Source organism: Limanda limanda, chromosome 11, assembly GCF_963576545.1.
Source record: "Limanda limanda chromosome 11, fLimLim1.1, whole genome shotgun sequence".
NCBI classification, from domain to species: Eukaryota; Metazoa; Chordata; class Actinopteri; order Pleuronectiformes; family Pleuronectidae; genus Limanda; species Limanda limanda.
In genome coordinates this window covers 345001-555000 of record NC_083646.1, presented here as the reverse complement: position 1 = coordinate 555000, position 210000 = coordinate 345001, and the positions used below count along the sequence as shown (strand labels likewise).

Below are 210000 nucleotides of genomic sequence, written 5' to 3'. Positions count from 1 at the left end.
TCATCCTCCTCATCCTCCTCATCATCTTCATCCTCCTCCTCATCTTCATCCTCATCATCTTCATCCCCTCATCCTCCTCCTCATCCTCACCATCATCATCTTCATCCCCTCATCATCCTCACCATCTTCATACTCCTCATCATCTTCATCCTCCTCATCATCCTCATCATCTTCATCCTCCTCCTCATCTTCATCCCCTCATCATCCTCACCATCATCATCTTCATCCCCTCATCCTCCTCATCATCCTCATCATCTTCATCCTCCTCGTCCTCCTCATCATCTTCATCCTCCTCACTATCTTCATCCTCCTCACCATCTTCATCCTCCTCACCATCTTCATCCTCCTCACCATCTTCATCCTCCTCATCATCCTCCTCACCATCTTCATCCTCCTCACCATCTTCATCCTCCTAATCATCTTCATCATCGTCATCATCTTCATCCTCCTCACCATCTTCATCAATCTCACCATCTTCATCCTCCTCACCATCTTCATCAATCTCACCATCTTCATCCTCCTCACCATCTTCATCCTCCTCACCATCCTCCTCACCATCTTCATCCTCCTCACCATCTTCATCATCCTCACCGTCTTCATCCTCCTCATCATCTTTATCCTCCTCAACATCTTCATCCTCCTCATCCTCCTCATCCTCCTCCTCATCTTCATCCTCATCATCTTCATCCTCCTCATCATCTTCATCCTCCTCATCATCTTCATCATCCTCATCCTCATCCTCCTCCTCATCCTCCTCATCATCTTCATCCTCCTCATCATCCTCATCCTCCTCATCCTCCTCACCATCTTCATCATCCTCATCATTTTCATCCTCCTCATCATCCTCATCATCCTCATCCTCCTCATCTTCATCCTCCTCATCATCACTGACTGTAGTTGGTTAAACGCTTGTTTTGGTTTTTCGTCAGCATCTGATGATCTGCTGCGTCCTGATTGGCTGCCCTCAGGTCACCTGACGTGCTCTCTCTCTCCTCTCTCTCAGGACGGCGGCTGGGCGTGGCGCTCGCTGCTCAGCGAGTCTGAGGCGAGGGATCATGGGAGATGGAGTTCCGCTGCAGACCGAGGGGAACGCCCTCCTCAAAGCCGTCTTCCAGGGGAAGCTGCGGCTGACCCGCCTGCTGCTCGAGGGCGGAGCCTACATTAATGAGGGCAACGAGCGTGGAGAGACCCCCATCTCCGCCGCCTGCTTGGGGGGCTACGACGACCCGCAGACCCGGGTCAGAATGCTGCGCTACCTCCTGGAGAAAGGGGCGGACCCCAACATCCCAGATAAGAGCGGCCGGACGGCGCTGATGCACGCCTGCGCCGAGCGGGGGGGGAAGGAGGTGGTGACGCTGCTGCTGGAGAACGGGGCGGACCCCAGCCTCAAGGATTACTCCGGATCCTCCGCCCTCGTGCACGCCATCAACACGGGCGACCATGACACCCTGCAGGTCCTGCTGGACGCCTGCAAGGCCAAAGGAAAGGAAGTGATCATCATCACCACCGACACGTCTCCGTCAGGAACCAAGAAGATCAAACAGTACCTCAACTCCCCCCCCTCGCCCGCCATCGTGGACCAGCTGTCTCCGGCCTGCATGTCTCCGTCGGAGGTGGAGATCGCCACTTCCTCCCCAGGACGAGAGAAGAGCGACGAAGGGATTTTCAGCTTCGCCCTCACGTCAGCTTTACCGGTCCCTTCAGCTCGACCTCCGGGCGAGAAGCGCCCGGCGCCGCGCAAGCTGCTGAAGAGACTGAACTCGGAGCCGTGGGGCCTGGTGGCGCCCTCGGTGCTGGGCGGCGCCGCTCAGGACCGAGGTCTGGAGGAGGAGAGCGGTGACCTCAGCAGGACGGTGGCTGAGATGAACGGCCTGTCCATCACGGAGCCGGTCAGACCTCTGTTGTCACGGCGACACAGCATCGAGACCCACGACCCCTGCTCCCCCCAGCTGATGGACCGGTCCTGCTCGGAGGACCGCCCCACCCTCTGCGGCTCCTGGGCCGACAAAGTGCAACAACACCAGATCCTGTATCGTAGGAACACGGCCCCGGAGTCTCAGGAGAATGCTGGCGGACCTGGGGCGGCTCCGGCTCGGGTGCTGGCGTACCCGAAGCTGACCCGGATGGAGCACTACGAGTCAGACACGCACCTGTGTCCAGAGTCCATCCCTGGATCTCCAGACTCGGGTCGGGTGTCTGTGGAGCGGAGGAGGTACAATGCCTCCCCCATGTCCCTGCTCAGCAGCTCCCCCAGGGAGTCGCTGGAGAACATCCCCAGCTCCGTGTCGCCCCTCGCCATGCGCCGCCGGCCCCCAGGGATCCTGGAGCGAAGAGGCTCCGGGACGCTCCTGCTGGACCACATCTCCCACACCAGACCTGGCTTCCTGCCTCCACTCAACATCAACCCTCAGAGACCCATCCCCGACATCCGGTCAAATGGGAAGTCCACCTCCCCGGTCCACGCTGCACACAAGATCCTGGTCCCGGTGGCCCCGGCTTCGCCCAAAAGGGGGCTGGACTTCAAGATGAAAAAGAAACTCATGAGGAGACACTCAATGCAGACGGAGCAGATGAAGCAGCTCTCCACCTTCCAGGAGATTCTGGCTGAGAAGGTCGTTGAGTCCAATGGAGATTGATGACAGGAGGCTTCGGAGCAAAGCATGCTGGGTAGCTGAAGAGATGTAACCATGATGAACACATTTAAAAACACATCTTATATCTGTGGACAGCTGCAGCTACGAGGAGTTAAACCAGATCTAAATCTGAAACTAGAATCTGATTCTGAGTTAACATCAGATTCATTTAAGGTCGTAACAAACCGAACTTCCTGAAAATCCTCACGATGTTTTTACGCTGAAAACTTCATGAAGTAAATGTCAGAGCTGGAGTCATGTGACCTCTGCTTTAAGAGCTTCAGGATGCATCCACATGAATCTCAGAGAGTTTGACTTCACTCCTGAACTGTGGATGAATCCAGAGTCCGGACTCATAGTGAGCAGGTCTCTTCTGTTCAGGTCCGGATGGAGCGGAACCAATCACAGACTCTTAACATTTAACATCCCCCAGTCAAGTAGAAAAATATTTATTTCACAGAGAAAAGCGACGTGAATGTTTGTTTCTTCTTCAACTTCATTTACAAACGGATGAATATGACAACGCTCAGACCTGATGTTGACTGAGTCACTAACTTGCACCAAGATCGTGTCCGTGTTCCAGCAGAAGAAGAAGAAGACGGTCGGAGGCTCTGAAAACTGAATTTTGTTTCATTCATTCATAATGAATCGACTTGGCTGTTCATACAGTAACTTTCACTGTTTCAGTGTAAACGAATCTTTATTTCAGAGAAAACGTCGCATCACAGGAAACTTAAGGTCTAACTTCCAAAGACGCTGTTGTCTGTAAACACTGGAACGAGTCCTGGTTCCCAACAGTCACAGGTCAAAGGGCAAAGGCCCAGAGTCCAGTTCAGACTGATCCAGCACAAACTGAAACTAAAGGTTTCACCACGATGAAAAAGAGACAAATAAACATTCAGAATCCTGTTGTCGTCGTGACGACCAGGCAGTGAATCAAACAGGCCACACATCATCATCGTTAACAAACTGAAGCTGTTGCACCAATCAAACACACCGAGTTCAGCTGTTCCATCAATTCCAACTCATCGCTGTGGTTGCCATGGTTTCTGAATCTTATCTTGGCTGTAAATATCGGAACAATTAAAAACTACAGGAAGTGAAGTTGTAGTTTTTCTCCTGGTTGTCACAGAGTCTGTTTCATATCTGAGGAGTTTTGTTCCTCAGCTGATTCACTGTTGATCTGGATTCCAAAACCGTTTCTCCACCGGACATGTGAACAGTGGAACCTGGTCTACTCTGAACCTGATCCTCATCTGAAAGACATTTACATAAATCTTGCTTTTATTTGTATGAAATTTAATATGAAGATCAAAGGCTCCAGGAACCATGAGGACTGAACTCTAAGAGGTTTTAAACTTTCAGGTCAGAGTGTTTATCTGTAATCTGGTTGACTGATTGAATCTGGTCCAGACTGGTTCAGTCTGGTTGAATCTAGTTCAGACTGGTTGAATCTAGTTCAGTCTGGTTGAATCTAGTTCAGACTTGTTTAATCTGGTTCAGTCTGGTTGTATCTAGTTTAGACTGGTTGAATCTGGTTCAGTCTGGTTGAATCTAGTTCAGACTTGTTGAATCTGGTTCAGTCTGGTTGAATCTAGTTCAGACTGGTTATATCTATTTCAGTCTGGTTGAATCTAGTTCAGACTGGTTGTATCTAGTTCAGACTGGTTGAATCTGGTTCAGTCTGGTTGAATCTAGTTCAGACTGGTTGAATCTGGTTGAGACTTGTTGAATCTGGTTCAGTCTGGTTGAATCTAGTTCAGACTGGTTGAATCTGGTTGAGACTTGTTGAATCTGGTTCAGTCTGGTTGAATGTAGTTCAGACTGGTTGAATCTGGTTGTATCTGGTTAAAACTGGTTGAATCTGGGTCAGACTGGTTGTATCTAGTTCAGTCTGGTTGAATCTGGTTCAGACTGGTTGAATCTGGTTCAGTCTGGTTGTGTCTAGCTCAGACTGGTTGAATCTGGTTCAGACTGGTTGAATCTGGTTCAGACTGGTTGAATCTAGTTCAGTCTGGTTGAATCTGGTTCAGACTGGTTGTATCTAGTTCAGTCTGGTTGAATCTGGTTCAGACTGGTTGAATCTAGTTCAGACTGATTGAATCTAGTTCAGACTGGTTGAATCTGGTTCAGACTGGTTCAGTCTGGTTGAATCTAGTTCAGACTGATTGAATCTAGTTCAGACTGGTTGAATCTGGTTCAGTCTGGTTGAATCTGGTTCAGACTGGTTGAATCTAGTTCAGACTGATTGAATCTAGTTCAGACTGGTTGAATCTGGTTCAGACTGGTTCAGTCTGGTTGAATCTAGTTCAGACTGATTGAATCTAGTTCAGACTGGTTGAATCTGGTTCAGTCTGGTTGAATCTGGTTCAGACTGGTTGAATCTAGTTCAGACTGATTGAATCTAGTTCAGATGTGGGTCCGGACCTTGCTGTTGTTGATACTGGAAGTTTAAACTCAAAGTATTTTTGTAATCCCGTCAGCTGAATCTGTGTGAATCTATTTTTCTTCTTTGGTTGTGACGCAAACTGTGGAATAAAAACTTGATTCGTCTTCTGTTGTAACAACAGTGACTTTCACTGGTCAGTGATTTACTGACCTGAGCCTCATGAAGGAGAAATATAAATATATAACTAGTTTTTTTCCCCGAGTAACAAACCTTTACACGTTTTCTATGACGGGAAACATCATGAAGTTCAAACTCACATGGTCCTCAGATCCAAGTGGACCGATGGAAAACCAGCAGGGACGATACCACTCGTCTTTTAAAATGATAATTTAGTCTGAAACTAAACCTGGTTCATGTTTAACCAACCAGAAGAAATGAAGTTCATCACTGAGTTGTTACTTAACCAACCACTCGTCACTTCAATTTCAGGATCCATCAGTTTTTATTTTTTAAACCGAACAACTAAAAACAGACAAATATTGATCAGATGTTATTGATCAGAAAAACTTAATTTGACTGACAGTGATATGTAGAAGGAACGATGTCTCACTCCTTTAACATTTGTGAGTGAAACACAGGACTAGTCACAGAGATAGGACCAAGATGCTTCCCTTTGATTCATAATGATACAAAAACACTTTCTGTAACGAGATATTAAAACCATCTCAAATTCAAACATCTTTTCACTGTACACTTTAATAAGAGGAAACAGTTCAGGTTGGTGCAGATAGAAGTGAAGGAAGTTAAACAGACAGATTCCACAGTGACATATCATTACAAAGATAGGACAAACATAGTTTCACAAAAAAATCATAAAGCTTATTTGATTGATCATAAACAGGGATAGGAGTTAAAGATGTGTCACTCTGTATACACAGTGGCATATAAAAATAGTGTAATGAGATGTAACACAGATAGGAGTGTAAAGTATGAGCATCACTAGGTTCATTTTTTGAAGAACTTCTTGTTGAGCAGGAAGATGAGCAAGTTGACGTTTATCTTCGCTTTATCGAACATCTTCATCACGGCCACGCCCTCATACTGCAGCTGCAGCAGATCCTGCAACACACACAGAGAGAGAGAGAGAGAGAGTTTTCACCTGCAGGCCACGTACCAGCAGGACTCAGGACATCTGGCTGGTTTGTACCTGGTATTTCAGCAGAAATTCTTCCATCTCGACTCCAAGAAATCGAGTTTTGACTCTGAAGCTTCCTCGCTCGGGTCCAGCAACGATGTCAAACACCACGTTTTTAAACCTGGAACCGGAAACCACACACACAACTGTTGACGCTGCTCAAACACAGAAAAAAGTTAACCACATTAAATGGATAGTTCACAGAAATATAAATTCCTTTATTATCTCCTCAGCACTATGATGGAGGGGGGGGGGGCTTCTGGAGTCTCAGGGGTAAACTTCGTTAAAGCAGAATCTAAAACAACTGAAGTAACTGGTGATCACTTCTTCAAACATAATAAGACATCAGATAAACACTGTGGTGTCCTGTGAATGTCTCCGATGTCGTCCACAAGCTGCACGGTGACATCACGACCTCCTGGGCGGGGCTTGAACCACAGGAGCAGAATGGAGAAATCAGTTGTATTTGATTCTGCTCTGACACCTGAAACTCCAGAAGTGCTTTGTGGACTCAAACACTTCACCCCCCCCCCCCCCCCCCCAACATAGTAGAGAGTAGATCATGAGTTTTTAAGTTTCACACGCTTGAGATTTACAATTTGCGTCGTATAATAACATGACGTATACACGCGTGTTCTCACTGTGTCGGAGGCAGGTCTTCGATCTCCAACAGAACTCCCTTCTCCTGCAGCCGGGTGGCGCTGTAACTGAGTGCAGGAGGCTTCTTCTTCCCTGTGCTCTCTGCGCTCTTCTTTTTGTTGCATTTACTGTCAACCAATCACATTGAGTTAGTGTTTCAATCTTCTGTGATGAGGAACTCAAGCAGCCAATGAAAGACGGATGTTCCACCTGTACCTGGCAGTCAGGTTGTCCAGACAGGAAGTGATGTAATGTCTGTAGTAGTCCACCTGTTCAGTGTGGAAGCTGCTCTTCACCTCCAGACTGCTCAGAGTGTGACGGAGCTTCAGTAGCTCCGCCCCTCGACGCTGGCGGTGCAGACGCTGCTGACGGATGTCCTGTAAGTGGTCATTTAGATCAGAGGCTTCATACAACATCTGAAGGAACAAGAAGTGTGTGTGCGAGTGTGTGTGTGTGTGTGTGTTACCTTGGCAATCATCTGTAAGATTTGGTTTTCAGTCTGAGGTGACGTCAGGACGCCGAGTCCCTCTAGACGACGAAGACTCCTCAGAATCTTCCTCTTCTTCTCCTCCAGACTCAGGTTGCCGTTAGCGACCAATGACTGGTTTCTCTTCATCTTTTCAGGGGTTCGAGCATCTTGTTGTGCTCTTCGCTGCATCAGCCAATCATGGCAGACTTCCTGTTTGGACAGACCACTTACAGTTTCTGTCTTACCGTAACCTTAACTTGGCCTAACCACACCCAACCAAACTAAACCTGATCTAAACTAAATAGACCTAAACTAATTGAGCCTGAGCTAACTGGCCCCGTCCTTCAGCTCCTCCCACAGAGACAACGACTGGAGGCTTAACAACCGAACTTATCTTAACAAGTCACCTATTGTTTTGCACTTTATGTTAGCTAACGTTTACTTACCAAGCTCTTTAGCTAACTCTGGTTTTCTTCTGTTTCATCACTTCTTCACTTAAGCGGAAGTTAGCAACCAGCTCATCTCATTCATTCATGTAAGGATGTGAGGGTTATGGTCGCTGTAGCTTTGTAAACACGTATGAATGTGTGCGAGTTACCTGGTCATGTGATGGGGACCTTCTCAGGATGTCACTCAAAGTGTCCCCTGGTTGAGTCCTGATGACGTCGATGATCAGCTGCTTTGTGCTGGAAGGTTTTTTGCAATAGTTTTAAAAACATCATAAAAGGCTAAATAACTGCTCTTAGTCCCATGAGCAGCAGAGGAACACAAGCAGGTGATGCTAACGAAGCAGCTACCTGAGCAGCAGACCTCTGGCGTCTGGTTTGTCATCAGAGTCGTCGAAGATGTCGAACTTGTTGGTGAGAGTCAGAGAAACTTCGGTCTTACAGCTGTGAGCCGAGTCTGGGTCTGATGGAGATAACGAAGACTCTCCTGGAGGACAGAAAACATTCGGACTCAGATGGGTTCAGATCCTCATGTTCCTCATGTTCCTCATGTTCCTCATGTTCCTCATGTTCCTCTCGGTGGCGCTGACTCATCAAGTCCTGAACAGTTCTCAATTTACAGAATTAAATAAATATATCAATATCTAGTTCCGTTTCCTTGTAAACGTGTGCCGCGGCTTTGTTTCTTGATCTGATTAGTGAATCCACTATCAATAATAAAGTAGGAAGAAGCAGTAGAAGTTGTTACAGTACCAATGAGTTCCTGCAGGGGGGGCACTGGTCCGAGGTCTTGCAGCAGCAGTCTGAGCGGGTCCGAGGAGTCAGGACACAAAACGTCCTGATGCTCCAACAACAGCTGAACAAAGACACAGAGGAAACAGTCAAGGTGGTCCAGGATCAGTCTGAGGTCCAGGACCAGACTGAGGTCCAGGACCAGTCTGAGGTCCAGGACCAGTCTGAGGTCCAGGACCAGTCTGAGGTCCAGGTCCAGGACCAGTCTGAGGTCCAGGTCCAGACTGAGGTCCAGGACCAGTCTGAGGTCCAGGACCAGTCTGAGGTCCAGGACCAGACTGAGGTCCAGGACCAGTCTGAGGTCCAGGACCAGTCTGAGGTCCAGGACCAGTCTGAGGTCCAGGACCAGACTGAGGTCCAGGACCAGTCTGAGGTCCAGGACCAGTCTGAGGTCCAGGACCAGTCTGAGGTCCAGGACCAGACTGAGGTCCAGGACCAGACTGAGGTCCAGGACCAGTCTGAGGTCCAGGTCCAGGACCAGTCTGAGGTCCAGGACCAGTCTGAGGTCCAGGGGCAGTGGTTCCTCACCTTGTGCGTGTTGAGCAGCTCGCTGACGGAGATGTAGATGACCGGTCTGCTGACCACGAGCAGCTCGGAGAACTCGTCCACACTGAACCGCTCCTCAGGTTCAGGAACGTCACACACACTCAGCAGGAACCTCCTGTGGGGAGAGGGTTAGCCGTCAGATGTCAGATGTCAGATGTCGTTCTCTTCTGTAACGAGCAACAACCTTAACCAATGTCCCACGGTTACCGTGGTTACACCGACACTGACCTGAACCTGTTGTGAGTCTGGCTGATGTACTGGTTCAGAGCTGCAACGTGGTATCCGTCTCCGTGGAAGCGTTTGTTGGCAGCGGCGTGCTGCAGCATGCGAGCGATGGAGCCCAGGACGTGGCGCTGCTCCGGCTGCAGGGAGGAGCCGGCCGAGCGGTCGACCACATCGAACCCGTCCGGCGCCACGATGGCCGGGTTCATGTAGCGATAGTACACCAGGTTACCTACGATCTGTCAGAGGGTCCAGGTCATGAAAAAAGGTTCTTAACAACCGGAATGTTTTACAGGTTCTACTGTTAAATATTTCCACAGGTTCGAGACGTATGTGTTTATATGTAAATGTATTTCATACACACACACTTCCAAAAGCTTTCTACAGTTGATACCAACGACCACTGACCCTTATCAATAAATCATCACTGATCCATAACTGGGTTTTTCAGTAAGGTAGTAAAGGACCCGGGTCCCCACATGTCCACTAGAACAGATAAAAGAAAGAAGCTTTTATTGTGAAGGAGTGCCTCTGGGCTCTACTTCCTGTTGCTCACCTTGTAGAGCTCGTCCTCGCTGGCGTCAGGAAACTTCGTCTTCAGAGCGTCTCGGAGAACCTTCGCTGTATAACGTAACCCGTACCTGAGGGGACAAGGTCAGGGGGTCAGGTCAACTGGTGAGGTGAGGAGGTGAACTGGTGAGGAGGTGAAGAGGTGAAGTAGTGAGGAGGTGAGGAGGTGAGGAGGTGAGGAGGTGAAGAGGTGAGGAGGTGAAGAGGTGAAGTGGTGAGGAGGTGAGGAGGTAAGGAGGTGAGGAGGAGAGGTGAAGAGGTGAGGAGGTGAGGAGGTGAAGTAGTGAGGAGGTGAAGAGGTGAAGTGGTGAGGAGGTGAGGAGGAGAGGTGAAGTGGTGAGGAGGTGAGGAGGTGAACTGGTGAGGAGGTGAAGAGGTGAAGAGGTGAAGTGGTGAGGAGGTGAAGTGGTGAGGAGGTGAACTGGTGAGGAGGTGAACTGGTGAGGAGGTGAAGAGGTGAAGTGGTGAGGAGGTGAGGAGGTAAGGAGGTGAGGAGGAGAGGTGAAGAGGTGAAGTGGTGAGGAGGTGAGGGGAGAGAGGTGAAGTGGTGAAGAGGTTAGGAGGTGAAGAGGTGAGGAGGAGAGGTGGTGAGGAGGTGAGGAGGTGGACAGGTGAGGAGGTGAGGTGAGGAGGTGAAGCAGTGAGGAGGTGAAGAGGTGAAGTGGTGAGGAGGTGAGGAGAAGAGTTGAAGTGGTGAGGAGGTGAGGAGGTGAGGAGGTGAAGAGGTGAAGAGGTGAGGAGGTGAGGAGGTGAGGAGGTGAGGAGGAGAGGTGAAGTGGTGAGGAGGTGAAGAGGTGAGGAGGTGAAGAGGTGAGGAGGTGAAGTGGTGAGGAGGTGAGGAGGAGAGGTGAAGTGGTGAGGAGGTGAGGAGGTGAGGAGGTGAAGAGGTGAGGAGGTGAAGAGGTGAGGAGGTGAGGAGGTGAAGAGGTGAAGAGGTGAGGAGGTGAAGAGGTGAAGAGGTGAGGAGGTGAAGAGGTGAAGAGGTGAAGAGGTGAGGAGGTGAGGAGGTGAGGAGGTGAAGAGGTGAGGAGGTGAGGAGGCGAAGTAGTGAGGAGGTGAGGAGGTGAAGAGGTGAAGTAGTGAGGAGGTGAAGAGGTGAGGAGTTGAGGAGGAGAGGTGAAGTGGTGAGGAGGTGAGGAGGTGAAGAGGTGAGGAGGTGAACTGGTGAGGAGGTGAAGAGGTGAGGAGGTGAAGAGGTGAGGAAGAGAGGTGAAGTGGTGAGGTGAGGTGAGGAGGAGGTGAAGTGGTGAGGAGGTGAAGTGGTGAGGAGGTGAAGAGGTGAGGAGGTGAGGAGGTGAAGTGGTGAGGAGGTGAGGAGGTGAAGTGGTGAGGAGGTGAAGTAGTGAGGAGGTGAAGAGGTGAGGAGGTGAAGTAGTGAGGAGGTGAGGAGGTGAAGAGGTGAGGAGGTGAAGTGGTGAGGAGGTGAAGAGGTGAGGAGGTGAAGTAGTGAGGAGGTGAGGAGGTGAAGAGGTGAGGAGGTGAAGAGGTGAGGAGGTGAAGAGGTGAGGAGGTGAGGAGGTGAGGAGGTGAGGTGAAGTGGTGAGGAGGTGAGGAGGTGAAGAGGTGAAGAGGTGAAGAGGTGAGGAGGTGAAGTGGTGAGGAGGTGAGGAGGTGAGGAGGTGAGGTGAAGTGGTGAGGAGGTGAAGAGGTGAAGTAGTGAGGAGGTGAGGAGGTGAGGAGGTGAGGAGGTGAAGAGGTGAGGAGGTGAAGAGGTGAAGTGGTGAGGAGGTGAGGAGGTAAGGAGGTGAGGAGGAGAGGTGAAGAGGTGAGGAGGTGAGGAGGTGAAGTAGTGAGGAGGTGAAGAGGTGAAGTGGTGAGGAGGTGAGGAGGAGAGGTGAAGTGGTGAGGAGGTGAGGAGGTGAACTGGTGAGGAGGTGAAGAGGTGAAGAGGTGAAGTGGTGAGGAGGTGAAGTGGTGAGGAGGTGAAGAGGTGAAGTGGTGAGGAGGTGAGGAGGTAAGGAGGTGAGGAGGAGAGGTGAAGAGGTGAAGTGGTGAGGAGGTGAGGGGAGAGAGGTGAAGTGGTGAAGAGGTTAGGAGGTGAAGAGGTGAGGAGGAGAGGTGGTGAGGAGGTGAGGAGGTGGACAGGTGAGGAGGTGAGGTGAGGAGGTGAAGCAGTGAGGAGGTGAAGAGGTGAAGTGGTGAGGAGGTGAGGAGAAGAGTTGAAGTGGTGAGGAGGTGAGGAGGTGAGGAGGTGAAGAGGTGAAGAGGTGAGGAGGTGAGGAGGTGAGGAGGTGAGGAGGTGAGGAGGAGAGGTGAAGTGGTGAGGAGGTGAAGAGGTGAGGAGGTGAAGAGGTGAGGAGGTGAAGTGGTGAGGAGGTGAGGAGGAGAGGTGAAGTGGTGAGGAGGTGAGGAGGTGAGGAGGTGAAGAGGTGAGGAGGTGAAGAGGTGAGGAGGTGAGGAGGTGAGGAGGTGAAGAGGTGAAGAGGTGAGGAGGTGAAGAGGTGAAGAGGTGAAGAGGTGAGGAGGTGAGGAGGTGAGGAGGTGAAGAGGTGAGGAGGTGAGGAGGCGAAGTAGTGAGGAGGTGAGGAGGTGAAGAGGTGAAGTAGTGAGGAGGTGAAGAGGTGAGGAGTTGAGGAGGAGAGGTGAAGTGGTGAGGAGGTGAGGAGGTGAAGAGGTGAGGAGGTGAACTGGTGAGGAGGTGAAGAGGTGAGGAGGTGAAGAGGTGAGGAAGAGAGGTGAAGTGGTGAGGTGAGGTGAGGAGGAGGTGAAGTGGTGAGGAGGTGAAGTGGTGAGGAGGTGAAGAGGTGAGGAGGTGAGGAGGTGAAGTGGTGAGGAGGTGAGGAGGTGAAGTGGTGAGGAGGTGAAGTAGTGAGGCGGTGAGTGAAGTAGTGAGGCGGTGAAGAGGTGAGGAGGTGAAGTAGTGAGGAGGTGAGGAGGTGAAGAGGTGAGGAGGTGAAGTGGTGAGGAGGTGAAGAGGTGAGGAGGTGAAGTAGTGAGGAGGTGAGGAGGTGAAGAGGTGAGGAGGTGAAGAGGTGAGGAGGTGAAGAGGTGAGGAGGTGAGGAGGTGAGGAGGTGAGGTGAAGTGGTGAGGAGGTGAGGAGGTGAAGAGGTGAAGAGGTGAAGAGGTGAGGAGGTGAAGTGGTGAGGAGGTGAGGAGGTGAGGAGGTGAGGTGAAGTGGTGAGGAGGTGAGGAGGTGAAGAGGTGAAGAGGTGAGGAGGTGAGGAGGTGAAGAGGTGAGGAGGTGAAGAGGTGAAGAGGTGAGGAGGTGAGGAGGTGAGGAGGTGAGGAGGAGAGGAGGTGAGGAGGTGAGGAGGTGAAGAGGTGAGGAGGAGAGGTGGTGAGGAGGTGAGGAGGTGAAGTGGTGAGGAGGTGAGGAGGAGAGGTGAAGTGGTGAGGAGGTGAAGTTGTGAGGAGGTGAGGAGGAGAGGAGGAGAGGAGGTGAGGAGGAGAGGAAGACAGGAGGAGGTGAGGAGGAGAGGAGGTGAGGAGGAGAGGAGGTGAGGAGGAGAGGAGGAGAGGAGGAGAGGAGGAGAGGAGGAGAGGAGGAGAGGAGGACAGGAGGAGAGGAGGAGACGTACGGCAGCTTGTGCAGGTTGCTTGTGATTGCGTTGAGGACTCGGTCCGTCAGGTTCTTCAGGTTGATGATGGAGACGTCAATTCTTCTCTGAACTTCAGGGTGAGACAGAGCGTCCTCAGGTGAGACATCATAAGGTAGAGTGCTACAGACAGGTGGGACAGACAGGACAGGTGAGACATCATAAGGTAGGGTGCTACAGACAGGTGAGACAGAGCGTCCTCAGGTGAGACATCATAAGGTAGAGTGCTACAGACAGGTGGGACAGACAGGACAGGTGAGACATCATAAGGTAGAGTGCTACGGACAGGTGGGACAGACAGGACAGGTGAGACATCATAAGGTAGAGTGCTACAGACAGGTGGGACAGACAGGACAGGTGAGACATCATAAGGTAGGGTGCTACGGACAGGTGGGACAGACAGGACAGGCGAGACATCATAAGGTAGAGTGCTACAGACAGGTGGGACAGACAGGACAGGTGAGACATTATAAGGTAGGGTGCTACGGACAGGTGGGACAGAGAGGACAGGTGAGACATCATAAGGTAGGGTGCTACAGACAGGTGGGACAGACAGGACAGGTGAGACATCATAAGGTAGGGTGCTACAGACAGGTGGGACAGACAGGACAGGTGAGACATCATAAGGTAGGGTGCTACGGACAGGTGGGACAGACAGGACAGGTGAGACATCATAAGGTAGGGTGCTACGGACAGGTGTGGGACAGACAGGACAGGTGAGACATCATAAGGTAGGGTGCTACGGACAGGTGGGACAGACAGGACAGGTGAGACATCATAAGGTAGAGTGCTACAGACAGGACAGGTGAGACATCATAAGGTAGGGTGCTACGGACAGGTGGGACAGACAGGACAGGTGAGACATCATAAGGTAGAGTGCTACAGACAGGACAGGTGAGACATCATAAGGTAGGGTGCTACGGACAGGTGGGACAGACAGGACAGGTGAGACATCATAAGGTAGGGTGCTACGGACAGGTGGGACAGACAGGACAGGTGAGACATCATAAGGTAGGGTGCTACAGACAGGAGAGACAGACAGGACAGGTGAGACATCATAAGGTAGGGTGCTACAGACAGGAGAGACAGACAGGACAGGTGAGACATCATAAGGTAGAGTGCTACAGACAGGTGGGACAGACAGGACAGGTGAGACATCATAAGGTAGGGTGCTACGGACAGGTGGGACAGACAGGACAGGTGAGACATTATAAGGTAGGGTGCTACGGACAGGTGGGACAGACAGGACAGGTGAGACAGACAGAGAAAGGGGCAGTAGGTGAGACAGGTGTTCAGGTGCTCAGACCTCTTGAGTCCGGTCTGGCTCTCAGTCTGGTTGATCCAGGTCTTGTAGACGTCCACTGGGTCCGTCCTGATGCTCAGGGTCCGGTCCTGCAGGACGTCCTGCAGAGCCGGACTCAGCGTCTCCCGCAGGACGTTCTGACCCTGAGCTCGACGGTAGAAGTTCACCAGCATCTTGATGACCGTGGGATTCCCTGTGACCACGTCCTGAGGCTGGTCCACCTTCAGGCTGACCCCAGCACACAGGTTACTGATGAGTGTGTATGACAGTGTGTGTGTGTGTGTGTGTGTGTGTATTACAGTGTGTGTGTGTGTGTGTGTGTGTGTCTGTGTGTATTACAGTGTGTGTGTGTGTGTGTGTGTGTGCGTGTGTGTCTGTGTGTATTACAGTGTGTGTGTGTGTGTGTGTGTGTCTGTGTGTGTGTGTGTATTACAGTGTGTGTGTGTGTGTGTGTGTGTGTCTGTGTGTATGACAGTGTGTGTGTGTGTGTGTGTGTGTGTGCGTGTGTGTCTGTGTGTATTACAGTGTGTGTCTGTGTGTATTACAGTGTGTCTGTGTGTGTGTGTGCGTCACACCTGATCTCGTAGCGTAGCGCCTCAGTGAAGAGCTGCAGCAGCAGGTACGCCTCCCGGTGGTCAGAGCCGTAATTAAACAAACTGAACACCAACATCTCCATGAAGGAGGTGGAGCGAGTGTGAGGCATCAAGAAGATCAGCTGAGCCAGGTACAGAGGCTGCGTCTACACACACATGAGGAGGTGAACACATGTGTGACTACCTGTGTGTGTCTGTGTGTGTGTGTGTGTGTGTGTGTGTGTGTGTGTGTTACCTGCAGCAGGTAGAACAGGTGTTGATAGGCCTCCAGTCTCTCTCTCCTCTCTCGGCTCAGAGCCTTCAGTCCTTTACTTCTCTCGACGTCCATCATGTCCGACAGCTGCTCCTTATTCTTCCTGGTCAGCTTCTTACAGTGAGACACCACTTCCTGTTAAAAAGGGCGGAAGGTCACTTCCTGTTGTGAGGTGTGAAGAAGAACACTGTAGTGAGTCCGTCTTTAATCCTGGTGAATACGGTCTAATACCACCTTTGTGTTTATGTTGCATTCAAGCGACTATTCGCACGACAAGATTAAAAACACGTGTTTAGACACAAAATTCGCTTCTCTTGGACGGGCGTGGCGTTTGACCCAGCCCGTGATGTTAGAATCCATATGAGTGAATTGTTCCCAATGTTGAAATATTTAAACTCGGGTGTGAAATGCTCGTGACTGGATGTCACCATCGGGGGGGCAGGAGGGTGAAGTGTCACTGCTCCGCCTGAGGTGGCGCTGGAAACGAGTCATTTCACGAGACTGTGAAAAACCCTGAGCTATGAATACATCTGCGCACGTTGGATGTGAATGAATCACATCCAGAATCAGATCCAGAATCAGATCCAGAATCAGATCCAGATCGCTGTGAGACTGCAGCTCTGTGAACGCCACTTCCTGCGTTAGGAAGTGAATCTCAATGACTCGCTGGTCTCAGATCTGCTCTGTGCAGCAGAATCACCGTCTTCACGAATAACAATAAAACTCAACACTACAAACTCTGGACTCAGTCACTTCCTGTTAGCGAGCGGGCAGTTGGGGGAGTGGTTAACCCAAATGGTAAATGTTCTGTATCTTTTCTCGTCTTGTTGACACTCAAAGCTCTTGACATGTTCTGGCTGGGGTCAGGGGTCAGGGGTCAGGGTTCGGGTGACCGGCGCCGCTCGTCCTGTGAACAGTAACCTGGTCTCACCCGTGGACACGGACTCGTACCTGCAGGGTGGCCTTGTTCCGGACCAGCAGCCCGATCTTCAGGTCCATCAGGTCCAGGTCCGCCTCCAGCTGCCGGTTGAAGCGGATGCTCCTCACCACCTCCGCCCTCAGACGCAGAAGCTCCGCCTCCTCTCTGATGTCACCGTCCCCGAGGTCGAGAAGGTGAACAAACTTCCTGACCACAGACAGATGGGGCGTGTCCGAGTGCACTAAGACAGGTGGGGGGAGGGGCAGATAGAGTCAGTCAACACAGAAACAGGATTAACGAACCAATCAGGGGCAGCGGCTCATTAGTGACCTCACCCAACATCCTGTACTGATCTCTGGCTCTGCTCGCTCTGAAGAACGACTGGATCTTTATCACAGCGCCCTCCTGTGGACACACAGCAGCATGGGTCACACAAAAGACAGACAGACAGACAGACAGACAGACAGACAGACAGACAGACAGACAGACAGACAGACAGACAGACAGACAGACAGACAGACAGACAGACAGACAGACAGACAGACAGACAGACAGACAGACAGACAGACAGACAGACAGACAGACAGACAGACAGACAGACAGACAGACAGACAGACAGACAGACAGACAGACAGACAGACAGACAGACAGACAGACAGACAGACAGACAGACAGACAGACAGACAGACAGACAGACAGACAGACAGACAGACAGACAGACAGACAGACAGACAGACAGACAGACAGACAGACAGACAGACAGACAGACAGACAGACAGACAGACAGACAGACAGACAGACAGACAGACAGACAGACAGACAGACAGACAGACAGACAGACAGACAGACAGACAGACAGACAGACAGACAGACAGACAGACAGACAGACAGACAGACAGACAGACAGACAGACAGACAGACAGACAGACAGACAGACAGACAGACAGACAGACAGACAGACAGACAGACAGACAGACAGACAGACAGACAGACAGACAGACAGACAGACAGACAGACAGACAGACAGACAGACAGACAGACAGACAGACAGACAGACAGACAGACAGACAGACAGACAGACAGACAGACAGACAGACAGACAGACAGACAGACAGACAGACAGACAGACAGACAGACAGACAGACAGACAGACAGACAGACAGACAGACAGACAGACAGACAGACAGACAGACAGACAGACAGACAGACAGACAGACAGACAGACAGACAGACAGACAGACAGACAGACAGACAGACAGACAGACAGACAGACAGACAGACAGACAGACAGACAGACAGACAGACAGACAGACAGACAGACAGACAGACAGACAGACAGACAGACAGACAGACAGACAGACAGACAGACAGACAGACAGACAGACAGACAGACAGACAGACAGACAGACAGACAGACAGACAGACAGACAGACAGACAGACAGACAGACAGACAGACAGACAGACAGACAGACAGACAGACAGACAGACAGACAGACAGACAGACAGACAGACAGACAGACAGACAGACAGACAGACAGACAGACAGACAGACAGACAGACAGACAGACAGACAGACAGACAGACAGACAGACAGACAGACAGACAGACAGACAGACAGACAGACAGACAGACAGACAGACAGACAGACAGACAGACAGACAGACAGACAGACAGACAGACAGACAGACAGACAGACAGACAGACAGACAGACAGACAGACAGACAGACAGACAGACAGACAGACAGACAGACAGACAGACAGACAGACAGACAGACAGACAGACAGACAGACAGACAGACAGACAGACAGACAGACAGACAGACAGACAGACAGACAGACAGACAGACAGACAGACAGACAGACAGACAGACAGACAGGCAGGCAGGCAGGCAGGCAGGCAGGCAGGCAGGCAGGCAGGCAGGCAGGCAGGCAGACAGACAGGACTCACGTTACGTTTGAAGAAACTCAGTCGTGCTCGATATTTTCTTTTCATCAACCACATCTTCACAAATGACTGAATCTGTGAACATATGAAACATACCACAAGTTGCAGAAATCCCACATATGTTCTAAGACGACAACACGCTTCATACATGTTGATCAAAAGACAGTGACATCACACAAACTAACGTGTTACCTTGACGACGGCCCTCCAGTTCATGTAGAGGAACTGCAGCCGGCGTCTGTACAGCCTCTGCTGGACGAACCTCCTCCGATGAGACTGAGCACACAAACACACGTGATGGTTATCTGTTCTCCTGATGTGAGCGGTTCTATCAGATCAGTGAAGTCTCACCTGGAGGACGACCACAGCAGCTGTGTGGCGGATCAGGAAACGTCGTCGAGCCTCCAGCTGTTGTCTGATCAGGAACCCTCGGCATGAAGCCTGCAGACGAACGACCAGGGCTTCGCGGCTCCTCCAGAGGGCGCTGCGACTGTGCGAACCCGACACACTGCTGATAATGTCCTGCAGGTGGAGACATGCTATTACGTCTGTCGACCAATCACAGAGGGGGACACACACTGGTGTCTCAGGTGTGACCTCTGACCTGTATCTCGTGTCTGTCCATGAACACGTTGTTGTGTGTGAAGCCGCCCGGCCGCTCCCAGGTTCCCTCCAGTCGCTTCAGGTGGAAGTAAAACAACGAGCCGTCGTCCGCACGCACTCGGATCCAGGACCCCCTGTTGTCTCCTGGACACACAAGCACATTGTGTCACATTGGGTCACACAACCAATCACTCCTGATTAGGGTTGCAAAGGGGCGGAAAGTTCCGGTAAATTTCCGGAAACTTTCCACGGGAATAGAAACTCGGAATTTTGAAAAAAAAACAACTATGCAAATTAAACGCTGAGCAATAATAACATCATTAAAAACTCTATTTTAAAGATGTATGGAACGTTGAGTTTCAACCCTCCACTGTGCATTCTTCCATCACATGCACAGATAACTCCCAGCATGCTTCACTCTACAGCAGGGCTACTGAGGCCTGCTGTAGAGTGAAGGACTAGTCAGGTAAGTTTCCATGATATTACTGGGGAAATATATTAGCATGCTGATTGAGGATTGTTCATCTGTTCATCTAGACTATTTCCATTCATTTATCCATCAATTGTAAAATATGTTTACAGACGATTCCAATTGTTTGTCTAACTATTTATATCTCTGGCATTGCATTAGTGTTTTTTTACAAACTTTTTTCTCATCTTATTCTAATTAGTATAAATTACCCACAACATTTCCAGTTTATTCCCGTTAATCCCCATGGAATATTCAAAGTTAGAAACTTTCCATGGGGATTAACGGGAATAAACTTGAAATGTTGTGGGTAATTTATACTAACTGTATTTACCTTGTCATATACAGACATAAATATAAACATTTTGTTGTGTCATAGTATGATTTGAGCCCTGAGGAAACTTTGGGCACTTGACTATATGCTTCTGCATCGTTGTGTCATTCTTAACATAGGTCTTTGCTCAGTATTTGCAAATGTACACAGCCTTTCCTTCTACATTGGATGAGGTGAAATGTCTCCACACATGAGAGAGTGCACGTGGCATTGTTCTGTAGAATAAGATGAGAACAAAGTTTGTAAAAAAACACTAATGCAATGCCAGAGATATAAATAGTTAGCCAAACTATTGGAATCGTCTGTAAACATATTTTACGATTGACGGCTAAATGAATGGAAATAGTCTAGATGAACAGATGAACAATCCTCAATCAGCATGCTAATATATTTTCCCAGTAATATCATTGAAACTTACCTGACTAGTCCTGCACTCTACAGCAGGCCTCAGTAGCCCTGCTGTAGAGTGAAGCATGCTGGGAGTTATCTGTGCATGTGATGGAAGAATGACCAGTGGAGGCTTGAAACTCAACGTTCCATACATCTTTAAAATAGTGTTTTGAACGATGTTTTTATGGCTCAGCGTTTAATTTGCATAGTTTTTTTTTTTCTTCAAAATTCCCGAGCTAAACTTCCCGCCCTTTGCAACCCTACTCCTGATACTGATCAATATCTTTACTTTTGAAGAATCAATTAGTTTGATCAGGAACTTAATGTGGGTTTGTCGCAGACTGCATTCATGTCCAGCTCAGGGGTCACATGGTGTTACCTGTGTCCATCTTGTGTGTGATCAGGTTGTGTAGCTGTCTCTGATATTCTGCTGCACACTCTCTGATGATTCCCTGAAGTTGAAGTTCAGGTAAAGACAAAACACGAAGAGTCTGAGAGTCTCTGTTCTCCTTCACTGCCTGGTTTACTGCTGCGACTGACAGACACACTACACACACACAGACATGCACACAATCAATACACTGCTGCAACTGACAGACACACTACATACCCAATCAATAATCAACACCCTCGCACAAAGAAGTGATAGCAAATGCTTGTTTCTGTTCTGTTTTCTTCTATGTTGTGTTTTCTCTAGTTTAAATAGGTCGCCCATGTTCTTGTTATTTTGATGCATTTGTTAAACTACACTTTCCATGGTGTATTTTCCATTGTTGTACATATTCATTACAATGATGCTGTTTATAATTTGTCTGTATAAAATCTTGAAAAATAAAATGTAAAATAACAATCAATACACCGCTGCTACTGACAGAGACATACACAATGGCCTATCATTACAACAATAATTACAGTTCTGACAGACTCACACTTCAAAGCTCTCTGACTCTGCTGATTGGCTCTCCTCACTTCCTCCTGGACATCAGCCAATCGCAGCTCAGCTCCTGGGTCTCTGCTCACCTGATTTGACACAGGAAGGTCACGTGACTTCAGGCTGATAGGGATTGGTTGTGGAGTAAAGGTCAGAGGTCAGAGGTTACCTGAGCTTTGTGCTGACGGGCTCTGCTCATCAGTGTCAGGTATCGACAGGCGTTGTCAGGTACGACGTCCTCCAGGCCACAAGAGGGCAGCAGCAGAGCCGAGAGCAGCTGCTGATTGTCTCCTCTGATCACGGCCTTGTTAATTACACCCAAAACTACGAGCTCTGAGGTCACAGGTCAAAGTCACAAGTTACAGAGAGAAGGGGCTGGTGTGGCGTGTATTATTGTTGTGTAGTTGTGTGTGTGTGCGTACTCTGTTGTGCGTCCAGCACTGAGCTGTTGACACTGTTGATTTTCTCCTGAAGCTGGTTCCAGGTCAGTTGAGCTCTGCCGCTCTGCTGCTTCACATCTGCCAGACGCTCAAAGTACCTGAACACGGCACAGACACGTTCATGATGTGACCTTGTGTCCTGTTGTTTCTTTATCTCTTCATCCCAATATTAGAAATCATACTTTTACATTTCATTCTTTATGATTACGATCAGTGAACCTGACGAAGTTGTTGGATTTAGTAACAGACGGCTCCGCTCTTCACATTGTGTTGAAACAATAAGACATTAGGAGAGAGGGTTTCAGGAAAAACCCTTTGTCATCTTGTCCTACCTCTATATGAACAGACAGACAGACAGACAGACAGACAGACAGACAGACAGACAGACAGACAGACAGACAGACAGACAGACAGACAGACAGGCAGGCAGGCAGACAGACAGACAGACAGACAGACAGACAGGCAGACAGGCAGACAGACAGACAGACAGGCACAGACAGACAGACAGGCAGGCAGGTACCTGTCCAGCAGGGTGTCATCTACATCAGAGAGTCCTGCAGATGAACTGACCAATGAGGAGCTGAACTGTTGCAGGTTTCCCGCCTCCAAAGACTGATTGATGAGAGCGACAGCTGACAGCATCTCTACAGCAACAAAGAGCTCCTCCTGCTGCAGCTCCCCCTGGTGGAGAGCAGGAGAACAGTGAGTGCTAGTCCAACAGCACCACCAGCGGAAACAACCTGTGTGTGGACGTCTCTGTCTCGTGTGTGTCTCGTTTGTGTCTCGTGTGTGTCTCACTTGTCCACTCTGTCTCTGCAGCAGCTGTAGTTCTCTGTGATACAAAGCAGCAGCAAAAGGAAACACCTGAGGCAGCTGGAGGTCAGAGGTCATCAGACAGCTGAGTGTGTGTCTGGGGTCACTGCGACGTAACGCATCATTTACATTCTGCACGGCTGCCTGCACTGCAACACACAGACACACAATGAACTCATTAAACACAGATGGGGAGGGGGGGTCGCTCTCTCTGATTGGACGTCTGCCCCCTGGTGGCTCAGCAGTGTGTCTCTCTTCTGAAACATCAGGAAACTGTTGCTCGTGTTGGTGCATTGCCAGTAACTGTCCAGCAGGTGTCCCTGCGGTGGACACTCACTGTTTCTGGCTCCCTTTGCTTCTTCGTTGGCGAGTGTGATGGCGTCCTGCAGGTCATCCGGGTTCAGAGGATCAACACAGCCTTCCTGGTGTCAGAGGGCACAGAGGGGGGGGGACTCATGTCACTGTATTCATACATGTCTGAATTTATTTCAGTGTTTACATACCAGCGCCCTCTGCTGGCGGTCTACGGACAGCTGGTCCAGGTACCAGGGGCCGTTGTCGGTATGGAGGCCTCTGAGGGCCAAACCTGGCAGCTGCAGAGCGGAGAGCAGAGCGAGCTCGTCTGCAGAGTCCAGAGCTTCATCCACCTGCTCCACGGCCGCACGCACTGAGAAGACACACCTCCTGTGATCACACTGATCCATCAACACTCACACTGACTGATACAGATCCGTTCTCACCATTAACCACGTTGATGTTGTTCTGAATTTCCCTCTGAGTCAGAAACTCTTCGTACATGTCTTTATCTTCTGAACCTTGACACTACGCACACGCACACGCACACACACGCACACACACACGCACACACACACACACACACGGTCAGTGATCATGCTAGAACACGCAGTCCTCTGATTGGACTGATAACCATCACATGGGACCCTCACCCAGCTGCTCGCTCGTTCAGCCTTTCTTCTTCTAGCCTGACGCAGCATCTCCTGATAGACGCTCATTAGCGCCTCCTGCAGGTTCCGCAGCATGGCGTTAGGATTCCTCAGAGCCCTCGTGGTCACGCCCAGTTCTCCTCGGTCCACCGCTTCGTTGATGGCGATCACTGCTGCATGGACTGATGGGAGGAAAGAGCAGGGGGGGTTGCAGTGTGATACTGAGAGGAGCGGCTCAGAGCCAATCAGACGGCTTCTCTTTACCTGCAGCCTCGTCCACGGACACCTCATTGGCCAGGATTCCTCCGATCTTGTTGAATGCCGGCATCTGGATCCCGTATTTATCCAACTCCAACTTCATGTTGTTGATCTCCTCGTCTGGAAACATGAGAAAAACATGCGACGTGTGTCTGTAGATCAGGCAGTCAAAAATGAACTCTCTCTAATAGAAGGTTTTAGTAAATTTGTTTGTTTTTTACCTGTAAACTTGACTTTCCCATAGAGGTCATGGATCTGTGGAGCCACGCCCAGTCTGTAGAGATACAGGCTGCAGAATGACAGGAAGACAGACAGGTGAACAGACAGACAGGTGGACAGACAGACAGACAGGTGAACAGACAGACAGACAGACAGGTGAACAGACAGACAGACAGATGAACAGACAGACAGGTGAACAGACAGACAGACAGGTGGACAGACAGACAGGTGAACAGACAGACAGACAGGTGAACAGACAGACAGACAGGTGGACAGACAGACAGACAGACAGACGAACAGACAGACAGACAGATGAACAGACAGACAGGTGAACAGACAGACAGACAGGTGAACAGACAGACAGACAGGTGAACAGACAGACAGGTGAACAGACAGACAGGTGAACAGACAGACAGACAGGTGAACAGACAGACAGACAGACAGGTGAAGTCACCTGAGTGCGTGGATACAGTAGACAGTCCTAGGCATGTTCTTCTTGTCGTACACGTCTGTTGTTTCAGGATAAAAGATCTGGAAACAACAACTGGTGATCAATATACACGCTGATCAATCAATACTCTGATCCATCAATACTCTGATCCATCAATACTCTGATCCATCCATCAATACTCTGATCCATCAATACTCTGATCCATCAATCAATAATCTGATTCATCCATCAATACTCTGATCATTCATCAATACTCTGATCCATCAATCAATAATCTGATCCATCCATCAATACTCTGATCATTCATCAATACTCTGATCCATCAATACTCTGATCAATCAATCAATACTCTGATCCATCAATCAATACTCTGATCAATCCATCAATACTCTGATCAATCCATCAATACTCTGATCCATCCATCAATACTCTGATCAATCCATCAATACTCTGATCCATCCATCAATACTCTGATCATCTATCAATACTCTGATCCATCAATACTCTGATCCATCAATCAATACTCTGATCATCTATCAATACTCTGATCCATCAATGCGTTCACTGACCGCTGGCAGTCCGAGCTTGGTCATGGCGTTCCTCCAGTGATTGATGTTGTCCGTGTGACGGAACTGAAGACCCACACCCTGAACAGATCAATAGACAATTGTTGATTGTGTGGTGTGTATCAACGTTGTGTGTCTGTGGTGCGTTGGTGTGTGGCTGTGTGACCTGGTATCGTAGTTGCTCGGGGTCATAGATCTTCTTCAGAGGGACGGAGTTGGGAGCGAATCGATGACCCAGTTTAGCCAGAATGACCCCGTTCCTGAGCCCCTCCTCCAGGTCAGTGGGCGCAGGAAGCTCCTCCCCTAGACACGCCTCCATCCACCTGCACAGGGAGAACATCTTTTAAAACCAGAATTACTGCACTGCGGTTGAATGCTTTCACCAACCAGTGCATATTTCTAGATATCTGCTGGAACAATCAAGGAACCTTAATGTTCGGAGTATGAAGTTAAACTCCAGATTTCATTCTGTACATTGAGGAACCAGAGCGGCTGAACACCAGGAGCGCCGGGGTCTGGTTTATTAAACCCGCTTTGGATTCACACTGAAACTCCACGTGCGCACAAAAGCCAGAAATGGCGTACGCAGAAGAAAATTAGTTTTTTATAAAACCGTGCACACGCACACCTGAACGCAATGTTCAATTTATAAATCCCAGTTCACCAGGAAACGTTCATACATGGATCTGCCTCGAACTCCACTTTCAACCATCAATGGTCAATGCAAAGCACCTCATGAATATTAAATTATGCTGCTGACGTATGGGTTTCCACCGCGAGTCCTGACAAGCGATGACAAGAGGAAGCGAAACTCGCAGAATCACGCACCAGTGTCACGGCAGTATTTATTTATTTAGAGCATCGGACTGATTCCCTCAGTGGATCCTCGGCTGGGAAAGTGTCTTCATGTCTTGTGATCTCCAGGTCGCTCTGTGCTCTGATGGCTCCGACTGGATGATACCAGACAGTGTTAGAAGATCGGTTACCTGTTAATGACTCGGCTGTTTAATGGAGTCTGAACGTAATTTGCTGTAAGTTGTTTTATATGTTTTTCAATTAAAAGGTTTGTCATTAAGATCTGTTGTGTGATTTCCCTTCAGGTTTTTGAGTAGTGATATAAAGTCTGTGTGACGGTCGAGTCCGAGGGGATTCCAGCAGGTGTTCGTGAGATATCGTATCAGACGACCTGTAAACATAAAGTATGATGTCACAGAGATGCAGGTCAAACCTGGACCGGACCTGGACCGGACCTGGACCAGACCTGGACCAGACCTGGACCAGACCTGGACTGGCCTGGACTTGCCAGCACCGGGCCAGCACCGGACCTGGACCAGACCTGGACCGGACCTGGACCGGACTCGGACTGAACCACCACCTGTGAACAGGTCTCAGGACCGGACCTGGACCAGACCTGGACCTGTGAACAGGTCTCAGGACAGGAGCTGGCACCAGGTGTGACCTCTCACCTCTTGGCCTCCTCCAACCTGCACAGGTACTGGTACGCAACGCTCTGGATCCTCTGCTCATCCATCTGCTCTGCAGTCAGACGCTCGTCTACACAACACAGACACACAACATCAACACACAACGTTAACACAAAACCTTAACCCACAACGGTAACACACAGACACACAACGTTAACACAAAACCTTTACCCACAACGGTAACACACAGACACACAACGTTAACACAAAACCTTAACCCACAACACACAACGTTAACATACAACACACACACAACGTTAACATACAACACACACACAACGTTAACACAAAACAAAAAGACACACACTGAGAGACACAGAAGTTTTTCTCGAATATTAATACTAATAACCTATAATAACAAATGTCATATCAATAACTAGCAGCTGCAGGTTAGTTAACTGTATAACTAGCAGCTGTTAGTTAACTGTATAACTAACAGTTGCAGGTTAGTTAACTGTATAACTAGCAGCTGTTAGTTAACTGTATAACTAGCAGCTGTTAGTTAACTGTATAACTAACAGCTGCAGGTTAGTTAACTGTATAACTAGCAGCTGTTAGTTAACTGTATAACTAGCAGCTGCAGGTTAGTTAACTGTATAACTAACAGCTGCAGGTTAGTTAACTGTATAACTAGCAGCTGTTAGTTAACTGTATAACTAGCAGCTGCAGGTTAGTTAACTGTATAACTAGCAGTTGGAGGCTAGTTAACTGTATAACTAGCAGCTGTTAGTTAACTGTATAACTAGCAGCTGGAGGCTCGTTAGCAGCTGCAGGTTAGTTAACTGTATAACTAGCAGTTGGAGGCTAGTTAACTGTATAACTAGCAGCTGTTAGTTAACTGTATAACTAGCAGCTGGAGGCTCGTTAGCAGCTGCAGTTTAGTTAACTGTATAACTAACAGCTGCAGGTTAGTTAACTGTATAACTAGCAGTTGGAGGCTCGTTAGCAGCTGAAGGTTAGTTAACTGTATAACTAACAGCTGCAGGTTAGTTAACTGTATAACTAACAGCTGCAGGTTAGTTAACTGTATAACTAGCAGTTGGAGGTTAGTTAACTGTAGCAGGTTAGTTGCGGTGATGACGTGTTGCCAGGTGAACTCACAGCGCATGTCCGCGGCGGTGCTATCCGCCATGTTGACGGGTCCTCGGCGTCTTCTCGGCTGAACTCGTTATTCGGTTGAATTCGTTATAAACGTGAAGAAGAAACTCGATCGTTACCGACGAGCAGAACCTTCCGACTGCTTCCGGAGTTTGAAATCTCCCGCCTCTCTATCATTGGCCGGCCGGTCAGCCGCCTTCCGGATTGGCTGGAATCCTGTCGCGTTGAATTGTGGTCTGTGTAGTTGTCATGTCCATGAACCGCAGTAGAGGTGGGCGGGACCAGACAATTTATAGATAAAGATACTTTTAATTTTACTGATAGATACTTTCTTAAATTATTTTGTGATTTCTATAAATAATAATCGTTGTTTAGAAACACATTTAATTTCACTTCAAGGATAACCACAAAAGCATTTAAAAATACAATATAAACAAATCTAAAATGTGCACATTTTTTAAAATATAAAATTATTAATGGAAATATTGTACAAAAACACAGATTAAATATTATTAAAATTAATAAATTGTAAAAGAATATTAAATAATAAATACAAACTAAATGTTATCCATAAACAACAAATCATATATTTTTATTTATACAGTCATCAGATATCCTTTTATCTTCATTGAATAATACAGAGTCTTCAGAATTGTTATTTCTACCACAAAACTACACTGTGGAAAACTGAAGGTCCATAAAACGCCCCTGGGCCTCCTCAGAACCTCCTGGTAATCATTAGATGATCCTCTCTATGACAACATGGATACCTGGAGGCTCCACTGGAACATCCACGCTTCCACATCAGGAACGTTTTCATATGATCTGAAGATCCTCCTCAGTCTCCAAATGAGCACAGGAATTAACATTACAATCTTGAGAACCTCCTAGAGCCTCATTCACATCAAGATCGCTCGTAAGAACCTCAGGAACCTTCCAGAACAGAAACAAGAATCAAGTATTAGTTCTTTATTACTCTCTGATCTTGTTCTGAGTCACAAGTTCGATCAGTTCAACGGAGAAGGAAATCCGTAAAACTCCTGCTTCTCTACAAACCTTTCTGAACTCCACTCATGAAAGACAGGAGAGCTTCAGGTGAACTCCACTCCTCCGTCCGTCACGTGGAAGGAGCTGCTCCTTGGAGCCTTGGTCCCGCAGGAGGTGCAGTGGACAGTGAAGACCTGGCGCCTCCCCTGCTCCTCGCTGCTTCCTGCTGCGGCGGACACGTTGTTCGGAGCGTCCTGTCGTGTGCACAGCAGCCGCCGGGTCAGCAGTCGTTGCCAGGGGCGACAGAGGAATGGTCGGTCGGAGTCCGAGGAGGTTCCCCTGTGGCTCCTCCGGAGGGCGTGGCACGTGGCAAAGACAGTGATTCTGTAATCCCTGAGAGGAAGAACCACAGATGGACCTGACTCAAAGCTTTGACATGTTTACAGGTTCTTCAGCTCTGTGTGGTTCTTTAAGAACAAATAAACGAAAGCTTCATCAACCAGCTATAAAATTTTGAATTTAGAAGAACTTAATTTTCTCACAGTTCCTTCAATTTCTTTCATTCCTGTGACCCTCAAAAGTAAGACCTCTACAACCCTTCAGTCGACTAGAACCCTCAAAATAACCACAGGAACCAAACGCATCCTAGAGGATCTCTCGAACTTCTCATTATCCTCTGAAAGGAGAAAATAACCTCCTTAATAAACTATAACATGTCTTCATTTACCTGTAGAACCTCACGACTAGAACCTCATTAATGACCACCAGAACCACAGGCTGTAGTAAGCTGCGGCCACATCGTGGATCATGATCTGTGGATCTCACACCAGAGATCGTGAAGGTGATGGTGGATCCTGTATCGTGTTGGCATCTGATAGTGGGGGTGGACCACGAGGTGGCAGCTGACCAGAGACTATGATCACAACCAGACTGCTTGATATATAATATTTCTCCTCAGAGACTCAACCGTTACTGACAATAATCCATCAGGTCATTGACCTTCAGTTCTGCTACAAAGTGTTTAATCTAATCAAAGCTGTAAGACTCTGATCTCTCTGATGTCCTCTGTTCCACGGGACATCTGCTGGACTCGTGTCCGTCCTGGAGACGGGTCCTCACATGTGTCTCTGAGGTTTCTAACAAACTGGGATCTGTGAATCTGGGCTTTACAAATACAATTTGATTGATTGATAAAAAAACTCCCCACTTAATGGACAACGTCTTGGGTGAAAACATGTCAATGGACCATTAGAACCCCCTGAAGGAACATTGGAACTTTTTACAAGACAACTAGAATCTCCAGCACCTCCCATAGTTGAACCCATAGAACCTCCTTAAGTATCACTGGATGCATTTGATGAACAATGTGAATCCCCTTAAGAATCTCTAGAACATCTTATTGGACAGCTAGAACCTCCTTAAGGATCACGAGAACCACCTAACAGACCAATTGAACTGAAGGATCACACGGTTTTCTACTAGAAAACCAGAAGAACCTCCTCAAGGACCACTAGAACCTCCTAAACTACCACTCCATCCAACTAAAGAGCCACTAAAACCTCCTCAGGGGTCGCAAGAACCTCCTTATGAACCATTACAACCTTCACAGTAATCCTTGAATCCACCTATTGCACCACTAGAACCCTCTAATGGACCAGGAACCTTCATTGATGGATATCCACCTGAGCAGTCGGCCCAGCAGCTCGGAACATTTGCTGAGTTTCTCCTCCTGCTTGGAAAAGCTGGCCCCGCCCTCGCAGCGATCCAGCCAATAGAAAGCAGAGATGCTGTCTATAAGGAGGAGCGCCAGACCAGGCCGCGATGAGAAGGAGTTCTCCAGGAAGTGGAGGGTGAGGAGGAGCTGGGAGGAGGAGGAGCAGTGGACGACCAGGAGGCGAGACAGACACGAGCGCAACGCCTCCTCATCTGACCCGGCTAAGGGCGAGCTGGTAGAGAGAGCTGGACACATGGAGAGAGAGAGACAGAGAAGCTTAGAGCTGGAGCTGAGTGTGAGTGTGTGAGTGTGAGTGTGTATGAGTGTGAGTGTGAAGTGTGTGAGTGTGTATGTACCTGGGTTCAGTCTGCTGTCGATGATGCTGACCAGTCGTAACATGTCCAGACTGTAGTTGGTGTCAACAAACACAACGTCCACCTCCAGTCCGCCAGCGGCCTTCGGCAACACACAGCGACACAGCAGGTGGTACAGCAGCTCCGTCTTACCTGACACACACACACACACACACACACACACACACACACACACACACACACACACACACACACACACACACACACACACACACACACACACACACACACACACACACACACACACACACACACACACACACACACACACACACACACACACACACACACACACACACACACAAACCTTATGAAGTGAAAGTTTCTTCGATCTCAACAAAGTTGCTCGACTGACAAGCGCCGCCATTTTGTCTGAGCTGATGACCTCTGACCTGGATCCTACCAACATGGAGGCCGGGGTGGGGGGGAAGATAAAAACAACTGAAAAACAACATGCGTGAAAAACGTCACCCGCACAGGAAGTGCAGTCACAGTCGTTACCTGTTCTGTGAACTCACCTGTTCCCTCTGCTCCATACAGCTCCACCACCTCACCTACAAACAGAGAGAAATTAGATCATCAAAATAAAAGCAGCTGAGTTGACATGATGATGTCATCCTCAGGATGTGATGTCACCTATCAACATGTGTCTCGTGGGTGTGTTCATGTTTAGTTATGACTCTGAAGAGGAGGAGCACATGTCCACGTGGTCAGTCACCATGGTCGGGTCGGTCATCTTCAGGAAACAGACGAGGTTCGATTTCCTTCAGACAGCGACGAGCCTCCAGGCGTGCAAACAGCTGCAGAGACACACAACTCTGTTGTGATACACTGCTCCAGGTCATAGACTGTGCCACCTCCTGTACTAAACACTTGGTCTTCACCAGGTCATAGACTGTGCCACCTCCTGTACTAAACACTTGGTCTTCACCAGGTCATAGACTGTGCCACCTCCTGTACTAAACACTTGGTCTTCACCAGGTCATAGACTGTGCCACCTCCTGTACTAAACACTTGGTCTTCACCAGGTCATAGACTGTGCCACCTCCTGTACTAAACACTTAGTCTTCACCAGGTCATAGACTGTGCCACCTCCTGTATTAAACACTTAGTCTTCACCAGGTCATAGACTGTGCCACCTCCTGTACTAAACACTTGGTCTTCACCAGGTCATAGACTGTGCCACCTCCTGTACTAAACACTTGGTCTTCACCAGGTCATAGACTGTGCCACCTCCTGTACTAAACACTTAGTCTTCACCAGGTCATAGACTGTGCCACCTCCTGTATTAAACACTTAGTTACACTTCTACTTCTCTTACTCTATTACTCTTACTACCAGTTATCCACCTGCTGGTGATTCTTTATCAATACATGAAAGCTGCGGTTTTTCCCCCAACTTTTACTTTGAAAAGGATTTCAGACTTTAATCGTGAGATAGAAAACACGTGACAGCGCCGTAAATGAAACTGGGCGGTGAACTTAAACACAAATACTCTGATTACTTAGTTAAATTTTTCCGCCTGTGTGAGGTACGTCATTTCCTGCTCCTGTTTTACCGTAAATGATGGAGACGTCACCGTAAGGTCAGTAATAGGAGCGCAGTGGGCCGATGTTTCCGCATCCATGTTAACAGGTGAGACCTGACACACATGCTGCTCTAGACCCGTTTTCAAAATAAGAGTCCTCCTGCGTTTCTGTTGACTGAATCCTTTCAATTTGTTGTTAAAAGGATTTATATTTAGAAATATTTGCAGGAGTGGAAGATGCTCAGTTTCATTCTGTATAGTACTGGACTTATAAGCATCATATCAATAACCAAAATTATATTGTGATAATTACTGATATTTATTGAAATAGTTTTAATGCCCTGCCCCATCGTGGTGTTAGATGGGGGGGGGGGGCAGTATCAGCTGACCTGTCTCCAGACTTTGTTCTCATGTGCATTCACAGAACCCAGTTTGTCTCATCGTCTCTAACAAGGTGAGACGTCCTCTGGTCTTCAACAAGAGGAGAACTACTGAAACAGGTGAAGAAGGTAGAAACCTCAGAGACACATGTGAGGACCCGTCTCCAGGAGACACGTGTGAGGACCAGTCTCCAGGAGACACGTGTGAGGACCCGTCTCCAGGAGACACGTGTGAGGACCCGTCTCCAGGAGACACGTGTGAGGACCCGTCTCCAGGAGACACGTGTGAGGACCCGTCTCCAGGAGACACGTGTGAGGACCCGTCTCCAGGAGACTCATGTGAGGAACTGTCTCCAGGACGGACACGAGTCCAGCAGATGTCCCGTGGAACAGAGGACATCAGAGTCTTTACAGCTTTGATTAGAATAAACAGTTTGTAGCAGAACTGAATGTCAATGAACTGATGGATTATTGTCAGTAATGGTCGAGTCTCTGAGGAGAAATATTATATATCAAGCAGTCTAGTTGTGATCATAGTCCACGACCAGGATCCACCACCAGGATCAGGATCCACCATCGTGATCCACAATCTGCTGCCAACACGGTCCACGATCCTCCAATTTGATCACTTGTAGTTGGCTTCTTGTAACACAGGTATATTATATATATATATAATATATATAATTATATATGAGTTAGACATACAAATGTTGTGCTTGTGCAACTGTAGTAAAAGTTGAACAACAGTGTAAAGTATATGTACTGCAAATACTCTCTTCTTTTCTTGGTATGAAAAGTAAGCGTTTCTGTTTAGTAGACTTGTGATGGTATCCTTAAATTTATGTTTCATAGTTGAATTGATATACATTTTAAACGTACTTGTAAAGTTTTTATTCAATGGTGCAGGAATCAAATCAAGTGTTTTTATATTGAACTTGTATCAAATCATCCTTGAAATATATCAAAACGGACCAGAAATACATTAGTTTTCATTTATTTATCCATTTTACTGTATCGCGCTCTCATCACCACCAGATGGTGCTAAAAGTCCTGGGTTACCAGGGCAACGACACACATGTAGAGGCACAGGAGAGTTTCACACTAAAGCAGGAGTCACACACACACACACAGGTCAAAACAAACAGTGGGGGAAGCTTTTCTGGTTGTAGCCTTCAAAATAAAAGCTCAAATTGGTAGTAAAAGGTTATATTTTACACTTGTTAATACTTGTTAAAATAGTTTTATGCAGATTATGATGATTGTTACTAAAAACAGGAAGTGCATTTTTCATAAAGCTGCACTGACACATCTTTCTAAACTTTTAAATTGAGTGCAATTCAGTAGCACTTAAATGAAACTTACTTAAAGCATTTTGTAGTTTTATTTTTGAAGACATTGTACTTTCTTGATCCTTGTTGTTCTTGGTTTGTTCCTCGGGGTTGATGCACTTATTGTAAGTCGCTTTGGATAAAAGCGTCAGCTAAATTAAATGTAATGTAATGAATATTTATACATCTCTATAAATCCCTTGTCTTTGCTTCAGTATAATCTCCAGTGAGTTTGTCAGGACCCTTGTTACTGTTGTGTTGTGTTGTCAGTGTAAATAACAGTGAGACAACACACTGGATGTCAGCAGCTCTTATTTTCCAAGGACGGACTTCAGATGACTTCCTGTTATGTCTGACTGTCTGCATGGTCATGAAACACCCCCCCCCCCCCCCACAGACAGTCTGACTCTCAGCAGACGGACACACAGAAACACACAGACACACACAGAGACACACACACAGATAGACACAGACACACAGAGACAGACACACACACACAGAAACCCACACAGACACACACAGAGACACACACAGAGACAGACACACACACACAGAAACACACAGACACACACAGAGACACACACAGAGATAGACACAGACAAACAGAGACAGACACACACACACTCAGAAACCCACACAGACACACACAGAGACAGACACACACACACTCAGAAACCCACACAGACACACACAGACACACACAGAGACACACACACACTCACCAACACAGTGGATCACAGCCGAGCAGAGAGAGCTGCGTCCGGTGAGTGAAGCTGAAGATTCATCAACACTGAGATTTGATCTGAGACAACTGTTGATGCAGCATGTCTGTCTGTAACTGTCTGTCTGTCTGTCTGTCTGTCTGTCTGTCTGTCTGTCTGTCTGTCTGTCTGTCTGTCTGTCTGTCTGTCTGTCTGTCTGTCTGTCTGTCTGTCTGTAGCTGTCTGTCTGTAACTGTCTGTCTGTCTGTAGCTGTCTGTAACTGTCTGTCTGTCTGTCTGTCTGTCTGTCTGTCTGTCTGTCTGTCTGTCTGTCTGTCTGTCTGTCTGTCTGTCTGTCTGTCTGTCTGTCTGTCTGTCTGTAACTGTCTGTCTGCCTGTCTGTAGCTGTCTGTCTGTCTGTTTGTCTGTCTGTCTGTCTGTCTGTTTGTAACTGTCTGTCTGTCTGTTTGTAACTGTCTGTCTGTCTGTCTGTAGCTGTCTGTCTGTCTGTCTGTAGCTGTTTGTCTGTCTGTTTGTCTGTCTGTAACTGTCTGTCTGTAGCTGTCTGTCTGTAGCTGTCTGTCTGTCTGTCTGTTTGTAACTGTCTGTCTGTCTGTCTGTCTGTCTGTCTGTCTGTCTGTCTGTCTGTCTGTCTGTCTGTCTGTCTGTCTGTCTGTCTGTCTGTCTGTCTGTCTGTCTGTCTGTCTGTCTGTCTGTCTGTCTGTCTGTCTGTCTGTCTGTCTGTTTGTAACTGTCTGTCTGTCTGTCTGTCTGTCTGTCTGTCTGTCTGTCTGTCTGTCTGTCTGTCTGTCTGTCTGTCTGTCTGTCTGTCTGTCTGTCTGTCTGTCTGTCTGTCTGTCTGTCTGTCTGTCTGTCTGTCTGTCTGTCTGTCTGTCTGTCTGTCTGTGTGTAGCTGTCTGTGTGTAGCTGTCTGTCTGTCTGTCTGTAACTGTCTTTGATCACTGATCATCTTTATACAGTCACTGACGGTCTTTTCTCCAGGTGACCATGTCGGTGCTTGACTCCGCCCCCAGCGGGGGTGACCCCGCCCTCAGTATCGTTCACAGCCTCATGTGTCACCGACAGGGCGGAGAGAACGAGGTCTTCGCTCAGCGGGCGATCGAGAGCTTGGTGAAGAAGCTGAAGGAGAAAAAAGACGAGTTGGACTCGCTCGTTACCGCGGTTACCACCAACGGAGTCCACCCCAGCAAGTGTGTGACCATCCAGAGGACGCTGGACGGACGCCTGCAGGTAGGGACTGATCTGAGGACAGATAATAAAAACTGGTCAATGGATAAATTATCTTCATAACTTGTTCAGGACGTTTAAAGACATTAAACAAATAAAACTGTCGACTGTCGACTCTTCAGACGTAATAAAACATAACAGAAAATATCAGCTACTGCTGCAGTAACGAGAGGTTCACAGAGAACATGAGGTTAACACTGTAAAGACGTTGTTCTAAACCCCCCCCCCCCGTCATCGTGGTGAGTAGATCCCTTTAACTTCTACATCAACGCAACGCAGAGAGAAGGACCCACAATGCAGTTCAGCGACACATGACGTCACCACGTTCAGAGAATGAGCAACAAATACGTTTGTATATTAATTTAGAAAAAAACCAGATGATGAGGGTGAGGGTGAGGATGAGGGTGAGGGTTAGTGTGAGGATGAGGATGAAGGTGAGGATGAGGGTGAGAATGAGGGTGAGGATGAGGGTGAGGATGAGGATGAGGGTGAGGATGAGGGTGAGGATGAGGGTGAGGGTGGGGATGAGGGTGAGGGTGAGGATGAGGGTGAGGGTGAGGATGAGGGTGAGGGTGAGGATGAGGGTGAGGGTGAGGATGAGGGTGAGGGTAAGGGTGAGGGTGAGGGTGAGGGTGAGTGTGAAGATGAAGGTGAGGATGAGGATGAGGGTGAGGATGAGGATGAGGATGAGGGTGGGGATGAGGGTGAGAATGAGGGTGAGGGTGAGGGTGAGGGTGAGGGTGAGGGTGAGGATGAGGGTGAGGGTGAGGGTAAGGGTAAGGATGAGGGTGAGGGTGAGGGTGAGGGTTAGTGTGAGGATGAGGATGAGGGTGAGGGTGAGGGTGAGGGTGAGGGTGAGGATGAGGGTGAGGGTGAGGGTGAGGATGAGGGTGAGGGTGAGGGTGAGGGTTAGTGTGAGGATGAGGGTGAGGGTTAGTGTGAGGATGGGGGTGAGGGTGAGGATGAGGGTTAGTGTGAGGATGAGGGTTAGTGTAAGGATGGGGGTGAGGGTGAGGGTGAGGGTGAGGGTGAGGATGAGGGTGAGGGTGAGGGTGAGGGTGAGGGTTAGTGTGAGGATGAGGGTGAGGGTGAGGATGAGGGTGAGGGTCAGGGTGAGGATGAGGGTGAGGATGAGGGTGAGGATGAGGGTGGGGATGATGATGAGGATGAGGGTGAGGGTGAGGATGAGGGTGAGGGTGAGGATGAGGGTGAGGGTGAGGGTGAGGATGAGGGTTAGTGTGAGGGTGAGGGTGAGGGTGAGGATGAGGGTGAGTGTGAGGATGAGGATGAGGATGAGGATGAGGATGAGGGTGAGAATGAGGGTGAGGGTGAGGGTGAGGATGAGGGTGAGGGTGAGGATGAGGGTTAGTGTGAGGATGAGGGTGAGGGTGAGGATGAGGATGAGGGTTAGTGTGAGGGTGAGGGTGAGGATGAGGATGAGGGTGAGGATGAGGATGAGGATGAGGATGAGGATGAGGATGAGGGTGAGGGTGAGGGTTAGTGTGAGGATGAGGATGAGGGTGAGGGTTAGTGTGAGGATGAGGGTGAGGGTGAGGGTGAGGATGAGGGTGAGGGTTAGTGTGAGGGTGAGGGTGAGGGTGAGGATGAGGGTGAGTGTGAGGATGAGGATGAGGATGAGGATGAGGGTGAGAATGAGGGTGAGGGTGAGGGTGAGGATGAGGGTGAGGGTGAGGATGAGGGTTAGTGTGAGGATGAGGGTGAGGGTGAGGATGAGGATGAGGGTTAGTGTGAGGGTGAGGGTGAGGATGAGGATGAGGGTGAGGGTGAGGATGAGGATGAGGATGAGGATGAGGATGAGGATGAGGATGAGGGTGAGGGTGAGGGTGAGGGTTAGTGTGAGGATGAGGATGAGGGTGAGGGTTAGTGTGAGGATGAGGGTGAGGGTGAGGGTGAGGATGAGGGTGAGGGTGAGGGTTAGTGTGAGGATGAGGGTGAGGGTGAGGATGAGGGTGAGGATGAGGGTGAAGGTGAGGGTGAGGGTGAGGGTGAGGGTGAGGGTGAGGGTGAGGATGAGGATGAGGGTGAGGGTGAGGGTTAGTGTGAGGGTAAGTGTGAGGATGAGGGTGAGGATGAGGGTGAGGATGAGGATGAGGATGAGGATGAGGATGAGGATGAGGATGAGGGTGAGGATGAGGTTGAGGATGAGGGTGAGGGTGAGGATGAGGGTGAGGATGAGGGTGAGGATGAGGATGAGGATGAGGATGAGGGTGAGGGTGAGGATGAGGATGAGGGTGAGGGTGAGGGTGAGGATGAGGATGAGGATCAATCAATCAATCAATCAAGTTTTATTTGTATAGCCCACATTCACAAATAACAATTCGTCTCATGGGGCTTTAACATTGTGTGACATCCTCTGTCCTTAACCCTCAACAAGAGTCAGGACAAACTACTAAAAACCCTTTTCACAGGTAAAAATATGTAGAAACCTCAGAGAGAGCCACATGTGAGGGATCCCTCTCTCAGGACGGACAGAAGTGCAATAGATGTCAGGTGTAAGAAAACATCATCAGGATTTTTAGCAGCATCCATTAGGCTAAACATTTTTCAATACTATGTGTCAGGCAGTCCCGCTGCAATCACAGTCTCTGGCCAGCAGCAAGACCACGATCCAGCATCAGGATGGGATCCACTATAATCCACAGTCATTGTCCACCGCCGCCAGTTAGAATCCATTATCAGCTGCCGCCTCGGTCGTGGTCCCTCATCATCCGATGCCAACGCGACAAAGGATCCTCCATTACAACGACGATCAGCTGGCACGATACAGAATCCACCGAACTGGATCCACCATTGCGACCTCCGACACGCGATCCACAATCATAATCCATGGTGCGGCCACAGCTGTGGCCCTGCATCCGCGGGCGCTAAGGCACAGAAACTCCGGGAAAAGGGTCAAGTTAGTAACATGTACTGATCAGATAAGAATTATCTTGATGTGATAAATATGGAGAAAAGGAAGGAGAAGCAGGAAAGAGAAGCTCCGTGTGTCTTGTGTCATAAATTCCCTGTGCGTCTTAGCATCATCAGGGGTTTTTGCCATTTAATCAAATTTGGAACATCGCACAAATTAGCTCTAACTATAAGCTTTATAAAAAAGGAAGGTTTTGAGTCTACTTTTAAACGAACAGAGCGTGTCTGCCTCCCTAACTGAAAGTGAGAGATTATTCCACAGCAGTGGGGCTTGATGGCTAAAAGCTCTGGCTCCTACTCTACTTTTAGAGACTTTAGGGACAACAAGTAAACCTGAGTTCTGGGATCGGAGTGCTCTAGTAGGTTGATATGGAACTAACATCTCTTTAAGGTAAAGAGGTGCCATATCATTAAGGGCCTTGAAGGTGAGGAGGAGAATTTTAAATTCTATTCTAGATTTAACAGGAAGCCAGTGTAGCGATGCTAATACTGGAGAAATGTGCTCTCTTTTCTTAGTTCTCGTCAGGACACGTGCTGCGGCGTTTTGGACCAGCTGCAGAGTCTTTAACGACTTGCTGCTGGAGCCTGATAATAATGAATTACAATAGTCCAGTCTCGATGTAACAAAGGCGTGGACTAGTTTTTCTGCATCTTTTTGCGAAAGGACATGTCTGATTTTTGAGATATTACGCAAGTGGAAAAACGCGGTCCTAGAAATTACTTTTAAGTGACTATTAAAGGACAAATCAGGATCGAAGATCACTCCCAAGTTCCTGACTGTGTCATTGGAAGCAAGGGCAATGTCATCTAGCGCAGCTATATCATTAGATAATGTATCTCTAAGGTGTTTAGGGCCGAGTATTATAACCTCTGTTTTATCTGAGTTTAATAAGAGAAAATTGCGGGTCATCCAGGTTTTTATGTCCTTGAGACATGCTCGAAGTTTAGTTAATTGATTACTTTGATCAGGTTTTATTGACAAATATAACTGGGTGTCATCCGCATAACAGTGGAAATTTACCGAGTGTGTCCTGATAATGTTTCCTAGTGGAAGCATATATAATGAGAATAAAATTGGGCCGAGCACAGACCCCTGTGGGACACCATGGTTAACTTTGGTGCGCACCGATGACTCATCATTGATTTGAACGAATTGGGAGCGATCAGCAAAATAAGATTTAAACCAGTTTAAGGCCGTTCCTTTAATGTTAATTAACTGTTTTAGTCTCTCTAATAAAATTTGATGGTCAATTGTGTGGAATGCTGCACTGAGATCTAACAGAACGAGGACAGACACAAGTCCCTGATCTGAAGCTATTAGAAGGTCATTAGGGACTTTTGCCAGGGCTGTCTCTGTGCTGTGATTGGTTCTAAACCCAGAATGAAAGTCTTCATATATATTATTTTCCTGGAGAAACTCACACAGCTGATTGGCTACAACTTTTTCTAAGATTTTAGATAGGAAGGGGAGATTAGATATTGGCCTGTAATTTGCTAAAACCTCTGGGTCTAGGGTGGGTTTTTTGAGTAGGGGTTTGATTACAGCTATTTTAAAAGACTGTGGTACATAACCTGATGATAATGACAGATTGATTGTGTTAAGTAACGAATTATCTATTAGGGGCAGAATTTCTTTAAGTAATTTAGTTGGAATCGGATCTAAAATACAGGTTGTTGGTTTAGAACCTGAGACTATTTTGGTAAACTGATCACGGGTGATCAGAGAGAAGCTGTCTAAATAATGGGAAGGATTCTCAGCCGTTTCTGAGATCTCTATTGTTGGGAGGGTATTAGTGCCAATTGAGGGCAGGAGATGATTGATTTTATTTCTAATAGTTAGAATTTTATCATTAAAAAAGGTCATAAAGATATTGCAATTTAGGGATCGAGGAATACTGGGTTCGGTGGAGGTGTGACTCTCTGTCAGCCTGGCTACAGTGCTGAAGAGAAACCTGGGGTTGTTTTTATTCTCTTCTATTAGTTTTGAGTAATAGGCAGCTCTTGCTTTGTGGAGAGCCTTTTTATATTCTGTAACACTACTCTTCCAGTCTAGGAGATTTTCAACACTGTTGCTGGAGCGCCACTTCCTTTCTAATTTTCTTGATATTTGTTTCAACTCATGTGTCTTGGAATTATACCACGGAGCTAATTTACTATGTTTTACACATTTCTTTTTTAGAGGCGCTATTGAGTCTAATGTTAATCGTAATGAGTCTGCAGAGCTTTCTACGAGGTGGTCAATCTCAATAGAGCTCGGGTTTTTAAAGAATTTGTTGTTTATGTCGACGGATAATACGGGTTTAAATGTAATCGGAATTATTTCCTTAAATTTAGCTACAGCACTATCAGGTAGACATCTAGAAAATGAGTTTTTTATTAGTGGCATATATTCAGATAGTGAAAAATCGAAGGTTATTAAATTATGGTCTGATAGTACTGGATTGCGCGGAAGTACTGTTAAATGTTCAATTTTGACACCGTATGATAACACAAGGTCAAGTGTGTGGTTACAACAATGAGTAGGTTGATGCACACACTGACTAAAACCAATTGAGTCTAGTATTGAAATAAATGCTACGCTCAGGCTATCTTTATTATTGTCAACATGAATATTAAAGTCACCAACAATAATAATTTTATCTGTCTTTAGGACTAGGTTTGATAAAAACTCAGGGAATTCTGTTAGAAATTCAGTATAAGCCCCAGGAGCACGATAAACTACAGCAAATATGATTGGCTGTTGGTGTTTCCTGGATTGACGTGGAAGATTAAGAACAAGACATTCAAATGAGTTGTAGCTAAGTTTAGGTTTAGGATTAGGATTAATTGATAGACTGGAGTTAAAAATAGCAGCAACTCCACCTCCTCGCCCGAGTTCCCTGGGAACGTGTGAATTTATATGACTGGGGGGAGTAGATTCATTCAAACTGACATATTCATCAGGATGCAGCCACGTCTCAGTGAGGGACAATAAATCTATATTGCAGTCTGAGACTAGTTCATTAACTAAAATAGCCTATGAGGACAGTGATCTAATGTTTAAAAGACCACATTTGAAAGTCTTAGTTTCCTGTGTTGTTCCAGAGGTTGTGTTAATTTGTATAAGATTATTGTGAGTTCTCGCTCTGTTATTGTTTAATTTAAATAATTGAATCGGACGGTAGACAGAGACAGTCTCTATGCGGTTGGGTGACTGATCCAGAGGGAGCGCAGAGAAGTGTTTAGCACTGCAGCTCTGCTTCCTGGTCCCAACTCTGGGTTGTCATGTGATAGACTTAGTAATATTCTTAGATAAGAGAGCTGCTCCATCCCAAGTGGGATGAACGCCGTCTCTCCTAACAAGACCAGGTTTACTCCAAAAAGTTTGCTTATTATCTATAAAGCCCGGAACCGTTTACAGGACACCACCTCGACAGCCAGCGGGTAAAAGAAAACATGCGACTAAACGTGTCATCACCTGTAGTGTTAGGGAGAGGGCCAGAGAAAACTACGTTGTCCGACATCGTTTTAGCAAAAGCACACACAGACTCAACATTAACTTTAGTGACCTCCGACATACGAAGCCGGGAGTCGTTGCTGCCGACGTGAATTACGATTTTACTGTATTTACGTTTAGTTTTAGCCAGCAGCTTCAATTTGGATTGGATGTCGCCGGCTCTGGCCCCCGGGATACAATTGACTATGGCCGCTGGTGTCGCTAATCTCACGTTTCTGAGAACCGAGTCGCCAATAACCAGAGTTTGATTCTCAGCGGGTGCGTCGCTGAGTGGAGAAAATCTATTTGAGACGTGAGCTGGTGGGTCTTTAATCGTGGGCTTTCTATGGGTGGTACTATGCCCCCTCCGGACCGTCACCCAGCCACCCTGGGCTCCCGGCTGCCCGGGGCAAGTCGAGGGACTGCTAGCTGAAGCTAAGCTAGGTGGCTTCGCTGCGGCTAGCACGGGCCGGCTAACTACAGCTAACGGGGGTTCTAAGCTGAGGAGCCGAGCTTCTAAGTTGCTAAGCCTCGCCTCCATGTCTACCAACATACTACATTTATTACATTTACCACTACTGTTAATGGAGGCGGAGGAGTAAGTAAACATGAGACACTCGGAGCAGGAGAGAGCGGTGGAGCGAGAGGGAGAGAGAGAACACATCGCTGCTAAAACTATGAGTGTGAGATTTAAACAGAACACAGAATCACAAAGCACCAGAGAGGAGGGGCTGGTATGTGAGGGTCCTTAACTATATACCGGTGATTTTAGCCGTAGTAGAACAGAAAGACAGTTGTGTTTAGCGGAGGAGCTAATTCAGATAGCGACTACACCACCCGTGTCCCGTGGCAATAACAGGAAGTGACGAAATGACGCAGCACGCTTACCGTAAACACTGGAGAAGATCCCACATCCAAGTGAGAGACAGATCACCTTCACAGGATGAGGGTGAAGGTGAGGGTGAGGGTGAGGATGAGGGTGAGGGTGAGGGTGAGGGTGAGGGTGAGGATGAGGATGAGGGTGAGGGTTAGTGTGAGGGTAAGTGTGAGGATGAGGATGAGGGTGAGGATGAGGATGAGGGTGAGGGTGAGGATGAGGGTGAGGGTGAGGGTGAGGGTAAGTGTGAGGATGAGGGTGAGGATGAGGGTGAGGGTAAGTGTGAGGGTAAGTGTGAGGATGAGGGTGAGGGTGAGGATGAGGATGAGGATGAGGGTGAGGATGAGGGTGAGGGTAAGTGTGAGGATGAGGGTGAGGATGAGGGTGAGGATGAGGGTGAGGGTGAGGGTGAGGATGAGGGTGAGGATGAGGATGAGGGTGAGGGTGAGGGTGAGGATGAGGGTGAGGGTGAGGGTGAGGGTGAGGATGAGGGTGAGGGTGAGGGTGAGGGTGAGGATGAGGGTGAGGGTGAGGATGAGGGTGAGGGTGAGGGTGAGGGTAAGTGTGAGGATGAGGGTGAGGATGAGGGTGAGGGTAAGTGTGAGGGTAAGTGTGAGGATGAGGGTGAGGGTGAGGGTGAGGATGAGGATGAGGGTGAGGATGAGGGTGAGGGTAAGTGTGAGGATGAGGGTGAGGATGAGGGTGAGGATGAGGGTGAGGGTGAGGGTGAGGATGAGGGTGAGGATGAGGATGAGGGTGAGGGTGAGGGTGAGGATGAGGGTGAGGGTGAGGGTGAGGGTGAGGATGAGGGTGAGGGTGAGGGTGAGGGTGAGGGTGAGGGTAAGTGTGAGGATGAGGGTGAGGATGAGGGTGAGGATGAGGGTGAGGGTTAGAACCCTTGGACAGACTCATGTGTTCTTCATGTTCTCTATGAGGTTCTTCAGATCCACTGGAACTAAACAGGATTATAATGTTGGTTCTTGGTTCAGATTTATTTCCTACACTCACAAAAACATGTACGCACACAAAGACACACACACATTCACTGTGTGACTGAACTCTTAACCCCGCCCCTTTCCTGTGTTTCAGACAAAACAAACCAGCCCCCAAACCCCCCTCCCTCCTCCTAGTGGAGAGAAACACACACACTCAGACACACACACAGACACACACACACACACTCAGACACACACACTCAGAGTCTGAGAGTCATCAGTCTGACACTGTTACATCAGATCTACTCGTTTTGTTTGGATGTGGAACCTCGAAGGTTCTCTTCCAGGTTCTCTAGGTGTTCTCTGAAGCTGCTTCCAGACCTGAGCTCCTCAGGTCTCTGGATCTTCTCTGGAGGATCAGACTCAGTTCCTCCTCCTGTATAGAGAGGGGGGGGACACACACAGAAACTAAAATAAACCACTCTGTCTCTCTCTCCTGTCTGTCTCTCTCTCTCTCCTGTCTGTCTCTCTCCTCTCTGTCTCTCTCCTGTCTGTCTCTCTCCTCTCTGTCTCTCACCTCTCTGTCTCTCTCCTGTCTGTCTCTCACCTCTCTGTGTCTCACCTGTCTGTCTCTCACCTGTCTGTCTCTCTCAGGTAGCAGGTAGAAAGGGTTTCCCTCACGTGATCTACACCCGTCTGTGGCGCTGGCCCGACCTCCATAAGAACGAACTGAAACACGTGAAGTTCTGTCACTTTGCGTTCGACCTGAAGTTCGACAGCGTGTGTGTGAACCCGTATCACTACGAGAGGGTGGCGCCGCCCGCCAGCGCAGGTAGACACCCACCTGTCTGTCTCTCACCTGTCTGTCTCTCACCTGTCTGTCTCTCTCCTGTCTGTCTCTCACCTGTCTGTCTCTGAACCCGTATCACTACGAGAGGGTGGCGCCGCCCGCCAGCGCAGGTAGACACTCACCTGTCTGTCTCTCTCCTGTCTGTCTCTCACCTGTCTGTCTCTCTCCTGTCTGTCTCTCACCTGTCTGTCTCTCTCCTGTCTGTCTCTCACCTGTCTGTCTCTGAACCCGTATCACTACGAGAGGGTGGCGCCGCCCGCCAGCGCAGGTAGACACTCACCTGTCTGTCTCTCTCCTGTCTGTCTCTCACCTGTCTGTCTCTCTCCTGTCTGTCTCTCACCTGTCTGTCTCTGAACCCGTATCACTACGAGAGGGTGGCGCCGCCCGCCAGCGCAGGTAGACACTCACCTGTCTGTCTCTCTCCTGTCTGTCTCTCACCTGTCTGTCTCTCTCCTGTCTGTCTCTCACCTGTCTGTCTCTCTCCTGTCTGTCTCTCACCTGTCTGTCTCTGAACCCGTATCACTACGAGAGGGTGGCGCCGCCCGCCAGCGCAGGTAGACACTCACCTGTCTGTCTCTCTCCTGTCTGTCTCTCACCTGTCTGTCTCTCACCTGTCTGTCTCTCTCCTGTCTGTCTCTCACCTGTCTGTCTCTCACCTGTCTGTCTCTGAACCCGTATCACTACGAGAGGGTGGCGCCGCCCGCCAGCGCAGGTAGACACCCACCTGTCTGTCTCTCACCTGTCTGTCTCTCACCTGTCTGTCTCTCTCCTGTCTGTCTCTCACCTGTCTGTCTCTGAACCCGTATCACTACGAGAGGGTGGCGCCGCCCGCCAGTGCAGGTAGACACTCACCTGTCTCACGCCATGCACAGGTGGTGGCCATGTTCCATTTAGTTTCATTAATTTATTGCAAGTTTATATATTTTTTCATTTTTATTTTTGAACTTTGCTAAAAAGTCAGGTCACGTAGCTTCATGTAACACAATCACTAACATCACCACTGTCTTCCTTCAGGTCCTCAGACTCTGATAAAGGAGGAGTTCATTCAGGAATGTCTAAAGATCGACCTGCCCCCCCACCCTGACCCCTACAGCCGGCCCCGCCCTGTCAACGTGTTTCCCAGCATGCATCTGTCTCCTCCAGGTCACTGTCAACGCACCTTTTATATCCGTCTCAAAGTTACCGTTTGATGGTGTAAATCATCTGAGTGGTTCTGGATGTGATGTAATGGATCTCAATCAATCAATCAAATCAATCACATGTTATTAGTCTCATATTCCCAGTTTGTCTCATATTCCCAGTTTGTCTCATATTCCCAGTTTGTCTCATATTCCCAGTTTGTCTCATATCCCCAGTTTGTCTCATATTCCCAGTTTGTCTCATATTCCCAGTTTGTCTCATATTCCCAATTTGTCTCATATCCCCAGTTTGTCTCATATTCCCAGTTTGTCTCATATCCCCAGTTTGTCTCATGTTCCCAGTTTGTCTCATATTCCCAGTTTGTCTCATATTCCCAGTTGGTCTCATGTCCCCAGTTTGTCTCACATTCCCAGTTTGTCTCATATTCCCAGTTTGTCTCATATTCCCAGTTTGTCTCATATCCCCAGTTTGTCTCATATTCCCAGTTTGTCTCATATTCCCAGTTTGTCTCATATTCTCAGTTTGTCTCATGTTCCCAGTTTGTCTCATATTCCAGTTTGTCTCATATTCCCAGTTTGTCTCACAGATGTAAACAAGGAGACACGTCGGCCCTCACACGGTTCTGAGAGGTTCTGGACGGTTGGTTCTGACTCTGTCCTTTCTCCTGCAGGTGGTAGAAGAGGCGTGTGTGGGGGGGCTGAGGGTGAGGACCCTGGTCCCCTTCTGCCCCCCCCGCCTCAGAGCCAGGGGGGGCAGGCCTCGCCACCAACATGGAGTCCTCCCGTCAGCCCAGAGTACAGCGACCCCTCTCCAGCTGGTGCTGTGGGGGGGGCGGGGTCTTGTGTTTCTGCAGCCACCTGGACAGGGAATGACCTCGCCCGCTACAGGGATGTAGGACCTCTACAGAGTGGGCGGAGCCACCAGCAGCCTCGATTACATCATCCTCATCACCCCCCCAATACTCACTTCTGTAGGAGATCATGTGACCATGTGAGATGTTAGTGTGGTTCTGTGGAACCAGTCCTGAGTGTGAATGTGTGTTCCTGCAGGGTCCCAGCATCACAGCACCACTCCGTATCCACAGCCTGTGTCCAACCAGCCAGGTAGGACCCCCCCCCCCAGTGTCCTCACCTGTAAAACACAAGTCCTCTCTTCTGACAACCCTCTCTGTCCCCCCCGTATCGCAGGTCCAGAGTTCTGGTGTTCTATCTCCTACTTTGAGTTGGACATCCAGGTTGGGGAGATGTTTAAGGTCCAGTCCAGCTGTCCCCTGGTGACCGTGGACGGATACGTGGACCCTTCAGGAGGAGATCGGTTCTGTCTGGGACAGCTGAGCAGCGTCCATCGCACGGCCAGCAGCCACCGCGCCCGGTGAGGTCATCCTGTGAGGCGTGGAACTCCCACAGCCGCAGTCCGCCTCCTTCTCACTCTGCGTCTCCTTCTTCTCACAGGCTTCACATCGGCCGAGGAGCTCAACTGGAGTGTCGGGGGGAGGGAGACGTCTGGATGCGTTGCCTTAGCGACCACCCTGTGTTCATTCAGAGTCACTACCTGGATCTGGAGGCCGGCCGAGCACCAGGAGGCGGAGTTCGTAAGATCTACCCGGGAGCTTGTATTAAGGTGAATATGTCCGTATGCAGATGACACGCTGGTGTACCTGTCTGTCCCTCACCTGGCTGTCTCTCACCCGTCTGTCCTCTGTACAGGTGTTCGACTTGCGGCAGTGCCACAGACAGATGCAGCGGCAGGCAGCAGCAGCTCAGGCCACGATGGTTGTTGGTTCGATTCCTGGCCCGGACAGTGTAGGAGGAGTCGCCCCTGCTGTCGGTGAGTATCACCTGTCTCTCTCTCTCTCTCTCTCTCTCTCTCTCCCTCTCTCTCTGGTGCTCATGTGATGTGACGTCCACACAGGAGGAACCGAGGCCTGAACTACCAAGTTCAACATATTCATCAATCAATCCAATTGTATTTGTATAACCCATATTCACAAATCACAATTTGTCTCATAGTCTTTAACAAGGTGTGACATCAACAAGAGTCAGGACAAACTACAAACCAAAAACACTTAGAGAGGGTAAAAAGAACGTAGAGACCTCAGAGAGACACATGTGAGGACACACACTGTCTCTGAGGACACACACAGACTCTGAGGACACACACAGACTCTGAGGACACACACAGACTCTGAGGACACACACTGAAACCTGAGGACACACACAGATTCTGAGGACACACACTGAAACCTGAGGACACACACTGTCTCTGAGGACACACATGGACTCTGAGGACACACACTGTCTCTGAGGACACACATGGACTCTGAGGGGGACACACTGTCTCTGAGGACACACACTGTCTCTGAGGACACACACTGACTCAGAGCATCGGGTGTTTTGGGGACAGGGTCTGGACAGATGGAGATGTCCTGGTGAGGTTGAGGCTGAGATCCACTTCACCAGCCACACGTGGGTTTGAACTTCCCTTTGAGGAGAGTGTGCACCACACACCAGTGATGAGTCACTGTGGTGAGGGTTCAGGTCCCACAGAGATGGGGGGGGGGGGTTAGCTGTTCAGTGTAAGTTACCATGGTGATTTACCCTGATAACAAGTGAACGAGCTTCGTAGGATTGAAAACAGCGAATTAAATCGGAAGTTAACCTGATAAGTGCAAATCCTTTGAGTTCAGGGATCTAATGTTATGCTAAACATTTCAGAATCAAGCTGTTTCATACAGGGTCTGTGTGTTGTGACTGTGTGTCAGTGAACCTCCTGTCCTCCTCCAGGTGTGTGCTCACTGGCGGGTCTGGGTGTGGACGACCTGCGAAGGTTGTGTATCGTGCGGCTGAGCTTCGTGAAAGGTTGGGGCTGTGACTACCCGCGACAGAGCATCAAAGACACCCCCTGCTGGCTGGAGGTCCACCTGCACCGGGCGCTGCAGCTTCTCGACCAGGTGCTGCATATGTTGCCGCCACAAGAGCATTCCCTCTGACACCCCCAACAGGTGTGTGTGGGTCTGAGAGTGTGGGTGTTTGTGTGATGCTTCTACGAGCCCGGCCCCCCTCCTGCTCCTACACACTGGTGCAGGGGCGGGTCCTGGCGACGTGGGCGGTGCCGAGAGGATGGCACAAGAGGCTGATTGATCACAACGTGATGAACAGCTCGCTGTCAGTACAGCAGCTTTCAGACTCTTTTTATATTTTTTATAGTCTACATTTTTTTCTGCCTGTGTGTGCATCTGTACACAGTGTACACAAGGGGCGCTTGCAGTTTTGCGTGTGTATGTTAGGGGGCGCCAATCTCAAATCTCGTCTCGGGCTCCAACATGGCCGCCGGCCCTGCACAGGTGTAAACAAACACTTCATTGCTCATTTGCTGGTTCAGGTACAGAACTCCATGCTTCAGACAATCAACCAACAGCAGTGTCTCATTCCTCCTGTCAATCAGATGAGTTTCCATGGATACCACTCACACGTTAAAAGCTCAGGTCGCTGAAAAAGAGAACATAAAAATCTCCTGTTGTAGAACCAGAGCAGGAACTGGAGCCTGCAATACAAGAGTTCTACATACACAGGATGTCTTTAAGTTCTCCAGCTGAACTTAACCTAACAATCACATTCAGGCTAGGTGGTCACATGACTCTGGTTATCAACTCGTTAACTCAGGTTTTCTTACTGTAGAGTGCACATAAAGGGGCGGGGTGTACTGTGTATGACCAATCACAGACATGGACAGTTTGACTGTCGGCAGAGCTGAGGATCAGACTGTTGTATAATAAAAATCAGAGGAGAACAAACAGCTGGTAAAACATCTGGGATTGTGCCAATGTGTGAGTTACAGCGCCCCCTGGTGACATTTGGTAAAAATATGTTAGGTGACCACGTGGTGAGTCGGCAGAGCTTTTATACAGTTTGATCTCTTATCTCCAACTTCACCTGGAGCAGGTCAGCTGATCACCACACGTTACCATGGTGATTTACCTCGATTACAAGAGAACGAGCTTCGTCGGATTGAAGACTCAGAATTAAACCTGAAGTTACCTGATGACCACAAATCCTTCTTCGTAGTTCAGGGTCCAGGTCTCCTGATGTTTCAGGAAGTCACTGATTTATACATCAGGTATTTTCAAAGTAAAACTCCACGGAATAAGAAAAGTTCACGTGATGGTCTCAGTGTGATCGTCTTCATTGATGTGCTCAGACGTGATGCTGATCTTTGTCTCTGCTCAGTTTTCAGATTTGATTATTTTAATTTTCATCTCCGTCAGTTTTATTTACTTTTATCTTATTTTGAAGGTTTCTACTTTATCATTCAGTCGGTTTTATAGAAACACGGTGACCATCATTGAACTTCAAAGTTTAACTCTGACTGCTCCTTTAACAAAGTTTTATTTACGTTGACTTTTATTGATAATCTACCAAAGATTGATTTCCTGCTCCTCATGACATCACATCCTGTTTACGCTTTGACTCTTAACAGTTTAAAGGCTTTTATACGGAAAGTGTGTATAACTCCCCAACATCTGCTGTTTCTTCAAAATAAACGTTTATAAAAAAATCTGTGTCTTTATTCAAGAATTGTATTAATTAATTGTTTTTTTATGCTGAATGACTTTTTATTTGAATTAGATAATAACATTTCCTGTGTAACAGAGGAATGTAGACAGTCATTTGACAGGTCATGTCAATAGAAGAATAGTTTAATCATCACTGTATTATAAAACAATTATTCAGATATATAAATTCACTTGGTTAAAGAGAATACACACAGCAAACATAACTTTATAAATTTATAATCTTCAGTCTGGAAAAGGCCGAGGGAACCTGAATGCATCATAAATGGCGCCAACAATGACAAAGAGTGGGCGTGTGTGACGTTTAAACGTTTCATCTTCGTCTCTTGATTGGTCACAGCCGCTGCTCTCCTGGCCAATCACAGAGAGGACTTCGGTATAACCAGCAGCTGGGGGAGTGGTCTGCTGAGTGAGCCCCCTTTCAGCCAATGGGAGCTCGGAGTGAGGGGCGGGGCCTGCTGTGGAACATGGAGGCCTAGTTGCCGCCGGAGCTTCAGACCAGCGGCCGCAGCATGGACATGAAGAAGCGGGTCAGCGTGGAGCTGCGGAGCCGGAGCCCGGCGGAGGTGAGTGCTCGCCCGGCCACAGCAGCGCCGAGAGGCCGGTACCGGACCCGGACCGGGACAGGACCCGGATCGGGGCCCGGAGAGGGCTTCTGCAACAGGGACGAGACTCCCGCGGTCTCCCTGCTGCTCTGTCCCGGTCCCGGTCCGATCCGGTCTGATTCCGGTCTGATCCCGCCTAGGACCAGAGCTCGGGTCCGGTCCGAGGCGGATCAGACCGGATCTCTGTCCCGGTCTGATCCGCCTCGGACCGGAGCAGGGGGGGAACTTCCCGAACCCGAACCCGCGGCTGGCTCTTTGTTTCCGGCCCCGTTCTGGTCTCCTGCCGGTGGAACCTCCGTGGTTCAGACTCAGACCACGTGGTTTCTCCGGTGAACCCGGTCCCCGGTACCGAGCTGAGGCCGCGTCACCGGGGCGTCCGGTTCCCTCCGGTTATGTGAGCCGCTGTCGGTGACGTCACGTGTTTACGTGTTTCTCCGTTCAGGTCCGATCAACTAACGACTGTTCTGATTCTGGATGAAACGATTCATCGACTAATCGGATTATTAATGACACAAATTCTCAATTGCTCTTATTTAGCAAAACAGCTTTTACAATGAGCACAATGTGATGAATGAAAATAAGACCAAGATCGATACTTTATTCAAAAAGGTATTTTAATAACCGTTGCTGCATATGAGTGTTGACACCAAAACAAAGAATCATCAAGTTTGTGTCCATTGAAAACAAAGGACAAGCAAATTGCTTCTATCGTTAATGTAAATTCAAGTTTCGCTCTTTCCTGTGAACCACGAAGAGGCCAAGTGCTGATACTAAAAATAAATTAAATTAATCCAGGATCCATTTTTCCTGTTAACAAAAAGACAAGGAAAGTATCAGCAACAAAAACATCAACAAACTAAACTACAGTTTTCTTCCGACTTAATAATTGTAATTCAAAAAGATGTTTGTCGGGCAATAGGATAACGTTAAGCTTTTAAACGCGTTAAAAAAAGGTTTAAACCATATTTTGTAACGGATTCTAGAATCCCGTGCACAGGTACGTTAATATAACAGGCTAGCTAACAGGCTAGCTAACAGGCTAGCTAACAGGCTATCTTACCGAGGTGAGTCGGCATCGTCTACGTTACGAAGTCAAACGTGTCCCGATCCATGAAGAGCAGCTACGTTGTTTCAGGCTATGTTAAGTGTGAAGTCCTCCCATACGTTTTACTTCCTGGTATGTGATGGAACGAACGCCGCCATTGGTCCATGTTTTGTCACTATTGCACATTTGCGACTTTCAGAGATAGGGAGGAAGTGAGATGGCTCACTCCTCAGCTTCTTCCAGCAGCAGTTCCAGTAAAACCATGTTTAGTTCAGCTGCACGGACGAGAAACTCGAGCGAGGACGTAACAACGACTCATCGACATCTTTGTCATCGATTGCTGTCGATGAATCGTTGCACTTGGATGTAAACAGGTCTCAGTGGGTGTGGCTAACAGAGTGAGTAAACAGCTGTTGTCCCCGCCCCCTTCAGGTGGACGAGCTGGTGCTGGACAACTGCCGCTCCAGCGACGGGGGGGTGGAGGGTCTGACGGAGGACTACACGCAGCTGGAGATCCTCAGCATGGTGAACGTCGGCCTCAACTCGCTCGCCAAACTGCCGTCGCTCCCCAAACTCCACAAGGTGAGTGCTGCAGTGTGGCGGCGGCCATGTTGTGAAGTCGCTGGCGGCGGCCATGTTGTGAAGTCGCTGGCGGCGGCCATGTTGTGAAGCCGCTGGCGGCCTCTAACGAGTCCGTGTGTTTCAGCTGGAGGTCAGCGACAACACCATCTCCGGAGGCCTGGACCAGCTGGTGGAGAAGTGTCCCAACCTGACCTACCTGAACCTGAGTGGGAACAAGATCAAAGAGCTGAGCGGCGTGGAGCCTCTGGTGAGTCTGACTGACACCTGTCAATCACACCAGGTCAGGAGACAAGGGGCGTGGCCATCAGAGCTACCACTGCTTGAATGTTTAATGCAGAGACCGAACTTTACGTTACTTATTGTTTATCTGACGCTTTCATCCAAAGTGACATAAGATCAATCGACTCGTGTTTCTCGCTTCTTTAAATCCATGGCGCTGCCTCGGGGTCGCGAGCGCCAGACATCAAACAGGAAGTGAAACATACTGCGGCTCTGCCAGTCTGAGTTCTGTTCCCCGTGTGGTCGGAGACGAGCGGAGACTGATGCGTCCCTCTGTGTCCCTGTGTCCCTGTGTCTCTGCAGCAGAGTCTGAAGAACCTGAAGAGTCTGGACCTGTACAGCTGTGAGGTGACCACGCTGGAGGACTACCGGGACGCCGTGTTCCAGCTGCTGCCTCAGCTCACCTTCCTGGACGGGTTCGACCAGGACGACAACGAGGCGCCGGACTCCGAGGGCGACCACGGTGAGAGCAACACAACCGCTTTGTGAGTCTGCGTTTCCATAGAAACACAGACGTGAGGTCATCAGATCAGATGTTGAGCTCAAACTTTGTTCCAGACGAGGACGATAAAGCTGGACCAACCAGAGACGAGGATGAGGAGGAGGAGGAGGAAGAGGAGGAGGAGGAGTCTGAAGGAGACGAGGTCGGACTGTCCTACCTGATGAAGGAGGGAATCCAGGTGGGTGGGGCCAATCAATAATGAGCAGGTTCACAGAGAGCGGCCAGCTGCAGGAAACAGGAAGTGACGCCCTGCGCTCACCGCACCTCGTCAGACTAATGGTCATAACTGTATCAGGCTGTGATTTCACACTGTGACCACAGAGGGGCGCTGTTGTTCATTCTCAGTGTTTTCTGTCAGGATGAAGAAGATGATGGAGACTATGTGGAGGAAGAGGAGGATGACGAGGACGGAGGTTTGTTTGTTTTTTTTCTCGTCTTTAATATTCTGTCACTTGTTATAGTTTGTGTTTATAACTGTTCACGTGAGGTTTGTGTAAGTTGATTGATTCACTGAATGTTATTGTTTCATTCATGTTTATGTTTTATTAAAACATTTTGGACTTGACCTAAAACTACATGAACAAAATCTACCAAAGAACAGGAAAGAGGTGTGTGTGTGTGTGTGTGTGTGAATGAACACAGACACACACACACACACACAACAGGCAGCTGCTGTGTGTGTATATCTGAAACAAGTTGTATGGTCTTGTTTTCACCAGATGATGACGTCGCTGGTCTTCAGGGGGAGAAGAGGAAGAGGGAGGTGGAGGATGAAGATGACGATGACGATGATGATGAATAACCCCCCCCCCCCGCCAGGCGTCGCCTCAGACAGACAGGAAACAGCTGTGACAGATGGGCTTCAACATTAACATGTTTAACTTTTTACAGTGTAGTCAGTGCGTATATATCTGCAGAGACTGTACGCTATAAAAACAACAACACCCCCCCGGTCATCAGATGAAAATTGAGCAACAACACAAACTCTTGTTATTCTCCAGGACAGACTCTGGTGTTCTGTTAGTTTCTGATGCAGCAGAAACGTTTCACATCATCAGTCCGTGGATTAGTTTCTGTCGCGTCATCAGTTAAGATCGTTTTCTTCTCTGGATTTTCTCAACCAGAAGTTCAGCTGTGACCTGTGGGATGTAACACCGCCCCCTGCTGGCCGGCGCTGGTCTGTCGCTCCGTGTAAATACAAGTGACGTCGTCCATGTTGGTTTCTGTGGTTTGGATTTTATTTTTTTATTCTTGTCGTCTGATCGTTGATGTAACCAGATGTTTTTCATTAAAACTGATTTCTTCAGTCAAATATCGTCAAGTCGTCTACTTTTAAATTCAATAGTAATAATTTGTCAGATTCTAAACTTTGCCAATTAACAAAGATTCAGGAGTTTTTATTGAAGATGAAATGAATTAATTCAGATAAAAGAAATGAAGGCTAACGAAAGAATGAATAATTAATCAAAAAATGTTTTGCTGATCAACAAGCGAGAAAAGTTACAAAATGTGAATTAATGTAATTAAAACTGATCCAGTTAGAATCAAACATTTTCTTCTTGCATCCAGATGTTTATATTTAACTATAGAAATTAAATGTTCATTTACAAACTGGCTTCACACAGGAAGTGAAACAGTCTCAGTTCTTGTAAATTTCTCTCTGAGCTTGATGACGTCATCACATCATCTGATGTCATTATGTCCGGCTGGATTCAGATCAGCTGCCGGATGATGTCACTGACGAGATGAGAATCAGTGAAGACGTTTACGGTTAAAACTTTTATTCAAGTCAAAGTTCCCATTTTACAAATTTACTTTATTGTGATAAAATCTAAGTTTCACGATCGAGCCTCTGATCATCATTTCAAAATCATGTCAGAAAAAAACAGATCAGACGTGAGAAACATAAAATGAGTGATGACTCAGCAAGTTTTTACCCTTAATGAGATTTTACTGACTTTGCCTCAGAACATAAATTAATTAATTCATCTTGACCTCATGTGATTTGTTTCCGTCAGTGTCTGTAAATAAAGTTTTTGTATTTAAGGACAAATTCTTCTGATCTTTAACTGAAACCCGAAACAAACCAGGAGCAACGAACCTGATCCAGAGATCTCATGAATCTCACTTCAGTGAATCTGAGATGTTGTGACGTACGTTTGTCGGAGAGAATTCCGAGTGCGTTCCCTAAATTACGATGTGGAAACTAACACAATTTACACGTCATGGTTTGCTGCTCCTCCCAGTTCTTGTCTCCTTCGGGTTTAGTTGATTGTAATATGCAACTTCACCACTAGATGTCTCTAGATATAATGTCACTAACTCCATCATGTTGAACCTGTAACTTCATCTTACAACTATTATCTGTTTTGGATCGTCGTCCATTTAAAAGTCAGAACCTTCTCCGTGTGATGGAGACTTCGTACCGTCTGTTCATCAAACTCCTCCTCCTCAGAAACGAAGGAGACAAAGACTCTGAGGATTTTCATTGGGTCTAAATTGTGTTGGCACATTTCCTTCCGTCCGGTCAGAGAGGTCAGGACAGGGTTCCTGACCTCAGCTGGATTTCTGCTCCTGGTCTTCTAGGAAAACGTTTCACATCATGTGACACGGACCGGTCTCCTCCTGACCCTGAATGAATCTGGTCCAGACTGAACCGGTTTGAACCAGACCGAGTCCCATCAGGTTCTGATGTCTGGGTTTGGTTTCTTACTGCCGGGGGAAGACGAGTCCAGTTCTCGATACAATGCCCTCAGCTCCTTGACCTCCTCCAGAACCTCGTGGGCCTGACGCCAGGCAGTCGCCGCCTCCTTCAGGAGTTTCTCCGCTTCGGCCGGCTCCTCCCCCTTCGCCTCCCGCCGCACCTCTGTCAGCAGCTGCTCCGTGTTCTGCAGCTTCTGGCCGATCAGCTCCTGCAGCTGGTTGACCAGCGACGTGGACCTGGTCCTGGACCTGGTCTCAGTCTCTGTGTTTGTAGCGTGAGTCTCTGAATGGGACAGGATCTCGTCCATGGAGACGCAGCGATTCTTCTCTGTGGTCGTCAGACGCTTCGCTGGCCGAGGCGTCTGCTCCCACACCACCGCCACCTCACGTGGAAGGCTGTGAGATTTCCCAGAAGCCTCAGCGGTCCTGGTAGAAAGAGTGCCCTCAGTTCTGGACCTGGGACAGTCTGGACTCAGGAGACATGAGTCCATCTGGATCCGGAGCGCATCGCAAACCACTGCTCCCTTTGAAGGAGCAGGTTCCTCCTGGATCAGGTCCAGAGTCAGGGTCCCATCTGCCAAGGAGGAGGAGGCCTGGAGGAGGGGAGGAGGAGGAGCAGGAGGAGGAGGAGAGGAGGAGCAGGAGGAGGAGAGGAGGAGAAGGAAGAGAAGGGGAAGAGAAGGAGGAAGAGGAGAGGAAGAGAAGCAGAAGGAGGAGAGGGAGGAGGAGCAGGAGGAGAGGGAGGAGGAGAGGAGGAGGAGAGGGAGGAGGAGGAGAAGCAGAAGGAGGAGAAGGAGGATTTTACATTTCATTATTCTGAAATGACGAAATTATTGTAGAGATATTTCAAATATTTGACGCTGACCCTGCAGTACTCACCCCGGCCAGCAGGTGGCCTCGGGTCGGCAGCCTGCGGTTGTGAGGAATCTTCACTCGATCTCGCGTCAGGTGAGAAAGCTGCGAGTCGTCGACGGTTACCTGAAACACAACACGTCAGCTGCAGTTCCTCTCACCACCACCAGACTCTTCAAATCCAAAGTCAATTTCATAATAAAAACAATGATAATATAATTATATAACAATAATAATATCATTACTGTCATCAGACATGAGTTTTACTGGGTTTTCACGAAGAACCTCATCTTATGTTTTATTATAATAATTTATGATGAGATTGTTTTTGTTGTTTGACACTGATGTGAACCTGAATGGAAAAAACAACATCGATGACATGAACGTTTCTTTCAGTCTGGAACATGATGACAGAACCAGTATTGATCAGAGTATTGATCAGAGTATTGAGCAGAGTATTGATTGGTGGAAACAGGGCAAAGCGTTCCTGCCTGTGAAGCAGCAGACGCACTTCCTGTTGCTGCAACTGAAATAAACACGGTGACAGGAAGTTAGTAAAATCAGTCTCAGTGACATCAGACAAAACCACTGAACCTGATGGTCTGTTCAAAAGTTTGAATGAAAATGAAGACGTGTGACTCGGAGCTTCAGAGACAAACCAACTGTAAATGAACGACCACATGTCAGCTCCCTCAACTGAAGCCAACGCATCTGGATCGCCCCCTGGTGTCTGGCTGCAGTATCGCTCATTAACCTCATGTCAGCAGATGGGCTGAGACGTCATGATTGGCAGCTGAGACTGGCTCAGGATAGGTCGAGACCGTGTGTGGGCGGGGCCTTGATGCCGGGCTCCACCTCACATTGAGGTTATTATCATCTGGTTTTAAATCTCACTCCGATGAATCTGAGGCGGGAGTCGTTACCTCGTCCAGGATCCGGTTCTTGGCTCTGGTGATGGAGATGTTCAGGACGTGGATCCAGGATTCTTTCTCCTCAGGACTGACGGCCAGGAAGATCAGGTTCGGAGCCTGCACGGCAAACAGGAGCTTATGAATATGTCTGATTTTAAATGAACAGAATCAAAGAACATGAACTGTGATGTCACCTACATCACTGTTAGCTTCATGTTAGCTGTTAGCTTCCTGCTTCAGTTCAACATTAGCTCGTAGCTTCGTTTCCTCTGTCATGTTTTTTGTTACCTTGATTGTTGATGCTAACATGTGTTTCTTTCTTGGAAGCATGTTTAGCTTAATATTTGCTATGATGTTTTATTAGATTTATTGTGGATAGCTTGTGTTAGCATGTCTGTATAGTAGCTTTTGTCTTTGATATTAGCATGGTTTGGCTAGTTATTTGAATGATTAAGCTTGAAATTAACTTTTATTATATTCTTTGTTGATAAACTTGTTTTATCATGTTGGTACAGTAACTTTTATTTTGGTATTAGCATGTTTATAGAATGTTAAAGCTTGATATGTTAATGTTTGCATGTTCACGAATTTTGTGAAATGTTCTTTTTATTTAATAGGTTTTTATCCTTAAAAAGAATTTGATGCTAGCTTGTTAACCAGTTCTTGTTTTTGCGCTTTGTAAAAGTAGTTGTTAGTTAGTGTTAGTTAGTGTTAGTTAGTGTTAGTTAGTGTTAGTTAGTGTTAGTTAGTGTTAGTTAGTGTTAGTTAGTGTTAGCGTGTTGCTAACTTGTTTGTTATTGTTTTTCATTGTTCATCTTCAAGTAAATGTGAATGATACTGATTCTTATTCTTATTAAAGACAGATACATATTCAGAGAGACGTGTACAATCAGACAGACAGAGAGACAGACAGACAGACAGACAGACAGACAGACAGACAGACAGACAGACAGACAGACAGACAGACAGACAGACAGACAGACAGACAGACAGACAGACAGACAGACAGACAGACAGCTGTCAGACAGACAGACAGACAGACAGTCAGACAGAGAGACAGACAGACAGACAGACAGACAGACAGACAGACAGACAGACAGACAGACAGACAGACAGACAGACAGACAGACAGACAGACAGACAGACAGACAGACAGACAGACAGACAGACAGGTACCGTGTTGCCTGGCGAGCTGCAGCGCTGCAGCCTGAACTTGCTGTGACTCTTTTTGCTGCGACTCTTGTTCTTGCGTATTTCTTCACAGCGTTCGTAATCAGAAAGATCAAACAGCTCGTCAGCCCGACCCGGCTCCTTCACCTGCACCAAGGGTCAGAGGTCACAGGTCATGACATTGAACTCAGATCTGCTCTGGTTCATGAACAGTTTCATATTAAAAACAATCCCAGATGTTTAACCAGATGTTCTTTATGCGTTAAGCAGCTGAACTCTGTCTTTTATTCTCGTTTGTTTTCCTCAGATTTTTATTATTCACTGGTTTGATCCTCGGCTCTGCTGTCACTCAAACTGTCCAGGTCTGTGATTGGTCCTATGCAGGAAACCCCGCCCCCACTCCAGGGTGACTTCATCACATCTCGACTTCAGTTCAGACCAACATCAACATCAACATCAACATCAACAACAACATGTAAATACAGTCAAACTTTCTTCAGACGATTTAAATAGGAAACCAAGTGATTTTCATAATCACACACACACACACACACCCACACACCCACACACATACAACACACACACACACACACACACACACACACACACACACACACACACACACACACACACACACACACACACACACACACACACACACACACACACACACACACACAGGTTTTCATGTGTCCCCAAAAGCTAAACTGCAGCTCATTAATCGTCATGGAAACAACATAAATTATTAACCAGCTTTAAACAGACTTCCTGGGAGAGAGGCCACACCCACTACTCACACACTGCCTGTCATTTGATCAATGTTCAATAATCAGAGTTCAGCCCCTTACATAATGAGTCTGACCTCCGACCTTTTTATCCAGTTTGAAGTCACATTTTTACATCTTGGTGGTCTTTAACTTGGGGGCGGGGGGGGGGGGGGGGGTTAGGGTTAGGAGTTTTCTGGAGTTTCATGGGTAACTGGTTTCATTCTTCATACTTAATAAAACAACAGAAAAAACATAACCTGCTCCTGTGATGTCACCAAGTGTACGGAAGCCTTGACATTCATATTCAACTAGAACCGAAGCAAAGTCTTGATGCTAACATGATGCTAACGTGATGCTAACGTGATGCTAACGTGCAGTTAGCATCGGGCAGCAGCTTGTGTGCGCGGGTTCCGTGCAAACCATTCAGCTTCACCCGACTCCATGGAACTCCCTGACTCTCGATACACAATCTGATATCAAGGTAAATACAAATATCCAAAAAACAACAGAGACTCCGTCGCCTTCAAGTAACAAATAAAAAGAAAAAAGTTTTAACATTATAAAGCAAAATGATGAGATTTCAGTTCTCAGGTATAATGTGTGTAAGAAAACAACACAGCCTGCACACACACACAGTACTGACACACACACAGTACTGACACACACACAGTACTGACACACACACACAGTACTGACACACACAGTACTGACACACACACACAGTACTGACACACACACACACACAGAGTACTGACACACACACACACACAGTACTGACACACACACACAGTACGGACACACACACAGTACTGACACACACACACAGTACTGACACACACACACAGTACTGACACACACACACAGTACTGACACACACACACAGTACTGACACACACACACAGTACGGACACACACACAGTACTGACACACACACACAGTACTGACACACACACACACACAGTACTGACACACACACAGTACTGACACACACACACAGTACTGACACACACACACACAGTACTGACACACACACACAGTACTGACACACACACACAGTACTGACACACACACAGTACTGACACACACACACAGTACTGACACACACACACACAGTACTGACACACACACACAGTACTGACACACACACACACACACAGTACTGACACACACACACACACAGTACTGACACACACACAAACAGTACTGACACACACACACACACAGTACTGACACACACACACAGTACTGACACACACACACACAGTACTGACACACACACACACACAGTACTGACACACACACACACACAGTACTGACACACACACAAACAGTACTGACACACACACACACACAGTACTGACACACACACACAGTACTGACACACACACACAGTACTGACACACACACACACACACAGTACTGACACACACACACAGTACTGACACACACACACAGTACTGACACACACACACACACACAGTACTGACACACACACACAGTACTGACACACACACAGTACTGACACACACACACACAGTACTGACACACACACAGTACTGACACACACACACAGTACTGACACACACACACACACACACAGTACTGACACACACACACAGTACTGACACACACACAGTACTGACACACACACACAGTACTGACACACACACACACACAGTACTGACACACACACACACACACAGTACTGACACACACACAGTACTGACACACACACAGTACTGACACACACACACACACAGTACTGACACACACACACACACACAGTACTGACACACACACACAGTACTGACACACACACACAGTACTGACACACACACACAGTACTGACACACACACACACACACACACACAGTACTGACACACACACACAGTACTGACACACACACACACACACAGTACTGACACACACACACACACAGTACTGACACACACACACAGTACTGACACACACACACACACAGTACTGACAAACACACACACACAGTACTGACACTCACACAGTACTGACACACACACACAGTACTGACACACACACACACAGTACTGACACACACACACACAGTACTGACACACACACAGTACTGACACACACACAGTACTGACACACACACACACAGATGAGGGAAGTAGGTTTCTTCAGTAGTATTGACAGACCATTAAAACGTTTTACATATTTACAATACTAACGTCATCAGGATTTATTTCCCCATCAAATCGTGATCTGACCCCCCCCCCCTTCCCCCCAAATAATACATCAATCAATAAATACAAAAATGATTTTGGTTACAGTTTGGTTACAGTTACCCCCCCCCCTTCATCACACGTAGATCTGATCTTTATAAAAACTAATGAACACATGTTTATGTTCCTGGAGAAACAGGAAGTCGCTTCTTCTGCAACAAAGTTAAAACACTGCGTTGTGTCATAAACTGTGTGTGTGTGTGTGTGTCTGTGTGTGTGTGTGTGTGTGTCTGTGTCTGTGTCTGTGTGTGTGTGTGTCTGTGTGTGTGTGTCTGTGTGTGTGTGTGTGTGTGTGTCTGTGTGTGTGTGTGTGTCTGTGGTGTCACACAGTGTTTCTATTCCTGGTCAAACAGGAAGTTGAGCTGCTGAAAGCAGAAGTTTAAAAAGAAACCAAAATGTTCTGAACATGGAACCACGGTGAGGACGTGAGGTTCCACAGGCGGCTTCCTGTCTGTGACAGATCAGAGTTCAGAACCGTGTCTGACACTCCTGTTCTACAAGTTCTCTCAGATATTTTTTAAATTTCAGCAATAAAGTGTTTACCAAAAAGATTGGAAACATAAATGATAACTGTTCTGAGATACACTTCAGGCTTAGGGTTCTACGAGGACATTCTGTGTGTGATAGAGGTTCTATGAAGATGTTCTGTGTGTGATAACAGTTCTATCAGGACATTCTGTGTGTGATAGAGGTTCTATGAAGATGTTCTGTGTGTGATAGAGGTTCTATGAAGATGTTCTGTGTGATAACATTTCTATCAGGACGTTCTGTGTGTGATAGAGGTTCTATGAAGATGTTCTGTGTGATAACAGTTCTATCAGGACGTTCTGTGTGTGATAGAGGTTCTATGAAGATGTTCTGTGTGATAACAGTTCTATCAGGACGTTCTGTGTGTGATAGAGGTTCTATGAAGATGTTCTGTGTGTGATAACAGTTCTATCAGGACGTTCTGTGTGTGATAGAGGTTCTATGAAGATGTTCTGTGTGTGATAGAGGTTCTATCAGGACGTTCTGTGTGTGATAGAGGTTCTATGAAGATGTTCTGTGTGTGATAACAGTTCTATCAGGACGTTCTGTGTGTGATAGAGGTTCTATGAAGATGTTCTGTGTGATAACAGTTCTATCAGGACGTTCTGTGTGTGATAGAGGTTCTATGAAGATGTTCTGTGTGATAACAGTTCTATCAGGACGTTCTGTGTGTGATAGAGGTTCTATGAAGATGTTCTGTGTGTGATAACAGTTCTATCAGGACGTTCTGTGTGTGATAGAGGTTCTATGAAGATGTTCTGTGTGTGATAGAGGTTCTATCAGGACGTTCTGTGTGTGATAGAGGTTCTATGAGGACGTTCCATCCTGTGTTACAGCAGTGAAACCCGAGGCCTCTGTGTCTCTGCAGCTCAGACTGAAACTTGACTCCTGCAGAATTTCAACCATAGAAAGTGGAGGAGGAACTTTCTGGAACCACACATCACAGACTACTCCACAGTACTCCACAGTACTCCACAGTACTACACAGTACTCCACAGTACTACACAGTACTTCACAGTACTTCACACTACTACACACCTGGACACCAAACCTCTCTTGTTTGTTTAAAGTGATGCTTTAAACTTGGAGAACATCAGAATAAGTTCTGTTAGAACCTACAGACGTTCTGTTAGTCCATTAAAAGTTGTCACAGGATGTGGAGCATCGCACATGACACCTCGTCACCATGGCACCAGCTACTGATCCCCTCCAATCATAGGTCAGCTAACGGTGAGGCCCCGCCCCCTCCGCTCACCTCCTTCTCACAGATGAACAGCTGATCTCCTCGCACGACCACGAACCGGTTCTTCCAGATCTCCCTGAAGATCCCCCTCCCACAGAACTTTCGGATCCAGCCCACCTTATCGGGCTGAAGGTTCTGCAGAGCAGAGTCCTGCGGAACCTGTACACCGGAAACAGGAAGTGAAGTCTTTAATAGACATCTCAGCTTATTGTTACTATGCTTTATGTTTAGTTACTTTTCTTTTCTTCTATGATAGAAAACTGTAAATCTGAAATAAATAATTACACAGAGCAACTAAATTCATTTTGATTGATTATAATAATAAAATAATTATTTATAATAATTTATAAATATACACAATACATTTAAATTATACATAAAAATAAAATATAGCAACTAAATAATTTTGAAAAAAACATTAACAACAATATCAACAAATAAATAGAAACAACTGATTAAATTATTGTGTATCTGTTTGTAACTGATTGTGTGCTTGTTGTGTATTTGTATATTTTTCTCACTTCCTCTTTCAACCATCAGTAAGGCTCTTATTACTTATTATACTAGCCCCATGCACAGACCTTACCACTACAAATTCTTATATATTTATATATATGTATATTTTTGTTGTTTTATATATATATATATATATATATATATATATATATATATATATATATATATTATTGTACTTTCCACTCCAGCAGCACAAGAACACTTCCCTACTGGACACTGACACTATCACATCATCCCATTCCTGTATCTGTAAATATATTCTCCGTATGTGATTTATGTTTGTGTGTCAGTGACGTGTTTAAGTGTTTAACTCTATAAGCTACTGGATGATTAATAAAGTATCTATCTATCTATCTATCTATCTATCTATCTATCTATCTATCTATCTATCTATCTATCTATCTATCTATCTATCTATCTATCTATCTATCTATCTATCTATCTATCTATCTATCTATCTATCTATCTATCTATCTATCTATCTATCTATCTATCTATCTATCTATCTATCTATCTATCTATCTATCTATCTATCTATCTATCTATCGTGATAACCGGAAGTGGAGTGATGTATCGTTCAGAGTTTCCTTCAAAACAAAAGCCTCAAAGGAGAATCCTTTTGTTCCTCGCGCTCCGGTTAACCGTGATTAAAAGACGCTGACGCGCGGTTAAAGGTGAAGTTAAAGTTAAAGTTAAATTTACAGTTACAGTTAACTTAGTTCCGGTGGTACTCACCCGTTTTCCGGAGCCGTTCTTCTTCATGCTGCCGGGTCGGGACTTCACTTCTCGGTAACTCCGTTATTCGTCCACAGTTGAGCGAGAGGAGGCGGAGAAGGGATCCGGTAACAGCTGCTGAAGTCCGGGGACAGGACCGGGGACAGGGGAGAGGACCGGGGAGAGGACCGCGGACAGGACCGGGGAGACGACCGGGGGACCGAGGAGAGGACCCGGAGGACCGGGGACCGGGGAGAGGACCGGGGAGAGGACCCGGAGGACCGGGGACCGGGGACAGGACCGGGGACCGAGGAGAGGACCCGGAGGACCGGGGAGAGGACCGGAGCTTCGGCCGCTGCTCGGCTGTCGGTGCTCGGTGTGGCTCCGCTCGTCGCCCCGCTGCTCCGTGCTGCTGCCGCCGGACACCGCTGCTCTCTGACCGGCCGGGGGCCGCTCTGTGAGCCGGTGTCCGGTTCCTCCCCCTCCTCCTCCTGCTCCTCCTCCTCCTCCTCCTGCTCCTCCTCCTCCTCCCCCTCCTCCTCCCTCCTCCCCCTCCTCCTCCCTCCTCCTCCTCCCCCTCCTCCCCCTCCTCCCCCTCCTCCCCCTCCCCCTCCTCCTCCTCCTCAGGACTCCCCGCTGGCTCAGCGGCTCCTCGGCAGCACCACAGCGCCCCCCAGAGGTTAAATATAATGAAGCACTTGAGTCCCATCTTCTGTGTGCGAGTGTTTGTCTGTGTGTGTCTCTGTGTGTGTGTGTGTGTGTGTGTGTGTGTGTGTGTGTGTGTGTGTGTGTGTGTGTGTGTGTGTGTGTGTGTGTGTGTGTTTTGTGGTGTGTGTGTGTGTGTGTCTGTGTGTGTGTGTGTGTGTGTGTGTGTGTGTGTGTGTGTGTGTGTGTTTTGTGGTGTGTGTGTGTGTGTGTGTGTTTTGTGGTGTGTGTGTGTGTGTGTGTGTTTTGTGGTGTGTGTATGTGTGTTATTTAAATCAACAATGTGGGTCAGACAGATGTGCAGATTATTTACTGACACGCCCACATATCATGACGTCAGCCTCAGTTTCACTTCTTGGTTGTTTGAAACCAGAAGTAACCATGTTTGGAGGATTAGGGGGTGGAGCCTGAATTGAGAGCCCGATGGTACGCCCACCTACACCTACATCCATTGGACGGTACCAGCTGTCAATCACTCTGTGGTACCCCCCCCCCCAAACACTTCCGGTGCTTTATGGTCTGTTTGACTCTAAATGATCATAATTCACTAAATGAACTTCAGCTGTTTGAAGAAGACTTGAAACTAGAGACTGAGACAGAAACTCCTGAATGTTACTGACGTTATAAAGTGAGAAGTCACTTTCTATAGAAACTACCAGAGGAGTCGCCCCCTGCTGGTCAGTACACAGAAGACAGGTTTCAGGCTCAGGGGTCAGTTTTTATAAATGTATTTATACAGATCTTTTCTTGATGGCCCCTCAAAGTCCTTCACAGTAAAGTAAAGGTAAAAGTTAAAGTTTACAGTTTTGATTATTAGACAGTATGTTCGCAACAACAATGCTGATTGTTGGGGGTCAGCCCCTAAACCCCCACCAATCATCATCAAAAACAGATTCAAAATATGAATAAACCCTTAATGACGTTTGACTTTCTGTTGATTGATTCGATCAGAAAACTCAGCGACGACACATTTCTACTGATAAAAGTTAAACATTAATTACATCGGATTGAACTGATTCGTCTCTTTATGTTTCTATGACGTGTAAGTGAACTGCTGCTAATAGCAGCTAGCCACCATGCTAACCACCTGTCAACAGAACCAGCACGACCTGCTAGTCTCCATGGTCTCCATGGTAACCACTGACGGATGTGTGTATGTGTTTAGTTTAAAGTTGGTTCAGTTTATAAACATAAAACTGTGATGTTAATTAAACTAATGTATAAAATCCAAAGATAAAACTGATGACACATCATCATGTTATTATTATATTTAATCCACAAAACAAACATGAAACTTTCACAGAAATGAAAAATGTCGGTGATAAAAGATCAAAGTTGGAAACAGACACAGGTCAAAGGTCAGAGGTCACAGTAGAACACTCCACTCGCTCTTCACTCTGCAGAAAGACAATATTTTTATTTCATATTTGCTGAATACTAATGAATATATATTATCTTATTATGATGTAATGAAGTAAAGTTGTATTCATTGATATTGTTATCACTCTGGACCGAAGCCTCTGATTGGCTCTCGTCAGCTGTCAATCACCGTGACGCCGGGGGTGTGTCTGATCCTTCACTTCCTGTCAGCACGTGTCCTGTAATCCGACCAATCGGGCGCTCTCCTCCCACAGCCTCCTGGCCACAGCATCGTCCCGCCCCCCCGCAGCGACCTCCTTCTCTGCACAGTCACTGAACACACACACACACACATGTTTGTTTTTTAGACTCTGGAAGACTCACGAACCTCCAGAAGGTTTCAGGAACCAGAACCAGAAGAGTCAGAACCTCAGGTCTGAAAACATCTTCAGATTCAGCTGATGTGATAAAATGAGTTTATTTAGAAACTTGTCCTGAGCTTTTAACTCCGTCTCACTTCCTCCATGTTGGAGAAACATTGTGAAGGACAACGTCATTTTGTCTTTGTGTCCTCACATGAGAAACTCCTAAAGACGACTGAGGATATTTTCAGTTAAGCTCACAAATCAATAATAAATAAGTAATATTAAACAACATATAACAGCAAAGTGCTGCTAATAGATGCACTGTATGAATGTGTGTGTGAATGGGTGAATGTTTCTCAGACTCCGCCCCCAGCCGTTACCTGAAGTAGCATCCGGACCGCTGCTCCAGCGCCGGCGTGACGGAGCAGTAGACGCTGGTCTGAGCGCCCTGAGCTGGAGTCTTCATGAGCAGCAGCGAGGGCAGGCTCAGCAGCGCCCCCAGCAGGGGGAACCAGCCCTCTACATGCCGACCCAGCTCCGTCCGGATCACACCCGGGTGGAGACAGAACGACGAGACTCCAGAACCTGAGACCACACACACAGTCAGATGTGAATAAAGAATAAAGAGAATAGTTCCATTTCAATTCAAACATCTTAGATACGAATGCCTCCATCTTGTGGTGTCAAAGTGTGTGATTTCAGTTCTATAGGTTTATGACCTTTACTGCAGCCAGACACCAGGGGGCGATGGAGACAGTTCGTCTTCACTTTAGGAGGCGTCCATCTTTAATGAGGGTCTGTGGTTTAAATACCTGTTTGTGGGGACCTGTGAGTGTGAGGTTGTGTGTTTGTGGTGACCCGTGAGTGTGAGGTTGTGTGTTTGTGAGGACCCGTGAGGTTGTGTGTTTGTGGTGAGGTTGTGTGTTTGTGGGGACCTGTGAGGTTGTGTGTTTGTGGTGAGGTTGTGTGTTTGTGGTGAGGTTGTGTGTTTGTGAGGACCTGTGAGGTCATGTGTTTGTGGTGAGGTTGTGTGTTTGTGAGGACCTGTGAGGTTGTGTGTTTGTGGTGAGGTTGTGTGTTTGTGGTGAGGTTGTGTGTTTGTGGGGACCTGTGAGGTTGTGTGTTTGTGAGGACCTATGAGGTTGTGTGTTTGTGGTGAGGTTGTGTGTTTGTGAGGACCTGTGAGGTTGTGTGTCTGTGAGGACCTGTGAAGTTGTGTGTTTGTGGGGACCTGTGAGGTTGTGTGTTTGTGGTGAGGTTGTGTGTCTGTGTTGAAGTTGTGTGTTTGTGGTGAGGTTGTGTGTTTGTGAGGACCTGTGAGTGTGAGGTTGTGTGTTTGTGAGGACCTGTGAGTGTGAGGTTGTGTGTTTGTGAGGACCTGTGAGTGTGAGGTTGTGTGTTTGTGTTGACCTGTGAGGTTGTGTGTTTGTGGTGAGGTTGTGTGTCTGTGAGGACCTGTGAGGTTGTGTGTTTGTGGTGAGGTTGTGTGTCTGTGTTGAAGTTGTGTGTTTGTGGTGAGGTTGTGTGTTTGTGGTGAGGTTGTGTGTCTGTGTTGACCTGTGAGTGTGAGGTTGTGTGTCTGTGTTGACCTGCGAGGTTGTGTGTTTGTGGTTAGGTTGTGTGTCTGTGAGGACCTGTGAGTGTGAGGTTGTGTGTTTGTGAGGACCTGTGAGGTTGTGTGTCTGTGGTGAGGTTGTGTGTGGTGAAGTTGTGTGTTTGTGAGGACCTGTGAGGTTGTGTGTCTGTGAGGACCTGTGAGTGTGAGGTTGTGTGTCTGTGAGGACCTGTGAGGTTGTGTGTTTGTGAGGACCTGTGAGGTTGTGTGTTTGTGGTGAGGTTGTGTGTTTGTGGTGAGGTTGTGTGTTTGTGGGGACCTGTGAGGTTGTGTGTTTGTGAGGACCTATGAGGTTGTGTGTTTGTGGTGAGGTTGTGTGTTTGTGAGGACCTGTGAGGTTGTGTGTCTGTGAGGACCTGTGAAGTTGTGTGTTTGTGGGGACCTGTGAGGTTGTGTGTTTGTGGTGAGGTTGTGTGTCTGTGTTGAAGTTGTGTGTTTGTGGTGAGGTTGTGTGTTTGTGAGGACCTGTGAGTGTGAGGTTGTGTGTTTGTGAGGACCTGTGAGTGTGAGGTTGTGTGTTTGTGTTGACCTGTGAGGTTGTGTGTTTGTGGTGAGGTTGTGTGTCTGTGAGGACCTGTGAGGTTGTGTGTTTGTGGTGAGGTTGTGTGTCTGTGTTGAAGTTGTGTGTTTGTGGTGAGGTTGTGTGTCTGTGAGGACCTGTGAGGTTGTGTGTTTGTGGTGAGGTTGTGTGTCTGTGTTGAAGTTGTGTGTTTGTGGTGAGGTTGTGTGTTTGTGAGGACCTGTGAGTGTGAGGTTGTGTGTTTGTGAGGACCTGTGAGTGTGAGGTTGTGTGTTTGTGTTGACCTGTGAGGTTGTGTGTTTGTGGTGAGGTTGTGTGTCTGTGAGGACCTGTGAGGTTGTGTGTTTGTGGTGAGGTTGTGTGTCTGTGAGGACCTGTGAGGTTGTGTATTTGTGAGGACCTGTGAGGTTGTGTGTCTGTGAGGACCTGTGAGGTTGTGTGTGGTGAGGTTGTGTGTTAATGGTGAGGTTGTGTGTTTGTGGTGAGGTTGTGTGTCTGTGTTGACCTGTGAGTGTGAGGTTGTGTGTCTGTGTTGACCTGCGATGTTGTGTGTTTGTGGTTAGGTTGTGTGTCTGTGAGGACCTGTGAGTGTGAGGTTGTGTGTTTGTGAGGACCTGTGAGGTTGTGTGTCTGTGGTGAGGTTGTGTGTGGTGAAGTTGTGTGTTTGTGAGGACCTGTTAGGTTGTGTGTCTGTGAGGACCTGTGAGTGTGAGGTTGTGTGTCTGTGAGGACCTGTGAGGTTGTGTGTTTGTGAGGACCTGTGAGGTTGTTGGTGGTGAGGTTGTGTGTTTGTGAGGACCTGTGAGGTTGTGTGTCTGTGTTGACCTGTGAGGTTGTGTGTTTGTGTGTCTGTGTACCTGTGTGTGTCTGTGTGTCTGTGTGTACCTGTGAGGTTGTGTGTTTGTGTGTCTGTGTGTACCTGTGAGGTTGTGTGTTTGTGTGTCTGTGTGTACCTGTGAGTTTGTGTGTTTGTGTGTCTGTGTGTACCTGTGGTTCTCCGGGCCAGCTCCCTGGAGAACAGCACGTTGCACAGCTTGCTCTGCTGGTGTGAGGTTGTGTGTTTGTGTGTCTGTGTGTACCTGTGAGTGTGAGGTTGTGTGTCTGTGTGTGTTTGTGTATCTGTGTGTACCTGTGGTTCTCCGGGCCAGCTCCCTGGAGAACAGCACGTTGCACAGCTTGCTCTGCTGGTGTGAGGTTGTGTGTCTGTGGTGAGGTTGTTTGTGGTGAGGTTGTGTGGTTGTGTGTCTGTGTGTACCTGTGAGGTTGTGTGTTTGTGTGTCTGTGTGTACCTGTGGTTCTCCGGGCCAGCTCCCTGGAGAACAGCACGTTGCACAGCTTGCTCTGCTGGTGTGAGGTTGTGTGTTTGTGTGTCTGTGTACCTGTGAGGTTGTGTGTTTGTGTGTCTGTGTACCTGTGAGGTTGTGTGTCTGTGTGTGTTTGTGTGTCTGTGTGTACCTGTGGTTCTCCGGGCCAGCTCCCTGGAGAACAGCACGTTGCACAGCTTGCTCTGCTGGTGTGAGGTTGTGTGTCTGTGTTGACCTGTGAGGTTGTGTGTTTGTGTGTCTGTGTGTACCTGTGAGGTTGTGTGTCTGTGTGTACCTGTGAGGTTGTGTGTCTGTGTGTACCTGTGTGTGTGTGTTTGTGTGTCTGTGTGTACCTGTGGTTCTCCGGGCCAGCTCCCTGGAGAACAGCACGTTGCACAGCTTGCTCTGCTGGTGTGAGGTTGTGTGGTTGTGTGTACCTGTGAGGTTGTGTGTTTGTGTGTCTGTGTGTACCTGTGAGGTTGTGTGTCTGTGTGTGTTTGTGTGTCTGTGTGTACCTGTGGTTCTCCGGGCCAGCTCCCTGGAGAACAGCACGTTGCACAGCTTGCTCTGCTGGTAACTCTCTAACGAGCTGTACGGCCTCCGGCTGAAGAAAAGGTCGTCGAGGTCAATCCGACCTGAAGAGAATCATGTGTGAGGTTATAATAATAATACAAAGAGGTTGAAAACAAACATTAGAGGTCAGAGGTCAAACCTCCCCGGTGGGCGATGGATGACACAGTGACCACTCGACTGGGGGCGGAGCTCTTCAGTTTCGGAAGCAGCAGATTGGTCAATAGGAAGTGACCAAGATGATTGACAGCCAGCTGGGTCTCAAAGCCGTCTTCTGTCAGCCATTTTGGACACATCATCACTCCTACAGACAGACAGGTAGTTACAGACAGACAGACAGACAGACAGACAGACAGACAGACAGACAGACAGACAGACAGACAGACAGACAGACAGACAGACAGGTAGTTACAGACAGACAGGTGGACAGACAGACAGACAGACAGACAGCAAGGTGGACAGACAGACAGGTAGTTACAGACAGACAGACAGACAGGTAGTTACAGACAGACAGATGGACAGACAGACAGACAGGTAGTTACAGACAGACAGGTGGATAGACAGACAGACAGGTGGATAGACAGACAGACAGACAGACAGACAGACAGACAGACAGACAGACAGACAGACAGACAGACAGACAGACAGACAGACAGACAGACAGACAGACAGACAGACAGACAGACAGACAGACAGGCAGACAGACAGGTTCACCTGCGTTGTTTATCAGGATGTCCAGTCGTTCTTCACTCTTCAGGAAATCTTCAGCGAACTGTCTGACAGAATAAACCGAGGCGAGGTCGAGGTGTCTGATGACCACGTTCCCGTTTCCTGTCGTCCGCCTGATCTCCTCCGCCGCTCGCTCCGCCCGCGTCAGGTCCCTGCACGCCATCACCACCCGGGCCCCTGGTCCACAACACAAACACACGCCATCACCACCCGGGCCCCTGGTCCACAACACAAACACACACCATCACCACCCGGGCCCCTGGTCCACAACACAAACACACACCATCACCACCCGGGCCCCTGGTCCACAACACAAACACGCACAAACCCGGGTCTGAAGGATGCGTACGCCACTTCTCACGCAAACACTGGATTTATAAACACAAAGTTGCCTGGAGAATACACACACACACATTGAACACACATACACACACACACTGAACTCACATGCACATGCACACACACACACACACACACACACACACTGAACACACATACACACACACACACTGAACACACATACACACACACACTGAACTCACATGCACATGCACAAACACACACACACACACACACACACACACACACTGAACACACATACGCACACACACTGAACTCACATGCACACGCACACACACACACACACACACACTGAACTCACATGCACACACACACACACACACACACACACACACACACACACACACACACACACTGAACACACATACACACACACACTGAACTCACATGCACACGCACACACACACACACACACACTGAACTCACATGCACACACACACACACACACACACACACACACACACACACACACACACTGAACTCACATGCACACACACACACACACACTGAACTCACATGCACACTCACACACACACACACACACACACACACACACACACACACACACACACACACACTGAACTCACATGCACACACACACACACACACTGAACTCACACACACACACACACACACACACACACACACACACACACACACTGAACTCACATGCACACACACTCACACACACACACACACACACACACACTATAATCCCTGTAATCGGTTCAGATGGTGTCAGCCTCTGACGTTACTTTGACCTCTGACCTCTGCGAGTGTCGGGTCACATTAACTAAATCTGTTTGATTGTTGATTATTTTCTTTGTATTCGATCAAAGTTTTGTCGCTTTATTTTTCAACAGTTTGAGTTTTTACCTGCTTAATTTTAAATTCATAATTTAATTCATCAAACTTTATATAGTCACGACCAATCCAAAATCTTTTGAATACGATATAATCACATTGATAATAGTAACGATAATAATACTGTGTCCCGCCCGCTGACCTCTGCGTGCCAGGTCTCGGCTGGTCTCCTTGCCGATGCCGGTGTTGGCTCCGGTGATCAGAACCGTCTTCCCGTCCAAACGAGCCGGACAACGACACACGCCGCCCGCGATCCAACGCCGCACCACCGCCACGCCTGTTACCATGGAAACAACATGAGCAAGCCTTGGTAGTATCTTGTCATAATTGTTTTAAACAGAACATGAATGTTTTGCTGTCGTAGTTTTCTGAGACAGAGTTCATGAACGTGATCATTTCCTCAGTGTGAAAAGAAGCTGAAAACTAAAGTGAGTTAGACGAACTTTGGAGAAAAAAAGCTGAAGTTGACATTTAATCGTCTGATAATCAGATTTAAACACGTGTGTTTTTTCATGTTTTCATATTTGAAGCAGACTCACAATCAGGACGAGAAGGTGAACATGTGAGTTTGACTTTGTTTCACAAATCGAACGGATCCAGGATCAGATTCACTTGTTTAACGTCTTCTGTAAAACGTCTGATTTAAAATCACAGCAGCAGAAATCCCTCTCAGGTTTGTTCGTATCAACTCATCTGACTCGTCTCTTCTCTCAGAGAACATCCGTTCTTATTTCATATGTTCGAATGTTCAGTGGGTTTTTCCCAAAAAAGACAAACTAATGATTTTAATCTGTTGAGTTTCTCGTCAGGAGGTTAAAGAACCAGGAACCCTGACCCTAAAAACTAAAGTGAATCGTTTGACCTGGAATCAAAGAGATGAAATGAGAGGAGTCGTCTTACAGATCAAAGTGAGTCCCAGCACAGCTCCGCACCTCAGCAGCAGACCCCCCCGAGCCTCCTCTGGGTCCGGCCCCGGGTCCGGCCCCCCGGCCCCGGCCCCGGCCCCGGCCCAGGCCGCGGGCCACGGCAGCACCAGAAACCCTCCTGCAGCTCGCATCCTGCCGGTGGAACAGACTGAGGCCCAGCCAGGCCAGGGGGCGGAGCCGTGGACCGGGGGCGGGGCAGATTAACAGATTAGAGCAGATTATCCTGAACTGAGTTGATCTGAGATCAGTGACAAGAACAAAACACACACACAACAGAACACAACACAACTACAACACATCTACAACACAACACAACTACAACACAACTACAACACATCTACAACACAACACATCTACAACACAACAACACAACAACACAACACATCTACAACACAACTACAACACCACACACCTACAACACAAAACATCTACAACACAACTACAACACAACTACAACACATCTGCAACACAACACATCTACAACACAACTACAACACCACACATCTACAACACAAAAACACAACAAATCTACAACACATCTACAACACAACTACAACACCACACACCTACAACACAAAACATCTACAACACATCTACAACACATCTACAACACATCTACAACACAACTACAACACCACACACCTACAACACAACACATCTACAACACAACTACAACACCACACATCTACAACACAAAAACACAACAAATCTACAACACATCTACAACACAACTACAACACCACACACCTACAAAACAACACATCTACAACACATCTATCAATCAATCAATCAATCAAGTTTTATTTGTATAGCCCACATTCACAAATAACAATTCGTCTCATGGGGCTTTAACATGGTGAGACATCCTCTGTCCTTAACCCTCAACAAGAGTCAGGACAAACTACTAAAAACCCTTTTCACAGGTAAAAATATGTAGAAACCTCAGAGAGCCACATGTGAGGGATCCCTCTCTCAGGACGGACAGAAGTGCAATAGATGTCAGGTGTAAGAAAACATCATCAGGATTTTTAGCAGCATCCATTAGGCTAAACATTTTTCAATACTATGTGTCAGGCAGTCCCGCTGCAATCACAGTCTCTGGCCAGCAGCAAGACCACGATCCAGCATCAGGATGGGATCCACTATAATCCACAGTCATTGTCCACCGCCGCCAGTTAGAATCCATTATCAGCTGCCGCCTCGGTCGTGGTCCCTCATCATCCGATGCCAACGCGACAAAGGATCCTCCATTACAACGACGATCAGCTGGCACGATACAGAATCCACCGAACTTGATCCACCATTGCGACCTCCGACACGCGATCCACAATCATAATCCATGGTGCGGCCACAGCTGTGGCCCTGCATCCGCGGGCGCTAAGGCACAGAAACTCCAGGAAAGGGGTCAAGTTAGTAACATGTACTGATCAGATAAGAATTATCTTGATGTGATAAATATGGAGAAGAGGAAGGAGAAGCAGGAAAGAGAAGCTCCGTGTGTCTTGTGTCATAAATTCCCTGTGCGTCTTAGCATCATCAGGGGTTTTTGCCATTTAATCAAATTTGGAACATCGCACAAATTAGCTCTAACTATAAGCTTTATAAAAAAGGAAGGTTTTGAGTCTACTTTTAAACGAACAGAGCGTGTCTGCTTCCCTAACTGAAAGTGAGAGATTATTCCACAGCAGTGGGGCTTGATGGCTAAAAGCTCTGGCTCCTACTCTACTTTTAGAGACTTTAGGGACGACAAGTAAACCTGAGTTCTGGGATCGGAGTGCTCTAGTAGGTTGATATGGAACTAACATCTCTTTAAGGTAAAGAGGTGCCATATCATTAAGGGCCTTGAAGGTGAGGAGGAGAATTTTAAATTCTATTCTAGATTTAACAGGAAGCCAGTGTAGCGATGCTAATACTGGAGAAATGTGCTCTCTTTTCTTAGTTCTCGTCAGGACACGTGCTGCGGCATTTTGGACCAGCTGCAGAGTCTTTAACGACTTGCTGCTGGAGCCTGATAATAGTGAATTACAATAGTCCAGTCTCGATGAAACAAAGACTAGTTTTTCTGCATCTTTTTGCGAAAGGACATGTCTGATTTTTGAGATATTACGCAAGTGGAAAAACGCGGTCCTAGAAATTACTTTTAAGTGACTATTAAAGGACAAATCAGGATCGAAGATCACTCCCAAGTTCCTGACTGTGTCATTGGAAGCAAGGGCAATGTCATCTAGCGCAGCTATATCATTAGATAATGTATCTCTAAGGTGTTTAGGGCCGAGTATTATAACCTCTGTTTTATCTGAGTTTAATAAGAGAAAATTGCGGGTCATCCAGGTTTTTATGTCCTTGAGACATGCTCGAAGTTTAGTTAATTGATTACTTTGATCAGGTTTTATTGACAAATATAACTGGGTGTCATCCGCATAACAGTGAAAATTTACCGAGTGTGTCCTGATAATGTTTCCTAGTGGAAGCATATATAATGAGAATAAAATTGGGCCGAGCACAGACCCCTGTGGGACACCATGGTTAACTTTGGTGCGCACCGATGACTCATCATTGATTTGAACGAATTGGGAGCGATCAGCAAAATAAGATTTAAACCAGTTTAAGGCCGTTCCTTTAATGTTAATTAACTGTTTTAGTCTCTCTAATAAAATTTGATGGTCAATTGTGTGGAATGCTGCACTGAGATCTAACAGAACGAGGACAGACACAAGTCCCTGGTCTGAAGCTATTAGAAGGTCATTAGTGACTTTTGCCAGGGCTGTCTCTGTGCTGTGATTGGTTCTAAACCCAGACTGAAAGTCTTCATATATATTATTTTCCTGGAGAAACTCACACAGCTGATTGGCTACAACTTTTTCTAAGATTTTAGATAGGAAGGGGAGATTAGATATTGGCCTGTAATTTGCTAAAACCTCTGGGTCTAGGGTGGGTTTTTTGAGTAGGGGTTTGATTACAGCTATTTTAAAAGACTGTGGTACATAACCTGATGATAATGACAGATTGATTTTGTTAAGTAACGAATTATCTATTAGGGGCAGAATTTCTTTAAGTAATTTAGTTGGAATCGGATCTAAAATACAGGTTGTTGGTTTAGAACCTGAGACTATTTTGGTAAACTGATCACGGGTGATCAGAGAGAAGCTGTCTAAATAATGGGAAGGATTCTCAGCCGTTTCTGAGATCTCTATTGTTGGGAGGATATTAGTGCCAATTGAGGGCAGGAGATGGTTGATTTTATTTCTAATAGTTAGAATTTTATCATTAAAAAAGGTCATAAAGATATTGCAATTTAGGGATCGAGGAATACTGGGTTCGGTGGAGGTGTGACTCTCTGTCAGCCTGGCTACAGTGCTGAAGAGAAACCTGGGGTTGTTTTTATTCTCTTCTATTAGTTTTGAGTAATAGGCAGCTCTTGCTTTGTGGAGAGCCTTTTTATATTCTGTAACACTACTCTTCCAGTCTAGGAGATTTTCAACACTGTTGCTGGAGCGCCACTTCCTTTCTAATTTTCTTGATATTTGTTTCAACTCATGTGTATTGGAATTATACCACGGAGCTAATTTACTATGTTTTACACATTTCTTTTTTAGAGGCGCTATTGAGTCTAACGTTAATCGTAATGAGTCTGCAGAGCTTTCTACGAGGTGGTCAATCTCAATAGAGCTCAGGTTTTTAAAGAATTTGTTGTTTATGTCGACGGATAATACGGGTTTAAATGTAATCGGAATTATTTCCTTAAATTTAGCTACAGCACTATCAGGTAGACATCTAGAAAATGAGTTTTTTATTAGTGGCATATATTCAGATAGTGAAAAATCGAAGGTTATTAAATTATGGTCTGATAGTACTGGATTGCGCGGAAGTACTGTTAAATGTTCAATTTTGACACCGTATGATAACACAAGGTCAAGTGTGTGGTTACAACAATGAGTAGGTTGATGCACACACTGACTAAAACCAATTGAGTCTAGTATTGAAATAAATGCTACGCTCAGGCTATCTTTATTATTGTCAACATGAATATTAAAGTCACCAACAATAATAATTTTATCTGTCTTTAGGACTAGGTTTGATAAAAACTCAGGGAATTCTGTTAGAAATTCAGTATAAGCCCCAGGAGCACGATAAACTACAGCAAATATGATTGGCTGTTGGTGTTTCCTAGATTGACGTGGAAGATTAAGAACAAGACATTCAAATGAGTTGTAGCTAAGTTTAGGTTTAGGATTAATTGATAGACTGGAGTTAAAAATAGCAGCAACTCCACCTCCTCGCCCGAGTTCCCTGGGAACGTGTGAATTTATATGACTGGGGGGAGTAGATTCATTCAAACTGACATATTCATCAGGATGCAGCCACGTCTCAGTAAGGGACATTACATCTATATTGTAGTCTGAGACTAGTTCATTAACTAAAATAGCCTTTGAGGACAGTGATCTAATGTTTAAAAGACCACATTTGAAAGTCTTAGTTTCCTGTGTTGTTCCAGAGGTTGTGTTAATTTGTATAAGATTATTGTGAGTTCTCGCTCTGTTATTGTTTAATTTAAATAATTGAATCGGACGGTAGACAGAGACAGTCTCTATGCGGTTGGGTGACTGATCCAGAGGGAGCGCAGAGAAGTGTTTAGCACTGCAGCTCTGCTTCCTGGTCCCAACTCTGGGTTGTCATGTGATAGACTTAGTAATATTCTTAGATAAGAGAGCTGCTCCATCCCAAGTGGGATGAACGCCGTCTCTCCTAACAAGACCAGGTTTCCTCCAAAAAGTTTGCCAATTATCTATAAAGCCCACACCGTTTACATCATCTACAACACATCTACAACACAACCACAACACAACACACAACACAACCACAACACAACACATCTACAAGACAACACATCTTCAACACATACTCTCATTATTATTATAATAATTTTTAAAATTCTCATTATTTTTATAATCATCATCATTATAATAATAATTATTGTTATTATTATTGTTGTCTTATGATCTGGAGGTTCCCAAAAACAACCCAAAGGAAATGGGAGATGCAGATTTTATAACTTTGTGTTTATTTAAATCATTTCTCTTTCTTTAGATCTCTCACTCCTGCACTCGTTTGTTCATCCCTTTCTTTCTTTTATGGTTATATGCACTTCTTGTATGAACGCTGCCGCGTAAATAAAATGTTTTATTATTCCTTTTCTTATTTGACAGTTTTATTTCTTCATTTATATGTTTTGAAATGTTTCAGTTATTCTCTTACAATATAACTATAGATGTATTATTTCAGTAAAGAGTTACACAGTTTATTAGCATTAGTCTTTATAATAACAGTAGCCTGTGACGTCAGACCATGTCGCCCGGCCCCCATACAAACACAAACGAAATGGCGTCCTCGGACATGTTGACTCGGTCCATGTGGTCCTGAGTTCGGCCGCTGGGGGGCGTTTCACCACAAACCTCAAAACCCGCAAAGCACCTCCAGAAAATCCACTCTGACCAATGAGAGGCCGCGCTGTCTAAATAGGAAGTGACGTGATACCAGTGTGGTCCAATGAGTGGCTCCGACACGAGCAGCAGGGGGAAGTCCCGCCTCCCGTCGACTTGGAGCGTGAGAGAAGAAGAAGCGTGAGAAGTGCGGCTCCAGCCCAGGTAAGACCGGCCCGGTTCAGCCCGGCTCGGCCCGGTTCGGCCCGGCTCGGCCCGGTTCGGCCCGGTTCGGCCCCTGGTGACGTGCAGACACGTCCGGCGGGAGCGTGCAGGAGGCGCTCGGTGTGTGAGTGATGTGCTGGCGGGGGGGGGGCGGTGCTTCAGGCGCACGGAGGAGCGCAGTGCGCGGCGGGGTCGGTGTCTCAGGGACCCGGTCCGACCCGGTCCGACCCGGTCCCGTCCGAACCGGTCTGACCCGGTCCGACCCGGTTCATGACGTCTGTCGCTGGGACAAAGCCGCCTGAGCCGGGAAGTGGCGCCTCCTGCGGCCGCACTGGGACACTGCACACCTTAGTCCACCACAGTGTTCAAAACTAGTTTGTATTAAAGTTTATTTAAACCACAAAAGAATAACTGGACTGTATTCAGTTATATTAATATTTTCATTAATATAATATTCAAACTAAATTCAGCCATAATAATATTATCATTAAGATAATAATCGTATTATTAAACTATTCAGTGATAATATGAAGTATTTAGATTTAATGTGAGTCAGAAGCTGACGTTTTATTTACATATTGTGAATCCAGATGTTTCTGTCGTTTCCATAGCAACATGGAGACAGAGCTGTTTATGGAGTGTGAGGAGGAGGAGCTGGAGCCATGGCAACAGGTGGACGACAGCGTTGAGGAAGACGAGATGGACTACATGGACAACTATGGACAACCAGGTGGGACACACACACACACACACAGACACACACACACACGTGGACACACAACTTTCTTTATAAAACATGTGTTTCTCTCCAGTGGAGGATTCTCCACCCCCCCGACCTCCGTCCATCACATCTTCAGGTACCTGTGTGTGTGACTGTGTGTGTGACTGTGTGTGTGACTGTGTGTGTGACTGTGTGTGTGACTGTGTGTGTGACTGTGTGTGACTGTGTGTGACTGTGTGTGTGACTGTGTGACTGTGTGTGTGACTGTGTGTGTGACTGTGTGTGTGACTGTGTGTGACTGTGTGTGTGACTGTGTGTGTGACTGTGTGTGTGACTGTGTGTGTGACTGTGTGTGTGACTGTGTGTGTGACTGTGTGTGTGACTGTGTGTGACTGTGTGTGTGTGTGACTGTGTGTGTGACTGTGTGTGTGACTGTGTGTGACTGTGTGTGTGTGTGACTGTGTGTGTGACTGTGTGTGTGACTGTGTGTGTGACTGTGTGTGTGACTGTGTGTGACTGTGTGTGTGACTGTGTGTGTGACTGTGTGTGACTGTGTGTGTGACTGTGTGTGACTGTGTGTGTGTGTGACTGTGTGTGTGACTGTGTGTGTGACTGTGTGTGTGACTGTGTGTGTGACTGTGTGTGTGACTGTGTGTGACTGTGTGTGACTGTGTGTGTGACTGTGTGTGTGACTGTGTGTGTGACTGTGTGTGTGACTGTGATAACGATGGTGAAGATGTTTAACACAACTTGTTTTCTTCTCCTCAGCTCCTCCTCTTCGTCTGGTGTCATCAGTGATGCTTCCTCCTGCCCCCCCCGTGGTCACCTCCTCCCTTCCCCCTGTCCCATGCCCCCCCGCCTCCTCCAATCCAACTGTCTCAGCCCCGCCCCTGGTGACTCAGGGCCCGCCCCTCATCCTGACGCAGACAGCTGCTGGGACCTTTCTCCTCCCAGCACACCCCCGGACAGGAAGTGCCCAGCCCATCCTCCTCACCACGCAGGTACAGAAAACAAACACACCCTCTGAGTGTGTTTGTTTGTGTGTAGAAGTAGAACAGTTACTTCCTGCAGCAGCGATGATGATGTTGTCGATCAAACGCTGACAACAACACAAATGTAAAGGTTGATGACATCAGTGAATGTCATCTCATCAGCGGATTGGCCGATGTTAGCGGACTCCAGGTCCTGGTAACTTCACAAGTCGCACAAGTGTGTGTAGACAACTGAAACAACACAACCAAGTCCAGCTCCCCTCGTGCACTTGTACAACTTCTGAAGTTACTGAAGTTCAGCCGATAAATCTTTGTGTGTCATTGTCATTAGTTGTGAGTCCAAACCAAAGACTGTAAATAACGATAAACAACATGACAGCTACATCGCCCCCTGCTGGCAGGCTGCAGTATAGGTCACAAGCCTCTCCATGTTAGCAGATGGGACACGGACCAAACTAAAAAATCTAAGTAGACTTTAAATGTTTGTAAGATAGTTTCTGTCATTTTTATCAGACTGATGTTGGTTCAAGTTTCTGATCAGTCTGGATTGAATTAGTTTGTGATTCAGAAACGTGACACTGACTCGAGGTTGGTCAGGTGTGTGTGTGTGTGTGTGGGACCACAGCTCCACTACTACACACACTGACTGTAAATTATGTCATCACCACAAGAGTATCTCAGATATTTGAGCTCAATTTCCGGAGGAAGTGGAGACCTGTCGTTGTCTTTATTTACAGTCATTGTTCCAAACTCCTGAGAGTAGGAGACAATCCGACCTGCGGAGTCATGTGATCACCAAGTTACACCAGCACAGACAGAGCCGTACTTTGCTGCAGATAAACAACTAAAGAACAAATTTACCGCTGTAGCACCTGTGTAATACAGTTTTGTTTGTGTGTGATCTGAGAGTTTGTGTGCTTGACTGTGTACGAGGTGAGTTCAAGACTGTTTGTTCTACTTAGTAGTTGTCGTCTGTCAAATGAGTATAAACATGTAACCGTCCCAGTAGAGTTCACACATCAAACACCAAGTCGCACTCGTTCTTTTTCCCCAGAGCTTCGATTAGTTCACACACAGACGTTAGTCACTGAACTTAAATGACCCAAAATGAAGCGGTATTTTCACATCATAAAATCAAACTCCCGGCAAAAGAGCGCACAAGGTTGTTCACCTCAGAGAATGTTGGTCACACAGCTTCCCATGGTGGTGCTATTAATTGCTCTTAAATGCTCTTGATTAGTAAACGAACTACAGTCACATGACTTCACTGTCACTACTGAGCATCCATCTTGTAATCGGCTTGGCCCCTGACGTCAATCCTTCCTCCCAGAAAGTCAGTTTGTCGCGGCTGAGCATAAAGACGCCAAGTGGAGAGAAGTGCTGATGTAGGTGTGACGTCAGAAGTGTTGAGTGAAACCACTGAAGAAGAAACCATGTAGTGGAGTCGGTTGATGCTAAGCATTAAACACTGGTTTTGTACTTCCTGTATCCGTGAGAAGGCTAGGGTCTGTTAGGACGGAATGAATGGAATGTGAATGTGGTCTTGAGAGGATGTCCTCTGGCGGACATCGTTCACATGTCCTTTGTTGATGTCCCCAAGATTACTAGGCTACGAGTGCATTAGTGGTGAATGCGTCCTCCAGCTCCACGTCTACAGCTCATTTCATTGCTTATAACCTTTTGACTGCACTCGTTTTTAAAGAGGAAGAATCTATGATTGCTAAAGTAACAAAGTTGAGTTACTCTGCTCAATCTTGTAACTAACACGACAACAACAAATATCATATTAACACTAAGACCGAAGTTCATCAGTAAAGTTCCTGTTTTTTCAGTTTCAAAGTGTGAAGCTGATCCGCAGCAGCACTGATCTTATTGGAAAGTTGCGACGTGTCCAGCAGATGAACTCGAGCTGCCTGTGACTGAGCGTCGAGTGGAAACTCTGCGACCTGCTGCTCTGACACGTTTCTCTCCGTTTCATTTAGACAAATGTGGAACGTTTCAGATTTGAAGATGACAGAGGTCGGACGTTTGAAAGCAGAGGAGAGATGGTGATGTGTGGAGGATGTGGAGGAAAATACTTCAGGATCGTTTCACACCTGAAGAAAAGCCGGACGTGTTCTTCACACCTCGACCTGGACACGTTTGAGAAACAGTTAATTCTGTACAACAGGAAGAGAAAGAGGAAGTCTGACGCCAAGGCCAGTGAAGAAACGTCTTGGTTCTCTTCGTTCTTACGTAAAGATTAGCTGTGACTTGATATTTACAACCACTAACTGAATAACAAGCTAATGTAAGCTCGCCAATATCTGACGTGTTTACTGTGAATGAGAGACTCGGTCGTCATGTGACCTGAAACTTGATAAATACAGTTTGAGGATTATTTCAACACAACAACACAACATCCCTCAAATGACCAAAACATTTTCTGGTAACATGAGTGAATAGATCGGTTATTTTGGACATTTCCCTCTTTAATGCACTGAATGAGTTCTAAATCGTCTCACAAGAGCTATGAGACAAATTGTGATTTTGAATATGGGCCGATAACAATTTGATTGATTGTCAATCAAAATGAACCCATCTGCAAGTAAAGACGATAAAACATATTAGAACAGATTTAACATTGAGTATTAAATACATTTATATAGGTACAAGAAATCCATCTCTCCAGCCGGACTGTTAATCGTTGCTCTGACTTCGTGGAGAATCCGTCCTGAACCAGACTCATCGAGAATCGTTTATAGACAAAACAAACATTTTTCTCTGATCGTCTTATTGGTTGTTGTAGTTTATAAAGAGGCAGCGATATTAAAATAAGATTGTTTCATAATCAGTTAAAAGCTTGTAAATCTTCCAGTAACTTCTCCAGAATATATTTTCATAGTTGTCGATTTCGTCCTCGGTGTTGACGGAACTGAAAGCTGATTTATTATAAGGATTTATAACCACCTGGGTTCAGTGTTTAGAGGGGGGGGGGGTCGTGCTGTGTTTAGTTGTTTGGTGAAGATGTGAAATTAAAACAGGAATCATGCATCGTAAATCAATTACAGCAAATAAACTGTGAAGGGGAACATAAGACCTGGAGCTTTCTGTTCTCCTCTGTCCTCATGATGTCACCATGATGTCACCATGATGTCACCATGGTGTCCTCATGATGTCACCATGATGTCACCATGGTGTCCTCATGATGTCACCATGATGTCACCATGATGTCACCATGATGTCACCATGGTGTCCTCATGATGTCACCATGATGTCACCATGATGTCACCATGGTGTCCTCATGATGTCACCATGGTGTCCTCATGATGTCACCATGGTGTCCTCATGATGTCACCATGATGTCACCATGGTGTCCTCATGATGTCACCATGGTGTCCTCATGATGTCACCATGATGTCACCATGGTGTCCTCATGATGTCACCATGATGTCATGCCTCTGTCTCCTGTACAGGGTTTCCCGGTGCAGACGGTGGTGAACCCTGGTGCCCCCCTGCTCCTGAACCTGCAGCCGGGTCAGACAGTCCAGCCGCTCACTCTGATCCAGTGTAAGACACACACACACCCCCCCCCCCCAAACTCCATCAGGTAATATTCAGAAATCTGATCTGATTATTGATCATCGCTGATGTTTCCTGTCCCTGCAGCCTCGTCATTGGGTCAGCTGGTACGACCAAGAGTGGGCGTGTCCCTAGTCCATCCCCAGGGTCAGACTGTCCAGACCAGAACCAGCCCTGCCCCCTCGGGGGGGCCCACTCAGCCTGGCTCCACCTTCACCGCCATGCAGCTACCTGCCACACTGACCATCCACACCAGCACGCCAGGACCACGTTAGTCCCACAGAGGGGGGGGGGGTGTCTGACCAGAACTGATCAGATTGATTGACTGATGTTTTTCTCTAGTTAACTTCCAGATGACTCAGCTGGTTGGGACCAACTCCTTGAAGCTGGCAGGCTCTCAGGCTCCTCCCTCTAGTTCAGCCAACGGAGTCACCAGACTCACCGTGATCAGCAGCACCACCAGTGGACCGATGAGCAACACCGGTACCATTTCATTCTGCTCATAACAACACTTCCCTTTCTGCAAGGGGTCGCTGTTAAATATTAAGGGTCCAAATCCTCCAGTGAACTGGGTCTAGGAATGCGTTGCCTCCCCCAAGCCAGAGAGTCTGGTTCCGATGTGATTTCCTACTTGAATCCCGGCTCTCACTGTTTGATCGTTAGCTGCTCAGAGACCTGAGAGCTCGTTCATCACTGGCATCAATGAATCCAGGGAGAGTCGGACTGGAGGGATCCACTTGTTGGATCCTTCGTTGCTCAGAAAGGATTTGACACGTTTGGGGGAGTCTTCCAAACAGGACAGTCCAGTTGTGACCCAATGAACAGTTTGTGTGTCTCCTCTTGTCCTGCAGCTGCTCGTCCCAGCGTGACCCCAGCACCCCCCCCCGACCCCCACAGGGTGGTGATGAGTGTGGAGGACTTCTACTACGGGACGTTTGAAGGTGACCTTAGTCTGAGGAGGCCACAGCCGCTGGGAATCCAAACCTCCACCTTCACCTGTCAGATCTGCACACACCTCGCCGACAACAACCTGAGGTACCTCACCTGTGTGTGTGTGTGTGTGTTCACCTGCACTCACCTGTGTGTGTGTGTTCACCTGCACTCACCTGTGTGTGTGTGTGTGTGTTCACCTGCACTCACCTGTGTGTGTGTGTTCACCTGCACTCACCTGTGTGTGTGTGTGTTAACCTGCACTCACCTGTGTGTGTGTGTTAACCTGCACTCACCTGTGTGTGTGTGTTCACCTGCACTCACCTGTGTGTGTGTGTGTGTGTGTGTTCACCTGCACTCACCTGTGTGTGTGTGTGTGTTCACCTGCACTCACCTGTGTGTGTGTGTGTGTGTGTGTGTTCACCTGCACTCACCTGTGTGTGTGTGTGTGTGTGTTCACCTGCACTCACCTGTGTGTGTGTGTGTTCACCTGCACTCACCTGTGTGTGTGTGTGTGTGTGTTCACCTGCACACACCTGTGTGTGTGTGTTCACCTGCACTCACCTGTGTGTGTGTGTGTGTGTTTGTTCACCTGCACTCACCTGTGTGTGTGTGTTCACCTGCACACACCTGTGTGTGTGTGTTCACCTGCACTCACCTGTGTGTGTGTGTGTGTGTGTGTGTTCACCTGCACTCACCTGTGTGCGTGTGTGTGTGTGTGTGTGTGTGTGTTCACCTGCACTCACCTGTGTGTGTGTGTTCACCTGCACTCACCTGTGTGTGTGTGTGTTCACCTGCACTCACCTGTGTGTGTGTGTTCACCTGCACTCACCTGTGTGTGTGTGTGTGTTCACCTGCACTCACCTGTGTGTGTGTGTTCACCTGCACTCACCTGTGTGTGTGTGTGTTCACCTGCACTCACCTGTGTGTGTGTGTTCACCTGCACTCACCTGTGTGTGTGTGTTCACCTGCACTCACCTGTGTGTGTGTGTGTTTGTCTAGGTTAATGCAGCACATGCTCCAGCACTCTGAGCTGATCGGAGTCAGTGCTGGTGATGAGAAGAAGTGCTGCAGGTTCTGTTACCGGCAGTTCTCATCTCCAGCCCAGCTGCAGACCCACCAGGATCAGGTGCATGGCTCCGCCCCCTCCCCCAGTAAGAACCACAACTTAAAGATGAAAAATGTTCCTAGACTTGTCTTGAAACCTGGACCTGACATGTGACCTTACTTTCTTGACTTTGTCATGGAGCTGGGACTTAACCAAACCAAACCACTTGACTTCACTGCCCCTTAAGCACGGCAATAAAACAACAATGGACCTTTTCTTGACTGTTCCCATATATATAACTACATATATATATATATATATATATATATATATATATAGATCTAGATGTATCTAGATCTAGATACATTTAAACATTTTTAGTCGCACTTCACAGACTTGTGGCCGCACTGTGGACCTGAGTCTTGACCGGTCTAGACTCTGGACCCACCTGACTGTTTCCCTGTCTCAGGCATGTGTCGTATATGTGAGTGGGCGTTTGAGAACGAGCCGGCCTTCTTGAACCACATGAAGTCCAACCACAAGCCAGGAGAGATGCCCTACACCTGCCAGGTGGGTCAGAGCTCTGACCTTTGACCTGTGATCCCTAACAACCGTATAGTCTTGGAATGAACTGAGTTGTGGTTTGCAGGTGTGTTCGTATCGCTCCTCCTTCTACTCCGATGTCCTGCAGCACTTTGCCAGTTTCCACCGAGACTCTCGCTTCCTGCTCTGCCTCTTCTGTCTGAAGGTGACCAGGAACCCCGTCAACTACCAGCAGCACCTGCTGAGACACCAGGTAACCACGCTGACTAGCCACACCCTCAGCAGCCGGACCTTGCCTGATCCATTTCTGTATCTACTTTGCTTCCATCTGATGAAATGATGAATCTTGTCTTCTTGTCTTTCTTCTTGTCAGATCAACCAGGCCTTCCACTGTAACAGGTGTCGTCTTCAGTTCGTTCTCCTCAAAGACAAAATGCAACACAAACTCGAAAACCACCGTAGCTTTCGTCGACCTGCTCAGCTGGAAGGACTGCCGCCGGGGTCAAAGGTCAGCTGTCTGTGACCTTACTGATCTCCAGTCTGTCAATACCTCATGAACCGATTGAGATCACATTGTGTGTTTGTCGGTTCTGATTGTTGACTTCTGCATCTCCAGGTGACCATCAGGACTTACGTGAAGTTCAGGCCTCCGATGTCCTCAGCAGGCGGGCGGCTCCTCCAGACTCCGCCCCCCCTCGTCCGGCCAATTCACATCAAGACAGAACCGCAGAGATCTCCAATCCAGAGCAGCCCTGCTCCCTCCAGACCCCCCCCATGTCCAATCAAGAGACCAGTCAGCCGCCGGGTCAACAGGTGACATGTCCTCATTTCTCTAATGTGATGTTTCTCTCACGTGTTGTCCTCTCTCTCACGTGTCGTCCTCTCTCTGACGTGTTGTCCTCTCTCTCACGTGTCGTCCTCTCTCTGACGTGTTGTCCTCTCTCTCACGTGTCGTCCTCTCTCTCACGTGTTGTCCACTCTCTCACGTGTTGTCCTCTCTCTGACGTGTTGTCCTCTCTCTGACGTGTTGTCCTCTCTCTGACGTGTCGTCCTCTCTCTCACGTGTCGTCCTCTCTCTCACGTGTTGTCCTCTCTCTCACGTGTCGTCCTCTCTCTCACGTGTTGTCCTCTCTCTCACGTGTTGTCCTCTCTCTGACGTGTCGTCCTCTCTCTGACGTGTCGTCCTCTCTCTCACGTGTTGTCCTCTCTCTCACGTGTCGTCCTCTCTCTCACGTGTTGTCCTCTCTCTCACGTGTCGTCCTCTCTCTGACGTGTTGTCCTCTCTCTGACGTGTCGTCCTCTCTCTGACGTGTTGTCCTCTCTCTCACGTGTTGTCCTCTCTCTGACGTGTCGTCCTCTCTCTGACGTGTTGTCCTCTCTCTCACGTGTTGTCCTCTCTCTCACGTGTCGTCCTCTCTCTCACGTGTCGTCCTCTCTCTGACGTGTCGTCCTCTCTCTCACGTGTCGTCCTCTCTCTCACGTGTCGTCCTCTCTCTCACGTGTCGTCCTCTCTCTCACGTGTCGTCCTCTCTCTCACGTGTTGTCCTCTCTCTCACGTGTCGTCCTCTCTCTCACGTGTCGTCCTCTCTCTCACGTGTCGTCCTCTCTCTCACGTGTCGTCCTCTCTCTCACGTGTTGTCCACTCTCTCACGTGTCGTCCTCTCTCTCACGTGTTGTCCTCTCTCACACGTGTCGTCCTCTCTGTGACGTGTTGTCCACTCTCTCACGTGTTGTCCTCTCTCTCACGTGTCGTCCTCTCTCTCACGTGTCGTCCTCTCTCTCACGTGTTGTCCTCTCTCTCACGTGTTGTCCTCTCTCTCACGTGTTGTCCTCTCTCTCACGTGTCGTCCTCTCTCTCACGTGTTGTCCTCTCTCTCACGTGTTGTCCTCTCTCTGACGTGTTGTCCTCTCTCTGACGTGTTGTCCTCTCTCTGACGTGTTGTCCTCTCTCTCACGTGTTGGCCTCTCTCTGACGTGTCGCTCTCTCTCTCACGTGTTGTCCTCTCTCTCACGTGTTGTCCTCTCTCTGACGTGTTGTCCTCTCTCTGACGTGTTGTCCTCTCTCTCACGTGTTGTCCTCTCTCTCACGTGTTGTCCTCTCTCTCACGTGTTGGCCTCTCTCTGACGTGTTGTCCTCTCTCTCACATGTCGTCCTCTCTCTCACGTGTCGTCCTCTCTCTGACGTGTTGTCCTCTCTCTGACGTGTCGTCCTCTCTCCGACGTGTTGTCCTCTCTCTCTCACGTGTCGTCCTCTCTCTCACGTGTTGTCCTCTCTCTGACGTGTTGTCCTCTCTCTCACGTGTTGTCCTCTCTCTGACGTGTCGTCCTCTCTCTCACGTGTTGTCCTCTCTCTCACGTGTTGTCCTCTCTCTCACGTGTTGTCCTCTCTCTGACGTGTCGTCCTCTTTCACGTGTTGTCCTCTCTCTGACGTGTTGTCCTCTCTCTCACGTGTCGCTCTCTTTCTGACGTGTTGTCCTCTCTCTCACGTGTTGTCCTCTCTCTCATGTGTTGTCCTCTCTCTCACGTGTTGTCCTCTCTCTGACGTGTCGTCCTCTTTCACGTGTTGTCCTCTCTCTGACGTGTCGCTCTCTCTCTGACGTGTCGTCCTCTTTCACGTGTTGTCCTCTCTCTCACGTGTTGTCCTCTCTCTGACGTGTCGTCCTCTTTCACGTGTTGTCCTCTCTCTGACGTGCCGCTCTCTCTCTGACGTGTCGTCCTCTTTCACGTGTTGTCCTCTCTCTGACGTGTTGTCCTCTCTCTCACGTGTCGCTCTCTCTCTGACGTGTCGTCCTCTCTCATGTGTTGTCCTCTCTCTCATGTGTTGTCCTCTCTCTCACGTGTTGTCCTCTCTCTCACGTGTTGTCCTCTCTCTCACGTGTTGTCCTCTCTCTCACGTGTTGTCCTCTCTCTCACGTGTCGCTCTCTCTCTGACGTGTCGTCCTCTCTCATGTGTTGTCCTCTCTCTCATGTGTTGTCCTCTCTCTGACGTGTTGTCCTCTCTCTCACGTGTCGTCCTCTCTCTCACGTGTCGTCCTCTCTCTCACGTGTCGTCCTCTCTCTCACGTGTCGTCCTCTCTCTGACGTGTCGTCCTCTCTCTCACGTGTCGCTCTGTCTCTGACGTGTTGTCCTCTCTCTCACGTGTCGTCCTCTCTCTCACGTGTCGTCCTCTCTCTCATGTGTCGTCCTCTCTCTCACGTGTCGTCCTCTCTCTCACGTGTCGTCCTCTCTCTCACGTGTCGTCCTCTCTCTCATGTGTTGTCCTCTCTCTGACGTGTTGTCCTCTCTCTCACGTGTCGTCCTCTCTCTGACTTGTCGTCCTCCTGCAGGACGTCATCGGGTGACGGAGACAGGTTGGTGTGTTTGGAATGTGGAACGGACGCCTCTGATTGGTCGGCTCACTTCCCGTCACACGTGCGCTGTCTGCTGTGTCCGTACAGCAGCTGCTGCTCCAGAGCCTACGCTGCTCACATGATACAGTAAGAGTACTTCTAGTACTTGTGGTACTTCTAGTACTTCTGGTACTTCTAGTACTTCTGGTACACAGTGATACACACGTTACTGCAGTAGCACACAAAGGCTTTCAAAGTGTATTAATGTCTGAATGTTGATGACTCTTTTCAGTCACCACGTTCCGCGCTCCAAAGACAAAGTTGTTCCTCTGCACAGACTTCCTCCTCCAAGGTGAGACTCTGATCAGGTTCATGTTGTTTCTGCTTTAATTGACTCACAGGATTTTGTATTGAATTATCGTTAAACAACGGTTCAGTCTGTTTTTATTGTACTTCAACATTAATCCTCGTCGGTGCTGCAGTGACTGGGTTTGACCAGCAGGTGATGCTCTTCATCCTCAGTCTGAACAATCATCACAGTTGATTTATACAAGACACACAAATGATTATATGTGTATATGTGACTGGGTTTTTCGTGCCTTTAAGAAAACACAAGAAGGGAAATAGAAAGCATGTAATAGTCCTGCAGGTGGCGCCCCAGACTGATGTGTGTCCAACAGTGTCTCTGTGTCCACCAGTCCCAGACTGGTGTGTGTCTAACAGTGTCTCTGTGTCCACCAGTCCCAGACTGATGTGTGTCCAACAGTGTCTCTGTGTCCACCAGTCCCAGACTGGTGTGTGTCTAACAGTGTCTCTGTGTCCACCAGTCCCAGACTGGTGTGTGTCTAACAGTGTCTCTGTGTCCACCAGTCCCAGACTGGTGTGTGTCTAACTGTGTCTCTGTGTCCACCAGTCCCAGACTGGTGTGTGTCCAACAGTGTCTCTGTGTCCACCAGTCCCAGACTGGTGTGTGTCTAACTGTGTCTCTGTGTCCACCAGTCCCTTCCTGCTGCAGTGCTCCCAGTGCGGCTTCAGGCCTCCGAACGCCGACCACATGGCCGCTCACCTCCTGAAGAACCCGGGGCACCACAGCGCCACGTGTCGCATCAGGAGTAAGACGACACACACTGAGACGTCAACACAACACGAGGACTCACTTCAGCAACAAACCTTTATTTTAAAAACAGTTTTATACAAAGCCAACAACAGAAACAGAGAAAAAATAAAATCAACTGAAACAAATGGACTTGAAAATTTATTTTATATTATAGTTAAATAATAATTTTATCATTAAAAGAAAAATAACAAATGAGCAAAAAGAGCAAATTTCAGTAATTCACCAACAAAAACAAGATAAAATGTTTTTTAAAAATCATGATAAATGATCAAGTTTAAATAATATAAAAGAATAAATTAGATCCCAGATGTTTAAATATATAGACAAATCAAAGAATGAAGTTTGAGTAAAGTCGTCTCCTCTCAAACACTTTTTGTGAGAGAACCACTGATCTGTTTCCCTCCTGTTCGTTGTCGGAGCCAATGTAAACAAAGCCGACTGGGTTTTCATTCCTTGTTGCCATGGAAACAGAGTTCACAGCAGGATTTGTGTGATTTACTGAGCCGATGACGTGGAGGAAGAAAACTTTAGTTTAGTTTCTCCTCCAGATCATTTCACCGGTTTAATCCATCCGTCACGTGCACAGCTGCAACATGTTTACTGATCATTCGGGTCTCTTCATACACTTTATGTTTTTTACAGCTCTCTCGGTTCTCACCACAAAACTCTTTAGACATCCTGAGATATGTTTTCTTTCCGTCTCACCTCAACACTCGATTGTCTCCAATTGGACTTTTTGTGGACTTAAAGGAAAAGTTCACCCAGAAATTAAAAATTCACCCCTTTATCTACTCAGCACTATGATGGAGGGGGGGGGCAGACAGAGGAACCCTGCAAAAGCTCTGGAGGGTTTCTCTCTCTGACATTTTCCTTCCCACATGTTCTCCAGAGAAGGTGCAGAGGATTGTTCAGTCTGAAAACAGCTGTGGTCTCCAGCGTGTCGGTGAGGAAGTCCAGAGATCCAGATCTCCTGGTTCATGAACTCAGTCTGTTTATAATGTCGGAGTTTGTTAGTATCAAGACAAGAATCAGGAACAACATCAGGAAAGTGTAGCGAGTTGTTAATGTAAAATGTTTTCAGGCTCTAATGTTCAGAATCCATTGCTGCAGCTCCTCTCTTCAGCCTCTGTCGCAAACACCAGGTTCTCTTACAGGGTTCCTGCAGCTCATTAGGAAATCTTAAATTAAAATCTACGGAAATTAAATTGTCTTAAATTGACAATATATTTGCCGCCAAGTTTAAAATGTGCAGGCGGTGCAATTAAGGCTGATGGGAAACTTGTGACACCATAAAAATCTTTAGTACTGAGACTCTGACAGTTTTATGTTTTTAAATAGTGAAACACCGAATGATAGCAGATCACGAAACAGCGCCACACAACTCCCTGTCTTATAAAGTGGTCAGCTATGGAACTGCACTCTGTGTCACACGTCTCCATGTGTGTAGCAGGTCCGGGCCTCACGTTTTGTGTGGTTTATTTTTACAAACATCCCTGGTGCCTGGCTGCTTATGCTCCTTAACCATATGTATAAAACAAATATATATCAGCCGATGCCCAGTGCCTTCAAAACAAAAGCATAAACTACCAAAACTAACTAAAACAATATGACTATTGTTTATCATTATTATTAAGACATAATATAACTACTTATATTAACAAAACAATAAACTAAATAAACAAATGTATAATTATTAATCACTAAAGAAAACAGTAAATAGCTCCAGCGCACGATCTGGGCTATCATCTGACATCATATTAAGCTTATTAATAGGTTTATATGAATTCTCAACTCTATCAAAAAATGTGTTAGATTTCTTGGGTCTTAAATTATATTTATCGAGGTCTTGAAAAGCTTTAAATTTGACTTTAAAAATGGTTCAAGACCCTTTCCTTCAGCCCCCCCCCCGATAAAGCCCACTCGGCTGTGATTGGTCAACAGCTTCCAACACATGTAGGACAGGTCTTGACCTGAGGTCGGAGTCGCCACCGGGCGCGATGCAGATCCAGACTTTCAGTGACTCTGCAGTTTGAATTCACATCTTCAGGAGTTGAACAAGTGAACAACTGGACTCTTTGTGTTTTCTTTGTTTACTTGTTCATCTTCTGAATCTGCTGTGACCTGGACGACTGAAGAGCTTCAGATATTTATATAGATGCATTTTCTTCGTTTTTGACTAACAACATGAAACTAACCTCCTAATTCCTGTGGATCTGAGTGGAACTTATTCAACTATTGATATTTGATTGATAAATATTTTAAAATATATTATCCTGCTTCTTTTCAGCGTATGTGGAACCTGACATCCAGTTCTGCTATGATGGGGAGCAGTGTTCTTCAGGAGAGCAGGACCCAGACCAGAAGAAGGACTTGCCTGATCCATCCTGGAGGACAGCAGCTTCGTGGAAGCAGCCGGCGGAGAGCGATAGCACCAAGTCTCCCATCGCAGCCTTCATGGAGAGCAGTGGGCCTCAGCACAACCTGACCAAGAACAGCGACGCCATCGACTTCTTCAACCTCCTCTTCCCTGCAGCAGTGGTGGAACTGATCACCAAGGAGACCAATGCCCATGTTAAGACCTGCCAGTTCCTGGGGTCCTTCCATCCAAAGTGGGTACCTGTCACCACGCATGAAATCAAAGGTTTCATCGGCCTGGTGGTTTTGATGGGGACTCAGAACCTTCCCGACCCATCGCACTACTGGTCCTGGAGTCACTACGACAACAGCTACACCTTCTACCGAGCCATGAGTTTCAAACGTTTCAAGCTGATTGCTGCCAACATCCGCATGGGCAGCTTGGCCATAGACGAGTATCGCGGCACCAACAACCCCAGCGACTCTCTGCACATCTTCAGGCCAATGCTGGATATCCTGGGCGGAGCTATGTGGAACACTTACCGACCGAACTGCAGTCTGACCATCGACAGGGCGCTGCTGCCGAGCCTGGAGGAGGAGAGCTGCCAAGTGAAAGGGAATCCAAAGACCCAGCCTCGGGTGTGGCTGCTCTGTGACTCCAAGTCAGGCTACTGCCACCGGCTCTTCATCCAAGGGGGGGAGAAGGCGGGCAAGGAGCCAGGCTTCACCGTGGTGCCAGGGCTGGTGAAGGGTCTTGAGGACAAACGCCATCAGCTCTACCTGGCCAGCTCCCTAACTTCTGTCCCACTCATGCAGAAGCTTCTGAACCAGGGCATCTACGCCTCCAGCTCCTTCCCTCCACCCAGCCCTATCTTGCCCGGGGAGCTGTGGGCGGAGGGTCAGGTGGGGAAACCCGGGGACTTCCTGCAAAGGCAGTGTGGCCCCCTACTGGCCACTCGCTGGAGGGACACCAAGGAGATGGGCTGCCTGTCAACGAATGCATCTCCGGGTGAACCAGACACTGTTTGGAGGAGGTCTCAGACCAAAGTGGGCGGCTTGGACCCCATCAGTCGCCCTATGGCCTTTCGCCTTCTGCAGGAGAACATGCGAGGGGTGGACATCTGCAAGCAGCTGCTGGCCTGCAACCCGCTTGGAGGAATCCCTCAGGACCGCCACTGGCGCGGGCTCTTCTGGTTTCTGATCAACCTGTGCATCGTGAACGCTTTCATCGTACTGCGAGAGAGTCGCAAGGAGAACCCGCCTGCCTGGGTGCAGGATGGCCTCTTTACTCAAGTCAACTTCCGCAAGCGTTTGGGGAACCAGCTCGCCAAGTGTGCCCAGAAATACTTTGAGACCATGGAGATTGCTAGCTCCCGCGGAATGAGAATGGAGGTGGCCGAAGAAGTAGTTAAACAAAGACACAAAATGGTAAAGATCAGCGCCATCTCCAAGAGGTGCAGGAACTGCAACTTGAAGAACGTTCGACATGAGAGCGTGTACGGCTGCGTCATCTGTAAAGCGAACCTGTGCAAACACCCCAGCTGCTTCTGGGACTATCATGGTCTGTCACCTCTGAACAAAGGTCCGTCTACAGCGACTGTCAAAGTTCCTGCTCAGCTCTGAAACTAAGTTGGATTTATTTCTGTTAAACTTTTGACATTAATTGTTCATCTCTGTTGTTTTAACAGGTTCAACAAAAGTTGGATTTCTCAAGGATAGAATAAGGTAAACATTTCACTAAACACTTTCACATGTTTCTTTTTGCTAAATTGGATTTGACTGTGTCAAGATCATTCATGTTTTTCCATCTTGTAAGTTTTGATATGACTTTGGTTTCCTCCTCATTAACAGAAGAACATTTGTGTTTTGCTGTAGTGGAGCGGTGGAGGTGGACGAGGTCAAAGACAACATGGACGCAGCGATGGCGCCTGTGGAGGACTTCTCTGACGATGAGAGAGTGGATGATTTTGATGACATGGATGAAGAAACTGAAGATATTAAGCAGGAATTAATCAAAGAAGTAAAACATCCGGTGTCTGACTTGCAATCCACAATGAACTGCCCCCCCGCCCACCTACCAAGCGACTTGTCTCCCTTGAAGACGCGGGACGATATTCTCAGCGCCCGGCAACTGAGAATTGCTCTGTTTGCTCTGTGTGATGGTCTCCGCCAAGCCTCCAGGGTCTTCTCTACTGAGACCAGGCTCATCCACACGTGGCTGAAGGACGCCAAGAAGCGTCTGAGGCAACGTGAACAGGAAGAGAATGTCCACGGTGATGGAGGCAGTCGCCTGGTTGCCTGGGTGCTGTCCATGCGTGAGCAGCAGCTTCCCATCACAGAGAGTAACCTCTTCCACAAAGTCTCCACGCTGAAGAAGAAGGGAGAGTTCAGCGACTCCTTCCGCATCTCGTATGACTGGGTGGTGAGCTTCATGCTGCATCACCAGCTGGGCATACAGAACACCGGCACAGCGGCCACACTGCCTCGGACCCTGCCGTCGTCCCTGGAAGACAAAGTCACGTCCTTCAGGAAGTTTACCCACAAGATCATCAGGGTCCACAAATTGTCTGAAAGCACAGTTGCTGCGATGGATGAGCTTTGTCTTTTTGTGGATTTAAGGTTAGTCCAGGACAAGTCTCGCCGCTCAGAGGCTCTGGAGCTCATTGGGTCTTTACCTCTTGTAACTGTGTTCCTGGCGGCACTGGCCGATGGTACCATGCTGCCGTCCCTGGTGCTATCTAACCGGCAGCTGGAAGAGAAAGTCCTGCCTGAGTTCATCCTGCTGGAGGCCGGACCAGAGAGTCCCTTAGTAGAAGAAGCCCTGGATCTTTGGACTAACAAGATCTGGCATCAGCATGTTTGCAGTCGAACTCAGCCCAGCAGATCGATTCTGGTCCTGGACCAACACCGGGAACACATGGGCGACCAGTTCCTCACATCCATCAGTGGGTCAGGTACGCTCCCTGCAATGATTCCTGGAGGTTGTTCCTTCAGCCTTCAGCCTCTGGACATTTGTGTGAAGCCGGTGCTGCAGCGCTTCATGCTGCTGCGCTGGGCAAAGTTCATTGCTGGAAATCCAAAGGAGCTGGAGGAGACGTCACCGCAGCAGCTCCAAGCAAATGTGGCCCAGCTGCTGGTTGACTGGATGGTCGAGGCCCTTATGCACTTGAACAATCTCTCCCAGGTATGGAAAAATTCATTTAGGCTGACAGGACTTCTTCCGAAAGAGGAGGAGGGACTAGAGACAATGACAAGTCAAAAGCCAGAGGAGGTCCAACTCGATCTCTTCAAGACCCTGACTGAGACCATTCTGGGTCCTGAATCTCAGGAAACCACTTCATCTGGTCTGCTGGAGCTGGAAGACGAAGAGGATACCACGGAGGAACCAGAAGGAGGAGGACTGGAGACATCAGAGGAGAAACAGGAGAGGATGGAAGAGATAGAGAGGGAGGTAAAGGACAGGAGAGAGAACAAGGAGACTGAGATGAAAGAGCATGGTCACCAAGATGACACGAGGAAGCAGAAGACGATAGAGGAGGATAGTGAGGAGGACGGAAAGGAGACAGAGGGAGACAGAAAGGAGGTGAATAAGGAGAGACGAGAGACCAGGATCGTGATAGGAGAGGAAGTCGGAGATGAGTGGAAGATAAAGAGAAGGACAGAGGATGTAGAGGCCGACGACACGAGAGACAAAAGATGAACATGGATAAAGACCTGGATGTAGAACTGTTAACACCGAGTCGTCCCTGATGGTCTTTATTCCAACTGGAGCCTGAAAACCAAGACGAGTGGACATGTGGTGGACATGTGGGCGTGGCCAAACCACCTCAGCTGCCTGTGAGATTCTGGGCTGTCACATAAAGGAACACACCTCTCTTGGGGAGGACCTCTGCTACAGGTGTGCTGCTGACTTCAGGTGAACTGGTCCAGGGTTCAGATCAGGTGGGAGACGGACAGGATCTAACACTGACACCTGATTGGCTGATTGAAAGTCACTCAGTAGATTAGCTGAACTTACACCTGTCCTGACGTTGTATAGAGACATTGGACGTTTCTCCTCCAGCTGATGTAAACATTTGCTCACGGACATTTGAACTCATCAGAGCATGTTTGGTTTCTCCGGACCGTGAAAATCTTTCTAGAGACGATCTGATCCGATCTGGTTTTGTTGCTGGAGTCAGTCATTGATAAAGCTCCGCCTCCATAGCAGCCTGTCAGCCAATCAACGGCTGACAGAGTTTCCCCAGTATGCACTGGGAAACAGGTTGAGTCTGTGCTGGTTGTGACAGTTGTTATAAGTTAAGTTTATAAACGTCAGTTATTGATGCATCCAATAATCGATAAAGTGAATATTCAGACCCAGAAACATGAATAAATATATGACCATGAACAAATGAAATAAAGTTTGTCAAACTTATTTTCCAGGAAGAGTTCTTGTTGTGACATGAATCTAGGAGTGAATCCAGATGTTATGAACAACTGGACGCGGTCGGATCCACTGACCTCATCGTCCAGCGGCTGCACTTGTTTATTCTGTTGTGTTGATTCTTTGTTGTCTCTAGAAGTTCAGATGCACTTGTCCGATACTATTTTAACCTCAGCATCTCGGGTTCAAAATTTGTAAAATTATACATTATATATATAGTGTTGTTATAATTTTTCAGTCAGTTGAAATAAATCCTGAACTGAACAATTTTGGGTTGTTTTGTGTCTGTATAGATCTACTATAAAAAGCACTTAGCATTTTTAATTTGGTACTTGTACTTGTACTTTTACTTTTGATACTTAAGTACATTTCAACACCAGATACTTTTGATACTTAAGTACATTTAATATGAGCAACTCTAAGACTTTTACTCAAGTCATTTTCTGACGGGTGACTTTTACTTTCACCGGAGTCACTTTCAAATAAGATATCTATACTTTTACTCAAGTATGGCTTTCAAGTACTTTATACACCACTATTAGGATCATTCACTGGTTATTAACACACTTAAAATTTTATATACGTTCTTCTGTTTTTACAAGTGATCAAATTAAACATCAGTGTGATAAAAAAGACCTGAAATGACAGAAACCATCTTTAAACATTTAATTATCGTCTCATTTAATTTTTTTGCTTGGTCCCTGTCCTTTCTACTCACATGGAGGAGGATTATGACCTGTACTGCAGCCAGACACCAGGGGGCGATAGAGATGACTTGGGTTCACTTTAGGGAGCCGTCATGTCGTCCATCTTTACTTACAGGCTGAGGTCAGAGTCTTTATATTTTCAACAACCAATGAACCTTACACTGTCAATCATTACTGACTGGAGTACAGGGGAAACACACACACACACACACAGAGACACACACACAGAAACACACACACACACACACACAGACAGACAGACACACACACAGACAGACACACACACAGACACACATGCTAACAGATCAAAGAAACAGAAGTATGCATTTAGCTTCTCAGACACTCGGGCTGTTCATCAGTGAAATTCAATTACATCCAACTGACTGATTCCTTGTGAATAGAACCTGTCCATGGTCTTCTTCTGGAAGAGGAGGAGGGACTAGAGACAATGACAAGTCAAAAGCCAGAGGAGGTCCAACTCAATCTCTTCAAGACCCTGACTGAGACCATTCTGGGTCCTGAATCTCAGGAAACCACTTCATCTGGTCTGCTGGAGCTGGAAGACGAAGAGGATACCACGGAGGAACCAGAAGGAGGAGGACTGGAGACATCAGAGGAGAAACAGGAGAGGATGGAAGAGATAGAGAGGGAGGTAAAGGACAGGAGAGAGAACAAGGAGACTGAGATGAAAGAGCATGGTCACCAAGATGACACGAGGAAGCAGAAGACGATAGAGGAGGATAGTGAGGAGGACGGAAAGGAGACAGAGGGAGACAGAAAGGAGGTGAATAAGGAGAGACGAGAGACCAGGATCGTGATAGGAGAGGAAGTCGGAGATGAGTGGAAGATAAAGAGAAGGACAGAGGATGTAGAGGCCGACGACACGAGAGACAAAAGATGAACATGGATAAAGACCTGGATGTAGAACTGTTAACACCGAGTCGTCCCTGATGGTCTTTATTCCAACTGGAGCCTGAAAACCAAGACGAGTGGACATGTGGTGGACATGTGGGCGTGGCCAAACCACCTCAGCTGCCTGTGAGATTCTGGGCTGTCACATAAAGGAACACACCTCTCTTGGGGAGGACCTCTGCTACAGGTGTGCTGCTGACTTCAGGTGAACTGGTCCAGGGTTCAGATCAGGTGGGAGACGGACAGGATCTAACACTGACACCTGATTGGCTGATTGAAAGTCACTCAGTAGATTAGCTGAACTTACACCTGTCCTGACGTTGTATAGAGACATTGGACGTTTCTCCTCCAGCTGATGTAAACATTTGCTCACGGACATTTGAACTCATCAGAGCATGTTTGGTTTCTCCGGACCGTGAAAATCTTTCTAGAGACGATCTGATCCGATCTGGTTTTGTTGCTGGAGTCAGTCATTGATAAAGCTCCGCCTCCATAGCAGCCTGTCAGCCAATCAACGGCTGACAGAGATTCCCCAGTATGCACTGGGAAACAGGTCGAGTCTGTGCTGGTTGTGACAGTTGTTATAAGTTAAGTTTATAAACGTCAGTTATTGATGCATCCAATAATCGATAAAGTGAATATTCAGACCCAGAAACATGAATAAATATATGACCATGAACAAATTAAATAAAGTTTGTCAAACTTATTTTCCAGGAAGAGTTCTTGTTGTGACATGAATCTAGGAGTGAATCCAGATGTTATGAACAACTGGACGCGGTCGGATCCACTGACCTCATCGTCCAGCGGCTGCAGGGGCGGAGTCAAAAAACTCAGACGTGGATTTGTCAGACCCTCTAATGATTTATGTTCCAGGTGGAATCTCTGAATTTCTCTGTTATAAAAGCAACAATCTTTACATTTCAATTGTTTGTTTTTTTCTATAAGGAAACTCCCACTGTTTGATGACTCACCATGCACTCAGACGTTTACTCATTCTTTATCCAATCAGAAGTCTTTCTTGAATTTTAACTTCCTCCTTGAGGCTAAATTCTGACAGTTGGTGACCTAAACTCTTTGATTGGTCGGTTTAATCCACATCGGAGTGAGATGTGGATTTGACCTGGTGAGACTTCAGAAATAAAGAGATTCGAGTCTTTTAAGAGGATTTTATTCAGACAGTCAGACGTGTGCGATGAGCATTCTGCAGAGGGAAAGAAGCCCAAACAGCTGCAGGCGTAGATGCTTTTTAATGCAGATACAATGAAAATGTGTGCGTGAGAACTACTTGTTGACTGTGTTGTGTCATCTATGTAGTCCTGCCCAAGCCATGACCCAGATCACAGAATCCAGCTGAGTGAGATTCTTCTGTCATCTGATTTGTTTCTGATTATCTTATGATGTCATCCTGTGGATTAATCTACACAAACAACATGTGTCACAGGGAGAGAACCTGATCTGTGACTTCTGGTTCTTTAGAGCTTGTTCACACTATTAGGATCATTCACTGGTTATTAACACACTTAAGATTTTATACAGTTCTTCTGTTGTTTTTACAAGTGATCAAATTAAACATCAGTGTGATAAAAAAGACCTGAAATGACAGAAACCATCTTTAAACATTTAATTATCGTCTCATTTAATTTTTTGGTTTGGTCCCTGTCCTTTCTACTCACATGGAGGAGGATTATGACCTGTACTGCAGCCAGACACCAGGGGGCGATAGAGATGACTTGGCTTCACTTTAGGGAGCCGTCATGTCGTCCATCTTTACTTACAGGCTGAGGTCAGAGTCTTTATATTTTCAACAACCAATGAACCTTACACTGTCAATCATTACTGACTGGAGTAGAGGGGAAACACACACACAGACACACACACACAGACAGACAGACACACACAGACAGACAGAAACACACACACACACACAGACAGACAGACACACACACACACACACACAGACACACATGCTAACAGATCAAAGAAACAGAAGTATGCATTTAGCTTCTCAGACACTCGGGCTGTTCATCAGTGAAATTCAATTACATCCAACTGACTGATTCCTTGTGAATAGAACCTGTCCATGGTCTTCTTCTGAAAGAGGAGGAGGGACTAGAGACAATGACAAGTCAAAAGCCAGAGGAGGTCCAACTCAATCTCTTCAAGACCCTGACTGAGACCATTCTGGGTCCTGAATCTCAGGAAACCACTTCATCTGGTCTGCTGGAGCTGGAAGACGAAGAGGATACCACGGAGGAACCAGAAGGAGGAGGACTGGAGACATCAGAGGAGAAACAGGAGAGGATGGAAGAGATAGAGAGGGAGGTAAAGGACAGGAGAGAGAACAAGGAGACTGAGATGAAAGAGCATGGTCACCAAGATGACACGAGGAAGCAGAAGACGATAGAGGAGGATAGTGAGGAGGACGGAAAGGAGACAGAGGGAGACAGAAAGGAGGTGAATAAGGAGAGACGAGAGACCAGGATCGTGATAGGAGAGGAAGTCGGAGATGAGTGGAAGATAAAGAGAAGGACAGAGGATGTAGAGGCCGACGACACGAGAGACAAAAGATGAACATGGATAAAGACCTGGATGTAGAACTGTTAACACCGAGTCGTCCCTGATGGTCTTTATTCCAACTGGAGCCTGAAAACCAAGACGAGTGGACATGTGGTGGACATGTGGGCGTGGCCAAACCACCTCAGCTGACTGTGAGATTCTGGGCTGTCACATAAAGGAACACACCTCTCTTGGGGAGGACCTCTGCTACAGGTGTGCTGCTGACTTCAGGTGAACTGGTCCAGGGTTCAGATCAGGTGGGAGACGGACAGGATCTAACACTGACACCTGATTGGCTGATTGAAAGTCACTCAGTAGATTAGCTGAACTTACACCTGTCCTGACGTTGTATAGAGACATTGGACGTTTCTCCTCCAGCTGATGTAAACATTTGCTCACGGACATTTGAACTCATCAGAGCATGTTTGGTTTCTCCGGACCGTGAAAATCTTTCTAGAGACGATCTGATCCGATCTGGTTTTGTTGCTGGAGTCAGTCATTGATAAAGCTCCGCCTCCATAGCAGCCTGTCAGCCAATCAACGGCTGACAGAGATTCCCCAGTATGCACTGGGAAACAGGTTGAGTCTGTGCTGGTTGTGACAGTTGTTATAAGTTAAGTTTATAAACGTCAGTTATTGATGCATCCAATAATCGATAAAGTGAATATTCAGACCCAGAAACATGAATAAATATATGACCATGAACAAATTAAATAAAGTTTGTCAAACTTATTTTCCAGGAAGAGTTCTTGTTGTGACATGAATCTAGGAGTGAATCCAGATGTTATGAACAACTGGACGCGGTCGGATCCACTGACCTCATCGTCCAGCGGCTGCAGGGGCGGAGTCAAAAAACTCAGACGTGGATTTGTCAGACCCTCTAATGATTTATGTTCCAGGTGGAATCTCTGAATTTCTCTGTTATAAAAGCAACAATCTTTACATTTCAATTGTTTGTTTTTTTCTATAAGGAAACTCCCACTGTTTGATGACTCACCATGCACTCAGACGTTTACTCATTCTTTATCCAATCAGAAGTCTTTCTTGAATTTTAACTTCCTCCTTGAGGCTAAATTCTGACAGTTGGTGACCTAAACTCTTTGATTGGTCGGTTTAATCCACATCGGAGTGAGATGTGGATTTGACCTGGTGAGACTTCAGAAATAAAGAGATTCGAGTCTTTTAAGAGGATTTTATTCAGACAGTCAGACGTGTGCGATGAGCATTCTGCAGAGGGAAAGAAGCCCAAACAGCTGCAGGCGTAGATGCTTTTTAATGCAGATACAATGAAAATGTGTGCGTGAGAACTACTTGTTGACTGTGTTGTGTCATCTATGTAGTCCTGCCCAAGCCATGACCCAGATCACAGAATCCAGCTGAGTGAGATTCTTCTGTCATCTGATTTGTTTCTGATTATCTTATGATGTCATCCTGTGGATTAATCTACACAAACAACATGTGTCACAGGGAGAGAACCTGATCTGTGACTTCTGGTTCTTTAGAGCTTGTTCACACTATTAGGATCATTCACTGGTTATTAACACACTTAAGATTTTATACAGTTCTTCTGTTGTTTTTACAAGTGATCAAATTAAACATCAGTGTGATAAAAAAGACCTGAAATGACAGAAACCATCTTTAAACATTTAATTATCGTCTCATTTAATTTTTTGGTTTGGTCCCTGTCCTTTCTACTCACATGGAGGAGGATTATGACCTGTACTGCAGCCAGACACCAGGGGGCGATAGAGATGACTTGGCTTCACTTTAGGGAGCCGTCATGTCGTCCATCTTTACTTACAGGCTGAGGTCAGAGTCTTTATATTTTCAACAACCAATGAACCTTACACTGTCAATCATTACTGACTGGAGTAGAGGGGAAACACACACACAGACACACACACACAGACAGACAGACACACACAGACAGACAGAAACACACACACACACACAGACAGACAGACACACACACACACACACACAGACACACATGCTAACAGATCAAAGAAACAGAAGTATGCATTTAGCTTCTCAGACACTCGGGCTGTTCATCAGTGAAATTCAATTACATCCAACTGACTGATTCCTTGTGAATAGAACCTGTCCATGGTCTTCTTCTGAAAGAGGAGGAGGGACTAGAGACAATGACAAGTCAAAAGCCAGAGGAGGTCCAACTCAATCTCTTCAAGACCCTGACTGAGACCATTCTGGGTCCTGAATCTCAGGAAACCACTTCATCTGGTCTGCTGGAGCTGGAAGACGAAGAGGATACCACGGAGGAACCAGAAGGAGGAGGACTGGAGACATCAGAGGAGAAACAGGAGAGGATGGAAGAGATAGAGAGGGAGGTAAAGGACAGGAGAGAGAACAAGGAGACTGAGATGAAAGAGCATGGTCACCAAGATGACACGAGGAAGCAGAAGACGATAGAGGAGGATAGTGAGGAGGACGGAAAGGAGACAGAGGGAGACAGAAAGGAGGTGAATAAGGAGAGACGAGAGACCAGGATCGTGATAGGAGAGGAAGTCGGAGATGAGTGGAAGATAAAGAGAAGGACAGAGGATGTAGAGGCCGACGACACGAGAGACAAAAGATGAACATGGATAAAGACCTGGATGTAGAACTGTTAACACCGAGTCGTCCCTGATGGTCTTTATTCCAACTGGAGCCTGAAAACCAAGACGAGTGGACATGTGGTGGACATGTGGGCGTGGCCAAACCACCTCAGCTGACTGTGAGATTCTGGGCTGTCACATAAAGGAACACACCTCTCTTGGGGAGGACCTCTGCTACAGGTGTGCTGCTGACTTCAGGTGAACTGGTCCAGGGTTCAGATCAGGTGGGAGACGGACAGGATCTAACACTGACACCTGATTGGCTGATTGAAAGTCACTCAGTAGATTAGCTGAACTTACACCTGTCCTGACGTTGTATAGAGACATTGGACGTTTCTCCTCCAGCTGATGTAAACATTTGCTCACGGACATTTGAACTCATCAGAGCATGTTTGGTTTCTCCGGACCGTGAAAATCTTTCTAGAGACGATCTGATCCGATCTGGTTTTGTTGCTGGAGTCAGTCATTGATAAAGCTCCGCCTCCATAGCAGCCTGTCAGCCAATCAAGGGCTGACAGAGATTCCCCAGTATGCACTGGGAAACAGGTTGAGTCTGTGCTGGTTGTGACAGTTGTTATAAGTTAAGTTTATAAACGTCAGTTATTGATGCATCCAATAATCGATAAAGTGAATATTCTGACCCAGAAACATGAATAAATATATGACCATGAACAAAACAAATGAAATAAAGTTTGTCAAACTTATTTTCCAGGAAGAGTTCTTGTTGTGACATGAATCTAGGAGTGAATCCAGATGTTATGAACAACTGGACGCGGTCGGATCCACTGACCTCATCGTCCAGCGGCTGCACTTGTTTATTCTGTTGTGTTGATTCTTTGTTGTCTCTAGAAGTTCAGATGCACTTGTCCAATACTATTTTAACCTCAGCATCTCGGGTTCAAAATTTGTAAAATTATACATTATATATATAGTGTTGTTATCATTTTTCAGTCAGTTGAAATAAATCCTGAACTGAACAATTTTGGGTTGCTTTGTGTCTGTATAGATCTACTATAAAAAGCACTTAGCATTTTTAATTTTGGTACTTGTACTTTTACTTTTGATACTTAAGTACATTTCAACACCAGATACTTTTGATACTTAAGTACATTTAATATGAGCAACTCTAAGACTTTTACTCAAGTCATTTTCTGACGGGTGACTTTTACTTTCACCGGAGTCACTTTCAAATAAGATATCTATACTTTTACTCAAGTATGGCTTTCAAGTACTTTATACACCACTATTAGGATCATTCACTGGTTATTAACACACTTAAAATTTTATATACGTTCTTCTGTTTTTACAAGTGATCAAATTAAACATCAGTGTGATAAAAAAGACCTGAAATGACAGAAACCATCTTTAAACATTTAATTATCGTCTCATTTAATTTTTTTGTTTGGTCCCTGTCCTTTCTACTCACATGGAGGAGGATTATGACCTGTACTGCAGCCAGACACCAGGGGGCGATAGAGTTGACTTGGGTTCACTTTAGGGAGCCGTCATGTCGTCCATCTTTACTTACAGGCTGAGGTCAGAGTCTTTATATTTTCAACAACCAATGAACCTTACACTGTCAATCATTACTGACTGGAGTACAGGGGAAACACACACACACACACACACAGACACACACACAGACACACAGACACACACACACACACACAGAAACACACTCAAAGAAACACAGAAGTATGCATTTAGCTTCTCAGACACTCAGTCTGTTCATTAGTGAAACTCAACCCTTTCAGCCAACTGACTGGTTCCTTGTGAATAGAACCTGGGCACATCGGGGTTAATGTTCCACTGACATCTGAGGCGCTGATTATATAACGTGGGTCGCTCCCGGGCGTTCCACAGAGAGAGAGAGAGAGAGAGAGAGAGAGAGAGAGTGACTCCAGACCTTCACAACCTCATCGGATCAGCAGCTTCAACATGGGTGAGCTTTACCACTTCACTCATTTGTTAGTTATTAAAGGGAAAGTTCACTGAAGAATTAAACTTCATTATCTCCTCAGCACTGGGGGGGGGGGGGGGGGGTTGAACAAAAAAGGAGTTTCTTGTATAAACAGATTTAGAGCAAAATCAAACGCTGTTGAAGTAACTGATTATTCAAACATAGTAAAACAGAACCTCCATTCTGCTCCTGTGGTGTCATCAAGTGTCCAGAACCCCCGAGGTTCAGACTCCTCTGGTCCTCTGGTCCTCTGGTCCTCTGGTCTCTGGTCTCTGGTCTCTGGTCTCTGGTCTCTGGTCTCTGGTCTCTGGTCTCTGGTCTCTGGTCCTCTGGTCCTCTGGTCCTCTGGTCTCTGGTCTCTGGTCTCTGGTCTCTGGTCTCTGGTCCTCTGGTCCTCTGGTCCTCTGGTCCTCTGGTCTCTGGTCTCTGGTCTCTGGTCTCTGGTCTCTGGTCTCTGGTCCTCTGGTCCTCTGGTCCTCTGGTCTCTGGTCTCTGGTCTCTGGTCTCTGGTCTCTGGTCTCTGGTCTCTGGTCTCTGGTCTCTGGTCTCTGGTCCTTTGGTCTATGGGCCTCTGGTCTCTGGTCCTCTGGTCCTCTGGTCCTCTGGTCCTCTGGTCCTCTGGTCCTCTGGTCCTCTGGTCTCTGGTCTCTGGTCTCTGGTCCTCTGGTCCTCTGGTCCTCTGGTCTCTGGTCCTCTGGTCCATTGGTCTCTGGTCTCTGGTCTCTGGTCTCTGGTCTCTGGTCTCTGGTCTCTGGTCTCTGGTCCTCTGGTCCTCTGGTCCTCTGGTCTATGGGCCTCTGGTCTCTGGTCCTCTGGTCCTCTGGTCCTCTGGTCCTCTGGTCCTCTGGTCCTCTGATCCTCTGGTCTCTGGTCTCTGGTCTCTGGTCCTCTGGTCCTCTGGTCCTCTGGTCCTCTGGTCTCTGGTCCTCTGGTCTCTGGTCCTCTGGTCCTCTGGTCCTCTGGTCCTCTGGTCCTCTGGTCCTCTGGTCCTCTGGTCTCTGGTCTCTGGTCTCTGGTCCTCTGGTCTCTGGTCCTCTGGTCTCTGGTCTCTGGTCTCTGGTCTCTGGTCTCTGGTCTCTGGTCTCTGGTCTCTGGTCTCTGGTCTATGGTCTCTGTTCCTCTGGTCCTCTGGTCTCTGGTCTCTGGTCCTCTGGTCCTCTGGTCCTCTGGTCCTCTGGTCCTCTGGTCCTCTGGTCTCTGGTCCTCTGATCCTCTGGTCCTCTGGACCTCTGGTCTCTGGACCTCTGGTCTCTGGACCTCTGGTCCTCTGGTCCTCTGGTCTCTGGTCTCTGGTCTCTGGTCTCTGGTCCTCTGGTCCTCTGGTCTCTGGTCCTCTGGTCTCTGGACCTCTGGTCTCTGGTCCTCTGGTCCTCTGGTCCTCTGGTCCTCTGGTCTCTGGTCTCTGGTCTCTGGTCTCTGGTCTCTGGTCTCTGGTCCTCTGGTCTCTGGTCTCTGGTCTCTGGTCCTCTGGTCCTCTGGTCCTCTGGTCCTCTGGTCTCTGGTCTCTGGTCCTCTGGTCCTCTGGTCCTCTGGTCCTCTGGTCTCTGGTCCTCTGGTCTCTGGTCTCTGGTCTCTGGTCCTCTGGTCCTCTGGTCCTCTGGTCCTCTGGTCCTCTGGTCCTCTGGTCCTCTGGTCCTCTGGTCTCTGGTCTCTGGTCCTCTGGTCCTCTGGTCTCTGGTCCTCTGGTCCTCTGGTCCTCTGGTCCCCCCGCCCCCCCCCCCACGAGATAAAGAATCTAAATTTTTCAATGAATTATCCTTTGAAGACATTTGTACGTGTTGAGGACATGTTGGTTGTTTGAAGGTCGAGTTTTGTTTGGAATCATGTTCTGGTTGTTTAGTTTATGATTAAAGATAAAAACCGAGAACAGAAGGTCAATGTGAGTCCTCACACACAGGAAGTCCAGTGTGTTACTGCTCTTTAACAAACTTCACTCTGACACTTTAATGTCACAGCAAGAATCTTAAATGATGTTAAATCAGATTTACTTTTTCTCTGGAGCAAATCATTTCATAAACGTGTCGTCAGGTCCTGTCCCTTTAAATCCTAGAGTGAGAGAGAGGGAGTGTGTGTGTGTGAGAGTGTGTGTGTGTGTGTGTGTGTGTGTGTGTGTGTGTGTGATCATTAATAAACCTCTGTGTATTGTGTAGTTGAGTGTTGTCATGTCGTTGTGTATCAGATTATTAAACCTCCTGCTGTGTGATCGTCTGATAAATAAAAGCTGAAGTGAAGTCGGGGAATGAGAAGCTGCTGATCTTGCGTCTGATTGGACGTCGTCCAGCCGAGATCAGGCTGTGACCTCTGTGACCTCTGACCCCTTAGGCCAGGGGTGGGCAAACTTCTTGACTCGTGGTCCACAATGGGTTCTAAACTTTGACAGAGGGGCCGGGCCAGGAACAGATGGATGGAGTGTTTTTGTGAACTAATATAAATGACATGGAAAAATCATTACATGAAAGGATTAGTTTGGCCTTTACAAAGTAGCAAAGCTGCTGAGTCTGTAAATCAGTCGCCAACCTCTGAGCTGCAGCCGCCCGTTCTAGCGTTGACTGCTTGCTAGCGTAGTTAGCATGCTTCGTAGCAAAGTGACGGCTGATGTTGTACTCCATGAAAACTGCAACAGTTTCTCGGCATATCAGGCATCCAGCCTTCGATTGGACTTCAGTGAAAAAGTATTTTGTTGTTGACTCACTCATTGTCCACTTTTTGTTTCCTTGATCCTCTCATTTTACAGAAGGGCTCAGAGGGCAAAGGGAAAAAGGGAAGGTAGCACATGTGCCCTTAAGAGCCCGATACACCACACTCCCGGGCAAATTTAATTTAGCTGACGCTTTTATCCAAAGCGACTTACAATAAGTGCATCAACCCCGAGGGTTCAAACCCAGAACAACAAGAATCAAGAAAGTACAATTTCTTCAAAAATAAAGCAAAACTACAAAGTGCTATAAGTAAGTGCCATTAAGTGCTACTAAATTGTTTTTTTTTTGTTTTTAATTAATAAATTAAATAATTAATTCATTATTTTTATTTATTTTTTAATTTTAATTTTAATTTTAACTTTAATTTTAATTTTAATTTCAATTTTAATTTTAATTTTAATTTTAATTTTAATTTTAATTTTAATTTTAATTTTAATTTTAATTTTAATTTTAATTTTAATTTTAATTTTTTTTTATTTTATTTTTTTAAATATTTGGACAAGTTTGGAGGGCAAGATTAAAAATCGTACTTTGCCCATGTCTGCCTTATGCTCATGTCTTTTAAATGTTGTTGTGTTTTCTCAGCGAGCTGTTCAGGATGTGGACCAGGATACCGCAGCCCGCTGGAGGCCATGAAGGGTGAGACACAAACAGACACTCGCACACAGCCATACAGACACACACACTCAGACACACACTCACAGTTGTGGTGTCGTGTGGTTGTAGGTCCCCGGGAGCAGATTGTCTACCTTCCGTGTATCTACCGGAACACTGAGGTCCTCAAACCAGATTACCTGGCAACAGTGGACGTGGACCCGAAGTCTGCGGCCTACGGTCAGGTACGGTCACTGCTGCGTTAAACCAAAGGATGGAATCACCTGTAAACCTGCTGTGACCTTTGACCTCTGTCCTTTCAGGTGATCCACCGGCTGCCGATGCCGAACCTTCGGGACGAGCTGCATCACTCCGGCTGGAACGCCTGCAGCAGCTGCTTCGGAGACGCCTCCAAGAGCCGGAACCGTCTGATTCTGCCGTCGCTCATCTCCTCCAGGATCTACGTGGTCGACGTCGGGACGGATCCCAGAGCGCCTCAGCTGCACAAGGTACAAACCACCTCAGCCAATCACTGAGGCTTCAGCGACCGGGCTGTTCTTACCCGATCTATGATCATGTGAGAAGATCCTAAACAAAGATGCTTGTGTTCACACTGTTTTTATTCAGTCGGCACGAACACAGAGGAGACTTAAGATATATGACTTTGATACTGTGGAGGTCAGAGGTCGTCAGCCGAGTCCTGGTCTGAACCAACTGACTCCTCCATGTTTCACACGTGAACTCAGAGCTGTACACGTGATTGGACGTTCAGGAATAAAGAAAGTTCATGCTGAGGTCGGACTGCAGCTGTGCAAACCTTTGGCTTGTTATCGTCAGATTCTGCTGAGTCACAGTTTGATCATTAACATGTTTCCTCAGAGACGCTGAAGAACACACGCACCTGCAGCAGCTCGGGATCGTTCACACCTCGTGGTGAGAGGTCACAGCGACCTTGACCTTTGACCACTGAATTCTCATCGGTTCATTCTTGAGTCTCATTGAACATTGGAACCAAATTAGAAAACGTTCTTCCGAGAATTTTGAGACATCCTTTTCAAAATCATCTGAGCCAAATTAGAAAGGATTCCCTCTCCTGTACTTCAGATATCATGTTCATGAGGCACAACGGGGTTTGTGAGGTCACAGTGATCTTTGACCCCCAAGTGTGAACTGTTGTACCAGATTTTAAGAAATCCCCTTTAAAAGTGTTCTTGAGATATCGTGTTCATAAGAATGAGACAGACTGACAACCTGTACACATGATGCCTCCGACCACTAGGTGTCACCGTCGAGTGATGAAGATGAAAGTCACTGAGTCGATGTGTTTGTGTTCAGATGGTCGAACCCGTGGATCTGTTCTGGAAATGCAACCTGGCGAATCCTCACACGTCTCATTGCCTGGGTAACGGTCAGATCATGGTCAGCTGCATGGGAGATCCGGCCGGTAACGGCAAAGGTGAGAGACCGACCAAACCCACTAGCAGCCTCTAGTGGACACTTCCAGTGTTACATCTGCTGTTGTCATCTCAGGTGGATTTGTTCTGCTGGATGGCGAGACGTTTGAGGTGGTCGGGAATTGGGAGCATCCGAATGAAGCAGCGCCCTTTGGGTACGACTTCTGGTACCAACCTCGACACAACGTCATGATCAGCACTGAATGGGGGGCCCCTAAAGCTTTGGAACATGGTTTTAATCCGGCCGACGTCCAGGAAGGTGAGTCGGGAGGAGTCAACGTTTTACTGCCAGACGTTTAATCCTTTAACGACCTGATGTTACCGTCCTGAAAAGACAGACTCTTGGTTCTGATCTTCCGGTAACTTTGCATCAGTGCCACAGTTCATGTGCAAACATCAAACTACCTGTAACACAGCCGTGGTATTTCAGGTCACTACGGCAGCTCCATCCACGTGTGGGACTGGACGACCCACAGAAAGCTGCAGACGCTCAATCTGGGTGAAGAGGGCGCTATTCCTCTCGAGGTCCGATTCCTCCACGACCCCGACGCCACCGAGGGCTACGTGGGTTGTGCTCTGCAATCAAACGTCTTCAGATTCTACAAAACTCCGGTTAGTACCACAGGCTTCTCGTTTCTTCATCCCACTGAGATTCCAGTGTTTGTTCATCAGTTGGATCTCTAATTTAATCTGGTTCTGTTTCTTCAGGAAGGTCAATGGGCTGCAGAGAAAGTGATCAACGTTCCCAGCAAGAAGGTGGAGGGATGGAAACTGCCAGAGATGCCTGGTACCTGTCTGTCTGACCTGTTACCTGTGTGTCTGATCTGTCTTTCTGACCAGTTACCTGTCTGACTGACCTGTCTGTTCTTACAGGTCTGATCACAGACATCCTGATCTCATTGGACGACCGTTTCCTCTACTTCAGTAATTGGCTGCACGGTGACATCAGACAGTATGACATCACAGACAGGAAGAACCCCAGATTGGTCGGCCAGGTGTGATGTCACAACACTTGTCCAGTGATGATAGTGATCAGTCGAACATCAGAGTGAGACAGTTCACCTGTCTGTCTTTTCCAGGTGTTTCTAGGAGGCAGCATTGTCAGTGACGGACCAGTCAGGGTCCTGGAGGACCCCGAAGGCCAGCCGCAGCCCCCCCCACGCATCATCCAGGTGAGACAGACAAGGACAGGAGTTAGGAAACGAGTGAGGAACTGAGACACAATGAGAAACTCTTTGTCTCACCTGTCTGTCTCTCAGGGGAGGCGTGTCTCTGGAGGTCCTCAGATGTTGCAGTTGAGTTTGGACGGTCGCAGACTTTACGTGACGACGTCTCTGTTCAGCAGCTGGGACAAACATTTCTACCCCGACCTCATCAAGTAAGTGACCTCTGACCTAATCCAGTACGTGACCTCTGACCTCATCCAGTACATGACCTGTGACCTCTGTATGTGTGTGTGTCCAGAGACGGCTCGGTGATGATGCAGATGGATGTGAACTCTGTCAGCGGAGGTTTGACCCTAAACGAGAACTTCCTGGTGGATTTTGGTAAAGAACCCGGCGGTCCGGTTCTGGCCCACGAGCTGAGGTATCCAGGAGGAGACTGCACGTCCGACATCTGGGTGTGAGAGGATGACCTCTGTGTGACCTCTGGCTCTTAGTGTTCACTGAATAGAACTAACATGTTGATCCAGAGTATCTCCTGCAGCGCCTCCTGCTGCTCACACTGTGAACTCATGGTGTTTTAATAAAGTTCAGTGTCTCACATCTGTTTCCTCTTTTCACATGCTTCTGATAAAACACTGAACTGTCTGTGTGTCTTTACTACAAATATATATTCACTTCATTCAACTCAAATGGATCACAGTCTGCGAGGTGCAGTTGTTCCACCTTCTCCAGAAAAACCAGACTTCGCCTAATTAAAACCAAACTAATTCCATCATAATGGTTTTCTCCTCGGAGGAGACTTTGTGAAACGATTTATGGATTTTTAATTATAGATGATGACTGCTGTCTTACCCATGTGGAGCAGCCGGGTTGCAGCCTCATCGTGCTCTGTACGCCAATCTGAGAGTCCGGCAAAGTCTGCTGGCTTTCTCAACTCATGGAGCCATTATACATATATATATACATATATGTACATGTATATGTATATATACATATATATTGTTGTGCAATAATGGTTAGGAGTGATACCATAAGATGGTGTGCCTTTAGGCATTCAATAAATTTGGTTATCAAAAATAAAATACAAAACATTAATATTTAAAATATTAATATTAAATCATAACTTTAGTTTGTCAAAGTTCTCTCGGGGCACCACCCTTCACAGAAGGGAAAAGATAGCCAATTTATTGATTAAGATCAGTCTCATTTAGATCTAGTTCAATTAGAAATCTCAATATTTACTATTACAGATTATATAATGAACAGTGAAGGTTTATAGAGTTCTTGACAGTGTAGAGGTTGGCAAAATTCACTTGCAACATTAATGAAAGAACATTTTTAAAAGAAAACATTTATTATGAAAATAATAAAGTATAAAAACACAAATTACTTAACAAAACGTACTAGCTAAACCAAGATGTGCATGTGAGTGTGTGTGTGTGTGTGTGTGTGTATGAATGAGGGGCTCTAAAAATGGTGGTTAACAAAGAAAGTCGCACCTTCCTGTTGGCTTTTAAGATGGCCCCTAAGATAGCATCCCCCCCCTTTCTTTTGGTCAGGGGACGGAGCTAAGTAGGAAGTGATATGCGGTGTCTGTGAAAATGCTAAATAGATAATAGAGGAGTCTGTGTAGAGCGTAACTCACATTAACTTTCATTTAGCTTGTAACTACAATAACACAACACGTATCAAACTTATAAACCCCACACAGAATCAAATAAACAGTCTTGCTTAGTATAGTGTAATAATTAAGCCCAGTATGTTACCAGTCCTCAGAAAGGGAGAAAGTTGCTGTAGTTCAGTTAGCAGTTCGTCCTGCCGGTTGTGTGAAGTCTTCTGGCTCGTGTGCAGCCCGGCCCTCCCTCGGAGATGCAGGAGAGACGGCTGGGCGCCTGCTGTCCTTGGTGGTTAGATGGAAAGAGAGCTGGAGCAGCCTTCCGCCCTCAGAGGGATTGGAGAAAGAGAGTGAGAAGAAGGGCAGAAGTCCCCTTATATAGGCCCGATTGCCTCACAGGTCAAGGGCCAGGGTGACCAATTGGAGTTGACTCTGGTGGCATTTTTGACACCTCTTGGCATCCTGGGAGAACAATGAGACCTGTTGCCCCCCGGTAGACTGAGTTTCTTGGCCTTCCAAGAACAAAGAAAACATGTTGCCCCCTCGAAGACTGAGTTCATTCCAGAACATGCGGCATGCTTGATGACGAAGTTTGATGGTGAAGTATGGAACGCGGACCCAGTACTTACAAGTATAATGATGTTTATTACACAAAAGTAGTACAGGTCAGGACGAGCTCTAGAACTCGCAGAAATCACCCAGGCCAAATAGTGAAAATCTGTCTTCTCCCTGCAGGGCAAGAAGTTTTATAGGTGGGAGGTGGGACCCCAAACCTAGAGATAACATGACATCACACAACAGGGCCATCAGCCCAAATAAGGAGGTGTTTTGAACATAAAGATAAAAATGCAATGGTCAAGGACCTTCCCTTTACCCCCATCCATTTTGCTGCTCAGAGGTCATTCTCAAAGTCAAAGGTCATTCCAAAGAGGGACAGACCTACTTGAATAAACATCTGAAGGACTCTCTGGAAATATCTGAGAGTCACGAAGATAAGCATCATAAATATCGGCCTGTCATTATATTTAAACACATGCTAAAATCATTAACTCTAGTGAATACACGACATAAAACCCCCTGCGAGACTAAATAAAGTCTCGAAAACATACAGGTGTATAATTCCAATAATAAAGCAACTGTGTTTAGGAGTGAGAGCGAAAAACCCGTCAGCTATCATTCCTGAAATATCCATCAAACAACCTAGACAGGAAAATTCTCTCAAGGCCCCTCTGCCTCGGGCGACCATACATAGTACTCCTATACCACTGAAATGAGGAAGTTTAGCAAATTGTGTAAGGAAATGTCTTTAAGCAGTAAATAAATAATAATAAATAAATAAGTAAATGAGAAATTATAAGTCACATTTTCCATTTCCCCCCTGGAAACAAATCACTAATGTAATAAGAAACTATGAAATAACTATGCATTTGCAGACCATCCAGCGTTTTCCGACAGGCCAAACGCATCTCCTATAAGCTTCTGCGAATATTCTTCACACACCAACAAGATCAAGTTTCACTGCTACAGGTCTCCTTTTGCCTGCATGATGTGGGAGAAGCACTGCCCCGTTTACGTGTGTATCGGTGCGCGCGGCGACCGTCACCGCAATAATGAACTGTCCTGTTGACACGTGTTATCTGTATAAATGTTGTCTGTGTGTGTTACGTGTCTGGGTCTGTATACAATCTGTTGTATTATTAGTAGGCTATGCCTTCATGAAACAGTTGTGTGTAAATATGTTGCCGGTTATGCTACCAGCCATATGGACTTTTAGTGTTTAAGCTGATTAAAGCTATGAAGCTGGCCTTACCTGGGACACCCCTGTGTTTAATGGTATATTGGAATGTTCCAATTGTAAGGGGCGTGGTTAGTCCCAATTAAGCCGGGCTGTTCATTGAGTCTGGAGGCCGGGAGTGGGAAGACATGAGTCTAGGAGAGCTGCTGTTATAGGGACGTAAGTCTGAGAGCTCTCCATTTTAAGTGTTATTTTGGCCACTGTGCCTATTTATTTTCTTATTTCGAAGTGTTTGTTTTTCGCTCTTTTGTTTTATTTTATATTTACTTTCATAATTCTGCCTTGTCGGCCTTACTTTGTGGGAATAATAAAATCCCCTCTTCTACCTGAATCTCCAAGTACTCCTGCGAGTTATTTACACCGAGCTCAGCAGTTCTTATACATACCTACCTTTAACATCCACCAGTTGTATTTGATTGAGTTTCCTAAGTGTCTCTTGGTCCTGTTCTCTTTGGTATTGTTCCTTCTTCCTATACAGCACCACTTGATGGGCTATATTGCTATTTTTCACTGTTAAGGGCAACCCCTTCTGTATTTTGGCTCGCAAAATTGACTGCTCCATTTGATTCAAATCAGGGTAATTTCCTGTGACATTTCTCCACACTTGATGAGCTCTGGACACAAAGGCCCTCGGGTTTTCTACCTGTCCCAGTGGTTCAATAAGAATATTGTAGGGATGTACATTTGTCGGAAACGTCTCTTTCAGCGCTCTACACACTCGACCTCTTTTTGCACAAAACAGTTCTGAATCATTCACAGCAGTTCCCACATATTGATTAAGTCCAGCTTTCTGTAGAATATCTCCCATAGCATGAACTCCAAGGAGATTAGCCAAGATTCTCTTAATATCTCCCATGGAAAGTTGTTCTATTTATATCTTTACAGTTCTCAATAGTTTATTATTTATTCACGGCTGTATTAAAAACTCAACAGTCCTTTCGTAAACCAATTTAACTGTTTGATCCTCTGTCTGTGCACCGCAGATGTGCCATTCCCAGTGAGGAAAAACAGATATGTTATTCTTATTTTATGCCAGCCCTTAATGTAGCTTTATAACAGTCTTGAATCCAGCACATTTGCATTGTCTAGTCAATGCAAACAACTTCCATTATTTTAAAGTCCAAAAATGTCAAATTAAACCCAATTTGTTCCCAAAGTGAACCCATAACTAAGTATCGTTGAAGTTAATGAAAACCAAATAAAACAAAAAAAGTTCACGAAGTAAAAGATTTTTATAGAACTACAGCCATATCCAATCTAGCTGATTTAAACAAGCAATTTTATTTCCTTATACTGTCTGCACAGTCTAGCTTTAACATAAAGAAACAAACAAACAAATTATCCTTTTTAGCTTAAACTAAAACCCCATTAAAGAGTTGTTTTCTTAAATTCTTGTGACTTTTTCCTGTGTCTCACAGAAGGGTGTAAATTACAGAGGTGAGACCTTGAAAATCTCTCCTCATGTCACTGCACTAAAGTTTTAGAGGATTTACTACACTCCCCCTTCTCTGAACAGATGCTTTTCTCTCAGGGGAACTTAGGAGAGGTCTCTTTCAGTACATCACATAGAGAGTGTTGGAAATCAGTTGAGGGAATGAAAGGTGTGATTATATTTAATTAAGTCGCCCTAATGAGGCTCATCATGTTATTACGTCCTCTTATAAGGGAGGTTCATAGTTCATAAGTCCCCTTAAAAGAGGTTAATTGTGTTATTACGAGGCTCATGTTTTATAGTCCTCTCATTTGTTTAATCAATCATATTGATTCAATTCTGGCCAGAAGGAAACAAAATACACACACACACATCCATAAAACAACACTGCAGATTCGACTCAAGAACACAATCTTCCAAACTCCCAAAAACAACTTGTTTATATCACAGTCACACAGCATACCCCTGCTGCATTTTTGTCTCACATAGCTCGAACATAGTAATGAACACAATCTTCTCACACACACACACACACACACAGACTACTGTTTGAGAGAGAAAAAGAGAGAGAGCCATTCCTGCCACACACACACATCTGGGATGGCCCCCTGTACACAGACGCACACACACATCTTCACAGCCAAAGTGCTCCAGTCACACGAGCATGCTATCTGCCGCATTTTCCTCTAATTTTCTTATAAAATTTATGCTACCATTAAAACTTGGTTTTCTCAGGGCCATTCTACTGCTCCTTCTCTGAGGCCTTGACTATCCAGATTCTGCGCCTTATTGATTCAATTCCTTTAATCTTTAGTACTTTTCTTTCCTTTTGTTTTTACTCTTCTACCTTTTGGTCCTGTACTTTTAGTACTTTACTCTAATACCTTTTTGTCCTGTACTTTTAGTACTTTTACTCTTTCCTGTCTGTCCCTCTTTGCAAAGAGGGACAGACCTACTTGAATAAACATCTGGAGGACTCTCTGGAAATGTCTGAGAGCCACAAAGATAAGCATCATAAATATCGGCCTGTCATTATATTTAAACACATGCTAAAATCATTTACTCTGGTGAATACACGACAAACATCAACAATAACAATAGTCAGTGTAAAATTCCATGATCTTATCATTGATTATTATTCTCATGATTATTGATATTTGATCCGTTTGGTCAGATCTGTGGTTTGATACAAACGTGACTGACAGTGTGCAGAGACCATGTGATCAGTGTTGTTCACTAACGCCCCTCCGGTGCAGCAGGGGGCGCTCTGTCAGCGCAGCCAGACCGGAAGCAGCGGCAGATAAGTGTTGAATCAATGGAAACTAACTGGAGATAAAAGTTGAGCAGAGAGACTCTGAAGCGTCAGCAGGTAACAGCGACTCATCTCATTTATAAAAGAGTGCGTAGGATTCATACTAAAAGTGTACGTATGTACAAAAGCCGGAAATGGCTTACGCAAAAGATAATTCCCGATTTATAAAACCGTGCGCACTGTTGCGGGTGGAAATCAAAGGCAGGAGGCGTCAGTCTCAAGTTAAAATTAATCAGGTTTATTCAGAGGTCACAGGTCAGGAAAATGCAGTGTCCAGCAATTGAATCATGCATGGGCCTTTAGTTCTACACAGTTAAGCTGCAAGAAACGAAAAAAGGCGCTCAGACAAAGTGCGCATATAACTTATAAATCGATACTGGGCATGACAGAGGTTCTTCTTGGATTGGGATTGGTCGGAGCACAAGGCAGTCCTGCCTTCCTAGCTCGTTGGGTCGTCCTCCTGGCGTCGCGTGATGATGACATTGTACGTGCACGCCACTGTTGTGGCCACCAGAGGTCATAAGCATGTTGCCTGAGTGTGTGTGCTCAGTATATGTAAAGTAAAGTGAAACCAGAGGTCACAGTGTTCCGGCCTCAAAGCATTCCAAGACTGATCATTTCACAGGAGAGAGGATATCTCAGAATTTAATATAATGGAGTGATTCATGAAGCACTGTGAGAGAAAGACTCCCCTACGTCTAATCTGCTGTGTGTCCCTGAGGATAGGAACATGAAGTTGAGAAGAATGTAAGTGTGTTTACGCTCAAAGGACATTATGTGTATCTGACTACACGTTAAAGTATGTGTATGTGTGTGAACAGTGGTGTATTGTCAATAGCACGCTCACCTGAACGCAATGTTCACCGTCCACCTGGAAACGTTCGTATGTGGATCCGCCTCCAGATCCGCCCTCCACACGCCCACTTTCAACCATAAATGGTCAATGCAAAGCACGGCGTGAATATTAAATGATGCTGCTGACCAATGGGTTTCCACCGTGAGTCCTGACGGAGTCACCGCATCGAGCGATGTGAAGAGGAAGTGAAACTTTCTGACACTGACATCGAGGTGTTTGTTAGTGAGGTGGAGGTGAAGAGCGACTTTATGGGACAGCAGTGATGTCACTAATAAAGAAAATACACTGATACTCTGCTGCTGCTGCAGCTGTGGATAACACACTGTGTGAGATCAGACATCACATAACACAATGTGTGAGATCAGACATCACATAACACACTGTGTGAGATCAGACGTCACATAACACACTGTGTGAGATCAGACATCACATAACACACTGTGTGAGATCAGACATCACATAACACACTGTGTGAGATCAGACATCACTGAACCCTCACTTCCTCCTCGTTCTTCCAGTCACGTGCACACATCGAGCAGAACCAGCTCCACTGTCACGGCAGGATTTATTTATTTAGAGCATCGGACGATTCCCTCACATCAGTGGATCCTCACCTCCTCTGGGATATTATTTGGAAAGTTTCTTAATTTCTTATAAGTGATCTCCAGTGCGCTTTGCGCTCTGATCAATAATCTGCTGCAGTTCACCTCCTCATGTCTGTGTCGCTGTTTTCCCGTCTCCAAAACGTTCATAAGCATGGGTCTAACTTTGCGTAGAAATTCGCAAATTTTCCCGTCAAGTTTGTTTTTATAAATCCCAACGTTGGCGTGAGAGGTGGCGTACGCACGTTTCACGCCCGTTTTGTGCGTACGCAACGGTTATAATTGAGACCACTGAGCCCGAGTCTCGTTGGATGCGAGCTGGAGAAATCAGGCTTCACCCCTCGGCGATGCAGGAAGAGAGGCCGGCAGCCTTCCGCCCTCAGACGGATTGAAGAAAGAGATAGAAGAGGGGGAGGACTTGCATTATATTGCCCCGGGACCTCACAGGTCATGGGGCCAGAGTGACCAATAGGAGTTGACCCTTGTGGCTTTTCACACCTCTGTGTGAAGTTGAGGAATCCTGGGAGACTGAGTTCCCTGTGCTCTGGCTTTTTCGGAACAATGGAACATGTGGTTTCAGGATTTTATCTACACACATAGGCTGAAGAGGAGGCCTTTGGTTTCACAAAAACACTGTCCCAACATATAATCCATGACAGTTAAAACTAGACTCAAGAAAACTAGAAAGGAAGTGGCGCACCAGCAACCTTGCGTGCGGCAGCCAATTTTTCTAACTATACGACCAAAATAGAAGAGCACTTGGCAGAAAAGATCCGAAACTATGTCCACTAGTGGAACCCGTCACTGACCGGCGGATTTGTCGGCCAGAAAAAGGCTCTGAGGAGCCGCCGTGGCGATGTCAATAAACGTGTGCCACACACAAAGAAGAGCCGACTTCAACAACAAACATTACTCCGGCTAGTGGTCTGGCGGTGAATTGCGTTGCAACAGGCGCAACTGTGGGGGAACTATAAACCAAAACGAGTCCGTAGAAGCTGCGTGCGTGCGTGCGTGCGTAAAAAACGACTATAATTTGGCCTTAACAGAAGAGAATAAAAACAAGCCCGGGTTTGTCTTCAGCTCTGGAGCTGACAGAGAGTCACACCTCCACCGAACCCAGTATCCCTCCATCCATGAAGAGCAAGATCTTCATGACCTTCTTTAATCATGCAAACTATTAGAAATCAAATCAACCATCTGCTGCCCTCAATTGGCACTAATACCTCAGGAAGAACAGAAACCTCAGAAACGGCTGAGAACCTGACCCATTATTTAGACAGCTCGACTTCAACTTCAGGAACAGGAATGTGTCGTCAGGGCTGAGTTTACTCCAGAATCCATTGGTAAATCATTTCTGATTATTATTGTTTTTTTGTCGTTTGAGTTTTTAATTAAAACTGAAGCTGCAAGAAAAACAGGTCCTGTCCCTTTTAATCCTAGAGAGAGAGCGTGTGTGTGTGTGTATGTGTGTGTGTATGTGTGTGTGTGTGTGTATGTGAGTGTGTGTGTGTGTGTGTGTGTGTGTGTGTGTGTGTGTGATCATTAATAAACCTCTGTGTATCGTGTAGTTGTGTGTTGTCATGTCGTTGTGTATCAAATTATTAAACCTCCTGCTGTGTGATCGTCTAATAAATAAAAGCTGAAGTGAAGTCGGGGAATGAGAAGCTGCTGATCCTGCGTCTGATTGGACGTCGTCCAACAGAGATCAGGCTGTGACCTCTGTGACCTCTGACCCCTTATGCTCATGTCTTTTAAATGTTGTTGTGTTTTCTCAGCGAGCTGTTCAGGATGTGGACCAGGATACCGCAGCCCGCTGGAGGCCATGAAGGGTGAGACACAAACAGACACTCGCACACAGCCATACAGACACACACACTCAGACACACACTCACAGTTGTGGTGTCGTGTGGTTGTAGGTCCCCGGGAGCAGATTGTCTACCTTCCGTGTATCTACCGGAACACTGAGGTCCTCAAACCAGATTACCTGGCAACAGTGGACGTGGACCCGAAGTCTGCGGCCTACGGTCAGGTACGGTCACTGCTGCGTTAAACCAAAGGATGGAATCACCTGTAAACCTGCTGTGACCTTTGACCTCTGTCCTGTCAGGTGATCCACCGGCTGCCGATGCCGAACCTTCGGGACGAGCTGCATCACTCCGGCTGGAACGCCTGCAGCAGCTGCTTCGGAGACGCCTCCAAGAGCCGGAACCGTCTGATTCTGCCGTCGCTCATCTCCTCCAGGATCTACGTGGTCGACGTCGGGACGGATCCCAGAGCGCCTCAGCTGCACAAGGTACAAACCACCTCAGCCAATCACTGAGGCTTCAGCGACCGGGCTGTTCATACCCGATCTATGATCATGTGAGAAGATCCTAAACAAAGATGCTTGTGTTCACACTGTTTTTATTCAGTCGGCACGAACACAGAGGAGACTTAAGATATATGACTTTGAAACTGTGGAGGTCAGAGGTCGTCAGCCGAGTCCTGGTCTGAACCAACTGACTCCTCCATGTTTCACACGTGAACTCAGAGCTGTACACGTGATTGGACGTTCAGGAATAAAGAAAGTTCATGCTGAGGTCGGACTGCAGCTGTGCAAACCTTTGGCTTGTTATCGTCAGATTCTGCTGAGTCACAGTTTGATCATTAACATGTTTCCTCAGAGACGCTGAAGAACACACGCACCTGCAGCAGCTCGGGATCGTTCACACCTCGTGGTGAGAGGTCACAGCGACCTTGACCTTTGACCACTGAATTCTCATCTGTTCATTCTTGAGTCTCATTGAACATTGGAACCAAATTAGAAAACGTTCTTCCGAGAATTTTGAGACATCCTTTTCAAAATCATCTGAGCCAAATTAGAAAGGATTCCCTCTCCTGTACTTCAGATATCATGTTCATGAGGCACAACGGGGTTTGTGAGGTCACAGTGATCTTTGACCCCCAAGTGTGAACTGTTGTACCAGATTTTAAGAAATTCCCTTTAAAAGTGTTCTTGAGATATCGTGTTCATAAGAATGAGACAGACTGACAACCTGTACACATGATGCCTCCGACCACTAGGTGTCACCGTCGAGTGATGAAGATGAAAGTCACTGAGTCGATGTGTTTGTGTTCAGATGGTCGAACCCGTGGATCTGTTCTGGAAATGCAACCTGGCGAATCCTCACACGTCTCATTGCCTGGGTAACGGTCAGATCATGGTCAGCTGCTTGGGAGATCCGGCCGGTAACGGCAAAGGTGAGAGACCGACCAAACCCACTAGCAGCCTCTAGTGGACAGTTCCAGTGTTACATCTGCTGTTGTCATCTCAGGTGGATTTGTTCTGCTGGATGGCGAGACGTTTGAGGTGGTCGGGAATTGGGAGCATCCGAATGAAGCAGCGCCCTTTGGGTACGACTTCTGGTACCAACCTCGACACAACGTCATGATCAGCACTGAATGGGGGGCCCCTAAAGCTTTGGCCGATGGTTTTAATCCGGCCCACGTCCAGGAAGGTGAGTCGGGAGGAGTCAACGTTTTACTGCCAGACGTTTAATCCTTTAACGACCTGATGTTACCTCCTGAAAAGACAGACTCTTGGTTCTGATCTTCCGGTAACTTTGCATCAGTGCCACAGTTCATGTGCAAACATCAAACTACCTGTAACACAGCCGTGGTATTTCAGGTCACTACGGCAGCTCCATCCACGTGTGGGACTGGACGACCCACAGAAAGCTGCAGACGCTCAATCTGGGTGAAGAGGGCGCTATTCCTCTCGAGGTCCGATTCCTCCACGACCCCGACGCCACCGAGGGCTACGTGGGCTGTGCTCTGCAATCAAACGTCTTCAGATTCTACAAAACTCCGGTTAGTACCACAGGCTTCTCGTTTCTTCATCCCACTGAGATTCCAGTGTTTGTTCATCAGTTGGATCTCTAATTTAATCTGGTTCTGTTTCTTCAGGAAGGTCAATGGGCTGCAGAGAACGTGATCAACGTTCCCAGCAAGAAGGTGGAGGGATGGAAACTGCCAGAGATGCCTGGTACCTGTCTGTCTGACCTGTTACCTGTGTGTCTGATCTGTCTTTCTGACCAGTTACCTGTCTGACTGACCTGTCTGTTCTTACAGGTCTGATCACAGACATCCTGATCTCATTGGACGACCGTTTCCTCTACTTCAGTAATTGGCTGCACGGTGACATCAGACAGTATGACATCACAGACAGGAAGAACCCCAGATTGGTCGGCCAGGTGTGATGTCACAACACTTGTCCAGTGATGATAGTGATCAGTCGAACATCAGAGTGAGACAGTTCACCTGTCTGTCTTTTCCAGGTGTTTCTAGGAGGCAGCATTGTCAGTGACGGACCAGTCAGGGTCCTGGAGGACCCCGAAGGCCAGCCGCAGCCCCCCCCACGCATCATCCAGGTGAGACAGACAAGGACAGGAGTTAGGAAACGAGTGAGGAACTGAGACACAATGAGAAACTCTTTGTCTCACCTGTCTGTCTCTCAGGGGAGGCGTGTCTCTGGAGGTCCTCAGATGTTGCAGTTGAGTTTGGACGGTCGCAGACTTTACGTGACGACGTCTCTGTTCAGCAGCTGGGACAAACAGTTCTACCCCGACCTCATCAAGTAAGTGACCTCTGACCTAATCCAGTACGTGACCTATGACCTCATCCAGTACATGACCTGTGACCTCTGTGTGTGTGTTTGTCCAGAGACGGCTCGGTGATGATGCAGATGGATGTGAACTCTGTCAGCGGAGGTTTGACCCTAAACGAGAACTTCCTGGTGGATTTTGGTAAAGAACCCGGCGGTCCGGTTCTGGCCCACGAGCTGAGGTATCCAGGAGGAGACTGCACGTCCGACATCTGGGTGTGAGAGGATGACCTCTGTGTGACCTCTGGCTCTTAGTGTTCACTGAATAGAACTAACATGTTGATCCAGAGTATCTCCTGCAGCGCCTCCTGCTGCTCACACTGTGAACTCATGGTGTTTTAATAAAGTTCAGTGTCTCACATCTGTTTCCTCTTTTCACATGCTTCTGATAAAACACTGAACTGTCTGTGTGTCTTTACTACAAATATATATTCACTTCATTCAACTCAAATGGATCACAGTCTGTGAGGTGCAGTTGTTCCACCTTCTCCAGAAAAACCAGACTTCGCCTAATTAAAACCAAACAAATTTCTTCATAATGGTTTTCTCCTCGGAGGAGACGTTGTGAAACGATTTATGGACTTTTAATAATAGATGATGACTGCTGTCTTACCCATGTGGAGCAGCCGGGTTGCAGCCTCATCGTGCTCTGTACGCCAATCTGAGAGTCGGGCAAAGTCTGCTGGCTTTCTCAACTCATGGAGCCATTATACATGTAAATGTATATATATATATATATATATATATATATTATTAACTTGATAAAATCATGAAAATAGAGTTCAGATAAGTTAGAAAAATAAGTTTTCTCACATCAAGTTTCAGATGAAGCAAAATCATTATTTATAAACGGATAATAAATATGTAACATCAACAATAATAATAGTCAGTGTAATATTCCATGATCGTTTTATTGATTATTATTCTCATGATTATTGATATTTGATCCGTTTGGTCAGATCTGTGGTTTGATACAAACGTGACTGACAGTGTGCAGAGACCATGTGATCAGTGCTGTTCACTAACGCCCCTCCGGTGCAGCAGGGGGCGCTCTGTCAGCGCAGCCAGACCGGAAGCAGCGGCAGATAAGTGTTGAATCAATGGAAACTAACTGGAGATAAAAGTTGAGCTGAGAGACTCTGAAGCGTCAGCAGGTAACAGCGACTCACCTGAGCCCCCCCACTGCACCCCCCCCCCCCCCACTGAGCCCCCCCCCGCTGGGCCGCGACCCGCAGGGGCTAACCATAGCTTAGCATTAGGCTTTGAAAACACTGATATCGCCGGTCACTGCTAATGCTAACGGTGTTCGTGTTACTAAAGCATGTAGCTGGTTGTCTTTGTGTTGTTAGCTGTTAGCAGTGCTAGCATCTCTAGTTAGCTGGTTAACGGGGACTGCGTCTTAACTAGAAGTCTGCTAACTGTTAGCTGCATGCTAGCTTAACGGATGGGTCGGGGCTGTGGAATATATTATGCTAAGCTAACGCTAGGCTAACTGACCGGAAGGTTTTAACTTCGTATTGTGGATCAAGACTGTGTGTGTCTGTGTGTGTGTGTGTTTGTCTCTGTGTGTGTCTCAGTGTGTGTTTGTCTCTGTGTGTGTCTCAGTGTGTGTGTGTCTCTGTGTATTTCTCAGTGTGTGTGTCTCTGTGTGTGTGTTGTGTTTGTCTCTGTGTATTTCTCACTGTGTGTGTGTCTGTGTGTGTGTTGTGTTTGTCTCTGTGTATTTCTCAATGTGTGTGTGTCTGTGTGTGTGTTGTGTTTGTCTCTGTGTATTTCTCAGTGTGTGTGTCTCTGTGTGTGTTTGTCTCTGTGTATTTCTCGGTGTGTGTCTGTGTGTGTGTTGTGTTTGTCTCTGTGTATTTCTCATTGTGTGTGTGTGTGTGTGTGTGTGTGTGTGTGTGTGTGTGTGTTTGTCTCTGTGTATTTCTCAATGTGTGTGTGTCTGTGTGTGTGTTGTGTTTGTCTCTGTGTATTTCTCGGTGTGTGTGTCTCTGTGTGTGTTTGTCTCTGTGTATTTCTGTGTGTGTGTGTGTCTGTGTGTGTTTGTCTCTGTGTATTTCTCAATGTGTGTGTGTCTGTGTGTGTGTTGTGTTTGTCTCTGTGTATTTCTCGGTGTGTGTGTGTTTGTCTCTGTGTATTTCTCAGTGTGTGTGTGTCTGTGTGTGTGTTGTGTTTGTCTCTGTGTATTTCTCAATGTGTGTGTGTCTGTGTGTGTGTTGTGTTTGTCTCTGTGTATTTCTCGGTGTGTGTGTCTCTGTGTGTGTTTGTCTCTGTGTATTTCTCGGTGTGTGTGTCTCTGTGTGTGTTTGTTTCTCTGTGTATTTCTCTGTGTATTTCTCTGTGTGTGTCTCTGTGTGTGTGTTTCTCTGTGTGTGTTTCTCTGTGTGTGTGTTGTGTTCTCATGGAACCAGCAGGCTCAGCTCCTCACAGCAAACAGCAGAAGGATCAATGAAACCTTTTGTCGGTTCAGACTCACACTCAGTGATCACGTGGTTCTAACGTGTGGTCACAACGTGGTTTAACTGATCTGACCCGTGGTGAACACATCAGATCAGAAACACATCACATGTGTCATCACGGCTGGGGACACGTGACTCCTCTTGATCAACACTGATCCATACCTTCATTAAACTGGTCCAATCTGTCACAAACACACACACACACACACACACACACACACACACAGTAAACTGACTCACAACAACATGGTTCACTCACACAAATGACGTCGGTGTTAATGAGCATGCAGAGCAGGGAAGTGACATCTGACCAGAATCCCTGTTGATCAGATTATTAGCGATGATTATTAATATTAATCAATAACCAGTGTTGATCAGATGGCTCTGTAACCTCTGACCTCTTGTTTGTGTTTCAGTGGAGGAGGGCGGAGCTTCCCAGCCGCCATGATGGACGACACAGAGTCTGAGCTTTCCTCCGCCCCCTCTGAGCAGAACAGCCCCTCCCTCTCCGTCTCCTCCTCCCTCTCTCTCCCCTCCACGCCCTCGTCGTCGTGCGCCCCCCCCCAGGCCCTCACCCCTCCCCTGGGTGTGATCAGCGAGGGGGCGGGGGAGCTCACCCTGGTCATCGACGCCGAGGTGGCTCAGCAGGCGTGTCGGGAGGTGCTGCAGAAGGTGAAGCTGCAGCAGGTGGAGGGCGATGTCACCGACCTGCCGAGCGGTCCGGACCCCCCCTGCCCCCCCGCAGCTCCGACGGCCGCCGTGAAACAGACGAAGATCCGCGAGAAAGAGGAGGACCCAGAAGGCCCCGCCCCCGGCTCGGTGAAAAGCGCCCGGCGGCGGCAGAGACACAATCCCTCCAAACAGTCGTGGCTGCTCCGCCTGTTTGAGTCCAAGCTGTTTGATGTTTCCATGGCGATATCTTACCTGCACAACTCGAAGGAGCCGGGGGTGCAGGCGTACATCGGGAACCGGCTCTTCAGCTTCCTCCACGACGAGGTGGACTTCTTCCTGCCGCAGCTGCTCAACATGTACATCCACATGGACGAAGACGTCGGGGATGCCATCAAGCCATACGTGGTGGGTGTGGTCTGACTGTGGGCGGGGCCTAACTCAATGTAATTCTGCTGACTTCACCTGTTTGACCTTTCAGACCCAAGTCATAGTGCTCATCAGAGCTCAGGCATTACATACAGTCACATGGTGTCACTATAGAAACCACCCTATCGTTCCTTAGCAACCAGCAGGTATTACCCAACATCCACCTGGAGTTTATAAAGATGTCATCAGTGACATCATCAGAGGGGTTTATAGAAAACTTGGTTACCATGGGAACAGCAACTGGAGCGGTGGAACCAAGACGTGTCTCCATATCTTCATCGTTATGTTAAAGGCTTTTCCTATCTGTAATGACTTGAAGGGGCCAGTAGGGGGCCACCACTGTTTCATTCAGTCCCTTCTGAGAAATGTGTTATCAAAACATTGTGTTTTGTACTTCCTCTCCGTATGATGTCATCCGGGCTCGCACTCGTCTCTCAGGCGTATTGAACCTCAGGTCGTTTCTCCTCCCCCGGCCGACTGTCCTGCTGAAACTCTAATAAACACGAGGACTGTAACTAACCGTTCAGAAACATCCTGTTGTCACCGACGGTGAAGATGTGGCTGGTCTTCTCTAGCGGTATCAAAACATAGCGTGACTTTAAACTCTATTTACAGCCAGAGATCGTCAAATGCACCAGTAGAGGCCGCTGATAGGCCGGGTGGCGTGTCACTCAAAGTCAGGCTCATGCTGGAGGAGGTTCTGTCTGCAGCTCCAGGGAGAGGAGAGGAGAGGAGAGGAGAGGAGAGGAGAGGAGAGGAGAGGAGAGGAGAGGAGAGGAGAGGAGAGGACATGGAAATACACATTGCAGCAGTTTGTTTCTACTTTAAACTGATAGATGATTTATCATTTAGACTGATACATCATCTTAGGGAACAATACTTCAAATCAAGTCCCAGAAAAGTGTAAAATATGGGCCCTTTAAGTTACATATTCATTGTGAAGGATTAAGTGACATCTAGTGGTGAAGTTATTTATTACAAAAAAATCACCAGAAGCTCTGGAATCTCCTCGTCTTTTCCAAGTTGACGTCTTGGTCTTCTACGTGCACTGGGAAGCTTCCACACATTGTCCTGCTGGTTCCTCACATGGACTCTGACATGTTACACACATGTCACCAGGAGGCTGCAGGAGAAGATCCAGAACATGTCCAGAGACACTGACTCACACATTTATGAAAGACACTGTGTGACGCCCCCTGAGGTCAGAGGGTAAATGTGACTCGTCTCAGGTTGAATCTAGTTGTTGGTTTAAAGGGACAGAGGTCAAACTGTGTCCCTGTGTTTTGTCTTCCAGGTTCATCGCTGCAGACAGAGCATCTCCTTCAGTCTTCAGTGTGCCTGGCTCCTTGGGGCTTACTCCTCCGACATGCACATCTCCACTCAGCGTCACTCCAGAGGAACCAAACTGAGAAAACTCATCCTGTCCGATGAACTGAAACCCGCCGGGCCTCGAGCTCGCAGGGAACCCCTGACTCTGACCCCGTTCTGTCCCCTCCCGTCTCCCGTCTCCGGCCCTGGACCTCTCGGAGGAGACCACGGCCTGTCGCCCTCCAAACGAACTCATCAGCGCTCCAAGTCCGACGCCACCGTCAGCATCAGCCTGAGCAGCAACCTGAAGAGGACGGCCAGTAACCCAAAGGTGGAGAGCAGCCAGGACGAGGTAACGCCCCCCCCCCCCCCCCCCCCCACCGGGAAGCTGCGTACCACCTGGACCTGGACCAAGTCCTGAACCATGTCCACATCCAGGTGTAGGACTTGGTCCTGGACCAGGTCAACATTTAACTGACCGAGGGTAGGATTCATACAAAAGTCTACGTGCGCACAAAGCAAAATGGATTCAGATAAAACACACAACTTAACACAGTGATCCCTTAATAAATCCCAGTCCACCTGGAAACATGCGTACGTGGATCTGCCACATGCCCCGCCCTCTACACGCCCACATTCAACCATAAATGGTCAATGCAAAGCAGCTCATGAATATTAAATGAACTTGCTGACCAATGGGTTTCTCCAGTTTTGGGATCAAGTGATGAGAAGAAGGAGGTGAAGAACCAGCAGTGATGTCACTAATGAAGAAAACACAGTAATACTCTGCTGCTGTTAATAAAGAGAGAGAGAGAGAGGGAGAGAGAGAGAGGGAGAGCAGTGTCTGAAATAAAAGATCTAATTCAAAGTTGGAGGCCAAAGAATAATCTCTTCACACTGAATGTGAGGGAACTTGTTGATATATTTAAATGATTAAAAGAGGCTCTTTATAGAAAAGAAGATATTATTCAGTGTTAATCACACACAGACCTGTCAGGGTTTGTACTGGGAGGGTTCTGTCGGGTCGGCCTGTGATACTCTGATACTCTGATACTCTGATACTCTGATACTCTGATTATCTGATACTCTGATACTCTGATTATCTGATTATCTGATTATCTGATTATCTGATACTTTGATTATCTGATACTCTGATTACCTGATTCTCTGATTATCTGATACTCTGATACTCTGATACTCTGATACTCTGATACTCTGATACTCTGATACTCTGATACTCTGATACTCTGATTATCTGATTCTCTGATTATCTGATACTTTGATTATCTGATAGTCTGATATTCTGATACTGGACTCATCATGGGACAGGAAACCATCACTGTCCCTAAACGCTCATTTCCTCCTCATCATTCTTTCACGTTCTCAATCAGTGTCAGTGCTTCCATTACTTATAAATTTACAGTAATCAGATTACTTCAAGTTATCTAACAGAACTTAGTTCCGGTCCCTTTACACATGAGACGCCACCGTGTCTCCACCATAAAATCACAAGTTTCTGTTTACATCAACAAAACTGCACATGTCACAAGAACAGTCCATGATGTCACTTCCTCATAATGATGTCACTTCCTCTAGTGCGTCGCTGGGATGTCACGTGACATCATGGGACCGATAGGGTTAGCCTAGCAGCTAGTTAGACCAACAAAACAAAACCAGGTTAAGTGAGAGCAGAGGTCGCTAACTGGTTTACCAGCTGACCAATCACAGCGGATTGGGCTTCATCACGAGGGGGGTCTTAAAGAGACAGGAGCTAAAACAGTTTGAGACAGAGGCTGAAAAGAGGAGCTGCAGCAACGGACAGTCTGAGGAAAGATTCACATTACTATTTATCCTGTTTATTTCCTTATTTGTTAATAACAAATCAATTAAAAGTAATTGATCTTATTTCTCCACGTCCTTTTGACCTCTGACCTCCAGGACAGCAGCTGCAGCTCAGACAGTCTGGAGTTTGAGGCCGGTCCCGTAAGTTCACCTGCTTCGTGTTCCGACCTCCCTCCAGGGTGCATTGTGGGAAATTTAGTGTTTGGGTTCTGGTTCTTGTTCAGTGATTCTGAGTTTTTCTGTTGGATCCAATCACCTGGTGTGGGAGGGATCGTCCTCTGCTCTGTCGGACTCCGACTGGTCTCAGACGTCCTCTGTCTCTGATGAAACATCGTCTGTCTACACGTTGTGTCTCATGTCCAAAAAGCTGCTGCTGCTGTGACTCAAAACAACCATCACATCCATCGGAAATCATTTCTGTGATCGATCAACAGCTTAAAGTGACCATATCGATCCATAAACTGTCATGTGACTGAAAATCACTTGGACCAACTATTTGATGAACTTATTGATTCACTGCTGCAGCTCCACTTTGACTTTTTCATTTGAGACAAACGTGAAACCTGTGTCCGGAGAGAGACTCTAACCTGTCTGTCTGTCTGTCCTCCACCTGTCTGTCTGTCCTCCACCTGTCTGTCTGTCCTCCACCTGTCTGTCTGTCCTCCACCTGTCTGTCTGTCCTCCTCCTGTCTGTCTGTCTGTCTGTCCTCCTCCTGTCTGTCTGTCCTCCACCTGTCTGTCTGTCCTCCACCTGTCTGTCTGTCCTCCACCTGTCTGTCTGTCCTCCACCTGTCTGTCTGTCCTCCACCTGTCTGTCTGTCCTCCACCTGTCTGTCTGTCCTCCACCTGTCTGTCTGTCCTCCACCTGTCTGTCTGTCCTCCTGCTGTCTGTCTGTCCTCCTCCTGTCTGTCTGTCCTCCACCTGTCTGTCTGTCCTCCACCTGTCTGTCTGTCCTCCACCTGTCTGTCTGCAGCCCGTGCGCCTGGCTCCTCAGAGGGAGTTCATCAAGTCTCTGATGGGGATCGGGAAGCGTTTGGCGACGCTGCCGACCAAAGAGCAGAAGACTTCCCGTCTGATCTCCGAACTGTCGCTGCTCAACCACAAGCTGCCGGCTCGAGTGTGGCTGCCGACCGCCGCCTTCGACCACCACGTGGTGCGAGTGCCACACACACAGGCCGTGGTTCTGAACTCCAAAGACAAGGTTAGAGACACACACACACACACACACACATGTCTTTCTGAAGCTGTGAGGACGCTCTGATGTCATGAATCTCATGAACCTGTTTCTAACCTGAATGAAGCTTGTGTCCTCACAATGATAAAGAAACCACCAATGGAGAGCGTCCACAGGACGTCACTGTGACCTCTGTCAGTGACCCTTGGTTTAGGCTCCGACACCAGCTGGTCGTGTTATTGATCAGTCACATGACCTGTTTCAGGCCCCGTACCTGATCTATGTGGAGGTTCTGGAGTGTGAGAACTTTGAGACGTCCAGCGTTCCGATCCGGATCCCGGAGAACCGGATCAGGAGCACACGTTCTGTGGAGAATCTGCCGGACTGCGGCATGACGGCGGAGCAGAGAGCCGGCAGCTTCTCCGTGGTTCCAAACTACGACAACGACGACGAGGCCTGGTCTGTGGACGACATCGGGGAGCTGCAGGTGGAGGTGAGATGGACACCCAGGTGTTCTCAGACCTGCAGCAGCTGTGGGCGGAGTCAGGAGCTGTTGATCACGTGTGGTTTCTTCTTTACCTGCTGCAGCTTCCAGAGGTCCACACCAGCAGCTGTGACAACATCAGTCAGTTCTCTGTGGACAGCATCACCAGTCTGGAGAGTAAAGAGCCGGTGTTCATCGCCGCTGGAGACATCAGGTCAGTTACAGTTTATCTGTAAAACAGAGGAGACGATTCATCCTCAAAGAGAGAGAGAGACAAAGTGATCAGATTTAAAGTTGGAGGAGAAAATACTGTTTCTCATCAGAATGTTTGATGTTTCATATGTTGAACGTGTTTTAATTTAACTGCAGGATTATTAATTCAGAGACAACTTGCTGTCCTCACTCGGTGGGAGGACTCATACGTGTAGAAGACGCTGACAAAGACGTCAACCTTTAAAGATGATGAGCTAACGTGAATCTCTTACTCAGACATTTCCATTTGAACACAGCCCGTCATCAGGATCACTGAGTTCAGGGAACGTCTGAAAGAAGCCTGAAGAAGTTCTGGAAAATGTTAAGGGACAATTTGTGGACGATTCCCAGAGTTAATATGTGTTTACAGTTTACATGTGTGTGTGTGTGTTGTGTGTCCAGGCGGCGTCTCTCGGAGCAGCTGGCTCAGGCCCCCACCACCTTCAAACGGGACCCGGAGGACCCGTCGGCTGTGGCCCTGAAGGAGCCCTGGGAGGAGAAGGTCCGGTAGGTGGCGCTGTGCTCAACAGAATGAACTCTTCACTCATCCATGAATAGATTTTAGTTTTTCATTCAATTCCTACACTTTCTCATGGAAACTTCAAATTTCCAAACGTTCTGGTTCATTTCAGGGCTTCAGCTTTCTTTATCTCCACTTGGCACCGTTCACACCTGGTATTAACATCGCTCCTCCAGTGTCCAGTGTTCACACCTGGTATTAACATCGCTCCTCCAGTGTCCAGTATGTGTGTTCACACCTGGAATTAACATCGCTCCTCCAGTGTCCAGTATGTGTGTTCACACCTGGTATTAACATCGCTCCTCCAGTGTCCAGTGTTCACACCTGGAATTAACATCGCTCCTCCAGTATGTGTGTTCACACCTGGAATTAACATCGCTCCTCCAGTGTCCAGTGTTCACACCTGGAATTAACATCGCTCCTCCAGTGTCCAGTGTTCACACCTGGAATTAAAATGTGTCTCCTGTGAACATTTGTGATCAGATCTCACTTCCCTGCTCTATACAGATCTATATCTGACCTGAGAGCATTCACACCTGAACTTAGAGCTGTCCACATGTTATTACCACATGCTATTACACATGTTATTACCACATGCTATTACCACATGTTATTACCACATGTTATTACCACATGCTATTACACATGTTATTACACATGTTATTACACATGTTATTACCACATGCTATTACACATGTTATTACCACATGTTATTACACATGTTATTACCACATGTTATTACCACATGTTATTACACATGTTATTACAACACGTTATTACCACATGTTATTACCACATGTTATTACCACATGTTATTACCACATGATATTACACATGTTATTACCACATGTTATTACACATGTTATTACACATTTTATTACACATGTTATTACCACATGCTATTACACATGTTATTACCACATGATATTACACATGTTATTACCACATGTTATTACCACATGTTATTACACATTTTATTACCACATGTTATTACCACATGTTATTACCAGGTGTGTTGAAGACAGCTCAGCTGATGTCGTCTGTGTTGGTTCTGGACTTTAACTTCAAACTGACACGTTAACTTCAGCATGTGGACGTCAGCTGACATTGGAGGTTACCTCAGTTCGTCCACTTCCTGTCCTCATGTGGTCTGTACTGACTGCAGTATGGTGTGTGTCCTGTAGGAGGATCAGAGAGGGATCTCCATACGGACACCTCCCACACTGGAGGCTTTTGTCTGTTATTGTTAAATGTGGAGACGACCTGAGACAGGAGCTGCTGGCCTCCCAGGTGCTGCAGCAGCTCAAGGTAACGCTGTGACATCACACTCATGTCAAATCACATGACCAACATGTAGTGATCAATGAGAAACTCACCTGTTCTGTCCCCTGTAGTCGATCTACGAGCAGGAGCGTGTTCCGCTCTGGATCAAGCCCTATAAGATCCTGGTGTTGTCGTCGGACAGCGGGATGATCGAGCCGGTGATGAACGCCGTGTCGCTCCACCAGGTGAAGAAGCAGAGCCAGCTGTCTCTGCTCGACTACTTCCTGCAGGAGCACGGAGCTCCGACCACCGAGGCCTACCTGTCGGCTCAGAGGAACTTCGTGCAGAGCTGTGCTGGCTACAGCCTGGTGTGTTACCTGCTGCAGGTCAAAGACAGGTGAGGTCACCGCTGCTTCCCAGAGTCTGAATCAAAGGTCGCTAACCTTTTTGACAAAAAGGGCCAATGTGAAAGTATCTTGTAATTAATGTTCCATATCAACATTATGTTTAACATAAAGTTTTATTATTGAACCACATTAGTATTTCCAACAGACATGTCATTTGGTTCCGTCCATATAGAACAGCACTTATAGAAAGCTTGCTTCCTGTACTGGACTCTGCCTGTTTGATGGATTCTCCCTTTTCCAATGACTTCTCCCCCTCTTGTGTTCTCCTCCGTCCTCTCAGGCACAACGGAAACATCCTCCTGGACGCTGAAGGTCACATCATCCACATTGACTTCGGCTTCATCCTCTCCAGCTCACCCAAAAACCTTGGCTTCGAAACGTCCGCCTTCAAACTCACAGCTGAGTTTGTGGATGTGAGTTTCTCTTGAGGGATAAAGAGGTTCTGCTGCTCCTTTTGGAGGATCTTGTTTAGAACATGTTCTCGTCACTGCGATATTGTTAATTAGGTTTACGTTATGTTTGCACTTATCTGTACATTAAAGGAAATGAATGTTATTGTTATTGGTATCCGTTAGGAGGTCATTATCGTTCTTTGGTTGAAGTCGACTTTGAGGAGGTTGTGGTTTCTGTTCCCTGCATCTTGTTTTATAGTTGATGTATAATTGATGACACACCAACAAAAAAGTTATGTGATAAGTGAAACTGTGGAAACTGTCATTGTGTGTTTCAGGTGATGGGGGGTCCAGACGGCGACATGTTCAACTACTACAGGATGCTGATGCTTCAGGGTCTGATCGCAGCCAGAAAACACATGGACCGGGTTCTGCAGATCGTGGAGATCATGCAGCAAGGTATGCACACACACACACACACACACACACACACACACACACACACACACACACACACACACACACACACACACACACACACACACACACACACTCCTGACACTGACTGGTTTTGACACCACTGTGTGGACCCCCCCCAGGTACTCAGCTGCCCTGTTTCCACGGCTCCAGCACCATGCGAGGTCTGAAGGAACGTTTCCACATGAGTCTGACGGAGGAGCAGCTGCAGCTGCTGATTGATCAGCTGGTCGACGGATCGATGAGGTCACTAACCACCAAACTGTACGACGGCTTCCAGTACCTCACCAACGGCATCATGTGACCAGCCCCATGTGACCGGCCCCATGTGACCGGCCCCATGTGACCGGCCCCATGTGACCGGCCCCATGTGACGGGCCCCATGTGACCAGCCCCATGTGAACGACTGAAGCTTTGTGACTCGACTGCAGAAACTGAGCCTGTTGGTTTTATTCCACTTTTTTCTTCTTTTTTTCTGTTTCTACGTTTGTTTTCAGCTCAAACTCTTCTTCCTTATTTGGGCAGAAGTTCCTCATTGGTTACTCAGTCGGACTCGTAGCCAATCAGAGAGCCGCCTGGTTTTAGATGTAAATGTGATCATGGTTTTACAGATTGAGAACAGGAAGCTGCCTCAGTGCTTTTGAGCAGAGCACAACCCCAGACTGTTGAATGGACCACGCTGCTGTTTTCCATGTGTTAGCCCTTTAACTGCAGATGATGTAAAACTCATTAAAACAAACCGTGTGGACATGAAGCTCAGCGTCATCACTCAGCTGATTCATCCACTGATGCTTTTAGATTCTCAGATGTTTCGAACCTTTTATCGAATGAAGTGAATTTCACAGTAGAAACCTTGTTTAGTCAGAGACACTCACAATGCTACTTCCTGTCAATAAAGGTTTTTCAAATTCTACTCATCTAACCCAGAATGAAGACGAGCTTCAAAACAACAAGGTGTCAAAACATTTACAAAGATTTTACTGTGGTTCTGTTCCTCCTTTGAGTCCAAGTGACACCTGATCAAAAGGTCAAAGTTCAAATAGAAATCCCCTCAACTCATTTACTCAACTCAGGTTTACCTATTGTACAATGCACATAAAAGGGGCGGGGTTTCTTGCATATGACCAATCACAGACCTGGACAGTTTGACTGACAGCAGAGCCGAGGTTCGAACTGTTGAATAATACAAAATCTGAGCTGCTAAACGCAGAAAGAACATCTGGTAAAACATCTGGGATTATTTTTATAGTTAAACTGTTCATGAACCAGAGCAGATCTGAGTTTAATCTCAGTTTCTGTCACATGTCATTTATATGAATTCTCATTGTGTGTCTGACAGATTTAGTCTCATATGAAACCCTGGTGGAATCAAGCTGAGCAGCAGGAAATTAAACACACAAATAAACTGTAAAGAAGGAAGTAGACAGATTTTTTAATTATTATTATTCATATTATCTATTATATTTAACACTGTGATTCTATTTCTACTGTTTATTGCACACATGTACAATCAGGTTTGAAAACAAGTCAGATACAAAAAGAAAATCTGTAGAAAACCATAAAGAACAATAAAAAATCAAGGAAAGACTTTGGTATTAATGTGTAAAAAGTAGATTGAGCTTCTCTGCATCAGCCAGTGGAGCAGCTGCAGTCTGTGGGACTGGGAGCACTTTACGGGTCAGGCTGGTTCTGTGGGACTGGGAGCACTTTACGGGTCAGGCTGGTTCTGTGGGACTGGGAGCACTTTACATGTCAGGCTGGTTCTGTGGGACTGGGAGCACTTTACGGGTCAGGCTGGTTCTGTGGGACTGGGAGCACTTTACGGGTCAGGCTGGTTCTGTGGGACTGGGAGCACTTTATGGGTCAGGCTGGTTCTGTGGGACTGGGAGCACTTTACGGGTCAGGCTGGTTCTGTGGGACTGGGAGCACTTTACGGGTCAGGCTGGTTCTGTGGGACTGGGAGCACTTTACATGTCAGGCTGGTTCTGTGGGACTGGGAGCACTTTACGGGTCAGGCTGGTTCTGTGGGACTGGGAGCACTTTACGGGTCAGGCTGGTTCTGTGGGACTGGGAGCACTTTACGGGTCAGGCTGGTTCTGTGGGACTGGGAGCACTTTATGGGTCAGGCTGGTTCTGTGGGACTGGGAGCACTTTACGGGTCAGGCTGGTTCTGTGGGACTGGGAGCACTTTACGGGTCAGGCTGGTTCTGTGGGACTGGGAGCACTTTACATGTCAGGCTGGTTCTGTGGGACTGGGAGCACTTTACGGGTCAGGCTGGTTCTGTGGGACTGGGAGCACTTTATGGGTCAGGCTGGGTCTGTGGGACTGGGAGCACTTTACGGGTCAGGCTGGTTCTGTGGGACTGGGAGCACTTTATGGGTCAGGCTGGTTCTGTGGGACTGGGAGCACTTTACGGGTCAGGCTGGTTCTGTGGGACTGGGAGCACTTTACGGGTCAGGCTGGTTCTGTGGGACTGGGAGCACTTTACATGTCAGGCTGGTTCTGTGGGACTGGGAGCACTTTACGGGTCAGGCTGGTTCTGTGGGACTGGGAGCACTTTACGGGTCAGGCTGGTTCTGTGGGACTGGGAGCACTTTACATGTCAGGCTGGTTCTGTGGGACTGGGAGCACTTTACGGGTCAGGCTGGTTCTGTGGGACTGGGAGCACTTTACGGGTCAGGCTGGTTCTGTGGGACTGGGAGCACTTTACGGGTCAGGCTGGTTCTGTGGGACTGGGAGCACTTTACGGGTCAGGCTGGTTCTGTGGGACTGGGAGCACTTTACGGGTCAGGCTGGTTCTGTGGGACTGGGAGCACTTTACGGGTCAGGCTGGTTCTGTGGGACTGGGAGCACTTTACGGGTCAGGCTGGTTCTGTGGGACTGGGAGCACTTTACGGGTCAGGCTGGGTCTGTGGGACTGGGAGCACTTTACGGGTCAGGCTGGGTCTGTTGGGCTCCAGCAGCTGACAGAGGTTCATCCTCTGAGGAGAATCTAGATCTTTCAGAAGCTCATCAGAGGAGCTCAGAGGATCTTCGGTCCTCCTCAGAGACCCTGGTCCTCCTCAGAAGACCCTGGTTCCTCCTCAGAGACTCGAACAATCAGCTCCTCAGATCCTCTAAGAACATGATGTCATGGTTCAAAGGAAGGGCTGGGTCAGTGGGTGGAGCTTCAGACTGTTTGATCTCTTTTCTCCATCTTCACCTGGAGCAGGTCAGCTGCTCAGCGTTACCATGGTGATTTACCTGATGACAAGAGAACGAGCTGCGTTGAACTGAAAACTGAATTAAACCTGAAGTTACCTGATGACCCAGAATCCTGATCTTACTTCTGGGCCTTTGATCAGGACCTGCAGAAACATTATGCAGTGTAAACATTCATGTGACCTCAACTCCCATCATGCACTGTTTCTGTGTGTATCAAATAGTTCACAGCCCCTACAGTGTGTAAACTTTAAAAAATAATATCATTGTGGTAATATTATAATATTGGGTCATTTGAATTCACTTTTAAACTAAACAAATTGTCAATAAGGCATATTCTCCATCCTGTCCTATGCTCTAAAAGAACAAATATCAGTGAAGTTACATGAGAGGTCTGAGGTCTGACGCCAGGGGGCAGCAGAGCTCCAGCTGTTCCCGTCAGGACTTCATTACCCAGAGTTCCACAGGAAGGGGGAGGAGGCGGGGCTCTACCTGTCCACACCTGCGGAGAGTTTAGAGACTGAAGGAAAACAGACTCAGAAACACTGGAACATGTTCAGAGCTGCAGAACCGATCTGAGTCCACTGAACTGAACCATCTGATCCGGACTCACCTGGTCCAGGTTCAGTCTGAGTCCACCTGGATCCAGCTGAGACCGACTCAAGACTTCTCAACTTTTACCTGAAACAGGAAGTGAAGATCAGGAGGAGCAGACATGGTGAGTTCACTTTTTATCTAGACCAAGAAAAGACTAACAATAACCTGATCCTGGTCCCGGATCTGGTCCCGGACCAGATCCTGATTCTGATCCTGGAACTGATCCTGGACTGGACCTGATTTTCTGTGAATCAGAATCAGATCTAATGCTATTTTTTGTTTTTAGAATCAGAAACAAAAGGATCTAAAAAAATATCGTTATCGTTGATTTAGAAAATAAAAATAGAAAACGTATAAAATATAATCAACCAAGAATCTGAATGAAGTAAAAATAAAAATAAAATCAAAGTACCACCTATTACTAGGAGAACATCTAGTGACACTTTGACCTCTGTCAGAAGCTCTGGGCCCCCAGGGTCCCCTCGGGGGGGGGGGGGGGGGTATGGAAAGCAAACAGGTTCAAACATCACACGATGCACCAGATCACCAGGGACCCAGATCACCAGGGGACCCCAGATCACCAGGGGACCCCAGATCACCAGGGGCCAAGATCACCAGGGACCCAGATCACCAGGGACCCAGATCACCAGGGACCCCAGATCACCAGGGACCCCAGATCACCAGGGACCCAGATCACCAGGGACCCAGATCACCAGGGGACCCAGATCACCAGGGACCCAGATCACCAGGGACCCAGATCACCAGGGACCCAGATTACCAGGGCCCCCAGATCACCAGGGACCCCAGATCACCAGGGACCCAGATCACCAGGGACCCAGATCACCAGGGACCCAGATCACCAGGGACCCAGATCACCAGGGACCCAGATCACCAGGGACCCAGTCTCCTCTCTCCTGTCAGACCAAGCTCCTTAACAGGCCTCAGCCAATCAGAAGACAGCTGACTGAGCTGGAGGAGGAAGTCTCCTGTCGATCGATTTATTGATCATCAGATTTAAATCTGCAAGAAACACACACACACAGACACACAGACACACACACACAGACAGACACACACAGACAGACACACACAGACACACACACACACACACACACACAGGCACAGACACACACACAGACACACACAGGCACACACAGACACACACATGCAGCGTGTTGAGGCGAACTTGTCGGGGCGTCACCCTTCACTGATCCTCAACACGACAAGATCCCACAAGACTGAGGAATTCTGGGAATTCAGGAGGGGGCGTGTCCCACCAAACACACAAAGTTAGAGATGGATTTAAAAAAGTCTGGATCCACATCCTGCCTCCAAGTTAAAATCTGAGATGAACAGGGTTAGTGTTACTAACTAACAGACTATCTAACAAACTAACTAACAGACTAACTAACTAACTAACTAACTAACTAACTAACTAACTAACTAACTAACTAACTAACTAACTGTCTAAGTGGTGGAGCTTATAATGAACAAAACCATAAACAACAAATCAGATAATTGGTTAAAAACAGTGGTGAATGAACTGTGTGTGTTTATAAGTGTGTTTATGTTTGTGTGTGTGTGTGTGTGTTAGTGTGTGTGTGTGTGTTAGTGTGCGTGTGCTTGTGTGTGTGTCTAACATGTGAGCGATTCACAGACCAGGTGTGACCCCCCCTCTCCCCCCTCAGGGCAGTAAGGAGCGCTACCATTGGCTGGCTCAGAACGTGAAGGTGAGCGGCGTGGACGACATGGTGCTTCTGTCCAAGATCAGCGAGGACGCCATCACAGAGAACCTGAAGAAGAGATACATGGACGACTACATCTTTGTATCCTCACTGACGGTTATTAGTATCACATGACGAGAGGCAGAGTATCAGATGTGTTAAACCCCGCCCCCTCAGGTTCTGGTTCTGGTCCTTGACCCTTGACCCGGCGTCAGACCTACATCGGAGCGGTTCTGATCTCAGTGAATCCGTTCAAACAGCTTCCGTACTTCACTGAGCGGGAGGTGGAGCTGTACCAGGGAGCGGTAAGATAACCTATCGCAAAGTCACTGAATTTATGACATCATTAACCTCGCCCCTCCCCCCCCAGGCCCAGTATGAGAACCCCCCCCACATCTACGCACTGGCTGACAACATGTACAGAAACATGATGATTGACAGCGAGAACCAGTGCGTCATCATCAGGTAATAAACAACACACACACACACACAGACACCACACACACACCACACACACACACACACACACGCACACACGGTTCAGTGACGGACAATAGAGACACAGGAAGCAGTAAATTACAGACAGGGATATTAATAACTATAACTCATATTTTGCGTCCCAACATGAGGAGAGCTGAAGTGAGACTGAAGGCCGACGACCTCATCACTAAAACAAAAAGATCTAAACAGCTTTCGTATGGAAACGCTTCTGATCCTCGATCACACCCAACGGTTGATTCCACTTTATTTATTTGTTGTATTTCACTCTGACATTATCGTCTGTGTGCGGCAGGCTGCAATCCCCTGTCTGTCCACCAGGGGCAGGCGTCATTCAGGTGGGTCAACATGGTGATGGCGGTCAGACAGTGGCAGCTTTGAGTGTATGAGACATCAGGTCCTTGTATCAGCTGAGTGACAGCTGGGTCTCTGCTAACCAGACTGCTGCGGTGCCCAGGTCAGAGGAGCCTTTCATGGGAGGTTCCTCCGTCACAAGCAGCTGAGAGGAGCCCAGGGCTCCACCCAGAACTCACTCTTTGGATCCTTGTTGTTTGAATCCTTGTTGTTTGAATCCTTGTTGTTTGAATCCTTCTTGTTTGAATCCTTGTTTGTTTGAATCCTTGTTGTTTGAATCCTTGTTGTTTGAATCCTTGTTGTTTGAATCCTTGTTGTTTGAATCCTTGTTGTTTGAATCCTTGTCGTTTGAATCCTTGTCGTTTGAATCCTTGTTGTTTGAATCCTTCTTGTTTGAATCCTTCTTGTTTGAATCCTTGTTGTTTGAATCCTTGTCGTTTGAATCCTTGTCGTTTGAATCCTTGTTGTTTGAATCCTTCTTGTTTGAAATCTTCTTGTTTGAATCCTTGTTGTTTGAATCCTTGTTGTTTGAATCCTTGTTGTTTGAATCCTTGTTGTTTGAATCCTTGTTTGTTTGAATCCTTGTTGTTTGAATCCTTGTTTGTTTGAATCCTTGTTGTTTGAATCCTTGTTGTTTGAATCCTTGTTGTTTGAATCCTTGTTGTTTGAATCCTTTTTGTTTGAATCCTTCTTGTCTCAGCGGTGAGAGCGGAGCTGGAAAAACTGTTGCAGCCAAATATATAATGAGCTACGTTTCCAAAGTGTCTGGAGGAGGAGACAAAGTACAGGTCTGTACACAATATTCCTCAGACTAATAGTCAAAGTACATGTTGAAGTATTGGTTAGTACACAGTACCGTGTATGACTTGCTGCTGGTGAGCATGTGACTGTGTGTGCAGCATGTGAAAGACATCATCCTGCAGTCCAACCCCCTGCTGGAGGCCTTCGGTAACGCAAAGACTGTCCGCAACAACAACTCCAGCAGATTTGTGAGTAAATGTTTAAATGTCAACACAAACAGATGTGAAGAGAAACAGATGTTTACAGCAGCAGATCTGTCTCCTCCTCTCAGGGTAAATACTTTGAGATCCAGTTTAGTCGGGGCGGAGCTCCTGATGGAGGAAAGATCTCCAACTTCTTGTTGGAGAAAAGTCGAGTTGTTTCACAGAATGAAGGAGAAAGAAACTTCCACATCTACTACCAGGTACTACATCATGGTCTTCCTCATGTTCTTCATCATGTTCTTCATCATGGTCTTCATCATGTTCTTCATCATGTTCTACATCATGCTCTACATCATGTTCTTCATCATGTTCTTCATCATGTTCTACATCATGTTCTTCATCATGTTCTTCATCATGTTCATCATGTGCTACATCATGCTCTACATCATGTTCTTCATCATCTGCTACACGTGCTACATCATGTTCTTCATCATGTTCTACACCATGTTCTTCATCATGTTCTACATCATGCTCTACATCATGACCTCTCTGTGACCTCAGTGTGACTTGACTGTGAACTTTGCCCTCAGCTGTTGGAGGGGGCGACCGGGGAGCAGAGGGAGAACCTTGGGGTCACGACCCCTGACTACTACAGCTACCTCAATCAGTCAGGAACCTACACAGTGGAGGACGTCAGCGATAAGAAGGAGTTCTGCGACACTATGGTCTGTGGACCTGTCTGTCTGTTCACCCGTTTGTTAAACTGTCTGTCTTTTGACCTGTCTGTCTGTCTGTCCACCTGTCTGTCCTGCAGGCAGCGATGTCTGTTGTGGGTCTGTCTGTGGAAGAGCAGGATTCGGTTCTTCAACTCGTTGCAGGAATTCTTCATCTGGGAAACATCACTTTCAGAGAAGAAAACAACTACGCTGTGGTTGAAAGTCAGGACTGTAAGATCTGCAACTACACTTCACATGGTTCTCATGTCCTCATGTTCTTATGATCTCATGCTCTCATGTTCTTATGATCTCATGTCCTCATGTTCTCATGTTCTGTTGTTCTCATGATCATGTTCTCTTGTTCTTATGATCCATGATCTCATGTTATCAGGATCTCAGGATCTCATGTCCTCATGATCTCATGTTCTCATGTTCTGTTGTTTTCATGATCTCATGTCCTCATGTTCTCTTGTTCTTATGATCTCATGATCTTTTGGTCTTATGATCTCATGATCTCATGTCCTCATGTTCTCTTGTTCTTATGATCTCATGATCTTTTGGTCTTATGATCTCTGGTTCTCATGTTCTCATGTTATCATGATCTCATGTCCTCATGATCTCTTGGTCTTATGATCTCATGTCCTCATGATCTCTTGTTCTTATGATCTCATGTTCTCTTGTTCTCATGATCTCTTGGTCTTATGATCTCATGTCCTCATTATCTCTTGTTGTTATGATCTCATGTTCTCTTGTTCTCATGTTCTCTTGTTCTCATGATCTCATGATCTCATGATCTCATGTCCTCATGTCCTCATGTCCTCCTGGTCGTAGGATCTAATGTAACCATGTCTCTCTGTCCCTGTCCCTCAGTCCTGGCCTTCCCGTCCTTCCTCTTGGGGATCTCTCAGGACGGTCTTTGCAGTAAACTGACCAGCAAGATTATGGACAGTAAGTGGGGCGGGAAGAGCGAGTCTATCTCCGTCACGCTGAACACGGAGCAGGCGTGTTTCTCCAGAGACGCTCTGTCCAAAGCTCTGTACGCCCGACTCTTCGACTTCCTTGTCGATGTCAGTTTAACTCCCTGCTCTCACTTTTCGTCAGATTTCACATCCTGTCATTTTACACATAACTTTATTGTTTTATTTATGTGTGTGTGTCAGTGCGTTAACAAAGCCATCCAGAAGGACCAGGAGGATCTGAACATCGGAGTGCTGGACATCTACGGCTTCGAGATCTTCCAGGTATTTTACCTCTACCTTTTCTACTTCACTGGTTCACCTATGACATCAGTTCACTAACCCTTAATCTAGACCTATTTAATCTAAACCGAGTGAATCTAAACCTGCACTAACCTAACCACTGCCTTCAGCGTGAATCTGACTCAACAACTCCTCTCTTTATTAAAGTGTTATTACAATGATCGGCTCTTACAAAGAGACAAAGTAGAATCTTACACTGGAAGCTCAAAGTTTCTGCCTATTGCCTTTAGGGTCAATGAACAGCATTCTGGGAAATTGAGGAAATCATTATTATTATTACTAGATTATTGTTCTGTGATTTTTTTTCTCTCAGAAAAATGGCTTTGAACAGTTCAGCATTAACTTTGTCAACGAGAAGCTGCAGCAGATTTTCATTGAACTCACTCTGAAGGCCGAGCAGGTGAGCCATCGTGACATCATCGTGACATCATCGTGACATCATCGTACAAACACACGTCTTGGATTGTTCTGTCGATCATTTATCTCCTGTACCTTGTTCTCCGTCTGTAGGAGGAATACGTTCAGGAGGGAATCAAATGGACGCCCATCGAGTATTTCAACAATAAAGTGGTGTGTGACCTCATCGAGTCCAAACTGGTGAGTCGGCCAATCAGAGGAGAGACGGTGCTCAGAAATGTCACCAATGAAAATAGTTTGAAGATCTGAACGGTAGAAATGGAGAAAGAAATCACTAGAATGTTTTTTGTGTTAATCTATAAATATGGAAATGCATTTGAAATGACTGGGCAGCTGGTGCTCTGAAGGGTGAGCGGGTCGTCCACTAACCAGAGCGTCACAGGTTCGATACCTGGTCTCCCCCTTGTGCCCAAGTGTCCATGGGCCAGATCCTGTCTTTGTCCACGTTGAGTCTGGTTCTTTCTTCCAGTTCAACAGTCACAGCTGCTCCTTGTGGGAACTGTTGCTTTCTCTAGAACTTTAATATGTAACGAACCTTGATGTATCTAATGATTTGATGACATTGTCTCCCCATCATCACACTGTGCTGACCCTCTCATAATCTCCCAGAATCCTCTTGGGATCATGAGCATCCTGGACGATGTGTGTGCCACGATGCACGCCAAAGGGGAGGGGGCGGATCAGACGCTGCTGCAGAAGCTCCAGGGACAGATCGGAGCTCACCAGCACTTCAGCAGCTGGAACCGAGGGTTCGTGGTCCACCACTACGCCGGGAAGGTACCTGTCTGTCCCTGTCCCCCTGTCTGTCCCTGTCCAGCTGTCTGTCCCTGTCCACCTGTCTGTCCCTGTCCACCTGTCTGTCTGTCTCTGTCTACCTGTCAGTCTGTCTCTGTCCACCAGTCTGTCTGTCTGTCTCTGTCCCCCTGTCTGTCCCTGTCCACCTGTCTGTCTCTGTCCACCTGTCTGTCTGTCTCTGTCCCCCTGTGTGTCCCTGTCCACCTGTCTGTCTCTGTCCACCTGTCTGTCTGTCTCTGTCTACCTGTCAGTCTGTCTCTGTCCCCCTGTCTGTCTCTGTCCACCTGTCTGTCTGTCTCTGTCCCCCTGTGTGTCCCTGTCCACCTGTCTGTCCCTGTCCACCTGTCTGTCTGTCTGTCTCTGTCCCCCTGTCTGTCCCTGTCCACCTGTCTGTCCCTGTCCCCCTGTGTGTCCCTGTCCACCTGTCTGTCCCTGTCTGTCTCTGTCTGTCTGTCTCTGTCCACCAGTCTGTCAGTCTGTCCACCTGTCTGTCTCTGTCCACCTGTCTGTCCCTGTCCACCTGTCTGTCCCTGTCCACCTGTCTGTCTCTGTCCACCTGTCTGTCTGTCTCTGTCTACCTGTCAGTCTGTCTCTGTCCACCAGTCTGTCTGTCTGTCTCTGTCCACCTGTCTGTCTCTGTCCACCTGTCTGTCCCTGTCCACCTGTCTGTCCCTGTCCACCTGTCTGTCTCTGTCCACCTGTCTGTCCCTGTCCACCTGTGTGTCCCTGTCCACCTGTCTGTCTCTGTCCACCTGTCTGTCTGTCTCTGTCTACCTGTCAGTCTGTCTCTGTCCACCAGTCTGTCTGCCTGTCTCTGTCCACCTGTCTGTCTCTGTCCACCTGTCTGACTGTGTCTGTCCACCTGTCTGTCTCTGTCCACCTGTCAGTCTGTCTCTGTCCACCTGTCTGTCTCTGTTCACCTGTCTGTCTATGTCCATCTGTCCACCTGTCTGTCTGTCTCTGTCTCTGTTCACCTGTCCATCTGTCTCTGTCCACCTGTCAGTCTGTCTCTGTCCACCTGTCTGTCTCTGTGCACCTGTCTGTCTATGTCCATCTGTCCACCTGTCTGTCTGTCTCTGTGCACCTGTCAGTCTGTCTCTGTCCACCAGTCTGTCTGTCTGTCTCTGTCCACCTGTCTGTCTCTGTCCACCTGTCTGACTGTGTCTGTCCACCTGTCTGTCTCTGTCCACCTGTCTGTCTGTCTCTGTCCACCTGTCTGTCTCTGTCCACCTGTCTGTCTCTGTCCACCTGTCAGTCTGTCTCTGTCCACCTGTCTGTCTCTGTTCACCTGTCTGTCTATGTCCATCTGTCCACCTGTCTGTCTGTCTCTGTTCACCTGTCCATCTGTCTCTGTCCATCTGTCCACCTGTCTGTCTGTCTCTGTTCACCTGTCTGTCTCTGTTCACCTGTCTGTCTCTGTTCACCTGTCTGTCTATGTCCATCTGTCCACCTGTCTGTCTGTCTCTGTTCACCTGTCCATCTGTCTCTGTCCATCTGTCCACCTGTGCAGGTGTCTTATGATGTCAGTGGATTCTGTGAGAGGAACAGAGACGTACTCTTCAATGACATCATAGAGCTGATGCAGAGCAGTGAATTGTAAGTATTGAGGACGTACCTGTCCTCTGGAGACTCACTTGTCCCTTTAAGACATATCTGACATATTGTGCGAAGGTTCCGACCTTGTGTTGAATCAAGTCGGTGTGTGTTGTGTTTGTGCTCAGTCCGTTCATCAGAGGTTTGTTCCCTGAGAACCTGGAGGCAGAGAAGAGAGGACGTCCGTCCACCGCCAGCAGCAAGATCAAGGTGAGACAGTTAGTCCCACCACCAGGCGGCGCTAGAGCTGCAGATGAGGAAAAACAACCTACAGTAACATTACCAGTCACCAACACAACGCTGGTGTTTCAGAAACAAGCCAACACTCTGGTCCAGACGCTGATGAAGTGCACGCCGCACTACATCCGCTGCATCAAGCCCAACGAGACCAAGCGTCCTCGGGACTGGGAGGACGTCCGGGCCCGCCACCAGGTGGAGTACCTGGGCCTCCGAGAGAACATCCGGGTCCGCCGGGCGGGATACGCCTACAGACGGGTCTTCAAAAAGTTCCTGCAGAGGTCAGAGGTCAAACACAACAACTCCCTGTACACTGTCCTGCTGCTTCCAATCCTCTGAGGGTCGGGGGGGCTGGATCAGGTCCCAGGGCTTCAACTCACTTTGATCTGTTTATCATGAAATCACAACACACATTTCTGAAGACACTTTACAAAGCAGCAAAATTAAAGACAAACACAACAGTTCCCACAACGAGAGAGAAACAGAAGAACAAACTGCGGCGGCTGTGGCTGAGGGGTAGAGTGGTCGTCCTCCAACCTGAAGGTCGGCGGTTCGATCCCCAGTCTGAACCATCTGCATGCCGAAGTGTCCTTGGGCAAGATGCTGAACCCTCAATAGCCCCCCATAGAATAACAAAGTGCTGCAAGTAGATGCTCTGTATGAATGGGTGAATGTGAAACTGTACTGTAAAGCGCTTTGAGTGGTCTTCATCAGACTAGAAAAGCGCTATATAAATACAAATCCATTTACCATTTACCAAACTGTGCTGCAGGTACGCCATCCTGACCAAAGAGACCTGGCCTCAGTGGAAGGGGGACGAGCGCCAAGGAGTCCTGCACCTCCTCAACTGTGTGAACATGGACCAGGACCAGTTCCAGCTGGGCAAGGCCAAGGTCTTCATCAAAGCTCCGGAGTCGGTATGAAACATTCATGTCCAGGAAGTGTTTCATCCCATGGTAAAGTTTCAAAGCAGAAACCGTGATGGAGACGATGAACCTTCAAGTGTCCCTGATGACGAACGAGCTGAAGTTCTACATGAGGACCGGAACCTCCGAACTGTCCTGAACTAGACTGTCGGGTTCTGTTGTTTGAAATGTTTGGTGTTCCTGTGGTTTTTCTCTCTGCAGCTCTTCCTGCTGGAGGAGATGAGAGAGAGGAAGTACAACGGTTACGCTCGGGTCATCCAGAAGGCGTGGCGCAAACACATCGCCGTCCGCAAGCACGTGAAGATGAGGGAGGAAGGTCAGACTGGTGTCCGCCATGTGATGAGGAATCAGCTCGTGTTTCTCTTGACTAAACGATGAGGGGTGTCTTCCAGCGTCCGATGTCCTGCTGAACAAGAAGGAGCGTCGCAGAAACAGCATCAACAGGAACTTTGTGGGCGACTACATCGGAACCGACAACCATCCCGAGATCCGACAGTTCGTCGGCCGCCGAGAGAGGATCGACTTCGCTGACGTGGTGGTGAAATATGACCGAAGATTCAGGGTGAGCAGTCCGGAAGAGTCTGTTCTGTTTCAAACACAAGGCCCGGCTGACCTCTCGGTTCTGACCCGCAGACGGTGAAACGAGACCTGATCCTGACACCAAAGTTCCTGTACCTGATTGGTCGAGAGAAAGTGAAACAGGGTCCAGATAAAGGTCAGATCCAGGAAGTTCTGAAGAGGAAGATCGAGCTCAACAAGATCCAGTCTGTTTCGCTGAGGTACAGAACCAGAATTAGGTCATGGGTAGAACCAGAACCAGCATCAACACCACATAGAACATCAGAACCAGGAGTGGTACTAGAAGTAGAATCAGAACCAGAACTACAAAAAGTACCAGGATCTGAAGTGAGAACAGAAGCAGGATTAGAATTTAACCCTGGACTGGATCTAAAACTAGAACCCGAACCAGAACAAGTCTCTCTCTGTCTCTGACCTGTCTGTCTCTGACCTGTCTGTCTCTGACCTGTCTGTCTCTCACCTGTCTGTCTCTCACCTGTCTGTCTCTCACCTGTCTGTCTCCCACCTGTCTGTCTCTCACCTGTCTGTCTCTCACCTGTCTGTCTCTGACCTGTCTGTCTCTGACCTGTCTGTCTCTCACCTGTCTGTCTCTGACCTGTCTGTCTCTGACCTGTCTGTCTCTGACCTGTCTGTCTCTCACCTGTCTGTCTCTCACCTGTCTGTCTCTGACCTGTCTGTCTCTGACCTGTCTGTCTCTGACCTGTCTGTCTCTGACCTGTCTGTCTCTCACCTGTCTGTCTCTGACCTGTCTGTCTCTCACCTGTCTGTCTCTCACCTGTCTGTCTCTGACCTGTCTGTCTCTGACCTGTCTGTCTCTGACCTGTCTGTCTCTGACCTGTCTGTCTCTCACCTGTCTGTCTCTCACCTGTCTGTCTCTCACCTGTCTGTCTCTCACCTGTCTGTCTCTGACCACTCTGTCTCTCACCTGTCTGTCTCCCACCTGTCTGTCTCTCACCTGTCTGTCTCTCACTTGTCTGTCTCTCACCTGTCTGTCTCTGACCACTCTGTCTCTGACCTGTCTGTCTCTCACCTGTCTGTCTCTCACCTGTCTGTCTCTCACCTGTCTGTCTCCCACCTGTCTGTCTCTGACCACTCTGTCTCCCACCTGTCTGTCTCCCACCTGTCTGTCTCTCACCTGTCTGTCTCTCACTTGTCTGTCTCTCACCTGTCTGTCTCTGACCACTCTGTCTCTGACCTGTCTGTCTCTCACCTGTCTGTCTCTGACCTGTCTGTCTCTGACCTGTCTGTCTCCCACCTGTCTGTCTCCCACCTGTCTGTCTCTGACCTGTCTGTCTCTCACCTGTCTGTCTCTCACCACTCTGTCTCTCACCTGTCTGTCTCTGACCTGTCTGTCTCTCACCTGTCTGTCTCTCACCTGTCTGTCTCTGACCTGTCTGTCTCTCACTTGTCTGTCTCTGACCTGTCTGTCTCTCACCACTCTGTCTCTCACCTGTCTGTCTCTGACCTGTCTGTCTCTCACCTGTCTGTCTCTGACCTGTCTGTCTCTGACCACTCTGTCTCTGACCACTCTGTCTCTCACCTGTCTGTCTCCCACCTGTCTGTCTCTGACCTGTCTGTCTCTCACCTGTCTGTCTCTGACCTGTCTGTCTCCCACCTGTCTGTCTCTGACCTGTCTGTCTCTCACCTGTCTGTCTCTGACCTGTCTGTCTCTGACCTGTCTGTCTCCCACCTGTCTGTCTCCCACCTGTCTGTCTCTGACCTGTCTGTCTCTGACCTGTCTGTCTCTGACCTGTCTGTCTCTCACCTGTCTGTCTCCCACCTGTCTGTCTCCCACCTGTCTGTCTCTCACCTGTCTGTCTCCCACCTGTCTGTCTCTCACCTGTCTGTCTCCCACCTGTCTGTCTCCCACCTGTCTGTCTCTGACCTGTCTGTCTCCCACCTGTCTGTCTCTGACCTGTCTGTCTCTCACCTGTCTGTCTCTGACCTGTCTGTCTCCCACCTGTCTGTCTCTGACCTGTCTGTCTCTCACCTGTCTGTCTCTGACCTGTCTGTCTCTGACCTGTCTGTCTCTGACCTGTCTGTCTCTCACCTGTCTGTCTCCCACCTGTCTGTCCCCCACCTGTCTGTCAGCTCTCTGCAGGATGATTTCTTCGTCGTTCATGAGGAAGAGTATGACAGTGTTCTTCAGAGCATCTTTAAAACGGAATTCCTCAGTTTACTCGTCAAACGTTTTCATGAGAAAACTGAGAAGAAGCTTCCGCTGAAATTCAACAACCTGTGAGTCACAGTTTAAAGTAACAAACTGAAAACTAACTCAATCAATTACTGACCCAACTAATTCAAACCCTTCATCTGAAATTTAAACTAATAACGGCTCATTGAACCTGATCAAAGATGTTTTCTGCAGTCTGGAGTTCAAGGTGAAGAAGGGGGGCTGGGGTCCGTTCAGCTCTGCAGGATCCCGACAGATCCAGTTCCAGGCGGGCCAGGGGGACGAGGCGGACCTGAAGCTCAGCGGAAAGGTGCTGCAGGTTTCCATTGGACCAGGTCTGCCCAAGAACTCACGTAAGTACTGAGACGAGTCCGTCATGGGCAGGTTGCTGTGCTGCTCCGTGTCACTTCCTGTCTGTTTGACCTGTAGGACCGACGCGGAGGGACAACCGGAAGAGCCGCTACATGGGGAACCAGGCTCCGCCCAGCAGCCAGTACAATTCAGGTACCATTTTTTTTTTTTAAAGTAAAACGTCACCTGATGGTTTCAATATTGGTTTAAATTTTGTTTTTTCTTAGCGTCTCACTCCAGAGGGGGCAGAGCGCCCAGAGGCCCCACCTCCTCCAGAGGCCCCACCTCCTCCAGAGGCTCCCTGCTCAGGCAGCAGTCCAGCATGGAGCAACCCAGTCTGCCCCGCCTCCAGAGCCAGCGCCGCCCCAGCAGCCACGCCCCCAAACAAGGCAACATGGGCTTCATGGCGGTCCCTGAACAGGGCGCTGCAGGGTGAGAGCTGAGAGCAGAACCGAACAACATGGGTCACCAGTAACCACGGCAACAAGGGTCACACTCGTATCACTGCTACAACCACTAGTAGAACAGATGTAACCCATGTCTTCAGTGGGGGTCAGGTCACCAGTCACTGATCCAGTAGTTTTACTGGGTCAGTGTAGAACCGGTGTAACCAGAAGTGATCCGCTGAGCCTGATTCCAGAGTCAGTCTGGTTCACACCAGCAGCTCTTCATTAGCTTCCTGAGTTCTTTGTGTTGGTTCTACGTTCTGTTGCATTAAATCCTGAAACGTTCTCAGATCTATTCTCCCTGCTGCAGGCTCTCTCTGCTACACTGTAAATAAATATGTTGGTGTAATACCTGGTGTTGCCTGCAGGCTGCAGCGACGCCGCTCCAAGGAGGTGAAGCCTCTTCCTGGAGCAGGTCGACCGAAACCTGCTCCCAAACCGAAGCCGCGGTCCCCTCAGTGCAGAGCGCTGTACGCCTACGACGCCCAGGACACCGACGAGCTCAGCTTCAACACTGATGATGTCATCGAAATCCTCACTGAAGGTAAAGCCACAGACTGTAAATAAAGATGGACAACACGACTCCGCCTGGTACCTGGCTTGTTTGAGATAGTTCTTAGACTGCTCGTCTGTATTTGAGTCCAGGAAGTCAGACTGCGACCTCAGACTCTTCCCTGGGCTCTGACTCGCTCGTGAACTCTCTCTGACTTGTTCTCAAACTAGGGCTGGGCAACGATTAAAAGTTTGAATCGCGATTAATCGCATGATTTCCCTGATTAATCACGATTAATCGCATTTGTATACACAAAATCCAATAATGAATTAAAAAGTAGTGTATAGCGCAATTTTATTTTCAATGTTCTGCCATATGAACGAAAGTGCCATAACATTTGTTGCAAACACTTTTAACATCAGCATTTAATACAGTAGCAGTTAAATAAAATATTCAGTGTAAATCTCAACTTAACAATGTTATCAAAGCAAATACAAAGTTAAAGCTCAATGCCACTGCCAGGGCATTAATGTTATCCTCTTCGTTATGAAACATCTATCCTCCTCCCTGCGTCAAACGTAGTCTGCCGAAGCCTCGCTCCACTCGCTGTTTCGTTGAGTGATTTGCTGATATCAACTGTGTGTTTTGCATTCAGGTGATATTTTAGACTGGAATTACTCCGGTGATAAGAAAATTCACCTTGGCAGTGGCTACAAATAACTTTGGTTCTGTCGACTCCGCCGTCTGGAAGAACTTTAAAATGAAAATGGCTGTAAAAGCTCCGTACCCTTATCCATGGTTGTTTATCCGCCAATTATTTTCTTTTTTCCAGTTCCGCAGCAGTCAGCAACAGACTTTCACAAAATAAAAGCCTGACTTTCACAATAAAACAATAAATAATCAAACCTGAGTTAATGCGAGATAAAATAATTAATCGAGTTAATACTCGATTAAAACGAGTTAACTTGCCCAGCCCTATCTCAAACTCGATCTCGGTCTTGGACTCGTCCTCAAGTGTTTGTGTGTGTCCTCAGATCCGTCTGGTTGGTGGTTCGGCCGGTTGCGAGGCAGAGAGGGAATGTTTCCTGGAAACTACGTGGAGAAGATCTAGACTTGGTCTCTGGGGTCAAAGGTCAACGGAGCTCAACACATGGAATAGGAAACAGCTGATGACTGAATGTGATGACGTCATTCATAAATACAACAAAATGTTTGAGTCAGTGAAGTCATCGTCCTCAGAGGTCAGAGGTCAGCTGTGACTCCGACGCAGCTCAACAGTCTGTGTGAAGTCCGAACAGCACCCCCGCCAGGCTGCAGTGTTCATTACAGGCAACGAGATCCTCTCACATTAAACTTCAACAGAGAAAAATTAAAACTGCTTTTATCCATTTGATTGAAAAATAAAGTTTCTACATGTAAAACTGCTCAGATCAGATTTTGAACTGGACCTGAATTTGTTTCAGCTCAGAGATCAGCTGACTCTGGAACAGCCAATAAAAACAAAGAACTGATTTGAATCTGATTCATTTGTTTTAATAAATGAACAACTACATTTCCCAGGGTTCTGCAGGATGGAGCTGCCTTCGCTGACTGATGGAAAGTAGTTTATTTTACCATTGTATGGAAACAGTATCAACCAGTTACACTTTGACTCTGTTTAAGTGTTTTAGAGGCAGAGACGCAGAATCTAACATTTTGATGAAATTTGTAATTTAATATTGAACTTTTTTAAAGAACACAGGTCTGTACCTGAACAACTCATTGTCACATCTTATATTAAACAATTTAATGTCATTTAAGATTTGAGTTAGGCTTTTTCTTTTTTAATTGTATATTATTCATATTTCCATTCCAACCCTTCTGATTAAAACTTTACTAACAAAATGTTTTAGTATAATTGTAATTGCACAAATTTTTTTTTTACCGTGCAACAATAAACTCTCGTATGTCCGTGGTTTGTAAGTGTCCCTGAAGGCGTCATGACCTTTTACCCGCAATGTTAACTACACTCACTCGCTCAGCTTGGAGTGACCGGAGCTGCTAACTGCTAACCGCTAACTGCTAACCGCTAACTGCTAACTGCTAACCGCTAACCGCTAGCTGCTAGCTGATGGAGGAGTTTCTGTCGAGCAGTCGCCGAGCCGTGCAGGTAACACACACACACACACACACACACACACACACACACACACACACACACACACACACACACACACACACTCTGTGTTAGCCTGTTAGCTCAGGTTGTGAAGCTCCCAATGCTTGCATGACTTCCGGTCAGTTACGCCTTTCAGAATAAACTTCCGGTCATTAAATAATGTAATTAAAAGATGTGATCGACTTGGTCTGACTGGTCGTCTGACGTCACGTTGTACTTCTCGTAGCGTCAGTGCCGAACAACGACCGATGTCTCACGGGGGGGGGGGGGGGGACAAGGAGCGGCTGCTTCACGTGCACGAGCTCTGATCTCACTTCCTGTGGCTCTGAGCGAGGGGGGGGGGGGGTACATGGAGCAGCCCGTTCTGTTAATGAGTTAAAAAGATTTAATTCCACAAAGTATCATCCTGCGTTAACGTACATTTTGAGCCCCAGTTATAAGAGTTTGTTGTTGTCATGGTTACTTGGTGTGATGGTTCTCACGTGTCGGTGGCGTTCTGTGATGACACGCTGCGTGGTGGTTCTCCTCCTGCAGGTGGACTCAGAGCAGCCCGGGCCCGGGTTCCACGTGGTTCTGGGGAATGAGGCGTGTGATGTGGACTCCGTGGTGTCCGCCCTGGCCTACGCCTACTTCCTGTCCAAGGTGAGATCCGTCTGTTGATCACTTCCTGTCAGTTTTCCACATTGACAAGCCTACATTTAAAATAAAGCCTTTATTGTGAAGACTGGAGGATGTTCATGGTGACTGACAGGAAGTGGACCCTCCCTCTCCCTCAGACTTCGCCCAGTGACCTGCTCGCTCTCCCTGTGATGAACATCCGGGAGGCGGAGCTTCTGCTGCGCTCAGACGTCGTCTTCCTGCTGCGACAGAGCGGTTTGTCTCAGGACGTCCTGACGTTCCGAGACCAGCTCGACCTCCGAGCGCTGCACCGAGACGGACGCCTGCGGCTGACGCTGGTCGACCACAACGTCTTACCCAGGTAAACAACAACACGTGACAGGTAAACAACAACACGTGACAGGGAAACAACAACACGTGACAGGTAAACAACAACACGTGACAGGTAAACAACAACCTGTGAACAGTGTTTAACGTGCGTCGGTCCTGACGCAGCCGTGTTAGACTTCTTCATGAGCACACCTGTCTCTCTCCTGCAGTTCAGACAGTGACCTGGAGGGGGCGGTGGTGGAGGTGATCGACCATCACCTGCTGGAGAGAGAGCCCTCGGCCTCCTGTCCTGTTGTCGTGGAAACCGTGGGATCCTGCGCTACCTTGATAACCGAACGCATCGTCCAGAAAGCTCCGCAGATCCTGGACCAGCAACTCGCTCAGCTGCTCTACGGTAAACAGCTGTGTGTGTGTGTGTGTGTGTGTGTGCGTGTGCTTGTGTTGTAATGGTGTCTGCTGATGGTGGACTATGATCACAAGACTTCTTGATATAAAACATCTCCTCAATGTTCTACCATCACTCACAGTAACTCCTCAGTTCATGTCTGCTCCTTCATCTCTATCAGACATTATCTTATGTATCAATCAATCAAATTATATTTGTATATTCATCACAATTTGTTTCATAGGCTTTAACGAGGTGTGACATCCTCTGTTCTTTCCCCTCAACATCAGTTAAACGACTGAAAACCCTTTTAACAGGGTGAAGAAGGTAGTGCAAGGTTTAGTCTGAAGAGATGTGTCTTCAGTCTGGAGGACGATGTGTCTTCAGTCTGGAGGACGATGTGTGGACTTCCTGTCCTGAGGTCCATGTGGAGCTGGTTCCAGCGTTTAGGAGGCGGGACAGGAAACTGTCCCTCACTGAGAGGGAGCAGCTGATTGGTCGATGCAGAGCGGTGTGGACGGGCTGTGAGGCTGGACCAGGTCCTGGATGTGGACTGGACCATGTCCTGGATGTGGACCGGACCATGTCCTGGATGTGGACCGGACCATGTCCTGGATGTGGATCGGACCAGGTCCTGGATGTGGACCGGACCATGTCCTGGATGTGGACCGGACCATGTCCTGGATGTGGACCGGACCATGTCCTGGATTTGGACCGGACCATGTCCTGGATGTGGACCGGACCATGTCCTGGATGTGGACTGGACCAGGTCCTCGATGTGGAATGGACCATGTCCTGGATGTGGACCGGACCATGTCCTGGATGTGGACCGGACCATGTCCTGGATTTGGACCGGACCATGTCCTGGATGTGGACCGGACCATGTCCTGGATGTGGACTGGACCAGGTCCTCGATGTGGAATGGACCATGTCCTGGATGTGGACTGGACCATGTCCTGGATGTGGACCGGACCATGTCCTGGATGTGGACTGGACCATGTCCTGGATGTGGACCGGACCATGTCCTGGATGTGGACTGGACCAGGTCCTGGATGTGGACCGGACCACGTCCTGGATGTGGACCGGACCACGTCCTGGATGTGGACCGGACCATGTCCTGGATGTGGACTGGACCATGTCCTGGATGTGGAGTGGACCTGATCCGATCACAGCACGGTACCAAGTACTGGTGTTTGAAACAGATGCAGCTACTGGGAACCAGTGCAGGGAGCGGAGGAGTGAACTCAGGTTAAAGACCAGAGTACAGAGAGAAGAGGAGAGGACCCAGGACAGAACCTTGAGGGACCCCAGTAGTGAGAGGACAAGGTTCAGACTCAGATCCTCTTCAAGTTACCCAGTAGGTGCGGTCGTTGAGATAGGAAGAGAGCAGAGCCTGAGACACCCAGGTCCTGAAGGGATGAGATCAGGATCTGGTTCACTGTGTCAAATGCAGCAGAGAGATCTAGAAGGATGAGGACAGAGGAGAGAGGACAGAGGACAGAGGACAGAGGACAGAGGACAGAGGACAGAGGACAGAGGAGAGAGAAGCTGCTCAGACCAGTAGAACAGTCTCAGTGGAACCAGGCTGGTGAGGGTCATGAAGGTTGTTCTGGTGGAGATGGGAGGAGAGTTGATTAAAGATCACTCGCTCAGAGCTGTGGAAAGAAAGAGAAGAAGAGAGACAGGTCTGTAGTTGTTAACTTCAGACGGGTCGGGGGGGGGGGGGGTCAGTGGACAGAGAAGTGTTGATAAGATGGGTGAGGAAAGGAAGAAGGTGAGGAGCGGTAGACTGGATGAGAGGGGTCAAGGGGGCAGGTGGTCGGGGGGGGCAGAGGTCACCAAGGTAAGAACTCGATTTGGAGACAGGGGTGAAAGAGGAAAGTGAAGGTGATGAAGATGAAGATGAAGATGATGGAAATGTAGTAATAGAAGGAGGATTAGAAAATGAGGAGTGTAGATCATCTTTCTTTTTTGTAGTTGACAAAGGGTCTTGGTAGAAGGGTGGGGGGGGCTGGGGGGTCAAGGAGGTTGGAAAAGTTGGAGAAGAGTTTTTTGGGGTTAGAAAATGAGGATTGAATTCTAGTTTGGTAAAAAGAGCGTTTGGCTGCAGAGGAAGAGGAGGAGGAGGAGGAGAGGAGAGTCTGATGAGGAAGCTGTGTGAGACAAACTGTGATTTGTGAAGCTGGGTTATACAGCTTGATCGATTGTGTGTGTGTGTCTGTGTTTGTGTGTGTTGTGTGTGTGCAGCGGCCGTGGTGTTGGACTGTGTCAACATGGCTCCTGCTGCAGGGAAGGTGACTCCTAAAGACAGTCAGTACGCCGCCATGTTGGAGAATGGTTTCCCCACTCTGCCACCGAGGGGCGCTCTCTTCCAGGCGCTGCAGAATGCCAAGTTTGACGTCTCGGGTGAGATCACCTGAACAGAGCAGATCATTACTGACGTCTACACATGTCACATTTATTATATTTCATATAGTATCTATTACGGTAGTTCCAATATTTGTAAAGTGTTTGTCATGTGTCGTGTGGGGGGGGGGGGGGTGAAGTGTTTCCAATACAACCTATTAGTGACTTATATTCAGACGTACAAAAACAACCTTCAGAAATGCTAACGTGCACTAGCTTAGCCACTTCTGGTGCCTGGGATGACACCACAGGAGCAGAATGGAGGTTATGATTTTTACATCTGAAGATAAGTCACTAATATCTTCAGATGTATTCGGCTGCTGCACCGTTAAAGTGTTTGTTGACTCAAGCACTTCACCCGCCCTCCATCGGCATAGTGGTGGGTAGATAATGAGTGAATTATCATTTTTTATGAACTATTTCTTAAGGTATTCATTGCATAATGAGAAGTATTTATTTCACTATATTTAAGTATTTATTGCAGTATTTGGTCCTTAGGTCTGAACACTGAACAGATGTTGTTGAAGGACATGAAAGCTGTTTCAGGAAGTTTGAATGTTGCTATTTCCGTTCTCTACATCCCACTGGAGGTCAGTACACACTATACTGCATACCGTACTACACTGTACTTCATACTGTACTACACTATACTGCACTGCATACTGTACTACACTGTACTTCATACTGTACTTCACTATACTGCACTGCATACTGTACTACACTGTACTACACTATACTGCACTGCATACTCTACTACACTGTACAACACTTGTGTACACGTGTATGTTAGGAGTTCCTGCAGAGGGCGGAGTTGGAGGCGGAGCTCTCAGGTTTCTGTCAGAGGTTGAGATTTGATTTGCTGCTGTTGATGACCATCTCCTTCACTGAGAGAGAAGAGCCAATCAGAGAGCTCGCTTTGTTCAGCCACAGCTGCACCTGCAGGCATCAGGTAAACATGATCGGACTTTGTCTAGACTGATGTTGTTTGTGTTTGCGTTGCCATGACAATCACAGTCCTGCTGTCCACCCTCCTCAGATGAGCCAATACCTGGAACAGGCTCGTAACCCCGCCCTCAACCTCTGTCCAATCAGCAGCCCCCACCCTCACATCACAGCCTATCAGCAAGGTACTGTTTCCATAGTAACAGTTGTGACGCTGTAAACAATAATGACAAAAGGTAACTGGATAAAATTATGTGATGACAAAGGTCAGAGGTCACTGCGCCTGACCTTTATTCAACAGTAACTCATACTACAAGAGATGCTGTGACCTGATTGGTCGGTGGAGGCGGAGTTTGAATTGGTTGCTTTAGATTCTGATTGATTGATTCCTACTGACATAATGTTTGTTAAATCAGGAAACACGTGGGCGTCTCGTAAGAAGGTCCTCCCCATCGTGAAGGGTTTCCTGAAGGAGCTGGACGGAGACGGTTGCCTGGGAAACGTGGAAGAGGAGGAGTCCCGGTTCCCTCCCACTCCGATGAACAGCCTGGTGGAGGGCTGTCCCCTGGACGACGGCCTGCCGCACATCAGCACTCAGGACCTGGTGGACAAGGTCAGCAAGATGGCCGACAGAGGAGGGAACTGACCTCTGACCTCAGCTGAGAGTCTGAAAACAATGAAGGATTTCTGGATCGTTCCGCCGCCGACACCAGACCCGATTGGGGCGGCTTCAGGGAATAATAATAATAATGATTATTAAACAACTGATGCATTGATAATAACAACTAACCCTTAACATTTCTGAGGTGTTCTGTTTGTTAAAGCTGCCACGTGTACGTTTTGACTTTACTACATAACCAACATTATCTTACGTTAGCATTAGCAGCTGTTTACACCAACTTATGTTTCTAGACATGAAAACACAGATGTTGGTCTAAACCCGCATGCTAACCAGCTAGCTTCGGCCTGTTGTCTACCCAAACAACAGACACCGCTTTCACAGAAAACTAACAATGAACCTTAAATGAACAACACACTGTTTCTACTAAATCAACGGAGAAACAAAATGTGGACTCAGATTGTGTGAGGCCTTTTTGACCTTGGGAACTTGTCCTGTTTGCTACATGGAGCAGCGTACAGATGCTCGTAGGTCATTTTCAGAAATACAAGTCAGTCCAACGTAACCTCTGTCTCTGCTGCCCCCTTCAGGCCCTCAGAGTGAGCGCTCCTTCTCTTTGTCCTCTCATGTTCTCCTGCGGGAAGTCGTCCTGTGTGAACATGCAGCAGGTCCAGAAAGCTGAGGACCAGGACAAGTCTGACATATCTCTGCTCCACCTTCACAGGGTTAGCATTAAGCCCAATTCTTGCTCCTGCGTTGAAGCTACATCGTAGCATATAGCATGTGTACGCACGTGTAGGCGCAGAGCCCTACGCTGTACTCTGATATGCTCCTCCCCAAAGTGTAACTATGCATCGAAGCGATGCAGACCACAAGAGCTGTGATTGGTCCACTTGCTAGCATCACCAGAAGGCTCGCCGCCATTTTTTGAATTGAGATGAAGGAACGAACACGGACGGCGTCTTTCTTTATTTTGTTGCAGTTCTTTAAGAATAAGTAATTGCTCTTCAACATCTATCATCTCCAACATGAACCTCTTACTAACATTCGCCATCGCTATGTGCGTCGCAGTATGGAAACCTCACTGTTGCCCTGAACGCCATTCAGAAATCTGTCAGATCAATTAAGTTTTGTTTGATCGTCTGTATGAAAGAATAATGCTTGAATATTGGTATTGTAAAGACATTTTATTAATCAGTTAAAATATATTCAACAAAATAAAAACATTTGTCCACAGTCCTGATATCAATAAAGATTTTATTTAACAGTTGTCATTGCATCTGTCATGTGTCCGATTGTTTTTTAAGGTGAAGTTACTTATGTTTCTTCCGACAGGTTGTTTCAGACATTTCTTATAGTGATGTTTGACAACTGTTTCATTTGTATTGATATAAGTGTGAAATTATATTCTTTATAATGATCATTTTATTTTGTACATGATGGAATCAAAACTAAATCACACCTTCAGTGACTGTAAAAAGATGATTAGTGACTGTATATAACGATGATCAGTGACTGTATATAGAGATGATCAGTGACTGTATATAAAGATGATCAGTGACTGTATATAGAGATGATCAGTGACTGTATATAAAGATGATCAGTGACTGTATATAAAGATGATCAGTGACTGTATATAGAGATGATCAGTGACTGTATATAAAGATGATCAGTGACTGTATATAACGATGATCAGTGACTGTATATAGAGATGATCAGTGACTGTATATAAAGATGATCAGTGACTGTATATAGAGATGATCAGTGACTGTATATAAAGATGATCAGTGACTGTATATAAAGATGATCAGTGACTGTATATAACGATGATCAGTGACTGTATATAGAGATGATCAGTGACTGTATATAAAGATGATCAGTGACTGTATATAGAGATGATCAGTGACTGTATATAAAGATGATCAGTGACTGTATATAAAGATGATCAGTGACTGTATATAAAGATGATCAGTGACTGTATATAAAGAGGTTCAGTGACTGTATATAAAGAGGATCAGTGACTGTATATAAAGAGGATCAGTGACTGTATATAAAGATGATCAGTGACTGTAAAAAGATGATCAGTGACTGTATATAAAGATGATCAGTGACTGTATATAAAGATGATCAGTGACTGTATATAAAGATGATCAGTGACTGTATATAAAGATGATCAGTGACTGTATATAAAGAGGATCAGTGACTGTATATAAAGAGGATCAGTGACTGTATATAAAGATGATCAGTGACTGTATATAACGATGATCAGTGACTGTATATAGAGATGATCAGTGACTGTATATAAAGATGATCAGTGACTGTATATAAAGATGATCGTTGACTGTATATAGAGATGATCAGTGACTGTATATAAAGATGATCAGTGACTGTATATAAAGATGATCAGTGACTGTATATAAAGATGATCAGTGACTGTATATAAAGATGATCAGTGACTATATAAAGATGATCAGTGACTGTATATAAAGAGGATCAGTGACTGTATATAAAGATGATCAGTGACTGTATAAGGATGATTAGTGACTGTATATAAAGATGATCAGTGACTGTATATAAAGATGATCAGTGACTGTATATAAAGAGGATCAGTGACTGTATATAAAGATGATTAGTGACTATAAAGATGATCAGTGACTGTATATAAAGATGATCAGTGACTGTATATAAGGATGATTAGTGACTGTATATACAGACGATTAATTCATAGGCATTAGGACCCTGAGGACTCCCATCACTTCCTTGTTCTTTAAATATCTCCAGCAGCTGATTGGCTGATATTTATAAAGTCAGAGGGAAGCTGATATCCTGTCTCACCTGTCTGCAAAGAGCAGGTGAGCGTCGACCAATCAGACGGCAGCTCTTATGTGAAATGTAACTGAACCTGTTGAGCAGAGAGAGAGAGGGCGGCCGAGTGGGAGCTCCCTCAGAGAGAGAGAGAGAGAGGAAGCTGTGACACTGACACACTGTCGTTCAGCAGCACATACATGTTGGTCAGAACACGCTGTGACATCATCGTGACATCATGAGTGGCCACACGGACAGGTATGTTAACGTTCAAAAGTAACACAGTGTGTGTCTTTCCTGTTTGAAGTTGTGTTGTGTTTTGTTCTTTCTTCAGACGCTCAGTGAACGGGTCATTGTGACATGTTCGTGATGTCAGCTGACTTCCTGTCTGCTGTAGGTCATCAGACAGGAAGTCTGAAATCATTCACATCGTCAGTCTTTCTCTGCGCAATATCTGGTGCCTACATTACCCACAATGCAGCAGGGCCCTCGGATGTGTTGTGCTAGGTACTACAGCTTCCTCTTAAGACATACCTGAAGACACCTTGAGGTACTTTGAGACACCTGGAGTCACCTGAAGACACTTTGAGACACCTGGAGTCACCTGAAGACACCTGGAGTCACCTGAAGACACCTGGAGTCACCTGAAGACACCTGGAGTCACCTGAAGACACCTGGAGATACCTGAAGACACCTGGAGTCACCTGAAGACACCTGAAGACACCTGGAGTCACCTGAAGACACCTGAAGACACCTGGAGTCACCTGAAGACACCTGAAGACACCTGGAGTCACCTGAAGACACCTGGAGTCACCTGAAGACACCTGGAGTCACCTGAAGACACCTGGAGTCACCTGAAGACACCTTGAGGTACTTTGAAACACCTGGAGTCACCTGAAGACACCTGGAGTCACCTGAAGACACCTGAAGACACCTGGAGTCACCTGAAGACACCAGGAGTCACCTGAAGACACCTGAAGACACCTGGAGTCACCTGAAGACACCTGGAGTCACCTGAAGACACCCGAAGACACCTGGAGATACCTGAAGACACCTTGAGGTACTTTGAGACACCTGGAGACACCTGGAGTCACCTGAAGACACCTGGAGATACCTGGAGACACCTGGAGACACCTGGAGTCACCTGAAGACACCTGAAGACACCTGGAGTCACCTGAAGACACCTGGAGTCACCTGAAGACACCTGGAGTCACCTGAAGACACCTGAAGACACCTGGAGTCACCTGAAGACACCTGGAGACACCTGGAGTCACCTGAAGACACCTGGAGTCACCTGGAGACACCTGGAGTCACCTGAAGACACCTGGAGTCACCTGAAGACACCTGAAGACACCTGGAGTCACCTGAAGACACCTGGAGTCACCTGAAGACACCTGGAGACACCCGAAGACACCTTGGATCTCCAGGGGACACCTGAAGACACTTTGAGACACTTGGAGAATATCAAACGTGGGTTGAAATCGGATGTGATTTTTCTCGTTGCTCAGTCTGATCATGTGACCTGAATCTGAATTCATTGTGACCTCACTGTAGATCAACATTCCTCATGCAGGAGAAGGGGGGGGGGGGGGTCAGCAGGTCAGGGATCATGATCCAGTTCACATTTTAAAATCTGATTTGAGCTCTGAGGCTTCAGTGTGGACGCAGCCCCCCCCACCACCACCAGCACTGCCTCACACACACACACACACACACACACATCAAGGTGGGGTGGCCTGAGTGGGCGTGTCACTTGGCTTCACTAACAGCAAACAGAGGAACAATGAGGCCCCGCCCCTCATCAGGTGAATCAGAGCGGTCAGACTGGTTGCTGTGTGTGAGTGTGTGCTTGGTTTTCATGTCTTGTGGGGTCCTCACTGAGTTTTATACATCTCACTTGATGATGATGATGATGATGATGATGATGATGATGATGATGATGATGATGATGATGATGATGATGATGATGATGACGATGATGATGATGATGATGATGATGATGATGATGATGATCTCTTCTGTCCCTGCAGGGGCCCTGTAGGGGTCTCAGACCCCCCCAACATCAAGGATATGGAGCTGAGGGAGGAGTGGCAGGACGACGGTTTCCCCAGGTCGGTAATGTTCGACCTTTGACCTGCTCACGTTGTTTCCTCAGGGTGTCCCATGAATCCAACAGTCCAATTGTTGCCATGACAACAGAAACACAGAGTATGACCACAGCTTGTTTAACACAAACACGGACGCTCAGACACGAGCTTGACATGTAAACACTGATGACCACGAGCTGCTCGCGCCGCCACTCTGTGAAAGAAGTAGAGAATTGAGTTATGAGAATTATTATTAATATCATCAGAGAATTACTTTGAAATATTTCGATTGATATGAAGTAATAAACTGAATGGTTTGTTCCAGGCCTCTCCCAGAGGATTGTGGGAGTGTGGACGCAGATTGTGCGTCTGGAGGTGACCACGAATAAATCAAATTCATATCAACATGAAACAAGTTCAAACATGTTTTTCATGAATCAACAAAATATTAAACAGGTTCAGAAAATATGGATTTGTTTGATTTATTTCATCTTTATTTATTTAATTGTTTTGCTTCTTCTGCCCCACCCCTTGCTCGAAGTAGCCCCGCCCACCAGCCTCGCCCTGTCAGGTACGGCTGTGGGAGGGGCTAAGAAGCGCTTGGCGGCCCCGACTCTCAGCCTGACTCTGAGCCGCGGAGACTCTCATGACCCCAGTAACGACGGCTTCTCGGCCGCCGCTCTGTCTGCGACGCTAGACGACACGCCGTCCCTGGACATCAACCTGGAGGCGCTGGAGACGCCGTCCGGCAGCGAGACGGGAACGCTGCCGGACGGCGGCGAGCTGGAGTGGGACGGTGAGTCTGACATCAGCTGATCGCACCATTTATTCCGTCAATGCTGGTCGTTTTTTGACCTTGTGATCTCTGACCTCTTTCTGACAGATGACCTCTCCATGATGGGGAGGGGCGGGGCGGTGGGCGTGGTCAGAAGCCCAGTGGAGCAGTCGGAAGGTTTGATGGGACTGGACGAGGTGGACACCAGGGGGCGCCGATGGAGGAAGTTCTGTATCTCCGGGCAGGAATATCAGGTCAACATGAGTGTCCTGGAGCCATACCTGCAGGTCCTGTCCCACGGAGGTCAGAGGTCAAACATGCTTCTTACCTAAATTCACACACCTACTGCCCCCTGCAGGCAGACAGCAGTAACTACAGGCCAGATACTGAACTGTTATACAAATACAATTATTAAATGTCCTCTCCTCAGACCTTTTTATTCATTTATAAGACACGTGCATGTAACACACACTGCATCACACACCACACTGCAACACACAGTGTAACACACACCACTCTGTAACACACAGTGTAACACACAACACACTGTAAAACACACTGCAACACACACTACACTGTTTTACGCCTGTAATACACACTGTAACACACACTTCCACACTGTAACACATGCTGTTACCTGTGTGTGATGGAGTTTTATTTTCTGACACAAAAGCATCAAACCTCATCCTCTCTGACTCCCATTGGTTGTCAGGTTACTATGGCGACGGGATGAACGCCATCATCCTGTTCACTTCCTGTTTCCTGCCGGAGAACACGGTGGACGACTACGAGTACGTGATGGACAACTTGTTCAGGTGAGTCGACAAGTTTCATCAACCTGACAACACAAACATGGTGTCGCTCTTTGTGTGTGTGTGTGAGGACAGTGTGTGTGTGTGAGGACAGTGTGTGTGAGTGAGGACAGTGTGTGTGAGGACAGTGTGAAGACATGTCTTGTGGACAGGTACATCTTGGGGACGTTGGACCTCATGGTCTCAGAGAACTACCTGCTCGTGTACCTGTGTGTGTGTGTGTGTGTGTGTGAGGACAGTGTGTGTGAGTGAGGACAGTGTGTGTGAGTGAGGACAGTGTGTGTGAGGACAGTGTGAAGACATGTCTTGTGGACAGGTACATCTTGGGGACGTTGGACCTCATGGTCTCAGAGAACTACCTGCTCGTGTACCTGTGTGCGATGGCTCCGAGGAACAAACTTCCCTCCATCAAGTGGCTTCATCAGTGTTACACCTCCATTGACAGAAGGTACGCTGGTTTCACTCTGCGGGACATCTCGGCTGGGCGGAGCTGTCCTGTAACAAGACTCTGACAAGAAGACAAGTTGTTCCCATGGTAACAGATGTGTGCCGTGTGTCTCCAGGCTGAAGAAGGATCTCAAGGGGCTGCTGGTGGTCCATCCGTCCTGGTACATGAAGGCTCTGATCACTGTGGTCAAACCGTTCATCAGGTGGGACTCACACTCCTCTACGTGTTCATCCTCTGTTCTTTACGTTGTCATGGTTGTTAAATAATACTTCCACTAGAGGGCAGCACAGAGTTGACCCTGTGTGATTGACCTCTGACCTCTGTCCACAGTGACAAGTTCAGCAGGAAGATTCGTTTTGTTCAGAGTCTTCAGCAGCTGTCCGAGCTCATCCCCACCGAGCGGCTGCAGATCCCCGATTCCATCCGCCTGTGAGAACACTCTTCTTCTGCTCTTCTTCTGTGTGGAGCTCTTCTTCTGTTCTTCTTCTCTGTTCCACTTCTCCTCTCTGCTCTACTGAGTTCTACTTTTGAGACTTTATTTGTTTTCACAGCCACTCCAGTGCCATCAACACAAATACACACATTCTGCTGTCCGTCTCATCTTGTACTTCTACGTTTCCTTGTCCTTAAGTCCTCCTAATGTTCTCCTGATGTTCTCTTGTTCTCCTGATGTTCTCCTGATGTTCTCTTGGTGTTCTCCTGATGTTCTCCTGATGTTCTCCTGATGTTCTCCCGATGTTCTCCCGATGTTCTCCCTATGTCCTTATGTCCTCCTGATGTTCTCCCTATGTCCTTATGTCCTCCTGATGTTCTCCCTATGTCCTTATGTCCTCCTGATGTTCTCCCTATGTCCTTATGTCCTCCTGATGTTCTCTCTATGTCCTTATGTCCTCCTGATGTTCTCCCTATGTCCTTATGTCCTCCTGATGTTCTCCCTATGTCCTTATGTCCTCCTGATGTTCTCCCTATGTCCTTATGTCCTCCTGATGTTCTCCTGATGTTCTCCCGATGTTCTCCTGATGTTCTCCCGATGTTCTCCTGATGTTCTCCTGATGTTCTCCCTATGTCCTTATGTCCTCCTGATGTTCTCCCTATGTCCTTATGTCCTCCTGATGTTCTCTCTATGTCCTTAAGTCCTCCTAATGTTCTCCTGATGTTCTCTTGTTCTCCTGATGTTCTCCTGATGTTCTCTTGGTGTTCTCCTGATGTTCTCCTGATGTTCTCCTGATGTTCTCCCGATGTTCTCCCGATGTTCTCCCTATGTCCTTATGTCCTCCTGATGTTCTCATGATGTTCTCTTGTTGTTCTCCTGATGTTCTCTTGATGTTCTCTTGGTGTTCTCCTGATGTTCTCCCGATGTTCTCCTGATGTTCTCTTGGTGTTCTCCTGATGTTCTCCCTATGTCCTTAAGTCCTCCTAATGTTCTCCTGATGTTCTCCCGATGTTCTCTTGGTGTTCTCCTGATGTTCTCCCGATGTTCTCCTGATATTCTCTTGGTGTTCTCCTGATGTTCTCCCTATGTCCTTAAGTCCTCCTAATGTTCTCCTGATGTTCTCCTGATGTTCTCTTGGTGTTCTCCTGATGTTCTCCCGATGTTCTCCCGATGTTCTCCCTATGTCCTTATGTCCTCCTGATGTTCTCATGATGTTCTCTTGTTGTTCTCCTGATGTTCTCTTGATGTTCTCTTGGTGTTCTCCTGATGTTCTCCCGATGTTCTCCTGATGTTCTCTTGGTGTTCTCCTGATGTTCTCCCTATGTCCTTAAGTCCTCCTAATGTTCTCCTGATGTTCTCCCGATGTTCTCTTGGTGTTCTCCTGATGTTCTCCCGATGTTCTCCTGATATTCTCTTGGTGTTCTCCTGATGTTCTCCCTATGTCCTTAAGTCCTCCTAATGTTCTCCTGATGTTCTCCTGATGTTCTCTTGGTGTTCTCCTGATGTTCTCCCGATGTTCTCCTGATGTTCTCTTGGTGTTCTCCTGATGTTCTCCTGATGTTCTCCCTATGTCCTTAAGTCCTCCTAATGTTCTCCTGATGTTCTCCTGATGTTCTCTTGGTGTTCTCCTGATGTTCTCCTGATGTTCTCCCGATGTTCTCCTGATGTTCTCCTGATGTTCTCCTGATGTTCTCTTGGTGTTCTCCTGATGTTCTCCTGATGTTCTCCCGATGTTCTCCTGATGTTCTCCCGATGTTCTCTTGGTGTTCTCCTGATGTTCTCCTGATGTTCTCCTGATGTTCTCCCGATGTTCTCTTGGTGTTCTCCTGATGTTCTCCTGATGTTCTCCCTATGTCCTTAAGTCCTCCTAATGTTCTCCTGATGTTCTCCCGATGTTCTCTTGGTGTTCTCCTGATGTTCTCCTGATGTTCTCCCGATGTTCTCCTGATGTTCTCTTGGTGTTCTCCTCATATTCTTGACTCTTTGTCGCGGCAGGTTCGATGACAAACTGAGCAGATGAGAACCGACTAAGCTCGTTGGACGAGATGGAAGCTCAATGTCAGAGATCGCTGTTTCCTGCTGACCTTTGACCCTGTGTATTGTGTACAGTATTGTATGGGGGGTGGGGCCGTTTGTAAATCAGTGACTGTAAATAAAGTTGATTTAAATGTGGTCTGAAGTTAGTGTCGACTTGAAACAGATGTCACGGTGGAGCTGACCTTTGACCTACAGGTTCAGTTCATTTGAAACGTTTGTTCCAGATGTTTCTGAGCAGCTGGAGAAAAGAGTGAGACCAGATCCTCAGCACCGTTGCTATGGTTACCCCTGGCAGTTTTTCGTTTGGACAAACAGAAACTTTTGTAAATGATGACACAGACTTTCTCTTCCTGATTGGTTCTTATCAGTCACATGACTTGACTAACAGCAAAGTCCCACAACATTAAGTCAAAGTCATAGATTCCCCCTGACCTCTGACCTCCAAGCGTCAGGACCGTCTGTGACACATACAGGGAGTTGAAAAAACGTTAACTTTATTCCAACATGGCGTCGACGTTGACGTACAGTCAAGTGGACGATGTGGCGTCGACGTGTCAGTGAATCATTTCATCGTTTTTACATCCTTCCACAAACAGCAGGTTTCTAAACATGTTATCATATAATTGAACAGCAGAGGGTGTTGATGAGAAACTCATTTAAAATGTTTATTAAAAAGAAGCTGATTCACATTGTTGTTCTTTAACCTTTTTTTTTACAAACGACAGTTATTTACAGTTTGATTAGTTTACTGAGATGAATGAGCAGGTCCGCTGGATCTGAAGAGGGTCTGTCCGAGGCGGCGCCCCCTACAGGACACCTGTACGACGCACGGCAAGTTGAATCGTATGACTCAGAAATTGGGGCAGTGTACGTTCAACTCCTAAAGATCTGCCACTCGTTTCTCCAACGAACAAACAACAGACATTGAAAAGCGCTGGTGAGAAGCTGTGAGTCCACAGACGTTTCGAGTCTTTTCAAACCGACGGGATCAGCTGCAGAGTGAGTTCAGTAAACAGCCTCGTCCACGTTGTCGTCGCTGTCTCCTCCGAACTCCTCTCCGTTATCAAAGTACGACATTATGTAGTCGGTCTCCTGCAGACACACAGAAAACGTTTGAACGTGAGAAATAAAAGGTCTTCATGGAGGAATCATCACATCTGCCAGAGTATGTTTTCGACACTCGGGTGGAGCAGAGCTGTCAGCTGATGGCGAGTAGTGAGGGTGAACTGGGAACCTCCGGTGGAAGCTGTGGTCTGAAGGTTGATCTATGAACCCGCAGGTGAACACCAGCAGTGAAGAAAGATGGAGCCAAGCTTTCAATCTCCTGGGCCTCACCTTCACCTGAGGTCCCAGGCAAGAACATGACCTTCCATTTCATTCAGCTGCTCTTTTGTCCAGAACCATCAACCATGAGGGAACAAACCCAGAACAGCAAGAATCATGCAAGTACATTCGCTTCAAAAAGGCCAAACTACAAAGTGTCACAAAACTTATTATTTTATTTTTGTATTTCTATATAAACACCAGAGTTGACGATGGTTATTAGACATCATCTTCTTAACCGAGGCGTAGTCAGAAGAGATGTGTCTGAGTTTTCTCCGTCAGGTGAGAGCTTAGAACTTCACTCCACAGGAGACTACATATCCCATCATGCCTGGGGACGCCTCAGGATCCTCCCACAAAAGAGAGACGTCTCTGAGCCAGGTCCCTCGGCTACCTGAACCCAGTTCAATGGACGAATCTGACTGATTACACATGAATATTGATTATTAATCAGTTTTACTCACCTCTCCAAACTCCTCCTCATCGTACTCCTCCTCTCCCTCGGCCTCCTCCTCTTCCTGTTTCTTCTTCTCCTCTCCCTCCTCCTCCTCTGAGCTCCCCTGCTGCTCCTTCTGCTCCAGACTCTTGAAGGTGGAAGTCACAGTTATTAAAGTTGAAGGTGGAAGTCACAGTTATTAAAGTTGAAGGTGGAAGTCACAGTTATTAATGTTGAAGGTAGAAGTCACAGTTATTAAAGTTGAAGGTGGAAGTCACAGTTATTAATGTTGAAGGTGGAAGTCACAGTTATTAATGTTGAAGGTAGAAGTCACAGTTATTAATGTTGAAGGTGGACGTCACAGTTATTAATGTTGAAGGTGGAAGTCACAGTTATTAATGTTGAAGGTGGAAGTCACAGTTATTAAAGTTGAAGGTGGACGTGACAGTGGACGTGTTTGAGGTGGACCAGCAGCTGAGAGATGTTTGTTCACCTCTAGTTTGAGCAGAATCTCCTCCTTCTCCTTGACTTGTCTGATCTGACCTGATGGAGCCGAGCGACTGAGCGTCACACCTGAGGAAGACGAGTGGAGTTAGTCCGTCCGTCCATCAGAGAGACAGTCGTCTCCACTTTGACACCACAGTCCACTTGAAACATACATTACTGACACATGAGTTTAATAACATTACTGTGTAATCAGATTACTCAGAGTACTGACCGTCTCTGCGAGGCAGCCTGGCGACTCTGAGCTCTCTGGGTAACCTCCTCCAGTCTGAAATCAAACAACCAATCAGACTCTCGGTGAATGGAGCGTAGCGCCCTCCACTGGTCACAGTACTGAGCTACAGCTGAATGTTACAGCACAAATCAAAGGATCCATAAGTATTGATTTGACCTGGAGTCCAGGTGATCAGAGCGTCTGCCGGCTCCGAGCTGTGATATTTATCAGAGTACCTCTCCACATCTGTGCAGGAAACAGAAGACGTTCACAATTAGCTGATGATTCATGTGCGTGTTTATGAAATTCATGTGGATCATAGATGTGTTTCTGTAGTGAAAGTGAGGACGTGTATGTTGTAACCTCTGACCTCTGTGAGGGGCGGCTGGTTGGATGAAGCAGGGCAAAGTCCTCATGGCTCCTCGGAACTCCTGCTTGAGAGCCAACATATACTCCGCCTCCTCGCCAGCTGCCAGGGGGAGGGGCTTGTTCTCCATCGCCTGGACAACACACACAAACAGTTGTCCAGAAGGCACTGGGGTCAGAATGACTCACCATCTAATGAAGTATGTCTCACAGAGACAGTATGTGTCCTCAGTCAGTGTGTGTCCTCAGAGTCAGTGTGTGTCCTCAGAGTCAGTGTGTGTCCTCAGAGTCAGTGTGTGTCTTCAGAGTCAGTGTGTGTCCTCAGAGTCAGAGTGTGTCCTCAGTGTCTGTCCTCAGAGTCAGTGTGTGTCTTCAGAGTCAGTGTGTGTCCTCAGTGTCAGAGTGTGTCCTCAGTGTGTGTCCTCAGAGTCAGAGTGTGTCCTCAGAGTCAGTGTGTGTCTTCAGAGTCAGTGTGTGTCCTCAGAGTCAGTGTGTCCTCAAAGTCAGAGTGTGTCCTCAGAGTCAGAGTGTGTCCTCAGAGTCAGAGTGTGTCCTCAGAGTCAGTGTGTGTCCTCAGTGTCTGTCCTCAGAGTCAGTGTGTGTCTTCAGAGTCAGTGTGTGTCCTCAGAGTCAGTGTGTGTCCTCAGAGACAGTGTGTGTCCTCAGAGTCAGTGTGTGTCCTCAGAGTCAGTGTGTGTCCTCAGAATCAGTGTGTGTCCTCAGAGTCAGTGTGTGTCCTCAGAGTCAGTGTGTGTCCTCAGAGTCAGTGTGTGTCCTCAGAGTCAGAGTGTGTCCTCAGAGTCAGAGTGTGTCCTCAGTGTCTGTCCTCAGAGTCAGTGTGTGTCCTCAGAGTCAGTGTGTGTCCTCAGAGTCAGTGTGTGTCTTCAGAGTCAGTGTGTGTCCTCAGAGTCAGTGTGTGTCCTCAGTGTCAGTGTGTGTTCTCTGATTCAGTGTGTGTCCTCAGAGTCAGTGTGTGTCCTCAGAGTCAGTGTGTGTCCTCAGTGTCAGTGTGTGTTCTCTGATTCAGTGTGTGTCCTCAGAGACAGTGTGTGTCCTCAGAGTCAGTGTGTGTCCTCAGAGACAGTGTGTGTCCTCATCTTGGGATCTAATGTTTCTTGTCTTCCACTCGTCTTGTTAGTAAACAACAGATTCAGATCTTGTGGCCCCAAGTTATTTATTTCCTTCCCACACGTTATTATATCGTGGTCACGTGATATAATTTTACTAGATATCACAGGACAGGCCCCTGGTCTCGGGTCTCGGGGTCCCGGGGGTCCCGGGGGTCTTGGGGTCCCGGGGTCTCGGGGTCTTACCGGGAATGCAGGTGTCGGCTGCTGGATGGTCGGAGGTAAACTGTCTCCTCTGTTGATGCCGACAGCGTCCACGCTGAAACTCATCATCCTCCGACCACGCCCCCGACCCGCCATCACAGCTGCTCCTCAGACCCGATCAGCTGCTGCAGGATGTGAGTCCTGACGCACACACACAACAACACATGTGACCCGTGTGGTGTGTGAGTCCTGTTGGTTCCACACTGTGGATCATGTGTATAGAATCTGTCAGTATCATGTACACACACGTAACAACTACAATATTTACCCATACACACGACAATGTACAAGTACAAGTGTTTCTGAAAGTTTTACACAAAAAAGGTGATATTGTGTTACGCTGTTAGTGTAACTGAAACTTACACATTTCCCTGTAACAACTCTGCTAACAGATGCTACTACGTGTATTAGCAAGAGTAAAACGGTTAGCAGTTAGCTGCAGTGTTTTAGCAGCAGTTAGCTGCTCTATATTAGCAGCAGTTAGCTGCAGTGTATTAGCAGCAGTTAGCTGCAGTGTATTAGCAGCAGTTAGCTGCAGTGTATTAGCAGCGGTTAGCTGCAGTGTATTAGCAGCAGTTAGCTGCAGTGTATTAGCAGCAGTTAGCTACAGTGTATTAGCAGCAGTTAGCTACAGTGTATTAGCAGCAGTTAGCTGCAGTGTATTAGCAGCAGTTAGCTACAGTGTATTAGCAGCAGTTAGCTGCTCTATATTAGCAGCAGTTAGCTGCAGTGTATTAGCAGCAGTTAGCTGCAGTGTATTAGCAGCAGTTAGCTGCAGTGTATTAGCAGCAGTTAGCTGCAGTGTATTAGCAGCAGTTAGCTGCAGTGTATTAGCAGCAGTTAGCTGCTCTGTATTAGCTGCAGTGTATTAGCAACGGTTAGCTGCTCTATATTAGCAGCAGTTAGCTGCTCTGTATTAGCAGCAGTTAGCTGCTCTGTATAAGCAGCGGCTAGCTTGTGTTTCACCTTCAGATAAACGTGTCTTCTCTTCATCAGTCAGACACAGATGTTCTGCTCAGTGAAGCATCATGCGACATTAAACCATCTTTGTTTACATCTTCTTCTTCTTCTTCTTCTTCTTCTTCTTCTTCTTCTTCTTCTTCTTCTTCTTCTTCTTCTTCTTCAGTTTGACAAAAGCTGATCGGATCGTCAGCGCCACCTAACGGACTGGAACATTAACGACTTCTATCGTGAGAATTTAGTTTAATCAGTTATTGATCAGTGATTGGTTGATCATCAGAAATTGACCTTAGTAATTGTTGACTTCATTCTAATGTTAATGTAATCTTCAAAAATCAAAACTTTATTAATTTTAATTTACAGTCAAAACGTATCAATATACAAAAGAAAGCAGCTGCATCAATGAGAACAAACAGCAATGAAAGGTACAAAAAGTTACAATGATTACACAATGAAACCTGAAAGGGGGCGTTCCCTACACGCTATTAGTTATTGGCTGGATTATCTTCAGGAATACATCTCTCCTCTCATCTCCTCCATCTCTCCTCTCATCTCCTCCATCTCTCCTCCATCTAATCTAATCTCTCCTCTCCTCTCATCTCCTCCATCTCTCCTCTCATCTCCTCCATCTCTCCTCCATCTCCTCCATCTCTCCTCTCATCTCATCTCCTCCATCTCTCCTCTCATCTCCTCCATCTCTCCTCTCCTCTCATCTCCTCCATCTCTCCTCTCCTCCATCTCTCCTCTCATCTCCTCCATCTCTCCTCTCATCTCCTCCATCTCTCCTCCATCTCCTCCATCTCTCCTCTCATCTCCTCCATCTCTCCTCTCCTCTCATCTCCTTCATCTCTCCTCTCATCTAATCTTCTCCATCTCTCCTCCATCTCCTTCATCTCTCCTCTCATCTAATCTTCTCCATCTCTCCTCCATCTCCTTCATCTCTCCTCCTCTCCTCAATCTCTCTTCCATCTCCTCCATCTTTCCTCTCCTCTCATCTCCTCCATCTCTCCTGCATCTCCTCCATCTCTCCTCCTCTCCTCAATCTCTCTTCCATCTCCTCCATCTTTCCCCTCCTCTCATCTCCTCCATCTCTCCTCCATCTCCTCCATCTCTCCTCCTCTCCTCAATCTCTCTTCCATCTCCTCCATCTTTCCTCTCCTCTCATCTCCTCCATCTCTCCTCCATCTCCTCCATCTCTCCTCTCCTCCATCTCCTCCATCTCTCCTCTCATCTAATCTTCTCCATCTCCTCCATCTCTCCTCTCCTCCATCTCCTCCATCTCTCCTCTCCTCCATCTGCTCGATCTCTCCTCTCCTCCATCTCCTCCATCTCTCCTCTCATCTAATCTTCTCCATCTCTCCTCTCCTCCATCTCTCCTCTCATCCTATCTTCTCTATCTCTCCTCTCATCTCCTCCATCCCTCCTCCATCTGCTCCATCTCTCCTCTCCTCCATCTCCTCCATCTCTCCTCTCATCTAATTTTCTCCGTCTCTCCTCTCATCTTCTCCATCTCTCCTCTCATCTCCTCCATCCCTCCTCCATCTGCTCCATCTCTCCTCTCCTCCATCTCCTCCATCTCTCCTCTCCTCCATCTGCTCGATCTCTCCTCTCCTCCATCTCCTCCATCTCTCCTCTCATCTAATCTTCTCCGTCTCTCCTCTCATCTTCTCCATCTCTCCTCTCATCTCCTCCATCTCTCCTCCATCTCCTCCATCTCTCCTCCATCTCCTCCATCCCTCCTCCATCTGCTCCATCTCTCCTCTCATCCAGGTCGAGTGACCCCGCCCCCGGTCCTTGTGAACCATCTGGCTCCACCCCTCCTGGAGACCACGCCCCACAGTAAGTCACTGAGGGTCAGTTTGATCATAGTGAGGAGGACGAGGAGAGGAGGAGAACGAGGAGGAGAACGAGGAGGAGAAGAAGGAGAGGAAGAGGAAGAGGAAGAAGATCTGTGATGAACCTCTGGATGTTTCTGATGATTTGGATTTAACAGAATCATGAAGATGCAGCGGAGCCAAACGATGATGATGATGATGATGATGATGATGATGATGATGATGATGATCTGCTGCTCAGGTCTGACATGTTGTTATTATGATTAGTGTGTGTGTGTGTGTGTGTGTCTCCAATACCATCATTGTGATGACTTTTTGTCTCCTCACAACTTCTATGGGCTGTTTGTGGGTCAAGACTTTCAGGTTCAGGTGAGTTAATTAGTCTCCTCACACTGTGTGTGTGTGTGTGTGTGTGTGTGTGTGTGTGTGTGTGTGTGTGTGTGTGTGTGTGTGTGTGTCCTCAGGTCCTATGACAATAAGTTGTTAATCCTGGCTCTAAGAGTTTGAAGGTTCTTCAGAGGGTTCTTCAGAAGGTTCTTCAGAAGGTTCTTCAGAAGGTTCTTCAGAGGTTCAGCTGCGTTGGGTTTCTGTGGTTCTTGAAGGTTCTGGTTGTGGAGGAGCTGAGAGTCAGAACCATTATTGTGTGTGTGTGGGGGGGGGGTTTCATGAAATTCAGGGGGGGGGGGTCTCATGAAATTCAGGGGGGGGGGCTCATGAAATTCACGGTCACGAGTCTGGGCGTGCGACAATAGACCACAGAGAGGGAGGGCTGCTGAACCCAGGCTCTCATGACCTCTGACGACCTTTAAGGGTCGACAAGGATTTTAGGGATTTGGGGGGGGGGGGGGGGGGGACCGTCTGCTCTACACCCCCCCGTCCAGTTTTATAATGAGGACCCAGATGGAGGCGTCTGATGAAACCTGCAGAGACACGTCCTGGTGTCCTCACGTCCTCACGTCCTCACGTCCTGGTGTCCTGGTGTCCTGGTGTCCTCACGTCCTCATGTCCTCACGTCCTGGTGTCCTCACGTCCTCACGTCCTGGTGTCCTCACGTCCTGGTGTCCTGGTGTCCTCATGTCCTCATGTCCTCACATCCTCACGTCCTCACGTCCTCATGTCCTCATGTCCTCACGTCCTCACGTCCTGGTGTCCTCACGTCCTCACGTCCTCACGTCCTCACGTCCTCACGTCCTCACGTCCTGGTGTCTTTTGCACAGTTTACCAGCAGATGTTGGGGACATGACTTCAGTGTTTTGTCTCGATGCTTCTCGTCCAACATCAGAGGACGTTGAGGCTCAAGATGAAAAATCACAAAGGTTTTTATTTGACTTCGTCATTTAACTGAAACAAGTTTAGTTTCATCCAGTTCTTCACACATAAACTGGAGGACTGGGAGGACTGGGAGGACTGGGAGGACTGGGAGGACTGGGAGGACTGGGGGGACTGGGAGCTGGAGGACTGGGAGGACTGGGAGGACTGGGAGGACTGGGAGGACTGGGAGGACTGGGAGGACAGGGAGCTGGAGGACTGGGAGGACTGGGAGGACTGGGAGGACTGGGAGGACTGGGAGGACAGGGAGCTGGAGGACTGGGAGGACTGGGAGGACTGGGAGGACTGGGAGGACTGGGAGCTGGAGGACTGGGAGGACTGGGAGGACTGGGAGGACTGGGAGCTGGAGGACTGGGAGGACTGGGAGGACTGTGAGGACTTGGAGGACTGGGAGGACTGGGAGGACTGGGAGGACTGGGAGGACTGGGAGGACTGGGAGGACTGGGAGGACGAGCTGGAGGACTGGGAGGACTGGGAGGACTGGGAGGACTGGGAGGACTGGGCGGACTGGGAGGACAGGGAGGACTGGGAGCTGGAGGACTGGGAGGACTGGGAGCTGGAGGACTGGGAGGACTGGGAGCTGGAGGACTGGGAGGACTGGGAGGACTGGGAGGACTGGGAGCTGGAGGACTGGGAGGACTGGGAGGACTGGGAGGACTGGGAGGACTGGGAGGACTGGGAGGACAGGGAGGACTGGGAGGACTGGGAGCTGGAGGACTGGGAGGACTGGGAGGACTGGGAGGACTGGGAGGACTGGGAGGACTGGGAGGACTGGGAGGACTGGGAGGACTGGGAGCTGGAGGACTGGGAGGACTGGGAGCTGGAGGACTGGGAGGACAGGGAGGACTGGGAGGACTGGGAGCTGGAGGACTGGGAGGACTGGGAGGACTGGGAGCTGGAGGACTGGGAGGACTGGGAGGACTGGGAGCTGGAGGACTGGGAGGACTGGGAGGACTGGGAGGACTGGGAGCTGGAGGACTGGGAGGACTGGGAGGACTGGGAGCTGGAGGACAGGGAGGACTGGGGGGACTGGGAGGACTGGGAGGACTGGGAGGACTGGGAGGACTGGGAGGACTGGGAGGACTGGGGGACAGGGAGGACTGGGAGGACTGGGAGGACTGGGAGGACTTGTCCAATTGAACTTGAACTTGGAACAAAATAAAAAGTCAATGAATTATAAAAGTGAAGCAGCTGCAGGATGGGGGGGGGGGGGTCATTGTTGTCATTCACACTATAGAAAGTAGAGGGGGGGGGGGTAGGTCTAGGGGAGGTCTTTGGGGGGTCAGTGGGGGGGCTGACATCATGGGTTGTCCTTCTCCCACAGACCAGCTGGGGCGAGAACAAGATGGAGGAAGGTGGTGGGGGTGGGGGGGTTGGGGGGGGGGACAATGTTGCCTGAGGGAGGAGGGGGGGGTGAGGGGGTCTCGATGACGTCGTGACTGAATGTTTTTGTTTTGATATAAAATCTGTGGCTTCTGCTTTTCTTCATATCTTTCATATATATCATATTTCCCATGAGCCTTTGAAGGACCAGTCACATGACACACATCATCTTCATCATCATTCTCATCTTCATCATTTCACTCAGTGAGTATTTTCTGTTGTTAATAATAATAATAATAATAACAACATGCATCAGTAGAGCTTAAACGTTTCATTACAAATATTGTTTAAAAGTTCCTCAATGTGAAAGTCTATCTCCTCCTCAGGTGTGGGCGGAGCTTCAGAGCTGGCCTTCCTAAAAGAACCCAATGATATCATTGCGGTGCGGGACCGCCCCCTGATGCTTGACTGTCGGGTAGAGGGGGAGGAGCCCATCTCCATCACCTGGAGAAGGAATGGCGTTCCCTTGGCAGCTGGCGTCAAGGCAACGGTGCTCGGCAACGGCACGCTGCTCATCAGGAACTTCTCCAAGAGACGAGAGCGGAACGAGACGGACGCCGGCGAGTACGACTGCGCCGCGCAGAACCGCTACGGCATGTTGATCAGCCGCAAGGCGCGAGTCCAGCTCGCATGTGAGTCCCTGCAAACAGGTCACACAAACATACGCAACACAAACACTAGATATTCATCTCGTCTCCCCTGTCTCCCCCGTCTCCCCAAGTCCTCCCTAAGTTCCTGTCTCACCCAGAGTCCGTTGCTGTGGATGAAGGGGGCGTGTCCAGACTCACCTGTCAGGTGCATGGAATCCCAGAGGCCAACATCACCTGGCAGAGAGATCGACGCCCACTGAGTACAGAGGACCCCCGGTATGTACTCAGACATCTTTCTCTACTAGCAATGCTCAAAATATTCCACAAACAAAAAATAAAAATAGAATATCGAGTTGAATATCCAAAATATATATATAAAAATATACACCTAAAAAAAAAAGTAGGGCCGATATATGGTAAGGTGCATATCATTTTACCATTATATTTATAGATCATACAAATGATTCAAACAGACGTGTTGTTGATGTTAACATCATTTAAAACATGTATTAATACATCTGTTCATGTATATTTACACACAGGTACACTCTGCTTCCTAACGGCGTCCTGCAGATCACCAGCGTTCAGCGAAAAGACAGCGGCTTGTTTCGCTGTGTCGCCTCAAATATCGCCAACACTCGATACAGCCACGAGGCACAGCTGTCTGTTACTGGTAAGACCAAACTGAGGGCAGAGAGACTGACAGACCAAACTGAGGGCAAAGAGTCTGACAGACCAAACTGAGGGCAAAGAGACAGACAGACCAAACTGAGGGCAGAGAGTCTGACAGACCAAACTGAGGGCAAAGAGACCGACAGACCAAACTGAGGGCAGAGCGACTGACAGACCAAACTGAGGGCAAAGAGTCTGACAGACCAAACTGAGGGCAAAGAGACAGACAGACCAAACTGAGGGCAGAGAGACTGACAGACCAAACTGAGGGCAAAGAGACAGACAGACCAAACTGAGGGCAGAGAGTCTGACAGACCAAACTGAGGGCAAAGAGACTGACAGACCAAACTGAGGGCAAAGAGTCTGACAGACCAAACTGAGGGCAAAGAGTCTGACAAACCAAACTGAGGGCAAAGAGACAGACAGACCAAACTGAGGGCAAAGAGTCTGACAGACCAAACTGAGGGCAGAGAGACTGACAGACCAAACTGAGGGCAGAGAGTCTGACAGACCAAACTGAGGGCAAAGAGTCTGACAGACCAAACTGAGGGCAGAGAGACTGACAGACCAAACTGAGGGCAGAGAGTCTGACAGACCAAACTGAGGGCAAAGAGTCTGACAGACCAAACTGAGGGCAGAGAGTCTGACAGACCAAACTGAGGGCAAAGAGTCTGACAGACCAAACTGAGGGCAGAGAGACTGACAGACCAAACTGAGGGCAGAGAGTCTGACAGACCAAACTGAGGGCAAAGAGTCTGACAGACCAAACTGAGGGCAGAGAGTCTGACAGACCAAACTGAGGGCAGAGTCAGGTTAATGTGGTGTCTGTGCTGATGAAGGTTCTGGTTTCTTTGGGTCCAGTTGCAGGATCCAGGATCTACCAGGAGCCTGTCATCCTGTCCGGACCTCAGAACCTCACCATCAACGTCCACCAGACGGCCATCTTGGAGTGTATCGCCACGGGCAACCCCCGGCCCATCGTGTCCTGGAGTCGCCTCGGTAACACAACGCCACCGTGAAACTCAACAACACCTGAACGCTGTTTATATCACCTGCTCTGATCACGTGTGTGTGTGTGTGTGTGTGTGTGTGTGTGTGTGTGTGTGTGTGTGTGTGTGTGTCTGTGTGTGTGTGTGTGTGTGTGTGTGTGTGTGTGTGTGTGTGTGTGTGTGTGTGTGTGTGTGTGTGTGTGCAGATGGCCGCTCCATGGGGGTGGAGGGGATCCAGGTTCTGGGAACAGGGAACCTGATGATCTCCGATGCGACGCTGCAACATTCAGGAGTTTACGTTTGTTCGGCGAACCGACCAGGAAGTCGCTCCAGGAGAACGGCGCTCGGACGACTCGTGGTTCAAGGTGACTCACACACAAGTCCAGTCTTTCATGTAGCACATTTAAAACAATACACACATATAACCATGTACACACAGAGATCCAGACAAACACTGGAATACATAAACAATATTAAATAAATAATGTAGGAGCTAATTTATAGAACCTGACGTCTCCCGTCGAAGGCAAAAGAGAAAAGTTGGTTCTTGAGCTGTGAATGAAGTTCTGATGATAATACATGTTTATAAATCATAGATAACATCTATAATAAATGTTTATGTATCATAGATAATATATATTATACATGTTTATTAAATCACATTATGCGTTACAGCAGCATGTCAAGGGCAATTTCACAAAGAGCAAAGAAAAAGGCAAAAGACGACAAAAGAGACAAGCGTACAAATTGCATTGCAATGAATAAAATAAATAAATAGGACTATGAGATGTGCAGTAAAAAATGTATGTGAATATAATATGTGTCTAAAATAATATTAATTCACAGTAATTGTGGCACTAATCTGAGAGTTCTGTGTGGATAGAAACTGTGAGAGTTACACACAATAATTTCAATAAAGTATCAATCTATCTATTTGTACACCACAAATAACATTATAATACATGTTTCAATATCCTAGATAATTTATATAATTCAATATATATATATATAAATATATATATATATATATATAAATATATATATATATATATATAGTTCGCTCCAGCTGCAGATCACTGGGGGTGGGGTCAGAGGGGTCAGAGGTCACACAGGCTCATTGTGTGTCTGTGTCTCAGACTGAGCTTCATTAGAATAAGGATTAGCATGTGAAGAGTCACACTTCACAAAGAGCACTTCATCCAGACCAACAACACAACAAAGCCAGATCCACAAAACAACCACAACACAACCAGAACCACAACACCACCAGATCCACAACACAACCAGATCTACAACACAACCAGAACCAGAACACAACCAAAACCACAACCCCAACACCACCAGATCACTACCAGAGTCAGAACCACAACACAACAGAACCAGATCCACAACCAGAACCACAACACCACCAGATCCACAACACAACCAGATCTACAACACAACCAGAACCAGAACACAACCAAAACCACAACCCCAACACCACCAGATCACTACCAGAGTCAGAACCACAACACAACAGAACCAGATCCACAACCAGATCCACAACCAGAACCACAACACCACCAGAACACTACTAGAGCCAGAACCACAACACAACACAACCAGATCCACAACACAAACAGAACCAGAACCACAACACAATCAGAAGCAGATCCACATCCCAACACAACCACATGAACAGACACAAACGAGTGGTTCTTACTTTTCACTGAGTTGTTCCTCAAAGTTTAGAGAAGAAACGTTTCAGCTCAGATGAGTCCTCTGGTTTATTGACGTGTGTGTGTGTGTGTGTGTGTGTTACTGTTGGGGTGCGTGTGTGTGTGTGTGTGTTACTGTTGGGGTGCTTGTGTGTGTGTGTGTCTTGCTGTTGAACTTGGTGTGTGTGTGTTTTGCTGTTGAACTCGAGGTGTGTGTGTCTGTGTGTTTGTCGCCTCCTTCACAAATCAACTTTATTTCTCTGTTGATGACCCCCCCCCCTCCTCATTGATAAATAGCTTCTATTCACCCCCCTCACCCCTCCCCCCTTTCCTCACCTGACCTCTGACCCCCCTGAGAAGAGCAGTGGGCGGGGCATGAGGAGGTTAATCGAGGGCACAGACTCTTTGTTACCGTGGAGACAGAGTGGAGGCGAGACAGCACCTGTCTGTCTGATGCAAAATGTGTTCAGGGGTCAAAGGTCACAGACAAGTTCAAGTTCACATGATTTCACACAAACTCATTTAATGACATCATCACATCTTTAGTAGATAAACCAAGTCTCTCTCTCTCTCTCTCTCTCTCGCTCTCTCTGTCTCTCTCTCTGTCTGTCTCTCTCTCTCTCTCTCTGTCTCTCTCTCTCTCTCTCTCTCTCTCTGTCTCTCTCTCTCTCTCTCTCTCTCTGTCTCTCTCTCTCTCTCTCTGTCTCTCTCTCTGTCTGTCTCTCTCTCTCTCTCTCTCTCTGTCTCTCTCTCTCTCTCTCTCTCTCTCTCTCTCTCTCTCTCTCTCTCTTTCTCTCTCTCTCTCTCTGTCTGTCTGTCTCTCTCTGTCTCTGTCTCTGTCTCTGTCTCTGTCTCTGTCTCTCTCTCTCTCTCTGTCTGTCTTTCTCTCTCTCTCTCTCTCTCTCTCTCTCTAGACAACTAGATAACATCAGTTCAGTAAATTATTCAAACTTTTATATAAACCACATGTGAACATTTTACAGACACACAACTTTACTATAACAAATAATATATACTAATCATATAATTTATATGAATGCATGTGTGTACATATACACAAAATCTCTGTTTTATATTATTATCTAAAGTAAGTAACTACATCGTTTTTATTTATTTGTTCAGCTCCTCCAGAGTTTGTGCAGTGGCCTCAGTCTGTCTCCAGACCAGCAGGGGGCAGCGCTGTCTTCAGCTGCACGGCGTCTGGCGTCCCTGAGCCGCACCTCATCTGGCTGAAGAACGGCAAACTGCTGACGCCCAGCGGCAACGTGAAGCTGACCAACGGAAACACGTGAGAGCCTGAGAGACTTAGGGTAGGAGTGAGGTCATCAAGGTCGAGTCCCTAACGTCTCTGTGTCCCCCTGCAGGACGCTCGCCGTCACGTCCATCACGCCCGAGGACGAGGCCATCTACCAGTGCATCGCTGAGAACAGCGCCGGGACCAACCAGGCCAGCGCTCGTCTCGCCATCAGCCAGGGGCCCGGTGTCCCCGCGGCCCCCAGCGGGCTCCGGGCCACGCCCCTCAGCTCCAGCAGCATGCAGCTGACCTGGGATCAGCCGCCGGAACACGCCGGTCACGTGATCATCGGATACGTTCTGCACCTGCGCCGGCTCGGAGGTCCGATCGGTTCATGTGTTTACAAGAATCCTTCTCTGTGATTGGGTGAGGACAGACGTTGACCTGATGTCCCCTGTGTGTCCTCAGAGCCGGACGGCGCCGAGCTGCAGGAGGCCGTGAGTCAGAGCGTCTTCACCCACAGCTTCAACCACCTGGAGGAGGCCACGACCTACGACCTCTACCTGAAGGCATACTCCGCCCAGGGAGGAAGTCAGAGGTCCAGCAGCATCACAGCCACCACGCTGGGAGGAGGTCCGTCCCCATGTCCTCATGTCCTGACTCCGTCCTCATGTCCTGATCCGTCCCCATGTCCTGACTCCTTCCCCATGTCCTGACTCCGTCCTCATGTCCTGATCCGTCCCCATGTCCTGATCCGTCCCCATGTCCTGACTCCGTCCCCATTCCAAAAAAAAATACAATTATTTTATTTTTTTTATAAAAAAAAATAAAAAAAATAAATATATAATTATTGTATAATATATATACGTTGGTTAATACCAAACAAATGGAGGAGGCCACAGGAACAGGACAGGCTAGCGGAGAAGGAGAGGCTACCTGAGCAGACATGCACAAGCACGCACGCACGCATAGTGCATGTGCGTGGCTGTGCGCAACATTATAAACCACCTCCAGTGTCGTTGGGGGTCCCCAGTCTCTGGCACCGTTATATTGGGGGTCCCAGGCTGAAAAGTTTGGGAACCCCTGCTTTAAGAGAAGACGACTCAGTGTGCTCAATCAAAGTATTTATTTAGAAACAATGAACAGGTTACAGTAAAGCAATGAGCTTCCAGTACATTAGTTGCATCAGAGCGCCATGAACATCCGTGTCTGTCTATTTTATAACAGTAGATCTTCGTTCCTCCTCCTCCTCGTGCGCAGGCGTAATCCATCCTCCTGGCTTTTGGAATACGGAAGTGAAAAGGAAGACACTCCCAATGACGCTATAGTTGCTAGGCAACCTGTTTACTTCATAAATGTCCTTCACCCACCAGATGCAATGAGGGCCAAAGGTGTTTACAATCGGAGAAAAGAATATTATGTTTCAGCTACATCAAAACAAACCTGACTGTGTAAACATTCGCAACAACTGAACCAAAACAACGGAACAGAATGAAGTCAACAGAGTCGCTCTGTCTGACCTCCAGAACTTTATCAGCTGTGAGACCAGTCTGAGAATGAAAAGATGATTATTTCTGCTATATCATCTGTACGTTCTGTTTGTACAGACATTCAACGACTAAACCAAATCCAGGCAACAACAATGTGACGCCTATACATTCTAATTCGTAGATTAAACATTAGGAAGGAAAAGGTTATTATTAAATCATTTGTACAAGGCATAATGTCTAACTAAAATTACTTATATCTTTATATGTTTAGAGTACAAATATAATTTGAAATGCTTCTATCTTTATTTGTTTAGAGTTGTGTCAGCCACAGACTATAGTTAAAAAGTTTGAAATACCAACAGTCCCCATGTCCTGATCCGTCCCCATGTCCTGATCCGTCCCCATGTCCTGATCCGTCCCCATGTCCTGATCTGTCCCCATGTCCTGACTCCATCCTCCTGTCTGTCCTCCTGCTTCTGAGTCCCTCTGTCTCTTTATCTCTGTGTCTCTTTCGTCCCACAGTTCCCACTTCTCCCAGTTTCTTCACGAAGGTTCTGAACCAGACAGCGATGCAGGTGTACTGGGACCAGCCGGTGCCTGGGAAGCTGGAGGGCTTCAGACTGGAGTACCGCAGGGTTTCCAGCCCCAACGTCCAGGGACAGGAAACCTTCCCCGCCCACATCAACACACACACCGTGTCCCACCTGGGTGAGTGCCAACGCAAAGGTCTCTCCTGCTGACCTCCTGTGGCCCCTGAGGTCAGCGTGACCCCTGACCTCAGCCTGACCACTGAGGTCAATAAACCAAATTGAATTATTAACCAAACAACAGCAACACGATGGTGGAGATGACAGCAGGATGTGGTCGCTCTGCGGGGGGGGGGGCTCTACTGGAGTCTGGTTCCTCTGCAGCACAAGGACCGAGGACGTTAGCCGTTAGCCGTTAGCTAGCTAACCCTGAACCCTTTCCAATTGGCTGTGTGTCCTTCCTTCCTGTAGAACCTGCAGCGGTGTATGATGTCACGCTGGTGGCGTTTAATGGAAACGGCGACAGTCCAGCCAACCGGCGCCTCGTGTCTCTGGACCAGGGAGGAAACATAGCAGCAGGTAGGCCCTGACCCATGAACTCTGACCTCTGACCCCTGACCTCTATTGAACTAGTGTGTGTGTGTGTCTCAGCTGGTCCGACCTGTCACTGTGATCAGTCCCATGGATCTGTCTCCGCCCTGCTGGTCGGCGTCCACAGTGGCCTCGCCTGCGTGCTCTGCTGCATCATCTTCATCCTGCTGGGATACAGACGCAGGTAACACCTTCATCCTCATCATCACCTTGATCTTCCTCATCTTCATCATCTTCATCATCTTCATCATTTTTCTATTTTCAGTTTGTTCTGTAGGAAGGCAGCGAGCTGGGATGCTCCGCCCACCCTGAATGATGTCAGAGATCCTAAAGGTCACACAGCTGAAAACATCGAGCTCAGCCAGGTAACAAACACACACACACACACACACACACACACACACACACACACACACACACACACAAACACACACACACACACACACACACACACACACATCGGGGGGGGGGGCGTACTCCATCAAAGTGGCTGAACGTAATACGGGCACTGGTAACCAGTAGTGTGAGTGAATTAATAATTTAACAATTATTAACGACTGGTTTATTAACAACTGGTTTATTAACGACTAGTTTATTAACGACTGGTTTATTAACGACTGGTTTATTAACGACTGGTTTATTAACGACTGGTTTATTAACGACTGGTATATTAACGACTGGTTTATTAACGACTGGTTTATTAACGACTGGTTTATTAACAACTGGCTTATTAACAACTGGTTTATTAACAACTGGTTTATTAACGACTGGTTTATTAACAACTGGTTTATCAACGACTGGTTTATTAACGACTGGTTTATTAACGACTGGTTTATTAACAACTGGTTTATTAACGACTGGTTTATTAACGACTGGTTTATTAACTGGTTTATTAACAACTGGTTTATTAACGACTGGTTTATTAACAACTGGTTTATCAACGACGGGTTTATTAACGACTGGTTTATTAACGACTGGTTTATTAACAACTGGTTTATTAACGACTGGTTTATTAACGACTGGTTTATTAACTGGTTTATTAACAACTGGTTTATTAACGACTGGTTTATTAACAACTGGTTTATTAACAACTGGTTTATCAACGACTGGTTTATTAACAGCTGGTTTATTAACGACTGGTTTATTAACAACTGGTTTATTAACGACTGGTTTATTAACGACTGGTTTATTAACTGGTTTATTAACAACTGGTTTATTAACAACTGGTTTATTAACGACTGGTTTATTAACGACTGGTTTATTAACGACTGGTTTATTAACGACTGGTTTATCAACGACTGGTTTATTAACAACTGGTTTATTAACGACTGGTTTATTAACAACTGGTTTATTAACGACTGGTTTATTAACAACTGGTTTATTAACGACTGGTTTATTAACAACTGGTTTATTAACAACTGGTTTATTAACGACTGGTTTATTAACAACTGGTTTATTAACAACTGGTTTATTAACGACTGGTTTATTAACAACTGGTTTATCAACAACTGGTTTATTAACGACTGGTTTATTAACGACTGGTTTATTAACGACTAGTTTATTAACGACTGGTTTATTAACGACTGGTTTATCAACGACTGGTTTATTAACGACTAGTTTATTAACGACTGGTTTATTAACAACTGGTTTATTAACGACTGGTTTATCAACGACTGGTTTATTAACAACTGGTTTATCAACAACTGGTTTATTAACGACTGGTTTATTAACAACTGGTTTATTAACGACTGGTTTATTAACGACTGGTTTATTAACGACTGGTTTATTAACGACTGGTTTATTAACAACTGGTTTATTAACAACTGGTTTATTAACGACTGGTTTATTAACGACTGGTTTATTAACGACTGGTTTATTAACGACTGGTTTATTAACGACTGGTTTATTAACGACTGGTTTATTAACGACTGGTTTATTAACGACTGGTTTATTAACGACTGGTTTATTAACGACTGGTTTATTAGCTACTGGTTTATTAACGACTGGTTTATTAACGACTGGTTTATTAACGACTGGTTTATTAACGACTGGTTTATTAACAACTGGTTTATTAACGACTGGTTTATTAACGACTGGTTTATTAACGACTGGTTTATTAACGACTGGTTTATTAACGACTGGTTTATTAACGACTGGTTTATTAACGACTGGTTTATTAACGCCTGGTTTATTAACGCCTGGTATTAACAACTGGTTTATTAACGACTGGTTTATTAACGACTGGTTTATTAACGACTGGTTTATTAACGACTGGTTTATTAACGACTGGTTTATTAACGACTGGTATATTAACGACTGGTTTATTAACGACTGGTTTATTAACGACTGGTTTATTAACAACTGGCTTATTAACAACTGGTTTATTAACAACTGGTTTATTAACGACTGGTTTATTAACAACTGGTTTATCAACGACTGGTTTATTAACGACTGGTTTATTAACGACTGGTTTATTAACAACTGGTTTATTAACGACTGGTTTATTAACAACTGGTTTATCAACGACGGGTTTATTAACGACTGGTTTATTAACGACTGGTTTATTAACAACTGGTTTATTAACGACTGGTTTATTAACGACTGGTTTATTAACTGGTTTATTAACAACTGGTTTATTAACGACTGGTTTATTAACAACTGGTTTATTAACAACTGGTTTATCAACGACTGGTTTATTAACAGCTGGTTTATTAACGACTGGTTTATTAACAACTGGTTTATTAACGACTGGTTTATTAACGACTGGTTTATTAACTGGTTTATTAACAACTGGTTTATTAACAACTGGTTTATTAACGACTGGTTTATTAACGACTGGTTTATTAACGACTGGTTTATTAACGACTGGTTTATCAACGACTGGTTTATTAACAACTGGTTTATTAACGACTGGTTTATTAACAACTGGTTTATTAACAACTGGTTTATTAACGACTGGTTTATTAACAACTGGTTTATTAACAACTGGTTTATTAACGACTGGTTTATTAACAACTGGTTTATCAACAACTGGTTTATTAACGACTGGTTTATTAACGACTGGTTTATTAACGACTAGTTTATTAACGACTGGTTTATTAACGACTGGTTTATCAACGACTGGTTTATTAACGACTAGTTTATTAACGACTGGTTTATTAACAACTGGTTTATTAACAACTGGTTTATTAACGACTAGTTTATTAACGACTGGTTTATTAACGACTAGTTTATTAACGACTGGTTTATTAACAACTGGTTTATTAACGACTGGTTTATTAACGACTGGTTTATTAACGACTGGTTTATTAACAACTGGTTTATCAACAACTGGTTTATTAACGACTGGTTTATTAACAACTGGTTTATTAACGACTGGTTTATCAACGACTGGTTTATTAACAACTGGTTTATCAACAACTGGTTTATTAACGACTGGTTTATTAACAACTGGTTTATTAACGACTGGTTTATTAACGACTGGTTTATTAACGACTGGTTTATTAACAACTGGTTTATTAACAACTGGTTTATTAACAACTGGTTTATTAACGACTGGTTTATTAACGACTGGTTTATTAACGACTGGTTTATTAACGACTGGTTTATTAACGACTGGTTTATTAACGACTGGTTTATTAACGACTGGTTTATTAACAACTGGTTTATTAGCTACTGGTTTATTAACGACTGGTTTATTAACGACTGGTTTATTAACGACTGGTTTATTAACGACTGGTTTATTAACGACTGGTTTATTAACGACTGGTTTATTAACGACTGGTTTATTAACGACTGGTTTATTAACGACTGGTTTATTAACGACTGGTTTATTAACGACTGGTTTATTAACGCCTGGTTTATTAACGACTGGTTTATTAACGACTGGTTTATTAACGACTGGTTTATTAACGACTGGTTTATTAACGACTGGTTTATTAACGACTGGTTTATTAACGACTGGTTTATTAACGACTGGTTTATTAACGCCTGGACAGAACCAGCCTTGATTGACATTAAGCTACTTTGATGGCTCCCCCCCTCTGACCTCATGAATGACATCATTCACATTTCCTCCAATCAGATAATCACTTTGATCTATCCATGTGTTTTCATTTGTTTGTCGTCATGGTCGTCATGGTCACGGCTTTCATCCTGTTAATTGTGACCCGTCTACTCTTCCCACAGAGATGTGACTCCGCCCCTCCTCCAGTGATGGTCATGGTTGAACCAACACCCCCCCCCCTTTCAACCAATCCCAGGCACTAGATAACCCCCCCCCGTCGGCTCCTCTGCTTCTGACAGCCTTACAACCCCCCCACCCCCCCTTTATAATGACACACTGAGATTGATGAAGATGAAGATTATGATGAAGAGGATGAAGATCATGTGATTGATGTGACATCACTTGCTGATGTTTGCTGTTGAAACCAAAACCTTTTTTCTTAGTTTCATTTTTTTGAGTCGCCGTCAGTGCCGAGCGTCCTGAGACCACGAGGCCTTCAGCCGGGCTGACCAGAGCCGGGTCGCCAGCAGGGGGCGCCGCCGCCGTGCGCCCTCCTGCTGAGGCCCAAAGCCAAAGTGATGTATTATGACTCTGGTCAGCAGGCGTCTGAGGAGGACGTCACCTGTCCTCCGCTTTAGCTCGTTAGTGTTTCTCACCTCAGGTCCGAACGCAGAGGTCTGCTGCCCCCCCGCTTCGCCACCAAACTACCTCCAAAGAGCGTGACCTCAGTGTCCTGCTGCTGCTCACCTCCCTGAAACCAAAAGGCCACTTTGTCCTTGAACCTGACGTGACCCCGACGTGACCCCGACGTGACCCCGACGTGACCCCGACGTGACCCCGACGTGACCCCGACTCCCTTAGACTCTGAATGTTGCTTGTCTGACCCCGCCCCTCGCTCCTCTGCCCTATGACTTTGTTTTTGTTTGACACTTCCTGTTGGACTATAGCCACTTCCTGTCCCCTGCCTGCAGGTGTGTGCAGCCTTGTCAGCCGTGTTAAACCTGACCTCTGACCTCTTTACAAACTTTTCTATCGACGAACATGTCGCAGCTTCTGAAGAGTTTCGTCAAAATTAAAAATTGTACCTTTAAATTTTAGGCGAGCTGATTGATGCCCAAAGATAAAAAGTTTTTACTGTTCAAACTGTTGTTTCAGAGTCGAAGAACAAACTGAACCAATATATATTTCAGTGATTTTTCAGTATTTTTGATATTGTGCTTCGTGTGTCAGGATCCGTTTACAAACGGTCAAAACCAAAAGAGTGAAAGAAAGAACCCGACCGATCTATAATTATGAGAACCAGAGTCTGTGAGTTCTGGTTCCGGTTGAATGTCTCTGCAGCGTCTGTCTCTGGTGCTGGCAGTGACCCCAGGACACCTCGACCCCGGGACGCCTCGACCCCGGGACGTCTCGACCCCGGGCAGCTCGACCCCGGGACGTCTCGACCCCGGGCAGCTCGACCCCGGGATGTCTTGACCCCGGGACGTCTCGACCCCGGGACGTCTCGACCCCGGGACGCCTCGACCCCGGGACGCCTCGACCCCGGGACGTCTTGACCCCGGGACGTCTTGACCCCGGGACGTCTCGACCCCGGGACGTCTCGACCCCGGGACGCCTCGACCCCGGGACGTCTCGACCCCGGGACGTCTCGACCCCGGGACGTCTCGACCCCGGGACGTCTCGACCCCGGGACGTCTCGACCCCGGGACGCCTCGACCCCGGGACGCCTCGACCCCGGGACGTCTCGACCCCGGGACGCCTCGACCCCGGGACGTCTCGAGCGTGAACTCAGACTTTCAGATCTGCAGAAACATGTTGACGTCTCAGGGTCAAAGGTCGAGGGTCACTGTCAGAGTCCAACAACAGAAAATGTTTTATAAAAATGTTTCTTTTTCCAAAACTTTATTCTTTCAGTTCAGGTTTTTCTGTGAAGAGGAAATTCTACCAAAATGAAAACAAGAGTTTTGGATGATTAATACTGAAAATATTGTTATTATTACATGTTTTTCCTGTTTTCAAATTTAACTTTTTCTTGTAGTTGAATGAAAGTGTGAAATTTTTTCTAGAATTTGATAAAAGTTGTTTTCAGCTGAAGGTCGAGCAACTGATGAACTATACGTTTGTTTTCATGATGTTATGACGTTCAGTTAGTAGTTTTCACGATGACGTCATCAGTTATTTACGAAGGTTAGAAGAACTGTTTAGTGACTGAAGCTAGAACCAATGAGAAAAGTGATGCTTTAATTTACCAATTTCTTTTCTCGAAAACATTTTATTTTTAATATGTCAAAAAAACTCAAACATCCCAAAGCTTTAATGTGATTTTAAACAGATTTACACCAAATAGATTTACAAACATTTACAAATGTTAAATTACATAAAAGTCTGATGAAATAATTTGTTTTTTTATTGTCACTGATTCACAGAATTTTTCTGATGATGAAGATGATGAAGTCTATTTGTGAATATTTGTCGACACATGAAACCAAATAAACTGATGTAGAAACAGAAACTTTGTTCTTCATTTTGCTGTTGATCTGTCACAGAATGATTGATATGTGACAGGTGATGACGGAGCATGACTCAGTGGGTCTGGAAGCTGCAGCCAATCAGAGCAAAGTAAATGGCTGCTGTGTAAAAAGGTTTATATTTTCAATAAATATGATTGATTAAGTAAGAATCAGTGACTGATTGATCACTTAAATTTAAAATGTCACAAAAATTAAAAAAAGTAACTGTAACTGAAATTTCTTCGTCATCTATCTTTCCTCCGATTGGTTCATGTGGGTGGAGGCCTACCCTCTGATTGGTCGGTTGTTCACTGGCTGTGAGGACGCTCTCTGGCACGCAGTCGCTCTGGAGGTCGTGGCGAAGCACCGGCAGCGCTCGCTGACCGGCGGAAGCAGACGGCGAGGTCGGCCCTGAAGGACGGCGTGTAGAAGCCGTAGATGACCGGGTCACAGCAGGTGTTCAGGTTCCCAAATACAAAGAGGGCGTGGTGGACGTACTCGGGAGTGACGCGCAGCATTTCAGGCTGGAACCAGTACCAGATCCCCAGCAGGTAGTACGGCGTCCAGCACACCACGAAGGACACAACGATGACCACCGTCATCTTCAGAGTCTTCATCCGAGCTTTGGGGATGATGTCAGTGCCGCTGCGGCGCAGGTACGATTCTCCTGCTGAGAAGGGAATCCATCAGTGATGTCATCAGGGAAGTCATAGCGTTAGAGTGTGTTTCAGGTGCGTTACCTTTGTCCCTCTTGTGCTGCTGGTGAATGTGCAGCAGGATCCGGCTGTAACAGCAGCTCATGACCAGCAGGGGGACAACGTACAGCGTGGTGAAGTGAAACATGTTGTAAAGCGTCTCCTGCCAACGGCGACTGAAGCTGCCGTGAGACGCACACTGAGTGAAGTCCACGCCGTCCACCATGATGGTCCTGAAGATGAAGAGCTGGAGACAGGGTCAAAGACAGGTTAGAGAGACAGTCTCCTCACTCGGTTTTTCCAGATGGATCATTATGACCAGGGGTGTCCAAACTTTTTTACCTGAGGGACACCTGCAGAAAAATATAGGAAGGACTGGACCACTAGACACCGACCGGGGGGGCTAGGGCTAGGGTTGGAGTCCATGTCGCCAGCGTTCTGAGGGACAGCTGGCAGGTCAGGAGTAAGTTTGGCGCCACCTAGTTTTTAAACTAAGAAGTGCGATACAGTGGGCCATAGTCAATTATATTTTTAGACTTTGATACGGGCCAATTAAAAATGGATGGCGGGCCGCAGTGGGCCTGCGGGCCGTAGTTTGGACACCCCTGATTTAGACTGTCCTAAGATGAAGCTCATCAGAGTGTGAACTGTTGTTTTATTGGCCCCATGTACAATCCTCCACTGGAGGTTCTGTTTGTCCACAGGGGGGCTTGTACAGGGACCAACCGCCCCTCCCCAAACGGTCAAACTTCAGAACTCAGGACCACGTTCCCATTCTTTCACGTGTGATCAGTGACATCACAGCATGTTGACAGACGCCCTGTAGCTTCAGAGGTGTCCACTGTCCACAGAGGACACCAGTGTCTGTCCCTCTGAACCGTCCACCTTCACCACACAAACTGCTCCTCTGCACAATGAACCCGTTCCTCTGATCACCTCATGGGGGCGTCATAGTCTTCACTGTCTCCAGCTCATAGCATCTTAGCATTGTTAGCATTCCTGAAAAAAACCAAGTGGCACAGCTAGCAGAGCACAGCAGGGGGGGGCTTCACTTTTAATCAGAACATTCCTGAAGAGATTTCATGTTCAGGGTTTAAAGCCGGAGCTGCTGCTGGGACTCGTTACCTGTATGGAACACGCCAAACACGCCAACACGCCAACACGCCAACACGCCAACACTCCAACACTCCAACACGCCAACACCCCAACACTCCAACTGGCCAACACGCCAACACGCCAACACGCCAACACTCCAACACGCCAACACGCCAAACACGCCAACACCCCAACACTCCAACACGCCAACACGCCAACACGCCAAACACGCCAACACGCCAACACGCCAATCACAAAAAACACGTCAAACACAAGAAACACGTCCAGAGATCTACCTGTGGTGATGCGAGCAGCAGGCTGAGGCTCCAGGCCGTCAGAACCATTCGCCGATTCCTCCGGTGAGCGCTCAGAGCATCCAGCGGGTGCAGGATGGCGTGCTGGCGGTCCAGGCTGATGACAACGAGGATGAAGGCCGAGGCGTGCATGGCAAACAGCTTCAGGAAGCAAAGGAGTTTACAGAGCACGTCTCCTCCGTACCACTGCACCGTCCGGTTCCACACTGCGTCCAGAGGCATCACCACGAACGTCATCATCAGGTCAGCCGATGCTAGGCTCAGCATCAGCGGCCGCAGGTGGGACGCCAGCCGCCGGCCACGCCCACGCCACACGCTGGCCAGTAGGGCCAGGTTACTGCAGGCCGCAAACAGGAAGAGGACCAAGGTGGCGCCGACACGGAACTGAGCAGCCCGAGTGAAACTGGGAGCGTCCCAGTCTGAGAGGGGGCGGGGCTGAGAGACGTTGGTAGGGGGTGGAGCTACATAGCCGCTGGCTGGAGACAGGGACCAGTCACCTGACATCCTGCAGAAAAGGAGGAGTTTCGACTGAGGTTCGATGAACAGAAAACGTGTTTCCATTCGAATGGACTGAACTCTGTGTTGTTGGTTGTGAACACGTTGATTAAATGCTCATTTATTCTCAACATTAGATTTTATAAACACACGGAGCTGTTTCTGCCTTAAGATTTCCTGTATTTGTTTACTAAAGTTTACAGATACGAACAAAACAGAGAAACTGAGCTTAGACAAGAGGACCTGATCCACACAGCTGCTGTCATGTGTGTGTGTGTGTGTGTGTGTGTGTGTGTGTGTGTGTGTGTGTGTGTGTGTGTGTGTGTGTGTGTGTGTGTGTGTGTGTGTTTTCATGATGTGACCTTCCACCTCTCTGCAGATCCTTAACCTCAGTCCTGGATCTCAGACCTGGTCTCGGTCAGAGTTCTTACCTGAACGTGTTCCCCTCAGGTCACAGTCTCATGTTCTCTCTTCAGTCCAACACAACAGAACCAGCGTCTGATCCAGATCGGGTCACGGGTCTGATCCAGATCTGGTCACGGGTCTGATCCAGATCGGGTCACGGGTCTGATCCAGATCGGGTCACGGGTCTGATCCAGATCGGGTCACGGTCCTGTTCACAGCAGCCAAACACTGACACTGAGGAGGTGCAGCAGGGGGCGGGGACTGGGGGAGGCGGAGATACGATGGGGAGGGGTTACAGGGATGTGGATCAGGCTCTGATGTGGATCAGGTTTCTTTCGGTGTAGAATGAGGAAATCCTTGATGTCAAGTGAAATTCCAAAAGCTATGAGGCTCAACAACTCTGAAAGACTCACATCAGCAGGTGTGGTTTGTAAGTTTGTAAGAAAAGTGACAGCGAGGACGACTCAGGTAATGATGTCATTTTATCTGTTACATCATCTCAAATACTGTTCTGTTTTTGAGAATATTCCTTCTTATGTCATATTTGTTATTGTTTAATGTTATTAATGTTACTTGATGTTTGTTTCTCTATATCATTGTGTTGTCTGTTGTGATGTCCTGTTTTGCGTTATGTTGTGTATTATGAGATGTGTGGTTCTTGGCGCCAAGTGAAAAGATTGTGTTCTTCTGATTTGATTAAAAGCTTTATTTAAAAATATCTCAGTAAAAACAATTCAAATGATTTAAGTACTTTTTTGTCAATTAAAGCCACAGTGTCATACAAAAGTATAAAAGTAGCAGCAGTGCCATCTGCTGTTCAATCCAAGAATCATAGAAAACAAGTCATTAGAACAAAAACAATGTAAAAACATAGATACATAAATAGAAAAATCTGTTCAATTTAACGTTAAAATGATAAATATGATAAATATATTAATATATTACAGCTAATATGTTTGTCAGAATCTATTTCTTTTATCGTGATCGGATGTTTTATGAAACTGCAGCAGATTAAATCAGAAATGACGATGACGTGATAAAGAAATCATAAATAATGTAAAGAATTCTGTCTGAAGCGTCTCAATGGTTCAAATGTATCAGTGACTGAAAAGACAACAATCAGTCATCTGCACAGTGCTGCCACCTGCTGGCTCCAGCAATCAATCATCTGCACAGTGCTGCCACCTGCTGGCTCCAGCACTGAACACAGCGCAGGGACTTACGCACTGAGTCAAAGTCTGATGGAGAGGAAGAGGAGGAGGAGGAAGGACACACTGCAGAGTCCTGGTGTGATGCGCCCTTAAAACACACACACACACACACACACACACACACACACACACACACACACACACACACACACACACACACACACACACACACACACACACACACACACACACACACACACAGTTAGAGTTGTATGTGAACGGATCTCCTTTGTGTTATCATTTCATCTCTTTCCTCATTTTTCTTTTTATTTCTTCTACCTTCTTTCCTTTTGTTCATCTTCCTGATTCTCTATCTCTCTTTTCTTTTCTTATTTCTGCCCCCTCTGCCGGCTCCCCCCCCCCCTCTCTTCTGTCATCAGGTGAGACTGATGCTGTATGAATCAGCCAATCAGGGCTCAGATACTGACCAGGTGTTGCAGCAGGTCGTGGTTCAGCGTGACGACTCGACACAGGGCGTTGACATGAGGAGAGAGAGAGACCAGCTGCTCCGCACACGTCTGATAGTGGGCGAGTCTGTGGAGCAGCCGGGAGCCCTGGGAACCAATCACATCATCAATCACATCATCAATCACATTAACCAATCACATCATCAATCACATCATCAATCACATTAACCAATCACATCATCAATCACATCATCAATCACATTAACCAATCACATCATCAATCACATCATCAATCACATTAACCAATCACATCATCAATCACATCATCAATCACATTAACCAATCACATCATCAATCACATCATCAATCACATTAACCAATCACATCATCAATCACATCATCAATCACATTAACCAATCACATCATCAATCACATCATCAATCACATTAACCAATCACATCATCAATCACATCATCAATCACATTAACCAATCACATTAACCAATCACATCATCAATCATCAGTCCCTCACGTGGCTACACGTCTTTTTAAAGGTTCAGTGTGTAGAACTTAGTGACATCTAGTGGTGAAGTGTGGTGTTGCATCTGAGCATCGAGCTTTTCAGTTTCACGTGTCATTAATTCAGCTGCGTTAGCACAGATGTTATTAGGATTTTATAGGTTTGTCTCTGTAGCAACAAACAGTAGCATCGGTTTATTTAAGATCTCAACATGATATTACAGAGACGTCCCCTGGAAACACACTGTCTCTGAGGACACACACTGTCTCTGAGGACACACACACTGACTCTGAGGACACACACTGTCTCTGAGGACACACACTGACTCTGAGGACACACACTGTCTCTGAGGACACACACTGACTCTGAGGACACACACTGTCTCTGAGGACACACACTGTCTCTGAGGACACACACTGTCTCTGAGGACACACACTATCTCTGAGGACACACACTGTCTCTGAGGACACACACACTGACTCTGAGGACACACACTGTCTCTGAGGACACACACACTGACTCTGAGGACACACACTGACTCTGAGGACACACACTGACTCTGAGGACACACACACTGACTCTGAGGACACACACTGTCTCTGAGGACACACACTGTCTCTGAGGACACACACTGACTCTGAGGACACACACACTGTCTCTGAGGACACACAATGTCTCTGAGGACACACACACTGTCTCTGAGGACACACACACTGTCTCCGAGGACATCACTACTCAATAGAAACACATGGAGCTGTTTCCAGGAGCCTGACTGAGAGCATTTGGTGTTTGAAGTTCATCTCAGCTGCTAACTCTCTCATGTCCGAGTGATTATTCACTGAAAGCTTCGTCTGGACGACAAAGCTGAGAATCGACTCAGAATTAAATGTCTCAGTGTTTAGTTCAACGTGTTGAAAGTGTGAAGTTAAAGACGTGAGTGTGTGAGCTCACCTGGTTCAGATCCATCACCTGGTGGTGACAGGGCGGAGCCAGAAGCTCTCTGGGGAAACTCTGCAACCAAAAATAAAACCATGTGACCTGCAGAACACAATGCATGCTTTATATATAAATGTGTGTGTGTGTGTGTGTGTGTGTGTGTGTGTGTGTGTGTGTGTGTGTGTGTGTATGTGTGTGTGTGTGTGTGTGTGTGTGTGTGTGTGTGTTTGTGTGTGTGTGTGTGAAGCTATATAACAACTGGAAATGTATTTGTTTGTCTCTTTGTTTCTGTTCTGTTATTTCATGTGTGTATTATTTAATGTTTCTAATGTGGTGATAAATAAAGAAGAAAAAGACGATGTGATGAATTTCATCTCCTGAAAGTTTTTAAATATAGTTTTAAATTTGTGCTGACACAAAGTGCTCAGTCAACCTCATTGTTTATTGTTCTTGGTTCAAAGGAGGATTTAAAAACCTTCGGTTTCATAGACGCTGTGAATTCGGTCGTTGTTTTTGTCTCTGATGCTACGAGAAGTAAAAAGTGTCCGATTTGACTTCTGAGTTTTTAACTCCAGAAGACGTCAGTCCAACAATGTTTTTAAAACTTGTGTATCTTTTAACAGATTTTGGTGAAAATGTTTTCTGTCTCACCGTCTCCTTGAGAATGCTGCTGAAGTCCATCAGTGCCACCTGCAGGTCTTCAGCAATACTTTGCATTTCAGGGTCCTTCAGTATCGCTCTACCTGCAGCAAGCTCCGCCCACAACCCCAGGAAGGGGAGGATCAGGTACCCACAATGCACTGCAACAAAAAAAGGAGGGGTTTTACATTCACATGTAAACTGTGGAAACACTGACATTGAATTAAATATGATGTTCAGAAATATTTCAACTTTTTCATCAACAAAGTCAATCATCTGAAATCTTTGGTTTGATGATGTGAATCAGGAAGAGGAAGTTTCTGTCTTCATCAGATTCATAAACAGGAGAAAAACTCAGGAAGTATGAAATATACATTTAATATCAATTACTATAAATGATTCACCATCTGCCTCAAACATGCTTATGTAGTTATATTCTGTATAATATTAAAGTGTTCAGATGGGAAATCAGCTGAAGGTTTCCTGTAAATCAGATAAATTGCAGTCGGACCAGTTTGAGTCCATCGTCTCTGAGATGGAAAAGATGCTTCGAGGAAGTTTCCTGCACTTGATCTGTTTTGATATCAATAAATGAAGATTTCAGCTTAAGTCACATTTCATTTAAGAAAACTACAGAGCAGTTGAGTTAAAGTGTGAGATTCCTGAACAGGATCAGACTAAACTTTTAAGATATTGTTGTGGTTTACAAAAAAACGTATTCTGATTGACTCTCACCCCCCCCCCCCACAAAACACTGGACGAGCTAAGGAGCAGCTTCAGCCACAGACTCATTCAACCCCCCCGCTGCTCTAAGGAACGATACAGGAAGTCGTTCCTCCCAACTGCAATAAGAATGTACAACTCCTCCCCCTCTGTCAGAGCCTCCATCACAGAACTGCACTAAACCTGTCTCCTGCTCTGTGAACCTGTACAACCGCTCCATATACACTTACTTCACATCATATGTGATATGTGTTCATATAAACCATACTGATATTATATATCATTTTATACTATAATATTGTCTTTTGCACACTCTGTCTACATATTCTTACACTCATAGTATATTATATTATCTATTGTATAGTCAAATACTTATATTTATACCTCTACTATATATCATATCATATTATATCATAGTCTTTGTATATTCTTGTATATACACATATTTATACATGTATACATGTTATTATTATTATTATATTTACTATTATTATTATATATACTGTTGCTGCCATTATTACTATATACTGCTATTATATTGGTATAATTACTATCATATATAAATATATATTATGTTATATTATATACTATATATACTGTACTATTTGTATATACTGTATAACAATAACATTACCATCATATCATCAGTACTATTACCATCATCTTGCCACTGCACCTTATCTACCTATTTATCTTGTGTTTCTGTTTTTATTCTTTCTACCTCAATATTGTTTATTTTATTCTATTGTTTTGTATTTTATTGTATTCAAAGATACCGGCTGCTATGACGACTTCATTTCCCTTCGGGGATGAATAAACTATCTATCTATCTATCTATCTGTCTATCCATCTATGCTGTCTGTCCGTCCGTCCGTCCGTCCGTCCGTCCGTCCGTCCGTCCGTCCGTCCGTCCGTCCGTCCGTCCATCTATCTATCTATCTATCTATCTATCTATCTATCTATCTATCTATCTATCTATCTATCTATCTATCTATCTATCTATCTATCTATCTATCTATCTATCTATCTATCTATCTATCTATCTATCTATCTATCTATCTATCTATCTATCTATCTATCTATCTATCTATCTATCTATCTATCTATCTATCTATCTATCTATCTATCTATCTATCTATCTATCTATCTATCTATCTATCTATCTATCTATCTATCTTGATGTTGTTGCGTGTTTTTGTTAGTTTTCCTTACTTTTGTGGTTTATTATTGCTGTGACAAATATGTTTTTTTTCTTTATTTGTTCTCTTTGATGCGTCCTTTTGTCCAGTATCAAATTTCCTTAATTATTAATTTCTGTTTTTTACTTGAAGACGATCTGCATCATGACGATTCAAATGAATAAATAAACAAATAAAGTAAAGATGCTGCCGCTAAGTAGGAGGTTAGAACTCACTTCTCTACAGATCTGAAGGTCCTGGTCTGAGGGTCTGATGGTCTGATGGTCTGATGGTCTGATGGTCTGATGGTCTGATGGTCCTGGTCCTGGTCCTGGTCCTGGTCCTGGTCCTGGTCCTGGTCCTGGTCCTGGTCCTGGTCCTGGTCCTGGTCTGATGGTCCTGGTCCTGGTCTGAGGGTCTGATGGTCTGATGGTCTGATGGTCCTGGTCTGTTGGTCCTGGTCTGACGGTCCTGGTCTGTTGGTCCTGGTCTGATGTTCCTGGTCCTGGTCTGACGGTCCTGGTCTAATGGTCTAATGGTCTGATGGTCCTGGTCTGTTGGCTTTGTGTTGCAGAAGCTGATATTTATCCTGGTGTCAGTGAAGGTGTGTTGATGTGCTACGTCACTCTTCATCACTTTTGATGATGGGAAAGACTTCACGTCTTTTGTTGAACTTCACGCTTCATGACGATGAATAGTTGACGGATCCCGGCTGCTGACACGTTAATGTTCTCACTCTTCACTCTTCACTCTTCACTCTTCACTCTTCACTCTTCACTCTTCACTCTTCACTCTTCACTCTTCACGTTCAGAGTCCTTCAGAAAATGAGCATGCTAATAATGACAGTAATAATACTAATAATCACATTAATAACAATCTTTGTTTAAAAAACTTTGTTTAAAAAAACTTTGTTTAACAACCGAAGATTTAAAGCTGCAATACTGATCTGGAAACAATTACTTTTATTAAATACAATTAATTTATTGAGGCAATAAATTATTGATTCATTAATGTGTTGGAAGAATTGTTTCCTGTTGCTCCAGAAAGGAAAGTTTTCTGTGTCATTGTTTTCTTGATAAGGTCAAACTTACTGGAATCTTCAGTGACACACACACACACACACACACACACACACACACACACACACACACACACACACACACACACACACACACACACAGATGGGTGTGTGCTGGAGCACAGAGGATATTCAGGTTCAACACTTGTTACCAGTTGAACAGGAACGTTCTACTTCCTTACGGACACTAAGAGGAAGTCTCTGTCACTAGTTACCCCCCCCCCCTCCATTAGAATTTAAAATCCTCCTCCTCACCTACATTAATAATATGTCAGCATCAAACCTTAAAGAGCTGATCGTACCTTATCACCACTAGAGCCCTGAGCTCCCAGAATTCAGGCTGTTGTCCCTAAAGTCTCTAGAGGAGGAGGAGGAGCCAGAGCTTCAGCATCAAGCTCCTCTCCTGAGGAATCATCTCAGCTTCAGTTCTGGAGACTGACTCCAGCTGTACGTTATAGTTCCAGCTGGTTCACGTTTGTCTTGGACCTGATCTCAGTTCTGCGGCTGCAGATCTAGAATGTTTGGGACACACTGAGTCAAAGGTAACGTGATGTACGATTAACACAGGCCAGCTGGAACCATCCCTGAGATCACTACAAGCGTTGGCGTTAGTGTCGAGCTCTGTTCACATCGGAGCCGCTGCAGGATGTCGGCTGGTGCACCGGACCGGACTCCACCCCATTCCAGGCCGGAGGGAAGGAAGGTATGAGAGAGGGTTTCTGCAACAGAGTGGGGGGGGGGAGGAGTCCGGGGAGGAGCTTCAGGTGAAAGAAGGCGGATCTGATGTGGAATTGGAAGAAGAACCTCGGGGGATGAGAAGATGGAGCCGGAGGAGATCTCCAGCCTTCAGGAGCAGAACAGTTCAGAACAGTTTGACTTGAATCAGGTTTCACCATGAAACAGGAAGTGATTTTATTTTGTCTCGGCCTGAAGACGACATGACAGTATTCAGTCAGAGTCATAGCACCACCTACTGGACACAGGAGATGACAGGATTTAATCATTGCTACTTGTAGCTTTAATTATTATAATTATTTTCAAGTCGACTACCAGACCCAGAATGCACTGCAGCTCAGAAAGTTCTGACGCAAGAAAAGATCCAAGCGAACGTGTGGTTTTACTGCAGAGACACGATGTCAGCATGACTCCACCCATCTGATGATGTCACATCCTCATCACACACAACGTGTTTTATGCACTTATAAAAATCAACTACATCTTTTTTCTTGTTCATGATGTAAACGTTGATAATTAATATTTAACGGAATCAAGTTTACGCTCCACAAATGAGGAAACATGGCGACTCTGAACACGTGACCTCGGGCGTGGTCGACTTCCTTCCGATGACTTCCTGCTGCTTCAGGCTCTGCTCAGAGCTCCCAGCATGCCGAGCGGCAGCAGCAGCAGGGTCAGGTGTGGTTGTGCTCGTTGCTCGGCGGCGGCGACCAGCAGCAGGTGAACTCTCTCCGGCTCTGACATCATGTTTCTGGCGTCCTGCAGCGCGCTGACGGCGGCTGAGCTGGAGTTCAGGTCTCCGCTGGAGATCAGGTCAAACACACAGGCCTGGTAGTAAACATCCTGGGCAGGAAGCAGCGCAGCACAGTGGTCCTGGGCGCTGACATCGGCAGGCGGCGAGGAGTCCAGCGGCGGCAGCGGGCGCAGCGTGCTGAGTCTCTGGGAGGGGGGGCAGCCCCACACACACAGCTGCAGGTCCTGATCGGGGCCAAACGCCTCCATGACGTCACGCGGCGCCCGGACGGAGAGGCCGAGCGAGCGGCCGCTCTGACGCACCACCAGCAGCGTGCCGATGTGAGCCGCTCGGATCTCCACGTGTCGGCCAGCAACGCGAGTCCAGACAGTCAGGATGTGGTGACCTCGCCACTCGCCACTCGCCACCGAGCCGTCGGCGAACGCCGCAGGGACGTTGTCCAGCTCGGCCTGGTACCGCTGCTGATCAACACACTGACGCACACTTTTGAAGATGATGGTTATCTGTGAAGAGACAAGACGCAAGAGTGAGAGACACTTCCTGTCAACCATCGTCAGAGAGACCATGGCCAGCAGTGATGTCACAGCGTGCAAGGTCACTGCGGCCCACAAAATCAAACACTGAAAACTTTGTTAATAAAGTTTCCTTAAACAAGAGGTCAGCTGCTCCACTCACCTTCGTGAGCACCGTGCCACGTGAACCCGCCCTCTTTGGCGAGCTGGTGGCCTGTATGTGCAGGTATTCGTTATCCATGAGAGGCCACGCCCCCTGCATGGAACACGTCTGGAAGTCATCGTGGAAGGTTCTGACGTGTGGGTCTCCGAACACGCCGCAGTGCAGGAACTCTGGTGTCCGACCTTCTCTGCTCAGGAAGCTCCTCTCGTAGAAGCAGGCGTCTCCGGACAGCGTGCCCTGAGGGAGGGGGCGGGGCTGGGCTGTGGGCCCCACCCGGGTGCAGCGGTGCTGGACCAGCAGGTCCTCGATGCCCTGGACCGCCGAGTGGAACGCCAGGTCCCCGCGACACGCCCGTGCCATCCGCTGCGTGCACACGCCGTAGGAGCGCAGGGCGCTGCAGTACCCGGAGTTCACCGCCTCCCGGCTCAGAGCTGCTCCCTCTGGTCCAGCCCCTCTTCCATCAGCCCCGCCCACGCTGCTGCTGCCACCGCCCCCCCCGCCCAGGTCCAGTGTCGCCGCCACAAAGTCAGAATTACATCTCAGGATGCGACAGGAAGCTGCAACTGCAGAGACAGGAAGAACATCACAAAACGTTTCTGAGGGCGCTGAGGTTCCGGGCTTTTATTGTGAAGAGTCGTTAAACTTCCCCTTTGAGACGTCATCAGCTCGCAACACAGATATATATCATCAATGGTTGCCATGGATACAAGTCAAGTACTTTAAAGAACAATATAAATGTGAGCTGATGAATAAGCACCTGTTCTTACTTTACATTTCATTGAGCTTTTACCCGGAGCGACTCACAGGAAGTGCATCGACCACGAGGAACAAACCAGAACAAGAATCAAGAAAGAACCATTTCTTCAAAACAGCAAAACTACAAAGAGCTTCCAGTCAGTGACGTGCTGCTAAATTATTAGTTTAAACTTTTATTCATGTTTAGTCTGAAGAGATGTGTCTTCAGTCTGGAGGACGATGTGTCTTCAGTCTGGAGGACGATGTGTGGACTTCCTGTCCTGAGGTCCATGTGGAGCTGGTTCCAGCGTTTAGGGGGCGGGACAGGAAACTGTCCCTCACTGAGAGGGAGCAGTTGATTGGTCGATGCAGAGGGGAGTGGACGGGCTGTGAGGCTGGACCAGGTCCTGGATGTGGACTGGACCAGGTCCTGGATGTGGACTGGACCACGTCCTGGATGTGGACTGGACCACGTCCTGGATGTGGACTGGACCACGTCCTGGATGTGGACTGGACCAGGTCCTGGATGTGGACTGGACCAGGTCCTGGATGTGGACTGGACCACGTCCTGGATGTGGACTGGACCAGGTCCTGGATGTGGACTGGACCATGTCCTGGATGTGGACTGGACCATGTCCTGGATGAGGACTGGACCACGTCCTGAATGTGGACTGGACCACGTCCTGGATGTGAAATGGACCATGTCCTGGATGTGGACTGGACCAGGTCCTGGATGTGGACTGGACCATGTCCTGGATGTGGACTGGACCATGTCCTGGATGTGGACTGGACCACGTCCTGGATGTGGACTGGACCAGGTCCTGGATGTGGACTGGACCAGGTCCTGGATGTGGACTGGACCACGTCCTGGATGTGGACTGGATGTGGACTGGACCATGTCCTGGATGTGGACTGGACCATGTCCTGGATGTGGACTGGACCATGTCCTGGATGTGGACTGGACCATGTCCTTGATGTGGACTGGACCACGTCCTGGATGTGGACTGGACCACGTCCTGGATGTGGACTGGACCACGTCCTGGATGTGGACTGGACCAGGTCCTGGATGTGGACTGGACCATGTCCTGGATGTGGACTGGACCAGGTCCTGGATGTGGACTGGACCATGTCCTTGATGTGGACTGGACCACGTCCTGGATGTGGACTGGACCACGTCCTGGATGTGGACTGGACCAGGTCCTGGATGTGGACTGGACCATGTCCTTGATGTGGACTGGACCACGTCCTGGATGTGGACTGGACCACGTCCTGGATGTGGACTGGACCAGGTCCTGGATGTGGACTGGACCATGTCCTGGATGTGGACTGGACCATGTCCTGGATGTGGACTGGATGTGGACTGGAGTTTACTGGTGTTTTGAAACAGATGTACAGACCAGTGGAGCTGCTGGTTTCTGGATGAGCTGCAGAGGTCAGAGGTCAGAGGGCAGCAGCAGGTCGACCTGCCAGGAGGGGGGGCAGGAGTCAGGTGGTGCGAAGACGTCCAGT

At 47.1% G+C, this 210000-nt stretch overlaps 18 protein-coding genes across 21 annotated transcripts in view; 11 read left to right on the top strand and 7 right to left on the bottom strand.

Moving 5' to 3' along the window:
* The first annotated feature begins 1055 nt into the window (after nt 1–1055).
* On the top strand, nt 1056–2636 carry LOC133014745 (ankyrin repeat domain-containing protein 34A). Its single transcript, XM_061082007.1, has one exon. The coding sequence runs from the start codon at nt 1056–1058 to the stop codon at nt 2634–2636; it is 1581 nt and encodes a 526-aa protein (XP_060937990.1).
* Nucleotides 2637–5548: 2912 nt separating this feature from the next.
* Nucleotides 5549–27511, bottom strand: iqgap3 (IQ motif containing GTPase activating protein 3). Its single transcript, XM_061081214.1, has 38 exons — nt 27457–27511; nt 26338–26425; nt 25038–25194; nt 24875–24952; nt 24309–24385; nt 23857–23924; nt 23642–23755; nt 23381–23559; nt 23174–23255; nt 22937–23100; nt 22771–22855; nt 22419–22582; nt 22141–22301; nt 21603–21718; nt 21350–21513; nt 21179–21269; nt 20629–20796; nt 19058–19200; nt 18805–18975; nt 18646–18729; nt 18457–18528; nt 16842–16911; nt 16539–16747; nt 15570–15722; nt 15317–15480; nt 14745–14969; nt 13421–13561; nt 9888–9972; nt 9338–9570; nt 9092–9224; nt 8525–8627; nt 8123–8258; nt 7924–8011; nt 7323–7535; nt 7073–7233; nt 6859–6984; nt 6230–6338; nt 5549–6141 (listed from the first exon to the last, which is right to left on the bottom strand). The coding sequence occupies exons 1-38, from the start codon at nt 27485–27487 to the stop codon at nt 6028–6030; spliced, it is 4920 nt and encodes a 1639-aa protein (XP_060937197.1). The 5' UTR covers nt 27488–27511; the 3' UTR covers nt 5549–6027.
* Nucleotides 27512–28060: 549 nt separating this feature from the next.
* Nucleotides 28061–31373, bottom strand: xrcc2 (X-ray repair complementing defective repair in Chinese hamster cells 2). The gene is made up of 5 exons (XM_061080828.1): nt 31247–31373; nt 31047–31082; nt 30511–30660; nt 30123–30399; nt 28061–28833 (listed from the first exon to the last, which is right to left on the bottom strand). The coding sequence occupies exons 1-5, from the start codon at nt 31371–31373 to the stop codon at nt 28545–28547; spliced, it is 879 nt and encodes a 292-aa protein (XP_060936811.1). The 3' UTR covers nt 28061–28544.
* A 3034-nt stretch (nt 31374–34407) lies between these two features.
* LOC133014422 (mothers against decapentaplegic homolog 4-like) lies at nt 34408–50440 on the top strand. Its single transcript, XM_061081659.1, has 10 exons — nt 34408–34527; nt 35468–35716; nt 44586–44763; nt 45796–45924; nt 46592–46891; nt 46971–47024; nt 47109–47292; nt 47373–47541; nt 47628–47748; nt 48705–50440. The coding sequence occupies exons 2-10, from the start codon at nt 35474–35476 to the stop codon at nt 48908–48910; spliced, it is 1584 nt and encodes a 527-aa protein (XP_060937642.1). The 5' UTR covers nt 34408–34527; nt 35468–35473; the 3' UTR covers nt 48911–50440.
* A 503-nt stretch (nt 50441–50943) lies between these two features.
* LOC133014284 (acidic leucine-rich nuclear phosphoprotein 32 family member E-like) lies at nt 50944–54816 on the top strand. The gene is made up of 7 exons (XM_061081480.1): nt 50944–51057; nt 52574–52723; nt 52848–52970; nt 53306–53465; nt 53561–53682; nt 53863–53917; nt 54224–54816. The coding sequence occupies exons 1-7, from the start codon at nt 51004–51006 to the stop codon at nt 54304–54306; spliced, it is 747 nt and encodes a 248-aa protein (XP_060937463.1). The 5' UTR covers nt 50944–51003; the 3' UTR covers nt 54307–54816.
* A 448-nt stretch (nt 54817–55264) lies between these two features.
* On the bottom strand, nt 55265–65429 carry plekho1b (pleckstrin homology domain containing, family O member 1b). Its single transcript, XM_061081479.1, has 6 exons — nt 65192–65429; nt 63953–64099; nt 59147–59287; nt 57983–58087; nt 57087–57185; nt 55265–56800 (listed from the first exon to the last, which is right to left on the bottom strand). Exons 1-6 carry the CDS (start codon nt 65216–65218, stop codon nt 56186–56188), a joined length of 1134 nt encoding a protein of 377 aa, XP_060937462.1. The 5' UTR covers nt 65219–65429; the 3' UTR covers nt 55265–56185.
* Nucleotides 65430–67254: 1825 nt separating this feature from the next.
* Nucleotides 67255–74618, bottom strand: si:dkey-23o4.6 (retinol dehydrogenase 13). Its single transcript, XM_061081394.1, has 8 exons — nt 74462–74618; nt 73704–73838; nt 72323–72514; nt 71751–71912; nt 71554–71673; nt 67980–68184; nt 67425–67567; nt 67255–67272 (listed from the first exon to the last, which is right to left on the bottom strand). The coding sequence occupies exons 1-7, from the start codon at nt 74616–74618 to the stop codon at nt 67462–67464; spliced, it is 1077 nt and encodes a 358-aa protein (XP_060937377.1). The 3' UTR covers nt 67255–67272; nt 67425–67461.
* Nucleotides 74619–80075: 5457 nt separating this feature from the next.
* pogzb (pogo transposable element derived with ZNF domain b) lies at nt 80076–99334 on the top strand. The gene is made up of 19 exons (XM_061080827.1): nt 80076–80132; nt 80744–80862; nt 80945–80989; nt 81622–81854; nt 85301–85394; nt 85494–85676; nt 85749–85889; nt 86258–86441; nt 87339–87490; nt 87854–87954; nt 88034–88180; nt 88301–88435; nt 88544–88740; nt 91256–91405; nt 91551–91610; nt 92258–92370; nt 94663–96312; nt 96419–96455; nt 96582–99334. Exons 2-19 carry the CDS (start codon nt 80748–80750, stop codon nt 98428–98430), a joined length of 5586 nt encoding a protein of 1861 aa, XP_060936810.1. The 5' UTR covers nt 80076–80132; nt 80744–80747; the 3' UTR covers nt 98431–99334.
* Nucleotides 99335–107616: 8282 nt separating this feature from the next.
* Nucleotides 107617–114417, top strand: LOC133013927 (methanethiol oxidase-like). The gene is made up of 12 exons (XM_061081008.1): nt 107617–107888; nt 111191–111244; nt 111332–111444; nt 111523–111708; nt 112535–112655; nt 112730–112912; nt 113084–113265; nt 113362–113440; nt 113527–113648; nt 113733–113825; nt 113913–114031; nt 114118–114417. The coding sequence occupies exons 1-12, from the start codon at nt 107885–107887 to the stop codon at nt 114278–114280; spliced, it is 1419 nt and encodes a 472-aa protein (XP_060936991.1). The 5' UTR covers nt 107617–107884; the 3' UTR covers nt 114281–114417.
* Nucleotides 114418–123172: 8755 nt separating this feature from the next.
* On the top strand, nt 123173–126432 carry LOC133014150 (methanethiol oxidase-like). Its single transcript, XM_061081310.1, has 11 exons — nt 123173–123260; nt 123348–123460; nt 123539–123724; nt 124551–124671; nt 124746–124928; nt 125099–125280; nt 125377–125455; nt 125542–125663; nt 125748–125840; nt 125928–126046; nt 126133–126432. Exons 1-11 carry the CDS (start codon nt 123176–123178, stop codon nt 126293–126295), a joined length of 1446 nt encoding a protein of 481 aa, XP_060937293.1. The 5' UTR covers nt 123173–123175; the 3' UTR covers nt 126296–126432.
* Nucleotides 126433–127160: 728 nt separating this feature from the next.
* On the top strand, nt 127161–138672 carry pi4kb (phosphatidylinositol 4-kinase, catalytic, beta). 2 transcript variants are annotated; one of them, XM_061081403.1, is made up of 13 exons: nt 127161–127227; nt 128949–129609; nt 130925–131290; nt 132877–132921; nt 133755–133982; nt 134221–134448; nt 134544–134653; nt 135094–135198; nt 136396–136519; nt 136606–136871; nt 137162–137294; nt 137612–137732; nt 137873–138672. In XM_061081403.1, exons 2-13 carry the CDS (start codon nt 128977–128979, stop codon nt 138052–138054), a joined length of 2541 nt encoding a protein of 846 aa, XP_060937386.1. In that variant the 5' UTR covers nt 127161–127227; nt 128949–128976; the 3' UTR covers nt 138055–138672. The 2 variants fall into 2 exon arrangements, with proteins under 2 accessions (XP_060937386.1, XP_060937387.1); XM_061081404.1 differs by lacking the exon at nt 132877–132921.
* A 2978-nt stretch (nt 138673–141650) lies between these two features.
* myo1eb (myosin IEb) lies at nt 141651–156494 on the top strand. The gene is made up of 27 exons (XM_061081323.1): nt 141651–141670; nt 143238–143375; nt 143489–143578; nt 143644–143738; nt 144826–144913; nt 145025–145114; nt 145198–145329; nt 145660–145794; nt 145884–146016; nt 146656–146852; nt 146946–147026; nt 147358–147444; nt 147555–147641; nt 148071–148238; nt 149767–149852; nt 149978–150059; nt 150162–150367; nt 150859–151003; nt 151214–151328; nt 151405–151574; nt 151646–151791; nt 153683–153829; nt 153960–154117; nt 154194–154268; nt 154343–154547; nt 154930–155105; nt 156089–156494. Exons 1-27 carry the CDS (start codon nt 141668–141670, stop codon nt 156163–156165), a joined length of 3312 nt encoding a protein of 1103 aa, XP_060937306.1. The 5' UTR covers nt 141651–141667; the 3' UTR covers nt 156166–156494.
* A 601-nt stretch (nt 156495–157095) lies between these two features.
* prune (prune exopolyphosphatase) lies at nt 157096–163782 on the top strand. The gene is made up of 9 exons (XM_061080656.1): nt 157096–157203; nt 157747–157854; nt 157989–158191; nt 158370–158554; nt 160793–160951; nt 161450–161541; nt 161742–161900; nt 161988–162078; nt 162310–163782. Exons 1-9 carry the CDS (start codon nt 157165–157167, stop codon nt 162537–162539), a joined length of 1266 nt encoding a protein of 421 aa, XP_060936639.1. The 5' UTR covers nt 157096–157164; the 3' UTR covers nt 162540–163782.
* A 1773-nt stretch (nt 163783–165555) lies between these two features.
* On the top strand, nt 165556–171892 carry bnipl (BCL2 interacting protein like). Its single transcript, XM_061080823.1, has 10 exons — nt 165556–165575; nt 167348–167428; nt 167730–167779; nt 167949–168200; nt 168288–168482; nt 168892–168994; nt 169308–169439; nt 169555–169641; nt 169770–169868; nt 171868–171892. The coding sequence occupies exons 1-10, from the start codon at nt 165556–165558 to the stop codon at nt 171890–171892; spliced, it is 1044 nt and encodes a 347-aa protein (XP_060936806.1).
* Nucleotides 171893–172549: 657 nt separating this feature from the next.
* On the bottom strand, nt 172550–177161 carry polr3glb (RNA polymerase III subunit GL b). Of its 3 annotated transcripts, none has more exons than XM_061080938.1 (8): nt 177050–177161; nt 176066–176286; nt 174757–174886; nt 174564–174632; nt 174387–174440; nt 174162–174241; nt 173697–173816; nt 172550–173001 (listed from the first exon to the last, which is right to left on the bottom strand). In XM_061080938.1, the coding sequence occupies exons 2-8, from the start codon at nt 176177–176179 to the stop codon at nt 172915–172917; spliced, it is 654 nt and encodes a 217-aa protein (XP_060936921.1). In that variant the 5' UTR covers nt 176180–176286; nt 177050–177161; the 3' UTR covers nt 172550–172914. The 3 variants fall into 3 exon arrangements, with proteins under 3 accessions (XP_060936921.1, XP_060936923.1, XP_060936924.1); XM_061080940.1 differs by having other exon boundaries at nt 176066–176224; XM_061080941.1 differs by lacking the exon at nt 172550–173001 and adding an exon at nt 173012–173626.
* A 1909-nt stretch (nt 177162–179070) lies between these two features.
* On the top strand, nt 179071–195172 carry LOC133013778 (immunoglobulin superfamily DCC subclass member 3-like). The gene is made up of 16 exons (XM_061080822.1): nt 179071–179119; nt 181917–182222; nt 182312–182456; nt 182723–182853; nt 183714–183851; nt 184048–184206; nt 186661–186826; nt 186903–187153; nt 187241–187405; nt 188785–188970; nt 189261–189368; nt 189441–189564; nt 189646–189745; nt 193569–193642; nt 194048–194105; nt 194759–195172. The coding sequence occupies exons 1-16, from the start codon at nt 179071–179073 to the stop codon at nt 195170–195172; spliced, it is 2574 nt and encodes an 857-aa protein (XP_060936805.1).
* Nucleotides 195173–196204: 1032 nt separating this feature from the next.
* On the bottom strand, nt 196205–198504 carry LOC133013777 (gonadotropin-releasing hormone II receptor-like). Its single transcript, XM_061080821.1, has 3 exons — nt 197983–198504; nt 196637–196838; nt 196205–196566 (listed from the first exon to the last, which is right to left on the bottom strand). Exons 1-3 carry the CDS (start codon nt 198502–198504, stop codon nt 196205–196207), a joined length of 1086 nt encoding a protein of 361 aa, XP_060936804.1.
* Nucleotides 198505–206951: 8447 nt separating this feature from the next.
* hjv (hemojuvelin BMP co-receptor) overlaps nt 206952–210000 on the bottom strand; it is a 3521-nt gene continuing 472 nt past the window's right edge. The window contains exons 2-3 of the mRNA XM_061080820.1: nt 207757–208319; nt 206952–207584 (exon numbers count right to left, since the gene is read on the bottom strand). Of these exons, the coding sequence (XP_060936803.1) occupies nt 206952–207584; nt 207757–208319 (1196 nt within the window). The remainder of the gene's footprint in view (nt 207585–207756; nt 208320–210000) is intronic.

Excerpts from the sequence above, each read along its gene's own strand:
- LOC133013927 (XM_061081008.1), top strand. Across the intron at positions 111,445-111,522 it reads AGTCTGCGGCCTACGGTCAG|GTGATCCACCGGCTGCCGAT; the intron begins GTACGGTCACTG and ends CTGTCCTTTCAG. Across the intron at positions 113,649-113,732 it reads ACCCCAGATTGGTCGGCCAG|GTGTTTCTAGGAGGCAGCAT; the intron begins GTGTGATGTCAC and ends TGTCTTTTCCAG.
- LOC133014745 (XM_061082007.1), top strand. The coding sequence starts at position 1,056 with ATGGGAGATGGAGTTCCGCTGCAGACCGAGGGGAACGCCCTCCTCAAA.
- LOC133014150 (XM_061081310.1), top strand. The coding sequence starts at position 123,176 with ATGTCTTTTAAATGTTGTTGTGTTTTCTCAGCGAGCTGTTCAGGATGT. Across the intron at positions 124,672-124,745 it reads TCCGGCCGGTAACGGCAAAG|GTGGATTTGTTCTGCTGGAT; the intron begins GTGAGAGACCGA and ends TTGTCATCTCAG. Across the intron at positions 125,281-125,376 it reads TCAGATTCTACAAAACTCCG|GAAGGTCAATGGGCTGCAGA; the intron begins GTTAGTACCACA and ends CTGTTTCTTCAG.
- LOC133014422 (XM_061081659.1), top strand. The coding sequence starts at position 35,474 with ATGTCGGTGCTTGACTCCGCCCCCAGCGGGGGTGACCCCGCCCTCAGT. Across the intron at positions 47,025-47,108 it reads GCCTGTGTCCAACCAGCCAG|GTCCAGAGTTCTGGTGTTCT; the intron begins GTAGGACCCCCC and ends CCCGTATCGCAG. Across the intron at positions 47,542-47,627 it reads ACCCGGGAGCTTGTATTAAG|GTGTTCGACTTGCGGCAGTG; the intron begins GTGAATATGTCC and ends TCCTCTGTACAG.
- LOC133013778 (XM_061080822.1), top strand. The coding sequence starts at position 179,071 with ATGATGATGATGATGATGATGATGATGATGATGATGATCTGCTGCTCA. Across the intron at positions 182,223-182,311 it reads GGCGCGAGTCCAGCTCGCAT|TCCTCCCTAAGTTCCTGTCT; the intron begins GTGAGTCCCTGC and ends CGTCTCCCCAAG. Across the intron at positions 188,971-189,260 it reads ACACACCGTGTCCCACCTGG|AACCTGCAGCGGTGTATGAT; the intron begins GTGAGTGCCAAC and ends TCCTTCCTGTAG.
- pi4kb (XM_061081403.1), top strand. The coding sequence starts at position 128,977 with ATGATGGACGACACAGAGTCTGAGCTTTCCTCCGCCCCCTCTGAGCAG. Across the intron at positions 131,291-132,876 it reads TGGAGAGCAGCCAGGACGAG|GACAGCAGCTGCAGCTCAGA; the intron begins GTAACGCCCCCC and ends TCTGACCTCCAG. Across the intron at positions 137,295-137,611 it reads TCACAGCTGAGTTTGTGGAT|GTGATGGGGGGTCCAGACGG; the intron begins GTGAGTTTCTCT and ends TGTGTGTTTCAG.
- bnipl (XM_061080823.1), top strand. The coding sequence starts at position 165,556 with ATGAGTGGCCACACGGACAG. Across the intron at positions 165,576-167,347 it reads ATGAGTGGCCACACGGACAG|GGGCCCTGTAGGGGTCTCAG; the intron begins GTATGTTAACGT and ends CTGTCCCTGCAG. Across the intron at positions 169,869-171,867 it reads ATCCCCGATTCCATCCGCCT|GTTCGATGACAAACTGAGCA; the intron begins GTGAGAACACTC and ends TTGTCGCGGCAG.
- myo1eb (XM_061081323.1), top strand. Across the intron at positions 145,795-145,883 it reads AGGAGTTCTGCGACACTATG|GCAGCGATGTCTGTTGTGGG; the intron begins GTCTGTGGACCT and ends TCTGTCCTGCAG. Across the intron at positions 150,060-150,161 it reads CCGCCAGCAGCAAGATCAAG|AAACAAGCCAACACTCTGGT; the intron begins GTGAGACAGTTA and ends CTGGTGTTTCAG.
- LOC133013777 (XM_061080821.1), bottom strand. The coding sequence starts at position 198,504 with ATGTCAGGTGACTGGTCCCTGTCTCCAGCCAGCGGCTATGTAGCTCCA. Across the intron at positions 196,839-197,982 it reads TGCTGCTCGCATCACCACAG|CTCTTCATCTTCAGGACCAT; the intron begins GTAGATCTCTGG and ends CCCTGTCTCCAG. Across the intron at positions 196,567-196,636 it reads GCAGCACAAGAGGGACAAAG|CAGGAGAATCGTACCTGCGC; the intron begins GTAACGCACCTG and ends TTCCCTTCTCAG.
- LOC133014284 (XM_061081480.1), top strand. The coding sequence starts at position 51,004 with ATGGACATGAAGAAGCGGGTCAGCGTGGAGCTGCGGAGCCGGAGCCCG. Across the intron at positions 53,683-53,862 it reads TGATGAAGGAGGGAATCCAG|GATGAAGAAGATGATGGAGA; the intron begins GTGGGTGGGGCC and ends GTTTTCTGTCAG. Across the intron at positions 53,918-54,223 it reads GGAGGATGACGAGGACGGAG|ATGATGACGTCGCTGGTCTT; the intron begins GTTTGTTTGTTT and ends TGTTTTCACCAG.
- plekho1b (XM_061081479.1), bottom strand. The coding sequence starts at position 65,218 with ATGAAGAAGAACGGCTCCGGAAAACGG. Across the intron at positions 64,100-65,191 it reads AGAACGGCTCCGGAAAACGG|GTTCCGCAGGACTCTGCTCT; the intron begins GTGAGTACCACC and ends TCCGGTGTACAG. Across the intron at positions 56,801-57,086 it reads GAGGCCACCTGCTGGCCGGG|GCCTCCTCCTCCTTGGCAGA; the intron begins GTGAGTACTGCA and ends CCCCTCCTCCAG.
- si:dkey-23o4.6 (XM_061081394.1), bottom strand. The coding sequence starts at position 74,618 with ATGCGAGCTGCAGGAGGGTTTCTGGTGCTGCCGTGGCCCGCGGCCTGG. Across the intron at positions 71,913-72,322 it reads CATCCTGATAAACAACGCAG|GAGTGATGATGTGTCCAAAA; the intron begins GTGAACCTGTCT and ends GTCTGTCTGTAG. Across the intron at positions 71,674-71,750 it reads ATCCATCGCCCACCGGGGAG|GTCGGATTGACCTCGACGAC; the intron begins GTTTGACCTCTG and ends GATTCTCTTCAG.
- xrcc2 (XM_061080828.1), bottom strand. The coding sequence starts at position 31,373 with ATGACCTGGAGCAGTGTATCACAACAGAGTTGTGTGTCTCTGCAGCTG. Across the intron at positions 31,083-31,246 it reads AGATGACCGACCCGACCATG|GTGAGGTGGTGGAGCTGTAT; the intron begins GTGACTGACCAC and ends CTCTGTTTGTAG. Across the intron at positions 30,400-30,510 it reads CGACAGCAGACTGAACCCAG|CTCTCTCTACCAGCTCGCCC; the intron begins GTACATACACAC and ends CCATGTGTCCAG.
- prune (XM_061080656.1), top strand. The coding sequence starts at position 157,165 with ATGGAGGAGTTTCTGTCGAGCAGTCGCCGAGCCGTGCAG. Across the intron at positions 157,855-157,988 it reads ACGCCTACTTCCTGTCCAAG|ACTTCGCCCAGTGACCTGCT; the intron begins GTGAGATCCGTC and ends CCTCTCCCTCAG. Across the intron at positions 160,952-161,449 it reads TGCCAAGTTTGACGTCTCGG|GTCTGAACACTGAACAGATG; the intron begins GTGAGATCACCT and ends TTTGGTCCTTAG.
- pogzb (XM_061080827.1), top strand. The coding sequence starts at position 80,748 with ATGGAGACAGAGCTGTTTATGGAGTGTGAGGAGGAGGAGCTGGAGCCA. Across the intron at positions 87,491-87,853 it reads TGGCTCCGCCCCCTCCCCCA|GCATGTGTCGTATATGTGAG; the intron begins GTAAGAACCACA and ends TCCCTGTCTCAG. Across the intron at positions 88,741-91,255 it reads GTCAGCCGCCGGGTCAACAG|GACGTCATCGGGTGACGGAG; the intron begins GTGACATGTCCT and ends GTCCTCCTGCAG.
- iqgap3 (XM_061081214.1), bottom strand. The coding sequence starts at position 27,487 with ATGGCGGATAGCACCGCCGCGGACATGCGCT. Across the intron at positions 24,386-24,874 it reads CCAAGCTCGGACTGCCAGCG|ATCTTTTATCCTGAAACAAC; the intron begins GTCAGTGAACGC and ends TGTTGTTTCCAG. Across the intron at positions 8,012-8,122 it reads GCCAGAGGTCTGCTGCTCAG|CACAAAGCAGCTGATCATCG; the intron begins GTAGCTGCTTCG and ends AAAACCTTCCAG.
- polr3glb (XM_061080938.1), bottom strand. The coding sequence starts at position 176,179 with ATGGCGGGTCGGGGGCGTGGTCGGAGGATGATGAGTTTCAGCGTGGAC. Across the intron at positions 174,441-174,563 it reads TCTGATCACCTGGACTCCAG|ACTGGAGGAGGTTACCCAGA; the intron begins GTCAAATCAATA and ends GTTTGATTTCAG. Across the intron at positions 173,817-174,161 it reads AGATTCTGCTCAAACTAGAG|AGTCTGGAGCAGAAGGAGCA; the intron begins GTGAACAAACAT and ends TCCACCTTCAAG.